The sequence below is a fragment of the Neoarius graeffei genome, chromosome 5 (genome assembly GCF_027579695.1).
Source record: "Neoarius graeffei isolate fNeoGra1 chromosome 5, fNeoGra1.pri, whole genome shotgun sequence".
Taxonomy (NCBI): domain Eukaryota; kingdom Metazoa; phylum Chordata; class Actinopteri; order Siluriformes; family Ariidae; genus Neoarius; species Neoarius graeffei.
The window spans coordinates 57,524,542-57,812,899 of record NC_083573.1 but is presented as its reverse complement, the minus strand read 5'-3'; the positions used below and the strand labels follow the sequence as shown (position 1 = coordinate 57,812,899).

Sequence of the window (288,358 nt, the reverse complement as noted above, 5' to 3'; positions counted from 1 at the left end):
TTCATGTCTCATGTGAATCAATGAGCCTTCAACACCCATGATCCTGTAACTGGTTCACCAGTTGTCCTTCCTTGGACCACTTATGGTATGATTCGGTCATCTAGCCATCACAATTTGGCCCTTGTCAAAGTTGGTCAGATCCTTACACTTGCCCATTTTTCCTGCTTCCAACACATGAACTTCAAGAACTGACTGTTCTCTTGCTGCCTAATATATCCCACCCCTCACCCCTTGATAGGTGCCATTGTAATGAGATAATCAATGTTATTCACTTCACCTGTTGGTGGTTTTAATGTTATGTGTTATGGCTGATTGGAGTGTGTGTGTGTGTGTGTGTGTGAGACATATATATATATATATATATATATATATATATATATATATATATATATATATAATCACGGGCGATTGCTCTAAGACAACGAGGGAGGCTCAGCCTCCTCTAAAAATGACGAACATCGTGTAGGATGAATTGCGCTAGGCTTATGTTATAGCTGACCTTATAACATTGCTATTTCAGATCCAGAATCATAGAAATATATGTGCTCAACCCAACTACAGTGTGAAATCATTCCGTTATAACTTTCTCCAGTTCGCCTAATGTGCGCGTGAGTTTTTCCCCCTCGTGACAACGCGATGCAGCCCAGCCTCAGTGGACTTCAATGGCATTTGGGAGCTATGCGCTTTCAATATCAAAATGCAAGACGATTATTGGACAAATACTGCGAAAACGCCCGCCCACGGAGTCTCACGGATTCCCAGCCTCAGTGGACTTCAATGGCATTTGGGAGCTATGCGCTTTTCAATATCAAAATGCAAGACGATTATTGGCAAACACTGCGAAAACGCCCGCCCACAGACTCCGAGCCTCACAGTGGGAGGGACATGGCAGTTTCCGCGAGGAGACTGGTGATTGGTGAAAGCGGCCGGATATTTTCTTTGATTGACAGCTCGTTTCAAATATTGACCCATCCCACGTGACGTCACGACAAATGCGGCTGCAATTTTGGACATGTGGTAGTAGTCTACCACAGCCAACAATGAGGAACGACGGCGAAGCATCGAAAGGAATATAGCCATCAAAGAAAGTTTTTACTTTCAGCAAGACTTCCATCATGCCATTATATTGTTGTGCACCTGGATGTAGTAACCATCAACACACAAGGCAAGATTTATCATTTTATCGGATCCCAACAGATGCTGACCGACGGAGAAGATGGATGGTCTCTAAAATATTGGTAAAATGATGTTTATTGACATAGCAATCATGTGTAATGGGAAGCATTTGCATATCCGAAGTGTTGTGTTTACATCAAAGATAAAATAAACCGATATGACAACGACTGCTGCTGCCAGGTTGGGGACACAAACTAGTAGAAAGGAAGTGTGCCAACAGTGCCAACACACTTCCTTTGTGGTCGATTCTGCTTTAAGGTAAGATGCATTTAATTATTCATCTGCTGTGGGTTTGGAATCGGTAGCCTGACCGATTCGTTCATGTTTGTGGTGACATTTGTTTGTTGACGCGTGTTGAAATGGAAGATTGGTTGTTGACATGATTTCCAGTGATGCTTTGGTGCTGCTGTGGATCAGATGTGTTGAGTAGCCTGACTGTTTTTTTTTCTTGCGTGTGGTATCATTGTTGACGCGAGGTTGTTTTTTGAACATGCCAATGTGGACACGATTTCCCCTGATGAGTTATGATTTCAGACGCAATGCGTGTGTGGAGGTGTGGAGTCTGCGTGATATGTGCGTAAGATAGGCTTCTCATGTGTTTGGAGATCCGCGCTCTGAGACAAGCGCAAGCACCCCCCCCAAGGGAAAAAAAGGGACCCCCCAAAAAAATATTGGCATAGTTCGAACACTGGGTTGGAGAAAGTAATGGCAAATAGTGAGTGCACAAACCATAGAAGGTAAACTGTACACAGCGCCAGGGCAGTGTGATGGTATGTCTACTTTTAGATTGTGTTAGCTTATCAATGAACACACTCATCACTCGATGAGTTTCACGTCTTTACGACGGATACTTAAATGTGTGTTAGGTATTATTGTTGCAGTCTAAGCAGTCATTGTAACAGCTAGATGAGTGAGAACCGAAAGGGTCTGTGCCATAAACCGTTATTTCTTCATGTCCAAAATGGCGGTCGCGTTTACGAAGGTCACGTGAGTGGGAAGGGTCAATAGACAGGCAGCGGTGAATTTCAGTTCAGTCCCATGCGGATTCGCAAGTGGTGTGGTGTATTGTAAGAGATCAGCTTACATTTCGATTTCATTCATTACATACAGTTTCTACCAGCTTTTTTAGTTTGTATATATTTTCATTGTAAATAAAGTGTGTTGTCAAGTTTGCTATCTTAGTTCCAGAAATTTCGTTTATTTGAGTGACTGAACTTGAACTTGAGGGGGCTAGTCAGCTAGCAAGAAAGCTGCGCACGGATGCCAAGCATTGCTGATTTAATTTTGGCGAAGCCATTTGCCAGTCTTCCTTTCGAGGAAAAAATTAAAATTAAAGAGCAGGGTAGAGCAACGCCTCAAATTGACTTGGTGAAAAAGGTAGGGAATAATACTCGTTCCTTTCAGCTCTCCTGGTACGAGAAAGTGAATTGGCTAACAGCAAGTGACCCACATCAACAACAGTAAATAGGCTACTTTAGTAATATGTCATGGATGGACCAAAAATATAGAATCTATTTAAAATGTTTATGCTGAGTATATTATATTGGAATATATATTTCTCTGGATATGAATTAAACACAGCTACAATTTGGAAAACATTTTTAAACAAAAACACAGCCGAGAACATTTCACACTACAGACCTGGATTAAAAGTGAAGGGTTATCAAAATTGTCAATAAAACATTTCTCAGTCAAAATAAGTAAAATATAGGGAAAGTGTCATTGAATGAAATGTGTGGCACCCAGCTCTATGTTTGGCTCCCCAAGGTCAGTGCTTGTGCCGATTCCAGAACACTCTGCTGTTACTGCTGAGGTTCCTGACAAAGAGCTGCTTTCAGTAATGATCAATTTTTAAACAACATGCCACAATTTTAAAATATAAAATGTTAAAACATACCCCCCAACACCACCATCATGTATATTGGACAGTAGGCTAATGGGCCAAAAGAACCTGTTATTTCACAGTTTGTGACCCTGCTAACAATCAGCCAGATCAGAGGCAAGAGTATGGGCAAAATTGATGTGTTTTTTCTTTTTTCTTTTAAAATCTGGAAATATTGTAACTGATCAGCCTCCCCTGTTTGAAAGACTACCAGCCGCCACTGATATATATATATATATATATATATATATATATATATATATATATATATATATATATATATATATATATATATATATATATACAGGGTGCGATTTGTCAAAAAAACAGAAGGGGGGATGTTTTTTTTTTTTTGATCATGAAACGTCACAAAATTAAGGTAACAGTAGGCTAACAGCTCAATAACATCCGATGATATCAAATGAATAACACTAAATGAAAACGAACACTAAACCAGAGATAGTAAATTCATCTTCCTATCTCTCTGACTAAATACACGAACACTAACACAACAAAGTTCGCATTGCTTGTCGCGTTGCTGTGATGTTTCTCTCCCTCCGGATTAAATGGACAGTGACTCGAAAATCACTAAAATACATGAATACTAAATGAACAGTTCGCTCTGATGGCGCAGTTCACATTGTGCGCAGCTTTCCGATTTAAACTGTTTTTTTCTCATCCTTATACTTCCTGTTTCATGGACTGTAACGGATTTGCTTATTTAGTAATTTTAATACAGAATTTACTTTGAAATTATAATCAGACACTCCAATGCCCCCCCTAAAAAAAAAAATCGGCCGTAAAAAAGGCGGCATCCGCCAAAAGGCGCGCTGTTTGCATCCCTGCACAGAACGCAAAGATATTGTTATTATCTACAATGTATCTATTTGCTGGGGACGTTCGTGAACATCAAAGCTGCCACTTCAGGTCATTTTGAAAGTGAGTGCAATGTAGACCATAGAAAACTGTGTCACAACATGCCTGTCGTGTCAACTTTTTTTTTGGTTTGTTTGTTTTATTTACGGGGTTGTCCCCGAGGATTTTTTTTCAGCAGAGATAAAAACCAGAGGGGGGGATGATCCCCACCATCCCCCCCAGCAAATTGCACCCAGTATATATATATATATATATATATATATATATATATATATATATATATATATATATATATATATATATATACTGGGTGGCGAGGGGCCTTTCTGTGTGGAGTTTGCATGTTCTCCCCGTGTCCGCGTGGGTTTCCTCCGGGTGCTCCGGTTTCCCCCACAGTCCAAAGACATGCAGGTTAGGTTAACTGGTGACTCTAAATTGACCGTAGGTGTGAGTGTGAATGGTTGTCTGTGTCTATGTGTCAGCCCTGTGATGACCTGGCGACTTGTCCAGGGTGTACCCCGCCTTTCGCCCGTAGTCAGCTGGGATAGGCTCCGGCTTGCCTGCGACCCTGTAGAAGGATAAAGCGGCTAGAGATAATGAGATGAGATTATATATATATATATATATATGAGTGATTCCACGCTTAGGGGTACTGAAAAGGGGACATGAACTTATTCACCTAAAGCCATTTCTTTTTTTACCATCAGGTCACAAAACATGTAATCTTTAATGAATGATATGTTAAAAGATAACTTTAATTTTCTGAGATGTAATAAAAACATATTTATATGCCAAAGTCAAGCCTATGAGTTCCAAAATGATGTCTGTTACATTACTTCTGTTACGATTGTCCATCTCGCGTCTGTTACAAATTAATTACAATCTAGCTATATACCATGTTAATCTTATTGAAAGAATGTGTATGTTTATTCTACTACACATGTTTATTAATTATATTTGCTAAAACATCACCTTCCTATGTTTCAAAAAGTAATTCTACATTGTTAAAATTGAGAATATATATGTCCACAACACTTCTGTTACGTTCTGACTTTGGCATATAAATATGTTTTTATTAGATCTCAGAAAATTAAAGTTATCTTTTAACATATCATTCATTAAAGATTACATGTTTTGTGACCTGATGGTAAAAAAAAGAAATGGTTTTAGGTGAATTTTTAAAAATAAGTTCATGTCCCCATTTCAGTACCCATAAGCGTGGAATCACTCATATATATATATATATATATATATATATATATATATATATATATATATATATATAAACCCTAACCTCGATTCCAAAAAAGTTGGGACAAAGTACAAATTGTAAATAAAAACGGAATGCAATGCTGTGGAAGTTTCAAAATTACATATTTTATTCAGAATATAACATAGAGGACATATCAAATGTTTAGACTGAGAAAATGTATCATTTAGAGAGAAAAATTAGGTGATTTTAAATTTCATGACAACAACACATCTCAAAAAAGTTGGGACAAGGCCATGTTTACCACTGTGAGACATCCCCTTTTCTCTTTACAACAGTCTGTAAACGTCTGGGGACTGAGGAGACAAGTTGCTCAAGTTTAGGGATAGGAATGTTAACCCATTCTTGTCTAATGTAGGATTCTAGTTGCTCAACTGTCTTAGGTCTTTTTTGTCGTATCTTCCGTTTTATGATGCGCCAAATGTTTTCTATGGGTGAAAGATCTGGACTGCAGGCTGGCCAGTTCAGTACCCGGACCCTTCTTCTACTCAGCCATGATGCTGTAATTGATGCAGTATGTGATTTGGCATTGTCATGTTGGAAAATGCAAGGTCTTCCCTGAAAGAGACGTCATCTGGATGGGAGCATATGTTGCTCTAGAACCTGGATATACCTTTCAGCATTGATGGTGTCTTTCCAGATGTGTAAGCTGCCCATGCCACATGCACTAATGCAACCCCATACCATCAGAGATGCAGGCTTCTGAACTGAGCGCTGATAACAACTTGGGTCGTCCTTCTCCTCTTTAGTCCGAATGACACGGTGTCCCTGATTTCCATAAAGAATTTCAAATTTTGATTCGTCTGACCACAGAACAGTTTTCCACTTTGCCACAGTCCATTTTAAATGAGCCTTGGCCCTGAGAAGACATCTGTGCTTCTGGATCATGTTTAGATACGGCTTCTTCTTTGAACTATAGAGTTTTAGCTGGCAACGGCGGATGGAACGGTGAATTGTGTTCACAGATAATGTTCTCTGGAAATATTCCTGGGCCCATTTTGTGATTTCCAATACAGAAGCATGCCTGTATGTGATGCAGTGCCGTCTAAGGGCCCGAAGATCACGGGCACCCAGTATGGTTTTCCGGCCTTGACCCTTACGCACAGAGATTCTTCCAGATTCTCTGAATCTTTTGATGATATTATGCACTGTAGATGATGATATGTTTAAACTCTTTACAATTTTACACTGTCGAACTCCTTTCTGATATTGCTCCACTATTTGTCGGCGCAGAATTAGGGGGATTGGTGATCCTTTTCCCATCTTTACTTCTGAGAGCCGCTGCCACTCCAAGATGCTCTTTTTATACCCAGTCATGTTAATGACCTATTGCCAATTGACCTAATGAGTTGCAATTTGGTCCTCCAGCTGTTCCTTTTTTGTACCTTTAACTTTTCCAGCCTCTTATTGTCCCTGTCCCCACTTTTTTGAGATGTGTTACTGGCATGAAATTTCAAAATGTCTCACTTTTGACATTTGATATGTTCTCTATGTTCTATTGTGAATACAATATCAGTTTTTGAGATTTGTAAATTATTGCATTCCATTTTTATTTACAATTTGTACTTTGTCCCAACTTTTTTGGAATCAGGGTTGTATATATATATATATATATATATGTATATATATATATATATATATATATATATATATATATATATGAGTATTTTACAAAGTATACAAAGCTTAGGGAGAGACAAATATTAAGTCAAAATTATATTAATCTATATTAATACAATAGATAGAATAGAAATAATGCAGTATCCATTACAGTATAGAGTATATACACTGAACTACATGTTATAGACAAACCCTATCTCTTTAAATTTGTAAATCTATTGTATTACTGGGATAGGCTTTGGAGAGCTCTCCTACTTGAGCTTACGTATCAGTATTATTATAAGTACTGTAATAGTAAAAACCAATACAGCTTACACTTCAAGTTCACGGCCCCATGAAGTATCTTATTTTTTCAGTATTAATGTCTTTATCAGTGGCTAGTCTAGGATTTTATTGTTGATTTTCCTCAAGAATGGACAGTTATCAGCTATCTCATACTGTATGTTCTGTACACACTCTCTGATTGAACACAACTAGCAAATATTTAGCTCTTTGTTCCCCTTTCTCTTTCAGCAGTGTGCTTTGCATGGATGTGGACCAAAGTAATGGTGGGGCTTCTTGAAGAGGACAAACAGGCTTGCTGCAAGTCTATTAAGGTTCTTAGCAGAGCTCTTCCAGATGTGCAACCATCTGCTTGTCTTGCTTTGTTAATACAGGACAAGAAAGGTAAGACAGAGGAGGTGAGGTGCCCCATGCTGGCCTTATTTACTCTAGCTAGGTCCTCACAGCTGCCTTACAAACACCTTGCAACCAGCTGCGTGTATATGCGTGTAGACACACACACACTTAAAAATGAACAAACACCTCACCTCAATGCTCAGAGAGTAAGCAGAAAGCACCTATTGTGTTTTGCAGTGAGCACCCAGAGCAGTCTACGCAGACAGTGCCAATATTTTGTCATGTGCAACCATAAAAGCCTAGCCATAAAGGTGTTCTAACCTCACTGACCAACACGTCCTAAAACATATCAGCATTGGAATGGACAGGAACGAGCCTGTTTAAGTGCCTGTTATTGGATGTTAATATGTAGAGTTAGGCATTAGTGAGCCCAGGAAGTGTGTAAATGGGTTTTACAGCTTGCACTGAGTGTGGGGGTTTATTGACTGCATAATCTAAGGTCGCTCGCACCGCAGGGTATTTCCACCTCTAACTTTTCTCAATCCCCAGCAGCAAAAGTGAGAATAACTTGCAGTACATTGACAGAATAAACTTAGTTTACAATTTGGGAGGGTCACAGAAAACAGAAAGTGTTCAGCTGGCCCTAGAGCTGGATTAAGCAAATAATGACCTCTATATAAGCATGATGGAACCTTCCAGAAACCTAGCGGAGTTAAAGCTCTCATTTCAAGCAGGTTTATAAGAAAGAACCAACTGAAACCTCAGTTGTGAATGAGCACAAAAGGCACAAGCAGGACGTCAAGCACTAGCAATAGTTTTTGACCGACCTATGAGGTGGCCATGCATATGGAGCCAAAGGTGGCAGATTTACGTCTGCAGTGACACTAGAAGCCCCCACCTGCCTAAACACTGTCCCCATGATACTGCAGCTTACTGTGCTAACCAAAGCAGACAATTAGCACATCCCATGCACCTCCAACCAGAAGAGCTTTCCCTAATGTCTCTCCCTTACATCCTCTATTTCCTGATCAGGGAATATGCCATAGCTTGGTGTACTTGGCATCACGACTCTCACCATGTAGTATATTTGACGTCAGGATGCTCAGGATGTCACTAGTGATAGCTATATTCCCATCTATCCATCAAAGCAAAATCAGTGAGGTTCTCTTGAAGATTTCTCAAGGCATTAGTCTGTGCCAGAGACATAAGGGTGATGGACATGAGAGGTGTGAAGAGCAAGTGGAGGAGGATACGAGATTTTAAGGTTACATTTAATGCTCTAATATGTTCACAGAGTTCAGCATGGTGTTGGGTTTCTTGTATTCCTTTCTTTTAGAAGTCAATGTTACATGCTGATTACCATGCCTCATAAAATGGATGTACTCCATGACCTCTTAGCGGTCAATAATAATTAAAACATTATTTGTTTTTGAAAAATATCGCTATTAAATATTTCAGTAGTTTCATGACAAAATTAGGAATGTCACATCTGCAGAATTACTACCAAACTAGTAAGTAAGTAAATAAATAAATAAATACAAGAAACATTATTTGGTAAAATGGGTTTAAACAGTTTTTTTTTTTTTTAATTTCATTTGTGGTTTTTTTTTTTTACATGTATACTATATATAGTCTTAGGCAATGTGCCATTTATTGTTATCTACAGTATTTCCTTAACCTGTTTTGTCCAGTTCTAATTATGTCAGATACAACATTTCATGGAAGGAGCTAAAGATTGTTTGGCAAGACTGTGAAATGGAAGATGATAACTGTGAGCTCCAGCATGGGGTTACGGGAAGAAGTGCCGAATCACTGAGAGGCTGAAGTTGCCTGGGTGAATGTTAAGATCAGAATTTCCCCACGTGCCAGTCTGCGTGCACACTTTGAGAAAAGTGACTTTTGTTGGGGAGGTCATAAGGTGTTGGAAAGGTCATGAGGAGACATTCACCCCTTCTGAGTCTGACATGCTGCATTCTAGACAGGATGTCTGCATTGCAGGGAGAACTGATGAGACAGGAGCCGAGGATCATATGCCCCTTATACACCCTCACACACACAGTTTTATACTGTATATGTTTAGCTTTGCAGATGCATCGACTGTTTAAAGAACACTTATGCACATAAATGCAAAACAAAATATTTAAGCCTGTACCAGATATGAGTGTGAAATGTAGTGCATTCAGTTCTGCGTAATTTTTTTTTGATTAAGTGGTATTGTTTTTCGAGAGTACTGTGAGATGAGAAATTCAGTGTCAGTTGTGTAGAATGCTCTGCGACAGATATGTCGACTCATTTTGGCACGCCATACTCTTCCCCTCTGTCCTCTCGTGCATTAGATTAACAAATCTAATGACTGATATGCAATCTGTTAGCATGTGTGATAAGATGAAGTGTTAATGTTTGAAAAAGGTCCATTTTGGTTAAAGCAGTTTGGGCCATAGTCATAATTATATGACAGATTTAAATAGATTTTGATTAAAGGATGTATTAAAAGACAATTAATTAGGTCAGAGTGACAGTTTTGAATAACTTCATCTATCAGTATGATTAAACCAAACTTGTGTGAGTGTCAGACAGTTTGGATCTTATTTGACTGGTGCCTATGAACACCACTCGTGTGTGTGTGCGTGTGTGTGTGTGTGTGTGTGTGTGTGTGTGTGTGTTTCAATTAGCTACTTATTGCAGTAGTTATTTAGAAAAATCCATTTGTGTTAATTATTTGTATTGATCAAAGCTACGGTTGTTATTTGTTAGCAAGACAAGTGTTTGTGTTACTGCCATGAATAAGTTAAAGTGTTTAGAATATCTTTATGAGATTCTTAACTGAAAGGAGAGTGATTTAATAGCCAGGGCTCTGTAATAAGTAACTGTTGGTGGCAATGTATCTTTTGGGTGTCGATTGTAGGAGCATTCCATCTCCGACCCTTCACATGGTCCTCCATCTCCAGCTCTCCCTACTCCTGCATGGCTTATTGACATGGGGAGCATATAGGCCAGACATGCCAGTGACACCTGCACTGTCACACACCTATCAGACAGTACAGAGACATCCCCCAACTTTCCTCCCCCAACTGCCTCTAGTCTAGCCTCATGGGAGCGTCTCAATCCGAACTTCATTCCAAGTGCATTGATCGACACTGTCTGCTGTCTGGATCTGTCACCACTTCTAGAGAGGCCAGATCACGTCAACCCTGCGCTGGAGGCACCCTGTTTCAATTGATTCCTCGTTTGCAGTGTGAAGGAACACATGGTGTGTATGTCTTTCATAACCCTACAGAACTGATTGCTTCATATCAACATGCTCTTATAACACCATCACCAAAATGATTGATTCTGAGGTGGAAATAAAAGAAGGTGAAGTAAACCTTTTGAAAGTTGTATTCACATAGTGGCTGGAAAGGTGACACTAAGCCATATTGGTTAGCATTGTAACTATGGAACAGCTCACAGTTCCAAATTACCTGTGTATATGTTCGACTCATGGGAATTCAAGACGAGCAAGTAGGCTATGGGAAGTCACATTTCAAACTAGAGCTATTCAATCCTCAATGACAACTTGGTACAGGAATGTGACACTCAAGCAACAAAGGAAGAAACAGTAAGCCTCATCTCATCTCATCTCATCTCATCTCATTATCTCTAGCCGCTTTATCCTGTTCTACAGGGTCACAGGCAAGCTGGAGCCTATCCCAGCTGACTACGGGCGAAAGGCGGGGTACACCCTGGACAAGTCGCCAGGTCATCACAGGGCTGACACATAGACACAGACAACCATTCACACTCACATTCACACCTACGGTCAATTTAGAGCCACCAGTTAACCTAACCTGCATGTCTTTGGACTGTGGGGGAAACCGGAGCACCCGGAGGAAACCCATGCAGACACGGGGAGAACATGCAAACTCCGCACAGAAAGGCCCTCGCCGGCCACGGGGCTCGAACCCGGACCTTCTTGCTGTGAGGCGACAGCGCTAACCACTACACCACCGTGCCGCCTGAAATAGTAAGTGCAAGATAAATTATTATTTCTTAATCTTGACTTCCATACTAGCATCCAAACATGGGCATGTCTGAATTTGCACACTATGAGGTGAATTGTTACATGACTAAATAGTACCTTAATTTTTTTTTCTCTGTTCACCGAATGATCATAATCTCACTATCATGGTGTCAGTTAGAAAAGGATGGGTTTCCTTCTGAGTCTGGTTCCTCTCAAGGTTTCTTCTTCATGTAGTCTCTCCATGACGAGTAGGGGGGACTTTTCCCCTTGCCACTGTTACCTTGGGTTTGTTAACTCTAAAGCCCATTTTACACAGATATTCGGTAATATTAGCATAAAGAAGGTAACTCAGTGTTCCTGCTTTAGTGATTTATACTGAAACATATAAAGCCGGCATGAAGCTGAACCAGTGTGTGTTTTTACATTGCGAGCCAGCATTCCAAACCAGAGATGTGACGTTTTATACGTCCATGAAGCAGAATAAAAACGCTGTAAGAATTCAAGGTGGAATTCTTCTGCCTTTTTTTTTAAGTAGTGCCGTATGCTTGGTGTATTCATATTTCTGACACATAGATACGTAAGACGCCAACGCTACCTTGTGCCACGTCACATCTCTGGTTGTGGAACGCCGGCTCACAATGTAAAAACACACTGGCGTGGCTTTATGCCGCCTTTATTTAGTTCAGTGTAAATCACTAAAGCCAGAATATTGAGGTACCTTTTTGACGTTAATATTATGGAGTATCTATGTAAAAAGGGCTAGAGTGTATTGTGGTACATTATCCTTTATTTTGAATTAGTTTTAAGTATCTGTCTTTGACTTGAGTTTTCTTTCACCTTTACTTCGTGCTTTTCAGAAATTTTTTTAGCATTAGACAGCTTCAAGGAGTTGAGTTTGAAACAAATCTAAATTTTAACAGATATGACAGTAAGAATGAGACTCTAAACCATGACATCATTAGAATCCATTTTTTTCTCCTGGTGCTTTGTATTTATCAAATCAGTTTCTATTGTGACAGCTAGCTATTTTGCATTTGATCAGTTTGTATACTCAGAGTTATTGCCATGCTAGCTAGTCAAGTCAAGTTTATTTGTATAGCGCTTTTAACAATAAACATTGTTGCAAAGCAGCTTTACAGAATTTGAACAACTAATTTTATCCCTAATCTATCCCCAATGAGCAAGCCTGTGGCGACAGTGGCAAGGAAAAACTCCCTCAGATGACATGAGGAAGAAACCTCGAGAGGAACCAGACTCAAAAGGGAACCCATCCCCATCCGGGCAACAACAGACAACATGACTATAACATTAACAGTCCTAACATAAAGTCAGCTTCGTTGATACTATAAACCCCCCACCGACGGAAACCCGAGAGCAAAACTGTTCATGACAACCGTAGTCCCAGAGTCAGAAAGTCAACTGCAGCCCTAAAGTCAGCAAGTCAACTGCAGTCCTAAAGTCAAGTCAAGTCAACTTTATTGTCAAATATGCTATACATTAGTCCGGGAGCCAAAGGCCCAAATTTGGCTGAACCTGGCTTCGTCGGTTAAAGTTTTTTTTTTTGCTGTTTGTTGTTGTCCAAGGTCTACTCATTAAGATAAGAGAGGGTGCCCGGTGATATCCCTTGGGCAATTCTGGATATTGGCCCTTTATTGTTGGATGTGCTGCAGTCATAGCCTAAATTCTGACATTTTGACATTCTTCACTTTATGTTCACCAAAGTCTATATATCATACTTATTTTTGTGTTTGTTAACATAATAGGATGAGTTTAAGGCCTGGGGGTGGGGTTCCAGCCATGGTTGGGGGTGTGGCCATGCAATTGGGGGCGGGGCTTATACCAAAAAGCCCTTTATTACTCTATTACTTTGGTTGTTAATGCGAGCCTTAAATTATTAGGCATACACTCCATTGTCATCCTTGTGTTTACTTCTGCAGGGGCATATGAGGGACACAATTAGCTAATTCAAGCCAACTTGTGTAGCTATCTTGCTAAATCTGTCAATCACACTGCCCCCAAAAGATCACAGCGCGCATAAGCTAAGCAGAGAAACTATTTGACTGTAATCATGAAAGAGCAGTGACATGTACTCACTGCTCACCAGTGAACTAGACCCATAGTTTCACAACACTGGCTAGCACACCCAACTCTCACCTAGTAAATGCTAGTCACTGATTTTTTTAAGCTAATACATTAAGCTAATAGATTGCTTATTTTAACGATATTGACTGTTGAAATAGTAATGTCCCTGGTTCCCTAGTAAAATTCAGGGCATTGTCCCCGATTATCATCTCAAAAGTCTGTTAACCTTACCCTCACCCCCACTCCAAACCACACTGCTTGTGGACTGAGAGTCATGTGCACTAGCCAGTCCACTGACTAGCACGACTTTTAAAACGTTGGGCAGTAAGGTTTCCTTAAGCTAATACATTAAGCTAATAGATTGCTTATTTTTACAATATTGACTGTTGAAATAGTAATGTTCCTGGTTCCCTAGTAAAATTCAGGGCATTGTCCCCGATTCACCCCCACTCCAAACCACACTGCTCTTCCACTGACTAGCACGACTTTTAAAACGTTGGGGAGTAAGGTTTACTTAACATTCTCCTCTGTACTAGCTGGCATCCAGTACATAAGCATATTTTTACAGACACTAAGCAATGGCAAAGGGTTTAGAGGGTTTTTTTTCATCTGAACTCTTAGTTCTTTCCTTAAATAGTTTTTGTGTTTTGTGTGTGTGTTTGCATACTGTATGTAATTATTTTACATAATTATTGCTCATTAGTGTGTGTGCATGTGTATGTGTGTGCGTGTGCATGCATGCATGCACGTACATGCTTTATGTACTGTAGTTCTTGTATCAAAATTGTTAATTTTGCAAATTTATGAAAGGGTCAATTACACGTTTGACTAATTTGAATGACAGTAAAGCGTGAATACTGTACAGCCAATTTGGTTAATTGAAAATCAGTATCTTTTGCTATTCTTGTGTGTGTGTGCGCATGCTGTATATGCCATTTTGCATGCTTGATATATTGCATACTGTAGTTTTACATAGTGGATCACTGGTGTGAGTGTATATGCATGCTGTATATAGTTCTATTGCATGCTGTATATAGTTCTTTTACATAGTGGATCACTGGTGTGAATGTATATGCATGCTGTATATATTTCTATTTCATGCTGTATATACAGTAGTTCTTTTACATAGTGGATCACTGGTGTGAGTGTATGCATGCTGTATATAGTTCTATTGCATGCTGTAGTTCTTTTACATAGTGGATCACTGGTGTGAGTGTATACATGCTGTATATAGTTCGTTTACATAGTGGATCATTGGTGTGAGTGTATGCATGCTGTATATAGTTCTTTTACATAGTTATTGGTCATTAGTGTGTGTGTGTGCATGCTGTATATAGTTCTTTTGCATGCTGTATAGTTCTTACATAGATATTGATCATTATTTTGTATTAACTGTAGAGTTTATGTAATACTTGTATAAAAATCGCTAATTTGGAAAAGTTATGAAAGGGTTAATTAATCCACATTTGATGTATTTGAATGACAAATATAGAGAAAAATGTGAATACCTATCAGATACAGCCAACTTGGTGCATTTAATATCAGTATTTACACTGATATTATTTTTTTGTATTTTCTTCCATTATTTGGGCATATAGGGCATTAAAGGGTTAATATATTAAATTGCCCAAGGGATATCACCGGGCACCCTCTTAAATCTTGAAGAGCTACCTCAAATCTATAAGATAAAGCAAAAAAAAAAAAACTTTAACCAAAAATTCCGGGTCCGACCCCATGGCTCCCGGACTACATGCTCGACATACAGCACAGATGAAATTTCAGTCCTCTCTGACCCACGGTGCAAACAGGCAATGCAATAAATAAAAAATAGAATAATTGAAATAAACAATATAAACAGTATAAACACTCTAGATAAGAAATAGACATAGACTAAACACTCACACACACACACACACACACACACACACACACACACACACACACACATATAAGTTGGAGCAAAAGGACATAAAATAAACAGTCAAGGGCACTTGAGGTATAGCAGGTAAACATGAAATAACCAGTAAAAACAATAAACTAATAGCTGTTAAGGTGAGGTAGTGTGGAATAGTGCAAATGAGCAAGGTAAAGTGAAATGTGCAGTCCCTGAGTTCAGTGTGTGAATGAATGTTGAGAGTATGTGTGTGTGTTGGGGGGACTGTGAGGGTGACATGATGTCAGATGCTGAGGGGGGGCAGGGGGGTGTGCGGGCAGAATCTGTGGCAGGGGGCAGAGGGGGGAGGAGGGGCAGAACAGGGAGGGAGTTGAGCCTCCTGACCGCCTGGTGAAAGAAACTTTCCTTGAGCCTGCTGGTTTTGGCCCGGAGACTCCGCAGTCTCCTCCTCGATGGCAGCAGGCTGAAGAGGCTGTGAGATGGGTGGGTGGGGTCACCTGCAATCCTGATGGCTTTGCAGTTGAGGTGGGAGTTATAGATTTCCATAAGAGAAGGGAGAGAGACACCAATGATCCTCTCAGCTGCTCTCACGATGCACTGCAGAGTCTTGCAGCAGGACACGGTGCAGGCGCCGTACCACACAGTGATGCAGCTAGTCAGGATGTTCTCGATGATGCCTCTGTAGAATGTGTGCATGATGGGGGCCGGGGCTCTTGCTCTCCTCAGTTTGCGGAGGAAGTACAGATGCTGTTGGGCTTTTTTGGCCAGTGATGTGGTGTTGTTGCTCCAGGACAGGTCTTCAGAGATGTGCACACCCAGAAACTTGGTGCTGCTCACCCTCTCCACTGCAGCACCATTGATAGTTAGTGGAGCATGCTGGGTGTGCGCTCTCCTGAAGTCCACAACAATCTCCTTTGTCTTCTCTATGTTCAGGCGGAGATTGTTGTCCTTGCACTACATGGCCAAGCGGCTCACCTCACTCCTGTAGATTGTCTCATCGCCATTGTTGATGAGACCCACCCCAGTCGTGTCATCCGCAAACTTAATGAAGAGGTTGGAGCTGGATGTTGGTGTGCAGTCGTGGGTCAGCAGAGTGAAGAGGAGGGGGCTCAGCACACATCCTTGGGGGGGCCCCCGTGTTCAATGTGATGGTGCTGGAGGAGTTGCTGCCGACCCGTACAGACTGTGGTCTCCCTGTCAGGAAGTCCAGCAGCCAGTTGCACAGGGAGGTGTTGAGTCCCAGCTGGTCCAGTTTATGAATGAGCTGCTGAGGAATGATTGTGTTGAATGCTGAGCTAAAGTCTATGAACAGCATTCTGACGTAAGAGTCTTTTGTCTCCAGGTGGGTGAGGGCTGAGTGGAGGGCAGTGGAGATGGCGTCATCAGTCGAACGGTTGGACTGATATGCAAACTGGAAAGGGTCCAGGGTGGGGGGGAGGGCAGACTTGATATGCCGCATGACTAGCCGCTCGAAGCACTTCATGAGGATGCGAGTGAGTGCAACCGGGCGGTAGTCATTGAAGCAGGAGGGAGACGACTTCTTCGGGACCAGGATGATGGTGGTGGCTTTGAGGCACGTGGGGACAACAGCCTGGCTCAACGAAATGTTGAAGATGTCTGTAAAGACATCTGTGAGCTCCTCGGCACAGTCTCTCAGGACACAACCAGGAATGTTATCAGGACCCGGGGCTTTCCGTACATTTGTCATCCTGAGAGCTCTCCTCATGCTGTCTGGGGACAGCATCAACACCTGCTCACCGGGAGGTGGTGGGGTCTTCTGTGCCGTGGTGCTGTCATCTGCCTCAAAGAGAGCAAAGAAGTCGTTCAACTGATTCAGCAGAGAGGTGGAGTTATCACAGGTCTGTGGCGAGGGCTTGTAGTCTGTGATGGTCTGAATCCCCCGCCACAGGTTCCTGGTGTCTCTGCTGTCATTGAAGTAGTCAGCAATGTTCCTGGAATACTGTCTCTTGGCCACCCTGATGCCTCGTGACAGGTTGGCCCTAGCTGTCCTCAGGCCCACCTCGTCCCCAGCTCTGAAGGTGGCGTTCCGAGCCCTCAGGAGCCTGTGGACTTCCCCTGTCAGCCATGGCTTCTGATTTGCCTGAATGGAGTTGGTTCTGGTGACTGTAACATCGTCCATGCACTTCCTCACGTAGGCAGTGACAGTCTCCGTGTACTCCTGGAGATCTGTAGTGTTGTTGTAGGTGGCCGCCTGTCTGAACATGCTCCAGTCAGTGGTGGAAAAACAGTCCTGGAGTGCCTCTGAGGACCCCTCTGGCCACACACGTACCTGCTTTGTAGTTGGTTTGGTGACTTTAACCAGCGGCCTGTATGCTGGCATTAGCATAACAGTGGAGTGATCCGAGGCCCCAAGGTGGGGGAGGGCTTTGTAGGCGCCTTTGTGCATGGTGTAAACATTGTCCAGAATATTGTTTCCACGTGTGGGAAAGTTGATATGTCCATAGAGTTTTGGAAACATGCTCTTGGGGTTTGCATGGTTGAAATCCCCAGCCAGGATGAGGAAAGCATCTGGGTGGGCTGTCTGCTGCTCACTGATGTGCTGATAGAGTTCATTCAGTGCTTCACTCCTGTTGTTATTGGAGCCAGGAGGGATGTATATTGTTACCAGCAATATGGCTGTAAATTCCTTCAGCAGGTAGAATGGCCAGCACTTAATAATTATAAACTCCACCAGTGGTGAGCAGTGTTTGCAGACCACAGCAGCATCGCGGCACCAGGCATCACTGATGTAAACACAGAGTCCTCTGCTGTGAGTCTTCCCCCCCTTGACTAGTGCTCTGTCTGACCGGTAGCATGTTAGCCGGGCTAGCTGAATGGCACAGTCCAGGACGCTGTCATTAAGCCATGTTTCCACAAACACAAGGACACAACACTCACTCACAGACTTAGAAGATGAGCGGAGTAGGCGGACATAATCCAGCTTGTTGTCCAGCGAGCGTACATTGGCCAGAGTGATGGTAGGGATAGCCGGTCGGTGAGGGCTAGCCGCTAGCCTAGCCTGGATACCTCCGTGCTTGCCCCTCTTCTGCTTCCACATGTTCCACCTGTGGCGCTTCCACTGTGGGATGGATGCAGGAGTGGAGGTCGGTGGTTGAGCAGGCCTCCGGAGCAAACCATATATTCGCATAGCACTTCCACGTCCGTGGGATTTATATCCGTGAATATAGTTCTGCGGATGTCGAGCAGAAACTCACGGGAGTATGTACGCCTTAAGACTGATGGACGCAACAAAGACGAACAGATACACGCTGTTTTAAAACACAAAAAACATGAAAACACCGTTCTGTCGGGACGGAGAGGAGCCGCTGTGTGTGTATGTGCCGCCATCTTGGAAACAGAAAAAAGCACCACTGCAAGAGTCCAGAGCATCCTCCAGGCGTGACCCCCCAACTGTCCACATGGGGCCGCCCTCCACAGGAGCGATGCGATAAGACTCCAACCAGATACAGGGTATCACTATTGGGCCTTTTCCACTACCCTTTTTCAGCTCACTTCAGCCCAACACGGCTCACGTTTCGGCTACCTCAGAGCAGCACGACTGAGCTCACTTCAGCCTTACTCAGCAACCAAAACTCGCACGGTTTCAGAGTGGGGCTGAAGTGAGCCCAACCGAGCTGAGTGGGGCTAGGGGCATGAGGAGACACTCCCCAGTGCATTGATTGGTGAGGAGGAGTGTCCTCACATGCCCACACATGCCCCACGAGCACGCTGGGATCTGTAAACACCGTAAACCCGGAAGAAGAATAATTACGAAGCCTTATGCGCCTTGCCTCATCTATACGCTCTTGCCAGTATCTGTTGGCGTTGTCGGTGACAACAAGCCACAGCACCAAGACCAGCAACACTAATGACTCCATGTCCTCCATGTTTATTGTTTACTATCCGGGTCGTGAGACTACCAGTTAAAAGGTCACTGATGTCACTGTTTGCGCCGCCTAATGACATCACGTGACGTCCACCCACTTTCGCTAACTCCACCCAATGTGTCCACCCACTTCCAGCCAGCACGGTTCAGTGCGGTTGTAGTCGAAATGCAACCCCAACAGCCCCACTCAGCTCGACTCAGCCCAACTCAGCACCACACGGCTCAGCCCAACTCAGCCGCGTTGGTAGTGGAAAAGCCCCATATGACAGCATAACTAAAAGGGGAGAGCCAGAAGATAACACAGGCATGAGGGGGCCCCGGGACATAAAGCAGCAGCCACTACACCGTCAACAAACTCGAGTGAGCAAGCGAGTGGGGACTGACAGCATCCATACATCCCAGTTTACCAAAACACTCTATGTCTGAGGACCCTCCAGATCTACACCTTTACCTCATAAACACCATTAACAAAAGGTTTGACTAAACAGATATGTTTTCAGCCTAGACTTAAACACTGAGACTGTGTCTGATTCCCGAACACTACTTGGAAGGCTGTTCCATAACTGTGGGGCTTTGTAAGAAAAGGCTCTGCCCCCTGATGTAGCCTTCACTATATGAGGTACCAGCAGACAGCCTGCACCTTTAGATCTAAGTAGGCGTGGCGGGTCATAGAGGAGCAGAATTTACTCAGGTACTGTGGTGCGAGACCATTCAGTGCTTTAGAGGTCAATAGTAGTACTTTATAATCAATACGAAATTTGATTGGGAGCCAATGCAGTGTGGATAAGACAGGGGTGATGTGGTCATATTTCTAGTTCTAGTAAGGACTCCTGCTGCTGCATTTTGAACTAACTGGAGCTTGTTTATGCACTTATTGGAACATCCAGACAGTAAGACATTACAATAATCCAACCTTGAGGTAATGAAAGCATGAACTAGTTTTTCCGCATCATGTAGTAACATTAAATTTCTTATCTTAGCAATATTTCTGAGATGAAAGAAAGCTATCTAGGTAATGTTATCAATGTGAGTTTCGAATGAAAGACTGGGGTCAATAATCACTCCGAGGTCTTTTACTGCTGCATGTGAAGAAACAGAAAGGCCATCCAGAGTTACTGTGTAATCAGAAAACTTACTTCTAGCTGCATGTGGTTCTAGTACAAGTACTTCAATTTTGTCAGAGTTAAGCAGAAGGAAATTAATAAGCATCCAGTGTCTAATGTCCTTTACACATTCCTCAATTCTATTAAGCTGGTGTCTCTCATCAGGTTTTGCAGAAACATACAACTGTGTGTCATCAGCATAACAGTGGAAACTAATACAATGTTTACGAATAATTTCACCCAGAGGTAACATATATAAAGAAAAAAGCAGTGGACCCAAGACAGAACCTTGTGGAACACCAAACTTTACCTCAGTACGTCTAGAAATATCACCATTTACATCAACATACTGATAGCGATCAGTTAAATAAGAGCTGAGCCAGGAGAGGGCCGTTCCCTTAACTCCCACAACATTTTCTAGTCTATCCAGAAGAATGGAATGATCAATGTTATCAAATGCTGCACTAAGGTCAAGCAAAACAAGCAGCAAGACACAGCCCTGATCAGACGCCAACAGTAGGTCATTTGCTACTTTAACCAGAGCTGTCTCTGTGCTATGATGAGGTCTAAATCCTGACTGATACATTTCATAGATGTTATTCCTATGTAAATTTAAGCATAACTGCTGTGCCACAGCTTTTTCAAGGATCCTGGAGATAAAGGGGAGGTTTGATATTGGCCGATAATTGGACAGCTGACAGGGATCAAGGTCAGGATTTTTTTTTATCAGGGGTTTGATAACTGCTAGTTTAAAGGATTTGGGTACATAGCCAATCGTAAGAGAATAATTTATTATTTTTAGAAGCGGTTCAATTACTTCAGGTATTATCTGTTTGAATAGACATGTAGGTAAGGAATCTAGTACACAAGTTGAGGCTTTTGATGCGGAGATTAATGAAAGTAATTCAGTTTATTTTAGGGGAGTAAAACATTCTAACTGATGATCTGATACAGTTATATTGTTAACTACAGGGTCACTTACATTGTCTGACCTTAAATTAGTAATTTGAATTTTTTGTCGGATATTCTCAATTTTGTCATTAAAAAAATTCATGAAATCGTTGCTACTACATACTACAGGTGTGCATGTGTCTATAGTGGACTTATTCCTGGTTAATTTTACTACAGTATTAAATATTAAATAGGAATCAAGGATTATTTTTGTTATCTTCTATTAGGGAGGAGAGATATGTTGATCTAGCAGCACTAAGAGCTTTTCTATACTTCAGGAAGCTCTCCTTCCATGCTAATTTGAACACTACCAATTTTGTTTGACGCCATTTACATTACAATTTTTGAGTGGTCTATTTTAATGTGCGAGTGTCATCATTATACCAGGGTGCTAATTTTTTGTCTCTGACCATTTTCCTTTTAAGAGGAGCTACATTATCTAAGGTATGGCGGAATGTTGACTCTAAGCATTCAGTTGCCTGATCAAGTTCTGCAGGGGCTGACAGTGACCCAGTCAAAGTTGATAACTCTGGGAGATCATTTATAAAACTCTGTGCAGTAGTTGACGTAAATGTACGTTTAATACAGTAGCGTGGTGAGGTGCATATATTATTACTCAGATATATTTTGAATGAGATGAGATAATGATCTAGCTAATGTTAGATAGGTTAGCCCTAGCTAAAGTTTTCCCCAAGTTCCTTGTTTCCTTGGTGAAAGAGGCACTCACTTACTATCAGTGGCTAAAATCAGTATGTGATTTGAGCCAATCATATTGTTCTTTTTAAAATCTTTCCTATGCTTTTACTTTTATAGTTTATACTTCTTTTTTTATTTATAACTTAAGGGAAGGGTTTGAAGCTGTACTTCAGCTTTTACCAAATAAGTAACTGCAGTGTTATTTCATTAAATAATTAATGTACTTTTACTTTCTGTGCTATGAAACACACCATTAATCATTTTGGCAAATTTTCTCTTTCCTTTGGATCCTAATATACAGTATAAACTCATATTAACCTTGTCACTGATCTTACATCAGTACATCATCCAGCACTGACTTTACTTCTCAAACCCAGTACTTGTTGACTTTTGTGACAATTTTACTTCAGTATATGGAGAAACGTCTGTGCTGTATGATTCGCTGACATTTATACCTGTAATGGAGCACTATTGTTTCACCCAGGTATTTACTATGAGTGACTTGGCAGATGTAAAGACTATGCACAAGTGTTATTAAAGCCAGTGGGCTCATTAAACACTGTTATTTATGTTCTGATCCTCTCTCAGCGAGACATATCAAATCGCCCGCACCATGTGACCATCCGTTAATTGCTACCATAATACCAGCTGCATGGTTTACTCAGCCGGGTGAGGGATATGTGGGATCAGGATGCTCAGGGATCACAATAAAACTGACACTGACATATCAGATCTGCATCCAAGGATACATTTCTGCACATTCTAAATCCCATGAACATGCTGCATTAACCAACAAGAGACACTTCAATAGCAGTGTCTTTCTGTAGTAGTCTTCTTCTTCTTCCTCTTCTTCTTCTTCTTCTTCTTCTTCTTCTCCTTTGCTTTTACTTCAGGCAGAGGAATAATACTATGCACTCTAAAAAATAATGGGGCCAGTACCGGTTCTTCAGGGCGATGCCATAGAAGAACCTTTTTCAGGGCTTCAAAGAACCGTTCATGCAACAGTTCTTTAAAGAACCATTTAAACCATTTGTTTGAGCAGTGAAGACAGATTTGTGTAAACATAGCCTATGTGCATTGACCAGCAAATGGGAAGAGAATGCCAGGATCTGAAGAACCATTTCCAATGTGAAGAACCTTTCGCATAATGTAATGGTTCATCACAGAGTTTTGACTGTCCATGGAACCATCCAGAGATTTGAAGAACCACTGAAGCACCTTTATTTTTTAGAGTGTGTCTCAAAAACACCACCCAAACAGACGCAATAATATGTGTATAAAAAAGCTGGATGGAAAGGAAGGCATTAAACAACAGATTATTAGAAGTGGGAATATGGAGCCTAATAAAGGTAAAATATTTTGTACTTATAAATGATGTTCATAGATGCATGGAATTGTTCTGTCGTTTTTGAGCAACTAGTGCTGTTTATATGAACTCCTATTTAGTGAGCTATCCTGCTGGCAAACTTGGCTACCGGTTTTAATTACGTAATGTAATTGTAATTCTAAAATTCGTTCGCTTGTTTAATGCATGTGGACACTGGCTATGTTGATTACACAATAAAACAGTGTAACATGGCTAGCTACTGGCTATATAGATCTAACTGATGCTGGAGAGATAAAGTTAGCTGAGCTGATTATAGTGTGTAAACAAATCAGTAGCTGAGGGTACTATCAATATATTAGCCTTATGCTAATGTATTTAAATTTAAAAACATAAATGTACTTATAATTAAAGTCAGCAGTTAAGTTCACCAGCAAGTTAGATAAAATTATGATGAATATTAGCCATATGGCCTTGTGCTGGACTGGTGCTCTATCCAGGGTATTCCCACCTCATGCCTGCTGTTCCTGGGATAAGCTCTGGATCCTATTCAACTGTGACAGGAAAAAGCACTTACCAAAGATGAATAAGTGAATTAGCCACATGAGTATTGACTGAGTAAAACCAAAATTTGCTAGCTGATTGGAAGGGCAGCAGTGTTCCCTACTGCTCATTCAGTAAAAATGTGCAGTAAAAGAAACCAGATCATGCAAAAAGAAGTGGACATGAGATGACATTATTTGTAATGTCACACTGGGAAATTGATTCACATTTAATTGGTTGATTGATGAAAATTAATTCATTAAATTTCATTAAATCATTTCTAGTTATTTAGTGCTTTCACATATGTATAGACTTGAATGCAACGGCAAATTCTTTGCTTACATGTTTACATCTTCCAGTTCACCATGCATCTTTACATGTAAACAAATGCTAAAATATAATTTCACAGTATGTTCATTCGTATCATTTTACAAGATCAACATTTCAAACATAAGCCAGTTTTAACCCTTAGAGCTCAGTGTATAATTTTATACCTTGAGTTAACTGTCCATAAAAAATACCCCTATTTAAAACAGATATGTGATGTTTTATATAATTTAGGGCTATGTGTCAGTGTGTCACGTTACTGTATAAAACACATTTAAAAGTCAATAAAATGATAAAACAAACAAAACAACAACAACAATAATAATAATAATAATTTGTAGTAGTCATAGTAATTGTTATTTTTAAAACAAATGATTAATTTCAGGGCGGCACGGTGGTGTAGTGGTTAGCGCTGTCGCCTCACAGCAAGAAGGTCCTGGGTTCGAGCCCCGGGGCCGGCGAGGGCCTTTCTGTGTGGAGTTTGCATGTTCTCCCCGTGTCCGCGTGGGTTTCCTCCGGGTGCTCCGGTTTCCCCCACAGTCCAAAGACATGCAGGTTAGGTTAACTGGTGACTCTAAATTGACCGTAGGTGTGAATGTGAGTGTGAATGGTTGTCTGTGTCTATGTGTCAGCCCTGTGATGACCTGGCGACTTGTCCAGGGTGTACCCCGCCTTTCGCCCGTAGTCAGCTGGGATAGGCTCCAGCTTGCCTGCGACCCTGTAGAAGGATAAAGCGGCTAGAGATAATGAGATGAGATGAGATGATTAATTTCAGGGCGGCACGGTGGTGTAGTGGTTAGCGCTGTCGCCTCACAGCAAGAAGGTCCAGGTTCGATCCCCGTGGCCGGCGAGGGCCTTTCTGTGCGGAGTTTGCATGTTCTCCCCGTGTCCGCGTGGGTTTCCTCCGGGTGTTCCGGTTTCCCCCACAGTCCAAAGACATGCAGGTTAGGTTAACTGGTGACTCTAAATTGACCGTAGGTGTGAATGTGAGTGTGAATGGTTGTCTGTGTCTATGTGTCAGCCCTGTGATGACCTGGCGACTTGTCCAGGGTGTACCCCGCCTTTCGCCCGTAGTCAGCTGGGATAGGCTCCAGCTTGCCTGTGACCCTGTAGAACAGGATAAAGCGGCTAGAGATAATGAGATGAGATATAAAAACAATGTCCCTCAAATTAAAGTAGGAAGGGATTTGGATATTTCACCCTCTACAGAGCATAATGTCATTAAACAATTCAAGGAATCTGGAGGAATTTCAGTGCGTAAAGGGCAAGGGTGCAAGCCGAAGCTGACCACCCATGATCTCCGATCCCTCAGATGGCACTGCATCAAGAACCCTCATTCATCTATAGCTGATATAACCACATAGGCTCAAGATTACTTTGGCAAACCTTTGTCAAACACCACAATACAGAGTAAAATCCACAAATGCCAGTTAAACTTTACTGTGCAAAAAGGAAGCCTTATGTTAACTGTGTTCAGAAGTGCCATCGACTTCTCTGGACTCAAAGGCATCTGGGATGGACCATCACACAGTGGAAACATGTATTGTGGTCAGACAAATCAGTATTCCAGGTCTTTTTTATAAGAAATGTCTGCCATGTACTCTGGACCAAAGACGAAAAGGACCATCCAGACTGGTCCCAGCAACAAGTCCAAAAGTCAGCATCTGTCATGGTATGGGGTTTGTGTCACTTTACCCTTGGTAAAGGTAACTTACACTTCTGTGATGGCAGCATTAATGTAGAAAAGTACATTGAGATTTTGAAGCAACATATGCTACCTTCAAGATGACATCTTTTCCAAGGAGATTTCAACAAAACAAAGCAAAACCACATTCTGCACACGTTACAAAGGCATGGCTGTGAAAGAAGAGGGCTCCTGTCCCCTCTGTCCCCGATAATGTGTCGTGAATTTTAAAATGAAAAATATGATAATGATGATCCTGGACTGTTGCATAATTTAAGACCTGTTTGTGGGAAGAATGGGACAAAATAACACATGAAATGCTTCATCACTTGGTGTCTTCAGTCCCTAAACATCTTTTAAGTGTTGTGAGAAAGAATGGCAACATTACAAAGTGCTGAATGCTTTACATCACAACTTTTTTTGAAATGTGTTGCAAGAATCAAAATTGAAATGTTTTTATTTTGAAAAAAAAAAAAATAAAGTAAAATTAATGAGGTAAAACATTGAATAATGTATTGTTGTATTGTTTTGAGTGCAGTGCAGGTCAAAGATTATTTACAAATCATTGTTTCAGTTTTAATTTCAATTTCAACATGGAGTCCCAACTTCTTCTGATTTGGGGTTGTATTACATGATCTTTCATAGTGCCAGTGTCATCACAGACTTTTGTGGGAGCTAAATTCTAGAGAGACTGTGGTTTAGGCACATAGCTGCAGCTTGCTCTTTTGCTTTTATGACTGCTGGTGGCAGGAGTGAGAAGGATAATGAGAGCAGTGAGAACTTGGTGGTGGGGGATTGTTTTGTTGTCATCGACCTGGGTGGGCGAGACGGGCTCTGACTGAGTGGACTTAGTCCTGAGACAAACCAGTCCTTTGTTCAGCATCAAAGGAGACACAAGAAGGAGCAGCGCAGAGCTGGTTTTACAGTGTACAGTTAACCTCCAGTTTCACAGGTCTTAGACTAGTCTCATCAGCCATAGACTAAAAACCCAGCAGCCATTAAACTGGAGACATGCTCTCAGTCATTGTTTGATTTTCACCCTTTGATGTCTCATTCTGATTTGGCTCTAATGCAGGAACAGTAACAGGTGTGTGTGTGTGTGTGTGTGTGTGTGTGTGTGTGTGTGTGTGTGTGTGTGTGTGTGTGTGTGTGTGAGAGACAGAGAGAGAGAGAGAGAGAGAGAGAGAGAGAGTCTGTGGGTGTCAGAGAAAATAGATGCTGTATAAGTGATAAGGGAAAGTGAGTGAGTAAATAAATGTCTGTGTGTATTGTCACGGTGGCCGTTTGTCTTATCGTGGAATGTAGGTTTACCTCTTTCAGCTCCTACAAGGTAGATGGTAAACAAAACTGACCATCTGAGGCCACAAAGACAATAAAGTTTGAGAAACACCAATACAAATGCAAACAGATTTTTGTTACTGACCCACAGCCTCTGACCCTTCAACTACCTGACCCTGACTAAACCTTCTGTAGGGAGAAAAAAATGATAAAATGTTTGGGCTTTCATTTCTTTTAGCACAGACAATATCAACAAAACATTCATGTGTATGTGATGTCAATTTTTTTGGTTATATTTATATTGTGATGATCATTATTTTAAAAAAAAAACAGGTGTGTAAATCAAATATGGCTTTCAGTTGGTAACACCACGCTATCTTGATCCTGAAAAAAATTCTGATCTTTACTCCAGGATGAACCACACAATATGCTTTATGCATTTGCAAGGAGCCTTATGGGTGTAAAATGTTTGCTGTAGACAGGTGAAATGATGGCAGGAGGCTTACAGTCGAGACTTGTTGGACATCATTACAGGCACTCTGGATGGGAGTCATGTTACTGTTACACAGGGGGGCGATCTGTGTGTAGACACGCTGGGATCTGCTATCACACTGGAAACTACAGGTCCATTTACAAGCTGTGAGTTATTGCATGGTGGCAGGAAGGACAAACAGAGCAACAGGGGGTTGGAAGCCTGATATGGGTTGAGGAGTGATCATGGCATTGTGAGACAAGAGAAGGGTGTGGGGTGGAGGTGAAGATGAGTGGCTAAGCTGAGGTGACCAGTGTGTGTGTGTGTGTGTGTGTGTGTGTGTGTGTGTGTGTGTGTGTGTGAGAGAGAGAGAGAGAGAGAGAGAGAGAGAGAGAGAGAGAGTTTTTTTGTGTGTTTGAGGGGAAGAGTCAGTATGGTCCTGGCACCTCTGACCCTCTACTCCGCTACATCTTTATTTCATGGCTGACAGAGCGCATGCCAACGCCACATATGGAATTCTGCCTGCACCTGATTTATGGCCCTCAGCTGCTCCAGCCACTCCAGCTGCCAGCTGCACATCACATGGAGCTCCTAGAGAAGAAGAGAAGGAGTAAAGTAGTGAAAAGGGAGGAGCAGTAGAGGTGAGGGTGAAGGAGAAGACGATAAGACAGAGATATGCAAGAGGATGATATGAAACGGGATGCAAACTGAAAAGCATAGCCTGGAAAGATATTTGAATAAAAAAGGCAAAAATCGAGAGAGAGAGAGAGAGAGAGAGAACCCAGTGGTTAAGAAAGTCATCTAAATGCAGCTCCCATGCTCGCCATTGATCCAAGCCCCGCTAGAGAAAGCAAAATGTTTGTCTTATTTTAGCCAATTAGCTGTGAGAGAGCCTATTGTGTGCGCACTATTGAGCAGTGCTCTGCTGAAAGTGCTTATTGTTGGCACGCTCAATGAAGGATCAATGGCATGCCTGTGATTGGATTAGCCAAGTAATCGATTCACTGCACTAATATATTAACAGGGTAATTACCACTCTCTCTGAGGGAGAGCGATGTGCCATCATGTTATACTGTTATATTGTAGACGTAACAATCAACACTTACTGCTTAATGCGTGTATATGTGATCAGTACTGCCAAGTTGACATGAGTTGTGCTTGAAATGATCTTACTCTAGCTGCATGTTGATATACTATGCTGTTTTCATTCAAATCAAATTAAAGGTAAATTCTTCTGGCATTAAAGAGGTGCTTAAGTTCTAATGACATACAGAAATTAGGCCATGGAGCAGAAGAAAAGTCTTCAAATAGCTATAAATCTTAATATTCTCCTGGTTTCTTTCTATACTCGCCCCATATTGCACAAGAGGGAACATAGAACAGATCATGTCCTGAATAGAAAAGAAGCATGACTGCAGGCTGAACATCTTAAACACCAGTTAGGGATTAAAGCATCTCCCATGGACTGTCACAACCAAACAGTGGAACGGACAATACTAATCAATTTAAATGCACCACACATGTACACACACACACACACACACACACACACACACACACACACACACACACACACAGTTTCAATTTTTTTGTATATGTGGCTGGTAAAAAAAAAAAAATTGGTTCCATATATTTTCATTGTCCAGGTTGTTGGATAAATGTATTTATTTTCCTATAAATTACTGATTTTTATGTAATGAATGCCAATGATATGGATTACTCAAGTGACACAGCAAAAAATCTTAGACAGAATTCTGCCTTCGCATCATAAACTACTAATGAATTGATCCAAGCAAGTCTAATAATAATAATAATAATAATAATAATGGCAAAAAATTATAAATTGTAAACCTAAATATAATATTTTGCTCCAAACAAAAATAATCAATCCAAAATCCAGTAATAACTTTAGATGTATATTTCCTTAGGTACCTTTCCATATAGATGGATGGATAAGAAATGTAAAAAACTACTTATAGTATTTTTAAAAAATATTAATTATTTAACATTGTGCACCACTTGATGAAAACAGATTGATATGTTTTCATCCCAGTGCATCCGATATGAGTTTTTAAAACATTTACTACAGTAAAGATGAAAGCCTCAATAAAGAATGATTCAACTCAGAGAATTAACATTGTGTTTCTGTGTGCTCAGTTTTGCAGTATAATATTTTATCATGGTACCTCAATAGCACTATTTTACTTAATTACCCTAAACTAGATACTTTGGCACTCTATATTAGGGTATATTGGGGTGACGTGTGTAATTTCAGCACCTAAAGCCATTATGGAAGGAACAGAAGAGCTCATCGTGGTGTCTCTTCTCTTCCACTAATTCAGTCAAACGAGATTCTGAGCTAAGAGGAATTGGGTGAGCTTCTAGGTGTTTTTTTTTCTTCCCTTAATTCAGCAAATCATTCTCAAACACTGTCACGTTTTGGAGCTTCAGCACTCCTGTTAACTGTTTAAAGGGACTTTGCTCCTTTGAAGAGCCATGTCTTTTGTGTGGGGGTGGAGACTGGCTTAGCTGAACTGCTTTGTATTTTCTCTGGGCCTTGTGCTTTTGGCCACCATATGGGGAGAAAAAACAGCCATATAAGTACTTAAGCAAAGTTTATATTTACCCAGGAATTTTCAGGGCTTTGCTTTACTTTAGTGGAAAAACAATAACCACGCAGACGGGATGCTGCGATTATAAGCACTTATGCAAAGTTCATATTAGCAATGGAAATTTTAACCTTGGCATGTCCACGAAGCTGTAGTCCTACATAAAGCTTGATGGTTTAGAAATCAACATTCCCCTCCTTGCACCCCCCATCTGCTTTGTGCTTCTGTGCTTCAACATTTGGAAACTTGTGTGCTGCAGAGCTGGAGAAAAGCTAAACCACAATGACTGTTTTCATCTCTTCCCCAGACTGCTATCAGTTTGTATTTTTTAAACTCAGTCACTGCCCAGAAAATATGTCATTCAACAAGTATGTTCCAATGTCACATTTCAGAGCATAGATGTGCCTGATTTTTCATTTCCATTTTTGTTAACTACAGATCTGGTTATAGATATCCATTAATTATCTACTGTTAAAAATAGACAGCTCTAAACCAAACAAGTGTTGTGCTGTGGATTTATTTGGAGAATGGCTCTTGTCTGTGGTTCTCAGCTCTATTTCCTCTTAGCCTATAAAGCCAGAGGTGCTCTGCTGCTCTGTTGTGTATAACAGTGGTAGAACCAAACCATAATTTTCTGCAGAAATTTAATGCCTTAGAAAAAGCATAAATTCTCTCAATATTGGAAGTGGAAGACACTGAATAGATCTGGTGCTTTTAAGTCACTAATAGAACACTGATAGTAATGACTGAATGTAGTGGTTGTCAAATGAAATAATTCTATTGTTTTGGCAACATTCAACAACATTTCCAAATAAAGCTGTTGCTTCAGAATTTCCTTGTTTTGTTTTGGGGGTGTTTTTTTTGGGTGGAGAGTGGGGGTAGGGGGATGGGATTGTTTCTTTGTTTGTTTGACACTGTTCACCTGCTCACCTTAAGTTTGTTTTGCTTGACCTTTGACCAAATCATTACATTGACCAAGATGCTCTCTGTGTGAAATATGTCTATGCCTATATATATATATATATATATATATATATATATATATATATATATATATATATATATATATGAGAGAGAGAGAGAATATGAAGTTTATCTTTGAGTGGTGAATGTACATATCACGAGTGAGTGAAGCAGACAAGTGAAATATTTTTCAACACAAGAAGATAAACTTCATATCTTCAAGCCAACGTGTAATTTTCTTTTTATTATCTAGAGACATTCACAAATAGTGCACCTAAATTTTTCAAAACAATTTATTTGATTTCTTCACGAGTGACATATAGAGACTGATGTCACAGTTTTGGCTTTCCATGTCTCGGAAAATACCAGTAGTGTCTTATCCAGTAAAACACTTGTGTCCATATATATCTCATTATCTCTAGCCGCTTTTTTTTGGTCAGGCAACACCCAAACTGATGATCACATCATCAGCTTTTCTTTGGCTAAACGGACACAAGGTACACCACCACTCTTGCCAGAGCAGTTGAGGGTTAGGTGCCTTGCTCAAGGGCACTTCAGCCAGCCCTGCTGGTCCAGAGAATCAAATCATATATATATATATATATATATATATATATATATATATATATATATATATATATATAGTATAGATGAGGTTAAAAAAATTAAATTACTATATTTGTTGAATTATTATTAGTTCTTTGAAAAATTCCTAAAATCATTCTTGACTGTACTGGATTCTTTAAGTTATTATGGACACTGTACAAGTGTGTGTAATATTTAAGTGTTTTTTTTTCTGACTGAGATTGTAGTGATGAATTTGTATCAGGAAATTACAAGTAAATCTGTCCAAACATGTTTATTTCCTAGTAGTAATGCTCCAAATAAAGTAATTTATAACTTTTGGAAATGACTAAAATATGACATTAAAATGATCTGACAGCAATTCTGTTACAGAATCAACAGTCTGCAAACAGCCTGGTGTTCTCGTGTTCTGTGGTGATGTACATTATAACGTGATCCAATGAATCCAGGAGGAATTTCCTTACTATGCTTTGTTGCTAATTTGCTAATTCTTGTCATATTATATGTGGTTGATGTGGTGCAACTTGCTGCTCTCCTCCAGTAAAACCCGATTATTAGATTTTCTGGGCTTTCTGTTTTGATTTACTTACATTGAACATTTTTGATATTGTTGATACTTGAGCCAATTAGGTGCCTACTTACATCATCAAGTTGCTTTGATAATAGTGCCAGTGTAAACATGTGGCATGATTTGAATGAGGAAATCTTTTTTGAGATTACAGAAGACAACAGATATTTTATACAGTTAGAATTAAAAAACAGCTCATTGCAGTTATTTGCAGATAAAATATGGAAAGCTGAATCTTCTGCTATACATATGTTATGTATATGTATACTAGATAGGAACTTTTATCTTTTCATTAAACCAGCATGTGTGTGTGTGTGTGTGTATGGGTGGCACAGCGGTGATAAGAGGGGGTGTCAGCTTTTCATGTCAGTGTACAAATTCTCACAGACGTATTCCTTTCACACCACAATCTCCCAATTGTCTACTATTATCTCCTCCAACATTAATGAGAGAAAAAAGCACACATTATGGTCATTGATGTTCTTCAAATGAATGCTTGTTTTCTGTGTTATGGACCATCTGTCTGGCACCAGACACAGAGAGCCATGGCCATGGCCATCCTCCCTCCCACATCCATCTATTCATGGGGCTTAACCAGGCGTGTGATGGCCCCAGAATACCAACTACTGGGCCTTCAGTGATCTTCACTGAGAGAGTGGGACCTGTGTGTCTCATCCCCACATCCTGCCCATGGAGGGATACTGGGACATGTTGTCACGGCGACTTGGGAGGTCAGAGGGCCCGCGTGAGAGGTGAAGGGGACACAAAGGGACGGGCAAGGGTCCATCTGGACGAGTGACCTGACATAATTAGATATTAATCCTGCACCAAAGTGTTACACGTGTGTGTGTGTGTGTGTGTATAGAGTTGGGTACTTGGGGGGGGGGAGTCAGCTCTAAACGCTAAGCTGATTAGCCAGGCATGTGTTTGCTGTTGGGCTGAAGTGGGCTTGGTGCAGTGAGGCGTTGGATGAGTGTGTGTATGTGTGTGTGTGGTGGGGGTGAGCAGTGTCTCTGGTATCATCTGTCTACTTGTTTCAATTGACATTTGTTAAAGGGGAGCCCTGAAGAGATGGATGAACGAAAAGAGGGATGAAGAATCAGAAGAAGGAGTGACACTCTGAAATGCCAGGGCGGACAGATGGTGGTATGTGGCTGAGTGGGCTTTATGCCAGCCTGGTACACAGATGTCTGACAATCACAATGTCCTTTAAGCAGGTATAAGTCTTAAGAGTGGTGGCAGTGGTTGCCATCTGTGTCCTTGACTCAGCTCAGTTAGTTGTGCCGTAAATGATCCATCAATCATTTCCTGCCTCATTTATCCACTCACTTCTACTACAGGTAGTTTTCCTCAAAGCATATTTACCTCTATAATTAGACTGAGAATAAAGACTAGAGATGGAGTTTAGATCTCCTGTAGTGAGCCATCAGTGATATTAAGTTGATTAACACTATAGCAACAAGTCACATGCCACTGTCTGCCATGAACTGGTCTAAGTGTCTTGATCTAATTTGGTGACCCTAATGTTTGAGGAACATTGTTGTTTTTGTATCGCTACCAATAGCAACAGGTCAAAGGAACAAGCATTTAAAATCTGCTTTCTAAAATGTCTGTTCAAATAATTTGTATTACTTATCTTTAGTTATTTCCTCTGATTACACTGACTTTAGTGTTTACACTATTGGTCGTATTTCAGACTCTGAGGAGATTTTAGGAAAGAAAACAACAAAGACACAGGAAGGGACAAATAGGTAGTGTGTGGGGGGGGAATGTTTTTTTATATCTTGGATAGATATAAAAACATAATATTCTGTATAACTCACAGTTTTGACCTCGTGGGGACATTTGGTTGGTTCCTATGAATAAAACTGCTTTTTAACAAAATAAGTAAATACATGCATACATACATACAGTGCTCAGCGTAAATGAGTATACCCCCTTTGAAAAGTAACATTTTAAGCAATATCTCAATGAACACAAACAATTTCCAAAATGTTGACAAGACAAAGTTTACTATAAGATCTGTTTAACTTATAACGTGAAAGTAAGGTTAATCAAGTTTATTTGTACAGCGCTTTTAACAATAAACATTGTCGCAAAGTTATATAATAGTTTATAATAATATAACTTAGATTACATTGTGGCGGTTCACTATTGGTGGGTGGAGCACAGAGGACGGCAGGACAGAGATCAGGTTCACAATAGCGTTTATTGCTCGACTTTTCAGTTTCGCACACACTCTCCCAGCCACACGCATACACACACACGCAAGTCATCTGGTGCGGGAGAGACTCCCCTCTGCTCTCGCTCTCCCTCCTCATATAGGGCGCGGTCACTGGGAAGACACACAAACACAGGTTAATTGCTCTCAGGTGTAGTGATTCTTGCCACTTACCTTCCCTGACTCCGCCCTCCTGTCACAGACCGGCGCCTGACCACGCCCCCGCTGCCACATACCCCCACCGCCCGACTCAGGCCGGGCGGCCGTCCGGCCTGCAGCCGACTCCCCCCCCCCTTGACGGGAGAGGAAGTCCGCCACGACCATCTGCGCCCCCGGCCTGTGGACCACCTTGAAATTAAAGGGTTGGAGCGCCAGATACCAACGGGTGATCCGCGCGTTGGCATCTTTCATGCGGTGGAGCCATTGGAGGGGCGCGTGGTCCGAACAGAGGGTGAAAGGGCGCCCCAGCAGGTAGTACCGGAGAGCGAGAACCGCCCACTTGATGGCCAAACACTCTTTCTCTATGGTGCTGTAGCGCCCCTCACGCACCGACAGCTTCCTGCTGATATACAGGACAGGGTGGTCCTCCCCCTCCACCTCCTGGGACAAAACCGCCCCCAGCCCTCTGTCCGACGCATCAGTCTGTAACATAAAGGGGAGAGAAAAGTCAGGGGAGTGTAGAAATGGCCCCCCACACAGTGCAGCCTTTACCTCCGAGAAAGCCCGCTGGCACTGCTCCGTCCACTGGACCGGATCTGGTGCCCCCTTTTTAGTGAGATCAGTCAGCGGGCTGGTGACGTCCGAATAATTAGGTATAAACCTACGATAATAGCCAGCCAGCCCCAGGAACTGTCTCACCCCCTTTTTGGTCTTGGGCCTCGGGCAGGCCGCAATTGCTGCCGTCTTATTAATTTGGGGACGCACCTGCCCGTTGCCCAAGTGGAAGCCCAGATACCGTACTTCCACCCGCCCAATCGCACACTTCTTTGGGTTGGCTGTGAGCCCCGCTTGCCTCAGCGACCTAAGAACGGCCCTCAGATGTTCGAGGTGCCACTGCCAGTCATTACTATAGATGATAATGTCGTCTAAATACGCGGCTGCATAAGTGGCGTGAGGGCAGAGGACTCTGTCCATCAGCCGCTGAAACGTAGCGGGCGCCCCAAACAGCCCAAACGGAAGGGTGACGAATTGGTGTAAACCAAACGGTGTGGAAAAGGCCGTTTTTTCTCGGGATAGTGGAGTCAAGGGGATCTGCCAATATCCCTTCGTCAAATCCAGCGTCGAATAAAAGCGAGCAGTGCCGAGTCGATCGAGCAACTCATCAATACGAGGCATTGGGTACGCATCGAATTTAGACACCGCGTTGACTTTTCTATAGTCCACACAGAACCGGACCGACCCGTCGGCCTTGGGTACCAAGACCACCGGGCTGCTCCAGTCACTGTGGGACTCCTCGACAATGCCCATTTCGAGCATGGTCTGAAGTTCTTCCCGAACCACCTTTTTTTTGTGTTCGGGTAGCCTGTAAGGGCGGCTACGCACTACCACCCCCGGGGGCGTCTCTATGTGCTCCAGATCCCGGGTTTCGGCACCACTGTGGCGGTTCACTATTGGTGGGTGGAGCACAGAGGACGGCAGGACAGAGATCAGGTTCACAATAGCGTTTATTGCTCGACTTTTCAGTTTCGCACACACTCTCCCAGCCACACGCATACACACACACGCAAGTCATCTGGTGCGGGAGAGACTCCCCTCTGCTCTCGCTCTCCCTCCTCATATAGGGCGCGGTCACTGGGAAGACACACAAACACAGGTTAATTGCTCTCAGGTGTAGTGATTCTTGCCACTTACCTTCCCTGACTCCGCCCTCCTGTCACAGACCGGCGCTTGACCACGCCCCCGCTGCCACATACACATTTTTCAGTTTTACTCAAATTAGGATGGTGCAAAAATGAGTACACCCCACAACAAAAACTACTACATCTAGTACTTTGTATGGCCTCCATGATTTTTAATGACAGCACCAAGTCTTCTAGGCATGGAATGAACAAGTTGGCGACATTCTGCAACATCAATCTTTTTCCATTTTTCAACAATGACCTCTTTTAGTGACTGGATGCTGGATGGAGAGTGATGCTCAACTTGTCTCTTCAGAATTCCCCATAGGTGTTCGATTGGGTTCAGATCAGAAGACATACCTGGCCACTGAATCACTTTCACCCTGTTCTTCTTCAGAAATCCAACAGTGGCCTTAGATGTGTGTTTAGTCATGTTTGAAAAGTGCACAATGACCAAGGGCATGGAGTGATGATAGCATCTTCTCTTTCAGTATAGAGCAATACATCTGTGAATTCATGATGCCATCAATGAAATGCAGCACTCATGCAGCCCCACATAAGGACACTGCCACCACCATGTTTCACTGTAGGCACCATGCATTTTTCGTTGTATTCCTCACCTTTGCAACCCCATACAGTTTTGAAGCCATCAGTTCCAAAAACATTTATCTTGGTCTCATCACTCCAGAGTATAGAGTCCCAGTAGTCTTCATCTTTGTCAGCATGGGCCCTGGCAAACTCTAGGCGGGCTTTTTTGTGCCTGGGATTTAGGAGAGGCTTCTTTCGCGGACGGCATCCATGCATGCCATTCCTCTGCAGTGTATGCCGTATTGTGTCACGGGAAATTGTCACCCCAGTTTGGCTTTCTACTTCTTTAGATAACTGCAGTGAACTTGCATGCCGATTTTCTTCAATCCTTCTCATCAGAAGACGCTCCTGTCGAGGTGTTAACTTCCGTGGACGACCTGGACGTCTCTGTGAGATGGTTGCAGTTCCATCTTTCTTAAATTTTTGTACCACTTTTGCTACAGTATTCTGACTGATAAATAAAGCTTTGCTGATCTTCTTGTAGCCTTCACCTTTGTGGTGTAAAGAAATTATTTTCTTTTGGGGAATTCTGAAGAGACAAGTTGAGCATCACTCTCCATCCAGCATCCAGTCACTAAAAGAGGTCATTGTTGAAGAATGGAAAAAGATTGATGTTGCAAAATATCGCCAACTTGTTCATTCCATGCCTAGAAGACTTGGTGCTGTCATTAAAAATCATGGAGGCCATACAAAGTACTAGATGTAGTAGTTTTTGTTGTGGGGTGCACTCATTTTTGCACCACCCTAATTTGAGTAAAACTGAAAAAATGTGTAATCTAAGTTATATTATTAACCTTACTTTCCCGTTATAAGTTAAACAGATGTTCTATTAAACTTTGTCTTGTCAACATTTTGGAAATTGTTTGTGTTCATTGAGATATTGTTTAAAATGTTACTTTTCAAAGGGGGTATACTCATTTACGCTGAGCATTGTACATACATACATACATACATACATACATACACATTATTTTCAAACAAAAACTAAAAGGGTGAAGTGTTTATTTGTGGTTACTGAGGTCAAGGCTATAGGGTTAGAATTACATGCACACACAACATTATTTACCTGCATTAATACACAAGGATTGTATGATTAGTGTATGTGTGTTATTTCTTAGTGTGCTTTTTGGTACCTCGTAGTGAAATGAGGGTTAATTTTCATAAGGAAAACAGCCAGAGGCGTCACTGCTGAACAATGGCGAGCCTGTTGCGGAGTGCAAGAGCCGAGTTAAGCGCTCTCAGCTGTGCTTACAGTGTCAACCTGTTTACCTGCACATTCACTTTTGCAGCCTGGGAGCCTCTGTATTTATCTTCGAGGTGTGAAATTTCACTTCTACTTGTTACTACACATAAACCGTGTACTTATCAGAGACAGTGACTTTATTACAGGCCGTAGTAGAGGTGCGTTTTTCTGTGAATGAGGCTGATGGAGAGGTGCACAGTGACAGAGTGGAGTCTATTTGAGTGAAAGATGCTGCAAGTTATTTAGGATGATCATGCAAACACAAAACAAACACAGAGATGGAGAGACGGAAATTACACTTTACAGAGAACAGTCCTGATTCATTGGGAAGGTTTTTTTCAACAAATTTCTATCAGAAAGTAACAGCCAACTCTCATTACACGCTTTTTTTCTTAGTTGTAGAAAATACAAGGATTTGCTAATTACATCACTGTGTGCTGCAGGCTGTAATACAGTGCTGCTGTTTTTACTGAACAGTCAGGAGAGGAGTTGGAGGAGGTGTTTCTCTCATAGTAAGAGGGCCTGCCAGCTGTACTCCTGCTCCACTCACATTAACACTCAGCTTGACTCGATGCCCGGCAGGCATAAATCTCAGCCTTAGTGTGCTACCTCACCCAGTGCAACAGTTTCAGGAAAGAAAGAAAAAGAAAGAAAGAAAGAAAGAAAGAAAGAAAGAAAGAAAGAAAGAAAGAAAGAAAGAAAGAAAGAAATATTCGGTATTTTAAATAATACATTCTTGCCACAGTGTATGGCTGTAGACATATTGTGTATACAGTATGTGGAATAGGTGAGGAAATTTTTTTTAACATGAGACAACCCCCCAATTCACCCCCCCACCCAAAATATGCCACATGCAAAGTAAAATCTGAAACAGTGCGTTCACTGGTTTAGTACATGCAAGCACTTCCAGCTGTGTGCATTTATTGCACTTAAATGCAAATGATTTACATTTCACCCAGAACGTCTGGGCAGATGACTGCGCTGCGGTTTTAACATGGTTTAGGAAAATCCAGTGGGAGTAATTTGGAGAGAGTGGGCACCAAATGATAAATCACATCATTAATTGAAGAAAATGTACTCCTCTTCTGCTTTCTCTGCAGTTTTGAGAAAAAAAAATAAAGGACAGTTGCTATGTTTTTGTTGAACCAATTATAGTATTAGTGGTAGTGTATAAATTAGTTTAGTATTCATTTGCACCTGAGCTAACTGTGTAGTGAAATTCTTAATTGGAAATCAATTAATTTTATTCTATTGTTGCAAAAATGTTCATTCATACATTTATTTAGACTATTTCAGACTAATTTATATACAATGCAACCTATTTTTGGAAATAATATTAGACATATTCTAAACTTATGTATAGGGAGAGTATTTATAGTTGATTTATCTTGTAGTGGGCATTTTTAAAGGAATAATGTACTAAAAATTCTAACATGGCTACCAGTGTTTATCATGGACAATGTGTGCTATCTGATATTTATAGCAAAAAATATTGTTAAGAAGTTAGAACTGCTAACTAGTAATTGGCCTTTTTCTTCTAGAAGTGGCTGGTATAATTCTGTCACTCAAAAAATTTCATTGACTCATGTTGAGTCTGAAGAGCAACATGTGTGATTTTGACTCATGCACATACAGAGCTAAGAGTCAAGTCCTGGACATGCATTTAGGATGAATTCATCTTTTCAATTTCCTCCATACATTTTGAAAATGTGAACAAAAAAATATGTCCAACAATTATAGCAAGTAGCTGTATGCTTCTGCTTCATGAGTAGTCAACAAATTAGCAGGTGTTTTGTTGTTGTTGTTGTTTCATTTTGCCCCTTTATCGTTTATGCCCTGAAATACATCTTTTGCTTCCAAAGTTAGGTTAATGAGGAACAGTGTGTGGGAGATAATGACATTTGCTCGACTGATTATTATGCCCTGTGCTCTTGATAAAGCTTGTCAGCAAACCTGCACGTTCCACACTAAACAACTGAGTTCACCAAAGGCACCTAATTACCACAAGAGTTGAATACTTAAGATGGGCCATTCTGTTTAACCCATGACTATTTAATGTCAATAAGAAAACACACACACACTTTCTCCTCTGACATGATGCTAACATTATCTATTATAGCGCAAATGGAAATTTCAATGACCAATTAAAACCATTCAAACTTAATATGATTAGTTCCTATTAATTAAAAGTAAAGTGCCTCCATGTGTTTTTGTAGGATTTGCAAAAAAAAAAAAAAAAGCATGTGGTGTTTAAGTTCAAAGAAAGTTCCAGTAAATAAAAACACATTATGCCAACATTTTCCAAGGCTGATGGAGCAGCTTTTCATCTTCCTCAGGGGCCAGTGTCAATCTGTTGTTTCAGAACATGTGCCTTAACCCTTGTGGTTCTCCCACACACAGCAGAATCAAAGATAGTTCAACACGAGGCGAGGCCCCTATTCATCTCTCATAACTACTACCAGGCCAGACACACACCAGGACACTATATACACAATGCAGGAATATTATTAAACATCCAGTCTATAGTAGTACAATCACTGTTCATACGTGGTCATGACAAATAGCAGTAGGATGCAATTTATTAGTTGTCAGTGTGAATTGTCATGTGAACAAACCTGTTAATATGATTCTTGTCAAACACCAACAATGAGACAAAAGGTTGTATGGACAATTTGGACAATATTGCCATGGATTTTCGATGTTACATTCAAATAATGATTCAGATTTATTGTCATGTCCCAGTTTACACTGTTACTAAGTAAAGTATAAAAGGTGAGTGACAATACAGTAAAAGTACACACACACACACACACACACACACACACACACACACACACACACACACACACACACACACATTTTTGTACTTCTATCTTTGCACTGTAAAACATTTCGAATTGGTTTAACTTGGAAATACAAGTTCACTTGCTGCCTTGAAAATGCAAGTTAACTCAATTTGATGATTATCTTGGTTTCAACTCAGAAAAAGTCTCAATTAGTCAAGACAACTAAGCAATTCAAGTCTAACCTTTGAAAACTTAAGTTAAAGAGAAAAAGTAAGTGGACATAATTAAACAAGGCTGAAATGTTTTACAGTGTGTGGGGACTCTCACTGACATAATGCATTCCCTAGCTCCTTAACCATCACAACTAACTCCCTAGCCCCAACACTTACTCTAACCCTCACTTAAATCTAATTCTAACCTGAATAAAATTAAATAAAAAATTGACTTACAACTACAGTTTAACCCTTAAACAGCCTTTTGTCCTCACTTCCCAAAAATGTCCTAACTCTGTTGGTTAAAAAACATATTTTCTGTTCTCAGTAAGTAGCAAGTACACACACACACACACACACACACACACACACACACACATACATACATATATATATATATATATTAGTGGCATGCAAAAGTTTGGGCACCCTTCCTTGTTAAGTGAGCAGAAGATGAACTGATCACCAAAAGGCATAAAGGTAAAGAAGACACATTTCTTTAATATTTTTATTTCCATCATTTACAGGCGTAAAATACCAAAAAATGAAAAGGACCTGAAGCAAAAGTTTGGGCACTTGGCATGGTCAGTACTTCGTAACACCCCCTTTGGCAAGTATCACTGCTTGTAAATACTTTTTGTAGCCAGCTAATAATCTTTCAGTTCTTACTTGGGGGATTTTTTGCGCATTCGTCCTTGCAAAAGCCTTCCAGTTCTACAAGTTTCTTGGGCTGTCTTTCATGCACTGCTCTTTTGAGATCTATCCACAGATTTTCAATGATGTTTAGGTCAGGGGACTGTGAGGGCCAGGTTGTGCCTCTTGAGGTATTCCATTGTAGATTTTAAGGTGTGTTTTGGATCATCGTCTTACTGTAGGACCCATCCTCTTTTTAACTTCAACTTTTTTACAGATGGTGTGATGTTTGCTTCCACAGTTTGCTGGTATTTATTCGAATCCATGCTTCCCTCGACCAATGAAATGTGCCCTGTGCCACTGGCTGCAACACAACCCCAAAGCATGATCGATCCACACCCATGCTTCAGAGTTGGAGAGGCGTTCTTTTCCTGGAATTTGGCACCCTTTTTTCTCCAAACATACCTTTGCACATTGTGGCCAAAAAGTTCTATTTTGATTTCATCAGTCCACAGGACTTGTTTCCAAAATGCATCAGGCTTATTTAGATGTTCATTTGCAAACTTCAGACGCTGAATTTTGTGGCTAGGATACAGGAAAAGTTTTCTTCTGATGACTCTCTCATGAAGGTCATATTTGTTCAGGTGTCGCTGCATAGTAGAACAGTGCACCACCACTCCAGGGTCTGTTAAATCTTTCTGAAGGTCTTTTGCAGTCAAACGGGTTTTTATTTGCCTTTCTAGCAATCCAATAAGCAGTTCTTTCAGAAAGTTTTCTTCATCTTCCAGACCTCACTTTGATCTCCACTGTTTCTGTTAACTGCCATTTCTTAGTAACATTACAATCTGAGGAAACAGCTACCTGAAAACACTTTGCTATGTTCTTGTAGCCTTCTCCTGCTTTGTGAGCATCAATTATTTTATTTTTTAGAATGCTAGGGAGTTGCTTAGAGGAGCCCATGGCTGATGATTTTAGGGACAAGTTTGAGGAGTCAGAGAATTTATACAGCTTTGAAATCTGCATCATCTGACCTTTCTTAATGAAGAATTTGAACAAGCCACAGCTCAATAAGCTAATTAAGGTCTGGAACCTTGGTAAACGTTACCTGAGAACTCAAATGTATTGGGGTGCCCAAACTTTCACATGGTGTTCCTTTTCTTTTTTTCACTCTCCAATTGTACAAAACAAAAATAATAGACAAATCTTACAGAAAACGCTGAAAAGAAATGTGTCATCTTTACCTTTATGCCTTTTGGTGATCAGTTCATCTTCTGCTCACTTAACTATTCACAGTAAGAGACATTTTCAGTAAGGGTGCCCAAACTTTTGCATGCCACTGTGTATATATATATATATATATATATATATATATATATATATATATATATACACACACACACACACACACATATACACACAGTGCTCAGCGTAAATGAGTATACCCCCTTTGAAAAGTAACATTTTAAACAATATCTCAATGAACACAAACAATTTCCAAAATGTTGACAAGACAAAGTTTAATAGAACATCTGTTTAACTTATAACGGGAAAGTAAGGTTAATAATATAACTTAGATTACACATTTTTTCAGTTTTACTCAAATTAGGGTGGTGCAAAAATGAGTACACCCCACAACAAAAACTACTACATCTAGTACTTTGTATGGCCTCCATGATTTTTAATGACAGCACCAAGCCTTCTAGGCATGGAATGAACAAGTTGGCGACATTTTGCAACATCAATCTTTTTCCATTTTTCAACAATGACCTCTTTTAGTGACTGGATGCTGGATGGAGAATGATGCTCAACTTGTCTCTTCAGAATTCCTCAAAGAAAATAATTTTCACCACAAAGGTGAAGGCTACAAGAAGATCAGCAAAGCTTTACTTATCAGTCAGAATACTGTAGCAAAAGCGGTACAAAAATTTAAGAAAGATGGAACTGCAACCATCTCACAGAGACATCCAGGTCGTCCACGGAAGTTAACACCTCGACAGGAGCGTCTTCTGATGAGAAGTGTTGAAGAAAATCGGCATGCAAGTTCACTGCAGTTATCTAAAGAAGTAGAAAGCCAAACTGGGGTGACAATTTCCCGTGACACAATACAGCGTACACTGCAGAGGAATGGCATGCATGGATGCCGTCTGCGAAAGAAGCCTCTCCTAAAGCCCAGGCACAAAAAAGCCCACCTAAAGTTTGCCAGGGCCCATGCTGACAAAGATGAAGACTACTGGGACTCTATACTCTGGAATGATGAGACCAAGATAAATGTTTTTGGAACTGATGGCTTCAAAACTGTATGGCGTCGCAAAGGTGAGGAATACAAAGAAAAATGCATGGTGCCTACAGTGAAACATGGTGGTGGCAGTGTCCTTATGTGGGGCTGCATGAGTGCTGCTGGTGTCGGGGAGCTGCATTTCACTGATGGCATCAGGAATTCACAGATGTATTGCTCTATACTGAAAGAGAAGATGCTACCATCACTCCGTGCCCTTGGTCTTTGTGTACTTTTCCAAAATGACTAAACACACATCTAAGGCCACTGTTGGATTTCTGAAGAAGAACAGGGTGAAAGTGATTCAGTGGCCAAGTATGTCTCCTGATCTGAACCCAATCGAACACCTATGGGGAATTCTGAAGAGACAAGTTGAGCATCACTCTCCATCCAGCATCCAGTCACTAAAAGAGGTCATTGTTGAAGAATGGAAAAAGATTGATGTTGCAAAATGTCGCCAACTTGTTCATTCCATGCCTAGAAGACTTGGTGCTGTCATTAAAAATCATGGAGGCCATACAAAGTACTAGATGTAGTAGTTTTTGTTGTGGGGTGCACTCATTTTTGCACCACCCTAATTTGAGTAAAACTAAAAAATGTGTAATCTAAGTTATATTATTAACCTTACTTTCCCGTTATAAGTTAAACAGATGTTATATTAAACTTTGTCTTGTCAACATTTTGGAAGTTGTTTGTGTTCTTTGAGATATTGTTTAAAATGTTACTTTTCAAAGGGGGTGCGCTCATTTACGCTATATACTGTATATATTGTGGCAGCGGGGGCGTGGTCAAGCGTCGGTCTGTGACCGGAGGGCGGAGTCAGGGAAGGTAAGTGGCAGAATCACTGCACCTGATGTCAATTAACGTGTGTTTGTGTGTCTTTCCCAGTGACCGCGCCCTATATAAGGAGAGAGAGAGAGCAGAGGAAGAGAGCTCTCTCCCCAACCAGACGACCTGTGTGTGTGCATGCATAGCTGGGAGAATAACGTCACTGTAAAGTGTCCAAATAAAGAGATTTTGTTGAACTCAGTTCTGGTCTGCCGTCCTTCTGTGCTCCACCCACCTGTCCGAATTGCAACAGTGGTACTGAAACCCGGGAGCGGAGCACAGAGAACAGCAGCCCCATGGAGTCCTCCCCCTTCGTGGACCTGGTCCACGCCCTCGCCACAGCCCAGCAGGGCCAGCACCAGGTGCTAGTCGCCCTCCAGAAGGAGCAGGAGCAAAGGGTCGAGGCCCTGGTGTTGGCGCAACAGGAAGATCGTCAGGCGTTCCGGCACCTCCTCGCGTCGGCGGGGTCCACCACCTCCACCGCTGCGGGCCCTCCCCACCTCATCCTAACAAAGATGGGCCCGCACAACGACCCCGAGGCCTTCCTCACGCTCTTTGAGCAGGCAGCAGAGGCCTCGGGCTGGTCTATGCAGACCTCCGCTGGGCCGTCCTCCAGCGTGTGGGGTGCACCCCCGAACAACATCGACAGCGCTTCTGCGCTCTGTGCCTGGAGGAAGTCGGCCGGCCGTTCGCATTTGGCCAGCAACTCTGGGACGCCTGCTGGTGGTGGCTGAGGGCTGACAACCGCGACGCCGCGGGAATCGTCGATCTGGTGGTACTGGAACATTTCACCGCCTGACTACCTGAAGGGACCGCAGAGTGGGTCCAGTGCCATCGCCCGGCGTCGCTGGATCAGACCATCGAGCTGGCGGAGGACCATTTGGCTGCTGTTCTGATGGCAGGACAACAGATCTCCTCTTCTCCCCTCTCCTCTCTCTCTCCCCCTCCCCTTCTGTGTCATCCTCACCCCGTTCCCCCACTGCGGAAGCAGGGGCCGGCTCCACCCCAGCCGGCCCGCCACACCCGTGGTGCCCTCCCATTTCTCGCTTCCATGTCTGTCTCTTCCCCCCCTCAGGTGAGTGAGCCCCAGAGTACCGGTGCAGAGAGAAAGCCCGGGCCGGTTTGCTGGCGCTGCGGGGAGCCGGGGCACCTCCAGCAGCAGTGCTCGGCAATGGAGGTGGGCACGGTGGTCCGGATCCCCGATGCGTCAGGAGCCGCCCTCGATCGGGCCAGAGCGTATTGCATACCGGTGAGTGTCCAAGGGGATACATATCAGGCATTGGTGGACTCTGGCTGTAATCAGACCTCAATCCACCAAAGCCTGGTGCAAGACGAGGCACTGGGGGGAGCACAATTAGTGAAGGTGTTGTGTGTGCATGGGGATGTTCACAACTACCCTTTAGTGTCGGTCCACATTCTTTTTCGAGGGGAAAAATTTAGTGTAAAGGCGGCGGTTAATCCTCGCCTTACCCACTCGATAATTTTGGGGACTGATTGACCTGGATTTCGGGAGTTAATGAGTCATTTAGTGAAGAGTGGGGCCTGCCGTAGTTCAGCAGGGGGAGGTCCCGGTGTGGCATTGGCAGGAGCAGTTGTCACAGAGCCGTCTACATCATCACCGCATCAGAACGAGGAGCCGCAGGCTCCTCCTCCTTCTTTTGGGGAATCCCTCGTGGATTTCCCATTAGAACAGTTGCAGGACGAGACTCTGTGGCATGCGTTTGACCAAGTGAGAGTAATCGATGGCCAAACACTCCAGCCAAGCGCCACCCCGTCCTTCCCCATTTCTCCATTATGAGAGATAGATTATACCGAGTGACGCAGGACACTCAGACTAAGGAGCAGATTACACAGCTTTTGATTCCAAAGAGCCGCTGGGAATTGGTATTCCAGGCGGCTCACTTTAATCCCATGGCTTGGGGCAGGATAAGACACTAGCCCGAATAATGGCCCGGTTCTATTGGCCAGGGATTTGCGGCGATGTCCATAGGTTGTGTACGGCATGCCGCGAAAGCCAGTTAGTAAATCCAGCGGCCATTCCAAAAGCACCTTTGCGCCCTCAACCATTAATCGAGATCCCATTCGAAAGAATTGGGATGGATCTCGTCAGGCCATTAGATCAGTCAACACGAGGGTATCGCTTTATTTTAGTTCTGGTGGACTATGCAACGCGATACCCGGAAGCAGTGCCTCTTCGCAATATCTCAGCATGCAGTATTACGGAGGCGCTCTTCCGCGTTATCTCCCGAGTCGGAATCCCCAAAGTGATTCTGACTGATCAAGGCACCTCGTTTATGTCACGCACACTGAGCGAACTGTATGGGTTACTGGGAATTAAGCCCATCCACACCAGCGTTTATCACCCACAAACGGACGGTTTAGTCGAACGGTTCAATCGCACACTCAAGAATATAATTAAAAAGTTTGTTCGCGAGGACGCATGCAACTGGGATAAATGGCTCGAACCCCTGTTATTTGCAGTGTGAGAGGTCCCACAAGCCTCCACAGGGTTCTCCCCGTTCTAATTATTATATGGGTGTAAGCCGTGCGGCATCCTAGATGTACTGAGAGAAAATTGGGAGGAGGGACCTTCCCCGAGCAAAAATGAAATTCAATACATTATTGACCTGCGTGCAAAACTCCACACACTCACACACCTAACCCAGGATAATTTGCGGCAGGCCCAAGAATGGCAAACTCGCCTGTACGACAGGGGTACGCGCCTTAGGGAGTTCGCACTGGGAGATAAAGTACTCGTACTGTTGCCCACATCGAGCTCCAAATTGATCGCCAAGTGGCAAGGACCCTTGACACGGTGAGTCGGGGATGTCGACTATGAGGTGAGGCGAACGGACAGGGGTGGGGCGCTACAGATTTACCACCTCAATCTGCTCAAACTCTGGAACGAGGAGGTCCCTGTGGCGTTGGTGTCGGTGGTTCCGGAGAAGGCGGAGCTGGGGCCAGAGGTTCAAAAGGGAACATCGACATCGCGTACCTCTCCGGTCCCCTGTGGAGACCACCTCTCCCTGACCCAACTCACGGAGGTTGCCCAGTTGCAGACCGAATTTTCGGACGTGTTCTCACCCCTGCCCGGCTGCACCAGCCTCATAGAACACCACATCCAGACACCCCCGGGGGTGGTAGTGCACAGCCGCCCTTACAGGCTACCCGAACACAAGAAAAAAGTGGTTCGGGAAGAACTTGAGGCCATGCTCGAAATGGGCATCGTCGAGGAGTCCCACAGTGACTGGAGCAGCCCGGTGGTCTTGGTTCCCATGGCCGACGGGCCAGTCCGGTTCTGTGTGGACTATAGAAAAGTCAACACGGTGTCTAAATTTGATGCATACCCAATGCCTCGTATTGACGAGTTGCTGGATCGACTAGGCACGGCTCGCTTTTACTCGACACTGGATTTGACAAAGGGTTATTGGCAGATCCCCTTGACTCCACTATCCTGAGAAAAAAATGGCCTTTTCCACACCGTTTGGCTTACACCTATATGTTACACTTCCTTTTGGGCTGTTTGGGGCGCCCGCTACGTTCCAGCGGCTTATGGACAGGGTCCTCTGCCCCCTGCCACCTATGCAGCCATGTACTCAGATGATATCATAATCTATAGTAATGACTGGCCGTGGCATTTAGAACACCTAAGGGCCGTCCTTAAGTCACTGAGGCGAGCGGGTCTCACGGCCAACCCGAAGAAGTGTGCGATTGGGCGGGTGGAAGTACGGTATCTGGGCTTCCACTTGGGCAATGGGCAGGTGCATCCCCAAATTAACAAGACAGCAGTAATTTCGGCCTGCCCGAGGCCCAAGACCAAAAAGAGGGTGAGACAGTTCCTGGGGCTGGCTGGCTATTATCATAGGTTTATACCTAATTATTTGGACGCCACCAGCCCGCTGACTGATCTCACTAAAAAGGGGGCACCAGATCCGGTCCAGTGGACGGAGCAATGCCAGCAGGCTTTCTTGGAGGTGAAGGCTGCACTGTGTGGGGGGCCACTTTTACACTCCCCTGACTTTTCTCTCCCCTTGATGTTGCAGATGGATGCGTAGGACAGAGGGCTGGGGGCTGTTTTGTCCCAGGAGGGGGAGGGGGAGGATCGTCCAGTGCTGTATATCACCAGAAAGCTGTCGGTGCGTGAAGGGCGCTACAGCACCATCGAGAAAGAGTGCCTAGCCATCAAGTGGGTGGTCCTCGCCCTCCGCTACTACCTGCTGGGACGCCCTTTCACCCTCTGTTCGGACTATGTACCCCTCCAGTGGCTCCACCGCATGAAGGATGTCAATGCGCGGATCACCCGTTGGTATCTGGCACTCCAGCCCTTTAACTTCAAGGTGATCCACAGGCCAGGGCGCAGATGGTCGTGGCGGACTTCCTCTCCCATCAAGGGGGGGGGGAGTCAGCTGCAGGCCAGACGGCCGCCCGGCCTGAGTCGGGCAGTGGGGGTATGTGGCAGCGGGGGCGTGGTCAAGCGCGGTCTGTGACTGGAGAGCGGAGTCAGGGAAGGTAAGTGGCAGAATCACTGCACCTGATGTCAGTTAACGTGTGTTGTGTCTTCCCCAGTGACTGCACCCTATATAAGGAGAGAGAGAGAGCAGAGGAAGAGAGCTCTCTCCCCAACCAGACGACCTGTGTGTGTGTGCATGCGTAGCTGGGAGAATAACGTCATTGTAAAGTGTCCAAATAAAGAGATTTTGCTGAACTCAGTTCTGGCCTGCCGTCCTTCTGTGCTCCACCCACCTGTCTGAATTGCAACACACACACATATATATATATATATATATATATATATATATCATCTCATCTCATTATCTCTAGCCGCTTTATCCTTCTACAGGGTCGCAGGCAAGCTGGAGCCTATCCCAGCTGACTACGGGCGAAAGGCGGGGTACACCCTGGACAAGTCGCCAGGTCATCACAGGGCTGACACATAGATACAGACAACCATTCACACTCACATTCACACCTACGGTCAATTTAGAGTCACCAGTTAACCTAACCTGCATGTCTTTGGACTGTGGGGGAAACCGGAGCACCCGGAGGAAACCCACGCGGACACGGGGAGAACATGCAAACTCCGCACAGAAAGGCCCTCGCCGGCCCCGGGGCTCGAACCCAGGACCTTCTTGCTGTGAGGCGCCAGCACTAACCACTACACCACCGTGCCGCCCTATATATATATATATCACAATAAAAGATGCTTAAAAATAAGAAAATAAAATAGAAAAATAAAAATATGTATAATATACAATATTTGTCTTGTGCAACCATGACTTATTTTTACCAGAAGTAATGTTACGAGAAACATGAAGACAATGTGGATGTGTGGAAAAACATGTGAAAGTCCATTTCTAAATGTACACCATGAAACTGCACCTATGAACTCAAGTAAACACTGATCACACGTGAAAAAGAATTCCTTTTCAGATGTGAGAAAATCACAGTGAAAAATTCAACCACATGAAATATTAACATGTAAAAATAAATGAACCATGTGAGGAACTACAGGTGGAGAACACAGTCACATGCCCTACATGTGAAACATTAACACATGAAAATAAATGATTAATGTGTCACAATCACATGTGAACAAAAAACTTTTATCACCGCATGTAATAAATTTGTGAAAGTTTCACATGTGAATAAGGTGATTGATCTGAAATAGATTTTTATGTTTACAGGAGTAGTCCTATGTTCAGGAATAAAAAGAAAGTCAAATATAAGTTTTATTTTATATATATATATATATATATATATATATATATATATATATATATATATATATATATATATATATATACACTGTATGTCAGGAATTGCATATTGCATTCTGCATATTCATTTTTACACTCTGTAAGTAGAGTTCTCACCTCCCTCTGCTCTACCCGACACAAATACATACACGCGCATACACACACACACACACAAAGAAAATAAGAAAATTAGCTGCATCAGAAAGCAGATCAGCTGATGGTGGTGGAGAGAAGATGATTACGCTGTGAGTGACAGCTCTCATCTCGACAGACTGAACAATCTGGAGTTGGGTTTACAGGGCTTACAACAAAATATAACTGTTTATTCGGCCTATCTAACTCCACAACACACTCAAATCACCAGTTTTGTTGAAGTGTGTGTGTGTGTGTGTGTGTGAGAGAGAGAGAGACAGCTCTTAAATCAGTGCAGCACTGGTTATAAATGAACATGTTCAGCATGCTAGACAAACGTAAAAAAGTTTAAGGAATCTTGTGCAATGCTGTGAATTTTGTAATATGTCCTATTATACAGATTATAATTTATATTCTATGACAGGCAGTATTAAAGGGGTCATAAACATTTATAATCCATGGCATGAACTGTTGTAAAAGCAGCATTCTGATCCCAATTCTGAAAAATGAATAAAGAAGATAGATTTATTTGACTTTAGTGCACATTCTTACCACGGTAATATGTTTGTTTCGTTTAACTTGAGCTGTGCAGCTGCAGCGTGCTTCAATACGTAATTTGTTGAGTTATATTATGGGATACGGTCTAGTCTTCTGGGCCGATCATGGCTATGAATCTGGATGTAGGAGATCCCACTGCATCAATTTTACTATGGCTGAAGATTTTCTTTGTGATTAACACACATTCCTTTCATGCAGAACGCTCTTTGGAAAAATACAACATTCCATCACATCAGTCCCCAGTTTTGCTCACATATATCATCAGTATGCATGTGGTGAGTGTCAGAGTAACGCAATTTGACCATGAGAAAACATTTCCTGTCATATCGATTGCTTTTTAAAATCATTTTCTCAGCCAGGACCAGATACCATAAACAAATCAGAGCTAGAAGTAAAGGTGGACGGGAAGAGCTGTTGAACAGCATCATGGGCTGTGTCAATGAGCTCCCTTTTTTCTCCTCTATGAACCTGAGGTCACAAGTCAGACATGATTTATTGAGTTCTGACCTACTCATCTGCAAGGTCTGCTATGCCCTTTTGGACTAAAGCCATCCGTTTCAAAGGACCTGCACAGCCATGCCGGCGACATGGCCTGGTCTGTGTGGTCACTCAGGACGAGGTCAAGAGGTCGAAGTAGAGGCCAGTGAAACATGGGCTGTTGATGTGAGAGGCTGAAAAAACCCCAATAAACTCCCCTTTGTGAATTTCTAACTCATTATATTTGTAACAAATTACTATGCTTATATTTTCACCTGAACAGATATTTATTTTAAAGGAATTTGAGTCATGTTCTTTGATTATTTACCATGGACTTGAGTCAGTTCACTATAATTTACATCAGTTTGCTCAATGTATGATAAACAAATGAAAAGAAAGGGAAAAAACCCAGTACTGCTATTAATGAAAAATTGTTTGGCTCTATATAATTTTCCATATGCTGTTGCCTATTCTTAGGGAAGACGTATAAATCATCTTGAATTGTGACAAAACTTAATGCTGAGTTCTTTATAATCATTTCACATGTGCAATAATGAAATGCCTGGCTCTAGCAAATGCCTCTTATGGTCTTTCACTGACCTGGACTTTCTCAGGTCAGACAATATAAATGTGACAGGAATATTATCAATGCTGTAAAGTTACAGAAAGAAAATAGGAAATATTTTTTCAACAATATTTGGATACGGTGTAGTGAAAATCAGCCAGCCTGTTTATCAATTCAGTGTGCTCAGTACTGTTGCTATGGTGATCTAGTCCATGCTTACCACATGATGGGCTGAACGCAAGTGAACGATTAGGTAAACCTTACATTTAATTGTCTCTGATTCGGTTAGAAAAAAGCTCTTTGTAGACGTTATCAAATGATCAAGAGAGAAAGCATTAAAACAATGTTCTAATTTAAATTCAATTTGAATGGAAATAGAAGAACAACTCAAGCACTTAAAAACAGTTATCATAAATATTGATTCTGAGTTATTTATGAAGAAAATAAAGAGTTTGCAAATAAGTATTTAGCCAACAAATGCTTAACGGATATACTCTGAAATGACTTTAAGTGAGCAAAAAGGGGGAACAAATGGTAAATCATCAAACTAGTTGGAGTGAGAAAGAGGCCAGAGAAAACCTTGCTTTTCTTGATCTATAGTTTATTTATTTTTATTTTTTATTTTTGGATGTGCATACGTGTGTGTACTCTTGCTGCCCTTGTGGCCCTCTTGGGCCGGAAAACCAAGGGACAATGATGTTTATGAAAAGAAAAAAAAAGAACTCTGAGCTGTCCAGCACCATGCTAAATGAGACGCGTGACTCATCAGATGAAACAGGGGATTAGGTGGTAATGATCTGGCAAATGGTTTTGAAATTGTAATTATCTACCCTGTGTTGTTGTGCTTAGATTTAGTGTGTAGGTAGGGGGTGGGGGATATGGGTGAGAGAGAGAGAGAGAGAGAGAGAGAGAGAGAGATATGAAGGTTAAAATGTAAAGTATTTTATCCAAGCGAGTGCTACTTACCTAAAAAAAAAGCATGAAAGTTCCCTGCTATGGAGTGGTGCGATCAGTATTGTCGCAATGAATATAGCAGGCTTCATCATTGAGCCATTGATCTTCACCAAGTGTAGACAAAGAGGATGCTGAGCAAAGATTGCTCTTGCTCTTACTCTGCTCTCTCTAACGTAAACACTTGACCTGACCAATCACTATGTTACCTGTGCTACTCCCCTCAGCAGTGCTTGAGCACTTTAGAATGTGCTAAAGAAGAGCCTCAGAAAGCCCTCTAAAGCCTCCCAGGTGTATTATATTTCAAATATGGCACAACCCTGTGAAGTAATGCATATTCATTATCTCACTGGCCATTTTGTCTAAGTCCGGGCCCAGCAGCACTCTTTAAAGCACGCCCAAAGAACATTCAGGTGGTTATCTCAAGAAGGCTGTTACTTTTTGTGGAAAAAAACTTATCTGAGCTCTTATGTGAGCTGCATTTTTTAAAATCTTATTTTACATCTTTTCCTCCTATTTACTCCTATCTTAAGGGGTATGTCATGGTTAAGTCAGCAGTGCAAGAAGCTGATAAATCCCTTCTCAGAACAATTGCAGAAATCTCACATGCTTAGGAGCAATGATTCCCAAAATGAGTTGGCTAAGAAGAGGATTTAAAAATCAACTCATGCATGAAATGAAGTGTTGCTTTATTTTAATGGTTGACTGCCACCTCATGCATAGTTTTAAACTGCACAGATTGGAAATTGGAGGACTACTACCATCTTGTGGATGGTTGTCTAAAAACAATGGTTGTGTGTCAATGCAAAACTACCTAATGTCCAGAAAAATACAAAATAGATATGTTTGAATACTTGTTTAAAAGGTATTATTTAAGTGGATCAGTCTGTGTGTATAATTTTTTTGAAAGTGTCATCATTTTGTGTTAACGGGAAGGTTTGGTGAGGGCTTGTGTCTAGTTTTGGTCTCCCTAACTCCTTGCTGTGAACAGGTGCTTCTCTCATCAATGCTCGTTCCTCTCCATTACTGCCCAGTCAAGCATTCATGAGCGTACACAATTGTGTGTGTGTGTGTGTGTGTGTGTATAAACAGATTGTCCTCCAATAATAACAATAATCCTCTAATAATAGTAATTTCACTGGACCTACATCACCAGGGAGTACACATGAATGTATTATTCTATCACCACTGTACCATGAGATTAAAATTAAAATCAGACTTGTTTCACTTATGTGATTGTGGAGTGAATTGCCCAGCTTTATTCCCTCACAACACAACAAGAAGCAGAGTTTTAGACTTTAAGCTGAAAATGCTATCCACCCTTTATATATGAATCAATATTTGTACTAACAGTAACAGGTATTTACAGTGGTGCTTGAAAGTTTGTGAACCCTTTAGAATTTTCTATATTTCTGCATAAATATGACCTAAAACATCATCAGATTTTCACACAAGTCCTAAAAGTAGATAAAGAGAACCCAGTTAAACAAATGAGACAAAAATATTATACTTGGCCATTTATTTATTGAGGAAAATGATCCAATATTACATATCTGTGAGTGGCAAAAGTATATGAACCTTTGTGGTTGGTAGAAGAGAGCAACTGGACTTGCTTGAAGATTCTTGAAAACGTTTCGCCTCTCATCCGAAAGGCTTCCTCAGTTCTGTCTGACTAATAGGGAGTATCAAGTATTTATCCTCTCATGGATCATCATAGAATCCGAATCAGAATGCTGATGGCTGCATTGTAGGTGGCTGATAAAAGATGTCATAGACACCCACCTCTGTTCAGTGATGGTCGTTCCAGGTTGACAAAAATGAATGATCCTCTCTGGCTAAGATGTCTGCCAGTTTTCTGGAAGTCCTCTCATACTCCTGCACCAGTCGAAGGGATCTCATCCCAAAGTGCATAGAAACATATCTGTGAAGACTCTCAGTCATCCAGGTACATAGTAACCTGTGGTTGGTAGAAGAGAGCAACTGGACTTGCTTGAAGATTCTTGAAAACGTTTCACCTCTCATCCGAAAGGCTTCCTCAGTTCTGTCTGACTAATAGGGAGGCAAAACGTTTTCAAGAATCTTCAAGCAAGTCCAGTTGCTCTCTTCTACCAACCACAGATTACTATGTACCTGGATGACTGAGATTCTTCACAGATATATGTGAACCTTTGCTTTCAGTATCTGGTGTGACCCCCTTGTGCAGCAATAACTGCAACTAAACGTTTCCGGTAACTGTTGATCAGTCCTGCACACTGGCTTGGAGGAATTTTAGCCCATTCCTCCATACAGAACAGCTTCAACTCTGGGATGTTGGTGGGTTTCCTCCCATGAACTGCTTGCTTCAGGTCCTTCCACAACATTTCGATTGGATTAAGGTCAGGACTTTGACTTTGCCATTCCAAAACATTAACTTTATTCTTCTGTAACCATTCTTTGGTAGAATGACTTGTGTGCTTAGGGTTGTTGTCTTGCTGCATGACCCACCTTCTCTTGAGATTCAGTTCATGTACAGATGTCCTGATATTTTCCTTTAGAATTCATTGTTACATCAATGATGGCAAGCCGTCCTGGCCCACATGCAGCAAAACAGGCCCAAACCATGATACTACTACCACCATGTTTCACAGATGGGATAAGGTTCTTATGCTGAAATGCAGTGTTTTCCTTTCTCTAAACATAACGCTTCTCATTTAAACCAAAAAGTTCTATTTTGGTCTCATCCATCCACAAAACATTTTTCCAATAGCCTTCTGGCTTGTCCACGTGATCTTTAGCAAACTGCAGACGAGCAACAATGTTCTTTTTGGAGAGCAGTGGCTTTCTCCTTGCAACCCTGCCATGCACACCATTGTTGTTCAGTGTTCTCCTGATGGTGGACTCATGAACATTAGCCAATGTGAGAGAGGCCTTCAGTTGCTTAGAAGTTACCCTGGGGTCCTTTGTGACCTCGCCGACTATTACATGCCTTGCTCTTGGAGTGATCTTTGTTGGTCGATCACTCCTGTGGAGGGTAACAATGATCTTGAATTTCCTCCATTTGTACACAATCTGTCTGACTGTGGATTGGTGGAGTCCAAACTCTTTAGAGATGGTTTTATAACCTTTTCCAGCCTGATGAGCATCAACAACGCTTTTTCTGAGGTCCTCAGAAATCTCCTTTGTTTGTGCCATGTGTTGTGAAGATCAGACTTTGATAGATCCCTGTTCTTTAAATAAAACAGGGTGCCCACTCACACCTGATTGTCATCCCATTGATTGAAAACACCTGACTAATTTCACCTTCAAATTAACTGCTAATCCTAGAGGTTCACATACTTTTGCCACTCACAGATATGTAATATTGGATCATTTTCCTCAATAAATAAATGATCAAGTGTAATATTTTTGTCTCATTTGTTTAACTGGGTTCTCTTTATCTACTTTTAGGACTTGTGTGAAACTCTGATGTTATAGGTCATATTTATGCAGAAATATAGAAAATTCTAAAGGGTTCACAAACCTTCAAGCACCACTGTACTTAGTACTTAATTATTTATTTTAGTCTTTATAGTACAGTTGTCATAAGTCTGGCAATACAGTCAATGTGTGCTGAGACCTAGTATATACAGTAATACTGTAGAATTGTGTAGCATATCACATACACCGTTCAGTCATAACATTAAAACCACTGACAGTTGAAGTGAATAACTTTGATAATCTCATTCTAATGGCACCTGTCAAGGGGTGGGATATACTGTATTAGGCAGCAAGAGAACAGTAAGTTCTCACAGTTGATGTGTTGGGCAAGAGTAAGGTTCTGAGCGACTTTTTACAAGGGCCAAATTGTGATGGCTAGACAACTGGGTCTGAGCATCTCCAAAACGGCAGCTCTTGTGGGGTGTTCCTGGGTCTGCAGTAGCTAGTACCTACCAAAAGTGTTCTGCTGGGAAACTTTGGGTCCTGGCATTTATGTGGATGCTACTTTAACACGTACCACAAAACACTGTTGCAGACCAAGTACACCCCTCCATGGGAATGATATTCTCTAATGGCAGTAGCCTCTTTCAGCAGGACAACACACCCTCCTACACTGCAAAACTTGTTCAGGAATGGTTTGAGGACTATGACAAAGAGATCAAGGTGTTGACTTGGCCTCCAAATTCCCCAGATAGCAATCTGATTGAACATCTGTGGGATGTGCTGGACAAACAAGTACAATCCATGGAGGCCCCACCTCACATTTTACAGGACTTAAACGATCTGCTGCTTACGTCTTGGTGCCAGATAACACAGCACACCTTCAGAGATGTTGTGGAGTCCATGTCTTGACAGGCCAGAGCTGTTTTGGTGGCACAAGGGCAGGTGGTTTTAGCATTACACAATGATACAAGATTATAGCAAAACAATTAAATAGGAATGCATCTATTATGGAAATGCAGCAACTATTGCACTTGAATTGCAAATGCTCCAGTAGTGTTTTAATGATTTCACTAAGGACTTTTACATTGACATTTCTCTTAAAGGCTTTCTCCCAGATCTTACTGGTGATACTAAGTAGATTAACCATGAAGAAAAGCCCTGTACCAGGATCTCTAAATGTCCTCTCTACAGTCTTATGAAAGTAATGTTCATGTGCCATACTGGGTGACTTTTAATTAAAATGTGACTCTGCAACTAGAATGATAATTAACCTCACACTGATAATCTTCTTGAAACCAAAAACCAGACAGGATTTGAGTAAAATCTAGAACTCCTGATTGATGAATAACATCCTAATGAATCCAGGCCAAAAGACGTGATTTGATGGAATAATAAAAGAAGAAATGGAGAATAAGAGAAATATGAAGATGGAGAATGAGAGATGTGATCAGTCTTTGGTTTCATCTTTGATTAAAGGTCAGACTATTTTCCTTTTTTTACACTTCGGTATAAAACACACTGATGTCAAAATGCTGATTATCAATTGTAAATTACATGAAGTAATTATGGACATCGGAAAACAGTAACCTCAATATAAACTCATTTCTGGGTAAGAAATTTTCCAATCTGAGTCCTGGGGTAGCCTATTGCAATGCTGAACACATGTTTTTCCTGCTCCAAATACAATCGGCTCATTAGGATTACAGAACAGAAATTCACAACACTGACCTAGAGGAAATAAGGAACAGTCAATATGCTGAAAGATAATGTTGGCCTTGAGCTTTATTACATACTTAAAAAATAGGGTGAAACATTTAAACTGAAATTTGACTACACATTTTTTTCTTTGATTTTTTTTCTTCACGGAAAAAAAGATGAATGATGACATTCAAGTAAATCAACTCACTTAAAAGCTTATTTCTTCTTTCATTTCAGTCATCAGTTGTCATTCCTCTATATGTTCTGTTTCACAATCATGGTTGTCTTTTTGAATAACTCCATTAAACTCCTGCAACTAGGTCCAGTATATACAAATTGGATTTTCTTGTACGTTATTTTACAGGGACACACCAGCCCTACCTACAGCAGTAACGGCTCTTATAAATTCTTATAAATATGTTTGTAAGAGTCAAATGTAGGCTCAGTTTTGACCTTGTGGTCATTCCATTTAATTCTACTTTAATTATACTTAGATTTTACTGGTTAAATTGAAAATTACATTTTTAGACCTAACTAGGTTTTATATACGGTTTGGGACGTATACCTTCATTCTGAATAGAAAGATATTTAACTAGACGCTACATTTTTTTGTAAACTAAGTGCCTCTGACAGGATCCTTTGTCTGTCAAAAACGTCCTCTCTGGAAAACTCACAATGTGATGAAGTTGTAAAGGATTGTTTTAAGAAAATATTTGTCTCTTTTGAAGCAGAATACTCTGTTGTTGCACAGTAAAAAAAAAAAAGAAAAAAAGAAACTTGAAACAGGTTTAAGATGTATTTGCAGCAGAGCTTCACATGTGGTTGAAATGTGAGTCTATCAAAAAGTGTCCTCTCCGGAAAACCACAAGGATCGTCATCACTTCAGTTGTTATTACAGTTACCACCGTGTACAAACATTGCTGTACAGTACTTGAAAATTTGTACTTAAAATCACAAACATTTCAGCAGTTTTTCACTTTGTATCCCTTACTCTTGTGGACTATAAAAAAATGGGTCAGTTTTAGAAATAAAACTATATGCTGTCTTCTCACCACAAGTAACATGCCCAGTATATGACCTGTAACTCTGAAATTCTGTGCAGTAAATTTTCATCTTAAAAAGTAATTTTTGGCAGCCAAGAAATACAAAAATCTGAAGTTTGATTTTTGGACGATTGTGGACCCGAAAAGTCTACCCTGATTGTGAAACAGCCCATATAACTTGTAGTCTATGCAATGGTACGAAATGTTTCTTGGTGCAACACTTAAAAATGTTTCTTAGGCAAAACTTGGGTGGTGTAGTGGTTAGCATTGTTGCCTCACAGCAAGAAGGTTCTGGGTTCGTGCTCAGCAGTTGACGGGGGCCTTTCTGTCTGGAGTTTGCGCCTTCTCCCTGTGTTAACATAAATCAGTTTACAAAAAGACAAATTACAATAACAGCATGGACGACAAAGACACAAAGATTTATATAAGGAGTAAAAAGCACATGATGTTCATGAAAGTGGCATAAATTGTTAAATGTTTAATGTAAGCCGCTTATGAAGTAATTTTAGTGAGACCATATTATCCATCCATCCATTATCTCTAGCCGCTTTATCCTGTTCTACAGGGTCGCAGGCAAGCTGGAGCCTATCCCAGCTGACTACAGGCGAAAGGCGGGGTACACCCTGGACAAGTCGCCAGGTCATCACAGGGCTGACACATAGACACAGACAACCATTCACATTCATAACTAAGGTCAATTTAGAGGTCATCAGTCAACCTAACCTGCATGTCTTTGGACTGTGGGGGACAGGCACGTGCACACATAGGGCTTTAGGGGTGCTTGAGCCCCTGCCCTTTTTGCCTCGAATTAAATGTTGCCCTTTTAAAATAATAATAATAATAATAATAATAATAATCCTAATAATAAATAATACAGTCCTGTTAGAAGTTTAAAACAACGGTGGTACAAAAACTCCACGGCAATCTCCCAGTGTTCTTGTAATCCGGGGTGGTTGTGTGCGCTGAGCTGCCGCTTCTCTGTCCATTGCTGCTCCGCTCGAGTGCGGCCAGAGAGAGGGGGCGCGCGGACTGAGAGAGAGGGAAGAAGCCGCTGCGCGCGCTGCCACAATGATAACAGAGGAGACGCGACAGTGAGGCAGCTTGAACATGCGAGTTATGGTCTAACAGTTAGCCCTTTCAAACTGTATGGACATGACATTTGGGCGTTTGTAGGGCTACTGACATTTGTGCGAGTAATTTAAGTCTCTGTAGTTTAAAGGGCTGATGACACGAACATGACTCTATGCACTTTCTTAAATAAACTATACAACATGGCAAACATGTTAGAGTTCTGTTACAATTACGTAAAAAGAAGCTGTTGTTACACAAATATCCAACTTTTAATTGCACAGCGCAAGAAAACTGGGTCTGTGGCTCGCGGCCATGTTGTGATGTCAGCGGAAGAACACGCTGCGGTTCACTGGCTGTTCTACTCTGGTTCTACTCAATGGAAATGGCGCATGAAAACGCTGGTGAACTCTCTAGTGCTAGCTCTTCCTCTTCTGGGAGTCTAGAATTGTGTTGATCTCTTCCGAATAGAATCTATGATAGCCTACCCTCTTTACCCTTTGCCTCTCGTTGCTAGGCGGCAGTTACATGAAAGCCGCAAGCTTTCACAAGCAAATACATGACTGATATCACGCCGACTTTATGATTACATTTATGATTATCATGTAGAATCTATAGCTCTACGTACCTTTATCTTATGTCATTTCACAACACATGTTCTGACAGGAGGACTGTCTTTGGATCCGGCATAGCTACTAGTAGACCCCCTCCAGAATACTGGCAGTGTTGCCAGATTGGGAGGAACCCACTTGAAACCGCTGAACTGGGCAGGAAACCTCCCAATCTGGCAACACTGTGTAGGCACTGCTGATGGTAGTAACACACGTTTGTGCTGAACTGAACACCCAAGAGATTCTTTTAAGCTGGGAAGGGTGTCAAAACAATCCAAATCGAAGTGTTCAGAGCACAGGACGGATGTTGGTGAGGGCTCCCACTTGTCACGAGTGCGCCTGACTTGCTTCACCCACTTCGCATGCAGCTCGGGATCTCTGGGAAACTTGAATAAACTTACCCCATCCTTGTAGGTTTTGGAGCAAAAGCCGGCAACACAACGCGAAGGCATAATAACTAATATATATATATATATATATATATATATATATATATATATATATATATATATATATATATATATATATTATAATGTATTATAATAATAATACTAATAATGACAAACTGAACACCTGTCGCATCAACAACAAACTGGTAAGTTAGGAGGAAGGTTCTTTCGCTGACGTCATATAGCTCCTCCTCCTCTTTCGTCTCCTGGGTGCTGCAGCCCTGTCAAATTTGCCCAAATAGCCACGTTTTTTATCATAACTTGTAAAATAGGCGCCTTCGTGAATTAATATATGGATCATCGGGAATTACTTTTTATGTTATAAAACATCGCCAAAGATGTCAAAAACGTGTCATCAGCACTTTAATAATCTGCTTGTTAACTGACAGGACCTGACCTGTTACTGTTCACAATCGATTGCCTCGGCCGTGCTTCGGTGTACATGCAAGTATCATACATCATTGGGAAGCTTACATTCTCCTCTTGTATATATAACTAGTCGTTGACCTCTTCCACAACGTGCTCAAATCAAATGTGGGTTATGTTTCAGAAAAAAACAAAAGCTTGTGAAAAATGTACTCAGAAGCCTATGCAAAGAAGAGAGGTTCTCTGATCTCCTTCTCCTCTCGATTGAAAAAGACATACCCATAAATCACAATGAGGTCATTAATATCTACAGGGACATGGCCCCCAGAAGGTTACTGCTTTAAAGCCCCTAGAATGTTAGGCTTCTACCTTATGAGAGGAAGGACTGATTTTTATCATTTTGTCCATTAGGCTATTTACTTATTTGTTCAAAGTTCAGGTTTCACTGTTCAATGTTAAATCTTTAACAATAAAAAAGCCTAATAATGCACCAGTGTTTTATTGCTTTGCATGTCTTCCAAGCCTATGATAATGTGAGTGACAATTTTTTCTGACACAAAAGAAATGGCAATTGCATATCACTTTCACCAACACAGGACACATAGCTAAGTACTTACCTTCCTATTAGTACGTTAATTTTAATAGATGAGTTCACAAACACAGCAACGCGCAAGGAGTTGTGGGAAAGGTCAAAGGTTAAGGCCTCATAAACGAGCGGAAGTAGAGCATGCCAACAATGGTGGAGGCTACAGGCTCGCTGTGGGGACACTGTTGTGTTGTCAATTGGCACAATGGACGTCAACTGCTTGAACAGTGGATGCGAGAAGACTGTAGTGTACATTTGAGTGTATACAGAAAAAAATTATGTGAATCCAAGCACACAGTTTAACGCAAAAGTTCGTTTATATCCCGACCTTGTCAGATTCATGTTCATGGACCCGCCTTGTTTCACTCTTGCCGATAATCATTGTCTGTATATACACAACAGTATTATCTTGATTTTTATGTGCCTTAAAATGTAAAATGTTGGTTGTAATAAAAATCTGACAAGTTTCTGTGACTGTAGTTCTTACACCAGCAATGACTACTACTAGTCCCAAAATGATGGAAGCCTTGTAATTTATATTAAATTTTAATTTTTAAATTTCACAGATTTCACAAAATGAAAAGTAAATGGACACAAAAATGAAACATCCTTGTCTACTATTAAATATACTAAGCAAAGAATAATGCATTTCACATATTCCCACTACCTTTTGGTTAACAGGAGTAAATGCTGATCAATTATATTTTTGTTTTAATGAATTAAAAATTTTGCAAGTAATATTTTTACTACAGCTTACTACATATAATACACGGTTAAATACATAAAACACTAACACTACTAGTACAGCTTAATACATGATAAAGTAATACTAAATGGTATAAAAACACTGAAGTTCTGATGAACTATTGATAAGTATTAACAAAAGACCTGCATGCGAGAAGTTCACCAGTAACATTACAATTTAACAATCTGAGCAATTTGAACATAACCAGTCATTATCAAGACAGCAAACATCAAAGCCCACACACCCCCAATGATACCACTTATAGCACTGATCACATCCTATGCTATTGTCATCATTTTCTGTTATGTCCCCACTGTCCTTTCGGGTCTTTCTTTGCCTGGTCTTTTTGGCTGCTGGTTTGTTCCTGCCTTTCGGTGGAGAGTCAGGTTTGGACAAAGTTGATATAGCAAGGTCAGCTGTTGAGGCAGCAGGCTGAGGGTCAGATGTACCTGAAGTACATGACTGATGAGTATAGCAAGTGATACTAGTACTGATGCAATAAAACAGACGACTGTAATCTGGTAGGCAGCACGACTTCTATTATTTCTCCGTGTCAGATATAGAACTATAACTATGAGTTGTTGACCTGTCAAAAACTGCAGTGGGCGTGGCAGTATCACCGGGTACATACCTCGATTTTTCTTCGTCTTCCTTGGACGGTACAGGCTGGATTTTCAAAATATCTGTGGCATATGCAAGCGCCCTTAACTCTTCTACCCCCATGGTAGTTGGCAATCCCTGTTCTCTCATATGCCTCTGCAATTCTGCCTTCTTCCTTAAGGCGTATTTGCTAAGGTTTGGCTTGTTTGCCGCCATGTTTTCATCTCCGATGAGGCCTAGACCTTTGACCCCTGCGCATGCGTGGCAATATGTGTGAACTGGTCTATTCTACATTTCCATATTTTGGAAAGGACCAGGAAAAAAAATCATTCACTTGCTGCCCTTTTCTGACTTTGAGCCCCTGCCCCTCTATAATCCTGTGCATGTCCCTGGTGGAGGAAACCAGAGCACCCGGAGGAAACCCACGCAGACACGGGGAGAACATGCAAACTCCGCACAGAAAGGCCCTCGCCGGCCACGGGGCTCGAACCCGGACCTTCTTGCTGTGAGGCAACAGTGCTAACCACTACACCACCATATTATTATTATTATTATTATTATTATTATTTAACTGACCCTGTGTCTGAAATCGCCTCCTACTCACTATAAAGGGCATTATATAGTGAGGACGCCATTTTGTAGCGCTGTCCGAAACCTTAGTGAGGATTATTTTCACCCTATATAGTGCACTCAAAGTATCCCATAATGCATCATGAAAAGTAGTGTTCAACGATGGTCACTAACCAAAGAAATATATCCCATCGTGCATTGCGGTCACACTGAAAGAAATCAAATTAAAAGTCTCAAATTTGTTTAATAAAAGGCAGCGGCAAAGAAGAAAGTATTCAGCCTTGATTTAAATAAAAAAACTGAAAGATTCAGGTGCTTTGTATTGAATAATGTGGGAAATGCGCTCAGTATAATATGTATTTATGACAAAAATATCTGCATGTATTTATTATTTTGAAAACCCACCAGCCGGCTGATCTGACACGTTTTAATTGTGCGACAGTAATGACGTAAACACCAGCGCGACGGACTAGTGTCCGGAAGCGGTTTTTCATTTTACCAATGAGCTCACTATATAGTCCTCTATATAGTAATTCCCTATATAGGGAGTAGTGAACGAGTGAGGGCTTTCGGACACAGGGTCACTTGTGTCTGAATTTTTTTTTTTTTAAATTAGATCAAAACTAATATACAAAGAGTATATAATACAATAGCATTGGTGCAACTATGTCAGGGGGATGTACATTACAAAATAAATAACAAAAAAACAGATCATAAAAAAACACATTGTATAGCACAAAAAGTGTTTGTGTTTTGACAGCCTTCTTATTATTGCTGCTAAAAATTGTGGTTACATACTGTTTAATGTCTATAGACCCCTTCGCATGTTTGTAAACAAACCGACCGTTGCCAGGATGCGCGCGCAGTCTGGACTCAGAAACAATGGCGCTGCCCATAGACCGGCATTATGAGCTGTCAGATTATGCAAAACAATTGTCGTTACAAGATCGAGAATGCTACATAAATAAGTTAACTCTAACAAGTGGACATCGCCTACCGGATCCGTATTTAATTAAAGAGTGGACGGACGATGTTAGTAAGTTCCCTCCTCATTTTCCTCTGATACCTGAAGGCAGTCATACTATTTACAAAAAAATGTCAAACTCAAAAAAAAAAAAAAAACCTATTTACAAAAGTAGCCTGCCATCAACATTCTGGTTACAGCGAGACTACAACTTGATTAACAATGGGACATTCATATTCATTTTGTTTTAATCAAATTATGCCAGTGATGTGATGGCAATGTGGCTTTAGCTACAACAGCAAATACCAACACTAAACAGCAATTTGCAGGAGGTAATGGCATGAAAGGAATGTAAAGAGTGCAGCTAAGAGAAATCAGAGCTGCGTAAAAAGCGAGAGGCAGAGAGCAGAAATGAAACTGAACGGGGCGGGAGCTAGGTTAGAGCAGTCAACGCAAGTTGGCATTTAGAGTGAGGGCACACAATTTTACGTTTCCATCCTTGCTTTAAAATTGTGATTTTCGGCATACACAAATAATGATGGCACAAAAGCTGGACTGCTTGAGTCCAGCGAGACCTCTCCTACAAACAAAATTGCATGCAAAGCTAAGTTAACACGCTAACAATATTCACTACATTGTGTAACTATGACCCAGCTAATCAGACAAACGTTACCAAAGTATTTTGCTACATCAATAAACGAAGACTAGAAAGAATAAAAAAGAAAGATTTAATAAATAGTCTGATCTTACCTGTGATGAAGTGGGCGCTGCAAACCCGCGCATTTTTGATGGTGCTTTCATCCCAGTCTACACGTTTGATGGCTTGTAGCCATAGACGTCGGCGATTTTTTTGGAATGGGTGAGATCCTGCTGGAATTCTGTACATTTTAACCCCATCACTGCTACGATTCTGACACCCGACAACACAACAACTAGGCATTTCTTCCAAATATTTCTTCTCGTCTCTACCGTCGCCGAGTCTTTTTTGGGTCCAGGGTATATATGTTTTATATATATATATATATCATCTCATCATCTCTAGCCGCTTTATCCTTCTACAGGGTCGCAGGCAAGCTGGAGCCTATCCCAGCTGACTACGGGCGAAAGGCAGGGTACACCCTGGACAAGTCGCCAGGTCATCGCAGGGCTGACACATAGACACAGACAACCATTCACACCTACGGTCAATTTAGAGTCACCAGTTAACCTAACCTGCATGTCTTTGGACTGTGGGGGAAACCGGAGCACCCGGAGGAAACCCACGCGGACACGGGGAAAACATGCAAACTCCGCACAGAAAGGCCCTCGCCGGCCCCGGGGCTCGAACCCAGGACCTTCTTGCTGTGAGGCGACAGCGCTAACCACTACACCACCGTGCCGCCCATATATATATATATATATATATATATATATATATATATATATATATATATATATATATATATATATATATATATATATATATATATATATATACTGGGTGCGATTTGCTGGGGGGGATGGTAGGGATCATCCCCCCCTCTGGTTTTTATCTTTGCTGAAAAAAAAATCCTCGGGGACAACCCCGTCAATAAAACAAACAAACCAAAAAAAAAAGTTGACATGACAGGCATGTTGTGACACAGTTTTCTATGGTCTACATTGCACTCACTTTCAAAATGACCCGAAGTGGCAGCTTTGATGTTCACGAACGTCCCCAGCAAATAGATACATTGTAGATAATAACAATATCCAGAGTGTGAACGTGGATTTAGCGCCATGAATCACATCCTTACTGATGAGCGCAACAGAATGAATGTATCCACACTGACAGCCTTCTTTTCCTCGCTGTCAATGGGCCAGACGTGCGTTCCTTCCCTGCTGAGAAATTCGCAGAAATGTGGATTAAAGAAGGGCGAAACGCGGCGGATAGCGCACCGACGGGAAAGCAGAAAAGGCCACATGAACTGCGCCATCAGAGCAAACTGTTCATTTAGTATTCATGTATTTCAGTGATTTTCGAGTCACTGTCCATTTAATCCGGAGGGAGAGAAACATCACAGCAACGCGACAAGCAATGCGAACTTTGTTGTGTGTTAGTGTTCGTGTATTTAGTCAGAGAGATAGGAAGATGAATTTACTATCTTTGGTTTAGTGTTCGTTTTCATTTAGTGTTTGTGGCAGCGGGGGCGTGGTCAAGCATCGGTCTGTGACAGAAGGACGGCAGGACAGAACTGATTTCACACAACTCGCTTTTATTCAGCTTTTCAGCTTCTAGCTGCACCAGGCCCAGCGCTATGGAGGGGCGAAAGGGGGCGTCGCCCCCTCGTGGCTACAGCCCCGCCCCCTCAACGGAGACTCAGATCACTTAATTGTTTTCTTATGAAAATATAATGTATTATAGACGTATTAATAATTTGCATTTTCAAATACGAAATATTAAGTGGTTGCGCATTGCACAAAAATACATTTCACATAAATCACTACTAAAACTGGCACGGTAGAACAAATCTGATTGGTTGTTATGATTCTTACGTTGCAATCGTAGAATTCAACTGTATTAAGGTAGGATTATTTCAAAAAGCCTGAATTTAATATTAACCCTGTTTTAGACATATGTATCAATCCTAACTACTGGGGACTAGTTATTGTGGGTGTATGCGTGAAATGCTGACACAGCCGCGCACACACAGACCTGTGATAAGGACGAGGGGAGGGGTCGCGCGGGCGGGCGGGGGTTTTACATGTACACTTACAAGTGCACTGTCTCTGCAATATGCAGTCAAGTTTACGGGAGTAGTCTTTCCCCCACCGAATTAAACGAATTCAATCACAATATTGTGAATCCATTTTCTTTCTTTGTAGGCTAAGTTTATCTCCGTTTATGTTGGTGTATGTGTTCATATATGGTCCGCTTTGTGCGCAAATAGTGTAAGAATATGTGTCGTTGACGTCACCCCCCATGCAGCGGGGGTGAAAATTCGTCACTTCAGAGGGGTCGCGGATTTGTGGTTAGCGTTGACTCAGTGCGAGTCAGGAAGGCTATTACTGGTGCAGCCGCGGGGTCTGTTGATTTTTTTAAATTATGATTTTGGCCGCCGAGCCAAGTACCTTAGGCTGCTGGGCCATAGAAGGTTCACGCTGCATGTTGCACGCTGCACGCTACACGTTCACGTGAAGAACCGGACCCTGGGCCATTAAACTTCATGCTTGGATGTTCACGTGTTGCGTCTGTTCTACTTTGACCGAGTAACCAACAATACGGACTCTTCGGATGACGACGATTGCCTCATTCTGCTTTTACTGAGACAGAGGAAGAGAAAAAGGAACAGAATTTGGAGCCGAGAACACTTCCTTCTGAGAGAAACCCGTGGTGAATTTCACCGAACATTCTATAATCTGCTTGACAATCCCGATGAAGAACTATTTTTCAATTATACCATTCAATTATATTTTTTCTGAAGTTTTCCCCTGAAAGCATAGCGTTATCTCCCTAGACCCGTTCTGATTGGCTGGCGCGGCGGTGACCGCATGCATTGACTGGAATTTCCGTCTTCACGCCTAGAAAAAAGTGTGCATGTTCATTTCATGCTTCACGCGTGAAGTGTGCAGCGTGCAACGTGAACGCCGTTCTATGGCCCAGAGCAAGTCATGCTACGTTTGTCCACTTTTCTTTACACGCGTGCAGCATGCAGCGTGCAGCGTGAACCTTCTATGGCCCAGCAGCCTTAGACTTGCATTGACGTTTTGTTTTCATGCCGCAGAGCTATTTGTATGTATTTTAAATGTAAAGGACTTGCCTGTAGGTTTGTGTGTGTTGTTTTATGTTTGGCATCTTTCCGGTTGTACCGGGTGTCTGTGAGAAAATCGGAGGGGAGGGGTAACAGGTGGGCACGGGTATTGATAAAGCGCAACTGCCCTGGTAATATGCCACATGATTTTCCCGGACTAAAGCAACCTTCGGGGCCGTGGTGGTTTTGTGGTTGGCGCAGTTAATTGTTTGAAACACGTTGTCAGACCGCCATCACTACTACACGCTATATGAAAAAATATTTGCCCCCTTGCGATTTCTAATTGCCCCCTTAGTAAACTGTTCCTAGCGCCGGGCCTGAGCTGCACTCGCACACACATCAGTCGTCTAGTTGTGGAGAGAGCTCCCTCTGCTCGCGCTCTCTCTCCTTAAATAGGGCGCGGTCACTGAGAAGACGCGCAAACACATTAATTAACGACAGGTGTAGTGATTCTGCCACTTATCTTCCCTGACTCCGCCCTCCTGTCACAGACCGATGCTTGACCACGCCCCCGCTGCCACAGTGTTATTCATTCGATATCATCGGATGTTATTGAGCTGTTAGCCTATTGTTACCTTAGTTTTCATGATTAAAAAAAAAAACACCCCCCCTTCTGGTTTTTTTGACAAATCGCACCCTGTATATATATATATATATATATATATATATATATATATATATATATATATATATATTTGCAAATGTTCAGGTATACAAACATTTAGGCATACAGATATGTTGCATGAGTGAACAAAAATGTTCAAGGCACAAGGTAAAACAAAACACTCCCATTCACTCATACATTCATATACAGTTGTCTTCAAATATTTTCAAATGCATTCAATAGTGACATTGCTTTTTTGCATTTCATACACTTTAAGGCAGTGAGATAATTTTCTACAAGATGTTTTTTGAACACAGTGAAAATAGGCTTTACTTTTTTCCATTTTGAGCAGTGAATGAAATATTTCGAGAGCAATAGTAAATTATTTATAACATAGTCCACTTGTGAATCCTTCAGATTCGTCCCAAATGCGATGTTGTCCAGGGTAAGTGTGTCCTGTAGCTGGATTTTAGAAGAAAGCCCGTCCAAAAAGTCCTCCCAAAATGTTTTTGTGTAAATACATTGAAATAAAAGATGGTCCGTAGTTTCAATATCTGATTCACAGAAAATAAGGTTGTTATCAATACTGTCAATATTGAACCTCACTCTTAGCATTTCACTGGATGGATAAATCTCATTCAAAATCTTAAAATGCACTTCCTTCACCTTTGGACTTGCAGGAAATTTTAGATATTGGGCCCTCCATTTTTTAACCTCTACTTCAGAGAACTTCTTTTGGAGACAGCAAATCAGGAAGCAGAGTTGGTTAGTAAGGATGAGGTGAGGGCAGCCATGAAAAGAATGAAGACTGGGAAAGCAGTTGGACCAGATGGTATCCCGATTGAGGCTTGGAGGTGTTTGGGTGAGACGGCTGTGGAGTTCCTAACGAGATTGTTTAATAAGATCCTAGAGAATGAGAAAATGCCAAATAAATGGAGAAAGAGTGTGATAGTCCAGGGTGACCAGACGTCCCGGTTTTACCAGGACAGCCCCGATTTGGGGTTGTGTGTCCCGAGTCTCGACAAAAGTCTGTCGGGACATGGATATGTCCCGGTTTTCGCCACTCACGACGTTTGCGACTGAGCAGCGTGGGAATCATTAGCGGAGAAATGTCTGCATTTACTATTTTGATGAATTGACAGGAATCGCAAACTTTCCTGGTTACTGCCCCCTGCCCCTGTGGCATGGGTGCTTATTTAGCCACATTATTCCAGACAACAGAACGTGTTGCCATGCAACAATAAAATAAACATTAATTGGCGCGAATGTTCTTTGTCTAGCAGCAGTAATGCCGCAGCAATTATGCTGAAAAGAAAATGTACCTTTTCCAAAGATTTACAGGGCACCTACCCCTTCCTCCGAGAGGTGCAGAACAATGCACACGAAGCCTACTGCACACACTGTAAGTGCTTTGTTCTTGTACTGAGTTGGGTAGCCTATGTTGCAAATGCTGTGCGCTCCTGTGGGGGCTTTCCTCGGGCTGTCGCCCCTCTCCTCCTTTATTGCTGTTTTGTTTGAGTGTATATTTTACGGAAGCCGCGAGAGGCCCTTCATATAATCTTTTTTTATTCACCTTGTTATCCCGAAATAACGACATAATTAATTCAGGATCTCGAGAAAACAACACAACTAATTCGAGATCTCGAGAAAACAAAACCGTTATTCCGAGATAACAACATAATTAATTCAGGATCTTGAGAAAACAACACCGTTATTTCGAGATCTCGAGAAAACAAAACAATTATTTCATGATCTCAGCTGGATCACTGTATCTCCGTCGGTAGAGACGAAGCCGGGCCAGTCTTCTGCGGAGGTGCCACGGACTAATTTTGAAATTATCCCTTATTAAAAGACTTAATGCAATCTCTCCCTGTGTCAACCCCTGATCAAAATATTGCCTTATTAGGTGATCGATTATTCCAGACATTCTAATGACCAAAGTTGCGTCTATGCAGAATGAGAAACAGCCCCAAAGTCAGCATATCACAAGTCTCTTGGCGTACCTGAATGAACCATTTCTCAGCTGTTTACTCGAGATCATGAAATAATTGTTTTGTTTTCTCGAGATCACGGAATAATGGTTTTGTTTTCTCGAGATCTCGAATTAGTTGTGTTGTTTTCTCAAGATCCTGAATTAATTATGTCGTTATCTCGGGATAACAAGGTGAATAAAAAAAAGGATTATATGAAGGGCCTCTCTCGGCTTCCGTAGTATATAATATTATTCTCAAGTCACTTGTCTCTTTTTTTGTTTCTGTTTAACATACCATTCTGACAGTGTGGCCATATTGCTGTGTTGAACAGTTTGTTGCACCTTCCATTAAAGTGTTCACTTTTGTACACATCTTGCTTTATTCATTCAGTTGTGGGGAATGGTTAGTAAGGTTGATTCTGACCTAGGCTATGTTGAGGTCACATATCTACTTTTTAAGTTCATGCTATAGTGCATACAATTTTAGAGATATAGCCTACATGTGCATATGCATTCTTCTTGGTGTTCTCACAAACAGGTGAAATAAATTAGTTTAAATTTGGCCTATGGACATAGCCTGGCCTATTCTCAGCCATTACAAAATCTGTTGTCTGACCATAATTTAACTGATCTGTATACCACTATGCTACTAGATAACAAAATGCCTGTTTGTTTTATTTCATGTGAGATGTTGATAAATGTGAGCTTCAACAAAATGATAAGAGCACCTCTCTGAGTGTCACGTTTATGTAAAAAAAAAAAAAGTGTGCGTGCACGAGCATGGTCGCACGCAAAAGTGTCCCGGTTTCAGACTAGGGAAATCTGGTCACCCTAGCTATGAAGTATACTTTTATAAACTAAAAAGTGGACTAGAAGTGTGTAACGAGTAAACCAATAGTATATTTCCAGTATACTATGAAGTATGCTTTTGTAAACTAAAGAGTGGACGACAAGTATAGAACTGGTAAACTATTTAAATTTACTAGTGGTATACTTGCAGTAAAAGTAAAAAAAAAAAATACTAGTCGTATACTCAGAGTTTACTTCTCTTAGACTTAAAGTATACTTTTTATAAACTAAAAGTGGGCCAATTTAGTCCCAAGAAGTATTAGATCAGTTTACTTACACATATACTGTAAGTACATTTGATATCAGTATACTTGGTACACAAAAGTATACTTAAGGAAATATACTTTACTTAAGTATACTTAATAAAATGAACTTGAAGTATACTTCTTTTTGATAAGGGATTGCTTTGCATATTTTATTAAATTCAGATTTTTTGCAGGTAATATTATGAATGAAGCAGAAGTTTTCATATAACAGCCAGTTGCCCTGATTATCCATAAGGTGAGATATTAACCAAATACCTTTATCCATTCAGTGTTGCAAAAAGAGAGATTTTCCATTACACAGAACATATCTATTATTCCAAATCGGTGTTTGGTGTGGTGTAATTTACATGCAGCTTATTTGTTTTTTTGTTTGTTTGTTTTTTCTCTTACATGTATCCCCAAATCTGTAATTTTAATCCATATCCTCCCTGAAAAAAAAGTTAAGTTCTGTAAAATTAGTTTTTTGTTTTACTTGTGTCTGAATCTTTCAGCTAGAGGGCACGCTAGTGCGTGTGATGTCGTCATATTCCTGCGACGTTGATTTTGGAACAACAAACTAGTGATGCGATGTTGGTGTATGTTTGCCGCTATGTAGGTAGACACAAGTTACAGAATTATGTTCATAACACGGATTAATTTGTGTGAAAAACATTTGGTCGGCTCGAGAGACCTGGCGAGTAGTTTTTACTGTTCAGAATGCTCAGTGTTCCAACTTTTCTGCCTTTGCGGAAGAAACATTTCGTCATCTTTGATGTGACATTTCCGCTTGAGTAAAGCTGTTGTTGTAGTTTGCTGGAGAGTGCACACTCTAACGCTGTAATTACAGTGTTTTCTTGGAGTTTGAGGTGGTTTAGAAGAGCAGAGATGCTGAACATACCCTCGCAGTCTTTCCCCGCACTGAGCTCTCAGCAGCGAGTGGCTCCGACCGGCCAGCCCAGGAATAAGGTCTGGATCTTTTCCTCTAATGAGTGTGTTGGCTGTTTAATCAAATATCAACCTGTATCTAATAACCAGCTCCTAATGTAGAGGACTTTGTTTCTATGCCCAGTAGGAGCGGGCTTGTAATTAATCCACATCTTAGAGAGCTCTTACTGGTTTTTCTTTGTGCCTGAATATATATATATATATATATATATATATATATATATATATATATATATATATGAGTGATTCCACGCTTATGGGTACTGAAATGGGGACATGAACTTATTCACCTAAAACCATTTATTTTTTTACCATCAAATCACACAACTTGTAATCTTTAATGAATGATATGTTAAAAGATAACTTTAATTTTCTGAGATGTAATAAAAACATATTTATATGCCAAAGTCAGAACGTAACAGAAGTGTTGTGGACATATAGATTCTCAATTTTAACAATGTAGAATTACTTTTTGAAACATAGGAAGGTGATGTTTTAGCAAATATAATTAATAAACATGTGTAGTAGAATAAACATACACATTCTTTCAATAAGATTAACATGGTATATAGCTAGATTGTAATTTGTAACAGACGCGAGATGGACAATCGTAACAGAAGTAATGTAACAGACATCATTTTGGAACTCATAGGCTTGACTTTGGCATATAAATATGTTTTTATTACATCTCAGAAAATTAAAGTTATCTTTTAACATATCATTCATTAAAGATTACAAGTTGTGTGACCTGATGGTAAAAAAATAAATGGTTTTAGGTGAATAAGTTCATGTCCCCATTTCAGTACCCATAAGCGTGGAATCACTCATATATATAAATTTCAAATGGTGCCATCACTGAGAATGCCTTTGTATGTCTAGGTGGCTCTAAGGCCGGGTCATAGTCTTATGGACTGGATCCGGCTCGCCAAAAGCGGCCATGATCTGACTGGACTGAAAGGAAGGTTGATTGAGGTAACAGAAGAGGAACTAAAGAAACACAATACAAGAAATGACTGTTGGACATGTATACGAGGTGAGGCCTTAAACATACATAAGGAAGCAATATTAGAGAGAGAGATCCTTCCTCAAAAAAGTCTTTGTCTGCGTCACTCAGAAATAGACTGTATTTTGTAGAGTTGATTAACTCTGATCACAGACAGGAGATCATTGTTTATTGAAATGAATTCAGTTCCACCAGTGTGTACAGAGCTTACAAAATAGTGCTTTGTAGTTTTAAATTAGGGCGGCATGGTGGTGTAGTGGTTAGCGCTGTCGCCTCACAGCAAGAAGGTCCTGGGTTCGAGCCCCATGACCGGTGAGGGCCTTTCTGTGCGGAGTTTGCATGTTCTCCCCGTGTCCGCGTGGGTTTCCTCTGAGTGCTCTGGTTTCCGCCACAGTCCAAAGACATGCAGGTTAGGTTAACTGGTGACTCTAAATTGACCGTAGGTGTGAATGTGAGTGTGAATGGTTGTCTGTGTCTATGTGTCAGCCCTGTGATGACCTGGCGACTTGTCCAGGGTGTACCCCGCCTTTCGCCCGTAGTCAGCTGGGATAGGCTCCAGCTTGCCTGCGACCCTGTAGAACAGGATAAAGCGGCTACAGATAATGAGATGAGATGAGTTTTAAATTAATCCAGTCATAGTCTGACCAGCTACCGGCTATCAAAACACAGGCTCAGCTGTCAAACTGGTAGGCCATCTTTGACACCTGGTAAGTTATTTTCCTGATTCCGCATTACTTGAATAATTAATCATTAAATATTTGAATTTTTCTGATTTCCTTACTGTTCTTAATTTCTTAAAATTAACTTGTTGGTGAGTTTGTGTTAGTAGCAGTAATTCAGAAATTCTGTCCTTTACCAGCTAGACCAGCTCAGGCTGTGTATAAGCAACTGGTCAGATTAAGCTGGATTTTTTTTTTTTGATGATGGGCCTTCCAGCTGTGTTTAGATGTGCTCAGAGCTGTGACCAGATTTCATCAGCAGACATTTTGTAAATATACTGACCAAAACATCCAACGCAGAACTCAGGTTTATTACTATGCATGCCGTTTTGTTATGATAGATTTAACAATACACAATAAATATCAAGGTTTAACTCAAATACCTCTCTTTAGAGTCATGAATGAAAAACAAATTAGTCCCGGTTTGAAATTTATAACGTCAAATCAAAGTGTCGTTCTGGATCATCAAAGTCAGTATCTTGTATGGCTACCTCTGGCGTCACACACAGCCTGAATTCTCCGATGCATTGAGTCAATCAGTTGCCAGATTTCAGCCTGTGTGATGCGTTCCCATTCCTCACAAAGTGCCTGGCGCAACTGTAGGATTGTGAAGGGTTCTGGATCACAGCTTCTCACTCTATGATCCAGAATATCCCATAGGTACTCTATAGGGTTTAAATCTGGGGAAAACGCGGGCCAGTAAAGACACTGAACGTTGTTCTGCCTCAGGTATTCTTGACAGATTCTGGCGACATGTGGTCTTGCGTTATCCTGTTGCAGCATTAGGTGGTAGCGAGCCACCAGTGGAATTGCGACAGGGGCCAAAACGTCATTGCGTTAATGGGCCGCATTGAGGTTTCCATCAATGAAAACAAGCTCAGTCTTGTGTCTGCTGCTTATTCCAGCCCACACCATGACAGCTGGTCCACCCCAGCGGTCACGCTCCAGGACATTAGCGTCAGCATAACATTTCCGTCACTTACACCAAACACGCACTCTGCCGTCAGCAACACTCAACTTGAACCTTGATTCATCAGAAAACAGGACCCTGTTCCACCTGAGCGCATTCCAGCCCAAATGTGCCCTTGCCCATTCCAGACGGACACTGCAACGAGCAGGAGTCAACACCAGACCACGACTGGGACGTCGGTTGTGCAACCCGTCTTTACGTAAGCAATTGCATACTGTTTGGTCGCTGATCCTGTTCTGGTGACGACCTCTGGGCTGTGCAGCGGTGACTGTAGCTGGCAGGAAGCGATTGCAAAGATGCTGGAGACGAATATGGCAGTCCTGCTGAGGGGTGGTGACACGTGGTCTGGGAGCACGTGGTCAGTCGTTAGTGCTTTCTGTGTCATACCGGCTCCAGAGACGCGAAATGGTCGACACATTGACGCCCAGAGCTCTTGCAACCTGCCTTTGTGACATTCTGCCAAAAAGCATACCGATGGCTCTTTCTCGCTGATTTTGACGTAGTCATGCCATGGTCGAATATCGCACCAGTACAATGCCAATGAGTGTTTAAATTGCCCATTGCTGTGGCTATGTATTGTCCAAGTTTAAGAAGGATTGGTCAAGGAGTTCTACTCAACCTGAGTGGAGTCGCAAACTTCTAAACAATGTGCGTTCAAGTGGAACGAACTGCCCATACAACAAAATAAAAACAATCTCATGAGCTTTTAAGGTGTAGTTTAGGTATCATTACCCAAAACCACAATCTTATTTTGCATACACAAAACATTTCAAAATTTGAAGTGTTGCGTTGGAGGTTTTGGTCAGTGTACTAATGATCAGATGTAGCCCTACTAACTGTGTGTGTTCTACTGCAGGTATGGTGTATAATGTGAGTGCATATATGGATTTCCACCCTGGTGGGGAGGACGAGCTGATGAAGGCAGCTGGTATTGATGGCACTGACCTGTTTGACCAGGTCAGTAACAACCATGCAAAATGTAAACACAAAGTGTAGGTATTCCCCAACCTGATTTTGTGTATTGTGCTGTATTTACAGTATTTAGCACATGGAGTGTGTCTATATTAATCTATTAGCAATATTGCTTTTACACAGCTTAACACTAAAAGATGCAGCAGTGATTCATGATTGTGTAATGATTTTTGTCTGAGTAAATTTTACAAATTGTGTTGACGGTGTGCTTCATGTCCGTTGGCAGGTCCACCGTTGGGTGAATTATGAGTCCATGTTGAAAGAGTGCCTGGTGGGCAGGATGGTGGTAAAGGCCAGCACAGCCATTAAAGGTATGAGCCAAGTTCTTATAAAAATGTCCACTGGCTAAATGATAAACATTACATTTGGACAAGGGAACCATATTCACTGTCCAGCTATATGTGGACCCCTGACCAGCACAATCAAATGTGGGCCTTTGTTGTTGTTCTGTTGCCACAAAGTTTGAAGTACAGAATTGTATAGGATGTCTTTGTATGCTGTAGCATTCGTGTCCCTTCACTTTAACTAAGAGATCCAAACCTGTTCCTGCACAACAAATGCCCCTGTGCACAAAGCAAACTCCATGAAGACATGGTTTCCCAAGTTTGGAGTGGAAGAACTTGAGTGGCCTGCACAGAGACCTGACCTCATCCCTGTTGAACACCTTTAGGATGAACTGAAATGCTGACTACGCCCCAGGCCTCATCACCCAACATCAGTGCCTGACTTCACGAATGAGGTGACTCACCAGAGCCACACTCCAAATCTAGTCGAAAGCCTTCCCAGAAAAGTGGAGGTTATAACAGCAAAGGGACTAAATCTGGAATGGGATGCTCAAAGGACACACATTGGTGTGATGATCAGGTGTCCCAGGGTTCCTGCGGGTCCTTAAAAAGTCTTAAATACAACTTTCGGTTTTCAAGGCCTAAAAACGTCTTAAATTGTTTGCAATGACTGGAATTTTCGAAAGGGAGGTATTAAATTTAATATTGGACTGAACAAGTGAAATGTCTCCATCCAGTTTGGGGTATTTTTAACGGTAATTTTAAAAGTGACCAGCGTACCTTTTGGGGGCGGCATTGGTTCTGTGCGTTCTGTGCATTCCGTAGATCAAGAACTAACGTTAGGAGGCTACTGGAGGAAGTGTGGTGTGGTGTGGTGGTTGTGAAGAGTGAGAGATACGCAGGTAGCTTATGTGGGCGCTAGAAAGCGTTGATAATTATGGGAAGATGTCTGTTTAACGACAAGTGGTTGGGGGATGACAAATACCCCCAAAATAAGGAGAAGAATCGTTTGCGATAAAAAGCGCTGGTTCGCACAAATGTGTTTAAAGACGGTAACGCAGCTCTGGGGACACGGCGGACTGGGAAACTGGTTTTTCATGGACATGAGACGTGCATGTGTGTGTTTTAGAGGTCAAGCGCTCCGGAGTGAAACGCAGGGGGGTTCGCGCATGCGCACAAGAGTCAGGTGGAAAATGGGACTTATAGGAAATACTACTAATAATAGTGATTAGCATCATTTTTTTGTACATAATTAACATTGTTTATTGTACTAAGTTTAATATAAATATATAAACAACCTTTATTTCAAAACTTAATTAAAAAGAACTCCAGAAAATACAATAATTCTAAATATACTACAATATAAATAATTTGTAAAAAAGTTTTTTAGTTTTATTACTTATCGTCTACAACAGTGTTTTTAATATAATAATAAGAATAATATTAACAACCACTAATAATAATTAGTAGTAATAGTAATTATTATTGATTTATTAATCATTACTACTTATGAATTAGTGATTAATAAATACTAGGGATTATTAAATGTTATAAAATTAAGTTATTAAAAATTCTTACAAATAATTATTAAAACGTAGTAATTGGTAGAATACAAACAAATACTCATGGATTATAGATAATTTTTTAAAACAGTGAACATTGATATAAAATAACTATACTACTACTAATAATAATACTAGTAATACTTGTTATTTTATTATTATTATTATTATCAGTTCTATCAGTGTTCACTATTAAAAACAAATTATCTATAATCCATGAATAATTGTTTGTATCACTACTACTACTACTAATAATAATTACTACTTTTTTAATAATAATTTTAACTAATCTTATAACTCAATTTTATAGCATTTTAATAATCACTACTTATTATTTATTAGTATAATTTAGTAGTTGATAATAATAATTACTACTTATTATTAAATTACATTTTGGTAATCACTGCTTATTAGTTAAGTAGTAATTAATAATAATAATAATATAATAATTGTTACTCTATTATTAATAATATAGCTAATAAGTAGTGATTATTAAAATGTTATAAAATTGAGTTAATTTTTTAAATTATTATTTAAAAAAGTAGTTTTATTATTATTATTATTAGTAATAAAAAGTTATTCATGGATTATAGATAATAATTAATGATTATTTTTGAATATTGAACATTGATATAACAATTGCACTGATAATTAGTTTAGTTATTACAACACATTGATTAATATTGATAATGGTTATGAAAGGTGACAGTTGTTTTTCTGTGTTTAATGTAACGCTCTGATGATGGTATGACTGCATAAACAGGTTTATGCTGTTACCTGCTATAATGCAGAAGATACTCGAGAACTTCCTCAGCCAGCTGTATACTGTACGACACTCAGACTGATTTTGCTGTCGGACACAAAATCACACGTCATCAAAGATAATCTTTGGGGATTTAAATAATGCCGGCTAAGGTTGTTCAGCTGGTTCTACTTGCCGTTTATTGTTTTCGTTTTTGAAATGATTCATGGTGTTTTCTCCAGTAAACCCCAGTCTTCTCCTTGCTGCTACAGTAGTTCTGCAGGCCCAAAACACACGACTTTGCTTCAGCTGTTTGCATGTCTAACAGTTGCCATTGATGCACCCTGTTGTTCACCAATTGTGTGCATTCTTCTTAGTTAGTAAAAAAAAAAAAAACTAGCCTGGCAAGCCAGACTAAATGTGAATATTTAGTCTGGCCTCGCTCGTAGACATTTCCGAAGGGTGGGGGAGGAACAACCCGCTGTCTTTCAAACTGTCTCTGCGTATAGGCCAACGCTCTGACCAATCAGCGCAACAGTGACTGTGACGTAGTCAGAGCGACAGAAAGCAATGGGGGAGGCCTTGAAATAAATAATTTTTCAAAATGCGTATTAATTAATAAACAGGTTCTAGATATTAAGAAGTTTGGAGATAATGACCACAAGTTTGGAGTCTGTACCACGTACTTAACATACACTTTTTTTTCCAAGTGTTTTTCAAGGGTTTGCTTAAACTGTTTGAGTTTTTATTTTTATTTAGTGGTGTTTGGTGAAATAATTTCCCTTAAATTTAAAATAACAGGAAAATAAGAAACAATCAAAAAGTAATGTTTCAAAGCTGTTTATTAATTCTTCGTACTGCACAAACTAGCCCCATCTTTTTGGCTACGAGCGGAGCCAGCTGATAGATCAGACTTTTGCCATAGCCGGTCGGCAAAACAGCGAAAACGTCCTTCTTGAAAAGGAATGAGCGGAGAGCCTCTTCCTGCTCATGTTTCAACGAAAACTCCAAGTCTAATTCTTCTAAAACTGATTCCAAAGCGGAGTCAAACGCGCGCTGTTCACTAGCCGTAGCCATCTTTCCTGTTGTGCTTTCTCCAGCGTCGCGCAGCTTTGTCGTCACTCCTGCAAAAGCCCACCCAAATAATCCAAACAAAAACCTTGCATTGTGATTGGCGGGCACGATTTGATGCCCGGGGTGTTTTGTTGATATGGTGCGAGGCTAGACCCATTCGCTAGGCAAAAATATTTTTGGCCGCTAGGCGGGTGGGTCTAGTTTACTAGGCTAAAAAAAAACTATTGCAGAAAACAGTTTTAAGTTGTTGTATTTTCATTTTCTTTGCCATGAAACAGTCTTAATTTTTCCATTTAGAGGTCTTGAAAAGGTCTTAAAAGTCTTTAAATTTGTACTTGAAAAATGTGCAGATACCCTGTGTCCACAAACTTTTGGCTATGCAGTGTATTTTGTGTGCCTGTAATTTGTCTGACCTTGAGAAGTTTAATCAAACATCCACATACTTTTGAGCCATGTTCTGGTTGCGTAATCAAATCTTAATAAATGTTTTCTTTCTTTTATTGAGTGCTGACCTTGTAATAGTTGTATGAGTTTTGTAATTAATTATGATATGACTATAGACATATGGCTAAAACAAGGAGTTCCAAATGATGTTTTGCTGTAAGGTGTGCAACAGTGGTATCAGTGGCTCATGAGATGTTCGTTTGCTCCCACAGCACAGCCATCGAAACCAGAGAACACCTATGTGAACGGTAGGAATGCATTGAAGGAATATTAAGTGTTTATGTATAAATATTAGTTGTGAAGGCTGGATAACAAAGGTGTATGGCATCCTAAAAAAAAAGTTTTAAAATGCCAAAAATACTCATCCAGTTACTCTGTAATGAGAGCTGATTATTTACATTTAGGTTTTGGTCCTCCTGCGACTTTGTTAGCTGCCCCAAAGCCGAAAGACAATCGCCCTCGGTATGCTTGAATTTCTTTACTCGGTATTTATACAGGTTGATTATGCTGCTAATCGCTTTTACTTGCAAAAATGATTGTATCTCTTGTATAAAGCTGACTGTGCATGCTATTAATTCCTGTGAGGTGTTTTAGCTTTATTGAACATTTGAATTGGTATTGTTAGCTGTACGTAATTAATGTAAGTGAAGTATTCTTGATTTATTGTCCGGGGCGGGAATTGTGGAAATGCATCTTTTTCTTCCCCCCCTCTTTTCACAGATATGACTGGTTCCAGACAGAGGAAACTGTTAATATTATTATTTACACCAAACGTAAGGTTGGTCATGTCAGTTTATCGTAACAGTGTTGTTATGCTGTGACAGAGAGAGATTTATATTTGTCCCCTCACTCCTCATGTTTTAACCTGCTTTCTTTCATTCTCTATGACTTCTCTCTATTCCTATTGCCCCGTCTCTGTCCTTCCCTCCTCCTTTCTGTGTCAGATTCCAAGATCGGGCTGTTCAGTAGTGGACCGTCAAGGAAACATCCTGCGGATAGAGGTGCTTTTAGGACAATGGTCCTACCTACTTCACTGGAGTGAGTTGTGTGACCTTCATTTTTGTATTCAATATGTACACAAAGCTTCCCTTCATTCAGGGTAATGTCTCACTGACAGGAAAACTCCACCCTCAACCACATTAACTGTGTGCATATTGAAATAAGGTGATGTAGTTGGTGCTGTATTCATTCCTGTGGCATATGCCATTGGGTTACATTGTTGGAGCAGATTAATAGGAGAAAAAATTTCAGTGATCTCAGACATAAGTAATAAGTCATTTTTGCAGTTAATTTGCAGGAGAACGGAAGCTGTTTTTCTCACTCGCCATTTTCCAGTGATATTCAGTGAGAAATCCAACACAGAAGATTTGGGGACAGCAGACAGGTCTCAAAGTTAGAGATTTGAATACAGCCATATGACACATTTTGCTCTGAATTATGGCAAATATTCAGCTCGTCCAGTTAGTGATCTACGAGATGCTTGAGTTGACAGCAGTGTTGGCGTGAACAGTTAAAGGGCATATTCTGGACCAATTTCGTATTTTTATTTTTTTATATGAAAGTCTGTCCCTTTACACACTCATCCAGAAGGGTAATTTTGCACAAGGCCATCTGTCTACAGCAGAAAAAAATAAAATAACAAAATGCGTCTGGAAAAATCCCAAGGGAGTCTGGAGCCAGATTTGTGACATTATTTGCGGAAGCGCCAGCAGGTTGAGAGAGCTTTGCACGGTTTCAGTGCACAGCCTGTGTAGACCAAGCGCTCCCATTTCTCTCTCCTTGTCCGGCCTTTTGGGAAACAATGAGTACTAATCCCATCAAGATTGGTGTTGCTACACCCTCCTACGATACATCTGTTAACCATTTTAATAATTACGTGATAATGTTGAAGAAATTTGCAGAAAACCACCAGGTCGTTTTCTCATAAACAAACCAGCGCTGACGTAGGATTCAGAGGGAGGCATCCCGCACACGACGTCACGAAAATCAATGTTTGCCGGGAAATCCAAATGGCAAGTTTTTTTCAAAATGGCTTGATTTCAACTGAATTTTTCTGGTATTGTGCAAGGTAAAAAAAAAATAGCAGAGAATGCAGAATGTTACAGATATTTGACCAAAGTTTAATATAAAATAGGAGAATTACATTGATCTTGCTCCTGAATTTACCCGTGATATGCACTTTAAGCTTCGGAACATGATTTGTTTGAGCAGAGTGACAAGACGAAGAAGCGAGAGAGCTGGACAGACTAAAGAGCTGCTGCACCGGTCTGTTAAGGCAGAGTTTAGTCCCCTCTGGCACCGCTGTCAGCGAGTAGTCAAAATGCATTGTGGTTAATGTAGGAAACCGTTTATCAAAGTGAAAAGAGATCAATATGTCAACTCACTTTCGTTACAAAATGCATTGAATACCGCTGAAGATCACATGATGCTTATAAGTAATAATTAGAGTTGAGCCGGATACTCGGCTGAAACGAGTATCCGGTACGGATAAAGCACTTTTGCCAAGTACAAGTATTATACGAGTAATACGAGTCAATATCTGTGCTCGGACTGAATGAAAATCCTCACACAGCGTCACAGCGCCCCTCCCCTACACACACCGCTCTGCTCACTCACACAGAGAACAGCTCTCTGTCTCTTTCCGTTAACGTTTCGGGTTTCTTCAGCTTCAAGTTTTTCATTTCAGTTTGTACTTGCTTATAACCAGTAGAGTTCTGGTAAACGTGGGTTCGTTCAGACGTGGTGCTTGGTAGAAAGCGACTCGCGTTGCGTCTCTGCCTGTCGGAGATTTTTTTTTCTTTTTTTAACCGTCGGTTAAAAACAGTTTTTTTTTTTTTTTTTTTTTACTTCACGCATTGAGTGTCTGACACTTTCTTGCTGTAATTCATGTAAAAATAAAGGTAGTAGTGGTATAAATAATATTCCAAATTAAGCTACACACACACACCCCTGGTGTGGAAAAAAAAAAAGAACCAAAAAAAAAAATCACACTGATCATAAAAAAATTAAAAGTTAAAAAAAGAAAGTTATGTTGAGTATGAAAACTCTTGTTCATTACATTTCATTTCATAATTGCAACCGCATGTGTTGTATTCATTGTTGCAAAACTTGTTCTGTAAATAGTTCGTTTGCTATCGTGATCAAAACCATTGATCTGAAGCTCAGTGCTGATGCTGTCCTGTAAATAGTTTTCTAATCAGCAATAAATATAACAATTTCTGATCAACCCATATCAATTGCATGCTTAAAATAACATACTGGTTAAAGCCCTGCCTGTTTCAAGACAACCAAACCCACTTCCGGGTTATGCCCCGCCCACTCCGAGTACGGATACAGATAATGCTGTACTCGCTCATCCCTAGTAATAATATGCAGGTTGTTCAGGGTGGACTTTTCTTCTTTAAGTCCAGCATAGTTCAAATCACCTGCTTGTGTTATATCTTTATATACCATCTTGAATGTGTTTTTAGGTCTCTCTTTTGAAGTAGAAGACCGTGTTATAGGTAAGTGATTCTTTTGCTTTCTTGGTCTTACTTGTTTGTAAGATGCAAGTGTTTAAGCAGATTTCTTAATCTACTGAAGCAAAAATGGTTACTGAAGGTTGTGTTTGTCTGCAGTGTCATTGGCAGCAGGCTTTATGCCCATGTCTGAGGTTTGCCAGAGCAGATCTCAGTTAAAGGCATAGTATGGACAGTAAAAAGCAGCCTCAGGTAGCTCTCTTCCATCAGGTCGGTGCTGGTGCTAGCCAGTTCTGTCTTGGTGCCTTTTGAGAACCAGCCTACATTTCAACAGGTTTCCGAACGTTACGTAGTGGAAGTTGAAATGTTACCGGGGTAACGTTTATGAGGAAAACGTTTCGCATGTCGATTTAGTAGCCTGTGTGTGTCCGTTTACTTGTGATGACGGCGTGTGTATGAAGGAGAAAAAAAGAAGAGGCAGAGAGAGGGGGAAAAAGCAAGGAATGTTTTTTGCTTGCTTTCACATTTCTGACTTTGGCAAAGTGTGAGGGGGACTATGAACTTCAACCCCACCTTGAGCTGCGTGCACGGCTTCCACCACACTCTCCACCAACCTCTACTGGACTCTGAACGCTGTTAAAAGCTGCTGTTTTACAACTGAAACCAGCAAACTACTTTGAGCAAAATGTGCGGTCTGCGGCGCTAAATTGTCCCGTGGTGGAGAGACACAAAAAAACAAATGCAGACGCACAGAGTGGTTTATGGAGGAATAAAAATCACTGAAAGAAAGTGATCTTGTTTCTTCCACAGACCACTGCTGGCTTGACTTTTCACTGCTTTGGGACCAGCAGTTTTGTGGTGCTATGCCAATGCCAGCTTTATGGCACCAGTCTTGTTTCGGTCAGAATGCATGGAACTGGTTATAGATTGTGCACTAGCATCGTATTGGCAGAAAAGAGCTTCAAGAGTCTCATTAGCATAGAGTCTCTTGCTCACTAGTAGCCCCAGATTGTACAAAACTTACCACCACTGTCCAGAGTTAAAATATCCACATTGAAATTCATAACCTCGTAACAATGCATACCCAAACTATCATCATTGCCTGAAGTTAGATTTGACGTGTCCTGACAGTTTTTTTTTCTTCTCTCTTGTAATGGCAGTTCAGACAGTGAGTTCAGTTGGGAAGGTCGAGGTTTGCTTGTGCAAAGTGCTCAAAGCCCAATGGGCACAAGTGGGTCAACCGCTAGAATCCCATGAGTCATTTATCCCGAGTAAACAACGGGGTGAGTCAAATGCCTGTCCTGTGTTCCATGTCTGAATAAAAAAAAAAGTGTGTAATTAATCAGTAACTTGGGATACAGATCAGTTGAGTGAAAGCAGCTGTGAACTTTTGTTTTGGCCATTCAGGACTCTTCTACAGAGATTGTGTCCTGGTTTCAAAGAAACAAGTTACACATGATACACAGCTCTTCTGTTTCCGGTTACCTCCTGGATCCCACATGTCCATCCCTGTGGGGAAACATGTCTACCTCAAAGCTTCCTTTCAGGGTAATTCCTCAATTAATTACCATCTCAGGCTAAGTATAGTGAACATACAGTACTGTGCAAAAGTCTTAGGCCCCCTATTTATTTATTTATTTACATACATAACTTTTTGTTATAGATTTCTATTTTATGATTTCTACATTATCGAGTCAGTGCATAAACATTTTAGAGTCCAACCGTTCGTTTTCCAGCACAAAATTAAATGTTACAGGAAAAAATGTTTGTATCTGAGCAGCATATTACATAAGAGAGCACTTTTCAGACTAAAAAAGGAAACATAATGAAGGGTTTTGGTGCAAAATGAAGAAGCGAGTGTGACAGTCGAAGTGTCCAGGAGAACTGTGGCTGCTTCTGCAAGATGCTCAGTAAAACCTACAGCTCATTTCCTTATAAAACTGCACTCATTGTACCTGAGACGACGATTTTATTTTTATTTTTTTAAAGCAAAGGGTCGTCTCAGACCACATATTGACCTTTTTTCATTTATGGCTTACTGCTGTTTTATAGTATTTTTTATTTATTTATTTTTTTAATGTTGAAACATTTTGCTTCATTATTTTTAAGCCATTTTTGGTCTGCAGCATTTCTTTACATGTGCCTAAGACTTTTGCACCATGCTGTGTCTGTAATTCAGAATTTAAAACTATTCTTATACAAACTCTATTTCACCAGGTACGGTGCTCAGGTGCAATTTAAACATGTCTTTTGTTATAAACAGGCAGTGATGTTGTAAAGCCCTACACCCCAGTAGACCAAGTGCTCATGCCTCAGATTCACTCCGGTAACACACAGAGCGCTGAAATCTATCTGATGATTAAAATCTATCCTGATGGAGTGTTCACGCAGCATTTGGACAACCTTGATATCGGTGTGTGTCCTGTTAATCCTGGTGGTTTTACTGTACATATTTTAGAACATTCATGGCAGATTCTTAATGTATTTTCTATTTAAGATCATTCATACACTTTATTACAAGTATTGACTTGTGTTAGTTCTGAAAGTCATTCATTCATTTACTATTATTTGTCCACTCACTCAAGACTGCTTTACTTCTACAAATAAAATGTACATTTACAGTTGTATGCATTTATCACCAATTCACCTGTAAACTGTTTGTTCTCTGTCAGGAGCCTCTGTGTCCATCAGCAGTCCAGAGGGCCCCTTTTCACTCAGGAGTCTTTGTGATGTCACTCATTTGTACCTCTTAGCTGCTGGCACCGGTTTCACACCCATGGCTCGCCTCCTCTGCTTTGCCTTACAGGACCTGCCGTCTGTCAGGTTATATACTACACACACCTACAGCTCTCTAACTGTGCAGCACTTTCAGGAATAACTGGTACTTGCACTGTAATGGGCCAGTAGTCCAGTTTAGTCCTTTGACTTTGTATTTTATTGAGGGATTTCACATGACGTCACATCTCCCATGGCAACGTGCTTTGGCCACGTTTATGGTCAAGTTGTAGGCCTAACTCAGTCGAGCAACTGCGTTTCGATGCAAAGATGGTCACTTTTTTTTCTGTTTTCGGATGCTCAAATCGCTGTAACAACAATAAAAAGCCATTTTATAGCTTTCCAGCTATTATTTACCATCAAGGGGACTATACATGCAAAAATTCAAAGAAAAGGCGAGAGCAGAGGATCGCCAACTTAAATCCTAAAAACTGGACTCCAACAAAGCAAAGCAGAGTCTGCTCTGACCATTATCCCCACTTCGACAGCGCATTGATACGGAGCTCAGATATCAATGCGCTGCCGAAGCGCGCAGAAGGTGTTAGTACGCCTGTCATTATAGTGCGGACTTTCCATAGCATAGAAAATCGCTACGTTTCAATTTGTGTAACTGAACTTGTTTCATGTCACTGGTCATATAAACCTATGTAAACAGGAAAAACGCGGAAGAGTTTGGTCGCATCTAACTACAGCCCCAAAAAATACCATTGGCCATGCTGAGCCTAGCTACATTGCTAACAGGAGTGACAGCGCGTCTGACTGACTGGGAGGTCGCGCAAAGCTCGGAGAGGTACGGAGCAGCTCGTCTCAATTCAGATAAGAGCATATTTCATTATGGAAGTACGGTGGACTGTTCCTTTAACTCCTCCAGAAACAAACTGGTTGTAGGCCTCAAGCCCTTTATATGCTCTGAATTCTTCCATGGTGTCAGAGCTTGTTTGAAGAATGAAAGACGATGTTATTATCAAGGAACATAATGGCTGGATAATCCTTGAATTCTTTGCTCCATTCCTTCTTTGGGACTTCATAAGGGTCAATGTCATCTAGTTCACTTTTTTTTTCCTTTTTTTCCTCAATGTTAAACTTTTGATGGAGACTCTAAGGATAAAATATAACTTTTGTGACATTGATAACGCTTGCATCTAACCCTTCAGTTGTTTTGTTTAACTTGCCCACAAACATGGTGGTCAAAGAGGTTGCCATGGGAAACATGGGTACGGTGAAATCCCTCTATACTTTTTTTTTAAATCTCTGAATTTTTATATTGGGAGTGGAAATCTACAGCCATTTAAGTTCAATTTAGGGTGCCAGCATGCAATTATAAAAACAATCCTTTATGGAGCTTAATTCATCTTTTCTTATATTTTTATAATATAAATTTAATCCACCATAAAAAACCCCACTAGGCCTAATGTATTACCATCAAATGTTCTGTTATAATAAAATAACAAACTTGCATACTTTAAAATGACGGACTCATCTGTTTGTAATAGCACGACATGTCCTTGAGTAGGGCTGCACAATATATCGAAAAAGTATCGATATCGCGATATCATAGTTTGCGATACACATACCGCAAAAATTACTTAAATTTCGATAAAAGGCACATTTTTCTGTGCCGTCCAATCACATTTGAATGTCAACAAGCGCCGCGGGATAACTCCGGCCCCTATTGCAAAACAAGTAAAAGCCTCGTGGTGAAGGCGGGAGCAAGTGTGGTGAGACAAACTTGTGTGAGGAGGAACTGGTTTCCAAAAAAAAAAAAATGCACGTCTGCTATTTGGAAGTACTTTGGATTCAGGAGGGGTGATGTACTGCAAACTCAGGTACTTTGCAAGACATGTACCTGTAAAACAGTGGTGGGGCGGCTCACTGGGACAAACACTGCTGTACAGAAGCATAAAAACATAAAACCACGCTCTCTCTCACACACACACACTACCGCTCGCTCACTCACACACACTACCGCTCTCTCTCTCTCTCTCTCACACACACACACACTACCGCTCGCTCACTCACACACGCTACCGCTCTCTCTCTCTCTCTCTCTCACACACACACACACCACTGCTCTCTCACCCGCATGTGTTATTAACAGATTGTGTTTGAGTTTATGGTGAATCTGTGTCGCTCACCTTCATCTCCCGGGAGCCGCTGAAATTGCCATTTTGAATGCTTTATGTTAATGTAATGTAGTTTTCAGTTTTTTGTTTACTTCAACTTAAGACATTTTCTGCTGCGCTCACAAAAATTAAGAGATTTAAAGATGATTGATGGACACCATTGCAGGTGTAGCCATGTTTTTCCAATAAAAAATAATGTTGGAGGCGGCACGGTGGTGTAGTGGTTAGCGCTGTTGCCTCACAGCAAGAAGGTCCTGGGTTCGAGCCCCGGGGCCGGCGAGGGCCTTTCTGTGTGGAGTTTGCATGTTCTCCCCGTGTCCGCGTGGGTTTCCTCCGGGTGCTCCGGTTTCCCCCACAGTCCAAAGACATGCAGGTTAGGTTAACTGGTGACTCTAAATTGACCGTAGGTGTGAATGGTTGTCTGTGTCTATGTGTCAGCCCTGTGATGACCTGGCGACTTGTCCAGGGTGTACCCCGCCTTTCGCCCGTAGTCAGCTGGGATAGGCTCCAGTTTGCCTGCGACCCTGTAGAAGGATAAAGCGGCTAGAGATAATGAGATGAGATGAAATAATGTTGGAATGGAAGCGATGCATTGGGTGTTTTTTTTAAATGCTAGATACAGGGCAGAACGGCGAGTAGAGGTAAGAAAAACATTATATATTTAATTATCGTGATACATATCGATATTGAGATATTCAGTCATGTTATCGAATATCGCATATTTTTCTGATATCGTGCAGCCCTATCCTTGAGTATGTTCTTGTCTTTATCAAGATTTCACGGTTTAAAAAACTAAACAGTTCTGGATTGAAGATGGTGTGATCCTAATATTTCTCTCATAGGTTTGGCTTTTTCTGTTGGTTTAGTGGGTTTTAGCAGTCAATCTCCTGTGCATAATGATGTTTTCTTTGCCCTGTCAGGAAGACCAAGCTGATGTTCTTCAATCGTCAAGAGAGGGACATCCTGTGGTACTCTGAGCTGGAGCAGCTGTGTGCAGAGGAAGAGAGGTACAGGGCTTTCACTCCAGTTAATAACTCAGCATTAAGCTGCTTGTTGCATGTTCCATTTACTGGCTACACATAAGAACTTATAAACTGTGCGTACGTCTCTCATACTAGTATTTACTTCAGCACAGAAGGACTTAACCCTGCTTTTTGTCAGATTTCAGGTTGAATACGTTCTCTCAGAGCCTGCGGGCTCATGGACCGGCAGCAGAGGACGAATAGATGCCACAATGCTGCAGGTATTCCTGGAAAGACCAGGAGACTCCAAATGCTTAGTGTGTGTATGTGGGCCAACTGGTTTCACTGAGCTGGCAGTGCAGTAAGTATTGCAGTTTATTCCCATGCCTACACCTTCCTTCACTCATACAGATGCACACTGTGTCTGTCATCTTTTGTGTATGAAATTTGAACAGTGAACTACATGTTATTCTGTTAGTGTTCAATATACCCTGAGAAATCAAAAGCTCTTCATGAGGCCCTGCTGTAACACACAGACATAAAAATAGCCAGACTTTAACTGCTGTCGAATAATTTTAAAAAAAGATAGTCTTTTTAAAGTTTTTCTAACCACCATTCATCTGTCATAACTGTGTGGTTTAATTTCTTACAGGCTGGCCAAGCAGCAGGGATTCAGTGAAAAGGAGATTCATGCTTTCAAGAGTTGAGCCCTAAGAGCTAGTACTAGAGATTTCTATGCATCACAGCCTGCAAAGACCTTTAGGAACTCCCAGTGATTGATTTGAGGTTACCATTCAATAAAGAGCAATGCATTCTCTGACATGTATGATCATCTGGAAATCCTATGCACTTACTTCATCTAAGCATCTCCAGGTCACTCGCCCTTCTACCATGGGACGCATTATTTCACATGGAAACTCCTGAAGAAATTTGCTACGGTTGTGGGATATAGCACTGCCACTGTAAATTCAAATCTTATCCATGAAATGCATTTTTGTTATACTAGTGCATCTCAAAAAATTAGAATACCATGAAAAAGTTCCTTTTTTTTTCATAATTTAATTCAAAAAGGTAAACGTTCATATATTCTATATTCATTACATGTAAAGTGAAATATTTAAAGCCTTTTTTGTTTTAATTTTGATTATTATGGCTTATAGCTCATGAAAATCAGAAATCCAGTATCTCAAATTATTAGAATATTCCCTAAGATCAATCAAAAAAAGGATTTACAATACAGAAATGTCCAACTTCTGAAAAGTATATTCATTTATACTCTTAATACTTGGTTGGGGCTCCTTTACCATGAATTACTGTATCAGTGCGGTGTGGCATGGAGGTGATCAGTCTGTGGCACTGCTGAGGTGTTACTGAAGCCCAGGTTGCTTTGATAGTGGCCTTCAGCGTATCTGTATTTTTGGGTCGGGTGTTTCTCATCTTCAGATTCTCTATGGGGTTCAGGTCAGGCAAGTTGGCTGGCCAATCAAACACAATATCATGGTCAGCAAACCATTTGGTAGTAGTTTTGGCACTGTGGGTAGGTGCTAAGTCCTGCTGGAAAAGGAAATCAGCATCTCCAAAAAGCTCATCAGCAGATGGAAGCATGAAGTGCTCTAAAATCTCCTGGTAGATGGCTGTGTTGACTTTGGACTTGATAAAATACAGTGGACCAACACCAGCAGATGACATGGCACCCCAAATCATCACAGACTATGGAAACTTCATACTGGGCTTCAAACACCTTGGATTCTGTGCCTCTCCACTCTTCCTCCAGACTCTAGAACCGTGATTTCCAAATTAAATGCAAAATGTACTTTCATCTGAAAAGAGGACTTTGGACCACTGAGCAACAGTCCATTTCTTTCTCTCCTTAGCCCAGATAAGACACTTCTGACATTGTCTCTGGCTCAGGAGTAGCTTGATATTAGGAATGCGAAAGTTGTATCCCCTTTCTTGAAGATGTCTGTTCATGATGGGTCTTGATACACTGACACCAGCCTCAGTTCACTCCTTGTGAAGCTCTCCCAAGTTCTTGAATCAACTTTTCTTGACAATCCTCTCAAGACTGCGGCCATCCCTGTTGCTTGTGCACCTTTTCTAGCCACCCTTTTCAGCAATGACCTTTTGTGGCTTACCCTCCTTGTGGAGGGCATCAGTGATCATCTTCTGGACAACAGTCAAGTCAGCAGTCTTCCCCATGATTGTGGTTGTGTGTACTGAACTAGACCGAGAGATACACTGTGTTCATACTGTTTTACTCAAACTTGAAATGAAATATTCTAATATTTTGAGATTTTTTTTTGTTTTTGTACTGTATGCCATACTGATTAAAATAAAAATAAACTAAAATGTTTCAAGCATTTTTCTATGTGTAATGAGTCTATAATATATAAAACATTTTCACTTTCTTAAATAACTGATGGAAAATATTGAACTTTTTCACAATATTCTAATTTTTTGAGATGCACTAGTATTTTGTTATATGAAATAATCATTTTGTCTTGTGACAAAAATACATATGAACCATGCAGCCAGGGAATGCTAATTGTAAATGTAAACGAGTCTGTTGAGAATGTTGGTTAATTTCATTTTAAAAGATAACCGTGTAGATTCACCCTACGTGCTCGTGAGTGGTGAGCTGAAATGAAGCTAAATGCTCTGGTTTGAGTATTCATGGATTCTGTATAGTTTGGACTTATTCAGCTATTTATTATTTTAACTCAGTTATGCTATTTGTACCAGAAAAGGTCTAACTGTTAACCCAGATCTTAAGTGAAAGTGGTTTCAGAGAGACTGGGTTTAAAGCTAAAGTGGTAGAACCACGAAGGCTCAGGCAACAAATGTCAGCATTTTCTTGTTTGTAGTCTAGAGGACTGACTCAGGCTAGTCTTATCCGAGTCTCCAGACTAATCTCATGTCAAGTGACCCAGTACTATGAACGTTTTATTAATTAGACTGATCTCTCTCTGATGTAGCAGGGCTCTGAAGTTTGTGCAAGGGATATGAAGTTTTAAACAAAATGAATAAAATGTACAAAAATTCACAATAAAATTATGTAGAAATAAAAAATGGTGACATGATTTTTATTAAACGAAGAAGTAAGATAGCCATCAAACTAGCTGTCAGGGTGACCATGACATGAGGTTTATGTTAGGGTTAAGATTATGGAAGTGTTAGGGCTATGTTTAAGATTAGGGTTGGGTATGGTGAGGGTTTCTTATAGTTAAAGTGAGATTGAGGGGTGATGGTTGAACTAAGGCTGACTAGAGTTAGTGTTTGCTTACAGTCAGGTTTGGGCTTTGGTCAGGGTTTGACTCGGGCTACAATTTTGCCAAGTGTTAGGATTGCGCAACTTCCAATGTTTTCCCATGATTAGAATTTGGCTAAGGTTTTTACTACACTTTTTCCAAATGGGGAGTGCAAAAGGCATGGCGGAAGGGAGTCCACACAAACCACAGGCTAAAATATATAAACTGTTGTCAGAAGTTTACTTACACAGGCATGAACGTTATTATGGACATGAATGTCATGTTAATATTGGGCTTTTAAGGATTTCTTTGAACTGTTCTTTTTCTGTAGCTGAATGATTGTACAACATGCATCTTTAATAGGAAAAAAATAGTGCACAAATTTTAATTCATTTTGGTTGTTTGAAGTCACCAGGTCAAAAGTGTACATATGCTGACTTCTGTAGTGCTGAAAGTTCCAAAATGTTCTTTTAACTTGCCAAGGCCTCTTAACTACAGCTGGTAGCTGCTCTGTGCCAACATAAGTTTTTTTTGACAGCACTCATTGGATTGGCCAACACACAGTAAAATGAGAAAGTCCAATGAGCTCAGTGCAGATCTGAGAATGAGGATCACAGATTTACACAACTGAGGTGTGTCTCTGGGAGCCATTTCTAAACAGCTGCAGAGTCCAGGGTGATTGGTTCAAACAATTGTTTGTATGTACAAGTTATTGGGAGGTGTAGCCACTTTGCTGGAAGAAGACCCAAATTGTCACCCTAAGCTGAGAGGTTTGGATGGTCAAGACCAACCCAGGAACCACTAAGGCACAGCACTTCCATGAACTGGAAGCTGTTGGAACACTGTCTACTGTCAAGTGAGATTTACATTGCCATGGACTGAGAGGTTGCCATTCAAGAAAGGAAAAAAATTGACACCTTCAAGCTTGACTAGTTTGTAGCTGACCACATGGGTAAAGAAAAAGGCTTCTGCAGGAAAGTTTTATGGTCAGATGAGCCAAAGATTGAGTTGTTTGGTCACAATGACCAGAGGAACACTGTACCAGTTTTTAACCATGGTGGTGGTAGCATCATGCTTGGAGGCTGTTCTGCTGCCAATAGAACTGGTGCACAAAGTGGATGGAATAATGAAGAAGGAGGACTACCTCAGAATTCATGAGCATAAATTCACTTGTAAATAAGCGGGTGTTCCGACAGGACAATGGCCCTAAATATACATCAAAACTGGTTGTAGAAAGGACAAAGCAGGCTAACATTAAGCTTAAAACAAATTCTAACCTCAACTCTATCAAAAAATTTGTGGACTGGTCTTAAAAGTCTGGTCCAGGCCAGGAAATGCACACATTTAATTGCTAAATTTAACTCTACTAATTCTGCCAAGAAGAGTGGTCCAATATTCAGCCAGAATTCTACCAGAAGCTTGTTGATGGTTACAAAAAACTTCTCGTCAAGGTGAAACTAGCTAAGGGACATTTAACCAAATATTAGGTATGTTGTATCTATATTTTTGACTCTATGTATAATTTTGACCCTGTGTTGAGTTCAGAAAACCCAAAATAAACTAAAACCTGTGCACCATCTTTTTCATATTAAAGATGTATGTTGTACGATCATTCTGCCACAGGGGAAAAACAAACAACAAAAACAATTCAAAGAAATCACTGAAAGCCCAATACAATCATGACATTCATGTCCACGATAACATTCCTGTCTGTGTATGTAAACTTCTGACCGCAAACGTATATCCAAATGTTTGTAGACACCTGACAATCACTCTCATATGTGCTTGTTGAACATCCCATTCCAGATGTAGTTCCCTCTTTGCTATTATGATAATCTCCACACTTCTGGAAAGGCTTTCTGCTAGATTTTGTGGATAGTATAGCTGTGGGGATTTGCTCATTCAGCCACAAAAGCATTAGTGAGGTCTGGCACTGATGTTGAGTGAGAAGGCTTGGAGCATATTCAACATTCCAGTTCATCCTAAAGGTGTTTAGTCAGGTTGAGTTCAAGGCTCTCAAGATCTTTCATGCCAACATTGGCAAACCATGTCTTAATGGACCTCACTTTGTGCAAATGGGCATGCTAGAACAGGTTCCAGTGAAGCCCCTTGTAATGCTACAACATACAAAGATCTTATACAGCGATGTGCTTCCAACTTTGTAACAACAGTTTGGGGAAGGCCAACATATAGTACGTGTCATGGTCAGGTGTCCGCAAACCTTTAGCTGTATAGTGTATCTTCACCAGAAGCACATCGTTCTGAAAATATACATCCAGTCCAACAAAATTATGAAATAAGAAAGAAAAATTAAAACTTTTTTTTTTAAGAATCTCTTGGGAGCTTTGTGATAGCCCATGGGGATGCTATGGCCTAAAGGTTAGAGAAGCAGCTTTGGGCCCAAAAGGTTGCTGGTTTGATTCCCTGGACCAGCTGAAGTGCCCTTGAGCAAGCCTCGAGTGTCCCACTGCTCCCCAGGCTGCACTGGTATGTTGTATGTCGCTCTGGATAACAGCGTCTGCTAAATGTCTGTTATGTAATGATACACTGCTACATCTATCCATTATCCTGTCCTACAGCAGGCAAGCTGGAGTCTATCCCAGCTGACTATGGGTGAGAGGCGGGGTACGCCCTGGACAAGTCGCCAGATCATCACAGGGCTGACACATAGACACAGACAACCATTCACACCTATGGTCAATTTAGAATTAACTAGCCTAACCTGCATGTCTTTGGACTGTGGGGGAAACCGGAGGACCCGGAGGAAACCCGCGCAGACATGGGGAGAACATACAAACTCCACACATGTTGGGAGAACATGCTTCCAAACTCCACGCTGGGCTTGAACCCAGGACCTTCTTGCTGTGACCCGATAGTGCTAACCACTACACCACACTGCTATATCATTTGTAGCTTAGTTTGAAGAACTTTCCTCTCCGCAAAGTGGAACAGTAATCTTAATTTCCACTAGATGGCAGTGTGGGTTAATATTATTGAGTACTCGGGCTTTGACGGACAGCTGAGGAAGAAATCAGTAGTGGGTGTTGCCAGATCACTAGATTAGCTTTGTTTGTCGGTTGGTTGATTTTATTTGTCGACCACGTGGGCATTAGATTAGATTAATTATAATAAAAATAATGCAGGTTAAATACATAAACAGAATGAATTAAAATCCAAAGAGAAAATGCTGCATGCGATTACTACAGTAGGCCTACTGAATATTGTGGTTAGAATAAAAAGGTGGTTAATTAACAAGATAAATGTGTAATAAAATTCCTCATGCAGGGTGTAATTTTATACCTACAGTGTGAATGCAGTTCATGTGCTCATTCTCATAACTATACTCATAGAAATAAAAGTGAAAAACTGTAGCCTACTTTTCCTCGTCACTGGATGATACCATCACTGCTACATCATTTATGTGCATGTGCAATATGTATCTTTTACCTGGGAAAGTGCTTGAGACGTACATTTATCTTTTAGAATAAAGATTTAAAAAGTACATCAGTGGTCCATAAGGTCCAACTACCTTAAATAATTTTCTTAATGTCCGTTTCCAGCGGCACGGTGGTGTAGTGGTTAGCGCTGTCGCCTCACAACAAGAAGGTCCGGGTTCGAGCCCCGTGGCCGGCGAGGGCCTTTCTGTGTGGAGTTTGCATGTTCTCCCCGTGTCCGCGTGGGTTTCCTCCGGGTGCTCCGGTTTCCCCCACAGTCCAAAGACATGCAGGTTAGGTTAACTGGTGACTCTAAATTGACCGTAGGTGTGAATGGTTGTCTGTGTCTATGTCAGCCCTGTGATGACCTGGCGACTTGTCCAGGGTGTACCCCACCTTTCACCCGTAGTCAGCTGGGATAGGCTCCAACTTGCCTGCGACCCTGTAGAACAGGATAAAGCGGCTAGAGATGATGAGATGAGATGTCCGTTTCCAGGTGAAAGATACAGTACATAGCCTACTAAAGGTACAAAAGACGTTCAAGCAGCAGTAGAGTTTACTCCTCTGATTTCTCTTTTATTTGTCAGCGTCTGTAAGATCATTTTAAGTCAAGTCAAGTTTATTTGTATAGCGCTTTTAACAATAAACTGTCACAAAGCAGCTTTACAGAATTTGAACAACTTAAAATATGAGCTAATTTTATCCCTAATATATCCCCAATGAGCAAGCCTGTGGCGATGGTGGCAAGCAAAAACTCCCTCAGGTGACATGAGGAAGAAACCTCGAGAGGAACCAGACGCAAAAGGGAACCCATCCCCACTTGGGCAACAACAGACAACATGACTGTAACATTAACAGTCCTAACATAAAGTCAGCTTCGTTGATGCTATAAACCTCCTACCGATGGAAACCCAAGCGCAAAACTGTTCACGGGAACCGCAGTCCCAAAGTCAGCAAGTCAACTGCAGCCCTAAAGTCAGCAAGTCAACTGCAGCCCTCAGGGGCGTAGCTAGGATTTTTCAAGGGGTGTCACACACTGACTGGCAGCCTGAGTACATAACCGTAGGTTTGTAAATGAAAAAATACATTGAATACATTTGAAAAAATAACGTGGTCTTTGCATCATTCTTTCATCTCATGTTGCGAGCTGTTGGACAATGATTAGGCCAAATCAGCTTTATCCAGCAGTGTATGGATAGCAGCTCGACATCTTACCCTAGTCAACCAATGCAGCTTGACCATGCTTTCTAGTGCGATCGTGTTGCGCTTGCGCAGAACTAGGGTTTTGCCCAAACCACAGGAAGTTCATACAAAGGAAGTCCATAATGAGGCTGAGGTGACAATCCAGTTTCATCTCATCTCATTATCTCTATCCTGTTCTACAGGGTCGCAGGCAAGCTGGAGCCTATCCCAGCTGACTACGGGTGAAAGGCGGGGTACACCCTGGACAAGTCGCCAGGTCATCACAGGGCTGACACATAGACACAGACAACCATTCACACTCACATCTACGGTCAATTTAGAGTCACCAGTTAACCTAACCTGCATGTCTTTGGACTGTGGGGGAAACCGGAGCACCCGGAGGAAACCCACGCGGAGAACATGCAAACTCCACACAGAAAGGCCCTCGCCGGCCACGGGGCTTGAACCCGGACCTTCTTGCTGTGAGGCGACAGCGCTAACCACTACACCACCGTGCCGCCCACAATCTAGTTTAAAAAAAAAAGTTAGAAAAATTACAGTGGGCGCTTTTCTAATATTCTTATGCGGCTATTGAAGAAATGGGGGTCCAACAAAGGGGGGGTTACAGGCACCCCCAGCTATGCCCCTGGCCCTAAAGTCAGCAAGTCAACTGCAGTCCCCAGCCACAAAAGCACCACTGCAAGAGTCCAGAGCGTCCTCCAGGCGCGACCCCCAACTGTCCACATGGGGCCGTCCTCCACAGGAGCGATGCGATGAGACTCCAACCAGACACAGGGCACCAGGATGGATCAGGCAGGTCCGAGGAGCAGAAGAGGTCAGCATCTCGATCCCAGGACTGACATGTAACTCAGGGGTTCGGTATGCCCAATGCCACCTGAATACGTCAGAACAGTTTACATATTGCACTGAGTACAAGCAGGGACTCCGGCAACTAACTATGACAGCATAACTAAAAGGGGAGAGGACCCTCCAGATCTACTCCTTTACCTCATAAACACCATTAACAAAAGGCTTGACTAAACAGATACACTATCATTCAAAAGTTTGGGGTCACTTTGAAATGTCCTTATTTTTGAAAGAAAAGCACTGTTCTTTTCAATGAAGATCACTTTAAACTAATCAGAAATCCACTCTATACATTGCTAATGTGGTAAATGACTATTCTAGCTGCAAATGTCTGGTTTTTGGTGCAATATCTCCATAGGTGTATTGAGGTATTTCACTCACGTGACCAAGTCATGTGATGCTGCCATTTTGGACGGCACGGCTCGAATCAGTTTGAATGCGAGGAAGGCGACAAACGAAAAACATAAAAGAAAAAGGAGCGAGATGCAGAAAACACCTTCACTATCCAGCGACGTAGGGCATTTACAGGGCGAGCAGAGGGAGAGGTATTTGCAAAAATTGAGGTTAGCAGGCTTAGAGAACGACGTTTACCTGCTTCCACCAGGATTGTTCACTGACAGCTAAGATTTGTTCACATTTTCATTTACTTTCGGTCCTCAGGATAAACAAAATGTTATTAAATGTCATTGAAATAACTTCTTAGTCTGTTGAGACATGGCCCGTTATAAGTTTTTCCTTTACTGTATTTACTAGTTTACTGAGCGCGCTCCGGGGCTGGCCGGGGCTAGCTAGCGCTCCGGGGCTGGCCGGGGCTAGCTAGCGCTCCGGGGCTGGCCGGGGCTAGCTAGCGCTCCGGGGCTGGCCGGGGCTAGCTAGCGCTCCGGGGCTGGCCGGCGCAAGCTAGCGCTCCGGGGCTGGCCGGCGCTAGCTAGCGCTCCGGGGCTGGCCGGCGCTAGCTAGCGCTCCGGGGCTGGCCGGCTCAGTAAACTAGTAAATCCAGTAAAGGAAAAACTTGAGACTGAAAGGTTTTAACAGTCATCCAAATGACTGAACATAGACGTTGCTACAGCAACATACTAGGTACTATGATGTTGACATTAGCTAGCTTGCCGTCCAAAATGGCGGACACCGGGGCGTCACGTGACCCTGTGACGTCAGGTGAAATACCTCAATAGAGGCCCATTTCCAGCAACTCTCACTCCAGTGTTCTAATGGTACAATGTGTTTGCTCATTGCCTCAGAAGGCTAATGGATGATTAGAAAACCCTTGTACAATCATGTTAGCACAGCTGAAAACAGTTGAGCTCTTTAGAGAAGCTATAAAACTGACCTTCCTTTGAGCAGATTGAGTTTCTGGAGCATCACATTTGTGGGGTCGATTAAATGCTCAAAATGGCCAGAAAAATGTCTTGACTATATTTTCTATTCATTTTACGACTTAATAAAAGTGTGACTTTTCATGGAAAACACAAAATTGTCTGGGTGACCCCAAACTTTTGAACGGTAGTGTGTGTTCTCAGCCTGGACTTATGGTAAATACCAAACGCCGACATGGAAAGCACACATGAACGCCCCCTCTTGTGGTATTTTCCACTGGGCAACTCGTAGAAAATTTTGATACACGAGTTGCCGAGATGAGATGAACTTTAACCTTCCAACATGGCGGCGAGCGTGGCATTCAATGTGTTAAGAAAATCTCTACTTGTCATGATCAGGAAATATCCAGCATTATTTACCTTTTGATAACTCATATTCCTGCTGCAGCTGATGAACAACGCAATCTATAATTGTTTTAGCAAAAGCATGTGAACACAACACACTGGTAAATACCACTTCCCAACTGGAAAACATCATCTTCCCACAGCACATGAACGCAGCATTAAGCACTGAGACTGAAGGCCGTTCCATTACTGTGGGGTTTTGTCAGGACAGGCTCCGCCCCCTGATGTGGCCTTCACTATGAGGTGCCCCAGATCGCCTGCAGCTTTTCAGCTTGGTGAAAGAAAACACATGGCTTGAGAACCACTTATTACTGTCCGAAGCTACCTTGTAAAACTGACAATGCATTTTCGAACTAATTTTAAAATGCTAATTTTAAATAAATAAATATCAGTGCTGATATTAATAGCCTGGCTTTATTGACCACTGACTATTTTTTCTCGTAACCTGGCAACCCTGTCTGAGGGACCTGACTAGCGAGCTCATTTAAAGGGAAAACAAAAGGGCAAAGGATCGAATTTTACATTTTATGTCCCTGAGATCTTATCAGATATTGTTTGTAAACAATGTTCTCTCTAACCACGTCTTTCCAGCCTCAGGTATGATGGGGTTTTTTGTTTGTTTGTTTTGGCTGTTGTAAAATGATTGAATGTATGAGCATGGGTTAGCTAGCTGCTGCTGCGAGTTTTGTTGAGTTGGCTTTAAAAAGTATTTTCGTCTTTAGGTTTTATCTTAAAGCACCTGAAGTAAATGTGACATTGAATCACTGCATTGTCTTTAATAAACAGTTTATCTTTGAGGTCGTTGGTAAAGTTCACCGGGCCCATGGTCTGAGAGAACCAGTCAGCAATTATGCAACGTTGTGCCGGTGTTACACCGGGTTAGCTAAGCTAGCATTCCCGGATAAAGCTATAATGTATTATTTACAGTTATATATGACTACACATAGCCGTCTGTGTCTGCTCATGTTTACATAGCAGGGTTTTTTTCCCCTCCCGCTGGCTTTGTGGAGACATTTAGGCTTTTATTTTATTATTATTATTTATTTTTTTAAGATAAAAAACCCAGCTAGTCATTCTGACAGCGTGCGTTCAGTGTTCCGCCGGTTCGCTCTCAGTGTGGAGCTGCTGTGTGTCCTGAAGCTGCTCTGTCATGGCTGGACTGTGTTTCTCTTATTTTTATTTTTTAACTGAATTTGTTTTCTGACCTATTTTACTCAACAAATTAACGTAATATTAAGGCTATTTTCATACACTGTCTTATACTATTGGTTCTCAGACTTTCTGCTGTTAGTGAACTCTTTAACTGTACAAAAATATTTTGTCTACCCAAGATATATTGTAAAAAATCCAAATAATCAAATAGTAGGGACATTTTATTTAAATGCATATAATGATATTTAGATTTTGGCTTTGTATATGTATTTATTACAGCTTTCCACTCACAAATGGCATTTTATTAAATTTTTACCTTTTGGCATTTATTTATAAGCCTATTTGTGTGGGGGTGGTTTGTTTTTATTTTTGTTTTGTTTTTGTTAAAATAGTAGAGCGGCGGCTACAATTATCGACACCTTAATGATCTTTTGGCCGTTGCAAAAGTAGAAAAGACTTTCAATATGTAAATTGTGCATGAATAATTACTCAAACTGATACTGGGACAAAAAAAAAAAAAGTTGATTACCTAGTGTAACAGATCACGTGACACTGTTCCACAATTATCGACACCTTTGTCAAGAGTTATCGAGACTATTTATTTAAAAATAATAATAATCAGTATGTGGTATTAAGTTAACAAAACATAGTTTTTATTTAAAATTTGTTTTACATAGACTGGGCGGCAGGGTGGTGTAGTGGTTAGCACTGTCACCTCACAGCAAGAAGGTCCGGGTTCGAGCCCCGTGGCCAGCGAGGGCCTTTGTGTGTGGAGTTTGCATGTTCTCCCCGTGTCCGCGTGGGTTTCCTCCGGGTGCTCCGGTTTCCCCCACAGTCCAAAGACATGCAGGTTAGGTTAACTGGTGACTCTAAATTGACCGTAGGTGTGAATGTGAGTGTGAATGGTTGTCTGTGTCTATGTGTCAGCCCTGTGATGACCTGGCGACTTGTCCAGGGTGTACCCCGCCTTTCACCCGTAGTCAGCTGGGATAGGCTCCAGCTCGCCTGCGACCCTGTAGGACAGGATAAGCGGCTATGGATAATGGATGGATGGATAATAATAATCGGTATGTGGTATTAAGTTAACAAAACATAATTTTTATTAAAAATTTGTTTTACATAGACTGGGTGGCATGGTGGTGTAGTGGTTAGCACTGTTGCCTCACAGCAAGAAGGTCCGGGTTTGAGCCCAGCAGCCGACGAGGGCCTTTCTGTGTGGAGTTTGCATGTTCTCCCCGTGTCTCCGTGGGTTTCCTCTGGGTGCTCCGGTTTCCCCCACAGTCCAAAGACATGCAGGTTAGGCTAATTGGTGACTCTAAATTGACCGTAGGTATGAATGTAAGTCACTACGTTTACATGCACATGGAGAGAATCGAATTTCTGCCGTTGCTCGACTGAAATCGAAGTTCAAAATGCCATGTATACACCTTAATTCGGCTGAAATTGAACCGAACTTGATTTCTCGGAATCGAGCTACACGACCTAGTTTATGCGATTTCTGCCGAGCTATTTTGCGCATGTATACCCTATCGAGCTAGTTGTCGAGCTACTTCCGGAAGTGACGAGTGACGAGACCACAAGCGGGAAACACAACAGCCTCGGTCGGCATGACAACGAATCATGACAACGGCATGAATCTTTTCTTTTTGTGGCATTGTTTGCACTGTTAAAATTTAGCTCACTTACTGTATCACCAAATACATCTGTACAGCTGTTGCATAGCTGTGAATTGTGTACATAAACAAGTCATTGTATTTGTGTGTGTGTGTGTGTATATATATATATATATATATATATATATATATATATATATATATATATATATATATTAGTGTATGTGTGTCCAACATCTGAAGAATGTCAATAAAAACAAAACAACTGAACTTTTTGTGTGTTTATTAAGACATAAGTTAAATTGTAAGCAAAAAAAAAAATATTTTTTGTAAGCAAAAAATGGACTTTAGAAAAATATTATTGTGCAAAATAAGTTGTCTTACAAAACATTGGTCTGCGCCGGACAGTTTGTAGCCATAGTCTGTTAGAGCAAGCCGAACAGATTGAACACGGAACCTAGTGTTGCCAGATTGGGGGTTTTAAGTGCATTTTAGCGGATTTGAACATGTTTTGGGCTGGAAAACGTCAGCAGTATCTGGCAACACTATAGCTCTTCTTCATGACGACAACCGGAAGTGTACCAACACGATGGGGCGTGTAGCGCCACGTGTGGCTCGGTTGCACAATGCACCTTGCACAATAGCCCGATTTCACTTGTGCATGTAGGATTGGATTTCTCTGGCACCCCTGCTGGGACCCTTTGCTCGATTACCAACAGCAGCTCGATTTGGACGTGCATGTAAACGTAGTCACTGTGAATGGTTGGTTGTCTCTGTGTTAGCCCTGCGATAACCTGGTGACTTGTCCAGGGTGTACCCCGCTTCTCGCCCATAGTCAGCGGGGATAGGCTCCAGCTTGCCTGTGACCCTGTAGGACAGGATAAGCAGCTACAGATAATGGATGGATGGATGGATGGATGGATGGATTTACATAGACTTTTATATTTCGTACAAAATATCTTTTATGTAAATGTATTGGTGTTGGTGCTTATGTAAATGAGTTTGTAAACAAATGAACTGATAACGTTTAACCTGTCAGAAAATCTTTTTGTTCCACTTTCTACCCACTTTTTCCAAGTATTTTCATAGATCACATTTTGTTAATCATTTGTTGTCGTTTGTATTAATTTCTAGTTTTGTAGTTTATCAATAAATGTCAACAGGCAATTGACACTGTAACCGCATGAAAATCCAGGTCAAAGGTTGCATGTCATTCTGGCCTAATTCTATTTATAGCAATAGGATTCCAAATACTCTAAACATTCCATTCTGTTCTGAATCAGAACAGAATCTGAATCAGAATTTTTTATTTTTTAAAAGTACTTCATCTACTTCAGTAATGTTAGACAAAGATTGATCCATAACAGTTGTAAATGTCACTTAATTCCACAGGGTGTCGATAATGGTGGACACTGGTGAAAGTGATCACTATTATCGACACCTCACGTGACTTCTCAAACGCACATTTAGATACAAAATGTCAACTGCAGGGCTCGACATTAACTTTTAAACCCACTTGCCCCGGGGGGAATTTCCACTTGCTCCCCAATATTATTACTTGCCCCCTATTTTGCAAGTACTGCTTTTTTTTTTTTTTAAATTGGAAAACCATAGTCAAAGGTTTGTGAATTGCAACATAAAATGAAGATCACACATTGAATTGAAGTTTGGTTATTGATTAAGTTTATTATTAAATTTAGTTATTGGTTACTTTTTACTTTTACTTGTAATGGACATTAACAATTTTATCCGAAATTGTTTTTCCTGCCTTAGTCGGTTTATTTCCATTTCACATGCTTGCAGCTGTCACCATCTACAAGAGAAAGGGCAGTTGTGCAGAGTGCGGAAACCCTCGGGGAATATCACTCCTGGCCATAGCTGGCAAAGTCCTTGCCAAGAGTATCTTGAACAGACTGAAAATCATTTCGGAAGAAGTTCTCCCTGAATGCCAATGTGGATTCCGGGCTGGCCGATCCACTGCTGACATGACCTTCACTCTAGGGCAGCTCCAAGAGAAGGCAAGCAGAGCAGCACCAGCCCTTGTATGTTGTCTTTGTTGACTTCACAAAGGCATTTGACACCGTCGACCACACAACCCTCTGGAAGGTCCTTGAAACCTATGGATGCCCTGACAAGCTTGTCAACATCATCAAGCAGTTCCATTATGGAATGAAGACACAAGTCTCAGTCGGCGGTGAACCCAGTGATGCCTTTGTGGTCAACCATGGCATGAAACAAGGGTGTGTACTGGCTCCAACTCTTTTCTCCCTCTACCTCACAGCTGTGCTGGATACTATGAACGAAGGGCTCAACAAGGGCGTGTTCCTCCGCACAAGAACAGATGGCAAACTGTTCAACCTTGCCCGGCTTCGTGCCCACACAAAAACACAGGAGATGTGCATCAGAGAACTGCTCTATGCTGATGGTTCCGCCCTTGTGGCTAGCAGTGCAGTTGATATGCAGCAGATTGTGGATTGTTTCTCCTTTGCAGCTGATATGTTTGGTCTAAAGATCAACATATCCAAGACCGAGCTGCTCTACCAGCCTCCTCCAATGTCCACTGAACTTCCAGAGACGATTACGGTCCATGATGAACCACTGAAGACAACTGAGTCTTTCGTTTACCTGGGCAGCACCGTCACAAACGCCAACTCTGCAGATCTGGAAGTGGAAAGGTGGATTCAGTCCGCCACGAAGGCCTATGGTGCGCTACATAAGAGACTCTGGAGCTGTCATGACATCAGCACGAGAACCAAAGTGAAGGTTTACTCAGCTGCAGTCCTCCCTTGCCTACTCTATTCCATCGAGTGCACCGCTCTTTATCGCAGACACATCAAGACTCTGACAAGACTCCAACTTCTCCATGTATGCTCCATCCTCAACATCAAGTGGCAAGATCGTATCCCAGATGTTGAGGTACTGCACTGTGCACACACAGTCAGTGTTGAAGTCCTAATAATCATCTCACAGCTTCGCTGGGCAGGGCATGTACATCGGATGGCCAACAGCAGGCTGCCAAAAGCTGTGTTCTACTCGGAACTGTGCCAAGGAAAAAGGAGCCATGGAGGACAAAAATTGCATTTCAAAGATGTCTTAAAGTGGCATATGAAGAGAACAGACATTCCGCATGATATCTGGGAGGAAGAGGCACTCCAGAGAGTCAAATGGCGAGGACCGTTGAAGGCCACGCCAGCCGTAGAAGAGCTGCGCCAGCAAGAATATCAGCGTGCACATGACCGACAACACTCAGCAGCTGCTCCAAGCATTTTCCAATGCAACAATTGCCAGTATTACTGCAGATCCCGAGCGGGTCTGATTGCCCACACGAGAGCCTGTTTAAGATAAGCCGCAACTCAAACACAAGACAGTCAACTTCGGTAACGGACAGCCATATATCCATTTCGCATGCAGCTGTTGTAAAGTTCAGTGTGTTTGTGTAGAACTCTCTCTGACTGTAGGTTCATTACTCCATAATGTAGAAATCATAAAATAGAAATCTATAACAAAGTTTGTGTGAAAAAAATAAGGTGCCAAGATTTTTGAACAGTACTGTGTTTGAAAATATTTATATATCTTGTTTGTTTGTTTGTTATTATCCACCTCTAGGTTTAAAAAAAAAAAAAAACCAAAAAAAAAACAGTGCTGCGTCATGACAGACAGGATAATGTTTGAGTTTAAAATTGTTCGGTGTGTAGGTTGTGGGTGTTTTTATACAGACCTGACAACCTGTAACTGAATTAGTACAGTCGGACTGTCATGACACAGCACGTTTTTTTTTTTTTTTAAAAACCTAGAGGTGGATGATATGATATAGGTAGAAGATATAAGATATATAAATATTTTGCACAGGACTGTGTTCCGGGGTGGCACGGTGGTGTAGTGGTTAGCGCTGTCGCCTCACAGCAAGAAGGTCCGGGTTCGAGCCCCGTGGCCGGCGAGGGCCTTTCTGTGTGGAGTTTGCATGTTCTCCCCGTGTCCACGTGGGTTTCCTCCGGGTGCTCCGGTTTCCCCCACAGTCCAAAGACATGCAGGTTAGGTTAACTGGTGACTCTAAATTGACCGTAGGTGTGAATGTGAGTGTGAATGGTTGTCTGTGTCTATTGCCGCTTTTCCACTACCAATGCGGCTGAGTTGGGCTGAGCCGTGCCGTGCTGAGTTGGGCTGAGTCGAGCTGAGCGGGGCTGTTGGAGTTGCATTTCGACTACAACCGCGCTGAACCGTGCTGGCTGGAAGTGGGTGGACACATTGGGTGGAGTTAGCGAAAGTGGGTGGACATCACGTGATGTCGTTAGGCAGCACAAACAGTGACATCAGTGAGCTTTTAAGCGGTAGTCTCACGACCCGGATACCGTAAATCCTCTAATACTGGCCTGTATTCCATTACTGGCCGGGACTCTAATATTGGCCGGTCTCGCTGTCGGAGGAGGTAAATAATGGCCGGACTCTAATACAGGCCGGGGCTATAACCAACGATGTTTCTGAGATCATAGTGGCCTTACACAATCGTTCCGATCTGAAAGACAATTGTGATCAGTGGCGCCGCCAGGCGTATGGCCGTACGCACTAGGCGTACCTTGGGGAGAGAGATTTTTTTTTTTTATTATAATTGTTACCTGAATGCTTTGGCAATGCAACATAATTTGAGAGAGAGAGAGAGAGAGAGAGAGACGTGTGTGTGCCGGCGCATTTGTGTGCTTCAGGAGTGGGCGGGGTGTGCGTGACCAAGAAAGCTCATTGGTCAATGCAGATATACTTTTCTTGCACCACTGAGATTCTCTCCAGTTTTGAGAAACGGAGACAGACAATCGTCAGTAGTCAGAGCTTGTGCGAGAATTTATTGAGAAGCGAGTCAAAAATGAGTAAACGAACCCTGAAACAAATGAGCTTGTTTCAGACTTTTACGAAAAAGTCCAAAAGCAGTGATCCAGGGGTGTCATCTGCTTGCCAGTCCTCTCCAGTATCAGCTAGTAACACGGCACCGGCAGCTTCCACTCCTCCGCAACCGAGCAGCAGCACGCTGCAGCTGGATGCGAGCTCAGTTCCTTTGAGGGAATTGCCTTCATCTACCTCTGAGTTTGAAACTAGCCATACATCCAGTGAATTTCATATAAGAACACCTACATCTCCCCATGTCCCTTACGATCAGAAGTAGATGGTTGCTCCACCTTGCTGACAAATGAGCCATCAGATAGCTTTACTAATGAGCCACGAGTCAGCCCGCTATCACTGACATCAGATTTATCACACATAGGGAAACTTCAACCAGATGCCTTAAAATGTGCACCGGACTCTGTAAAGCTCGATGTCCTACAGAACCGCTTCAAACCAGACAGAGGGTGGGTGGCTCCTTCTACTCTGATTTTCGGTAAACTCAGAAAAATACCCGAGGAGTTTTTCAGCGAGTCTCTGTACCCCACGTTGCGCTACAGTGTGTGTCAGAGTCGTGCGTGCGGTAGTGCTGAGCAAGTTCACTAGATTCTAATCGAGGCTATAAAGAGTTTATTGTTTATTGTCGTGTGTAGTTCACATATGTTGTTCAAATATCAGCCTGTGTTCATGGAAGGCTATTGTTCAATTTCAAGTTAAAGTTCTATCGTTGTTTTGTGTATAAGCCTATAGATCGACTCTTCATAGAAACTGCAGCACGCAAGCGTTTTTTTTTTTTTTTGGAGTGGGGGGGGATTACACCGCTAGTGCGTACCTTACAGTTCAACCCTGCAGGCGCCCCTGATTGTGATTACCGGTAGGTCTGGTGGTAACCAGGCAACCAAGCATCAACCTATTTTATAGGTTCAAATAGACACAAAATCTCGTTTTTATTCATTCCACTGGTAGTCTGTTTTGCTCAAATAGAAATAGAGGCCTGCCTCTAATTCTGGCCTCCTTCCAATAATGGCCTGGACCAAGATGCACTTGAGTGAAATAAAGGCCCCGGCCTATATTAGAGGATTTACGGTAGTAAACAATATACATGGAGGACATGGAGTCGTTAGTGTTGCTGGTCTTGGTGCTGTGGCTTGTTGTCACCGACAACGCCAACAGATACTGGCAAGAGTGTATAGATGAGGCGAGGCGCATAAGGCTTCAGAAATTCTCGTAATTCGTAATTCTTCTTCTGGGTTTACGGTGTTTACAGATCCCAGCGTGCTCGCGGGGCGTGTGTGGGCATGTGAGGACACTCCTCCTCACCAATCAGTGCACAGGGGAGTGTCTCCTCATGCCCCTAGCCCCACTCGGCTCGGTTTGGCTCGCTTCAGCCCTATTCCAAAACCATGCGAGTTTTGGGTGCTAAGCAGGGCTGAAGCGAGCTGAGTCGTGCTGCTCTGAGGTAGTCGAAACGTGAGCCGTGTCGGGCTGAAGCGAGCTGAAGTGAGCTGAAAAAGGGTAGTGGAAAAGGGCCATATGTGTTAGCCCTGTGATGACCTGGCGACTTGTCCAGGGTGTACCCCGCCTTTCGCCCGTAGTCAGCTGGGATAGGCTCCAGCTTGCCTGCGACCTTGTAGAACAGGATAAAATGGCTACAGATGATGAGATGAGATGAGGACTGTGTTCCTCTGATAACAGAAACAAAGATCCAGCTCTCTCTGCTTCTAATCTGTTTCGTTCTTTCAGGATTTATTGCGCATGCCATTCCTTGTTGAGTTTTTGTTGTTTTGTTTTTTTTATGCCCGAGTTGTTTGAAACCAATCTGGGTTTTCTGTGTCGAATAAGGAAGCGGCTTCACCTTTAAGAAAATCAAACACTTTCATGAAGGCGCTAACTTGAATGCGAGCAGAAAAAAATAAAATGAGATTCTTAAGCAAATTCTTTCATTCTCACTTCTGACTTTTCTGTTTTTGTAAAATACATTTTAAATACAATCATGAATTTCTCTGGAGTTTTCAGGCTGAGCTCCTCTCCTCGTATTCTTTAACCACTCATTTCCGCGTTCTTGAAGCATTTGCTTCTATTTAACATTTTTCTTGATAGTAGGGAGACGGTAATGCTTTTTATCTATTTCTCTGTTTGAACAAGCAAAAACGGTGCAAAAATTAACCATATTGAAGACAGATTAAGCCTTGCTTGCATGACAGATGGTGTCTGTTTGACCCCAGCTGTAATTATCACGTGACGTCATGCACAAGGGGTCTATAAACAGTAGGCATACCATACTACAACAGCAGGAGTATATAAAATAACTTGCAGACCAGTAAATGAAACAGAGACTAAGAAAACAGCCAAGACATAATGGCGGATACGCAGTGAGGGACGCTTTTAGGAACTGAAATAAAAGATCAAAAAGCCAAATTTTTCGTGCTAGTTCGTAATATATGCCCATTCCAACTTGCTCAGTTGGGCATGTCGGGGACATATCCCACTTGCCCGAATGCATGTGTCACTTGCCCCGGGCAGTCGGACAGTCCTTAATGTCGAGCCCTCTACTGTCAAATGAAAGAATAAGAAACAAAGTAGGTTTTGACAAGGAGATTATGAAATATTCGTGAATTTGATGAGTAAAAACATGTCCATGATCTTTTCACCATGCTTACCTGCAATAATCATGTTCAGGTTTTCCTCAAATTACTGATTGTGCTTAAAAATTCCATCTCAAGTAAGGGGGGGGGGTCTTACGGTTGATTAATTAACCAATAATAACTGTTGTAACTGAAACTCACCTTTTTGTAAAATTTTGGTTTTTATTGGTAAATCTGAAAAGGTGTCGATAATTATGGACTGTCGATAATGCTTCGGTTCCGCTATGATGTGTGCGGAGTATTCAACAGGTGGCGCGCGCGTCACTGGGTCGTTCAACAATGTCAACAACGGTGGACGCCGCACAGCCCAAACCAACAAAAGTAAAGTGTGTTATTCAGGGTTTATTGTGGTTTGTTTTAAGTTTAATAACATCTTGTAAATTTTAAAGATACGGAGCCATCAGGTAATGTTTTTCATGATGAAAATAGTCTGTTAAATTGTAAATTTGTCAATTTGATCATTCTTGTCACTGTGAGTGTAACCTCGAAGTGCCACACCCCTGGACTCCTTGACATTAGTTGATTAGAGTGATATTTGCAGGAAATGGACACGGCCACTTATATCATTTCTGTTCGCATTGGTGTTTGAACATATACTTATTGAAGAGGCTCATAATTTACATTCCCAACTCAAAACATCCTCAAAACATTGAAAGTTTTCAAGGAATATGAGGGATATTATTATTGGGTAGGTTTTTGGAATTGGGCTATGAACCAGAGTGTTATGCTGGTATTTAGACATCAACTTCTCAAATATTTGGGGATTGACAATTTGAAGTGTTTGAAAACTCATGAGGACTCGTGCATTACCGAATGCTGTGATTGTTTCAACTAATTGAACTTGCATGTCCATGCATTCTCTCTACATTCTCCATAACCTCAGGCAATCTCGAGGGATTCCCCCATTTGTAGTGTATACAAATATACTTTGATGGTCCGTAATCGGTGAAAAACACGTGCAGACCCTGTTTTAAGCTTATATCAACCAGTATTGGTTATGTATCAATGATGGGTTATGAAAGATTGTAACGCCCCACTTAAGAACTTATTTGGTTGTTTGACACACATTGACTGTTTAACATATCCTGCAAATATCACTCTAGCATGTTTAACATGCATTGCCCCCAATCAACCGATATCTGAGTAGATCTATAGATTTTGGAGCTTAACATACAAGTATAATTAGATCAAAATTCCACATGATATATCTATATTATTATTCCCCATCATTATATATTTGTTTTTCCCCATCATCAGTGATCACTAAAGTACCTTCCAGGCAATGCTTCTTGTAAAAAAAAAAATTATTAATTCTATCTTATTTCAGCGAAACTTATACAAACCACAGTGAGTATATGATCCGATAATGGCAATCGTTTGCAAAAGATACATAAAATGCAGCGAAAACTTGTCAAAATATTGTTTTGGCTGGGAACGACCCAGAAGTGGAGGACTGATCACAGCGCCACCTGCTGAATACAGCTAAAATGTTGGGATAGCGGAATCGAAGCATTGTAGACGCCACTCTAATGATATTTAGATTTTGGCTTTGTATATGTATTTGTTAGGGCTTTCCACTCACAGACGGCATTTTATTAAAATTTTACCTTATTTATAAGCCTGCTTGTGTGAGGTTTTTTTTTTGTTGTTGTTAAAATATTAATATTTGACTTAAACCCATTCAAGTGACCAGTTAAACACAACTGTAAGACCTAAATAAGTAATGTGATATCTTTGATAATGAGGACTTGTGATTTTACTACTGGAATAAAGTTATGACATGGCAGACCTCCTGGCTGTGCTTCAAGAACCACACGCTTGCACAGATCAAGTGTAGTCTGAATGACTGGACATTTTCTGTTTTATTTCCATTTTATCCTTCAGGTAACTGTGCTCCTGAGCCAGATTATCAACGCTGTGCACTCACTCAAAGTGTCAGCCAGCTCCACGGCCACGGCTGCGGTTCAGAGTCTACACAGAGCGCTTTCAGCTGATCAGCACATGCTGCCCCAAACCTCTGACACACTGGTACACATCATTATACACACCCTCTCACACTATACACTCCACATGATTCTCATACCTAATTGAGTATCAGTCATTGCACACTGCAAAGAATAATAGCAATATGGAAAAATGCGACTGTAACTGTACAAGCCAGGTGTGTATCTGTTTCCAGGTTCTTGTTTTTATAGAAGACAAAGTTAAAGGAATCAAAGATCACCGCTCATCTGTGGCGAGGTGCAGGATTAAGTGAAAATTTTGAGTAAATAGAATACAAATCCGCACACTTGAAGTCTGTGCAATGATTTCTTTCCTGAGGGCCCGTTTACACGAGGACGCTGTCGGGTAAAAACGACTAAATATTTTATCAGAAGTGCCTTTCGTTTACACGGGGACGGTGTTTCCGAGGCTGAAAAACGGATAAAATTGAAAACGCCTTCCAAAGTGGATAAGTTAAAAACGGCCCCCGTTGCATATCCGTCTAAACTACACAATACGCGAAACTCTGCTCGGATCTGCTCACGTCGGGTACGCGTTTACGTCATACATATGTCATATACTGCACATGCCAGCCCGGGAAGTAAGAAAGTAAGTAAAAAAGTAAGAGCATGTCTGATTACATCGATCCAACGGACCTTCAAGCTGCTCTGTGTTTTAATGCAGTAGATGTGTTTTCCTGCTCACCCGCCCGGCTGGAGTGCCTCAGTTTGGTGTCGCCAAGTTACACGCACGCGCGCGCCGCCTATTCAAGCCGCTCGTGAAACCATAAACCCGAGACTGAAAACAAAACTAGCAGCCGAACGGATTTATTTTGCTGAGATGGACACTGCCTTTTCTCTTCTTCACCGAAACAAGAGTGAGTGTTACTTAATAAAGGCAGATTAAAAGAATTTCGGTTTGCTCCTGCTCCTCCCTCGAGCACTACAGTACCTCAGCCGGACCAGTGTTCTGTAAAGTTATCCTAGCAAGTTCTCATACAGACCGTTTTATTATTTAAAACAAGTCATTACAAATTATTTGACTCGGCCAAAGACTCGACCAATACGCACAAAACATAAAAATCGGCAAATGCGTGAAATTCTCACCGATTTTCTATCAGCCCAGCTGATCGGTGGGACAAAACTACTGTTAAATTTTCCTACCCTCCTGGATTTTGCGCATGTGTAGTAGGCTTGGTAGGATAACTTGACAGAACAGCGGCGCAGATGTGCAGATCAGACAAGACGGAAGATGTTGCGCATGCGTGCAGACATAGCGGAGACATTTATGCGTCACCGTATAGACGCAGATTTCCTCCTTGAAAACGGTCGTGTAGACGCGGAAAAAAGTGAGAACGAAACCGGACTTTTGCATTTTTGTTTTATACCGTCCCCGTGTAAAGTGGGCCTGAGATAGCAAGCTTTCGGTCGCTAGACCTTCATCAGGCAGAGTGCATAGTCCAACAAACAGGGCTGAGTTAATACATCTTAATTAGGAGCACCTGTAGTCAGTGCTGCAGCCACTCTGTCAGTAGAGCATCATGGGAAATGTAGTAAAAATAGTCATGAAACATAAAGAAAAAAGAACAAGTCCATGCTGTGTACACATCAGGCTCCCGCCATCATAAAACAAAGCATAAACAGTTCAACATTCAATAAACAATTCAGAATTAAATAAATACACTCATGTCAAAATCCTCGTTTAGACCTGATGGTTGTAGTGCTTCTAATGTGTATATATCCAAAAGAGTTCCCGTTGGCATAACTTCTTGTCAATGTCACCCCCTCTGTGTAAGGTGACTTGTTCTATACCTCTAAATCTGAGTGAGGAAACAGGATGTGACTGATCATTAAAATGACAGGCAACGGGATAGTTTACATCTTTCCTCCTAATAGAACTCTTATGTTCACTAATTCTTTGTTTCAGAGGGCGGATGGTTTTACCTATGTAAATTTTATCACATGGACATGTTATTAACATGTGCAGATCCGAAGAGTTTTTTTTTTTTTGGGGGGGGGGTGTTTGCTCTCTGGTAATCCACTCTGGTAGTACTGATAGACCCGAGTACTGTGCAGACCATACAACGTTTGGTTCCCCCTGGTGGATATATGGAACCATTGACAGCAGAGATAGTAAGATTGACAGTGTAGCTGCTGGCTGCTATTATAATATTCAACAGCGTTCCGTTACAAACTGCTAGCTGCTACACTGTCAGTGGATGGAACCGATGGCTGGGCAATCTGGTTGCTAAGGAACGTGACTCCCAGGCTTTTCCTCAGATCGGTGTGTTCATTTATCAACTTGCTGAATTTCATCTACTAGTGTGTATTTCTTTGGAGCCTCGGTGACTGGGAGTAAACGATCAGCGTTGAACTGGAAGTCATTTACTCGTCTACAATCAAGCGTAAGTGTTAAAATAATTGTGCATATATATATATTAACTTTGTCTCTCGTAACCTAGCCTCCTTCATCTAACCATATTAGCCATGACCCTATCCTTGGGGTAAAAAACGCCTGAAAAACGTAATGTTATTTGAGGAGTTGCATGATGACTGTATATGTTCTCAACGTAGTGTCTACATGGGTTAATGACTATTGTTTTTTGTTCCTAGATAATATTTAAGTGCCATAATACCGTTCTATACGTGCAAGAATTGGTCTTATTAAAGCTTGTGGCTGTCTGGCTTAGTTAAAATGCTAACCGTTAGCACCCGACTAGCTGCTATTTTAGAACATTGAGTGATCAAATGGTAATGTGTAACCCATGTGTGTGTTATGAGTTCGTGGTGCATACATCCAAGGCACTACACAAACTTCAGGAAGTGGCAAAGAAAAGGAAGAAAAAGGAGTAAGGATGGACTGACTTTGGGGTGGGGAACTGAAGATGGATTGGGAACTGAATTAATAAATAATAGTAATTAATAAATGTTCTGTTTTGTTGAAACTGTTGTCTGACTGATATTTTGTGTGTGTGGGTGGTGGTGGGGGTCCGCGTCGCCGCGCTACCTCACTCCTTTTTTTTTTTTTTTTTTTTTTGACCATGGTTGTGTTTGCATCCCTGATGTTAACATATAGATAATATTCTTTGTGTTACATGTATTCAAGTGTGCGGATTTGTATTCTATTTACTCATAGAAGACAAAGTTAAAATTTAACATCTGCAGTTCACCTGTTATAACATGGGGAAGCTGCTAGAATGCTGTTTTAAAGTGCATATCCTGGACCAAATTCGTTTTTTTTTTTTTTTATATGAAAGTATGTCCCTTTATACACTCATCCAGAAGGGTAATTTTGCACAAGGCCGTCTGTCTACAGCAGAAAAAAATAAAATAACAAAACGCGTCTGGAAAAATCCCAAGGGAGCCTGGAGCCAGATTCGTGACGTTACCTGCGGAAGCGCGAGCTTGCACGGTTTCAGTGCACAGCCTGTGTAGACCAAGTTTAGCAGCTAGCAATTTTGCATTGAAATATGGAATTGTCACCTGAGCGCAATGTGGGAAACGATGAGTACTAATCCCATCAAGACTGGTGTTGCTACACCCTCCTACAATACATCTGTTAACCATTTTAATAATTACGTGATAATGTTGAAGAAATTTGCAGAAAACCACCAGGTTGTTTTCTCATAAACAAACCAGCGCTGACGTAGGATTCAAAGGGAGGCGTCCCGCACGTGACGTCATGAAAGTCAATGTTTGCCGGGAAATCCAAATGCCAAGTTTTTTCAGAGGTGGACCAATTCGCCTCAAATGGCTTGATTTCAACTGAATTTTTTTTGGTATCGTGCAAGGTAAAGAAATTGCACAAAATGCAAAATGTGACAGATATTTGACCAAAGTTTAATATAAAATAGGAGAATTACATTGATGTAACTCCTGAATTTACCCGTGATATGCACTTTAAACAGGCAAGAGTAGAGCGAGGCAATTCAGCGCTCGTCTTTTAGGTTAGGAATCCTTGCAGGTTTGTTTATGCATTTTTATATGTCGCTTTTAAATGTAAAAAGGTGAGCTATAGTCTTTTTGTAATGTGGACCAACAATGACTGTGGTGTGTCTAAGTGTTATTTAAAGCCATTGTCAACTTAATTTCATAATTAACTTCTTACTTTAGCAATAGCTTATGTGGAAGATTTAACACCCAACTGCAAAAGATTTTTTTTTTCTTTTCTCATTTGTGAAATTTCTCACTTTTTCTGGTTGATTCAGATTTAGCACGACTATATCTGGTTGAGGTAATTGATTTTATTTTTTTTGTTACAAGGACAATAATAATTTGCTTTCACAATATGAGGAATCTGCCAACCACGTTTGCTATTCACTGTTTCAAACAAAACCGTGAAGCACAAGCGTAGTCTTCACATTTACAGAGATAAACTTGTAATAATTATATTAAGCTCTTTATTGATGAACACCGCTGTTTCCTTAGAAATTTCCTGTTCCCTACCCTGGGAACATTTCTTCTGGCATGTTTATACCCAAGCATTTGCATATTTGTGCAATATTTTGGTGATCCTGGTTGTCAATGACTATCCTGCAGCTTAAGCAAATCCATAAAGACCTGGGGATCTCAGAGCTGAGGCTAAGTGGAGCCAATGAGCTGTTAAACAGACTGCTGCCCATACCAGCTCCCAAAGAGAGCTCAGACCTTAGGGTTTGCCTTCGACCTTCAAGATGGAAAACGTCACACATCTCGACAGATTCTTTCTTTCACAACAAACATGGTAAGAGGTTCTGCAATCCACAGTGTTCTTCAGATATGGCTTTGGTTTAACAGTTTTAGTGGAAAAACATGTTAGAGTGACAGCCATTTGTTCATGATGTGCTGGATTGTTTATTGTATAATTTCACAAGAAAATAATTATTTTTTTACTCTTTGCTTTACCAGGTTTCTCCCACAGAATGCCTGGACTCTTTGGCTGTCCGATATTCCATAGACAAAATTCCCATCCCCTTCGTGTTGTTTGCTCAGATCTTCAGCACTTGCAAGGTAATGCAGAGAACTTAAATCTATTCATAAAGCTTTCAACCATAGTGTCCAGTGAAAGAGAATCTCCTTGCTGTGATTTAACACAATGAGCTATTTGTGCTCAGTACATTGTTTTCATTGTACTCTATGCATTTTTTTTTTATCAACAGTGCAGTTGTGTATATGTTTTGTGTGTGTGTGTTTTCTTTTTTAAAGTGTGGGTCCAAAGCCGAGGTTTTAAGACTCTGAGGTCTAAGACCAGGCGTCTTCAGTCCAGCTATGAGAGTCCAGCAGAATCAGAAACCTATACCCCACTATTTATGAAGGTTAGGAAGCGATCTTCGGAATCTTGAGGTGTACAATTAAGCAATATCGCATGAGCAAGAGTGCAGTTATGCTGAATTGTTAAATGATTTGTCATAATTGTTTTGCGATAGTCTGAGTGTCTGTTTTCTTGTATATACCCATAGTTATTTCTTTCTACGTTCCTCCGGCTTTGCAGGGTCTCCTCATGAGGGATAAAGCTGATGCTGAGAGCCTTGACCAGTTAATGAAACAGAGGAATCTTCCAGAGAATCAGCAAGATGCCTTTAAGACTGGTTTTACAGAGGGCTTCATGAAATCTCAAGCCCTAATGCAGAAGACACAAGGCATGACACTTTAAATAATGTTTGGGACACCGATACATAGTGATTATTTATAAAGTTTTGCTTATGCTTTAAATACTTACCTCAGTGCTTACTTCCATCAGTAATGTGCATTTATCATGACTAGCCTTAACAAGATCTTTTCACTGTTAACATATGTAACTACACAGGAATTTTTATGTGCCATGTATAGGAGAAGTACGTGTGTGAAAAATTGGTTGTGTGTCATAAGAGATACTATTGTTTTTGGCAGATTCACTTAAGAGGACTCGTCTGATTTTGCTTGTCCTCTTACTTATTGGCATCTACGGTTTGTCGAGAACCCCGTTTCTCTCGGGTAAAGGCTCGTTTTCTGATACTGGTTTGTTTCCCATCTTACTTATTATTGATGTTTGCATGCATGGCACAAAATCTGTTTTCTAACAGTGACTAGTGCTCAAAGTGTGGAGTGCATGTTCAGGTTTGGTCTATACAAAGTTGATCGCAAAGCTAACCTATCTCAAATTGATATAACTTGAGCATGAGTGTTGTACTGAAAATGTCTAGTATTTACAGTGCACATATAAATGTTTTAATAGATGTGCACAAAATCTGTAAATGAGAGACACCACATTGCCAAGTTTTTACAACTATGTAGTCACTAATTAATTGACAGTTAGCTGTATTATACCAATCTGTGCTGTCTCTATAAATTAACATAACTGTCACAGTTTATCATGTTGCCTCCTTCCACTAATTATTTCTGAAGTCATTTTTATGAATTTGGTCAACACTGTAGCCCAATGTGTTTTAAAAAAGAAAAGACATAATTACTAAAGTTTGTTAATTATGTTTCATCACTGTTTCTTTGCAAGCTTTACTTTTCCTCATTGTGTTTTGTCCATTAACAGTCCGATTCCGTACTTCATCTGGCCTGGATGCTGCACTGGATCCAATCCAAATGAAGAACGTCACTTTTGAGCATGTGAAAGGTGTGGAGGAGGCAAAGAGTGAGCTTCAAGACATTGTTGAGTTCTTGAAAAATCCTCAGAAATTTACTGCACTTGGTGGAAAGCTACCCAAAGGTATCGAGCTAGAATCTGAAGGGGGGGGGGGGGGGGAAACCTTGTCAATAAAATGAATGCATTGTGCTTTAAAGGTTTTGACCAAGTGAACACTATTTTTGCAGGTGTCCTCCTGGTCGGTCCGCCTGGTACTGGAAAGACTCTGCTTGCCAGAGCTGTGGCAGGGGAAGCAGATGTTCCATTCTACTATGCATCAGGGTCTGAGTTTGATGAGATGTTTGTGGGTGTTGGAGCAAGTCGCATCAGGAACCTATTCAGTGAGTATGAAGTGCTTTTAGGATGGTACAGCCCTGCCTCTGTTTCATACATAGCTCTATGAAGGTTATTGTTCTACAAGGTAAAGTCTTGTTCATCCAGTGAAACACAGTAAGATTTTGTTTTCATTTCCCTGCAGAAGAGGCAAAAGCTAATGCACCTTGTGTGATCTTTATTGATGAGTTGGACAGTGTGGGTGGAAAGCGGATAGAGTCACCCATGCATCCATATTCACGTCAGACCATTAACCAGCTCCTTGCAGAAATGGATGGGTTAGTAGTTTGTGCTGTTTTCAAAGTAATTGCAGAAATAAACAGGGGTTCTTATTCTAATCCTTTTTATTATTTCTTGTATAATTTCAGGTTTAAACCAAACGAAGGGGTTATTGTTATTGGTGCAACAAATTTTGCAGAAGCTTTGGATAAGTAAGTGCACTGTTTGGAAAACAGGTTTAAATCATATATATATATATATATATATATATATATATATATATATATATATATATATATATATATATATTTTAAACGCTGAGGTAAGCATACATACCCCTGAAGAATGAAAGGTTCTTGCACAAGAATGGACAAGTATGGGATTTCAGAAACATTTTGGGTATGAATGGTCTGTTATCAAACTAGGACACGGGACACGAAGGTTCTAAATGCATCATCACTAATGGTGCGTTCATGTGCTATGGGAATTATGGTAAATACCAAACGCCGACATGGAAAGCACACATGAACGCCCCTTCTTGTGGTATTTTCCACTGGGCAACTCGTAGAAAATTTTGATACAGTTGCTGAGATGAGATGAACTTTAACCTTTTCAGCATGGCGGCGAGCGGTACAAGACTAGCTTATGAACCAAGAAAGAAGTGGTTTTCACCTACGGAAAGCTGACTCTCACCTTTTAAACGAGTCATGTTATGTATATTATATTATTATAATATGTATATTATAGCCGAATACAAAATATTCTGTGGCTGTCCAAAGAACGCCAACAATGATCTAGATACTGGCTACTCTCATTGTGGCTACAGCCAAATTTCCAAAAACTGCGTGGCATTCAATGTGTTAAGAAAATCTCTACTTGTCATGATCAGGAAATATTCAGCATTATTTACCTTTTGACTTTTGATAACTCGTATTCCTGCTGCAGCTGATGAACAAGGCAATCTATAATTGTTTTAGCCAAATAACAGGCCTGATTCTGAATCTGGTCCACCATCTTTAATTTGTCAACAACAACAAAAGCATGTGAACACAACACATTGGTAAATACCACTTCCCAACTGGAAAATATCATCTTCCCATAGCACATGAACGCAGCATAAACACCCCAATACATGTCCCATTTTAATATATATTTTTTTTCCCTTTGTATCCCCCATTGGCCGAAAGGCCTGAAGGGGGATTATGTCATGGCGATGTCTGTCTGTTCGTCCGTCCATTCCAGGAAAGGATACTCGCCTTCTGAAATGAACTCCTCTCGCAATTTTTGGAGGAATTTCACGAAACTTGGCGGAAAGCTTTATTATAGGACAGTAATACGCATATTGCAGTTTCGTTTGCAGTATATTGTAGCGGGGGATAGTGTGCTCTCAGTGCACTCTTGTCATGATTATATTTAATGGTGAAAAGAGGAAACTGAACAAAATCTGTCTGTAAAATGTTTCATTTTCTTTAAGAGGAAACGGCAAGAACCTAGTGTGTTTTATTAAAGTGTGTTTAAATGAAGCCCTCCCACTCCATTAACCAAGGAAAAGTGTAATGAAAGTGTAGTACAACCTATTTAGACTTTTTTTTTTTAAGTGCCTTGACTTGCTTTCTTGTGTCTGTGTGTGTCCTTGTGTGTATTTAGTGCTCTTGTGAGACCTGGGAGGTTTGACATGCAAGTCACAGTTCCCAGACCTGATGTAAAAGGACGCACTGAGATCCTCAACTGGTACTTGAAGAAAATCAAAGTGGACCCTGGTGAGAAAATATTGTAATATTATTTGTATCTGAGGGGAAAAATACAAATGTATATAATATTTTTTACAACTCCAATTACAAAAAAGTTGAGATGCTGTGTAAAACTTGAATAGAAGCATAATGCAATAATTTGCAAATCCTTTTTGACCTATATTCAGTTGAATACAATACAAAGATGAGATATAAATCCATTCTGAATTTGATGCCTGCAACGCGTTCCAAAAAAGTTGAGACAATGGCAACAAAAGAACAGGAAGGTTGTGGAATGATTTAAAACACCGGTTTTGGAACATTCTACTGGTAAACGGGTTAATTGGTTGCTAATTGGAAAAATGCAGTCTTTCACAAGCAAGGATGGAGCGAGGTTCACCACTTTGTGGAAAAACTGCGTGGGCAAATAGTCTAACCGTTTCAGAACATTTCTCAACATACAATTGCTAGTAATTTAGGGATTTCACCATTGACAATCCATAATATCATCAAAACGTTCAGAGAATCCAGAGAAATCTTTGCGTGTAAGGGGCAAGGCCAAAAACCAACATTGAACACCCCTTGACCTTCGATCCTGCAGGTGGCACTGCATTAAAAACCGACATGATTGTGTAAAGGACGTTACTACATAAGCTCAGGAACACTCTGGAACCCCGTTGTTGGTAAACACAGTTCATCACTGCATCTACCATGCAAAGCGACAGCCATACATCAACATTGTCCAGAAACGCTGCTGAATTCTCTGGGCCTGAGCTCATCTGAGCACTGATGCAAAGTGGAAAAGTGCATTGTGGTCTGATGTCCACATTTTGAATTGTTTTTGGAAATCATGGATGTTGTGTCTTCTGCACTAAAGAGGAAAAGGACCATCCAGATTGTTACCAACGCAAAGTTCAAAAGCCCACCTGTGATGGTATAGGGGTGTGTTAGTACCCACGGTTTTCCCCCTTATTCCAGCAAGACAATGCCAAACCACATTCTACACGTTTTACAACAGTGTGGCTTCGTAGTAAAGGAGTGCAGGTGCTCAACTGGCCTACCTGCCTCCCATTGAAAATGTGTGGCGCATTATGAAGCATAAAATATGACAACAGAGACCCTGGACTATTGAGCAAATGAATTTGTATATCAAACAAGAATGGGGAAATTCCCAAACACTTACTGAGTGTTGTTAAACGAAAAGGTGATGTACCACAGTGGTAAACAAGCTGCTGTCCCAACTTTTTTGGAACATGGTCCTAGCATCAAATTCAGAATGAGTTGAACATTAAATATCTTGTATTGTATTCAGTTGAATATAAGTCAAAAAGCATTTGCAAATCATTGCATTCTGTTTTTATTTACGTTTTGCACAACGCCCCAACTTTTTTGGAATCAGGGTTGTAATAAATTTCCCCCCCCTTCTCCTATATTTCTAGATGTGGATGCAGAAATTATTGCTAGGGGAACAGTGGGGTTCTCTGGAGCAGAGCTGGAAAATTTGGTGAATCAGGCTGCGCTAAAGGCTGCTGTAGATGGAAAGGAGATGGTGACGTTAAAGGAACTGGAGTTTGCTAAAGATAAGATCCTCATGGGTGAGGCTTCACACTCTGCCCGCATGGGAGAGGAATTATAAATGGAGGACCTGAATCCGAAAGAAAGCCAACAACTAATTTCTGACATTTCTCACCAGGCCCAGAGCGTAGGAGTGTGGAGATTGACAAGAAAAACAAGACAATCACTGCATATCATGAATCTGGGCACGCTATTGTGGCATATTATACTAAAGATGCCATGCCCATAAATAAAGCTACCATTATGCCACGAGGACCCACCCTCGGTCATGTAATTATCGCTAAGATAACAGTTTTTGTTGTTGTCAAATAAGACTTTCAGAAGAATACTGTATTTATGTATTTGTATGTTCGTGCTCAGGTGTCTATGCTCCCAGAAAACGATCGGTGGAGTGAGACTCGTGCTCAGCTGTTGGCTCAGATGGATGTCAGTATGGGCGGCCGGGTGGCAGAGGAGCTCATCTTCGGGGGTGAAAACATCACTACGGGTGAGTATCTGTACCGATAGCAGGTTTGTTTCTTATGTTTAGTTCGGTCACTCCTAATGTATTGTTCATTCTTTACAGGAGCATCAAGTGATTTCGATGGAGCCACGAAGATTGCAAACATGATGGTTACACGCTTTGGAATGAGTGACAAGGTCTGATTACTGATTAAATGCGTGATAGTTTCATGACTGGCCTGCATATTTGTGAATTCTTGGTTTTATGACTCATTTCGTGGAATGTGCTTAATGTTTATGATGCAAAACTTTGTCAATTTTCAGTTGTTTAGAGAGATTCAGCTAATCTAATGGGTAGCTAGTAGACTTTAAATTCCATTAGGGCTTTTTAAACAATTGGTTGTTCATTTTCACTGAAAGCAAAGGGAGAAAATTCATAAGAAGCTTTTCTATGATCCCCATACTTTAGAACTTCATCTAAGCTGTCATTTGCTGTCTTTTTTTATTAACCTATAGCCCTTTCAGGAAAATGTAATGCTATACTATGAAAGTGTATATTTGGAATGTTAGGGCTGATTTACATATGTGTGAGTGTATCTGCAAACAGGTCAGGTCTTTGTGTGCCCTCACTCACATTGGGGTCAGCCTTCATACTTAATGTGAGCATGTACACTAGGGGGCAGTACTGCGTTAATTACACCAGAATTAAAGGGACAGCAAAGGGGGAATTTGTATTTCACTGATCTACTTGCTTGTTGGGAGATCAAGTCCCTAGCACATAGAAGACTTGGATTTGATTTTTATTATTATGCGTTTATTTAACATTTGGACTTGATGTATTTGGAACAATATTACTCTAAAACCTTTGTTAAACCTAGAGAAAGAAATGTCCATGTTTCCTGGTACGCAACAGGACACTCTTTTCCTACAACCAGTCAGCATTCACCTAAAAGCCAGTTGATGCACAGCACCGTAGACACATGCAATACACATTTTTAACTCCCTAGAGTAAAGCAAGCCAGAGCATCAAAGCATGTCTACACACCACGTTTACCAATAAACCCTCGCTGTGGCCCAATGTGCACTTCAGTTAACACAGAAGTATAAATCAGGCCTTACTTAACTAATTCTAGGAAGTGGGCTACATTAGTGATATTTAACTTGTGTTGGGTGCAGATTTGTTGCCAGTTTTTCCACCTGTGTTTCATTGTATAACAGCATAATCAGTCTGAATCTGCTGTTTTCTCTGCCTTGTCTAGCTGGGGGTCATGACCTACTCTGACCTGTCCAAACATAGCCCAGAAACGCAAGCTGCTGTTGACCAGGAAGTCAGAATACTGCTACAGGTACCTTTCAGTCTCATGGTCACTCAGTGAAGCATGCTCATGGTCTTGAAGAGTACACATGCTGATGCAAATACTCTCCATGTTCTGTTCTTGTACTTTTGTCTTCAGGATTCATACGAGCGTGCCAAGAAACTCCTCAAGACATACAGCAAGGAGCACAAAAAACTGGCAGATGCTCTGCTCACCTATGAGACTCTGGATGCAAAAGAAATTCAGATGGTTCTAGAAGGCAAATCTCTAGACCCTAGATGATATTGTTCTCAAGAATGTCAAAAAGAGCTGAAGACATTCATTTAAACAGAGGTCATGGAATGAGGAAGGACATTTTTAATATAATTTCAGTTCTTCCACAATCAGTTAGCAGAAACAGATATAAATATGTTTCTACTTAATTTTCAGTGCTCTAATGTTCTGTAATTGGAAGGCCAAACCAATTTCAAAAACACCTTCATGGAGGGCCATTTCTAATTTCACTTGGACTATTTCTGATTTACCAAACCAACTTTTTTTATAAAACAACTTCTTTGTAGCTTGTATGTATGTACCAGTGCAGTTTATTATGTATTTCCACTTTTGCACAACAGCTGCTCTTCTGACAAATGAAAAGTATCAGTCAATAGACATTTTTCACCATCCTGTGTGTGCAGGAAGGCATGATTACCCCTTCCACCTTGTACACTTTTCATTTTCTCTTATAAGTCCAGTAAAATGGAGTGAAAATAAGGGGGCAAGTTTTGCCCTCGGGAATCAAGCCATGAATGACGCAATTGAGGATTTTGCATTCCACAGAAACGGACCTCTATATTGCAATAGAACCATTAAACATGCCAGATCTTATTGATCTAATCTAACAATATCACATGGCTATACTATGATAGCCTGTTAATGGAAGCAAAGTACATTGCTGTGTTTTTTTTTTTTAAACACTTTATTTTAACCATAGTCTTTATAGATGAACTCAAGCTGCAACTTGAAAATATTTCACATAACTGTAAAATTTGCTTTGCAAAGGAATTGTGACCTCAGTTGTAGTGTACTTCAAGTTATCCTTGAATCTGGATGCATACCAGCTGAATATTTTATGCATCTTTTTGAACAAGCAAATAAACCTTTGATGCAGTCTTGGAATTAAATGTTTAATTTTACTCATCACTCACTCACTCACTCATTTCATTAAATATGAACCACAAATGTAACATCAGAACATCAGTATTACTTCAATAACAGGTGAAAGATCTAAGTATTATTTTCTTTAAGGAGCAACTTCCAGCTCTGAAACATTTTTGGAAAATAAAGAAACCAATACTTGTTCTACTTTCCATGAAGAAGGAATTTACAGACGTTTTCCTGTAAGAAAGTAAAGGCTGAAGTGAAGAACATGAAATAAGTTGCAGGATTAATTACCAGAAATTTTCTTGTCTTTTATGTTAGCTGGTAGGTTATTTAGTTGTATGAACAAATCTGATTTTACTTGGTGACTTATTTATTTGTCTAATACTGGTTTGAAATGGTGCTGATGGAAGTCATCTGTATTTGCCTGATTAACTGCAGCCAGTTTTGTGGCCTTTAAAGGGGCTGTGATGGAAATCCTGTATATAAGAGTCTATGTAATGTATGTCTGTCTGCTCTGTGAATTATTCCTCACTGAGAATTAAAAATGAGCAATGATGAATAACTAATAAAGTGTGCTGGAAATGGACAAACTGGGAAGTGTGAGATTGTGTTTTCTAACCGAGAAGGTAAATGAACCATATTCGAGCAAGATTTAAAATGCTAAAGAAATAACTAATAGATGCCCTGTAATGGTCAGAATTGTAGTGATTTTGCATAATTGTTAGAGCTTTAATAAAAAGAAATAATCCGAGGTATCTCCTTACCTCATAATAATAAGGGGCAACTACTTTTAAATGGTCACTGCCCATACTGTCTTTAAAGAACAAACACTGAGGAAACTGATATGTTTTTTGGGGGTTAATTTTCTGCTTGGTGGTTTTCTTATCAGTGATGCGTGATAAAAGCTCTTTTAACTGATCAGAATTCTATAATACCACACTGTATTATTGGAGGTTGGAGAAAATGCCTCCATTATGCCCCCTTAAAGGAAGTGCCTTTAAATAACTCTTCCCCCCCCCCCCCCCCCTTTGCCCAGCCATGCAATTAATGGCTTTTGTTTCAAACCACCTTAATTGTGGGTTGCATGAAGAACCTGCATGTAACCCAATACCCCTCTGTTGAGAGAAACTTAAGTTGAAACAATTCTCGTGAATAAGCAAGCTTTATAAAGGCCCTGAGATGGAGTGCAGGCATGGATGTGGGCATACATACTCTGGTTTGTAATAGGAACACAGTGATGATGAAGCTGTATATAGTGTGGTGCCAAAGCTTTCATCTGCTAAAGAACTGTTGTTGAGACAAAGAGCATGGATGAAGATATTGCTATAGTTGGCATTGGGTGTAGCTTCCCAGGGGGTAAGTGTCAATTCTTTCCACACAGATTCTTCCCCGAGTATTGTACATAAATACTTATGATACATGTGGCACCCTTGCAGGTGAGGGACTTGACAATTTCTGGAAAGTTCTTGTTGAAGGGAAAAATTGTGCTGTGGATATTCCAGAGCAGAGATTTGATGTAACACAGTGGTACAATCCTGATGACACCATTCTTGGAAAAATACAGACTACTAAAGCTGCTTTCATAGATGGGTAAATTATTTTTATGGTTCTTCTTCGTCGTCATCATATTCTTTGTCTTATTCTTATTCTTTCTTATTTTCCTTGTTTGTTGTCTTATTCTTACACTTGCTAAAACTTGTTTACTTTTAAGACTGTTCTATTCAATTTAAAGTGCTGTCTCTAAAAATAATTATAATAGTGTTATCTGGGGGCGGCACGGTGGTGTAGTGGTTAGCACTGTCGCCTCACAGCAAGAAGGTCCTGGGTTCGAGCCCCGTGGCCGGCGAGGGCCTTTCTGTGCGGAGTTTGCATGTTCTCCCCGTGTCCGCGTGGGTTTCCTCCGGGTGCTCCAGTTTCCCCCACAGTCCAAAGACATACAGGTTAGGTTAACTGGTGACTCTAAATTGACCGTAGGTGTGAATGTGAGTGTGAATGGTTGTCTGTGTCTATGTGTCAGCCCTGTGATGACCTGGCGACTTGTCCAGGGTGTACCCCGCCTTTCGCCCGTAGTCAGCTGGGATAGGCTCCAGTTTGCCTGCGACCCTGTAGAAGGATAAAGTGGCTAGAGATGATGAGATGAGTGTTATCTGGGTTTTTTTTTTTGCTGTGAGGTACAATCTTGTAAATGATAAGAGAAAAGGCTTTTGTTCTTTCAGCAAACAGAAGCTGAGCTTATAGAATGACTGCGATTAACACGCAGTGACAACTTTAATTGTAGTTTATCTCTGTTTGTATGGCATTGAGTACTTATTTAGTATTTATGGATCTTGGCTACTTACACAAAAGCCTGTTTAAATAATCCTGTTTGTTCCTTGGTTGTAAAATGTTTTTATCTTTAGAATCATGCAATAATTTTGGTCCCATAAAATGGGAGAATGTTTATAGATAGGAGTATAATTTGTACACAGTTTAACTAATCTGGATGTACACACCGTTATGTATGAACCTTTCTGGAGTATTGCACAGAATTTGCTATGTACTTCACTTTCTTTGGAATAATGAGTAGAAAAACATAAATAAAAAGTCAACGATAGTATGTATGTATGTGTGTGTGTAACAATTTGATTCTCTCAGATACAGAAATTAAAATATTAATTATGAGATATTCTGCTTCTTTTCTGTCAGGTTCAATGAGTTTGATCATAGGTTTTTTGGCATCTCTGAAGCCGAGGCTAATTTTATGGACCCCCAGCAGAAGCTACTTCTGCACTGTTCCTATAGAGCACTGGAAGATTCTGGCATTCCCATGGAAAAAATCAGTGGGTCCAGAACAGGTGTTTACATAGGTAATAATAACAACAACATTTCAGTATATCTTACTATTTAGTCTATCAGTGCAGTGACAGCTTTATGAGACCACCACAGAACAGGTAGGCTATTATTTGGTTGGTGAACAATTCTAGTCCAGCAGTCACTGATGTATCAGTCAAGTGCAGCAGCTGTGTATACATATATTCTCATCATGCTTTTCTCAGGGCTCATGAACAGAGATTATGAAACACTACTGAACAACAGCCCAAGTACAATAACCCATTACAATGGCACAGGGACAGCTATGAGTATAGCAGCCAACAGGATCTCCTACACATTCAACCTCACTGGGCCTTCATTTGCCATTGACTGTGCCTGCTCCTCCTCCCTAGTTGCAGTCCACTCTGCTTGTCAAGCAATAAAACAAGGTAAGACCTTTCTTAACTTAAATTACTGCAAGGCTACAGCCCCTTTGGAGAAGATGTGTGACCGTAGATACTGAGGCTAATAAAAAAATAAAGCCCAAACTCTGGACATTGACCAAAGTTCTATCAGTGGCGATGAGGCTTTTGCAGCACAACAAAGCTGTGCATTGTTTCCAAGACACCTTTAGTGTGTGTGTGTGTGTGTGTGTGTGTGTGTGTGTGTGTGTGTGTGTGTGTGTGTGTGTGTGTGTAAATTATAAATTCTTATGCTATCTGGTCTCTGCAATAAAAGCAAATAGCTTGATAACCCCTGATAATCTGCACAGGTTAATTTTTCCAGCACCACTGTAATAGTATTACAGCATTAGTATGTCTGATTATTGTCATCTTTTATGACTATTCATTTATTAGGGAGGGTATGGGATGTGCTTGAGGAATAGAAAATCCTTGAGAAATTAGTTGGATGGTCTGTTATTTTGTCATGTCCCCCCCCCCCTTACTGTAATTTGTTATAATTTTTTTAAACATCTGCTCACTACTCAGCATTATTTGCACATTGTAGATACTCCCATATCCATTAAGCCAATTTGCACTATTTACTCCATTTGCACTATTTCTGCTTGTGTGGTTTAACTGTATTTTATAACTTGTGTTTTTTTTCAGGGTGGTTTTTTTTTTCTTTTCAGTTTTTATACTCATTTTGTTTGTGTATTTTTCACACTGAGGGTCTGGGAGAAAGGATATTTCAATCCCGTCTATGTCCTGTACATGTGGCAGAAATGACAATAAAGTTGACTTGACTATTATATGAACTGCTAGATTTGCCATGATATGAATTAACTAGATAAGCTTATAAGACAAATAATTTTAGAACATTCAAGTTACAAGCTGCGAGGTAACCAGTGGTAGGAAAATGTTTTATACACATTGTAATATATATACATTCACTGGCCACTTTATTAGGAACACCCATACACCTGTTGTTTTATGCCGTTATCTAATCAGCCAATCACTTGACAGAAACACAATGCATAAAATCAAACAGATACAAAATCAAGTGCTTCAGTTAATGTTCACTTCAAACATCAGAACGGGAAAAATTGTGATCTCTGTGACTTTCACTGTGGCATGGCATGGATTAATGTGCCAGATGGACTGGTTTGAGTACCGTAAATCCTCTAATATAGGCCGGGGCCTTTATTTCACTCAAGTGCATCTTGGTCCAGGCCATTATTGGAAGGAGGCCAGAATTAGAGGCAGGCCTCTATTTCTATTTGAGCAAAACAGACTACCAGTGGAATGAATAAAAACGAGATTTTGTGTCTATTTGAACCTATAAAATAGGTTCATTTATTGAAAAAGTACAGTTACCATAACGGTATACAGAACATTATCAACAAATACCGGTAATTCAGACATCCTTTCCAGCAGCTGCAATTTTTCTGTCAAATTTTCGTCTCTTCGCTGCCATGGTAAACACCGTTAGCCTGCTGGTGACTGAAAACTGAAGTCTCACGTTCGAGTCAAGTTGATGCTTGGTTGCCTGGTTACCACCAGACCTACTGGTAATCACAATCAGGGGCGCCTGCAGGGTTGAACTGTAAGGTCCGCACTAGCGGTGTAATCCCCCCCCCCCAAAAAAAAAACGCTTGCGTGCTGCAGTTTCTATGAAGAGTCGATCTATAGGCTTATACACAAAACAACGATAGAACTTTAACTTGAAATTGAACAATAGCCTTCCATGAACACAGGCTGATATTTGAACAACATATGTGAACTACACACGACAATAAACAATAAACTCTTTATAGCCTCGATTAGAATCTAGTGAACTTGCTCAGCACTACCGCACGCACGACTCTGACGCACACTGTAGCGCAACGTGGGGTACACAGACTCGCTGAAAAACTCCTCGGGTATTTTTCTGAGTTTACCGAAAATCAGAGTAGAAGGAGCCACCCACCCTCTGTCTGGTTTGAAGCGGTTCTGTAGGACATTGAGCTTTACAGAGTCCGGTGCACATTTTAAGGCATCTGGCTGAAGTTGACCTATGTGTGATAAATGTGATGTCAGTGATAGCGGGCTGACTCGTGGCTCATTAGTAAAGCTATCTGATGGCTCATTTGTCAGCAAGGTGGAGCAACCATCTACTTCTGATCGTAAGGGACATGGGGAGATGTAGGTGTTCTTATATGAAATTCACTGGATGTATGGCTAGTTTCAAACTCAGAGGTAGATGAAGGCAATTCCCTCAAAGGAACTGAGCTCGCATCCAGCTGCAGCGCACTGCTGCTCGGTTGCGGAGGAGTGGAAGCTGCCGGTGCCGTGTTACTAGCTGATACTGGAGAGGACTGGCAAGCAGATGACACCCCTGGATCACTGCTTTTGGACTTTTTCGTAAAAGTCTGAAACAAGCTCGTTTGTTTCAGGGTTCGTTTACTCATTTTTGACTCGCTTCTCAATAAATTCTCGCACAAGCTCTGACTACTGACGATTGTCTGTCTCCGTTTCTCAAAACTGGAGAGAATCTCAGTGGTGCAAGAAAAGTATATCTGCATTGACCAATGAGCTTTCTTGGTCACGCACACCCCGCCCACTCCTGAAGCACACAAATGCGCCGGCACACACACGTCTCTCTCTCTCTCTCTCTCTCTCAAATTATGTTGCATTGCCAAAGCATTCAGGTAACAATTATAATTAAAAAAAAAAAAAAAAATCTCTCTCCCCCGGGTGGCACGGTGGTGTAGTGGTTAGCGCTGTCGCCTCACAGCAAGAAGGTCCTGGGTTCGAGCCCCGGGGCCGGCGAGGGCCTTTCTGTGTGGAGTTTGCATGTTCTCCCCGTGTCCGCGTGGGTTTCCTCCGGGTGCTCCGGTTTCCCCCACAGTCCAAAGACATGCAGGTTAGGTTAACTGGTGACTCTAAATTGAGCGTAGGTGTGAGTGTGAATGGTTGTCTGTGTCTATGTGTCAGCCCTGTGATGACCTGGCGACTTGTCCAGGGTGTACCCCGCCTTTCGCCCGTAGTCAGCTGGGATAGGCTCCAGCTTGCCTGCGACCCTGTAGAAGGATAAAGCGGCTAGAGATAATGAGATGAGATGAGATCTCTCTCCCCAAGGTACGCCTAGTGCGTACGGCCATACGCCTGGCGGCGCCACTGATGTCTTTCAGATCGGAACGATTGTGTAAGGCCACTATGATCTCAGAAACATCGTTGGTTATAGCCCCGGCCTGTATTAGAGTCCGGCCATTATTTACCTCCTCCGACAGCGAGACCGCCCAATATTAGAGTCCCGGCCAGTAATGGAATACAGGCCAGTATTAGAGGATTTACTGTATTTCAGAAACTGCTGATCTCCTGGGGTTTTCACACACAGCAGTCTCTGGAGTTTACACAGAATGGTGCGAAAAACAAAAAACATTGAGTGAGAGACAGTTCTGTGGGTGGAAATGTTTTGTTGATATGAGAGGTCAGAGGAAAATGGCCAGATTGGTTTGAGGTGCCAGGAAGGATATAGTAACTCATATAGTAATCACGCTTTACAACCGTGGTGAGTAGAAAAGCATCTCAGTATGCAACCGCAGAAGACCACATTGGGTTCCACTCCTGCAGCCAAGAAGAGGAATCTTAGAATCAAGAACAAGTTCCTATTAAAGTGGCCAGTGAGTGTATATTTTTAATCCTCTTGGTTTAGGACATATTTTTTCCTCCCTCTAGGTGACTGTGAGATGGCACTTTGTGGAGGTGTTAGCTGTATTCTTGAGCCACGGGTTTTTGTGGCTCTCAGCAAAGCTAAAATGATTTCCCCTGAAGGCACCAGTAAACCTTTCTCCAAAAGAGCAGATGGATATGGTAGAGGAGAAGGCTGTGGGATAATTCTTCTAAAGACTTTGAAAAAAGTGAGTTATTTTTAATGATGTTGGCATGATGGATATAAAAAAAAAACATTGACTGCATATTAAACTTTTATGTTTAGGAAATTTGTATTATTTTTTAAGGCTCTACAAGACCATGATCATATTTGGGGCATTGTATGCAAAACAGCAGTAAATCAAGATGGCCACACCGTCACTCCAATCACAAAGCCATCTATGGTCCAGCAGGAGGAGCTGCTCAAAAGAATCTATTCTACAGGGACCTACCTGTCTGATATCCAGTACTTAGAGGCTCATGGGACTGGGACTCCAGTGGGAGATTCAGTAGAAGCGGACAGCATCTCTAGAGTCATTGCCAAGGCACGACCCCCAGAGGTAGGGCCACTCCCTATTGGCTCAGTTAAGAGTAACATTGGACACACAGAATCTGCAGCAGGAGTGGCAGGACTGATTAAAGTACTTCTGATGATGAAGCATGAAACCATTGTACCTTCAGTGTTCTACTCTGAGGAAAGTTCGAGCATAGATGTTCAGGCTCTCAATCTAAAAATTCCCACCAAAGCTGAAAAATGGCATTGCACTAGTTTCATGGAGAGACTGGCTGGAATTAATAGTTTTGGTTTTGGGGGAACTAATGCACATGCTATCATCAGAGAATACAAACGTGCTACACCCTCTAACTTAGAAAGGTCTGGTTCAAGAAAACTGTTCCCATTGTCTGCTGCCACAAGTAAATCCATTGAGATGTGTATTGCAGACACTTATCAAAGAATCAGCACAGAAGATGAAGTTGACCTAACAACTCTTTTGTATACATCAGCATGCCGAAGAAGTCATATGAAACACAAATATAGGAAAGTGTATGTTACGACATCTCTTTCAGATTTCGAAGAGCAGCTGAAAACTAGCCTAAACAAGAAGTTTGATGCTATTAAACCAGACCCCAAGGTAGTCTTTGTCTTCTGTGGGAATGGGGTTACATACAGAGGAATGTGCAAGCAGCTCCTGAAAGAGGAGCCTGTTTTCAGAGAAAAGATCAGAGAGGTAGAAAACTATTTTCAGATTTACAGAAGTACAAGCATTTTACAGAAGATAGCAAGCAGCTTTGACAATGATGATTTGTCAAAGCCAGACATTGTCCAGCCCCTCCTTTTTGCCACTCAGGTTGCCACAGCTCACTTGCTAAAGCACTGGGGCATCAGACCAACTGCTGTACTAGGGCACTCTGTTGGAGAGGTTGCTGCAGCCCATTGCTCTGGGCTTTTGTCTCTAGAGGAAGCAGTGAAAGTTATCTATTATCGGAGTGTTCTGCAGAGCAAAGTCACTGGCGGTAGCATGCTTGTTGTTGGTAATATAATTGTGTCAGACATTTTGAAAATTCTTCCAGCATACTCAGGGAAAGTGTGTCTAGCTGCTTTGAACAGTCCTCTGTCATGTGTACTATCAGGTGAGAAAGATGCTATTGAAAGTGTGCACCAAATGTTAAAGAACTTGTTTAAGGCAAAGAATATGTTCCTTCATGTTTTGGATGTTCCTGCTGCCTACCACAGTCATATGATGGATCCAGTACTGAGTCAAATTAGAGACAGCATTGGGTCTTTAAATCAACATGAAAAGGAATGTGAGTTGTTTTCGACAGTAACCGGAAGGACGTGTAGTCGAGGGGATTTTGTAACTGGTGATTACTGGGCAAGAAATATCAGATATCCAGTTGCATTTGAACAAGCTGTAAGAGCAGTGGCCAGTAATAGGAAGAACATAATCTTTGTTGAGATTGGCCCAAGAAGGGCTCTGCAGAGGAACATTGTGGAGACATTAGGAAATGACACAGTAGTGCTCTCCTCGATCCAACCAGACAAAGACCAAGATGCACTACTTACTGTTGTATCCAAACTCTTTGAGCTTGGAGTCAATGTAGACTGGGACCAGTTCTATAATGGCTTTCAGTCACCACCAGCTTCGTACCCAGTCTATCAGTTTGATTGCCCTAAAAATGATGTATACTTTGAGGAAGTAAGACATGGTAATGAGGTGATGCACCCATCCTGCACCCATCCCCTGATAATTCCCCATAAACGTAGTAACAGAATGTTCAAATGCAATCTGTCATTAGAAGCCACCCCCTACCTTTGGGAGCACAAGAGCAATGGTATAGTCATTGCTCTGGGTGCCCTGTACACTGAACTGGCTTTGGCTTCTGTCATAGAATCTGTGGTTCCAAAGATACCTCTCTCGTCACTCCAACTTTCAATAAACTTTCATAATTTGCTTGTTCTTAGTAAGAGCTCGCATTGTCTGAAAGTGCAGCTTGAGCCACATGAGGACAAGACTTTGTTTCAGATACAGTCCTCTGCTACAACACATGCGTCAGGCACCATTGCTTATAGAGAAGGACCAGCTGTGCCTGACCACCAAGACATTCTCTTGGACATTATTTCAAAGAGATGTCCATTAGTAATACCAGGGGAACAAGTATATGTTTTGCTTAACCAGGCAGGGTTTGAGTATGGCCCCATCTTTCAACAGCTGGGTGACATCCAGTATGGAGAGGATTTCAGAGAAGCAGTAGCCAATGTCAGGATACCAGATCAGTTGCTAACCCAGTTTTACAAGTACTGCTTGCACCCTGTTGTATTAGATTCTTTTCTGCAGATGACCTCTGTTTTAGGCCTCAGTAACAGCACTGTCAGACATGGATTTCCTTCTGCAATTGGCAGCATGGTGATAACCACACCTCTGTGTAAGGAAATGGTTATATATATGAGGCTTACTCAGGAGATGCCAGAATACGTTGAGGTATGTGGATGCTTCACAGACAGAAAAGGACACACACTGATTGAGCTGAAGGATGTCAGAATCACATTTGTAGGAGACAGTGCAAAAGTTACTGACTTTTACTTCTTTCATAATGAAAGATCCACTGTCCCTACTATTACCAGCATACACAGCAAACCAAAAGCTGTTGTCTTTGAGGATACTTTAGGTATTGCTAATGCTCTGAAGACATACTTACATCCATCATCTGTATTTTTCTCTCCTGCTGATGTCAGTTTATCTTGTTTGCAAGTTCCAGAGTTTCTATTGAACTTGGATCATCATAGAGCTGATATGGAGAAAATTATCTTTATCTGGAGCTGCCAAAACCTCAGTTTTCTTAAAACCCAGACCGTTCTGGAACAGTTGGCTGACATTTGTGAGCTTTACCGTCACATTGTTCTAACTTTGAGGAAGTGCAAGCACTTGCGTACTCTTCATGTCATAACTTACAGATCCTCTGAAAGCAACGTTGATCACATTAGTCCAGGATTTGTGCTATCAGGCATGACAAGGGCCTGTGCTGCTGAGTTGTCAGAAATTTCCTTTCAGTTGATAGATCTTGCCACAGTGTCAAGTGAGAACATAAAAGCACTGGGTTATGTAATTTGCTCCTATAAAAGCCACGAGTACCCAGAAGTCATGATAAGTCAAGGGCAGGTCCAATCAACAGTGATAACACGAACAGCCCTTAATAAAATAGCTGAAGGTGTAAACTCAATATGGTCTAAGTGCTTTACATTACAGATAACCGACCCATATGAAATGGCTTGCTTGTCAGCCACACCAACTAATGATGTACTTAACTTCACTGATGGAAGAAATGTCGAGGTCCAGCTCTGTAAAATTTGCATTCACTCCTCAGACTATTTTCCAGTCAGTCTGTCTGACCTTAAATTTGGTCAGACACTATACTGGAACAAACACACATCTCAGAATCACAAACTTTTGGCCCTTGACTTTAGTGGGACTGTAACAGCTGTGGGGAAAGATGTAAGAAAATTGAAAGTGGGAGACCAAATAGTCTCCTGTTACCCCACTGTAGCAGCCTCTAAGGTTACCCTTCCAGAGGATGCTTGCTATAAAACAAAGAAACTTCAGTTTTTGAAGGACACTCCTTGTGTCTCTTACGTTATAATTGCTTGGGAGATTTTGCACAGTGCGTTACCTAAGGTCAAACAGAACAAAACACTGGCTATTTTCTCAACAATTCCAGACTCTGCCCTGATGAAGGTGTTAACTGCCGCAGCGAGCAAGTCAGGATGGAATGTCATTACAGAACTGGAATTGAATGGACTTGGCCAACATTTAGATCAGTGCCCTGTTTTTGTCCTTATACCTCCTTATGATCAGTCATGCGTGGTACAGTTTAGCAGTGAGGCCAATGCAAAGCACATTTTTCTTGTCTGTGACAATAATGCACCTCCAACAAGCATACTTCCAAATGATAGTGAGAATATGTGCTTCCACTTTGTTAAACTCTGCAACATTTTTCAGAAATCTCATCTCAAAACACAGAGTTCTGATGTACACAGATGGCTAAAAACAATGCACTTGGACAGCAAATTTTTATCATTACCAAGCAAGGCTTTCCAGCCTACCCAAGCTGAAACAGAGAATGTTGGCTCATACTTCACTGCTAAAACTATATCCTTGATTGTTCTGGATAACAATGGGTCTATGATTGGAAGATCTCAAATATATTTACAACCCAGACCAATACAGCTCTTCTCAAAGACTGCAGTGTACATAGTTTCAGGTGGTTTATCTGGATTGGGACTTGAAACAGTCAAGTTCATTTCACACTGGGGTGGAAAGTGCATTGCTACACTCTCAAGGAGTACTCCATCTGAGGAGACACAGCTGCATATCAACAACCTTAAAAAGAGATATGGGGTATGTATAATCACTCTCCAGTGTGATGTGTCTATAACAGATGAAGTATTGGAAGCAGTCACTGTCATTGGACAAAACTTCCCTTCTTGTCCAATAAAAGGAGTTTTTCACAGTGCTGCTGTGCTACATGACGGGCTACTTGAAACACTTAATAAGTCTCTCTTTGAAAAGGTCTTGCGTCCAAAGGTCAGTGGTGCACTGAACCTTCACTACACTACTCTAAACAGCAAAGTTGATTATTTTGTATGTTATTCATCCATCTCCTCTTTTATTGGCAATGCATCCCAGACTAATTATGCAGCAGCCAACTCATTTCTCGACACTTTGTGTCATTACCGGCGTAATATCGGACTTGCTGGACAGTCCATCAATTGGGGACCTCTTAAATTAGGGCTTCTGTTCAACAAAGCAGATTTTCAAAAATTCTTAGAAGCCAAAGGTTTGATGACAATGGAGGTGCCAGAAATCCATGAAGCATTAAAGCACTGCTTATTGGAAAACAAGCCTCAACAAGTTGTGTGCAAATTTAACTTCAGAAACTTGAGGAACAACATTCTCTCTCAGAATGCCTCTCTAAAAGTCCGACTAGCAGCATTAACAGAGAAAGACTTAAAAGTCAAAACACTGAATGAGTCCAGGAAGGATCAACTGTCATCTTTTGATGATTATATTAGAGGTATGGTAGGTGACATTTGCAATGTTGATGCAGATGAGATTGAAGCTGAAACCTGCCTTGCTGCACTGGGGATTGATTCAATGTTGGCCATGACATTGCAGAATAGAATGTTTCAAGATATTGGTGTGAATATTCCACTTGCTACTTTACTCGATCCTAACATTACTCTGAACTCACTGGTTACACTTCTAAAAGAAAGCAATGATGAAAAATAAACAACATAAAGGAAATACATCCTTGTATCTTAACCTCCTAAGGCCCAAGCTGTTTTTTTACATGCATTTTTTATTTCTCTTTGCTATTTGGGCTTATTAGAACCTCATCTCATCTCATCTCATCTCATTATCTCTAGCCACTTTATCCTTCTACAGGGTCACAGGCAAGCTGGAGCCTATCCCAGCTGACTACGCGCGAAAGGCAGGGTACACCCTGGACAAGTCGCCAGGTCATCACAGGGCTAACACATAGACACAGACAACCATTCACACTCATATTCACACCTACAGTCAATTTAGAGCCACCAAGTAACCTAACCTGCATGTCTTTGGACTGTGGGGGAAACCGGAGCACCCGGAGGAAACCCACGCGGACACGGGGAGAACATGCAAATTCCGCACAGAAAGGCCCTCGCCGGCCACGGGGCTCGAACCTGGACCTTCTTGCTGTGAGGCGACAGCGCTAACCACTACACCACCGTGCCGCCCCTTATTAGAACCTGATTAGAATAAAAACTAAGCATCATCTTTTGATAAGATGTACTTTTAGAGAAAAAGTATGTCCACATATTTGGATTCTTGTTCCGAATTTCCATAAAGTGCTGTCCACGCATGTGACCGCTAAGCCCTAGGAGGTTAAATCTATGCTGATTATTTGATCAGTGATTGAAAAATGTATAAGGTCGATAATGCTGACATGGGATCAAAATGACACATATGGTGGAAAATATTGGGAATTTATTTGCTTGTAAGAGTTGTATGTGAAGAAAATGTTCTATTGATTTTTGCTCTGTATTTTGAACAGCCAAAATTAACTTTGAACTTGGCAGCTGTATGACAAATAATAAAACTATGATAATGAATAAAAATGTGTATTATTTCTTTGTAGACAAAAAAGGAAAATAACAGCAGCCTTATATGTATGTGAAATGCAGCATTTATACAACTTATATATAATGTATGTGTGTTTATATAGTCTGCCTTATATAATATATAACTTATACTTGTCTTCGACTTGTTCAGTATCATGCTAGCTGAATGGAATATAACTGATAGACCACCCAAAGCCAGCCAATATTATTTCAGTATGTCACTCACATCTGCGATGTATATCATGTGAGAAATACAAGTTTTTCAACACGAGAAGATAAACTTCATATTTTCAAGCAAATATGTGATTTTCTTTTTATTATATAGACACATTCACAAACAAAAAGTAACCAAATTTATCCAAACAATTAATCAGTTTCCTCACAAGTGAAGATAATGGAAAATATGTTACTCAATGTCCCAGATGTAGTTCGTATGAAAAATATGAGTGGCGTATTTCCGAATAAAACACATTTTTAAATAAATGAATGAATGAGCGTGTCTTGCAAAAGTATTCATCCCCCTTGGTGTCTGTCCTGTTTTGTCTCATTACTAGCTGGAATTAAAATGGATGTTGGGGGGTTAGCACCATTTGATTTATACAACACGCCTCTCACTTTAAAGGTGCAAATTGTTTTCTTATTGTGATCTCACGGTTGTGAAGAGTTGCTATGAGTTACTATATCCTTCCTGGCACCTCAAACCAATCTGGCCATTTTCCTCTGACCTCTCATATCAACAAAACATTTCCACCCACAGAACTGTCTCTCATTCAATGTTTTTTGTTTTTCGCACCATTCTGCGTAAACTCCAGAGACTGCTGTGTGTGAAAACCTCAGGAGATCAGCAGTTTCTGAAATACTCAAACCAGTCCATCTGGCACCAACACCCATGCCACAGTGAAAGTAACAGAAATCATAATTTTTCCCATTCTGATGTTTGAACATTAACTGAAGCACTTGATTTGTATCTGCATGATTTTATGCATTTTGCTGCTGTCAAGTGATTGGCTAATTAGATGACTGCATAAAGCAGCAGGTGGATAGGTGTTCCTAATAAAGTGGTCTGTGTGTATACTGTGCAAAAGTTTTAGACACCCTATTTTTTTCATGCAAATTTTGTTATAGATTTCTATTTTATGATTTCTACATTATCGAGTCAGTACAAAAACATTTTAGAGTCCAATCATTCGTTTTCCAGCACAAAATTAAATGTTTCAGAAAAAAGAAATTTGTATTTGAGCAGCATATTACATAAGAGAGCACTTTTCAGATTAAAAAAGGAAACATAATGAAGGCTGCTGGGTTTTGGTGCAAAATGAAGAAGCGAGTGTGACAGTCAAAGTGTCCAGAAGGACTGTAGTTGTTTCTGTAAGATGCTCAGTAAAACCTACAGCTCATTTCCTTATCAAACTGCACTCATTGTACCTGAGACTTTTTTTTTTAAGCAAAGGGTCGTCTCACACCAAATATTGACTTTGTTTCTTTTATTATGGCTTACTGCTGTTTATAGTGTTTTTTTAAATGTTGAAACATTTCATTTCATTATTTTTAAGCCATTTTTGGTCTACAGTATTTCTTTACAGGTGCCTAAGACTTTCACAGTACTGTATGTATGTATGTATGTATGTATGTATGTATGTTTGTGTATACAATATGTGTGTGTGTGTGTGTGTGTGTGTGTGTGTGTGTGTGTGTATATATATATATATATATATATATATATATATATATATATATATATATATATATATATATATAATAACACGAACCTGGCATGAGTATTCTGAACAAAAACTCAAGTGGCAGGAGTTAAATTCTGTCATAGGGGACTTCTACTTTGTTTCACCTTTAAAGCAATGAAAATAGAAAGAAAATTAAGAACAGATGAAAGAAAATCACTCATTTCAGTCATTTGTTTATTTGTTTGTTTGTTTGTTTGTTTGTTTGTTTTACAAAGGACTCAGAATTATGTGAAAGGAAATCTCAGATTATAGGATTGGATTGCTGTCTCAGAATAGTTTTGAAGTGGGATGTGATTGCCAACACAGTTGTTTGCCTCTCACTGCACTCATAGAAATGAGGGGGAAACAGATGACTTTTTAATAGTCCATAATTCACATCAATGATTTATTGAGAAACAAAAATACAAAGTTAATACAAACTTAAAAATTAGATAAGTGATTCTGTTCCAAGTGTAATCAAAACAACTGAATATAACAAAACACTGTAGCCAAACAGTTTGTTCAAAGGACATACAATAAATAAAAAAAATTAAGGGAGATGTTAAATACATTTATAAATCATGCTAGCCCTGCAATGACCTGGCGACTTGTCCAGGGTGTACCCCGCCTTTCGCCCGTAGTCAGCTGGGATAGGCTCCAGCTTGCCTGCAACCCTGTAGAACAGGATAAAGTGGCTACAGATAATGAGATGAGATGAGATAAATCATGCTGTGTTTTAGATCCCGGTTAATGAATTACACTTTTGCAAGTGTGCTGAGACCTAAAGTTCCTCTACAGCATTTCTGAATGATGTCTGTTACCATTCAAAACATTTTAATAAATAAGCATTTTCTTTGTCCATTTTCAATAACTTACAATGTTGAAGACCAACAAGGAATAATTTATGGAGAAAAATATCACAGCTGTGGAACTGGCTCTCTCAAACCTGTCATTTACCCTTTGAACACCAGGCTTATTGTTCAGATATTATCTCTCTCTCTCTCACACACACACACACACACACACACACACACACACACACACACACACACACCCCACTCCCAATGTCATGTTCACCACTTTAAGATTATTTGAAAAATATACATTAGTCAAAAATAATAAAAATAGCAAAGTAACTCCAAAGGTTTGACATGCACTGCATATGAAAAGTATATATTGCTATACAGTATAACACCCAGCTATTAACTACAAACTGCATATGACTATATAATTTCCTAGTATGTATAGTCAATCAAAAATCAGCCCATAACGTAACCTCAAAATATACAGTATAGTATATATTACAGCCATAGCATTGCGCAGAGAACATTTACTAACATAACTGCAATATCATCAGAAACACTAACATTATTTAGTATTGCACAATAGTTTGATAATATCCCAATGAAGATAAATCCAGAATGGTGCATAAAAGACAATAACACCAGCATTTAAATAAAGCCATAAGCTGCATGTCAACATTTGCTTATGTAATCCACCTTCTGTTGAAATAAATAACTAGAAGCTTGTCGTCTCCACTACAGGGAGGAAGTCATTGCTACTCTCCTGAGTTCCCCCATTTTCAAGTTCCTCCAGTGTTTTAATCAAGTCTGACAGTGTCTTCTCTGGATCAAGGAGTGTTACCAGAGGCACATTCACTCCTTTATCTTGGAAGATGAGGTTCTGCAGTGTCATGGCTAACATGGAATCAATGCCCAGTGATGACAGACAAATATCATCACTCAACTCATCTTGCTCAACATGAATATTCTCACTTATCAGTGATTTGATATACTCATTAGGTGAAGAGATTGCATTAGTCTGCTCAAGTTTTGAGTTGATCATTTTCGCCTTATTGAGTTCTTCCCCTACCAGTGCTGATAACCGCATGGTGAGGGATTTGTTTTGAGACAGAACATTATATCTAATGTTCTTGAAATGGAATTTGCACACAACCTGTTGAGATTTGTTGATTAAAAGGCACTGCTCAAGACTATCATGAATTTCTGTCATTTCCAGGATCATCATTCCTTTTGACTCCAGAAATTTTTGGAAATGGTGTTGGTTTAACAAGAGACCCAAATTTAAAGCTCCCCAGTTAATTGCCTGTCCAGGAAGTCCAATATTCCTGCGGTACTGGCAGAAGGCATCCATAAATGAGTTGGCAGAAGCATAGTTTGTCTGTGAAGCATTGCCAAGGAAAGCTGAGACAGAGGAGTAGCACACAAAATAATCCAGATTACAGTGTTTGGTGGCATAGTGAAGGTTAATTACACCATTCACTTTCGGCCTCATGACTTTCTCATAGAGGGATTTGTTTAGGCTTTCAATTAGTCCATCATGAAGGACTACCGCACTGTGGAACACTCCTTTGATTGGTTTGGATGGGAACAGTTTACTGATCTGAGCAACCGCTTGGTGAACTTGCTCTGAGACTGAAACATCACATTGTAACTTTGTGATTAAACACTGACATTGATTTTTTACATTATTTATCTCCTGTTCTATCTGATCATTTGCACCACTCCTAGACAAGATAACAATATTGCCTCCACCTCTCTGAGCAATGAACTTCACTGTCTGAAATCCAAGTCCTGATAGACCACCAGTTACAATGTAAACAGAATTCTTCTGAAACAGCTTTTTGGCTTTTGGTATCAGTGGGATATGTGAAGGTTCATCTTTTTTGTCAGGACTCAAGACCACCACTGGCATGGTCTGACATCTGAAGTATGATTCTGAGGGCAAGCAATCAATTTTTTCTAGTTTTGAATTCAGAATGGTTTTCTTTTCAAAAGTGGCAAATCTTCTGTCCAAATGCATGTGTTTTAGCCAATGAAGCACGTGCGATTTCCGTGCTCGAATTGACTGCTTTTGCATGAGACTCGATGTGAAAAGGATTTTCATATGAACCTCATTATTTTGACCTCTAAAAGCAAGCTGAGTGACACAGGTGTTTGGCTGGTTGTCAGAAACAAGAATAATGTCTTGAACACTTGGAATTTGACTTGCTTTCGTAATGACAGTTTCATCATACGGAGGCAGAAACACAATTCCTGCCATCTCGCTGAAATCACGAGACATTTGATCAGTGTTTTTGGCTACAGTGACGCTCCAACCTGATTTGACTGCTGTGACCGTTAAGATTTTCACCAGAACTGAGTCTGGGATAGCTGAGAAAATGCCTAACTTCTGGTGTCTGGCCTTAGGTAGGGCACAGTGCAAGATCTCCCACGCCAGTATAAAGTAAGATACACAGGGTGTGTCCTTAAAACATGGAAGTTGCTTTGTTTTGTAACATGCATCTGCTGGAATAACAACTTTGCCACAGGCAGCAACAGGGTAGCAGGAGACTATATGGTCTCCCACTTTCAGTTCTTTCACATCTTTTCCCATAGCTGTAACAATTCCACTGAAGTCAAGCACTAAAAGTTTGTGGTTCTGAGAGGTGTGCTTGTTCCAGTACAAAGTCTGACCAAATTTAAGATCAGACAGACTGACTGGAAAATAGTCTGAGGAGTGCATGCATATTTTACAGAGCTGGACCTCCACATTTTTTCCTTGAATAGGTTCAGGACATTCATCAGAAACAACTGCTGATAGGCTTGTCACTCTGTAGGCATCAGAGGTTTGCAAGATAAAACTTTCATACTGTGATTTGTGGACCCTTTGATGTAAGCAGTCTAAGATTGGTGTGCGAGTAATCTGAGGCTTTAGAATCTGGCCATTTTTTATGACTAGCTCTGGGTATTTGCTGCAAGGGTATGATCTGATGATCTCAGCCAAGGCTTTAATGTCTTTCGTAGAATCAATGTCTATCAACTGAAAAGAGAGGTCTGACAATTCAGCTGCACATGCTCTTGTCATTCCAGACAGTACAAAACCAGGATTGATGTGGTCTACTGTGGTTCCTGATGACCGGTAGGTTACTACCCTGATGGAGTTTTTGAAATGCATTGACTTGAGGCCTGCAACAATTTTCCGGAAAATCTCACAACAATTTGCCATGCATTCTAACACATTTTCTGGTTTGTGCGAGTTTAAATCTGCTTCACCCCACATAAACAACACTTCCTGGATGTTTGTATTGATGTTTTGGATGTTCAGGTCAGACAGAAAAACTTCAAATCCATGTTCTATCAGTACTTTGATATGTGTGGAGGAAATGTATTTTGATGCTGGGTCTAAGTAGTTTTGTAGGCCTGTAGAAATTCCTAACCGATCATCAAAAACCATTGATGTCGGTGTTGAGAAGTTGTCATTCTCTGAAACTACACTGTAACTGTTGTGATAAAAATACTCCTCTACAACACGAGAGCGATTCCCTAAGTAGGTAATGATTACATCCTTGAGTTCAACCAAAACCCTGCCGTCTTTGTCAGTAAAACAACCACAAACGATAAGTTCCTCAGTTCCCATATGTGTTGCTCTCAAATACACAACCATCTCCTTCTGCAATGGTTCAAACACAGTCAGGCTGCCTATTTGTGATGGAAATCCAGGCCTTCCCAAGAAATGATATGTTCCTGTGACAGGAACAAGCTGCATGAGATAGTCTAAGACTACAGGATGAATGTAGTAGTCATGCAGTTGGGGCAATATCTCATTATGAACAGTAACAAGTGAGTATGCTTCTCCAAGTTCCTCTCCATAATAAACATTTCCCGTATTTTTGAAAACGGGACCATACTGAAATCCACCCAAAGATAGGTTCTTATAGAACTCCTCAGAACTCACAACAGACTGGCATCTTTTAAAGACACAGTTTAGTGAAATGTATGACTCTTCGGGCAGTCTTGTCTGTGTAGACTCAACTTTCCCTGATGCATAGTTTACTGACAAAGAGTGCACCTTGAACTGAAAGCTATGCCCTGCTGTACTTTCAGTTGGATCTAATCGTACTTTCACATCAGGTGTATTCTGTGACAAAACACATGGAGTGTGAAACTTTATACTGAGCTGCAAAGAGCTGAGGGGCATTTTTGGTTTTACACTTGTCATGACAGCTGCTAAGCCTAATTCAACATAAAATGCCCCAGGGACAATGGCAACCCCTTGGTGTTTATGATCATACAGATAAGACAGTGCCCCAGAGGAGAGGCCACACCTGAAATCCAAGCCATTTTTACTTAACTGTGTAATTACAGGATGGATACTACTGTCACCAGAGAGGGTTGCTTCAGTAAGCACATCTTTCTTCACACTGTCAAACTGATACCTTGGAAAAGGAATTGGTTCCATCTCACAGCCTTTGTAGAACTGGTCCCAATCAATATTGACTCCCACTTCAAATAGCTTAGATACAACAGTCAACATTGTCTCAACATCTTTATCTGGCTGCACTGAAGAGAGTACCACTGTGTCACTCCCTAAAGTCTCAATGATGTTTCTCTGCAAAGCCCTTCTTGGGCCAATCTCAACAAATATTGCATTCTTGGTCTGTTGAACTGATTTTAGCGCTTGTTCAAAAGCAACTGGTTCTCGAATGTTTCTTGCCCAGTATTTACCATTAACAAAATCAGTTGGACACGCCTTTTCTCCTGACACTGTTGAGAATAATTCTGTCACCATGTTCTGTGCATGTAATTGGCCTATACTATTCTCTACTTCATCCAGAATAGGATCCATCATGTGACTATGATAAGCAGCTGGCACATCCAAAACATGCAGGAACAAATTTTTGCCATCAGGTAAATTGCTTAAGCTCTTGTGCAAACAATCAATAGCATCTTCATCTCCTGAAAGTGTGCATGACTGAGGGCTGTTTTGTGCTGCCAAGCAAATCCTTCCAGAGTAAGAAGGAAGGAGTTTCAACATGTTTGATACAGGCATGTTGCTGACAACCAGCATTTTCCCTCCAGTTACTCTACTCTGCAATCTGCTGCGATAGCAGATCACCTTTACTGCATCCTCAAGTGACAACAGACCAGAGCAATGAGCTGCAGCAACCTCTCCAACAGAATGTCCAAGAACAGCATCAGGTCTAATTCCCCAGTGCATTAGCAGATTAGCAATGGCAATCTGTATGGCAAAGAGGAGAGGCTGAATAATTTCTGGTTCTGAGAAACCAACCTCAGGTTCAGACTCACTCTCCAGTAACTCAACTAACCCAATTTTCATGTAACTTTGGAAAAGGTCCTCAATCTCTCTTATTTTCTCCATGAAAATAGATTCCTCTTTTAGGAGCTGTTTGCACATGCCTCTGTAAGTAACACCATTTCCACAAAACACAAACACTAGTCTTGGATATTTCTTTGCTGGGACACTCTTTTTGTCTTGAGCATGCATAAGTTTCTCTTTCAAATCAGTCAAAGATAATGTGTGAAATGCTTTCCTGTATTTATGTTTCCAGTGACTCCTCCTACAGCCAGAAGTATATGCTAGGCTTTGTAGATCTGTTATATTCTTTGCATTGATATTTTCTACTGTGTCTTCTATCATCCTTGCCAATGATTTCTCTGATGCTGCAGAAATTACAAAAAAATTGTGTTGTTTGTGAACAGCTTCTTTTGGTGATTTTGTCTGAAGATATTGCTTTACAACTGCATGTGAATTTGTGCCTCCAAATCCAAAGTTATTTATCCCAGCAACTCTCACTGAACCTCTGCTGGTGACCCATTTCTCAGCTTTGGTGGGAATTTTTAGATTGAGAGCCTGAACATCTATGCTCGAACTTTCCTCAGAGTAGAACACTGAAGGTACAATGGTTTCATGCTTCATCATCAGAAGTACTTTAATCAGTCCTGCCACTCCTGCTGCAGATTCTGTGTGTCCAATGTTACTCTTAACTGAGCCAATAGGGAGTGGCCCTACCTCTGGGGGTCGTGCCTTGGCAATGACTCTAGAGATGCTGTCCGCTTCTACTGAATCTCCCACTGGAGTCCCAGTCCCATGAGCCTCTAAGTACTGGATATCAGACAGGTAGGTCCCTGTAGAATAGATTCTTTTGAGCAGCTCCTCCTGCTGGACCACAGATGGCTTTGTGATTGGAGTGATGGTGTGGCCATCTTGATTTACTGCTGTTTTGCATACAATGCCCCAAATATGATCACGGTCTTGTAGAGCCTATCAGATTATGGACATAATTTTTTTATTTATATACAATGAAAAATCATTGTGGTTGAATATGTACAGTGTCTTGCAAAAGTATTCGTCCCCATTTGTGTTTGTCCTGTTTTGTCGCATTACAAGCTGGAGTTAAAATGGACTTTTGGGGGGTTAGCAGCATTTGTTTTACACAACATGCCTACAACTTTAAAGGTGCAAATTGTTGTTTTATTGTGACACAAACAATAATTAAGATGAAAAAACAGAAATATGGAGTGTGCATAGGTATTCACCCCCTTTCATATGAAATAAGAGCTGGTCCAACCAATTCACTTCATAAGTCACATAATTAGCTGATTAAGATCCACCTGTGTGCAATCAGAGTGTCACATGATCTGTCATATGATGTCTGTATAAATCAACCTGTTCTGGAAGGACCCTGACTCTGCAACACTACTAAGCAATCAACATGAAAACCAAGAAGCACTCCAAACAAGTCAGAGACAATATTGTGGAGAAGTATAGATCAGGGTTGGGTTATAAAAAATATCCCAAACTTATAAAAAATATCCCAGGGAGCAACATTAAATCCATTACAACAAAATGGAAAGAATATGGCACCACTACAAACCTGATAAGAGAAGGCCGCCCACCAAAACTCACAGACCAGGCAAGGAGGGCATTAATCAGAGATGCAACAAAGACACCAAAGATAACACCGAAGGAGCTGCAAATATCCACAGCAGAGATGGGAGTATCTGTCCATAGGATCACTTTAAGCCATACACTCCACAGAGCGGGGCTTTATGGAAGAGTGACCAGAAACAAAAGCCATTGCTTAAGAAAACATGCTTGGAGTTTGCCCAACTGCATGTGGCAGACTCCCCAAACACATGGAAGAAGATTCTCTGGTCAAATGAGACTAAAATTGATCTTTTTGGCCATCATGGGAAATGCCATGTGTGGCGGAAACCCAACACCCTGAGAACACCATTCCTACAGTGAAGCATGGTGGTGGCAGCATCATGCTGTGGGGATATTTTTCATCTGCAGGGACAGGAAAGCTGGTCAGGACTGAAGGAAAGCTGGATGGCACTAAATACAGGGCAATTCTGAAGGAAAACCTGTTTGAGTCAGCCAGAGGGCTGAGACTTCATGTTCACGTTCACGTTCCAGCAGGACAATGAACCTAAACATACCACTAAAGCGACACTGGAGTGGTTTAAAGGGAAACATTTAAATGTTTTGGAATGGCCTAATCAAAGCCCAGACCTCAATCCAATTGAGAATCTGTAGCATAACTTGAAGATTGCTGTACACCAACTCAACCCATCTAACTTGAAGGAGTTAGAGTAGTTTTGGTTGAGGAATGGGCAAAATTCCCAGTGGCTAGATGTGCTAAGCTAATAGAGACATACCCCAAGAGACTAGCAGCTGTAATTGTAGCAAAAGGTGGCTCTACAAAGTATTGATTTTTTTTTTTGGGGGGGGGGGGGGGGGGGGGGGGTACCTATGCACACTCCAGAGTTCTGCTTTTTCATGTTAATTATTGTTTGTGTCACAATAAAAAAAAAAAAACAATTTGCACCTTTAAAGTGGTAGGCATGTTGTGTAAATCAAATGGTGCTAACCCCTCAAGAATCCATTTTAATTCCAGTTTGTAATGTGACAAGACAAGACAAACACCAAGGGGGATGAATACTTTTACAAGATACTGTATGTCTTGGGTATCTTTTTTTTATGCAGTGAAATACCTTTTCCAGAGGCTTCAACAGGATGACACCACAGCCTTCACCCCTGCCATAGCCATCGGCTGTGTTGGAGAATGGTTTGCTGGTTCCATCAGGTGAGATCATCTTTGCCTTGCTGAGAGCCACAAATACTCTTGGCTGAAAAATGCAGTTCACACCACCAAATACAGCCATTTCACAGTCTCCTGTTAAAAACACAGTCAAACTAACTTTAATAAAGAATAATAGCCAAATAACTCATTATAACTCTAAATATTCTAGTAGGACACACACACACACACACACATACACTATTTTTGTGACCTAAATGATGATTTATTTAGATAGATAGATAGATAGATAGATAGATAGATAGATAGATAGATAGATAGATAGATAGATAGATAGATAGATAGATAGATCCCTGCCATCCCTTAAATTGATAAAAAATAAATTGTCATCCTTGAAAATATTTTTCTCTTAGTCTTCAGGAATTATTGTCCCTTTGACCATGCCTTGTTTTGCTGACTATGGATACAGATGTATCCATTTGTCATCCATCACTACAAAGAAAACCAAAGAGCTTTCAACCAAAAAACAAGCAAAAAAAAGAAAACAAATGATATCCACTACTGGTGGGCTGTTAGAGCTTTGGGGCTGTTTTGTGGCTTGTGGTCAAGTGATCAACACAAATAATTTCAGACCATGACATCACTATATGTCAATGAGCTGTCATTATTTAGATTTAAACTCTATTTCTAACCTGTGGCCTGAATTGAAAAGGATGGGCTACATGCATAAACCAAAGACTATAAAAAAAAGTAAAAGTCCCTCCTGTGCCAGGACCTGGTCTTCCCAGGCAGTCTCCTGTCACAGTACTAACCAGTGTTTTGAGATGCATTGGGTGATGTTGAGCTCTGTTTCTATAGCCCTTGGCCTCTCGCCTATTATATAGCTAGGGTTACAGTGGGGGGCTAGTCCTCTGGTAACCACGAGAGTTTGGTAACCTACTCACATCTGTATTGCAGCGTGCCTTGCCAGATGGCAGTAGGTACCATTTTTATGATGGTCTTTGGTATGACCCAACTATGAGTAGAACTCATGATCCCCCAGTCAAGAGGCAGACACTAGGCTAGCTCACGGTCCAAAGACTATTAAGCAGATTATATATATATATATATATATATATATATATATATATATATATATATATATATATATATATATATATAAAATGTGGTTATGATGTGTTAAAAGCCTTAAAATAAATTCAATTTTTATTGCATAAGCATAATCTCACATTGAAAATTGTAGAAAAATGTAACCCTTAACTCAAGTAATTAAAAAAAAAATCCCTGACTAAGAAATCATTATTTTTCATAAAATCACCTGTTCCACAATTATGGGCACCCATAACAATTCCTAGAAAATAAATGTAATTGAAGCATTTCTGTCATTTCTACTGTAGTTTATAAAGTTGATCAGAGTATCTAGGAACCTTTAATTAGTAATTCATCACATCCTGTTTCCCTGGGGTATAAATATGATGTGACACAGAGGCCTATTTCTCTTATCCACTCTTCAACATGGGAAAGACAAGAGAACACACCATTCAAGTAAGGCAGATGTGTGTCGATCTTCCTAAGTCAGGCAATGGCTACAAGAAAATAGCCACTCGGCTACACCTGCCCATATCTACAGTCAGAGGAATCATCAAGAAGTTTAAAACAACTGGAACAGTGGCAAACAAGCCTGGACGAGGATGCAAGTTTATCTTGCCACCACACACAGTGAGGAGGATGGTAAGAGAAGTAAAAAGTTCTCCAAAGCTCACTGTTAGAGAATTGCATCAAAGAGTAGCATCTTGGGGTCACAAAGTCTCCATAACAACCATCAGGTGCTATCTACATGCCAACAAGCTATTTGGGAGGCATACATGGAAAAAGCCTTTTCTCACTTACAAGCATAAACGTAAACGTCTGGAGTTCGCTAAGCAGTACTGGGACTTCAACTGGGACCATGTGCTTTGGTCAGATGAGAGCTTTTTGGCAACAAACACTCTAATACATCACAAAAGATGAGTATGTGGAAAAGCACCTCATGCCTACTGTGAAGTATGGGGGAGGATCAGTGATGCTGTGGGCCTGTTTCTCTTCCAAAGGCCCCAGGAACCTTGTTAGGGTGCATGGCATCATGAACTCTCTGAAATACCAGGACATTTTAAATCAAAATCTGGTGGCCTCTGCCCAAAAGCTGAAGATGGGTCATCACTGGGTCTTTCAGCAAGATAATGACCCTAAACATGTGGCCAAATTGACACAAAAATGGTTCATTAGACACAAAATCATGCTCCTCCCATGGCCATCTCAGTCCCCAGACCTCAACCCAATTGAAAACCTGTGGGGTGAGCTGAAGAGGAGAGTGCATAGGAGAGAACCCAGGACTCTGGATGATTTAGAGAGATTGTGCAAAGAGAAATGGTCGAATATCCCTCCCTCTGTATTCTCCCATCTTGTGAAATGTTATAAGAGAATATTAAGCACTGTCTTGTTGGCAAAAGGGAGTTGTACAAAGTATTAACATCAGGGGTGCCAATAATTGTGGCACACAAGATTTCATGTAAAAGAGTTATTTCTTAATGTGGGATTTTTTTCCCACTGAATAAATGCACTTGAATTAAAGGTTGGATTTTTCTCTTTTTTTTCATTGTTGTCCTATATTATTAAAAAAAAGAATTTATTAGAAGCCTAAGAACACATCTTAACGAGGGGTGCCAATTATTGTGGAGGGCACTCTGTGTGTATATATATATATATAAGTAAATGTATATCTATTAAAGGAGTAAATTAGATGAACTAAAAAAAGTGTAGCTCAATTAATAAATTTTAAAAAATGTATAAAGCTAACATAATAGATAAATACAGAGCATTAGTATGAAATAATAATAAAAGTAATAATAATAACATAATAACATTACAGTTAGTACAAATAAGTAAAACAGAAATATAATTATAGATGAATAATACAGTGACACTATGGTACTATACTGTGTATTATTTCTATGTACTATGCTAATATGTATTATTTAATATATACATAACCAGGGTGCTATTATATTACTCTTAAATATACCGTATGATTAATAACTGAAACATAGACTAGGGCGGCACGGTGGTGTAGTGGTTAGCACTTTCACCTCACAGCAAGAAGGTCCGGGTTCGAGCCCAGTGGCTGACGAGGGCCTTTCTGTGCAGAGTTTGCATGTTCTCCCCGTGTCTGCGTGGGTTTCCTCCGGGTGCTCCGGTTTCCCCCACAGTCCAAAGACATGCAGGTTAGGTTAACTGGTGACTCTAAATTGACCGTAGGTGTGAATGGTTGTCTGTGTCTATGTGTCAGCCCTGTGATGACCTGACGACTTGTCCAGGGTGTACCCCGCCTTTCGCCCGTAGTCAGCTGGGATAGGCTCCAGCTTGCCTGCGACCCTGTAGAACAGGATAAAGCGGCTACAGATAATGAGATGAGACATAGACTATAAGATATGTATATATTTTAAAAATTGCGATATGAAATTGAAACAGTAGGCTATACTGTTTGGTATTTAAATTTTAGTATAAAAATAATAGCATACAGTGGAAGATGATACCTCGTGAGGTCTTGTTAAGTACTTTTGGTTTTGTTTTTTCTTTCTTTTCTCTGTAAATGTAAATTATTATAACTGTATCTGTTGTTTTGTTTTCGCATTCTAATTTTTTTCCTTTTGTTTTTTTGTCTTCATTACTTACTTTTGATATATAAATGAAATGTATGGTAAAAAGGGTAGGCGCAGTAAGCCAATGCTTCAGCCTATACCGTTTTGGTCAGAATTCCATTGATCAAATGAAAGTATTGTAACTTATGATGTGCTTAAAATGACCGAAATAAATATATATATAAAATAAATATATATATAAAATGTTTAAGCACATGCTAAAATAACATTTTACAGCTACAGTGGTGCTTGAAAGTTTGTGAGCCCTTTAGAATTTTCAATATTTCTGCATAAATATGACCTAAAACATCATCAGATTTTCACACAAGTCCTAAAAGTAGATAAAGAGAACCCAGTTAAACAAAGGAGACAAAAATATTATACTTGGTCATTTATTTATTGAGGAAAATGATCCAATATTACATATCTGTGAGTGGCAAAAGTATGTGAACCTTTGCTTTCAGTATCTGGTGTGACCCCCTTGTGCAGCAATAACTGCAACTAAACGTTTCCGGTAACTGTTGATCAGTCCTGCACACCAGCTTGGAGGAATTTTAGCCCATTCCTCCATACAGAACAGCTTCAACTCTGGGATGTTGGTGGGTTTCTTCAAATGAACTGCTCGCTTCAGGTCCTTCCACAACATTTTGATTGGATTAAGGTCAGGACTTTGACTTGGCCATTCCAAAACATTAACTTTATTCTTCTTTAACCATTCTTTGGTAGAATGGCTTGTGTGCTTAGGGTCGTTGTCTTGCTGCATGACCCACCTTCTCTTGAGATTCAGTTCATGGACAGATGTCCTGACATTTTCCTTTAGAATTCGCTGGTATAATTCAGAATTCATTGTTCCATCAATGATGGCAAGCTGTCTTGGCCCAGATGCAGCAAAACAGGCCCAAACCATGATACTACCACCACCATGTTTCACAGATGGGATAAGGTTCTTATGCTGGAATGCAGTGTTTTCCTTTCTCCAAACGTAACACTTCTCATTTAAACCAAAGAATTCTATTTTGGTCTCATCCACCAAGAAAAATTTTTTTCCAATAGCCTTCTGGCTTGTCCACATGATCTTTAGCAAACTGCAGATGAGCAGCAATGTTCTTTTTGGAGAGCAGTGGCTTTCTCCTTGCAACCCTGCCATGCACACCATTGTTGTTCAGTGTTCTCCTGATGGTGGACTCATAAACATTAATATTAGCCAATGTGAGAGAGGCCTTCAGTTGCTTAGAAGTTACACTGGGGTCCTTTGTGACCTCACCGATTATTACACGCCTTGCTATTGGAGTGATCTTTGTTAGTCCTCCTGGGGAGGGTAACAATGGTCTTGAATTTTCTCCATTTGCACACAATCTGTCTGACTGTGGATTGGTGGAGTCCAAACTCTTTAGAGATGGTTTTGTAACCTTTTCCAGCCTGATGAGCATCAACAACACTTTTTCTGAGGTCCTCAGAAATCTCCTTTGTTCGTGCCATGATACACTTCCACAAACATGTGTTGTGAAGATCAGACTTTGATAGATCCCTGTTCTTTAAATAAAACAGCATGCCCACTCACACCTGATTGTCATCCCATTGATTGAAAACACCTGACTCTAATTTCACCTTCAAATTAACTGCTAATCCTAGAGGTTCACATACTTTTGCCACTCACAGATATGTAATATTGGATCATTTTCTTCAATAAATAAATGACCAAGTATAATATTTTTGTCTCATTTGTTTCACTGGGTTCTCTTTATCTACTTTTAGGACTTGTGTGAAAATCTGATGATGTTTTCAGTCATATTTATGCAGAAATATAGAAAATTCTAAAGGGTTCACAAACTTTCAAGCACCAATGTACCTTATCCTTTAAAACTTATATTATGTACATTATTGAGTTTAAATATTTATGCACATGTTCATGAATGGTGTCTATAATTCTGGAGTTGACTGTATGTTCATTTTTGAGTTATTTTACCTTGTCTTATGGCTTGACAGGCTAAATGAAGGGCAACAAGTGATGAGGAGCAGGCACAGTCAATGGCTAAAGAAGGTCCAGTAAAGTTGAAGGTATAAGAGATTCTGTTGGCAGCAATACTCATGGCTATACCAGTTCCAGTGCAGTGGTTAATGATAACAGGATTGACATTGGCCATGGTGAGTTCATAGTCTCTGTTCATCAGACCTGAAACAACATGTAGAAGTACTGGGTTTATATATATATATATATATATATATATATATATATATATATATATATGAAAGCATGTTAATGTTATTCTTAAGTAACTATTACTATAGTACACAAAATACATCACTGTTAATAATCAAATCATGTTTTGTCATTACCCAGAAAAACTCCTGTTCTGCTCCCACTGGCCTTCTCCATGGGTATCCCAGCATTCTCCAGTGCCCTATAAGTACAGTGCAGAAGCATCTTGTGCTGTGGATCCATCTGTTCCATCTCAGCATCGGTGATGCCAAAGAATCGCTGATCAAACTCATTGAATCTGTGAGTCAGATGTAGTTGAATGTTAAGTGGCTGCGACTGAATATCTCTACATTCTATGAGCATGTATATGATGTTATAGAATACAACATTAAGGGCAGTTAATTAGTTTCTGATAGATTGTGCTGTTTTAAACAATTTCAAAACAACTAACTAACAAGAAGCTTTATTCATATAACAGATTATTAAAAGACAGGATAATGGCAATGTTTACCCACCACGTTTCCTTCTTGAAAAAGAAAACAGCTATTGATTCATAGTTTAAATGAAAGATATTTCATGGTCAGTATCTAAAGTCACTATAGATATACAGTGTAGATGCTTGTTTACATTTTAGGGTGATAGGAAATGAAGCAGACCGTAAAGAAACCACATTATAATTGATAAGTGACCTGCTAAATTGCTGCAGTTTACTGCCTCTTAATAAATTTCAACATTAAAAAAAATCCATATGCATCTTTGTGCTAGACTGCAAGGCTTACCCATCAGCAAATGCAGCTTTCGTTGTCCGTGACTTTCCTGCCTTATTGTCATCTTGATCACACCATTCGTTCTGGTCAAACCTCTCAAATGGTATCTGCACTGCACAGTTCTTTCCCTCAAGCAAGACATTCCAGAAATTATCGAGCCCCTCACCTACAACAGGCAGATTTCATTTGTGTACACAAAACACAATGCATATACAAAAATTTGCTTGCTGAAAGTTTGGTATAAGTGAATGTTTTTTGTTTAATATTCTTACCTCCAGGGAAATTACATCCTATGCCAACAATAGCAATCTCTGAATCCTTGTCTTTCATGATGACAGGAATTTGATATAACTCTAATAAAAGCAAAAATATTTTACAAGTTGAACATCTTTAAATTGAATATTTAAATGTGAGTACCCAACTCCACTATTTGAAAATTAATTAAAATAAAGTTTACCTGCATCATCGTGACAAATCCAGAAGTTGTGAAAATTGTCATATGGTTGCTCGTGTTTTGAGCATTTATATAAGCCAGTACTATCGATAAGGTTTACCAAACAAAGGACAAGGGGCATATATAAAATAATTAATAGTCAGATAAGATATACTAATATTAATAACTAGCTGTATGGATGAAGCAGCTGAAACTGTGTTAAAGGTGGAGACATTGGTAATCAGTAACAAAGCAATTCTAACAAAGGTGCGGAAGCACAGAATGGGGGAAAAACCTACAGTGTTCAACAGATTACTGTCTTGAACAGTAACATTCAAGACTGCACAAATTACACACTTCAGTGGAGCATACAATCTTATCCAGACAAACAGGCATGAGGAAGTCCATTGGTTAGTATGGTGCAAACATTCTTCAGTTTGTCACTTTGGGTGAAGCCTTTGTGGCAAGAGGATTTAGTAACCAAGATTAGTGCAACTGCAAACTGAAACAAGCTGGAAGAACTAGGATGTCATCAAGATTACAGAATTGTGGAGAGTTGGGACTGGCACAATATAAAGATGCTGAAGTGTGAAGCTGAAAGAGCAGAGCAAATGTGTGCCATAGGCACAGTGGGGCAGCAAAGATTATCAAGAGTGAGGCTGCTAACAAGGCTAAGGCTGGAGTGGTTGTCATGTCTACTATTGCCACTATTGACAACATTATGCTCAGTTCCTCCTTCTTCCTAGACTGATAACTAATTATTTGGTTCTCATGGTTTTTGTAGCCATTGACTCCATTTTAAGGGCCCAAAAGTCAAAGTCCCTCTTGTGCCAGGACCTGATCTTCCCAGGCAGTCTCCTGTCCCGGTACTATCCAGGTCCTTAAGGTGCACTGGGTAGCAACGATCTCCATTTCAGTAGCCCTCGGCCTCTTGCCTATTACATAGCTAGGGTTACAGTGGGGGGCTGGTCCTCTGGTAACCCCAAGGGTTTGACTCCCAACTCGCATCTGTATTATGGCATGCCTTGCCAGATGGCAGTAGGTACCATTTTTATGATGGTCTTTGGTATGATGCAACCACGATTAGAACTCACAATCTCCTGGTCGAGAGGCGGATACGCTAACCACTCAGCCAGCTTGTGGTTTAAGGGCCCAAAATTCATACACTCTTACATACTCATTCACACCTACCTACATTGTTTTGGAGAACATGGAGTAAAACACATAAAACATTTTTAAAAACATGGTACATAACTTCATCTCATCTCATTATCTCTAGCCGCTTTATCCTGTTCTACAGGGTCGCAGGCAAGCTGGAGCCTATCCCAGCTGACTACGGGCGAAAGGCGGGGTACACCCTGGACAAGTCGCCAGGTCATCACAGGGCTGACACATAGACACAGACAACCATTCACACTCACATTCACACCTACGGTCAATTTAGAGTCACCAGTTAACCTAACCTGCATGTCTTTGGATTGTGGGGGAAACCGGAGCACCCGGAGGAAACCCACGCGGACACGGGGAGAACATGCAAACTCCACACAGAAAGGCCGTCGCCGGCCACGGGGCTCGAACCCGGACCTTCTTGCTGTGAGGCGACAGTGCTAACCACTACACCACCGTGCTGCCCGGTACATAACTTACAATGCATGATTTACAAAGCTGAATGGATGTCGTATAAATGCTGAAACTGCTTCCAAGCATGTCAAAACAGGCTTAAAGGTGGTTCAGAAAACAGGGACCTTATGCTAGAAAATCTACAAATCGACAAAAAATAGCTACAAAAAATGAAACAAAACAAGAGAAACAAGACACATTCAAGTAATCACACACAAAATATTCCAAAGAACAATGGATCAGACTAAATTGTAAATATGTGTATATTTTTATAATGGACTACTGGTTTAAATACTGTTTTGGGCTCAGTATTAGAAAGTGGGTGAAATTAAACATTTCTATAGGACTTCTTTCTGTCTTTTTTGGTTTAAATGTCACTGTTGAATTGGAATTGGTTGCAGACCTGTTTGTGCATATAAATGCTCACTTACCTTTGCACTTAAACAAGAGCAAAGGTTTAAAAAAAAGCAAAAAAGGTTTGCAATGTTTATTCCATAAAATGTACAATACTGTATATGTATAGTATCAGTAATCTTTAAAATATTACTTCAGCGCATGGTGCAAGTGCAGGATTAGCTAATCATATACTGTACAGTTTGTAAAAAAACAGTCATTCTTTCATTCATTAAAATATATTGGATAAGTGAAGGAGGCACACTAAGATAAGCAAATAAATAATTAAGAACAATGATCAGACTGAACAAACACTACTCATCGCATAATCAAACACAGTGATCCCTTGTGTAAATATAAGCAATAACAATTTTCATGAAAAAAACACAAAACAAAACAAAAAAATCCACCCTGAAATATCAGTATAAGTCTCAATTAATCAGGTAAAACTTCTATATTCAACACACTCGTGGACAGCACACATTAACATGCCACTACCATGTCAGTGTCACTGCTGTGCTCAGAATGGTGTTGGTATAGCATTGTGTCAAGAGAGAGGAAACTTCTTCATATCAAGGATGATGTCATTCAGCTCTTATAATGTTAGCAATATAATTACAGTATTCTTTATTCATTCAATTGTCTTCAGTAAACGCTTTATCCTGAGCAGGATGACGGTGTGTCCACAGGCAATCCTTGTATCACTGGGTGCAAGGAGGGACAGTTCACCCAGCATGAAACTCTGTCGGTCACAGAGTCATAAGTTCTTCCTGTGCCAGAACCAGGCAGTCTCCCATCCCAGTACTAACCAGACCCTTGTGGTGCATTGGGCAGTGCTGATCTCCATTTCAATAGCCCTCGGCCTCTTGCCTATACAGCTATGGTTACAGTGGGGGCTAGTCCTTTGGTAACCACAAGAGTTTGGCTCCCCACTCGTATCTGTATTGCAGCGTGCCTTGCCAGACAGCAGTAGGTACCATTTTTAATGATGGTCTTTGGGATGACCCAACTGCGAGTAGAACTCGCAGTCTCCCAGTCGAAAGGCAGATACGCTAACCACTAGGCCAACTCGCAGTCAGTCACAGAGTACCATTCACATACTTTCATCATGCTTCCTATAATTACAATATACAGGAACCTATATAGTATAATTAGTATTTATAATATTTAGGCAGTAAAAAATTAGACAAATGTCATGGCAACATACTGCAAAACTCAAACCCCCTCTAGAAAATTCTGGACGAGACTGTGCTCAAAAGAAGCAAGCCAAGGGTTAATCCTATATAATAGCAATAAAATAATATTACTATGAACTCCATAAACTATGGGCTTGAAGCCCATAGTTTATGGAGTTAATATGGAACCAAACATGAAGTAGCACATTACTGTAGATGATCTTCAGAAAGACAGTGAAATGAACATTAACATTTAAAACTCATTATCTCATCTCATTCATCTCATTATCTCTAGCCGCTTTATCCTGTTCTACAGGGTCTCAGGCAAGCTGGAGCCTATCCCAGCTGACTACGGGCGAAAGGCGGGGTACACCCTGGACAAGTCGCCAGGTCATCACAGGGCTGACACATAGACACAGACAACCATTCACACTCACATTCACACCTACGGTCAATTTAGAGTCACCAGTTAGCCTAACCTGCATGTCTTTGGACTGTGGGGGAAACCGGAGCACCCGGAGGAAACCCACGCGGACACGGGGAGAACATGCAAACTCCACACAGAAAGGCCCTCGCCGGCCACGGGGCTCGAACCCAGACCTTCTTGCTGTGAGACAACAGCGCTAACCACTACACCACCGTGCCGCCCTAAAACTCATTATTTGCAGTTAATTATATACGGTTTCTGTTACATTCCTGAGACAGGAACCTCCTCAAATATGTAACAGAAACTAAATATTATAAACTATTTTATGTGACCGCCAAGCTGATGGTGGTTATTAAGTCATTCTCAGTCTCTGCCTGGTCAGGGTCACATTTAGGCTACTATTTGTTTATATTTTTTGACATAGGACCAACTACATTCTTAGAAAATATCACATAATTTGTAAATGTAAATTAAGAATGAAAACTTTGTGAGTGCAACTTAAAAAAAAAAAACAGTCTTGTGTATGAAATGCCAGTTGAGACCAAATATGAACTCAAGTGAAGTAGCTGAGGCTGAAGAGCTGTCAGAGCCAGAATTCATGGATCATAGGGACAGTTCTGGTATTTTTACTTTTGTTTTTTATTATTTATTTTTGAACCACTGTTGTCAAGTGTTTCCATGGGCACAGTGGTAGGATTTGTATTTAATTAGGCCACTTTGGATTCAGATACAGATATGAATATTTGGAGCACGAAACAGATATAAATAGTATCACTGTGTTACACCCCAGTATGCGTGCATGTTTAAGCAATATTTTGTTTTGCTGTCTAAATGCAACTATTTTGAGTCCAAGAAAAAAAAATATCCCTGAGGGGACAAAAAATCTCATCTCATCTCATTATCTCTAGCCGCTTTATCCTTCTACAGGGTCGCAGGCAAGCTGGAGCCTATCCCAGCTGACTACGGGCGAAAGGCAGGGTACACCCTGGACAAGTCGCCAGGTCATCACAGGGCCGACACATAGACACAGACAACCATTCACACTCACATTCACACCTACGGTCAATTTAGAGTCACCAGTTAACCTAACCTGCATGTCTTTGGACTGTGGGGGAAACCGGAGCACCCGGAGGAAACCCACGCGGACACGGGGAGAACATGCAAACTCCACACAGAAAGGCCCTCGCCGGCCACGGGGCTCGAACCCAGGACCTTCTTGCTGTGAGGCGACAGCGCTAACCACTACACCACCGTGCCGCCCCGGGACAAAAAATAAATAAATAAAAAAGCACAGCAAATAATATAGTCACTGCATAGTTACATTCCAACATGTTTATGTGAAGAGTAAACACCAACGGGCATGCTGTTATAGGAAAATTATCAGTGACTGCATGGCATGATACATTATCACCCAAGGTTCCGTTATTTTTCCAGTAGTAGAAAGTATTTTATTCCTTTTTTATCACTGTAACGTGCCAAAGATTGTGAATTTTTGTCAATTAAAGTAAACACATTCCCTCAACAGCTTGTATGGTTTTTTTTTAAAGATAAAAAAAGTAATTTCCTCTCAACTTCAAATCCTCTCTCATGGCAGAGAACAAAGTACAGCTCTCTCAGGCTTTTCACTGCACATGACTCATATGATGGAAGGAATCTGCCCCCAAGTGGTGGGACTGGAGTATGTGCATGTACACATACATATACATAGTGCCGTCTACACTTATTGGCACCCCTGGAAATCTTTGTGAACACAATGTAGTTGAAGCATGTTTCCCATTTAAATTGTACATTTTTGAGTTGACTGGAGTGTGTAGGGGCGGCATAGTGGTGTAGTGGTTAGCACTGTCGCCTCACAGCAAGAAGGTCCGGGTTCGAGCCTTTCTGTGCGGAGTTTGCATGTTCTCCCCGTGTCTGTGTGGGTTTCCTCCGGGTGCTCCGGTTTCCTCCACAGTCCAAAGACATGCAGGTTAGGTTAACTGGTGACTCTAAATTGAGCGTAGGTGTGAGTGTGAATGGTTGTCTGTGTCTATGTGTCGGCCCTGTGATGACCTGGTGACTTGTCCAGGGTGTACCCCGCCTTTCGCCCATAGTCAGCTGGGATAGGCTCCAGCTTGCCTGCGATCCTGTAGAACAGGATAAAGCGGCTAGAGATAATGAGATGAGATGAGATGAGATGAGATGAGATGAGATGAGATGAGATGAGATGGAGCGTGTAGGAACTTTCAAGCTGGAATCCATGACTTCCTGATTAACTGGGGTACAAATATGAGGTGACACAGAGGCCAAATTCCCTTAATCATCCATCAACATGGGAAAGATAAGAGAACACACAAACCAAATGAGGGAGAAGTGTGTTGACCTTCATAAGTCAGGGAATGGTTTTAATACATGCACACATTCGCCTGAAAATATCAATTTCTACTGTCAGAGCAATAATAAAAATGTGGACACCAACTGGAACTGTTACAAACTTGTACCTGGAAGAAGACCCAAGTTGATTTTGCCCCCATGTACAGTGAGGAGGATGGCAGCACGGTGGTTAACACTGTCGCCTCACAGCAAGAAAGTTGCGGGTTTGAACCTCACAGCTGATGGAGGCCTCTCTGTGTGGAGTTTGCATGTTCTGTCTGTGTAAGTTTCCTCCAGGTGCCCCAGTTTCCCCCCACAGTTCAAAGACATATAGATTAGGTAAAATACCCAGCCACTGGGGTTGCATAAGCCAGTGCATACTTAGTGCTGGTCCCAAGCCTGGATAGATTGGGGAGGGTTGCACCAGGAAGGGCAGCGGGTGTAAAACCTATGCCAAATCAAACATGCAGAACAGATCCTGTCATGTCATGTGGTGACCCCTAATAGGAGCAGCCAAAAGTAGTAGTAGTAGTAGTACAGTGGGGGAGGATAGTAAGAAAGGCCAAAAAACAAAGCAAAAAACAACTCCACCCCAAGGATCAGTGTTGGTAAATTACAAGAAAAAGTAAAACCTTGGGATTTCCAAGTCTCCAACCCCACCATCAGACACAATCTCCACGCCAACAGATTATTTGGAAGGTATGTCAGAAAAAAGCATTTTCTGTGAGTTATTCACAAATGTAAGCTTCTTAAGTTTGCAAAAAGCTACTTCAACTTTGACTGGAACCGTGCTCTGTGGTCTAATGTAACAAAAATTTAGCTTTTTGGCAATAAACACTCAAAGTGGCTTTGGCATAAAAAGAATGGTGGCTATAATGAAAAGAACCTGGTCCCAACTGTAAGATATGGTGGAAGTTATGTGATGTTTTGGGGCTGTTTTTCCTCTAAAGGCCCTGGGAACCTTGTTAGGATTCATGGCATCATGGACTCCATGAAATACAAGGACATTTTAAATTAAAAAAAAAAAAAAATCTGCCTGCCTCTGCCAGGAAATTAAAACTGGGTCATCATTGTCTCTTCCAGCAGGACAATGGTCCAAAGCATGCCATCCAAATCAACACAAAAATGGTTCACTGAATACAATCATGCTTCTGTCATGGCCATCTCAATCCCCTGACCTGAACCCCACTGAAAACCTGTGGGGCAAGCTGAAGAGGAGAGAACACAACAGAGGGCCTAGAACCCTGGATGATCTGGAGAGACTGTGTAAAGAGGAATGGGCTCAGATGCCCTGCTCTGTATCTCCAACCTTATAAAAATATTATAGAAGATGCAGTGCTGTTTTACTGGCAAAAGGAGGCTCTACAGGCGGCACAGTGGCGTAGTGGTTAGCGCTGTCACCTCACAGCAAGAAGGTCCGGGTTCGAGCCCCGTGGCCGGCGAGGGCCTTTCTGTGTGGAGTTTGCATGTTCTCCCCGTGTCCGCGTGGGTTTCCTCCAGGTGCTCCGGTTTCTCCCACAGTCCAAAGACATGCAGGTTAGGTTAACTGGTGACTCTAAATTGACCGTAGGTGTGAATGTGAATGGTTGCCTGTGTCTATGTGTCAGCCCTGTGATGACCTGGCGACTTGTCCAGGGTGTACCCTGCCTTTCACCTGTAGTCAGCTGGGATAGGCTCCAGCTTGCCTGTGACCCTGTAGAACAGGATAAAGCGGCTAGAGATAATGAGATGAGATGAGGAGGTTCTACAAAAGTATTAAATGTAGGGGCACCAGTAATAGCGACATGTGTTTTTGTTGAAAATCATTTACTTGATGAGGAATTTGTTTTTCTCTGAATAAGTTTATTTAATTGAAAGGTTGGATTTTCCCCTCATTTTCTCAGTGTGAGCTGAAGCTGCTTCACCAAAAGATGGACTTTTTCTAACCCTTTTTACTAAACTTTACAAAGGGTGCTAGTAATCACAGAGGACACAAATATATGATTATTTTTCCTTCAAGATGTAGCACAGTTTCTAGGTCACTATTTAATGTAAGCAAATCTGTGATACTGACCATATTAACTGCCATGTACAAAAGGGCAGATTTTCTGAGTCTTATCAGTTCCATTGAAGCATGTCGTCGCTGTCAGTTCAAAACCTGCCATGTGACCATTTAGGTCAAATTGGGTTCTCTATGCTGATTGGTCAATTTTGACCTCGTGCTTCCATTTATGCTAATTAGAAAAGCTAATAATAGAACAAGTAAACTTTTACTGGCTTCTCCGCTTGTTATTTCAGAGTTTTATTCAGTTTTTTACATCTCCTGTAAAAAAGGAAAAATGTCACCTAGCAGGTTTTGACCTGACAGCGACGATGTGTTCAAATGACAAGCTGATGGATTTAATCTAAAACGGATCAGGTTTTACACAAACTTGAGTCTGTGTCGACTCCAGTGCACACTCATTAAAGCAGAAAGGGGACATACCAAATACTAAGAAATGTAAAGATTTATTTGCAAGATTCCACTTTTCACTTGTGTTATTGTTAATATGATGTTATTGTTAATATGATATAGATCCTGCATGGTCAGGTCTATACATTTCAATCAGAAGTATAAAGAGCATGTCATTAAGTTAAAGATCTTATAGATATTCAGGAAAAAAAAAATGGAGGGGGGAGGGGAGTGTGTTTTAGTGGTAATTAATACTTGTTAAGATTCATTAGAAGTTGTAGTGTACAAGTCAAACCCATTAACACACTCCCTCCCAGACTTCCTCTTTCAAAAGAAAAACACCAACATGCACAAATCATTGCAATCAAGCCACGTCTCAGGCACTTTAATTCTCTATTGGGAAACTCTACTGAGCCTTCTGCATTACAAAAACGTCAGTTAGCAGATTTAGTCCCATGTTATTTTGAGCATCTGACAGCTAAGGTCCCAGAGTCGCTGTGCCATGTCATCATCCATAGCTGCATTAGAGCAACTTGCAGGTGCGCAGTCACTGCAACAAAGACAGTTAAAGTAGGGATAAAGTTTATGGTCTCAGGATGAAAATATAACCAGAGAATTATCCACATAATATACTACGTTAAGGTGAGCCGGATTTATCCTTACCTGTAATAGCTGCCGCTCTCCGTCTCCAGTTCAGGAGCTACTGCACAGTAGATAGTGGTTTGAGCTCCCTGTATTGAAGTCTTAGTAAAGGGCTTGATCAACCACATGACTGCCTGTTGAGGTCCATTCAGGTGCCTCCACAGTTCTGTCTGCACTACACCAGGGTGAAGAGCATAGGTCGTCACACCCGTACCTGACACACACACACACACACACGCGCGCGACTGAGCAGTCCAAACTAGCACGTACTACAAAACTAACTCAAACTCATATCAGGAAACTGCCTGATGAGCATGCCTTACCACTCACCCTGTAGTTTCTTGGCTAAGCAGCGAGTGAAGAGCACATTAGCCAGTTTGCTCTGGCTATAAGCTTTTGATTTATCATAGCTCTTCTCACTGTTAATGTCATCCAGATTTATGGTCCCCCACTTGTGTGCCATAGACGACACAGTGACTATCCGAGCTGGAGCTGATCTTTTAAGCAGGTCGATTAATAGAAAGGTCAGGAGGAAATGACCTACAAAAGCATGTGGGTCATGAAAATCAGCAAATATGTGGATATTATGCCAAATAGTAGGGCTTAACAACATACATTTCCATTAAAACTTACCCATGTGGTTGACTCCGATTTGCATCTCAAAACCATCTACTGTTTTACCATATGGACATACCATCACCCCAGCATTGTTAATCAGGATATGGAGTTGTTTCTCCTCTTGGGAAAGAAACAGTAAATCATGATATGGAATATAACAAGCTACAACATTAACAAGATATTTATGTTTGGCCATTTGTTTAATCCAAGTCCTTAATGTTTTTAAAAACATGTTGACCGACATGAAGATTGAGACATATTGCACAACATGGTAACAGAAGCTCAGCACCTGAATATTGTGTACCCAACAGTATGATGGCTCATTCTCATCTCGTTATCTCTAGCCGCTTTACCCGGTTCTACAGGCTCCAGCTTGCCTGCGACCCTATCTCTATCTATAGTCCCAGCTGACTACGGGTGAAAGGCGGGGTACACCCTGGACAAGTCGCCAGGTCATCACAGGGCTGACACATAGACACAGACAACCATTCACACTCACATTCACACCTACGGTCAATTTAGAGTCACCAGTTAACCTAACCTGCATGTCTTTGGACTGTGGGGGAAACCGGAGCACCTGGAGGAAACCCATGCAGACATAGGGAGAACATGCAAACTCCACACAGAAAGGCCCTCGCCGGCCCCGGGGCTCGAACCCGGACCTTCTTGCTGTGAGGGGACAGTGCTAGCCACTACACCACCGTGCCACCCATGATGGCTCATTCATTCCTCCAAATTCATTCCTCCTGATGAAAAACATCAGGGTCACTTCTAATTCCAATACATACATATGCAGCATGGTTAGGAGAACCTTACTTTGTCCAAGAACCTAGGAAACATATTATTTTAACTTGATTGGGGAAAGTTAGATCATGTCTACAATGTATCTAGGTTTGGACATTGTAACGTCTTTCTGGTTGGTCGCATTTGGATGTTTGAGTAGCTGCCTATACAAGCTCCAGTCAGTCCTAAATGCAGCAGCCAGAGGCTTTAAGAGAACTAAAATTCCAAAATTAATTACAAAATACTGCTGCTAAATTATAAAGCCCTAAAAAGTCTTGCCCCAATTTAAAAGGTGGCGATCTAGTGGTTCATGGACATGGAAACTGGGGTTGTCATCCCAACAGGGCTTGTTGTGACTGTGGTACCTTCATGCTCCTTCCTTTTAACAGCTTGGTTAAAAAAAAAAAAAAACAGATGGGTGACAAATAGGGGGAGGAGAGGGGGGTTGGGTCACTACCCTTTTCCAGAACAGCTTCAATGCATTTGGCATGGATTCTGCACATCTCTGGAACTGTACTGGACAAGTGACCACAATTGTTCCCAAAGAATGTTTCCTTTAACTTGTCGTTCATCTATAGGTTTACAGATCTCAGCTATGATGATCATATGCACTACATGTCAAATACGGTCCTGCCCAAACTGAATTTAGCAATTGATTTTAGATAGTATCTCATTTTTGTTGCCTTATTACACTGACAATCATGACCTCTTATTTAACTGCTGAACGTCACCATTTGTAATTTGCTATAAATTAGCTTGACTGTCAATCCCTGCATGAAATTTTAACCTTTTCTGAACTACTCATGTCTATGTTTTCACATTTAATTCTCAATGTTGAACAGTTTTTCTGAGTTTTCAGGTAGACCTTAATCCTCATTGGATCTCCCCACCCAACACAACAAAAACTCCTCTGTACTTTTCCTACTGCAACCCCACTATCCAATATCAACCGAGACTGTTTCCTCTTTCTGAGTATCAGTTCCTGTCACAATTTTCTTTCTGATGTTAAGAAAATTTTAATACCATTTTTGCTTCAGTTTGCTCATGAGATGTCTAGCTTTTGATTTATATGAATAAGTTTTGACTGCTGTTAAAAGCACAATATAAAATTACATTTGAAAACAAAGTAGTAGCACAACAGTGCAGTAAAAAAAAAAAAAAAAAAACCCAGGCTTATATCATGATCTGGAAGGCAGGTACCTCTCTTGCCACACTATTGCTGTGTATGAATCAGTTGTTAAGAAAAGGATTACACAAGAGAAGGAAGGGGGGGGGGGGGGGGGGGGAACTTCCACCATCAAATGACAAAAGGCTTTTCAAAATAAGAGCCTAAAACATGCTTTCTGGAACTTTATTGCATGTTCTTCCATTAAAACATGAGCAAAAATTAGATAACCTTAATCTGTTTTCAGCAATAAATCCCTGGAGTATAAGTGTTTAAGGTTGTTGCTTGCTTCCTTGCATCACTGGAGGCTTAATAGTTAATTGTGTATCAAATTATATGCATCCATACAGAGAGAATACTGGGGAGGTCAGATTAATCTAAACATGTAGTTGTCTTACCACCAGGGCAGGAATTTCATGAGGGCCACGGCCCTCGTGCCCTCTCAATTTGGCCTTGTGCCCTTGGAAAAAAAAAAAAAAAAATTATATATAATCTGCCGTAAGGCCACAGTGGCCTTGATGCCCTGTGGTTTTGCAGTCTGCCTCGTGACTGCCAATAGGCTTTAACATCACCTGTGTCTATTGAGGAAAAAAAATACATCTTTTGATGACATTCTGGATTCTTATTGGGCAACTCATCAGTGGTGGATCGGACTCGAGCCTGGCATGAACCGCTCCGACGTGCTATAATGACACCAATCTGTCACCAGCCAACCAGGAGACTTAATCAAACGCATCCTCTGCCCACTTGTGTCCGCGTCTGAGACGTTGAAGGAGGGAAGAAGTTGACTGAGGTAAGACTGTGTGATAAATTAACGAATGAATAAAAGAGGAATTTCAACATATAGGGCTGAAGTTTGTTACCGTTAAATAAGCATTGCTTGTACAGTCACATTATGTCGTTACAATGTTGACCCACTTTTAACGTGCCGAGTACCGACTGTAGCCGGTAACAAATGCTAATTAGCTTGCGGTCAAGTTTTTCCTTTGTCGAGCTTTAAGCGTAAGGTCATGGATGTTACTACTGCTTGTTCCTGCCGTAATATGATACGTGATATGTGCTGTTGTCGGTTCTTAGCCACTTTTTTAATCTATGCAGTTAGCATTGTTTTTTGTTACTAGTATTGTATGTTTCTTTTTGCTGTTTAACCGAAGTGTAACTGCTGCCATCTTGATGAGATCACCATCGCAAAAGATTTTCTCTCATTGTTTTTGGTGTCATTACAACATTAACATTTACCTTTATTCATTTTCATATACATTCTAGTACATGTTCCATTTACAGTCAAACATTTTGATGTACTCCAGACTCAATTTTGATTAATCAAAAATCTGCATAGTAGTAGTACAGTCTGAAGATGCTCTTGCACATTCGGTGTCAATTGAACAAAAATTATGGGAGGATATAGGTTTAATAAGTTTTAAAATTTTTGAAGTGAGTGATGGATTGATAAGTTTAGATGTGTTCAATATTTTCTTATCTTCAGACATAGTGTAGGATGTTTCTTTACCTGCTTGATAGTTTCGACTGAGACTCCAATCTTCCTCAGAAGAGTCATTAGTCCTTAAATTAAATTCATTATAGACGTGAACTTAAAATCATTGTTTTATTTTATGGCCTTCGTGCCCTGGCTTTTGGCCTTTGTGCCCTCAAAAAATTGACAGCACAAAAGGCCAAGTGGCCTTGCCCCTAAAATGACAAAATTCCAGGCCTGCTTACCACTATTGATATTCTGGGCAAATTCTCTGATGGAGCTGGAGTCGGACAGGTCAAGTTTTTTGCAGATAACATTCTGATTCCCAGAAACTTCTATGACCTCTTTCAGAGCCGCATCACCTTTCTGCATATCTCTACAGGCCATGATGACCCGCATACCTGGAAACAAACAGAGATAGAACTGATTAGATTAGATTAGATAAAACTTCATTGGTCCCTTTGGGTGGGTTCCCTCAGGGAAATTAAGAACTATATATTTCGCAACCTATTGGTAAAAATACACACTTCAAATCAGTGATCTACTGCTGGGTAAATTACAACTGCTGGTAGGCTTCAACTGTCAGGAGCAAAAAGACACTCCAGTAAATTATATAACTAAAAACATACCTCTTTTGGCCAAATCAATGGCAGTCTCTTTGCCAATCCCAGTATTAGCACCAGTAATCACTACAGTTTTGCCATCCAACTTGACATTAGATGACCATGGTCTAAAAAAGTTCCTGTTGAAATAATAATAATAATAATAATAAAAACCCAAACGATTGGAATAAGAAGTACATAAATTCGTCATTTCTCATAAACAGACATGATGCACAGACTCTAGGAGCCATTCCCTTCCTGCTTTAAGAGAATTCCTGGAGAATGCAGGCATCAACAGGTTTCAGTCATCTACAGCTTGAAAGAGCACAAATTTATCTCCATACCTCATGGCTTGCATGGTCACGGTGACAGGAACACACACAGATAGACAGAAATAACGAACTAAACAGCACTACAAACACTGCGGTTGGTGAATGGGGAGGAATTTAAGACGTAAACAGGAAACTAAACGAGTCCGTCACTCTGATTGGCTGCTGAGCGTCTCTCCGGAAATCCAATCGTCTGCCTCAAAATTCTCGGTCATAAAAATTCACACGTTTGGGTATTTGTGTGAAAGATGATGTAAATGACCAGTAAAATACTTCAGTGAAGTCGCTAAAACTGTGACATGAATTAATTCACGACCAACGAGGAGCTAAAATGTTACCCCAAGTAGCCTACACTTGATTTAAATATCTGAATTCGACAAATCATATAAAAAGAGATTAATCAGAGAGAGAGAGAGATTAAGTGCATGGTAAACCCTCAAAACATGATCCAACTGGGACACACACACTCAGACTCGAATTTGGATCAGCTTTCAGCTCCCAAACGACTCTTTCGACTCCAAAACAGATCATTGTCTTTTTTTTTCCCTAAACCGAATGAAGTTTACGTTATTGTGACCGGTGATTGTTATTCTTTGCTGAACTATGGCTGTCTCTATACACATAAACACACTTCTTCATTCACACTGAACAGTTCAGAAAGAGTCGTAGATGCGATTCGGCTCACAATGTTCATCTCAAAGAGTCGGTTCATAGAGCCGACTCGTTCGCGAACAACACGTCACTAGTGCAGGCTCCGGGCATGGAACCAATGGGAACCCAAAATTAGATTAAAAAATAAATAAAATAAAATAAAAAGTTGTTCAACTTTAAAATGCAGATATAGGTTTCTAAGTTGTGTCAAAGTTTATGTAATATTTTTAAACACCAGTTATTGTTAATAATTATTATAAGTAATTATAATATAATATAATTATTATCCTGGCACGGTGGTGTAGTGGTTAGCACTGTCGCCGAACAGCAAGAAGGTTCTAGGTTCGAACCCAGTGGCTGGCGAGGGCCTTTCTGTGCGGAGTTTGCATGTTCTCCCCGTGTCCGCGTGGGTTTCCCCCACAGTCCAAAGACATGCAGGTTAGGTTAACTGGCGACTCTAAATTGACCGTAGGTGTGAATGTGAGTGTGAATGGTTGTCTGTGTCTATGTGTCAGCCCTGTGATGACCTGGCGACTTGTCCAGGGTGTACCCCGCCTTTCGCCCATTGTCAGCTGGGATAGGCTCCAGCTTGCCTGCGACCCTGTAGAACAGGATAAAGCGGCTAGAGATAATGAGATGAGATGAGATAATTATTATGGTGGTGTAGTGGTTAGCACTGTCGCCTCACAGCAAGAAGGTTCTAGGTTCGAACCCAGCGGCCGGCGAGGGCCTTTTTGTGTGGGGTTTGCATGTTCTCCTCGTGTCTGCGTGGGTTTCCTCTGGGTGCTCCAGTTTCCGCCACAATCCAAAGACATGCAGTTAGGTTAACTTGGGCTGAAGTGCCCTTGAGCAAGGTACCTGACCCCTGACTGCTCCCGGGCACTCTGGTGTGACTGCCCACTGCTCTGGGTGTGTGTTCACTGCTTCAGATGGGTTAAATGCAGAGTGTGCATGTGACAAATAAAGGTTTCTTCTTCTTCAACATCTGCAGGAAACTCCTGTGGATGTTCTATCAGTCGCCAGTGTCCTGTTTTATACTGTGGTGTGCTGGGGGGGCAGCACATCCAAGAAGGACACATCCAGGCTGGACAAACTGATCAGGCGGGCCGGCTCTGTGGTCGGCATGAAGCTGGACTCTCTGGTGACGGTGGCAGAGAAGAGGACTATGGACAAACTACTGAACATCATGGACGATGCCAGTCACCCTCTGCACACCATCATCAGCAACCAGAGGAGCCTGTTCAGTGCTCCTTCCTGTTGGGGTTCAACCCAGTCAGAGACCCCGATTCCTTCGTGGGCCCCCCTTGGATCCGAGGACGAATGAAACAGGTCGATAGAAACAGACAGGGGAACACCAGAGAATTCACATGCCAGTTCATTCGCACAGTCACTTCGTCAAAATGGAAACATTCTTGGAAACATCTTATAGTATCTCTGTGTTTATGTTTTGTCTTCATTTGTGTGTGTGTGTGTGTGTGTGTGTAATGGGTGTGCGTCTATGTAGAAGTGTGTAATGATCTTGAATCAATCATAATATAATAACATATTTCTGATGATAGTAAGGTACAGATAGATATCAGAGTTTCGGCTTATGGTCAATATTATGGTTAATATTCATTACATAGAGCATGGAATGTCTAAACACAGAATGTCTAGTCTACGGAGTCTATTCAGAGAAGGTCAAAGACATTAGTTTGCACAGAAAGGATCTTAATAATTAACATAATTTCTTAACACATGAATGTGTGTTAAGTCAGTAAATTACATCTTGATTTCATCAACATAAGCAAAATAACAAATAACAATATGTCTTTAATAATGCTAAAACAAAGAATGTTATAAGAAAATAAACATAAAAAATAAGAACAACAAACATAAGAACAATGAGAATATGTCTGAAAGAGAGAGAACAATTAAACAACTAACAGGATTAAACTCATAACTAAATTAGGTTAATGCTTTTAAACTAAAAACCCTTAGAATCATAAGATCTTAACTATAATTATAATGTCATTATGAAACTAATCTAAAACTATAAAACTAACATTAATCACGGAATGCATTCATTAATTACGGGATCCAAATCACTACCATAGTATATTTCAAGCTTTTAAGAAGCTATAAACCTAAGTTTCAACTAAACATGAATTAACATAAACATGAACCTTAATTCTACCATTTCAGAGTGTGTGTGGGTCGATCTGACACCAAAACGGACCTTGGTGAATCTTTCAGACACCTCTCTGAATGAATACACATTCATATCAAAAAATAAACAAAATGTTCCCAAACAATGTCCAGCCGAGACAGAAGGTCATTTTTAACTGAACCTTAAGTTAATCCTTAATTTTGTCACCATTTTAATAAATTACTGCCTTCTTGGTCAAGAATAATACTTATATAAACCTAACAATCCCCCCCTTTGATAATAGTATTACTATTATCAAATCCTAGGATCATATTTGATCATTATCACCTCATGATCATATATGTGATTACATCGAGAATTAATCTTGAGTTAATCTTTGCCCTTCTTGACGTATATTGGTGCTCAGAGGGCGGGCATGCCCAATCAGCCCTTGTCCCACCTCACCGGAGCTTAGAGAAACTCAAAACCTCTTAATTCCCAGATACACGCTACTTCCTTCAGAGTAATTTGTTCTAAAACAGTGAGGGAAAAATGAAATTAGAAGGCATATCGACCTATAGTGAGAACAGAGTCCTGTAAGAATACAGAGTTTCAGAGCATGGAGATGTGTAATAATAGTAGAAAACGGCATCAGATGAAAGACATAACACATTCGTGTGGTGTGTGCTTGTGCAGTCCAGTTAGCGAAGTTAGTCCAGAAGATGTTGTCTCGAAGTCCAGCTCGAGCGGGTAACCCTGCTCCGAGCAATGAAGTGGTCCAGAAGGCTTGGGCGGGTAACCCTGCCCCGAGCAAAGATGAAGCAGTCACGAAGGCTCGGGCGGGTAGCCCTGCCCCGAGCAACAATGAAGTCACGAAACCCGTGATGAGGACTGTCATGGTTGTAGTGAGGATGATTGGTTCCAAATGGGGCGCAAGATCTCTTCTCCTCTTTGTTCACAACGTCTTGAGGATTCTCAGTCGAATCTGTGTAGAGCTCAGAAATAGAGAGAGAGAGAGAGAGAGAGAGAGAGAGAAAACTGGCCAGAGGGAGACTAGATAGGGACACAAAAAGCATTAATAGCAGCAAACTTGTTATTGTAACACAACTTTGTTATGGAGCCTTCTTCAATCGAGTGGCATGGATCCACTGTGGAAAAAGATCAGTTAAAACAGCAGCAAAAGTAATGGCGACTATGTCTGCAGGCCCATTATATTGTTTTCCCAATTGTCCAAATCATTACTTTAAAAAGTCACACCAGCACCTGTCTCCCACGTGAAAGGGGTGTGTGGTGGAGATAATGTTGTATTATTGACCTTGGTACAAATTTTATGCAACTTATCTACAAGGGCTGCAGAATACTCATCCATATGCATTTTCAAATCAGAGGTACCCGGAGCCGGAGTTCCCTTCTTCCAGGGGAGAATAATTTCTTGGTCTCACACGAATTTCAGCCAGAATGAATTATGGATTACAGAACCAAACCTGTGTCCTGCATGACCTTAATTAATTTGTCTTTCAATGTTCGATTAGTACGTTCTATGATACCAGAGGATTTAGGAATGTGAAAACACCAGTTTAGTTTAGAGATACTTACAAAGTGTGTGACTTTTGAGGTGAAAAGGGGTACCTTTGTCTGAGTTTATGGCATCTGGAACCCCATAACTATAACAATAATTATTATTGATTTCTTATTATTTTATTGTTGTTATTTTATTGTTCTGCTTTTATTGTTTGTTTTTCTTTTTTACTGTCCAGTGTCCTTGGGTACCTTGAAAGGCACTTATAAATAAAATGTATCATTATTATTATTATAACTAGGTATCAAAACGAGTAACTACCTTCGTGTTCTCTCGAGAACAGGGAAAAACTTCTACCCATTTAGAGAATTTGTCCACAATCAAGATGACAAAAATCAAATGAGAAAGAAAGAGCGTATGTCTCATGCAGAATATCAGGCTGATATTGATTGAACACACAGAATAACCACAGAGGTAGAAATTATAAAACAAGAACCGTCTGAGGGTTTAGAACAAAAACCACCAATAAAGATCCCTAGAGGGCTGGAGGGAAGAGATCAGACCTGATACTAGTAGTATGTATGATTTTTTAGACAGACAATATCAATGTCATCCCAAGTATCATCCCGAGAATTAAGGAGGCGTGCGAGAGCGCGACCTACATTATCAAAAGAGGATGTGACACGAATTTCGAGATTGTTAGTAGAACAGAGAATAAATAGTCATATGTTAATTTAATTATCTATTAAATTACTGATTAATTAATTTAATGGGTCTGTCAATTTTGCAACCATCAAACCTTCAAAGCACATGCGGAGACAGCCCCCAGACACGCAAGTAAGCCTTGAGCAACAATGTCTAATGTTTTGGATAAAAACGCACAATGATGCATCTCCCCCCCTCATGCTCCCCAGAGGCTGTGCCCTGGTGTTCACAGGCATAGAGGTGGAAGGGCTTGAAGTGAGCAGGTAGCCCAGGGGTGGAACAAAGGGTGCTTTTGAGGGAGTGACAAGCGACCACGGTGGCACCATAGCGTCAGTCCAGGTCAAAGGATGTTGCAGTGGCTCGTGATGAGAGACTGCGGAACGGAGAAGCTTGTCATATAAAGAGCAGTCAGGGATCCATTTTCTGACCCAGCAGGGCGTTTTGTGTCTAGAATGACAGCCTTGAGAAAGTTCAAAACTTCAAAAGTTCAAATACTTAAGTGTCCATACAATATTGCAGCTTGGTTCTGGAAACCTTAAAGCCCTTATGCACCAGATGTTGGAGCAGGCGCAAGTGTCAGTGTCTTGGCAGATTTCTGGTGACTCAGCAGATACCAGAACACACAGACCATAGAGTCCTGAGGGAGGGAGAAGGTCACAGAGCACGTTATGAATTACAGCTGAAAAAAAAAACAGCAGGAGAGTCAAATGAAACCTTGAGTCTAAACGCTATCTCCTCATGTGCGTGGAAAAAGGCAGAACAAGGCAAAACAGAGATCATTAATGGAAAAATGATGAGCAGGAACCTGTGATATTACAGAAGAAACAATCAATTCATTAATCTTACGTAAATCTTGTGTAAAGTGTCTCGCCACGCCTTGCTCGAGAAGAGACTGTAGGATGACATGGATCCAGAGAGAGAGGTACTGCTTATTATAAACAGGATGCACATGAATAGTTTCATGTCAATTTAAGTTCCAGGTTGCAGTGCAACAAAATGTGGAAAGGTTCAAGGACAATGAATACTTATACAAGCCAATGTATCATAATCATGATAATTTATGAAGTTTTTTTCTTAATGGTTAAACAAAGATAAACCCAAGTCTCCGATTTATAAACAAAAAGTTATTCAAGTAAACGTTTGTTAACTGTTTCTTGCTGAAAAAAATTATGGTTAACTAAATACATTAAAAGCCTATCCATTCCATGTGGTTTTTAAAGGCAAAAGTATGGAGGTTTAAAACTTCAGCAAACAATTAATCAGAGCATTTCATATCAATAGTTCGAAATTAGGAGGAACATGGTTAAGCTTAGCCTCATAAGTAGCAATAAGTTTAAAGAAAGATAAGGAGATATAAAGCAGGGCAAATTGAAATGACAAACAATTTCACTGAATGTAATTTGAATAAAATTAAATAGCTGATAAGCACTCTTTGTTGGATTCGATATGTGACAGACTCAAAATACATTTTTAATTCAATTAACAGTATTAATGAGAATTGGTTGTCTGTCTTGGACATTTTGACTTCATGTATATGGAATTTACCTAATAATATAAAGAGATTACTTATTAAATTCATTATTATGAGAAAGTGCCAAAAATAATGATTTTCTCTGCTCAGTGCAGATTTCTGTGGCTGTCCTTGCCTGCTGTTCTTGCATGAGTTATTTGTTTATATTATAGCTATCTGTAGGCGGCACGGTGGTGTAGTGGTTAGCGCTGTCGCCTCACAGCAAGAAGGTCCTGGGTTCGAGCCCCGTGGCCGGCGAGGGCCTTTCTGTGTGGAGTTTGCATGTTCTCCCCGTGTCCGCGTGGGTTTCCTCCGGGTGCTCCGGTTTCCCCCACAGTCCAAAGACATGCAGGTTAGGTTAACTGGTGACTCTAAATTGAGCGTAGGTGTGAATGTGAGTGTGAATGGTTGTCTGTGTCTATGTGTCAGCCCTGTGATGACCTGGCGACTTGTCCAGGGTGTACCCCGCCTTTCGCCCATAGTCAGCTGGGATAGGCTCCAGCTTGCCTGCGACCCTGTAGAACAGGATAAAGCGGCTAGAGATAATGAGATGAGATGAGATAGCTATCTGTAACAGTCTGGGAGTCTTATCTCAATGTTGACTGAGAAAGAGACAGAGCATATTGCTACGGAACAATTATTCAAAATATTATATAGGACGACAATTATTCAAAAAAATGTCAAAAATGAAGTAAAAAGCGGGTTAGCTCGCTGTTGAACTAATTTCATGCTTCCCAGACAAGACAAATCCACATTTCGCTAAAACGCGTTAGAAACAGGATCTATAGGATATTTAAAGGTTAGAATTACATATGATTAATAAAAATACCACTACACCAGCGGCGGTGAGAGCGCCGAATCCTAACCACTAGACCACCACACGATCAGTTTTAAAACGTTTTAGATCAATATTAAACATTAGGTTAAACATTAAACTTTTCGGCATTTCCATTCATACGTAGGGTAAATATATTTGGTGCCTTTTATTATGCCTTTAAACAGGAAGTGGTATAATACTCGATATTTTAAAAATGATTCCTGATAAATATCTTAAAATCTGAAAGTGATATTTGATTTGGCTGAATTAATCAAACTCTAAGCCTTAAATATATTTCTTCTGTTTTTACCATGTCGGTTTAATTTAAGTGAATGTTTTAAAAATGGTTTTTGTGTTGTATTTGCTTGTACAGTTATTTCATTATTTAAGGTCTGAACACATAGAATTACTGCCCAAATCTGATGAGACGAGAGTTTTGCCCTAAAGAGCTGTTTTTTTTTCTTTTATCCAGTGCGCATGCCCAGTTCACAAGCATCATGGGAACTGGAGTTCTCATAATTTTGAAAACTTCGTATTCATCTATAAGATCTAGACATGAAACTGTATTAATAGCTGCACTATTAATTATTAAAACACATTAATAGTCTTGTAGAGTGCTCGCGGACCTGTTCAGAGATCACCTCGCAGACCACTCGTGACTTTCCTGATAACCTTCCAGTTACAAGTTTCGGACTATCAACACACAATGAATATAAAATAAAATGCAGATGATCTACTCACCAAACGCTGAAACTAATTGATTAAGAAGCAGATTTTTCCTCTGATGATGTTAAGGGAAGAGGATCTCTTCTCTTGGATTTCTAACAGTGATGAGATTCACAGACGATTCGGATCTTCTTCGGTACGAAACATAAATGACTCGATCGAGCGAATCGATACAGACGCATCAACGGCATTTGTTGAGTTCATGCACACGTAATGGTTAAAGGAAAGTTCATACTTTAATTTAATGCAGCATGAAAGTGTGATTATTGTTTACAATTTGAAAACAGGAATACAAATAAGGTTTCCGTAGTTTCTGAAGAATCAAGAGTGAATCAAGTAAATTGATTCACACGCATACAAGTTTGTTCTAAAGAATCGGTTCAGTGAAGTTTTCGTTGAGATCATAATGCACAATATACAGAATGTCTGTATTTTATACGGATTTGATTCAATAAACATAGTATACGGGCGTACAAATAAAGTTATACGGATTCTTTTTAAAAAAAAAAACTTCAATATTTATTTAGAGCTATAATCAATTCCCACAATGATAAAAGAGCACATATTTACACTTTGTGGTTTTTTTTGTCAAACACTGAAGCTTTATGTATTCATTCTTAAAGTTTATTATTATTAATATTGAATAAAAAGTACCTGGGATATATTATTGTTAATTATCATTCAAATTTTAGGTAAATAATTTTAATTTGCATCTTATAAGGATTTTATAAGGGAAATAAGGATTTTGGAAGTTGGTTATACAGGTTTGATTCACCAAAGGTTTGACATTTATGCACACCAGGACCACAGTTCTGACTGTTCATGTCCAGAGTACTGATTTGTTGTTTCATTATTTTGTGCATATCCAGTAATGCCTTATATAAATGCTAAAACAATTAAAGTTACATTACACAGCTCCCAGAGATTGCAAATACCTGAATGAGGATAAATCAAAACTGAGCCAGCCAAATTGTCTAGAATCTGTGTAGAATGCTAAACCACATCCAATCCCGTGGGTTTTTTCTCGGGGTCCGGGTACCTTAATACAATAATACAATTAATATAATACAATTTTTCCCCCCATGGTGGCTGCATGAAGGAATCAAAGATTAAAAGCGCGCTCTTCCCATGACAGCTCCTTCACTTCACGAGGGTCACCTTCCCGTAAACAAATTACGAGGTTTACCAATCTTCCCGTGGCTCTACCAAGCCCCATAACGTCCCGTAAACAAGAGTCTACGAGGTTCCCCAAACGTCTCGTGCCTCTACACGAGGTTTACCAAGAACATAACCAGAATTATAAACAACTGGGTCTCTTTTCTTTTTTTTAAATTACTACCAACCAGGCGGAAGTCTAACCAATCAATTATAAATTAAAAATTAAAATAATTTACTCACCTGGTTGGCAGTATCCCACTTCTGACACCAAATTGTTGGGGTTCAACCCAGTCGGAGACCCCGATTCCTTCGTGGGCCCCCCTTGGATCCGAGGACGAATGAAACAGGTCGATAGAAACAGACAGGGGAACACCAGAGAGTTCACATGCCAGTTCATTCGCACAGTCACTTCGTCAAAATGGAAACATTCTTGGAAACATCTTATAGTATCTCTGTGTTTATGTTTTGTCTTCGTGTGTGTGTGTGTAATGGGTATGCGTCTATGTAGAAGTGTGTAATGATCTTGAATCAATCATAATATATTTCTGATGATGGGCGGCACGGTGGTGTAGTGGTTAGCGCTGTCGCCTCACAGCAAGAAGGTCCTGGGTTCGAGCCCCGGGGCCGGCGAGGGCCTTTCTGTGTGGAGTTTGTATGTTCTCCCCATGTCCACGTGGGTTTCCTCCGGGTGCTCCGGTTTCCCCCACAGTCCAAAGACATGCAGGTTAGGTTAACTGGTGACTCTAAATTGACCGTAGGTGTGAATGGTTGTCTGTGTCTATGTGTCAGCCCTGTGATGACCTGGCGACTTGTCCAGGGTGTACCCCGCCTTTCGCCCGTAGTCAGCTGGGATAGGCTCCAGCTTGCCTGCGACCCTGTAGAACAGGATAAAGCGGCTAGAGATAATGAGATGAGATGAGATTTCTGATGATAGTAAGGTACAGATAGATATCACAGTTTCGGCTTATGGTCAATATTATGGTTAATATTCATTACATAGAGCATGGAATGTCTAAACACAATGTCTAGTCTACGGAGTCTATTCAGAGAAGGTCAAAGACATTAGTTTGCACAGAAAGGATCTTAATAATTAACATAATTTCTTAACACATGAATGTGTGTTAAGTCAGTAAATTACATCTTGATTTCATCAACATAAGCAAAATAACAAATAACAATATGTCTTTAATAATGCTAAAACAAAGAATGTTATAAGAAAATAAACATAAAAATAAGAACAACTTAAACATAAGAACAATGAGAATATGTCTGAAAGAGAGAGAACAATTAAACAACTAACAGGATTAAACTCATAACTCAATTAGGTTAATGCTTTTAAACTAAAAACCCTTAGAATCATAAGATCTTAACTATAATTATAATGTCATTATGAAACTAATCTAAAACTATAAAACTAACATTAATCACAGAATGCATTCATTAATTACGGGATCCAAATCACTACCATAGTATATTTCAAGCTTTTAAGAAGCTATAAACCTAAGTTTCAACTAAACATGAATTAACATAAACATGAACCTTAATTCTACCATTTCAGAGTGTGTGTGGGTCGATCTGACACCAAAACGGACCTTGGTGAATCTTTCAGACACCTCTCTGAATGAATACACATTCATATCAAAAAATAAACAAAATGTTCCCAAACAATGTCCAGCCGAGACAGAAGGTCATTTTTAACTGAACCTTAAGTTAATCCTTAATTTTGTCACCATTTTAATAAATTACTGCCTTCTTGGTCAAGAATAATACTTATATAAACCTAACACTTCCCAAATGCAGGACTAACAGACTTAAAAACTCCCTTGTCCCTCACGCCATCAAACTGTACAACTCCTCTCTGGGGGGAGGAGGGGTAACAGGAGGACAGAGGACAGGAAGGAGCAGGAGCCTAGCCTGACAATAAGCAATACTGGACAATGTGCAATATAAAGTGCAATATCTCTCCTGCTGGACCCTTTTTTTCCTCCCCCCACCTTCCTCTCTTCCCCATATCTTATTTTTTATACTTGTATATGTAAATATTTAATTTATCTAGAAGTTTTTTCTCTACTTTCTATTTTCTGTTTATCCTGTAATGATGCTACTGGAAGGGAACCCGCCCAAAGGGATCAATAAAGTTCTATCTAATCTAATCTAATATGGAATTAAAGCCGCTAGCGGCCTTGACGGGCCCTCGCACATGTCGTTCTGCAACCCAGGACATTCCGCCACCCAACAAAACAGTCACATGCAGGCCTGCCGACAGGGGGGGACAAACGGGTATGTTGTCCCGGGCCCAGGAATGGGGGGGGGCCCAGAACTTGGCTCTCATGAAGTTGCGATTATTTTATTTCATTTCAAAATGTGTTGATTTGGGGGAGAAATGTGCTATATTTGCATTCAATAAATGATTTCTAGATCTTTTGCCTTTACGGTCTTTGAAAAAGGCGTCAAGAACCCCCTACCACCCCTAATGCAAAAATGGTTTGGTCTGACTCTTTGATTAAGGGGAAAAAAACGACATCGTTCGATCATAGCACTTCGACAACCATTTGCCAACATGCACAAGTCAGGAGCACAGAAAAGAAAAGAGAAAAAGAGAGGAAGAAACCAAGAGACTCAGGGGCTCACTGCATAAATATTTTAAAAAAGATTCGGATGATGCAGCAGGTACTAGCAAAGGCAGTGGGGCAGCTGAGCCAGGTAAGACACAGCCAACTTTTTCCAGCCCCGTAAAGTAACCCCAACCAAGGCATGCGCGGCACGCAATTCATGTTACAAACGAGGGGAAAGCAAGTCACACTGAACACCATATCAAACGCACAGGGCATTGAATCATTTCATAACCACAACAGCTTAATAACATTGTGTTTCATATATCTGATTGAAGCTAAGAATATTCACATTAGCCCGCAATCATATCCCGCCGTTTCTCGAGCGGTGTGTTCTTCTCTGCTTTTCACACTGGACAGTACGCAAGCACGCACAACAAAAGTCCGGCGCATTGCATTTCGCACCTGAATAGTTGCAGACTAAGGAAATGTTAAAATGTTAAAACTGTAAAAATGTTGAAATGCTAAAATGAAATGGTTGTTGACCGGTTGAATGGTTTTTGAATACGTGTCATTTAAGGGTTGGAGTGAGTAGAGACTGGGATAAGAGAGGTGTGTGTGTGTGTGTGTGTGGGTTGGCCCCGGGGGGGCCCATTCAGAGCATTTTGCCCCGGGCCCAGCCAAAGCTGTCAGCGGCCCTGGTCACGTCATATATTCATCAAATGTTCAAAGGTGATGTGCATGTTGCAAATGCCATGACTGCTTGACGGATGAGAGATAGACAAAGACTGTGTGTGTGTGTGTGTGTGTGTGTGTGTTTCTGTGGTATGAAAATGTACATTTATATATGTACAAAACTATACGTGTCTCCTCCTTATCTCTATCTCACGCTGTAATATTAAGTCATCTTAGCTTTCCTGTGTCTGCAGTATGTGTGTGTGTACATGCAGAGTTTTCACGTCTGCAACAAAATGCACAATGATGGCAGGTCACTATTATTGTGTGTGTGTCTGTCAGAGAGAGAGAGTGTGCTCATAGATGTTGCGTGTGCATGTGAGTGCATACTTGTGAGAGTGTGTGTGTATGCATAAATATGCATATGACTGTGTGTATGAGTGTGCACAGAATTGTATACGTTACCTATTCTCGTGAGTATTCATGTGTGTGTATATGATTGCAACTGTGTGTGCGCGCATGTGTGTGTGCTACATGTATATGAGTGTGAGTGTATTGGTGGCGCTATGTCAGGCATGTCATAGATCAATCCGTCAAAGCATTGCAAATCTTTGGCACATTTCCTGCTTGGCCAGATGGTGATACTGTGCTAGGCATGTGAATTAGATGTGTCAATATCATCAGTAGCTTTTGGTCCACTAAACAAAAATAATTAGGTGTCAGGGAATATTCTTTTTATGACCTACACTTGATTGACTTTATGATTCTGCAAAGCATTTTAGGGTCCGTCATTTATATCAAAAATCCCAAAGGGATATCAAAAATCCCTTCGCAATTTCTTGGCATCAGCAATATCTTGGCGTCATGTTTGCCAAGTTTGACATGAATCTGATGAACCGTCTAGGAGGAGTACGTTATAAAAGACCATGTGTCCAAACGCATATAAGCCCAATTACCTCACTTCCTGTTGGGCGTGGCATCATCCAAAGGGTAGAACTTTGGGTAGAACTCCAAAGTTCTACCCATTCATTTCAATGGGAAATGGAAAAAGGGGCGCTATGAAGTCCCTGGGCCATGCCTGGGGCCAAACATCTGTGGCTGAGAAGCGGTTACAATGACTGACGTGTGTATCAAATTTCATGAGTTTTCGTGCATGGGAAATGCCTCAAAAAAAGCCTAGCGCGACAAAAAAAAAAAAATCCTTCGAAAAACAATGGGGTCTTCGCACCGAACGGTGCTCGGGCCCTAATAACAATGATTTATATATATATATATATATATATATATATATATATATATATATATGCGTTATGCAAAAATAAAGTCTCACTTTTACCGACACCTTATATGAACATTATATTGGTACTTCACCTATTGGCCACTAGAGGATTCATTTTTCCTTTTCCTGCCTTTATCCAGCGTTCTGAGAATAACGTTTACCCAGAGTGTTTTTACTTCTATACTACCCTGTCACTCCAGACAAATTAGAATAACACCCACCTCTTCCAATCAGGTAGCACATTCCTCATGAATATTCATTTACAAGATGAAAGGGCAGCATAACTCTAATGAGCCAAATCTGAAGCTTGTTGAAGCATGTTTTCTGAAATAGGCTACCAAAAAGAAACTGACTTGTCTTATTTCAGAGATTGTGGATTAGTAGGCACTCCGGATACCCAAATGTATGTGCACCAGCACTGAAAAAAGTGAGTTTTTCCATGTCACTTTTAAAGTATAACTAAAAACACAGTTTCATTATGTAATTATGAGTCTGAGGTTTATAATTACTGTACACTACTGTATATACAGTCTCAGTCACAATTGGGATTTAAATAAGCAAATACTCAAGAGCCTTTGACTGGATAATTACTGCAGTGATTGCATTTCAGCTGGCAACAATACTTTTAACCCTAACTGATGCAGTGAGTAGCTTCTCAATTCTGAAACAAGCATGTCAGATGATGTATCCCACGGTCATGGAAAAGATGCTACTGTGTTTCAGAAATTATTGGGCTGCATCAAGCAAAGAAAACCACTAAGGAGGTTGCTGAAATTTCTGGAGTTTGAGAATTTGAGTTAAGAACGGTCCAACTCATTATTAAAACCTGGAAGGATTTAATTGTGAACTGAATTTCATGGAAGAAATGTGGTCAGAAAAAAATCTTGACTGACTAATCAGATCACACTTAAAGTCGAATCATTAAAAAATAAATAAAAATATAGGACCGTAGAACTCATGGCTATGTTTAATAGTGAAAACGAGCATTTCCACACACACAATGTGATGAGAACTCACAAGATTGGGACTAATCAGCTGTGTGGCCATAAGAAAACCACTTGTTGGTGAGGTTAATCAGATCAAAAGGCTTCAATTTGCTAGGGAGTATAAAGATTGGACTCTGGAGCAATGGAAAAAGGCCATCCGGTCTGAGGAGTAGATTTACCATACCTGAGAGCAATGGGCACATCACTTCATGCGTTTCCCTTCTTACCCTGATCTCAGAAGTGACTCATCACTCTGGAATAGGGTAAATCTGATTCATCAGACCACATGACCTTTTTCCATCGCCATGCATAGTTATGATCTGTTATTGCTTCTATTGGTCAGGTTGAAGCTCAGCAACAGTGTGTGGCAAGAAAATGAAGTCTGCTAACAACCCAAATGTACTGAATGAGCAGCTTCCTTCAAAGGAGTTTTCTTTCCTGATAGCACAGGCGTATTCCAGGATTCATCATGAGACTCAAATTGTGAAAGTGTGCTTCAGGGTGCATGAGAAATCATGTTCACACATGAATTGACCATGACAGAATCCTGACCTTAACCACCACTGAAAGTCTGAGCTGTATTGGAGAAGACTTTATGCAACTCTGGACAAAAAGTAAAATGTTGCGACATTACATAAGGTTCTTGAAATAACACCACAGCAAATGTGCCCCATAATCATGTAATAAGGTGGCCCAATGAAATATTAGTGTCCCTGATTTTTTTTTTTTTTAAATTTACATAATTCTGCTCTCCAGATAATGCACAAGATGACTGCTTGGTTTTTGGTAGGTTGACTGCAAATATGAGGGGGAAGGGAAAAAAAAAAAAGCACCTTGAATTAGAGGTCTGCGCAGGACAGAATTTTCAGTCCCGCTCCCGCCAAGAATTATGATTTTCAGTCCCGCTCCCGCCCCCGCCCCCAAATCCCGCATGATGCAGATGTTCGCGTTATTTCTCACCAAAGTTCTTGTCATTGGCTTGGGGAATTAAACATGCTGAGCTTAGCTGAGCTCTCCACTGACTGATCCTTCACCTAGCGCACGTAGCGAGGGTGCGCGTTGCCAGGCGGCATGCACAGCTGAGGCTTTACAGAGATACCCAACACACCTACCAAAATCTACAGTGGATATTAAGAATATTGTACATTGCACATAGCTTATATGTCACTCCTCACATTTACATTCTAGGAAATACAAGTAGGCCTATAAGAAATTAATATAATTTAAAGACACAGCGTGATGGTGCCCCGCCCCCTACTTTGAGTGAATTTGAGCATAAATATCTACAGCTCGCGTTCAGGGGTGCGTTTCCCAAACAACCAACCAAGTTAGCATTAAACCAATATGGTACGATGCAAGTTTGAACTAACTAACATCCAAAAAACGACTGTTTCCCAAAGCTGTAGTACCAACTTGGTCTGAACCAAGTTGATTTGAACCAACACAGTTCAAACTCTGCTCCTCCTACTCAAGCGAGTAGGACGCTTCTTTGCTTTGCTCCTGCTTGATCTTTCTTTTACTTTACTCTCTCATTTAATTTCCACTATTTTTTCATTTTATTTTTCATTTTATTTTTCATCTTTATAAGATAAGTTAGCTTTTAAAACAAAATGCCAGGAGGCAAAAAATCCAAGAGATCTTGCAGAAAATGCACAGAACTAGAACAGAGGATTTCTATCCTGGAATCAAAGATTGATGCCCTGCCAAAGACGGACGAATTAAGAGCGATATCTCAGGAAAGGAGTACAGAAACAGTGGCTGAGAATGCAGAGATTGCATCCCGACAAGCCGATGGCATTGCAGATCGAGTGGATGAAATCATCGATCTAACAGGGCAAAATGTGAGTACAGAAAACTGGCACATGATGTGCTGTGGGTCCCTGCATTGGGTGTAGTTTTGAAAACAAGTTGGGACCCAGTATGCCTATGCCATTCTCTATTCCTGTATTGATAAGAAATAGAAAACATAGAGCATATTTAACCCAGGGGGTAAACCAGTCTAGTCTCCTTCCTGTTTCAAAACAACATCAGAGTGCCCAAGCAGATATTACTTCTAGACTTTCTGTAAAGCTAGCTCTTCTGAACGTTAGATCACTTTCAAACAAGTCATTTTTAATTAATGATCTTATCTGTAAACACAATCTTGATTTTTTGCTTTTAACTGAAACTTGGCTGGATCAAGCAAATAGTGCTACCACCCTTATTGAAGCAGCCCTCCCAAATTTTAATTTCATGAATGCTACCCGACAGGGAAAAGGTGGAGGGATTGCAAATATATTCAAAGCCTCTTTTCAATGTAAACACTTGGTGATTTTAAATCCTTTGAACACTTATGTGCACTTGTTACATGCTCTCCTAACATATTGTTAACTATTTACAGGCCTCCGAGACATTCAGCCAAAGTTTTTCTGGAAGAGTTTGGTGAACTGTTGTCAGTCATTTGCTTAGAGATTGACTGTCTTATTATATCTGGGGATTTTAACTTGCATGTAGATAATCCTGAAAACACTTATGTCAGAGAACTACTTGCACTTATTGACAACTTCAACCTAGTACAACATGTACAGGGGCCGACCCACTCTCGTGGTCATACCCTTGACCTCGTCATCACAAAGGGTCTTACTGTTTCTACTACTGTTGTTGACCTGGCCTTATCTGATCATCTTTGTGTTTTCTCTGATGTTTCTATGTCTCCTCACATTCAGAACAGCTCAACGACTATGGGTAGGAGAGTCATAAACGACAACACGTGTTCTCTTTGAGCAAGCTCTCTCTCGGATCTCAACCAAAATGTCAGACTCTGTAGATGATTTACTGGAAATTTTTAATTTAAATATGACCCAAATTATGGATGATATTGCTCCATTCAAAATCAAAAGAATTAATGACAAGCAGAAAGCACCATGGAAGCAATACCCAGCTGTTAAATTGCTTAAGAGAGAATGTAGAAAGACTGAAAGAAAATGGCGTAAATTTAAACTTCACATCCATTATCAAATCTATAAAGAGATGCTTTGTAAATATAATTATGAAATTCGTAAAGCAAGACAGTCTTTCTTCATCAACAGGAATATGAACAATGCCCGTGTGCTATTTTCAACAGTAGAGACGCTAACTAATCCCCCACCACAATTAGCACCTGAACTTCTCTCAGTTAATAAATGAAATGAGTTTGCATCCTTCTTCAAAGGTAAAATTGATAAAATACGGCAGAATATTGCTCATAATATATCTCAGTTGCAAATAATTGAAAAGCTGCAATCACCAGTGACACAGACAGACAACTTCAACACAATGTCAGAATTTTGTTTAATTGATTACGAGACTCTTGAAAAAACTGTACAAAATCTCAGTTCCTCAACATCTGAATTGGACATTCTGCCCACCAACTTTTTTAAGTCTGTTCTTCACCTCATAATTACAGATGTGCTTCAGATCATAAATACATCCCTTGAGACTGGCATTGTTCCTGTGTCCCTGAAAAAAGCCGTTGTAAAGCCCCTACTTAAAAAAAATAATCTGGATGCTTCAGTATTAAACAACTACAGGCCAATATCAAATCTACCATTCATCAGGAAAATCCTTGAAAAAAAAAACTGTCTTTAATCAATTAACTGCCTTCTTGATATCAAACAGCTGTTTTGATAATTTTCAGTCAGGATTTCGTGCCAATCATAGCACTGAAACAGCGCTGATTAAAGTTATAAATGACATATGTCTTAATACTGATGCAGGCAAAACATCGGTCCTGGTGTTACTGGACCTCAGTGCAGCTTTTGATACTATTGATCACAACATACTGTTATATCGACTTGAACACTGGGTTGGGTTGACTGGTAAAGTTATCGACTGGTTAAAATCATACTTAAAAAGATAGAAGCTTCTTTGTTACCATGGGAAATTGTACCTCAACATCAATGTCCTTGACCTGTGGTGTCCCCCAGGGGTCGATTCTTGGACCATTACTATTCAACCTTTATATGCTCCCACTTGGACAAATTATCAAGAACAACTCAATTTTGTATCACTGCTATGCAGATGACACCCAAATTTATTTTCCTCTATCACCTAATGATTATACCCCCCTTGAATGTCTCTACCAGTGTATCGACCAAATCAACAACTGGATGTCAAAAAATTTTCTTCAGCTGAACACAGATAAAACAGAAGTAATTCTATTTGGGAAAAAGATGAAAGACTCAAGATTACCACTATTCTTGACACAAAGGGGATTAAAACAAAAGATATGGTTAAAAATCTTGTTTTCATGGACAGCGAGCTAAACTTTGACAGTCACATGAAAGCAATTACTAAAACATCATTTTATCACCTAAAAAACATTTCCAAACTAAGAGGACTTATGTCAAAAAATGATCTGGAAAAACTTATACATGCCTTCATCTCTAGTAGGGTTGATTACTGCAATGGCCTTTTCACAGGCCTGCCAAAAAAGACCATCAAATGACTTCAGCTGGTTCAAAATGCAGCGGCTAGGGTTCTCACACGAACAAAAAGAACAGAGCACATTACTCCAATTCTAAGGTCCCTTCACTGGCTTCCAGTAAGCTACAGAATTGACTTTAAAGCATTGCTGCTGGTGTACAAATCTCTAAATGGTACAGGGCCCATTTACCTCTCTGATATGTTGCAGCGACCTAACCCAATCAGATCTAAGCAGCAAAATTTACTGGTAAAACCTGTCATTAAAACAAAGTGTGGTGAAGCAGCTTTTAGCTACTATGCAGTACAGCTATGGAACCAACTCCCAGAGGACATCAAAAATGCTCCTGCTGTTGGCAGCTTCAAATCTAGACTAAAGACCAAGCTGTTCTCAGATGCTTTCTGCTAACTGATTAATATCGTCATCTTTACGTTTTAAACTTTCTTAACTTTTATAGTCTCTGCATGTTTTAAACTTTACTTAAATTTTATTCTGCTGTTTTTTTTACAGAACTTTTACTTCATTTTATTATTTTATTTCTACTATTGTTTAATTCTTATTTTTCTTCCCCATTTATTATGTAATTTTATTTTCTATTGTTTACTGTTTTGCTTTTACTTCTGTAAAGCACATTGAATTGCCACTGTGTATGAAATGTGCTATATAAATAAACTTGCCTTGCCTTCAGATGTGCTCGGATGGTCTCGTTTATTGTCGGAATTCAGAGAAACAACCCGAAGTTGGCCGACAGTGCGAACGGCATTTCACCATTAAATGACTGTTAAGCCAAATTTGGTGCGTCCATAACCTTCCCCTGATGCTTGCAACTTGGTGTAGATGTTCATTTAGACTAATATAAAATTGCAATACCCCTCATTTGGAAATCACATGTAAACAAAAGGCATCTCCATAAATTAAAGCATCATATACTAGTTTTGGCTATAAGGCTATTTGCCCTGATTAAAAATAGCTAAGCAAACTGCTGTGAGATGGCACAGATAACGTTATGTAGATCTACATATGTATTTATAGGTGGCATTGTTAGGTTTATTGTAAGTTTGTTTAGACTGACATTCTGCTGACACATTCCAAGTTGAGCGCTGCATGCACTCATGATTGACAGCTCTTGCTTTGCGCACTCGCACTCCCACTTCCGAGTCTGTGGCGTTATGATTCCAACCGCGATTTCATTCTCCTCTCATATGAAGTGTTGCGCAACCACAACCAGCTCCTCAGATTATACACTGATTATATATGATAGACATAAATTAATAATTTATAAAATTTTATTTTAAACACGTTTTTAGTTAGCGGGACTGCAGCTTATCACCTCTCCCGCATCGTGCACTCCCCCTCCCGCCCGCAATGAGCTTTCAAAATTTGTCCCGCGTCGCACTGCTTTGCGTCGGGTACCGCGGGAGTGCAGGGCTCTACCTTGAATCTTTGATGTGTAAATGTGTAACCTATTAATTGCCCACTTTAGCATTTTTATGTTGGATATCCAGATATTTACACTGTTCCAGACAGATCAACAAGTAGTGTTAAATATACAAACAAAATTGTTAGAAGAATTTCCATAAAGTGGTGAAGGAGGGAAAAAAAAATGCATGAAAATATGGGAAAATATGCTGGATACTTTATTTCTCTTCAAAGAAAATGAGACAGTGTAGATGCTGGCACTGACATCTGGAACAAAAAGCTTTGGATCGTCTCCCTTGTACATGTCAGTAAAAGCACAACTTCTACTCACAATGCATCAAATATGGTAAAATTTAAACAAACGGGGGAAGCAGGCTTGAATTGGCTCAGGTTGGCACGAAACAGCTTCAGGAACTACATACACAGGCAAGTGCTTTTTTTTTTTCCTTTTTTTTTTTTTTTTAAACAGTAGCACTTGTCAGTCTGTATTATCAAAACAGCAATGAACAAAAAAACCCTCCATTGGGTAAACTGGTAAAATACAGGCTGGCTCAGACATATAATAAAGTCTTATAGGAATGCATGCCATATTTAAAAAAAAAAAAATTCTAATTTGCTAATAGAGCAAATTCAAAAAACCTGATTTTGTGCTTTTAAAAAAATATATTCAGGCCACTTAATCCTGAACCAGGGATCCCACTGAGTGTTCATAAAGCACTAAAGGCACTTAGGTTATGCATAACTGTGTAAGCAAGTGCTCATCTAAGATCACAGGAAACTATACAAAATCACTTTCAACTGTACTAGCACTTTTTTAGGGGGCAGGGTTGCCGAGGTAGGTTTTACATATGACCATACTGAACTGAAGTACCCTTTCCTATTTGGTAAAGCAAAAGACCAACAGGCAAATTTAACATATTGGGGGGACAGTGATGCAAAAAAAAAAAAACAAAAAAACCCAAACATTCTTTTAGAGCAGTGCGAGTAACATGCAGGGTGGTATTTAACAGTTAAGAGTCTGACAACTTTGCAGAACCAGTGAAAATGACAAATTTGGAAGGGGGAAAAAGGTCAAATGAAGTAGAGGGGACTTCACCCTTGTGCCCATGTTCAACACAAGATGTGCAAAATGCCAGGCACCATCCATCTATTCTCCAGCAGAGAATCTGACAAAAGAAAATAATCTGAATTAGAAACAATATTTTTGTACTGATGTTTCTATAATATTAAAATTTGTTTCCATATAAATGTATAAATATACAACATTCCTCTATAACTATTAATAGTATTCATATTTCCCATGTTAAATATTGTAGTTTTAGCTTTGGTTTATATAAAAGGACAGGATGCACCCTTCCCAGAACAGTTTGTTTTGAAAATCACATGACCACTACTCTGCTAGCTTTCTGTGCAGCAAATTCACAGCAAATTCACCATTAGTGATCCCTTCGAAATCCATCTCAAACTCCCCCCATCATATGTGGAAGTTTTGACTAGAATACACCCGATATTTTCTTTCCTTTGTAGCCGCCCTTTTCTAGTCCGTTACAACCGAAGAACCATACGAAAATAGAATGGATCAGTCAAAAGGATTTGAAGTGTAACTATTTAAAAAAAAAAAAAAATCTCTCTTCAATTTCATGGTACAATTTATGATCTATAGCTTAGGATGTCACCAGATAGTTGTGGATTGTCTTAAAAACCGTGGAACGTCCATGGACGCCAAAATGGCAGCTTGCTATTTGGTACAGAAGCTTCTGGGAAGGGTGAACGAGCCCCTGTAATTTTACTGATGAAGGTCTCTAACCAAAGTACTGTTTTTGCTGCTGTTTAATAAACATTTCATTTGTAAAATTACCTGTATTCACAAAAAGGATGTCAAAGATATTTGTATGCAACAGAATACCCGTTCCTTTACAGCACAGATCAGCAGCAATAATCACTACAAGTACAGGCAGGCCGATATCCTTCAGACTACAGAGTTCAGTCTCTCACCAATTAAGGTGCACCGAGTGCAGCTTCCTTCTCTTCCTCTTGGTTGACTGAGTGGAACTCTGCCACATACAGGCTCTTATCGATGCTACCAGGAATGGGCTTAATGTCGGTCACTAACTGGTCCTCAATGGCCTTCAGATTGAAACGATCATCTGAAGTGATCAGATTAATGGCCAGACCCAGGTGCCCAAACCTGCCTAGTAAAATACAAAGAACATTCTAAAATAAATACTCAAGTATGTAAATTCAATTTCCTGTCTACTGTATGTAATCACCAAAGAATCTAAAGAGATTCTTTACTTAATTGGTTTGCCCCTTTTCTTTTAATCATTGTTGCATAAATCTTGACAATTAAACAGCATTAAGACCACAAAAATACAAACACACATAAAACCTTCAAAAAAGGTCAGAGAATCAATGTAAAATAGTGTCAAATCAAGAAAATACAATTTGCAAACATTCTATTCAACTGTTAAAAGATTTGCAAATGTGCAATACTACAAGTGTAAAGCAGAGCTCAAGGTGAGCTGTTAAAGCAGTTAGTAGTTTAAAAAAAAAAAAAAAAACACCTGAAGCCTTTATTTATTGCAATGAAAACACAAGTGTTTTGCTGTATCCAAAACAGCAAGAAGGCAATGTGAACAACCTAAATTCCACCAAAAATTTTCTAAATTACATGTGAAAAACCGGCCCACTAATTTACCCAACAGGATCTTTACAGAAAGGCCAAAATGAAAGCAGGCAGGAATACACCCTCAAAGCACTTTATTAGGAACACCTGTACACCTACTTGTTCATGAAATTCTCCAAAATCAGCCAATCATGTGGCAGCAGTACAATGCATAAACTCATGTGGATACAAGCCAGCAGTTCCAGATAATGCTCACATCAATCATCAGAACAAGGAGGAAACAAATGTGATCTCCGTGATTCTGACTGCGGTATGACTGGTGGTGCCAGTCTGGCTGGTTTGAGTATTTATATACTTGCTGATGATATGGGATTTTCATGCACAACAGCCTCTAGAATTTACTCTGACTGGTGCAAAAACAACAAAAAGAAAAAAAAAAAAATACAAAAGAAAAGGGGGGGGGGGCAGTTCTGTGGACAGATATGCTTTGTTGACAGAAATCAACCCCCCCCCCAAAAACAAAACAAAACAACGGACTGGTTTGAGCTGACAGCAAAGCTACAGTAACTCCGATAATCACTCTGTACATCTGTGGTGAGCAGAAAAGCAACACATCAAACCTTGAGGCAGACTGGCTACAAATGCAGAAGACCATGTCAGGTTCCACTTCTGTAGTCAAGAACAGAAAGTCAAGGTTGCAGTGGGCACAGGCTCACCAAAACTAGACAGTTGAAGACTGCAAAAATATAACATGATCTGACAAGTCTTGATTTCAGCTGAGGCACACAGATGGTAGGGTCAGAATTTGGTGCCAACAGCATGAATCCATGAATTAAAACCGCTTTGTGTCAACAGTCCAGGTTGCTACAGGTGCTATAATGGTGTGGGGAATGTTTTCTTGGCACACTTTAGGCCTATTAATATCAAATCACTTGAATGCCATAGACTGAGTATTGTTGCTACCCGTGCATCTCTTCATGACCACAATCCTCTAATGGCTGTTTCCAGCATGACACACAACGTCACAAAGCAAAAGTCATCTCAAACTAGTTTCATGAACATAAGGAGTTCTGTGCTCTTTAGTGACCTTCCCAGGCACTGGATCTGACTAATAGAACACTTCTGGGATGTGATAGAATAGGAGATTTGCAGCATGAAAGTGCACCTGAAAAATCTGCAGGAAGTGTGTGATGCAATATCAAACCCTCCCAATTTTTGGGTGCTTGCCAGAATTCAGGTGTAGTGACAAACAGGTTTTCCCAAGCCACCATATAACTGGCTTTATATCCCTCATCAAAAACATTCCCATACAGGGATTGGCCAAGGATAGCTCATGTGACATAAAAATAGTTCCACCATTGATTAAGCAATGTATCTCATGATGGCGCAAAAAATAAAAAATTTGAGAGTCAGTCATCCTGGATATAGACCCCTTTCACTGACGTCACCCGAAACCGGAAGTAAACAGACCCTGCGCCATTTTGGAAGACCAATAAGGGGATAATAACGGCAGCGGTATGTGAACCCACGAGAATAAAGTGGAGTGGCAAACGACTTAAACAAATCTGAGCTGTTTTATTTATGATTTATTGGCCCAACAGTAGACTTGAAAGAAACCTGTGTGAGACTTGGCAAAAAACTGTGGATATAATGGATAAGTCTGTGCATGATCTGCGGACACTGAGGTAAGCAAACGCAAGAAATTCAGATTTAAAACATGCTAAAGTGGCCCCAAGTTGATAACTGTATGAGGAGCAAGCCTCCCAGACTTCTACAATTTAATAATAATAATTTAGGATGGTTTGGGGCTTGCTCGCTGCTGCCAGGTTGGTTGTTGAGTAGCCTGACTGTTTTTTTTTTTCTTGCGTGTGGTATCACTGTTGACGCGAGGTTGTTTTTTGAACATGCCAATGCAGACACGATTTCCCCTGATGAGTTATGACTTCAGACGCGATGTGTGTGGGGAGGTGTGGAGTCCGCGTGATATGTGCGTAAGATAGGCTTCTCATGTGTTTGGAGATCCGCGCTCCGAGACAAGCGCAAGCACCCCCCAGGGAAAAAAAGGGACCCCCAAAAATATCAGCATAGTTCGAACACTGAGTGTAGGCACTGGGTGTAAACAACAAATAGTTTACAATGTCTGGGTAGCAAACAGATGGCAGAATTGGTGTCAGGTCCTCCTTATGTTTCCATTCTCCCTTGCCGCGAGTCTTATCATATGGGTCAAACCCATCAATCACAGCCAGTTTCTCCACATACCGTGCCCTTTCTGCAGCTGGTAATGTACTCACATAACCAGAATTATCATCCATCATGTCACTTTACTCTCGCTCGTACTTTGTTTTATATTGTGAGTGCATGTACTTGGTCTTCCAATATGGCGCCTAAGAAAATCTCGCAGCGTGGTGACGTCATGTGAAAGGGGTCTATACCATGAACTGATAGCACGGTTTCAAGCTATACAGCCAACTCAAGTCACAGCTGTGACACTGCGAGCATTTGTGTGTGTAGATCTACCCATCACAATTATGCCTAAAGAGGCAGAGTTAGATTTCTAATATTGTTTTCAGGTTTATTTCTAATGGTCAAGACTCTTAGGTTTGGAAATTTTGTGATGAGGGATATAAATCTAATATACCATGCATTGAGAGGTTCCAGTAATTATGGTTTCTCTGAGGTGACTGGCATAGTGCCATTTTCTTTAGGGCTGTGCCCCTCACAAAATAGTACTATGCCAGTCATCTCAGAGAATCCATAATTTCAACCAGAGCCTCTCAGTGCGTGGTATATATTTGATTAATATTGCTTCCCTGCTATACAGTAAAACAAGCTATAAGAAAGGTTTGGATCAAGGAATTAAGAAGTACTTCAGATCTTTTCTGGAGATTTTTAAACTTGCAATAAAGAATTTTATACATGTAATGCAGATCAAAAGGTATTTACCTGATCGACCGATGCGGTGTAAGTAGGTCTCTGCATTTTTGGGAAAGTCAAAGTTGATGACCACATTGACAGCCTGAATGTCAATTCCTCTGGTGAAAAGATCTGTTTAAAAAAAAAAGTCATTACAATGCTGAATATAATTAAATGAATCACCACTGTGGATTAGGCTGAAGAGCAAATTATACTGACCTGTGCAAACCAGGTTTCGACACAGACCGTTTCTGAAGTCATGGAACACTCGATTTCTGTATTCCTGTAATACATGCATTTATACTGAATGAAAATCTCAGTGAGCAGTCGAACTAAAACCATGTGCTTTTGCTGAAGAGAGGGGAATAATTTCAAAAGCAGTGGCTAATAAGTCATTCGAATGATTACCAGATACAAAAAAAAAATTTTTTTTACCTGCATCATTTTTGCATGGATGTAAAAACAGGAGTAGCCCAGTTGTGTGATCTTCTTAGCCAGGAGTTCCACCCTCTGGGTTGAGTTACAGAAGATTATAGACTGGTTGATCTGGAGCTAAATAAGAGAGCACAAGAAGAGATTGTGAAGGATATTTAATTTATTGAAAATCACAAATTAACAGTAGCTCTACTTATCCTAAACTACCACTGTTTCTCCAAATTTCCATGAAATTTTTAGTGTTAATAATGAAGGTAGACAACTGAATGGATCTAAATTATTTGAGAGTAGAATGGAAGGTGGGTTGAGAGAACAAGTAACTCAGGAGAGGCAATGCTGCTCAGGGTAAAGTGCAAACAAATCTAACCACAAAATTCAAGTCTTAAAATTTACTTAGCTCAGAAAACTATTGGTATCCTAAAAAGCACTGATATTGTTGACTGCGATGTACTAGTGCATCTCAAAAAATTAGAATATTGTGAAAAAAGTTCAATATTTTCCATCAGTTATTTAAGAAAGTGAAAATGTTATATTATAGACTCATTACACAAACTAAAATGTTAAGCATTTTTCTATTTTAAATCAGTATGGCATACAGTACAAAAACAAAACAAAAAAAATCTCAAAATATTAGAATATTTCATTTCGAGTTTGAGTAAAACAGTATGAACACAGTGTATCTCTCGGTCTAGTTCAGTACACACAACCACAATCATGGGGAAGACTGCTGACTTGACTGTTGTCCAGAAGATGATCACTGATGCTCTCCACAAGGAGGGTAAGCCACAAAAGGTCATTGCTGAAAAGGGTGGCTGGAAAAGGTGCACAAGCAACAGGGATGGCCGCAGTCTTGAGAGGATTGTCAAGAAAAGTTGATTCAAGAACTTTGGAGAGCTTCACAAGGAGTGGACTGAGGCTGGTGTCAGTGTATCAAGACCCATCACGAACAGACATCTTCAAGAAAGGGGATACAACTTGCGCATTCCTAATATCAAGCTACTCCTGAGCCAGAGACAATGTCAGAAGTGTCTTATCTGGGCTAAGGAGAGAAAGACAGGGTTCGTACACATTTTAACCAACAAATTTCCATGACTTTTCCATGAGTTGGCCACAAGTTTCCATGACTATGCTTAACCTCTAAAATGTCAATGTATGTATTAATTCCGCCTTCCGTAGAAGTCATGCATTATGTTCATTGTGACTCAGTTATTTGTACAGTAAATACTGCCACATTGTGGACTAAATGTGCAACTGCAAGGTCTGCATAAGCCACGATTTCAAGCACTGGAAATTTTCAACACTGGAGCCTGGGACATAATTTGTCTTTTTACAGCGAAAGAATTATAAAGAATAAATATGCATGCAAATGCGCCATCATTCAACTGTTAGCTAGCCATCTAGTTTTGCAGATTGGAATGCTGTGCAAGGGCAGCATAGTATGTATGAAATTCATTAAACTACACGTAAAAATTATCACTGTGAAATGACATAAGAATACGCATAATGACAAATTGTAGGATTATACAAAAACATTTATTTAAACCATCACTGACATAATGATTCAAACTTTCGTCGAACAACATAACATAATTTTGCTCCGAGAGGCGGCTTAACGTCAGACCCTTAAAGTAGGAAGCTAGTCCAAACGTGCAGAGATATGCACACTTGCGTTCACCGCACGCAAATCTTGTGGCTATCTGACTATCGGGAAACATGGCCTGGAACAACTGGGCTGTATCCTCACACGACCTGAAGGAGTAGTGAGCTTTGATTACCTTTAGCGCCCAGAATATCTCCGCAGTAAGCGAGTCATTTCTAGTCACAGCACTTGAAAGCGTTCCTTGTCTCAAAGAAGTGGTGGCAGTAATGCAGGTAGATGTCGGCGTGGGTGTCATCGTGTGAGGTTGAAAAAAACTGCCGATTGAGTTTGCTTGGTGGGCCGCGACTACAGTTTGGTGCTTAGCGCCTTTGGCATGGCTAGTAAGAGCTGCTTCTCCCATGTTAGCTATGTCGAATATTTTACTGCACAAGACACATTTGGCTCTTCCAGGGTCCTCTACCCTCTCCAACCACGATTTGTATTTTTCGGCATGAAGCCAGACATTATTAAATGTACATTTCCCTGGCATTGTGTACTTTGTCTCTTGGCATAGTACAAGCCACGCGATCTGATCTAAAACACTGAGGGAAGTTTACATTGCATCTAGGCAACGCACGTCACATGTGATATGAACAGCGGCCGAAGAGGGGGAAAAAGCGGATCAGTAATGATCTCCGCACTGGCCGGTTAATCAAATCAACACGCACAATTTTCTTATTATAAGTTGTTTACAATATACAATAACCAATTTTAAATCACATTGTCTGTTCACAAAGGAAGGCGGATAAATTCCATAACTTTTCCAGGGTGCTCGTGTTTCCAGGAGTATTCCAGTCCTGGAAAACGACATAAAAGTCACATTCCATAACCGTGCGAACCCTGGAAAGAAATGGACTGCTGCTCAGTGGTCCAAAGTCCTCTTTTCAGATGAAAGTACATTTTGCATTTAATTTGGAAATCATGGTTCTAGAGTCTGGAGGAAGAGTGGAGAGGCACAGAATCCAAGGTGTTTGAAGCCCAGTGTGAAGTTTCCACAGTCTGTGATGATTTGGGGTGCCATGTCATCTGCTGGTCTTGGTCCACTGTATTTTATCAAGTCCAAAGCCAACACAGCCATCTACCAGGAGATTTTGGAGCACTTCATGCTTCCATCTGCTGATGAGCTTTTTGGAGATGCTGATTTCCTTTTCCAGCAGGACTTAGCACCTACCCACAGTGCCAAAACTACTACCAAATGGTTTGCTGACCATGATATTACTGTGTTTGATTGGCCAGCCAACTTGCCTGACCTGAACCCCATAGAGAATCTGTGGGGTATTGTCAAGAGGAAGATGAGAAACACTCGACACAAAAATACAGATACGCTGAAGGCCACTATCAAAGCAACCTGGGCTTCAATAACACCTCAGCAGTGCCACAGACTGATCACCTCCATGCCACATCGCATTGATACAGTAATTCATGGTAAAGGAGCCCCAACCAAGTATTGAGTGTATAAATGAATATACTATATATTGAGTGTATAAATGAATATATATATATGAACAAAAAAGGCTTTAAATATTTCACTTTACATGTAATGAATATAGAATATGAAAGTTTACCTTTTTGAATTAATTTATGAAAAAAGGGAACTTTTTCATGGTATTCTAATTTTTTGAGATGCACTAGTATACAAGAAGTACTGATGATTTCAATTGAACACTCATTTTCCCCATTTTATCCCACAAGTTGCTTCAACTGTTTTCGGATCCTATGGGAATATTGCATTTCGGCAAAATAAATTTTGTTTGGACACAAAAATGTTTTTGTAATATATTTGCATGAATGTACATATTACAAATGTTCATGCTTAAATAAATATGATAAACAGCTTGAATTGGACCAATTTTGTTTTGTAATTAAACTGTAGATGTAAAATTAAGAAGAAATTCAGTTTGCCATCCTACCCTTGAGAAAAGCGTGTTGAGGCAGTGCACTTTCTGTCTCTCTGTTACATATGCATAGTACTGAGTGATGCCCTTTAGAGTCAGCTCATCCATCAGGTTAATCTCATAGGGCTTTCGTAAGTGTTTTGACTGTACAGAACAGGAGAATAAAAAAAATAAATAAAAAAGTAAACACAGATGCAGGAGAAATATATACAGGTTAAAAATACCTTGATTTCAGAACTAAATTGAAATTTATTGAGATATGAGATTCATAAATCTTGTGAGCAGAGAGCAAACATACTAATCCTTGTTATTAAAAAAAAAAAAAAAGCACACAATAATGAACATTCAAAACTCAGCTGAAAAATTTGATTCAAGAAAATACCACTAAACAAATTTTAGTTTCCAGATGAAACGTAAACTTGTATGAAAATTAGATTCCTAAATGCATAAAATACTTCACAGCCTCCTGCAACTGACACCACCTCTGTGTTTTTCTGGTTGCGCCACTCACCATGAATTTTTGTACAGTGATTGGGAAGGTGGCAGAATAAAGCAGAATCTGACGATTCTTGTCCAAAAATCCAATAATATCCTCAATGAGGATGACAAAGTCTTGAGAAAGCAACTTGTCTGCCTAAGGAAAGAGGAACAATAAGAGACACTCAAACAACAGAGCTTTCGTTCTGTGTATGGAGCAGTTTATGTTTCTGCTCTCATATTCTGATTTTCAGTAAGGCTACCTGACATCCTCCTCATAATCTTAAAGTGCATATTCTGGACCAATTTCGTGTTTTTTTTTTAATATGAAAGTATGCCCCTTTACACACTCATCCAGAAAAGTAATTTTGCACAAGGCCATCTGTCTACAGCAGAAAAAAATAAAACGCGTCTGGAAAAATCCCAAGGGAGTCTGGAGTCAGATTTGTGATGTCACCTGCGGAAGCGCCAGCAGGCTGCAAGAGCTTTGCACGGTTTCAGTGCACAGCCTGTGTAGACCAAGCACTCCCATTTCTCTCTCATTGTCCGGTCTTTTGGGAAACGATGAGTACTAATCCCATCAAGATTGGTGTTGCTACACCCTCCTACGATACATCTGTTAACCATTTTAATAATTACGTGATAACATGAACAATTTTGCAGAAAACCACCAGGTCGTTTTCTCAAACAAACCAGCGCTGACGTAGGATTCAGAGGGAGGCGTCCCGCACGTGACGTCACGAAAATCAATGTTTGCCAGGAAATCCAAATGCCAAGTTTTTTCAGAGGCGGACCAATTCGCCTCAAATGGCTTGATTTCAACTGAATTTTTCTGGTATTGCGCAAGGTTTAAAAAAAAAAAAAAAAAAAAGGCACAAAATGTGACAGATATTTGACCAAAGTTTAATATAAAATAGGAGAACTACATTGATCTTGCTCCTGAATTTACCCCTGATATGTACTTTAAGATTTTATGCGTCAGTAAACAGACCTACCTCATCCATCACCATCATGTGGACTTTGTCAGCTTTGGCCACACCTTTCTTCATAAGGTCCAGCAGCCTGCCTGGAGTGGCCATCACTACATGCACTAAAGAAAGGCAAAGAGGGGAAGGGGGGAAAAAAAAAAAAGAAATTTGGAGTGGGCAGAATATAGAAATACATGTTCATCAGCCTAACTCTTTCCAGAAAATGCAGAGGAGGTTTTATGAATTTTATCGATACATTTTAGTACAGCCTTCTCAAACTGTTGGTAATCTGTGCAGGCTTACCCGTCTCATCCAGGCGCATGATGTCATCCTTTAGATTGGTTCCACCAGTGGTGGCCATGACCTTCACTCCCCCCATGTGCCTGCTCATATTGATACAGATTTGGCTCACCTGCAGAGCCAGTTCACGAGTTGGCACCATTACTATGGCTAGGGAGCAAGAGAGCATGGGAAAGTTATTCAGGCGCATAATGTTTCAACACAATAGCAAACTGACGAACAAGGTCACATGCTACCTGGAAATCTGGGATACTGGAACTCCTATTTCAGAACCACAGACAGACTAAATGCAAGAGCTAGGTGACAAAAGCACTCCGATATTTCATATATACAAGTGACCTATACACATCAGAATTGTTTGTCTCAAAAAAGCCTCAATGTCCCGTCTGCCTACCACAAACAGCACACGTTAAAATCAATGTGTTTACTGGACAACCCCAATTCCAGTGAAGTTGAGACACCAGTGTAAAATAAATAAAAACAGAACACAATGTGCAAATCCTTTCTGAATTATATTCAATTGAATAAAAACACAAAGGCAAGATATTTAATGTCCAAACCAATAAACTTTGACAATCCATATCAAAGGATTCAGAGAACCCAGAGAAATCTCTGTGCATAAAGGGCAAGGCCAAAAACCAACATTGAACACTGTGACCTTCGATCCCTCAGGAAGCACTGCATTAAAAACCGAACATTATTGTATAAAAGAACATTACTACACAAGCTCAGGAACACTGTTGTTGGTAAACAGTTCATAGCTGCATCTACCATGCAAAGCGAAAACAATACATCAAAAGCATCCGGAAATGCTTCCAAATAATAGACCCAAGCTCATCGTAGATGGACCGACAAGAAAGTGTGCTTTGACTTGACTAGTCCACATTTTTAATTGTTTTTGGGACACTGTGTCCTCTGGACTAAAGAGGAAAAAGATCCAGACCAGGCCTGGAATTTCGTCATTTTAGGGGCAAGGCCACTTGGCCTTTTGTGCTGTCAATTTTTTGAGAGCACGAAGGCCAAAAGCCAGGGCACCAAGGCCATAAAATAAAACAATGATTTTAAGTTCACGTCTATAATGAATTTAATTTAAGGACTAAATGACTCACCAACTCCAGGTTGGTGGAGAAGTCCTGCCTCAAGTGGAGGAGTTTAAGTATCTCGGGATCTTGTTCACGAGTGAGGGAAGGATAGAGTGCGAGATCGACAGGCAGATCGGTGCAGCCTCCGCAATGATGCGGTCGCTTTACCGGTCCGTTGTGGCGAAGGAGCTGAGCCAAAAGGCAAAGCTCTTGATTTACCGGTCGATCTATGTTCCGACTCTCACCTATGGTCATGAGCTTTGGGTAATGACCAAAAGAACAAGATCGCGGATACAAGCGGCCGAAATGGGTTTCCTTCGCAGGATGGCTGGGCGCTCCCTTAGAGATAGGGTGAGGAGCACAGTCACTCGGGAGGAGCTCGGAGTAGAGCCGCTGCTCCTCCACATCGAGAGGAATCAACTGAGGTGGCTCGGGCATCTCTTTCGGATGCCTCCTGGACGCCTCCTGGACGCCTCCCTGGGGAGGTGTTCCAGGCATGTCCCCCCAGGAGGAGGCCCCAGGGAAGACCCAGGACACGCTGGAGGGACTATGTCTCTCGGCTGGCCTGGGAATGCCTCAGTGTTCTTCCCGAGGAGCTGGTCGAGGTGTCTGGGGAAAGGGAACTTTGGGCTTCCAGGCTCAGACTGCTGCCTCCGCGACCCGGCCCCGGATAAGCAGACGAAGACGAGACGAGACTAATGACTCTTCTGAAGAAGATTAGAGTCTCAGTCGAAACTATCAAGCAGGTAAAGAAACATCTCCTACACTATGTCTGAAGATAAGAAAATATTGAACACATCTAAACTTATCAATCCATCACTCACTTCAAAAAATTGTACAGCTTATTAAACCTATATCCTCCCATAATTTTTGTTCAATTGACACCGAATGTGCAAGAGCATCTTCAGACTGTACTACTACTATGCAGACTTTTGATTAATCAAAACTGAGCCTGGAGTACATCAAAATGTTTGACTGTAAATGGAACATATACTAGAATGTATATGAAAATGAATAAATGTTAATGTTGTAATGACGCCAAAAACAAAGAGAAAATCTCTTGCGATGGTGATCTCGTCAAGATGGCAGCAGTTACACTTCGGTTAAACAGCAAAAAGAAAAACATACAATACTAGTAACAAAACAATGCTAACTGTAAAAAAAGTGGCTATGAACAGAAAACAGCACATATCACGCATCATATTACGGCAGGAACAAGCAGTAGTAACATCCATGACCTTATGCTTAAAGCTCGACAAAGGAAAAACTTGACAGCAAGCTAATTAGCATTTGTTACCGGCTACAGTCGATACTCGGCACGTTAAAAGTGGGTCAATGTTGTAACGACATAACGTTACTGTACAAGCAATGCTTATTTAACGGTAACAAACTTAAGCCCTATGTGTTGAAATTCCTCTTTTATTTGTTCGTTAATTTAATCACACAGTCTTGCCTCCGTCAACAACTTCCCTCCTTCTGTGAAAATTCAACGTCTCAGACGCGGACACAAGTGGGCGGGGGATGCGTTTGATTAAGTATCCTGGTTGGCTGGTGATAGATTGGTGTCATTATAGCACGTCGGAGCGGTTCATGCCAGGCTCGAGTCCGATCCACCACTGATGAGTTGCCCAATAAGAATCCAGAATGTCATCAAAAGACGTATTTTTTTTCTCAGTAGACGCAGGTGATGTTAAAGCCTATTGGCAGTCACGAGGCAGACTACAAAACCGCAGGGCATCAAGGCCACTGTGGCCTTACGGCAGATATTTTTTTCCAAAGGGCACAAGGCCAAACTGAGAGGGCACGAGGGCCGTGGCCCTCATGAAATTCCTGCCCTGATCCAGACTGTTACCAGCACAAAGTTTAAAAGCCCATCTGTGATGGTATGGGGATGTGTTAGTGCCCATAGTATGGGTAACTTTCACATTTGTGAAGGCATCATTAATGCTGAAAGGTACATACAGGTTTGGCAACATATGTTGCTCCAATTCACACATCTTTTTGAGATATGTCCCTACTTATTCCAGCAAGACAACACCAAGTTATAACACTGACTTCATAATAAGAGTGCAGGTGCTAAACTGGCCTGCCTGCCTCTCACTGAAAATGTGTGGAGCATTATGAAGCGCAAAAAACAGAGACCACAGACTGTTGAGCAAATCAAGTCGTATATCAAGCAAAAACGGGAAAAAATTTCACATTCAAAACTTCAACAGTTAGTGTCCCCTGTTTCGAAATACCAGCTGTTATTAAAAGAAAAAGGTGATGTGCTACAGTGATGTAATACAAGCCCTTGTCTCAACTTTTTTTTAAAACATGTTCCTGGCATCAGAGTGTATATTTACAAAAAAAAAAAGTTTCAGTTTGAACACAAAATATCAAGTCTTTGTATTGTATTCAATTAAATAAAAGTCAAAAAGGACTTATAAATCATTTCATTCTGTTTTTGTTGACATTTTACACAGCGTCCCAACTTATTTGGAGTCAGGATTGTATTATTGTCTCGTCTCTAACAACAGTTTTGAGCCAAATTAAGGACAGCATAACATGCTTTGTTTAGTTTCTCCAAGTCATCTTACCTTGAATATGATCCTTTTTTAGGTCAATCCTCTCCAGGAGAGGGATGAGGTAGGCGCCGCTCTTCCCTGTGCCATTTTTGGCCCGGGCTAGAATATCCCTTCCTGACAGGGCAATGGGAATGCTCTCCTCCTTCAAAAGTAAAGGCAGAATTGGAAAATATAGTCCCATGATCTGTCTTCGCCCCCCCCAAAAAAATATTTAATATTACAATCCAAGTGATGCATTCTGATAAAGAACAATCAATAACACCAATACATTTGTGCCTATTAGATTAACATTTCTATCCAACAGAAAATTCACACCAAATCAGGCACTACAGATCATTTATGTCAAATAAATTACAATTAACAAAAATGAATCTGATCCTGAAAATACAGCTGCTGTCCTATCTGGCATATTGAATTTGTTTGTGAGCTACAATTTACTGATGCATGTTCTGTGACTGGATTGCCAGATCTGCTCGACAAAAAAAAAAAAAATCCACTTAAAACACAAGCATATTACATTCACCTAAATCGTTTTAACCAAAATCCTAAAATGTATTATACATTGCATTATTATACAATTTGTCATACATAAACCAACAAGATTGCATCCACCTCCAACAAATCTAGTTTGTTACCAGTTTGTATGCCTGAAATACCCTTAAAATATACAAAACAGGAAGTACCAACTCGTGGCAGAGGCATCAAAAAATGGTTACCGATTCCTAAATAGAAGGTTGGGTTTCAAGCCCCAGCACTGCCAAGCTGCCACTGATGGGCACTGAGTAAGGCCCTTAACCATCTCTGCTCCGGGGCGATGTATTACGCCTGACCCACCTCTGACGCCAGCTTTCTAACAAGCAGGAATATGTGAAAAGAATTTCACCATGCTGTAATGTGACAGAGGCTTCTTCCAATATCTTGACTGACCTTGATCGATTACTTAAAATGCTTGGTGAAGTCAAATCATTATTTAAAAACCACACACACAAGCAGAAGTCACTGCTAAGTTTAATAGTGAAAGTAAAAGCATTTCCACACACGATTTGGACTAAACAGCTGTGTGTCCATAAGAAAACCACTTATTAGTGAGGCTCATATAAAAAGGCTTCAATTTGCTAGGGAGCATAAAGATTGGACTCTGGAGCAATGGAGAAAGGTCATGTGGTCTGAGGAGTCCAGATTTACCCTGTTCCAAAGTGATGGATGTTAGCGCAAGAAGGGAAGCGCATAAAGCAATGCACTCATCATACACAGTTGAGTGTCACGATCAGTTATTGCTTCTTTTGGTCAGGTCGAGGCTCAGAAAAAGTTGAGATGACAAAATTAAGTCAGCTGACTACCTGAATGTGGTGAATGACCAGGTTATCCCATCAATGGGTTTTTCTTCCCTGATTTCACAGGCATATTCCAGGACAACAATACCAGGATTCATCATAAACCTCAAATTGTGAAAGAGTGGTTCAAGGAGCATGAGGAATCATTTTCACCCAACTGAACTTAAGTGTGCCAGAAGAGATTTTATGGTGTAGTTTGACCATTGCCACCAATACAAGATCTTGGTGGGCGAAGAAGAAGAAGAGAGAAAAGAAGGAAGAGGAGGGAAGAGAGAGAGAGAGAGAGAGAGAGAGAGAGAGAGAGAGAGAGAGAGAGAGAGAGATAAAAAAAAGAAGCTATTTTGGATGGAAAGAAATGTTGTGACATTGCATAAGGTTGTCAAAACAATGCCATGGTGAATGCTTGGCATAATCAAGGCTAAAGGCGTGTGCTACTTTTTTTTGTTGGCCAAGCAGTGTATATGCAAGCACACCTGTGAAGATAATTTGAGTAAGCTGGAGAAAAGCATCAGACAACTATAAAAGGTAAGAAAACAACTATTAATAGAAATGACTTCCCAAGCTAATGTGAGCTCATCACTGACTTTTTCCCCCCCAGAGTCTTGTAATGAATGTACACAAGTAGTTGTCTCACTGTACTGACAAATATAAAATCACTGCTATTGGAGACATGAAATTTGCACCATGTCAAAACGGCAAACGTTCCATAGCCCAAGTGTAAGTATCCCATTCTATAAGAAAACCACACACCTGCAAACACTGAAGCTGATCTGTGTTGCTTAACTCAGAAAGGTTCACAATACCTGAATAGGAGATGGCTTCTCCCAACCCATTTCGAAGATGCCCATTAACAATTCACGTTTAAGGCAATAGTCTTCAAACTCGTTCCCCTTGGTTGCCGTCACATCCTGAAAAAGAAATTACTTGGGGTTTAGGTTGTTGTCTGTAAAAAAATATTTTACAAACTCTTGAGGGATAACAAATGCAACCCCCCCCCCCAAAAAAAGCACATTCATGTTCAAGTCAATTCAACAACAAATACTGACTGAAGAACTACAGCTGAGACCAAAAGTGATTCTGTGAAAATGTACAATAAATACAAGTACCATGATAGTACCCTGAAAATTCATAAGGGAATAACTGCGTTTTTGAAGTAAAAATTCATACAAGAAATTAAGTACCATATATAGAGGAAGCTCACACAGAATCTAAAGACCTTGCTTACAATTTTCTTTGCAAACATAGCAGTGTCAAATGTTTTTCACTTGTTCACAAATGAAGCATACACGCTATAGAAACAATCACTCAGTTCCACGCTCTACATGCTGCGGCATGAAAGCTACAATTGTTTGCATGAATATGACAAACAAGTATGCTGGTTGCTCTGTGATGCTGTAATTACAGCACTCTATACATTCCGAATCTCACCATCTGCTGAACCAACACATCTGCTTATTGGTTGGACGGTTTATAAAAGCTGGATTAATTAGTGATGACAGATTTTTTTCTGAATCAGGAAGACACAGGCATGGAGAAATACTAATGAGACCGAGCAAATAAAATTTAGAGCAAGGCCATCTACGGCTGATTTATAGCTGTACATAACATCTACGCGGAGCCTATCCCATGGCCTAGGTCACTGTCAGCATTCATACCCCAGTACTGGTGTGTCTGCGTTGCTCGGCAATCACACTGTCAAAACACCAGACTGAAACGGAGTTACAGCTAGTAAATGCTGAGCAAGTTACTTTTACTGAAGTTACCACAACGAAGAAAAGACGCCAGAGGAGATGTTGCACACACCTCTCTTTGATTTTATTTCCATATTCGGGCAACTCAATTTAAATAAATAAATAAATAAAAAGAGGCGCACAAGAAGCAACCAGAAATGCATGGGACAACATGTGATGCTACCAAACACACCAATCACAGTTGTTGCGGTCTACATTGCGCAACATGTAGTTACATTTCTGGGGAGGTGTGTGAACAGCTTACGGCGTAGGGTACGGAGCTAGACCGTACCTACTCTATAGATTCTACACAGAAGTATAAACCAGCCTACTCTCTTCCTGGCACAACATGCAGTCTCCTCACAGTTAACCATACCGAGAGGGAAAAAAAAAAAGACGTTAGCCAGACTTAAACTTTTCTGTGCTAGGAGAGGACAGAGCGTACCTCTTTGCAAAATTGTAGGCCAAAAGCCTGCTGATGGTTTTGTTGAGGGAGCAAACATGACACTATATGAAAAACATTTTGTAATCTAGTACTTAAACCTATATTCCAAGACCTGGAAGAGATGTGTACAAGACAGATTTCTTTGGGGGGGGGGCACAAAAAAAAACACTACTGTCTTGACTCTAAAAGCATGCATGTCTGCAATTTTCTAACTTACTGAGGTTTTCACTCTCATATCTTTCTGTGGGAGCTGCAGGGACTTCTTCCAGTCATCTCCAAACCTGAATGAAAGATATGTTTAATCTTATTTCAAAACTAACAACAAAGACGTACACAAGTGTAAACAATACATACATATTTTTGAGGTTTACCTGATACCACCACTGGTGTGTGGTATGCTGCTTGCTTTCTGGGAGGCACTGAGCACTGCTGCTGGTTGTGATCCCGACTGGAGGTCCACTGACCTGGGCTGCCCATTCTGCTTGGTGACTCCCATGACTGAGGTGGGGATTTGTGTTCTTGCAGTGGCCATTACTACAGGAATAACTTTTCACGGTCGTTTTTCTTTTTTTTTTTTCAGATTTCCTTTCTAGGCTGCTTATGTTAATCTCCTGTTCTTTCACTGCTTCTGTCAAACCCAATGACCTAGCGTGTAAACAGTTGTTTTGTACTACTCTCACTTGTACGTGCAGACCTCTTGAAAAGAAGAGGTGTTGACGTATGAAAATAGTTTCTAAGAAAACTCTCCCAAAAGAGGAGAAAATTGTATTTATAAGAATAAATATAAATCTGCTGGTACTATTAAAACACACAATTTGCAAGTGTGTATTTTTGAATCATTCAAATCTTGCCTTCGGTCTTTTGTATGTACGGTAAAATCAAAAATATGCTTTTTCCCCCCCTTTGTAACTTTTGTTATCCCTGAAGATTTTTGTAAAATGTTTATTTCTATATTCAACTGACTTCCAGTATTTTTGTCTGACTCTGAGGTACACTACCTTTTATATTTGTTTTTGGATCCAAGTGCTGAAGAGTGTATGAAATTTAACTTTTAATTTCAGGTTATGAGCTTCAAAAACGTTTTGATGTTTCTTTATAATTAGAGAAAATGCAATGCCAATATGTCCCAAGTAAACCTAATGGCAATATATTTAACTTGGAAAGTTAATACAGAATTACTTCAGTTCTGCATTCATTAGCTGCTTTCTTTTCTCTCTGGTTTGTCGTCTCTGAACACTTCGGTGAAGAAAAATCCAGACTCTGCAATCTGCACCTTTAAAATATAAAATTAATTATTAGACAATATTTAAACTAGATCAAATAACCCTACTTGCCAGGTCATAGTCAGAAAAAAGGACAATTAGAACAGACTTTAAAGTTTCTCACAAATGAATAATGTTGGTATAGTCCGGGATTTATTATTGTCTTTCTTAAATCATTATTTTGTCATTAAGTGTGGAAATTTAAGTGGAGACTTGCAAAAATTGTTTAAATAAATAAAGGTGTACAGTGTCCAGCTAAGGGGTCCCCCCTGCACAAAAAATGTCATCTACGTAAAATGTGCTCAAATAGTTTTTTCCCTCCCCCCCATCTTTATAGGCTATAAAAGAAATCTTCTGTAATGTAATCAGACATACATGGGGTGAAAATGGAGGTAGGAGTGATCGGGATGGAGTGGGGGCAGGTGTGGGGCACGCAGGGATAGGACACAGAGGACAGTACATTATGTAGTGGCAGTGTTAATAATAAATACAAGACAACAATCCAATATTTCCAAGCATATCCAGCAAACTCTAGGTAGGAAGAGAATGGCAAAAAAAAAAAAAAAAAGTGCTCCGAGAGCACAATATCCCCCGCTACAATATACTGCAAACAAAATTGCAATGTGTGTATTACTGTCCTATAACAAAACATTTTGCCAAGTTTCGTGAAAATCCTCCAAAAATGGTGAGAGGAATTGATTTCAGAAGGTGACAACCCTTTCCGGGATGGACAGCCTTCGCCACGACATAATCCCCCTTCGGGCCTGTCGGCCAGCGGGGGATAAAAATCATGCCTCAGAGCTAAAAGCCAAATATGTTCTCCTGTTTTGCTTTTGTCAAGATTTCACTGTCAAGACTAGTCCCTGAGAGAATTGGCTCATTAGGATGCAGTGCTGCAGCACAGCAACCTATGGGCTCCCCTAGGGGAGCCCATAGGTTGCAGTGCAAAGCACTGCAACTATTGTTCTTCTACGTATTTCTTCTTCTTCTTCTTCTTCATCTTATTCCTACGCAAATTTTGATTTCGATTAACTCAATAACCGTACGTCGCACACAGACAAACAATATATCAAAATGTGCGGCTCGATCGGACTCGCTATGCTATTACTTTTCTCTACAGAATACGATTTTTTCGCGACGTAGTCGCGAAAAAATCGTCCAAAAAAACCCCATTCATTTCTATGGAATTAATTTGAAAAAAAGCACTTTTTCAACGTTTTTCAAACATCCGCTGCTCTGGCATGCTTTAACCTAGAGACGTGATTCAAACTCTAAAACGTAGGAAAACTTCTCCTCTGTGGATCTGGCATTCAACTTTTCTGCTAGGTTCTACACTTTCGGATCAGTCCCAGCTCAACCGCCATGTGGGTTCCGGGAGAAAATCCGGCTTTTGAATGGGTGTCTATTGCGTTACACACCAGTGAGGGTCATTAAGCTTAGAGTGGAGAGAGGTTGAAAATAAAGCTCAAACTTTCTCGCTTAAACTGTGTTTTCATCCACAAATTTCACTCTACAGACATGATTTTCTCAAAAGTAGTAGGAAAACTTGTCCTGATTCACACAATGTGTCTACCTAAACGATAGGATTTACGGTTTTTGAATGAGAAGCCTCAAAGTGAGGAGAGCACAGGTGAGCGGCCTCATTGACTCCTATTATAAACGTGCCTGAAAAGTCACTCGTTTTTAACTCCCTGTAGTGTCCTCATTTTTAAGAGTACAAACAAAAAAATACATCATTTTATTCAGGAGACCCTTCTAGCGCTCAGTGTGAAAGAATTTTGTGAATAGCTGCTTCCGTTGTCGAGTTATTTGTCATTGTTCGAGGTCTGGTCCGTAGTAAAACACAGCACAATATTCAAGACCTTGTGTGTCTTAGCTCATTGACACACATTATAAACGTGAGTGAAAAGTCACTCGTTTTTAAATCGCTCTAGTGTCGTTATTTTAAAGAGTACAAACAAAAAAATACATCATTTTATTCAGGAGACCCTTCTAGTGCTCACTGTGAAAGAATTTTGTGAATAGCTGCTTCCGTTGTCGAGTTATTTGTCATTGTTCGAGGTCTGGTCCGTAGTAAAACACAGCACAATATTCAAGACCTTGTGTGTCTTAGCTCATTGACACACATTATAAACGTGAGTGAAAAGTCACTCGTTTTTAAATCGCTCTAGTGTCGTTATTTTAAAGAGTACAAACAAAGAAATACATCATTTTATTCAGGAGACCCTTCTAGCGCTCAGTGTGAAAGAATTTTGTGAATAGCTGCTTCCGTTGTCGAGTTATTTGTCATTGTTCGAGGCCTGGTCCTTCATAAAAAAAACAGTAGAAAACTCCAGCCCTTGTGTGTCTTAGCCTCACCTTAGCCGCCCACTTTATTAGGAACACTTCTGTTCGTACATACAAACTACAAACACTCTTCTTAGAGTTTAGAGTTTATTTTATTTTTAAAAGGGACAGTGCACAAATTAAACATTATCCTTGTGGTAAGGACAGATGTCTGTCCCAGGTTATAGCAGTACATGCTAATTTCCGCCTGTAGTCACTTTGGTTATACTCTTGAATAGCTCTTCTTCATGATGGCTGCTGTCTCGAGCACACACACAATCATTGCATTGAAACATCATTGCGGGTCACACATTCACGGCCAGCAAACATGCGTGACCGAATTGCTTCGCGCACTGCATCCTCTCACAATTTCCCCCGGGGAATTGTCCGGTCTAGTTTTCTCTGTTCATTACTCATGCTGTAAAAATGACCAAAATACACAGCTCTATCACGAGGTACGCCACGATCTTCAGATAGCGGGCTGCACTGGCTAGACAACCATGCCGTACCACTGAGCACGCTGCTGCCCGAGCGTCGTCCCAGCAAACTCGTGTCCGATTGTAACGGTTTTTGCAGCTTTCCCACTCATTATACAAGGAGAATAGGTATCACTACGTTTTCAAATGTTTTCAGTTTAGTTGCAAGAGTGTAGTTTTTTTGCTGGTGAAATTTTCACATGGATTTAAATAACTGATAAAACAACTTCAAGGACTAACGACCACAATTTCCGGTAAGATGATTAATACCATTCCTTAGCTATAATTTGGTGAAATTCTAATAAGATTTGATGATCAGAAAGTTATTTCTGAGCAGCCGAAAATCACCTACTCTACATCGTGTTCACCTCAGTTTGAGGCTGGTAGCACAGAAACGCTTGTATTTTCACCTTGATTTCCATCAAGCACACACCACCAATGTTCCACCCTGCATTTGATAGCTGATGATTGATAACATTTAAATCTATTTTCACCTGTTGAAATTTTTTTATCTTAGAGATCTGAATAGTATTTGTGGACAGATGGATACCGGTGCATTAGCCATGTGAATGGCCTTCCTGATGTCATGTAAGATAAAATCTTGCTTTGTTGTACAAACCTGTATATTGTAGTTTTTATTAGTCAGTATGCTAATTTGACAATACTTTTAATGGAGACCACTTATGTTCACATCATTTGGACATCTGAAAACCTTGTGAAGTTTACTTAGCTTTTAAGAAAGTTATGATAATTTTTAGGCCTTGAACCAAAGAATCACATTTTTCTTTGCTTCTGCAAATGCCAATCCCAAAATCTATGCTATTTAATGAGGTTCATTTTGCGGTCACTTTTTTTCTCTATGCCAAATACAGTAATCATACATATATAAACGGAAAGGTATTTTCAAGCTCTCTAATGTTTATCTCAGGTCAAAATATAATCCTTGAAAAAAAGAAAAGGAAAAAAAAAATCCAAAAAGCCTATGATCATCCATCAGCAAGTAGGTGCTCTATCAAAGCATTCTCACGTTTGATCCAACAGAGATTATTAGTCACAGTATCCAGCAACCTGAAGAATTAAGGAGGAGGATGAGACAAAAACAAACCAAAATATAGGCCAAAGTGGGGTTTTTTTGTTTTAGAAAATGTGTGAATCTTGGACAGACCATTAAAAAAAATAAATTTCTGATAAACTGTCTTAAGTCAGGACAAATTTCATTGAGAGGTAAATTTAAAATTTCAGATGTGGACGTCTAGGAGCTAGTACTGAAATGAAAATTTCATTTTGCTTGTAATCTCCTGCTGAAAAATGCATCACTCCAGTTATGACAGTACAACACTGTTCAATACCATTAAACATATGGTTATGAGCCCAGATGGAGGTTCGGAGCTAGTTAATATTATAACTTCAAATGCTTTATTTGCAACCAAACAGATTGCCACTTAAGCTGCAGTCTAAATGTTTAACCCTCTATATCTTCTTGATCAGCTTACTGTTAGCAATGGCTAGCTAATTAGCATCAATACTCAGCTGGCCCAAAAGTAGTACACAACTATGAGTAGTTAGCTAACGTTGCTAGTTAGCTTTGTGGCGTTCAAAATGTAGGTAGCAAACAATAGCTAACAGTTAGATAAATATCATATAGTCGATTACTCTATCAAACATTAGACAAATTAAGCTTTATACACAAATAATTAATATTAAAACAGTATATGGTCGGTGTATTAAACGTTAAAAGACCACTCGGATTAAGTTGTTGAGCTAGCTAGCTAGCTAGCTAGCTAACCAACCTAACTTGCTAGCTAACTAGCTAGCGAGTTCGGGAGAGCGATACTATAAACTAGTATGTTGATGACTTCTCAAAATCTCAACCGAATTCAAACGTTACCTTTTTACCCTCAATTACTTCGATTTTCGCTGTTCTTTTAAACACAAGTATCCGCTTCTGTGTTGAGAAACTCCTTGTTACTGTCGCTCTCTTTCACACTATCCCTTTGTCTCTTCAGACTTCAGTTAACATGGCCGCGCGTGCACAAGTTCTCACACAAATGACGCAACACCTCAAAAGGCCAATCACAGAGCGAGGTTTGAATTTAGAGGGCGGGGCCTCCACCATACCTTGCTGCAGGTGTGTACAGTACAGTAGAGATGTACACCAGGGAAAAAGCACTCTTAGTAATTTAGGGACATTCACAAATGGATAAAACAAAAAGTGTCATCATTTCCAGATTCTATTTCGAGAGACAATATAACATTTGGTATGATCTTGCAAAACAAAAATGATGAACTCTTTAGTAATGTTTGTTTGTTTACACAAGAATAGACATCTAAAATTCATCTCATTCATCTCTAGCCGCTTTATCCTGTTCTACAGGGTCGCAGGCAAGGTGGAGCCTATCCCAGCTGACTATGGGAGAAAGGCGGGGTACACCCTGAACAAGTCGCCAGGTCATCACAGGGCTGACACATAGACACAAACAACCATTCACACTCACATTCACACCTACGGTCAATTTAGAGTCACCAGTTAACCTAACCTGCATGTCTGTGGACTGTGGGGGAAACCGGAGCACCCGGAGGAAACCCACGCGGACACGGGGAGAACATGCAAACTCCACACAGAAAGGCCCTCGCCGGCCACGGGGCTCGAACCCGGACCTTCTTGCTGTGAGGCGACAGCGCTAACCACTACACCACCGTGCCGCCCACATCTAAAATTATCCCCCAAATTTGTTTCTTTCTTGAACAAATTTAAATTATATTTAGTATCCTTAAAATTTGTGAAAGGAGCAAAAGCAGAACGATTGGATGATATTTTAAAACATTTTCCCACTGTATTAGATAACTGAGATAAAACTTTCCCTTCGTATGTATGTATGTATGTATGTATTTTTTCTTGCTTGTTTACATGTTTTCATTTTATTCTTTCTATCCATGGACATCTTTAACTACAGCATTTACCCCATAATTTATTTTCAATTTTGTATTATAAGTTGTTTATATGGGCAGCACGGTGGTGTAGTGGTTAGCGCTGTTGCCTCACAGCAAGAAGGTCTGGGTTCGAGCCCCGGGGCCGGCGAGGGCCTTTCTGTGCAGAGTTTGCATGTTCTCCCCGTGGGTTTCCTCCGGGTGCTCCGGTTTTCCCCACAGTCCAAAGACATGCAGGTTAGGTTAACTGGTGACTCTAAATTGACCATAGGTGTGAATGTGAGTGTGAATGGTTGTCTGTGTCTATGTGTCAGCCCTGTGATGACCTGGCGACTTGTCCAGGGTGTACCCCGCCTTTCGCCCGTAGTCAACTGGGATAGGCCCCAGCTTGCCTGCGACCCTGTAGAACAGGATAAAGGAGCTAGAGATGATGAGATGAAAATACACACTAAAATCAAACAATGTACAAAATAGCAGTAGTGCAAATACAGTACAATATCTAATGGAGAAGGTGCTTAGAAGAGTAGTTTATTAGGTGTATATGAACAGTAGTGAAAATGAGCAATAGCAGCAGATACAGCAGTAATGCAAATATTTGTAGTGTGATGTGCAAATGGATGAGATAGAGTTTCTTGTGTCAATGAATGTGTTACAGACCAGGGGTGGGGGGTAGGTAGTGGACAGAGTTCAGCAGCCTGACAGCTTGGTGGATGAAGCTGTTCAGCAGTCTTGTGGAGCGGGCCCGGAGGCTCCGGTACTTCTTCCCTGAGGGCAGGAGGTTGAAGAGTGAGTGTGAAGGGTGGGAGGTGTCACCAGTGATGCTGATGGCTCTGCGGGTGAGACGGGGGTGATAGATTTAGGGGTTTACACAGTGGAGATGGTAGCAGTTTTGCTTGTGTTCAGGTAGATGGTAAACATTAAACAAGACATTTTTGATATGTTCAGATTCAGCTTCTGTCATTGCAAGTTTAAGGTCATTCTATTCAAACAGCTAAGAAGATATACGAAAATGTACGATGTACGAAATCCTTCAGGTAGTCACAAGAATAATAAATCGGGGGGTCAGGTAAAATTACTATGGGTCCCAGCACATATAGGGGTGAAAGGGAATGAGAGGGTGGATGAATTGTCCCAGGGGGACATCTCTAGGTCACCTTCAGTCAGTGCGAAGAAACTAGGGGTCATGTTCAACAACAGACTCTCCTCCTTAGCAAACATCACTGCAGTGACCCGGACATGTAGATTTCTCCTCTACAATATCCGAAGGATCTGTCCTTTCCTTACCACCTACTCTACTCAGTTCCTGATCCAAGCACTGATCCTCTCCTGCTTGGAGTTGTAGGTGCATTTGGGTAATTGAGTGATCAATCTCATTAAATCTGAAGGTTAATGATTAAAATTGAATCAGTCTCATTTGAATCATACCATTGAATCATTTTCATTGAATCAGTCTCATTTGAATCAGTCTCATATTATCATTAAATCACTCATGGAATCAGTCTCATTAATTAATACCATTAATTTTGGTGCTTAATAATAAATTACCAAACAGCTAAATTATGGTATATTCCAAATTATTATGATCACTTACCATATTACATAAATCATATGCACCTTTGAATTCTTGGAGATTGGGGACTTCAAAGATATTGGAACACAAACACACAGTTTGAATAATAAATGAATTTATTATAACAAAGATAAAAATGAATAATGTCAGCAGATATATACAAATATGATATGGTCATATACTTGAGTGTGTGTGTGTGTGTGTGTATGTTTGTGGGTTAAAAGAAATTAAATATTAAACATGTAGTGTGTGTGTGTGTGTTGTGGTGAAGGCAAAAGATTAGCTTTGTGTGCTAATTAAGATGTGTTTGTGAGAGAGAGAGAGAGAGAGAGAGAGAGAGAGAGAGAGAGAGACCTTGTGTGTGTGGTCTACACAAAAGAATTAGCTCTGATAGCTAACTCCACGTGTGTTTGTGGGGGGAGGAGTTGACCACGTGGTAAGGCCTATGGCCTAGCAAAAGAAAGAAGCTAGCGTGGGATGCTAACTGAGGTGTGTTTGTGAGGCCAGGTGAGGCCTGTGACCACGTGTTCGTGTAGGCCTAGATTAACCTCGTGTGGCTAAGCTAAGACAAAGGAATGCTAGCTAAGGTGTGTTTGTGAGAGGCCACGTGTTTGTGTAGGCCTAGATTAGCCTTGTGTTTAGCTAAGGCAAAGGAAAGCTAGCTAAGGTGTGTCTGTGTGTGTGGGGGAGGACCACCACGTGTTTCTAAGGCCCTGTCCACACGGCAACGGATTCAGGTGACTCCGATACAATTGCTTATCGTTTAGGCCTGGCGTCCACACGGTACCGGCGTTTTGGGTGCCCAAAACGCAATCTTTTTGAGAACGGGTTCCAGAGTGGAAAGATCTGGCAACGTTGCCGTTGTGAAGTCGTCTGGATGAGTAGAACGGATTTGTTTACGATGACATCACAACCACATGACTGTGAGTGCTTCACGCCGGGTAGAAGTGTAACGAATATCACCAGGAAAAAGCCTTACAGAGCACTAGTGAGAGTGAAACACGAGCTTGGATATTATTATTATTATTATTATTATTATGTTCAGTGTTAGTTCACAGTAGTAATGCAAGAAGCAGAATCGTGACAGTAATAGTGAAGCAAAAACATGCAATTGTACAAACACTGCAGCTCTACAGCAAAATATTCATTTATGAAATGGTCTGATTCTTAACACCAGTAGTGTCAATGATCTTCTCATTGCGATGCGAGTTGTCAACAAATCCTATAACTTGGTTCATGAAACGCGCTTACAAAATATTTTCACTGTGAATATTGCACTGTGAATGGTGCAATCCCGCCAGCAAAAACAGGGAAAAAAAGGAGCGATCTCACCTCTTCAGATGTTGATTTAAGTCCGACAATACATTCCTTAAAAAGGGCGTAGAGGAGCAAATTAATCCAATTTATTCCGGACCATTAAAGACGCCGCCTTCTGCGTAGAATCATACGTCATCCTCGCCGCCATATTGGATAGGTCAAAGTGGAGAATAAAGATTCATGTGCTGCCTTTAACTGTACCAACAGGTTTACCGTCCAAACGAGATCACATGGGATTACCTTTCACAGGTGAGAAACAAATTAATCCATCAACGTGTAGTATTCGGGCGGCACGGTGGTGTAGTGGTTAGCGCTGTCGCCTCACAGCAAGAAGGTCCTGGGTTCGAGCCCCTGGGCCGGCGAGGGCCTTTCTGTGTGGAGTTTGCATGTTCTCCCCGTGTCCGCGTGGGTTTCCTCCGGGTGCTCCGGTTTCCCCCACAGTCCAAAGACATGCAGGTTAGGTTAACTGGTGACTCTAAATTGACCGTAGGTGTGAATGTGAGTGTGAATGGTTGTCTGTGTCTATGTGTCAGCCCTGTGATGACCTGGCGACTTGTCCAGGGTGTACCCCGCCTTTCGCCCGTAGTCAGCTGGGATAGGCTCCAGCTTGCCTGCGACCCTGTAGAAGGATAAAGCGGCTAGAGATAATGAGATGAGATGAACGTGTAGTATTCAATTTATTCCGGACCATTAAAGACGCCGCCTTCCGCGTAGAATCATACGTCATCCTCGCCGCCATATTGGAGAGGTCAAAGCGGAGAATAAAGATTAGCTGCGTTTAACTGTACCAACAGGTTTGCCGTCCAAACGAGATCACATGGGATTACCTTTCACAGGTGAGACTGGAAAAATACTTTTCATTGTATTTGGTCATTATAATGTAATTTTACAAACAGATTTTCCTGACTTTGTGGCTAATATGAAGTCTCGCGCATTATGCGCATGCGTCCTTACTTCTTCTATTGTTCTGGTGTCTCCGAAGGGACCGTCTTACAGCGCCCCTAGAGGTGTGGCATGTGTATTGCATCGTTTTCAGCAAGCGTTGCATTGCCATATGGACCTGATATTTTACTGATTGTTGCCCATTTGGACGCGATATATTTTTAAATAACATCTCGTTGCCGTTGTCGTGTGGATGTAGCCTAAGACAATACACTTAGCTTTGGATGCTAATGGGACAAAAGAAATTCACTAGCTTATAACAGTACTGAATCCACTGAAACCTTGATAAGGTCAAAATGTGTGATAAGGAAATTAAAGGGTTAGTCAGGAATAAAGAGAAGCATGCACAGCCTATCTATTAAAACAACTGAGAGATTAAAACAAAACAATAATCAATTCAACACGCTGCGTGTTTACAGTGTAACAAACTGTTCCTGAGGTTAAATTCACACTACTTCAATAAAAGCTAATTCCTAAGACTAGGTTTATCTGCCCAAATGCCAGTCTTACTCAGTATCTTGCCTTTAGCAAAATTATGAAGAGATGTTCCGAGACTTTGGAGTTTCACCGTTGTGGAGGTCTCCGTGAATCGATTCCGTGGAACAGAGGATCCCTTGGTTCGACGCGTGGTCACTCGTGATGAGAAGAGAGTCTCTGATCAGAATAATGTGCACAGCTGTTTAATTAGGAGTAATTCCGTCGCTCCTAATTTTTAATTTAACTGTTGGGCTGCAGTCCGTATGTACTGATAATGAATAAACCGGTTGTAACTCAAGCTGAGTTTAAAATCGCGCGATCCGAGAATCTACCGTGGCCAAAGGTGAAAGGAAAGCGTGAAACTCTGATTCTTGAGGAAAAGAAAAGACGTCTTTCTGGGGTTTACTCGGCAGAGCAAACGATCCTCCCTGTGTCCGTGTTGGATTCATGGCGCCAAAAGAGGAGGAGCTAGGAGTTCCCGGGTTTCTTATGCTTTCATGGAGGATGTGACATTGGTGATCCCGCCCCCGCGTGACGCAGGTCAACGCGGAAGTTGGCTGATGGGAAATGTAGTTAAAAAGGGACTGTACCTACAGAGTACTGCAACTCTCTCCTTGCTGCCCTTCCAGAATCTACCATCAGACCCCTGCTGCTCATCCAGAACGCTACAGTTGGCCTGGTCTACAACTTCCCTCGTTCTTTCAATGTCACCCATCTGCTTGTCAACCTGCACTGGCTACCTATTGCAGCCCATATCAAATTTCAGACATTGGTGTTAGCTTACCAGGCTGTCAAGGGCCAGCATACCTCCAGAGACTGATCTGCCCCTCCATGCCAACCAGATCCCTATGCTCTGCTAATACTGGTTGCCTGGCCCCTCCTCTCCACTCCTGCCCAGTCCATTCAAGACTGCTGTCTGTCCTGGCTCCCCGTTGGTGGAATGACTTTCCCACTGAGGTAAGGACTGCCAACTCCTTGACCACCTTCAAGCACAGACTGAAGACTTACCTCTTTCAGGCCGCACCTCTCCCCTTCTGCCTTGCTCACTTTGTAACCATGTATTGGTCTAGACCAACCCAGGCTGTGTTGGAGTTTTATTTTTCTCTATTTAGTTGTACTTTGTCAGCACATTTGAATGGTTGGTTTGTTTCCTTGGCTGTTTGTTGAGTATTGGTACTTCAACAGAATATTACACTAAGTATTATTCTGTTACTTGTTCATTTGGCACTAGAACTTTCTTGTCAAGAAGTTCAGCACTTTGTGTACCTGACTTTTGCACATGTTGTACGTCGCTCTGGGATAAGAGCATCTGCTAAATGCCATGTAATGTAATGAATTTGCAAAGAGGTAAAGGTAGAAATGCAAATTAGTATTAGTAAAGTACAGGTTCAATGTGCAATCAGAGAAAAATCAACCTAATATGGCAAGAAAAGAGGGATGGAGAGGGGAAAAGGAGGCTGTGGCAGCGGGGGCGTGGTCAAGCGCCGGTCTGTGATGGGAGGGCGGAGTCAGGGAAGGTAAGTGGCAGAATTCACCTGACGTCAATTAACCTGTGATTGTGTGTGTCTTCCCAGTGACCGTGCCCTACTTAAGGAGGGAGAGCGAGAGCAGAGGAGCTCATCCCCGAACTAGACGCCAGTTGTGTGTGTGTCTGTTGGGTGTCAAATTGTTCACTGAAAAGTGTGGCAATAAAGCCCTATTTTGAACCTGATCTCTGTCCTGCCATCCTCTGTGCTCCACCCACCCATACTGAACTGTTACAGTGGTGCCGAAACCCAGGACAAATTGGAGCGCAGCAGCCGATCAGCCCCATGGAGTCCTCCCCGTTCACCGACCTGGTCCACGCCCTCGCCATGGCCCAGCAAAGCCAGCACCAGGCGCTAGTCACCCTCCAAAAGGAACAAGAACAGCGCTTCGATGCCCTGGTGCTGGCCCAGCAAGAAGATCATGAGGCGTTCCGGCACCTCCTCGCGTCGGCGGGGTCCACCAGTGCTCCCACCGCGGGCCCGTCCCCCCTCACCCTAACCAAGATGGGCCCACAGGATGACCCCGAGGCATTTATCGCGCTCTTCGAGCAAGTCACGGAGGCCTCGGGGTGGCCGATGGAGCAGCGCGCGGCGCGCCTCCTCTCCCTGCTAACGGGAGAGGTGCAGCTGGCCGCGCTACAGCTCCCTGCCGACCGCCGGCTGGCCTACGCGGACCTCCGCCGGGCTGTCCTCCAGTGTGTGGGGCGCACCCCTGAGCAGCAGCATCAGCGCTTCCGCGCTTTGCACTTGGAAGACGTCGGCTGGCCGTTCGCATTTGGCCAGCAACTCCGGGACGCCTGCTGGCGGTGGTTGAGGGCCGACAACCGCGACGCCGAGGGGATCATTGACCAGGTGGTGCTAGAGCAATTCATTGCTCGCTTGCCAGCAGGAACCGTGGAGTGGGTCCAGTGCCACTGCCCGGCGTCACTGGATCAGGCCATCGAGCTGGCGGAGGACCATTTGGCAGCTGTTCCAGCGGCAGGACAGCAGACAGCCTCTTCTCTCCTCTTCTCTCTCTCTCTCTCTCTCTCTCTCTCCCCCTCCTCCTGTGTCCCGTCCTCGCCCCATTCCCCCACCGCGGAGGCGGGGGCCGGCACCACCCCAGCCGGCCCGCCGCACCCACAGTGCCCTCCCGTTTCTCCCTTCTGTGTCTGTCTCTCCCTCCCCAGGTGAGTGAGCCCCAGAACACCGGTGCAGAGAGGAAGCCCGGGACGGTTTGCTGGCGCTGCGGGGAGCCGGGCCACCTCCAACAGCAGTGCACGGAAATGGAGGTGGGCATGGTGGTTCGGATCCCAGACGCGCCAGAGGCTGCCCTCGATTGGGCCGGAGTGTATCGCATACCAGTGAGTATTCAAGGGGATACACATCAGGCGTTGGTGGATTCCGGGTGTAATCAAACCTCAATTCACCAAAGCCTGGTGCAAAACGAGGCATTGGGGGAGCACAGGGGGTGAAGGTGTTGTGTGTGCATGGGGATGTTCACAGCTACCCTTTGGTGTCGGTCCACATTTTTTTCTGAGGGGAAAAATTCATAGTAAAGGCGGCGGTTAATCCTCGTCTCACCCACTCAATAATTTTGGGGACTGATTGGCCAGGATTCGGGGAGTTGATGAGCCATTTAGTGGAGAGTGGGTCCTGCCATACTTCAGCAGGGGGAGGTCCCGGTGTCGCCTTGGCGGGAGCAGCTGTCACAGAGCCGTCTACGTCATCTCCGCGTCAGAGTGAAGAGCCATCGGCTCCTCCTCTCTCTCTCGGGGAATCCCTCGTGGATTTCCTGTTAGAACAGTCGCGAGACGAGACTCTGTGGCATGCGTTTGACCAAGTGAGAGTAATCGATGGTCAAACGCTCCCGCCGAACGTCACCCCGTCCTTCCCCTATTTTTTTATTATGAAAGATAGATTATACCGAGTGACGCAGGACACTCAGACGAAAGAGCAAATCACGCAGCTTTTAATTCCAAAGAGCCGCCAGGAATTGGTATTCCAGGCGGCTCACTTTAATCCCATGGCTGGACACTTAGGGCAGGATAAGACACTAGCCCGAATAATGGCCCGATTCTATTGGCTGGGGATTCGCGGCGATGTCCGTAGGTGGTGTACGGCGTGCCACGAATGCCAGTTAGTAAATCCAGCAGCCATTCCAAAAGCGCCTTTGCGCCCTCTACCATTAATCGAGACCCCGTTCGAAAGAATTGGGATGGATCTTGTCGGGTCATTAGATTGGTCAGCACGAGGGTACCACTTTATATTAGTTCTGGTGGACTATGCAACGCGATACCCGGAAGCAGTGCCCCTGCGCAATATCTCAGCACGCAGTATTGTGGAGGCGCTCTTCCGTGTTATCTCCCGAGTTGGAATCCCGAAAGAGATTCTGACTAATCAAGGCACCACGTTTATGTCACGGACACTGTGCGAACTGTATGGGTTATTGGGGATTAAGCCGATCCGCACCAGTGTGTATCACCCACAAATGGACGGTTTAGTGGAACGGTTCAATCGCACCCTCAAGAATATAATTAAAAAATTCGTAAGTGAGGACGCACGTAATTGGGATAAGTGGCTCGAGCCCTTGTTGTTTTCAGTGCAAGAGGTCCCCCAAGCCTCCACGGGGTTCTCCCCGTTCTAATTATTATATGGGCGTAAGCCGCGCGGCATTCTAGATGTGCTGCGGGAAAATTGGGAGGAGGGACCTTCACAAAGTAAAAATGAAATTCAATATGTTATGGACCTGCGCGCAAAACTCCACACGCTCACCCACCTAACCCAGGAGAATTTGCGGCAGGCCCAAGAATGGCAAGCCCGCCTGTACAACAAGGGCACGCGCCTTAGGGAGTTCACACCGGGAGATAAGGTACTCGTACTGTTGCCCACATTGAGCTCCAAATTGATCGCCAAGTGGCAAGGACCCTTTGAGGTCACATGGCGAGTCGGGGATGTCGACTATGAGGTGAGGCGAACGGACAGGGGTGGGGCGCTACAGATTTACCACCTCAATCTGCTTAAATTCTGGAATGAGGAGGTCCCCGTGGCATTGGTGTCGGTGGTTCCGGAAAAGGCGGAGCTGGGGCCAGAGGTTCAAAAGGGGGCATTGGCATCACGTACCTCTCCGGTCCCCTGTGGAGACCACCTCTCCCTGACCCAACTCACGGAGGTCGCCCAGTTGCAGACCGAGTTTTTGGACATGTTCTCGCCACTGCCTGGTCGCACCGACCTCATAGAGCACCACATTGAGACGCCCCCAAGGGTGGTAGTGCGTAGCCACCCTTACAGGCTACCCGAACACAAAAAAAAAGTTGTTCGGGAAGAACTCGAGGCCATGCTCGAAATGGGCATCGTCGAGGAGTCCCACAGTGACTGGAGCAGCCCGGTGGTCTTGGTACCCAAGGCTGACGGGTCGGTCCGGTTCTGTGTGGACTATAGAAAAGTCAACGCGGTGTCTAAATTCGACGCGTACCCAATGCCTCGTATTGATGAGTTGCTCAATCGACTCGGCACTGCTCGCTTTTATTCGACACTGGATTTGACAAAGGGATATTGGCAGATCCCCTTGACTCCACTATCCCGAGAAAAAACGGCCTTTTCCACACCGTTTGGTTTACACCAATTCGTCACACTTCCGTTTGGGCTGTTTGGGGCGCCCGCTACGTTTCAGCAGCTGATGGACAGGGTCCTCTGCCCCCACACCACCTATGCGGCCGCCTACCTCGATGACATCATTGTCTATAGTAATGACTGGCCGAGGCACCTCGAACATCTAAGGGCCGTCCTTACGTCACTGAGGCAAGCGGGTCTCTCAGTCAACCCGAAGAAGTGTGCGATTGGGCGGGTGGAAGTACGGTATCTGGGCTTCCACTTGGGCAACGGGCAGGTGTGTCCCCAAATTAACAAGACCGCCGCAATTGCGGCCTGCCCGAGGCCCAAGACCAAAAAGGGGGTGAGACAGTTCCTGGGGCTGGCTGGCTATTATCGTAGGTTTATACCTAATTATTCGGACGTCACCAGCCCGCTGACTGATCTGACTAAAAAGGGGGCACCAGATCCGGTCCAGTGGACGGAGCAATGCCAGCGGGCTTTCTCTGAGGTAAAGGCTGCACTGTGTGGGGGGCCACTTTTACACTCCCCTGACTTTTCTCTCCCCTTTGTGTTGCAGACCGATGTGTCGGACAGAGGGCTGGGGGCGGTTTTGTCCCAGGAGGTGGAGGGGGAGGACCACACCGTCCTGTACATCAGTAGGAAGCTGTCGGTGCGTGAGGGGCGCTACAGCACCATAGAAAAAGAGTGTCTGGCGATCAAGTGGGCGGTCCTCGCCCTCCGTTACTACCTGCTGGGGCACCCTTTCACCCTCTGTTCGGACCACGCGCCCCTCCAGTGGCTCCACCGCATGAAAGATGCCAATGCGCGGATCACCTGTTGGTATCTGGCACTCCAACCCTTCAATTTCAAGGTGGTCCACAGGCCGGGGGTGCAGATGGTCGTGGCGGACTTCCTCTCCCGTCAAGGGGGGGGGGAGTCGGCTGCAGGCCGGACGGCCGCCCGGCCTGAGTCGGGCAGTGGGGGTATGTGGCAGCGGGGGCGTGGTCAAACGCCGGTCTGTGATGGGAGGGCGGAGTCAGGGAAGGTAAGTGGCAGAATCACTACACCTGACGTCAATTAACCTGTTTGTGTGTGTCTTCCCAGTGACTGCGCCCTACTTAAGGAGGGAGAGCGAGAGCAGAGGAGCTCATCCCCGAACTAGACGCCGGTTGTGTGTGTGTATCTGTTGGGTGTCAAATTGTTCACTGAAAAGTGTGGCAATAAAGCCCTATTTTGAACCTGATCTCTGTCCTGCCACCCTCTGTGCTCCACCCACCCATATTGAACTGTTACAGAGGCATCTATTTCAAATCCAAAAGAGTGTCAAAGTGGTGTGGGTAGGTAGTGGATATAGGAGAGGGGAGGCTGGGTTGACCAGGATAAGACTGGGGCACTGTGCACCAAATAAAATGCTGAAAATGGTAGGGAAGGATCAGATAGGCTTGTGTAAGGGATGTCAAGAAGAGGAGTCAGCGGAGCACGTAGTTTTGAGTTGTAGGAGGTATGAGACACAGAGATACATGATGAGGAATAATCTGAAGGAAGTAGGGCTACAGGATTTCACATTAAAAGGATTACGAGAGCATGGGTGAGAAGGTACAGGTTAGGGTACTGTGAGGTTTTTTTAAGGGGTATGTGTTTTTTTAATAGGATATGATGGATGAGTGGGAATAAGGTGATAAGATAGCTGACATGGATAGGTCTAGGCTGTTAAACATGGAGGACAAAATGTAGATTAGGGGGTATGTGAACGTTTTTTATTTTTTATTTTTATTTTTTCTTTCTGGTGGCACATTGGTGTAGTGGTTAGCGCTGTCGCTTCACAGCAAGAAGGTCCGGGTTCGAGCCCCGTGGCTGGCGAGGGCCTTTCTGTGCGGAGTTTGCATGTTCTCCCCATGTCTGCATGGGTTTCCTCCGGGTGCTCCAGTTTCCCCCACAGTCCAAAGACATGTAGGTTAGGTTAACTGGTGACTCTAAATTGACTGTAGGTGTGAATGTGAGTGTGAATGGTTGTCTGTGTCTATGTGCCAGCCCTATGATGACCTGGCGACTTGTCCAGGGTGTACCCCGCCTTTCACCCATAGTCAGCTGGGATGAGCTCCGGCTTGCCTGCGACCCTGTGCAGCAGGATAAAGCGGCTAGAGATAATGAGATGAGATGAGATTTTTTCTTTCTCTGCAATTCAATTGTAAATCTACTGTCTGATCCATAGTCTGGAGCAGAAGGTGGCAATAATGCACCAATAAACTGGATGCCAACCACTGTAAAACAAGAAGAAGAATCATCTTTGCAGTTTTCCCATTGACGAAAACGTAACCGCAAACTAGCGTTAGCTTGTGTCATTTGTATCACTGTCAGGTAGTGGTTGCTTGGAGAAACTCAGCTGTTTATATTCTCTGTTTACATCATAGTTTTGCAAGTTTTACAAGTATTTTTACCGAATTTATCAGTTTTTAAATAAGTGTGCCTCATTGTGTAGCATATAAATGTCACAGTGATGCTTAAAAGAAAGCACAAGCTGGAACTAGACTGCACTTCCACAGAGAAAATGCCAAGTGTGCTTGCTCAGCTGGGGCAGAGGGTCACCAACAGAAACTGGATCAGACATCAGACCTCACACTACAAAATCTTTTTTCACATGCCCTACAGAAAGTGTGTGTGGCGAAGTGTCACAGACACTTCTGGCATTTGAAAGAAAATTCATTTTTCTCGAACACTATTTAATCTCAGAAAATGAATGTTTGATTTTTGAAATCTGTGCCTACTTAAGTTTGAGAATAAATCCGCTGGAGGATCCCTTTAAAGGTGCTATGTGTAATTTGTAGGACGCTGAGTTGAAAACATTCAAAAAATTAATTAAAATTATCAGCAGAATGTGAAGAAATAACATTTTTGGCATTATGTCAAAGACATCACATTGCAGAGATATCTACTGAAATTAGCATGCTAACCAGTTAGCCCCTGAGACAGGACTCGCCTTCTGTCTTGTAATACCACTTTGTATCTCAAGAGGCGATAATGAGTTACTGTAGTGTCCAATCTGCCCTCAATCCAACATGAGAGGAGAATAAGAATGCCTGTGGCATGACTGGCATAAGTCACTGCCAAAGTTACTGCTGGTTATATACACGTTAGACTCTGTGCTGTCTTTTTACAGACTTCTGAAAATGAAGGAAAAGAATCACATTTGCAGAAACAACTGGAAACTAGACACCGAAATGTGGATTGATGATTGCCATTTTTCTGTCAGTATGTTGTATTTTTGGAAAAGGGAAAAGGGATTCTACCAGGAGAAACTGAATTGAAATGCCAAGCAATAGTATTTGGTAGTGTTGTAGTACTTGAGACTGGTCTTGGTCTCAAGACCACTTTGTGATGGTCTCGGTCTTGTTTTGGAATCAACCACATTTTTACTCGGCAGACATAGAGGACTTGGGATTGGTTCAGACCACCACTGTGGGGATGTCACTAAATTGCCTATGCATTGTCTGATTTATTTGTTAACATCATTACTGTGTTTGGATGTAAAACTTCCTGCTTGAAATGCAACCAAGAATGTGTAGGGGGGCTGCCATGCCATAGCCATAGTAATCTTCCCCCTTTCACTGTACAGCATTGAACACACCAATCCCTGTACTCGACGCCATGTTCTATCTCCGCCCATTTTTCTGACTCCCTGTAATGGTATTGGATACAGAGATGATACCGGATACCAAATACAGTGACATCACGACTGTGCTTAAAACCTGCAGCGAAATCGAAATTCTTTCTCTCTGGCGGTGGATTCCACACGTGAAAGAGTGAAGCCGATGCATCGGTGCTACAGAAGGATAAAGAACAAAGAACGAGCTATTGATACCGCACCTTTAGCTAAAGTTCAATGTATTTGACCTTCGCAGAGTTGTAATAATAACTGAACCGGTTAGTTACTGTAGCCCACGCAGTATTTCAAAGAGAAAAGGTGACTGGATCCCTTTTCCCTTTCTCAACGTCGACGAACTATAAACAAGATTCCTTCCAGATCATCGGACGACCGACAGGACACTAAAGGTCTTCAGCTGATGAGCTAAAAGTGAAAGGAACCACTGCCTTCTCCCGAGATCTGCGCCCCACGCTGTCTTCGGATACGGAAGGTGCACTTTCAACCGCTAACAAGAGCGATCTCATGTAAGGCTGGCATCTGGGCAATTGTTAGTCTTAGTTGTGACTAGTTAATGTGAAGAGTGTTGTTATTTGAATTAATTCATGGTTTAAATGTACGCATTTTGATTCACATGATAGTCAGTCTTAGACTGCGTGTTGTTTGATTTACTTTGTTTACTATCTGTATTTAGTTAGATCGTGCATGCGTTCTCTCTCTCTCTTTTTTTATTCCCTCCGTCATACTCCACTCCTCAACATTGGGATTTCAGGAATAGCTAAGGGTTGAGTAGAATTTGGGTTTAAGGCCTAGCCGAGACTAGTTTAAACTAGAAAAGCACTTGGAGAGCACAGACCTCCACCAAAAATCCTTTAAAAAATTCCGGGATCCAGAAGGTGATCTGGATCACCGCCAAAATTTAATGGATTGTTACTTGTGCCCAGTCACACCTCTGGAAAAAATTTCAGAGCAATCTGTTCATAACTTTGTCCGTAATGTTGCTAACAGACAAACCAACAAACAAACCAACGCTACCGAAAACATAACCTCCTTGGTGGAGGTAACTACAGATTCCTTTGTTCTTCTTTTTCGCGCGCTCTCCTGTGTTGACCATCCCCCTCTGGGCATGGCCTGGCATGGCTCACACATTCCACACACACACACACACACACACACACACACACACACACACACACACACACACACACACACACACATAAACACGTGATTTCCCTATCACATTTTAACATCCACTCGCCCCTGCACTGTAACACTGGCATATAGCTTATTACTTCTGATCACCATTAGTGCCTTAATTATCATATACACTACTGATTCTTATTTGTATACACTGTATCACCATTTATATTGAATTATTCCTTGGTTGCTATTGTTGCTATATCTGATCAGTATTAGTTTGCTAATTCATGCCAGCTATTTCAATAAATGGTATCTTTGGAATAAACTGTGTCCTGTTTATTGCTACAACATCCACTGAATGCCAGCCTTTGCCAACCAAGTATTCTAATTGCCTTCACCCATTCGGTTGTTATATGAATGTTATAGATCTAGAGTAAACATATTACATTAGAGCTACAATACTCAATAAACTATAGCAACATCACCACCAAGTTATTCCAGTGATTTGAATAGCTTAGCTATAAACTATTAGACACTTGAATTAATGATTAATGAATTTATGAGACTGATCCCTTTTCACATGAGACTGATTTGATAAGCCTGTTGCACCTACAAATGTGACTTATTGCTAATTCGAAATTTCCATTATTGTTAACGACTGTTACCCCTCCCCGCCTCCCTTCACACACACTGGTCTGGTCCTGGTCTTGACTCAGTCTTGCCCTACCTTGGTCTTGACTTGGTCTCAATCCCTCAAAGTCTTGGTCTTGTTTCCATCTTGATACACTCTGGTCTTGGTCATGACTTGGTCTCGGTTTAGCTGGTTTTGACTACAACACTAGTATTTGGACAAGCTATGCACAAAACAACAGCCAAAGCCTGGATTACAGACCCTTCACTCACATTGCTGTACATTGTAAACTATTTTGTTTTTGGACTGAGTGCATACACTTTATGGAAGTTTAAAAGTTATAAATCATGAGCAGCTCATGAACTGCTTTGCAGTGACTGGGTGCAAGATCTGCTAATGTTAAAGATCTGCTAAAGATCTGCTAATCTGCTAATCACAAGCCAGAAAACTACAAGAGCATAGTCTCTCAAAGATAAGCTGGCACTCCTCTTTTTGGCCCAAATAAACAAAAAATTAAACCAAACAAAATACAAAACTTTTAAAAACATTCAGCAATGTGAATATTTTAAGTCAAGTCATAGGCAGTGGGTTGATCAGCAGTTGCATTATTAATAAAAATAGTTACATACCTGCCATGTCGTGAGCCATAGTGGTCTTGTGCATTACTGATATGCGAGTTGCTGAGGCTGTTTTCTTGCTAAAATTGAGCTAAGCAAGCTATACTGTAAATTATGGGCTGACACAACGCATGAAATCATCATCATAGTTTCCCTTTTGGCCCATCCTTGGCCTTAGGGCACATCTGCTCAGGGAAACGTCCTTTGAGCAAATGACTGAACTTGGTTTTGTCCATCATCATTTTCCTGGCTTGCATTGGATCTATCTGGAGGAGATCCTCAACTCGTTTCCAAACTCTTGAGGTTGTCCTTTTATCAAAAAGAACCTGTTTTTGGAGGGCGTCATTCTCCATGCGACAAACATGGGCCATGTATTTGAGATGTTGGACATGGCAGTAATCCTGGATGGAATTGGATTTTGTTATTTCCTGTAGTCGCTCATTTGATATTTTGAATCCCCAATCCAGCTGTCCTTCCACCAAGGTGGCTGGGTCGACACCCTTTTTCTGCTTGTTACGAGGAGGAACAGTTTTCCTTGCATAGCCTCCCGATACCATCTTCCTTAGAAAATTGTTCCACACACTCTCAACCTTTTGTAGCTCTGAGGCAGACATATGACATGCCTGAATGCCATACAATAAACGTGATCTGACACAGGACGTGAGGATCTTCATGTGAGTAAATAAGTGAATTTCTCTGTCCATCAAACAGTTCTTCGGTTCATCCCACTTTTTAAATGAGGATGCGATATTGGCATGCAACACTACTGCTGAATTGCTTATGTTGGTGATTACATGTCCCAAATACCAAAATGACCGGACACTCTTGATATTCACCCCATTTACTGATACTAAGGTCTTCTGATCTTTAATGGCCTCATCGACATTAAACGCCATTGTTATAAGATTATAAGACACCAGTGTTATCTTGACCAGCTCTCAGAGTTTCAACCCTTCCATCCATTATCTATAGCTGCTTATCCTGTACAGGGTCGCAGGCAAGCTGGAGCCTATCTCTGCTGACTATGGGTGAGAGGCAGGGTACACCCTGGATACACATAGAGCCAAACAACCATTCACACCTATGGTCAATTTAGAGCCACCAATTAACCTAACATGCATGTCTTTGGACTGTGGGGGAAACCGGAGCACCCGGAGGAAGCCCACACAGACACGGGGAAAACATGCAAACTCCACACAGAAAGGCCCCTGTCGGCCGCTGGGCCCGAACCCAGGACCTTCTTGCTGTGAGGCAACAGTGCTAACCACTACACCATCATGCCACCTCAGAGTTTCAACAGTTTGGTCAAATTTTGTATGTTCTTGCACTGCAGTTAGTAGCTGCCTTTTTTTTAATGACTGATGACTGTAAAGCTTGATCGTATGAACCCAGTAGTGGGTCAACTAAAAAAAATAGCTTTACACTATATTCAGTGAGTGATAATTCTATGAGAGTGGTGGTGAGGGGGGCACTGTGCCTTTCCTTGTTTCTTATGATAGGGGTGGACACCCCAATTTTCTGGTGATATACTGCTCCCTATTTGTTTGGAATGTGGAGCATGAATTCACCAGGTGGTCAAATCTTACACATAGCACCTTTAATGCTGCATAATGGAAATACGTAGGTTTATTAGGCACAATTTTGTGCATATGTGGTACATAATGTAGAGCTGCCTTTAATGAGTTCCATCTGATACAACACCTCCAACTGTCACTTGTCATATAACTATCATTCTTACATTTTAGATCTTAGCAGGTGGAATCATAATTTGCTAGTCTGAGATGGATAAGATGTTAAAGATCATCATAGAAATAGTCTAATTGTTATGAAATCAACTGTTTTCACAAAATAGGAGTTTGTTCAGGGTACTGTAAGCAAGCATTTGCATTTAACTATGTCTAGAGAAAAGTGTTCTGTATGTGCACTTTTTATACTGGGTACTTCCTCTGCAGCAATGGGGGGAACTCCAAAAACCCAGAGATAAAGATCTTATTCTGATTGGTCTTCAGTTTTTTTTTTGTTAACCCACCAGAGGAACAGAAGAGAAATCAGGCAAAGGAAAGTACAAGTTAAAAACTTGCTTTATATATCAGGGCTTTACATTAACTTTTTTGCTCACCGGCCACTGTGGTTAGTGGTTTTCCCGAGTCACTAGCCACAATTTTGTTGCCAGGAAATCGCAGTTTTTTCTTCACCATGATACATTAAAGTTTGGAAGATCTAGATTTAATTATGAATGGCAGCGTATAATGTATCTCTACAGTCGCACTCAAGTATTCAGTGCTGTTAAGGTAGCTCCCTATATGAAAACATGCAACCAGTTCAGACAAAAAATATAAACAGAGTATGTTTATTGAACTCAAATTCAAGCTCCTTACAATATGAAATATCATATAATATGAAAAATAACATTCAGTACAACTGAACTGATTCTAATATTAAAAGTCCAATTCAAAAGATTTATCACTGAAAAACATTTGATGTTTTGATATGCAAGTATTATGTGTATTATCAAGCATTATTATGCATATTATGTATTATCTATTAATTGTGTGTGTGTGTGTGTGTGTGTGTGTGTGTGTGTGAGTGAACATGTGTAGAGAGAGACATTAAATGTCCTCATTACATTCATCATCAGATGAGTTTGAATGGTCCATGAAAAATGGTCTTCGTGACCTGAGGCTTCCAGCATGCTGTAAGTTGATAGCTGGGGTGGGATCAACTTCTTTCCAATCGCATGAACATTTCTAAACAGCAGCTCCATCCTCTCCAGCTCAGCTGACTTCATGACAGCCAGGGACTGAAAGCAATGCTGTCCTGTAGTGACCAGCCGTCTTCGCCTGTTTTGATGTTATAGTACCGATGTGTGCATTTGACTTTTCATGGTCCTTTATAGTTTTGAGTTTAAAATTACTGGTGCCTGTCTTTGCCAGACTTTCTACAGTCTTCGCAGTACATGGTATTTTCGGTTTTGCTATGAACCAGCCAATCTCACCCTAACTTCCATTTGTCATTGAACTGTCTTATCTTCCTATTAGCATCTTGTTCATCTCCATGGCTGTAGCCAGCTTTGAGGCCCCTGCGGTCCGGACCTCGGTCATTTTTAAGAGCTGAAAATACATTTGTACGCTAAATATTCAACTGAATAAAAAATAAAGAATAACATTAAAAATGTCTCTGTAAAAAGTGCATTGTTAATTATGTTAAATGTTGATTCTGTCTTCTGTGTGTGTTTGGTGTGTGCGGCTCTGAGACCAAGAACACAAAAGCGAATGAGCGCGCGACTCAGGGGAGGAACGCAGTGCAGGAGATGCGGGGTTTTCATGGTAACCATCAGCGCACTTTCATCAAGCTGTTCAATTTACATTTTCGAAGCAGCGCAGTTGTAGCCTACCTTGTTTGAGATTTTAAAAATAAATCATTCGATAAGCCAAAGCAATAGAGTGGAAAGTTTCAACTTATGTTTGCCTTGGATAACTTTGCCTAAAACATGGTGGTGTATACTGATTTTTTTTCCCAGAATGTTTTTTTTTTTGTGTAGGTGTAACGAACGCCAGATTGTTAATATATCTTAGTTCCATAGGCTACATGGTTAGGGTATCTTTTGTCCTCATTGCTTGGGCCAGGTCAAACCATTAAACAAACTTAAATTATTCTTACTCTTGCCACATACATGATTTTTTTTTTCAAAACTGATGCTATTCAGTTCAAACGCCATTAAAAGTAATTTCAGGAATAGATTTCTTGTGTGACATGTAATTCACCCCGCTCATTTAAATATGGCGAAAGTTTTTCAGTGCGCGCTTTGCGCATCACGGACCTCGGTGATTTTAAAATGCTGCTCTGGCCCTGTTCATCTCTGCCCCTTTTTCCCTGAGCAGCAAGGTTTGAAACTCCAGCTATGTATATGCTGCCACATGGTGGGCTTGTCATTCATCAGCAACTTTGTTGCTTCGTTCATTAACCGCAGGTTACCATATCACTGATTTTATCTGAGACATTAATGAACATTCTAAACAATTCTAACATGTTGTCAGAATGTTTATGCATGCGCCAGGGGTTCAAGACGCCGGTTTTTACAGCTCTGTAACTATCAGCAAAAAAAGGCGAATTTTTATGACTTTTACTTAAACTAACAAGACATCCTTGTAAGTTGGACATTCAAGGACCATGGGGATCGTCTTCAAACCGTCATTTGCAATTTGAAGCGACTTGAAGCCAGTTTTGTCCCAACAACTAGTGATCGGCCTGGTGAGCCCGGCAGCGAGTTGTCTACACTTCTGTTTCACGCGGATTAACCGTAGCGGGCTTAAAAGGAGCCCCCGTGGCACGGTGTGTCCATCCCCACTCCCGCCAAATTTACATCGGATTACGCTAATTAGATCTACCCAGGTAGGAATTGTGTGATCTCTAAATTCCTACATACCGTCAATACCATGCCTACTCGAGGACAAAAACAACTAAATGATGAGGACGTAGTCACTCTTGGTACCCTGAAAAAAATGCTAGATCAACAAAGGGCAAAATATGAGGACCTGTTGATGAGACAACAATCCACCTTTCAGTCTTTCATTGCAACAGTAATGGATACTAACAACAAAAGAATGGACAGTCTCATCTGCAAGGTGCAGGAAATAAAGGACAGTCTACAATTCTCCCAGGCGGAAATCCAAGATGGTAAAGCAAAACAACATGACCAGGGCCACAATATCAAGGAAGTTGAGACGAAAATAGATCGTCTAGGAGCTGACATCAACATGATCCTTCATAAATCCGATTACTTGGAGAACCAGTCTTGTCGTAATAACATTCTGATCGACGGCATCCCTGACAACAAACAAGAGAACTGGTACCAATGTGAACAGAAAGTCAGAGAAATCCTCAAGGACAAACTCAAGCTCGACCCACTTAAGACTGAAATCAAACGTTCTCATCGTAATGGAAAATTCCAGGAAGACGGCCGGCCACGACCCATTGTTGCGAAACTTCTCCGATACAAAGACAAAGAAGCCATCATGCAGAGAGCAAAGTGTTAGGACTAGGACTGTTTTGGCCTCTAGAGGCCGCTGTTATTTCCTTTTCATGTCGTGTTTATTTTGGCCTCTAGAGGCCGCCACTGTTCCTGTGTTTTGTGTTTGTGTTAATTGCCTAATTATCTTCACCTGTGTCCTTAATTAGTTTGTCTATTTATACCCCTGAGTTCAGTCCTCTTGTCACGGAGTCTTTGTGCTGTTATGTTTATCTCCAGTTTCCTTTGTACTGTGTTTTTTGATCTTCTTAGCTTTTGTATTTTTGCACTTTGCTTTTCTTTTGGATTATACTCTTTGGTTTTTTTTTTTGTCTTTTGTTTTGCCCTGTATATAGTGTATATAGTTTAAATAAACCTTTTGATTCTTTTTCTACTTCCGCCTCACGCCTCTGCATTTGAGTCATCCCCCTGGTGGCCTAGTGGGGGTTTGCTGGATTATCACACCAACGAACCAGGTTCGAATCCCAGCAAAACCCTAACAGAAAGACTCCGTCATGACCGACTCAGCAGAGGCTGCTTCAACTGTCTACCCGGCCAACCTTCAGGGAATTATGGCAGCTTTGACACGCTTCGGAGCGACCATGGACGCTCATGGACATACGCTCACCAGCCAACGTGAGGCCCTCGCTCGCCACGAGGAACTGCTTCAGCAAATTGGGAAAACCCTGGCACAGCTGACATCTCTGCCTGCATCTCCTGCTCCTGATCCAGTTCCTGCTCCTGATCCAGCTCCCACTCCTGCTCCAGTGCCTCCTGCAATGCTGCCTTCTTCACCTCGCGAACCCAGCCTTCCTGCACCACAGAGGTATGACGGCAAGCACAGTGAGTGCCGAGAGTTCCTTACCCAGTGTCAACTCACCTTTGAGCTTCAGCCTACCACCTACACTACGGATCGCCGCAAGATTGCCTTTGTGATCACCTTATTAGCTGGTAAGGCGCGAGCCTGGGCTACTGCTATCTGGCAAAGACAGGGACCTGAGTGCTTTGATTTCCAGCTGTTTTCTGAAGAGATGCTTCGGGTCTTCGATCAGGCAGACATCAGTACCGACGCAGCCCGAAAGCTCATGTCCATCCGGCAAGGAGGAAGCGTCGCAGATTACGCCATCTCGTTCCGAACACTCGCAGCAGTAAGTGGATGGAACGAGACTGCCCTGGTGTCAGCCTTCCACCATGGTCTGTCTGACCCCATCAAGGACGGTCTGGCCTCTATTGGATGCCCAAGTGACCTCGAAACCCTCATCTCACATGCTATTCGTCTGGACAACAGGATGAGAGAACGCCACCAAGCCTTGAGCCCCCCCAGCCTCCCTACCTCTACCTGGAGACCGTCTACCTCCTTCAGTGACTGTCCAGAACCCATGCAAGTGGGTCGTACTCGCCTCTCCGCATCTGAGAGGGAGCGCAGAAGGAGGGACAAGTGCTGCATCTACTGTGGCAAGCCTGGTCACTTCCGAGCATCATGTCCCGAACTCTTGGGAAAAGGACCGCCCCGTCCAGCCGAGGGAGGATTGTGACGGGGCCTACCCTCTCTCCCGGACTCCCTGGTCAAGGAATCTACATCCCGGTCTCCATCTCCTGGGGTGAGTCTGTCCACTCTTGTCAAGCTTTGATAGACTCAGGGGCGGCTGGGAACTTTATGGATATTCACTTCGCCCAAAGCATCAATATTCCGACTGCACCTCTTGAAGTCCCACTGTCTGTGTCTGCCCTCGATGGCCAAGCGTTAGGTGATGGAAGAGTCACCCAAGTTACTTCTCCTGTTTTCCTCCAGTCTCAAGGTCACAAGGAAGAAATATCCCTGCACCTGATTCCTTCACCTGAGTTCCCAGTTATTCTAGGCCTTCCTTGGCTTACTCGCCACAACCCTCGCATAGACTGGGTAACAAGCCAGGTTGTGGAATGGGGCCCTGCATGCCATGCCTCTTGTCTGCTCTCTAGCTCTCCTGTGTCTCCTGCCGAGCCCCCTGATCTCACCGAGTTATCTCAAGTTCCCACAGAGTACTGGGATCTCAAGGAGGTATTCAGCAAGAGCAGGGCCGCTGTTCTTCCTCCGCACCGGGCCTACGACTGTGCCATCGACTTGCTCCCTGGGACTACCCCTCCTCGTGGCAGACTGTTTTCACTCTCTCAGCCAGAACGCAAGGCCATGGAGGAATACCTCAAAGATGCCCTGGTCTCTGGGTTTATTCGACCCTCCACTTCACCTGCTGGAGCCGGCTTCTTCTTTGTCGGCAAGAAGGATGGGGGGCTCCGACCATGTATTGATTACAGGGGCCTGAATAAGATCACTGTGCGCAACCGATATCCCCTTCCGCTGATGTCCACAGCTTTCGACCTGCTCCAAGGCGCCACCGTCTTCACCAAGTTGGACCTACGGAACGCATACCACCTCATCCGTATCCGACAGGGAGACGAGTGGAAGACTGCCTTTAACACCCCGTCTGGGCACTACGAATACCAGGTGATGCCCTTCGGACTCACCAACGCACCAGCTGTTTTTCAGGCCCTAATCAACGACGTCTTAAGGGACATGATTAACCTATACGTTTTTGTCTACCTCGACGACATCCTTATCTTTTCCAAGACCGTGCAGGAGCACCGCCACCATGTCCGCCAGGTTCTCCAGAGGCTGCTACAGAACAATCTGTTCGCCAAGGCCCAGAAATGCGAATTTCATGTTCCCGAGGTCTCCTTTCTGGGATTTATTGTACGGACAGGCCAACTCCAAATGGACCCTGCCAAGACCCTGGCCGTCCGGGATTGGCCTACTCCCAAGTCCGTTAAGGAGGTTCAGCGGTTCTTAGGATTCGCTAACTTCTACCGCAAGTTCATCAGGAACTTCAGTTCTGTGGCAGCACCCATGTCTGACCTCACCAAAGGGACAGGTGGATCTTATGGCTGGTCTCCTCAGGCAGAAAAGGCATTCAAAGACCTCAAGGACCGCTTCTGCACGGCACCCATTCTGGTTCTCCCGGACACCTCCCAACCATTCATCGTGGAGGTGGACGCCTCGGACAGTGGTGTCGGCGCGGTGCTCTCTCAACGTTCGGAAGGAAAGCTGCACCCCTGCGCTTACTTCTCCCACCGCCTGAGTCCTGCTGAGTCCCGGTACGATGTGGGGGATCGAGAACTGCTAGCGGTCAAACTGGCCCTTGAGGAGTGGAGGCACTGGCTGGAGGGAGCACAACATCCATTCCTGGTTTGGACTGACCACAAGAACCTGGAGTACCTCCAGCAAGCCAAGAGACTGAACCCTCGACAGGCTAGGTGGGCCCTGTTTTTCAGTCGGTTTGACTTCACCCTCTCATACCGCCCCGGCTCCAAGAACACCAAACCTGACGCACTGTCCAGACTGTTCTCTGCCACTAACAGGGAGAATGAAGTCGGGCCTATTAACCCTGTCTCCTACCGGCTCCAGTTGCCCCGGACTCTGAGGATCAACCCCACTTTCCATGTTTCCCTGTTACGGCCCGTACTGACATCTACGTATGCCCCTGCCCCTAGGAACCCCCCACCCCCCCGCATCTTCCAGGGGCAGACTGTGTTCACTGTGAATCGCCTGCTTGACTCCCGCCGGGTCCGCGGCGGGTTGCAATATCTGGTGGACTGGGAGGGCTATGGTCCTGAGGAGCGCTGCTGGGTTCCTGCTCGGGATGTCCTTGATAAAGAACTATGTCGGGACTTCCATTCGGCCCATCCGGATCGCCCTGGGAACGTCAGGAGACGCTCCTAGAGGGGGGGGTCCTGTTAGGACTAGGACTGTTTTGGCCTCTAGAGGCCGCTGTTATTTCCTTTTCATGTCGTGTTTATTTTGGCCTCTAGAGGCCGCCACTGTTCCTGTGTTTTGTGTTTGTGTTAATTGCCTAATTATCTTCACCTGTGTCCTTAATTAGTTTGTCTATTTATACCCCTGAGTTCAGTCCTCTTGTCACGGAGTCTTTGTGCTGTTATGTTTATCTCCAGTTTCCTTTGTACTGTGTTTTTTGATCTTCTTAGCTTTTGTATTTTTGCACTTTGCTTTTCTTTTGGATTATACTCTTTGGTTTTTTTTTTTGTCTTTTGTTTTGCCCTGTATATAGTGTATATAGTTTAAATAAACCTTTTGATTCTTTTTCTACTTCCGCCTCACGCCTCTGCATTTGAGTCATCCCCCTGGTGGCCTAGTGGGGGTTTGCTGGATTATCACACCAACGAACCAGGTTCGAATCCCAGCAAAACCCTAACACAAAGTACCTCAAAGGATCGAACATCTGCATCAACGAAGACTTTTCGGAAGCAGTACGCCAAAAGAGGAAAGAACTCCTACCGGAAATGCGGACAGCAAGAGAGAGAGGAAACGTGGCATACTTACGGTATGATCGGCTGGTCGTGCACCCATCGAGAGACACACCAAGGAGGGCCAACACATGAAGAAACCAGACTCGACTAAGTCATCACCGGTAATCAAACCTCATGATCTCCACTACTGAAAAACAGCCATCTCTACCTTCAAAAATAAGTAACAGTGACTTAAGTACCGTAGTTTTTAACCCCTCTGACTTAAATGAAAATGTTTATGAATCACACTTTTCATCTCTCGACCCTGATTTAAATTTATTTAATAACTACTATAGTTCTTCTAAGAGCACCACACAGTATTACAACACTGACTCATTCATCAATACATGCAAATCAAGAAAAAGCAATTCTCTCTCTATGTTTCATTTAAATGTAAGGAGCCTTCTGCGCCACTTCGAGGAGCTCAATGAATACCTATACTCTATAAAACATAGGTTCTCAGTAATTGCTCTCACAGAGTCTTGGCTAACTGAAAATACAATCCACAATTATAACATACCCGGGTATAAAAGCATTCATCACTGTAGACTGAACAAGGTAGGTGGGGGGGTTTCTCTATAAGAAATGATTTATCTTATATAGAAAGAAACGACTTGGAATTTGTAATTGATGAATCGAGCATGCAGTGCATTTTTGTTGAACTGTTTTCAAATGGTAATGAGGGGGAAAAAAATCGTCATTGGCTGCGTATACCGTCCTCCTAATACAGACATTCAACAATTTAATAACCAATAGACAGAACGCCTGAATAACATCAACAAAGAAAAGAGTACTTGCTACATTCTTGGAGACTATAACATAGACTTACTTAAAACCTCGCATTCCCCTACTACTAATCACATTAATAACATTTTCTCTAACTCCTTTTTCCCTCTTGTATACAAGCCTACCAGGATTACCCCACACTCTGCTACCTTAATTGATAACATATACACAAACACACTTAACATCGACTACACGACTGGGATTATGGTAACAGATATATCGGATCACTTTCCGATATTCTTTATATCTGATTTAGTGGAACCAACTAGGAAGACAGACAAAATATCTTACTGTCTCATTAACATGACAAACATTCAGAAATTCACAGAATCCCTATCAGGTATAGTTTGGGACAACATACTTAGCAAGGCGGACACAGAGAAAGCTTACAATCAGTTTCTTGAAACGTACGGATCTTTATATGAAAAATGTTTTCCTAAGAAAAACGCAAAAATTTTCAACCATTCTCGAAAAAAACCTTGGTTAAGTAGCGGAATATTAAAATCAAAACGCAGAAAAAACAAACTTTATGCTAAGTACGTCAAGAACCCTACACCCCTTAACCACAGTGTCTACAAAAAGTACCGAAATCAGCTGAATCATCTCCTTAGAACTGCAAAGAAAGAATACTATCACAGAAAGTTTACTGAAGCCATTTCTAATATAAAACAAACATGGAGAATGATAAATGACATCTTAAATCGTGACAAAATAAAAACACCCGGTCCAAACAAAATTCAAATTGGAAATAAAACTATCGAAAATAAAGAAGAACTATGTGATGAATTCAATGATTTTTTTTGTCAATATTGGGCCTTCACTAGAAAGCAAAATACTAAAAGGACCACAGGACCCTCTGAACTACATTACCTTACAAGTAGAATCTAATTTATTGACCTTTATACCACCAACTAATGACAATTATCGACCCATATCTGTCCTCCCCTGTATATCTAAAGTTCTCGAAAAACTAATATATAACCATCTTCTGAAACATTTAGATCATAATAACATCCTATACAAACACCAATATGGCTTCAGAAAGGGCTATTCCACCTTTATGGCACTGATTCAGTTAATGGACAAAATTTCCTCAGCTATAAACAACAAAGAGTACACCATTGGGATTTTTCTCGATTTACAGTATCTAAAGCATTTGACACAGTAAACCATTCTATTCTACTAAGCAAACTAAAATGATATGGCATAAATGACTGCATTAAAATGGTTCTCTTCTTATCTATCTGACAGACAACAATATGTAACAATTAACAACACTAAATCTACACTTAAAACAGTACAATGCGGAGTACCACAGGGATCAATTTTAGGACCTTTACTATTTCTAATTTACATCAATGACCTTGCACAAGCTTCCACAATCACCTTTTTTATCTTATTTGCAGATGACTCCAATCTTTTCCTTTCACACTCAAACTTTAATACTCTAATAAAGCTAGCTAATCAAGAATTAGAAAAAGTTGTTATCTGGTTTGAGGCTAACAAATTATCTGTCAATGCCAAAAAAACATACTTCCTTATTTTCTGTAATAAAAATAAAACCTACAATAGAAATAACGCAAAAATCTTACTAAAAAGTATGCCCCTTTCTCAAGAGTGTCAAGCTAAATTCTTAGGCTTAATAACAGATGACAAACTGACCTGGAAACTACATATAGCCATGTTATGTAATAAAATATCTAAAACTATTGGACTTATGGGAAAATCAAACATCTTCTCACTCAACAAACCATTATCACCATATATAATAGCTTAATATACCCATATCTGACCTACGGAAATATTGTATGGGGATGTGCCTACAAAACTACACTACAGCCCCTAATACTACTACAAAAAAGTTTTGTTCGTATGGCCACCAGATCCAGTTTTTATGCCCATTCTTTACATCTATTTATGAAGCTTAAGATTTTAAATCTTATTGATATCAATAGACTTCAGCTAAATATCTTCACTTTCCAATTTCTTAGAAATTCTCTTACAGACACGTTTGATAGTTTTTTAAATCTTAATTCCAATTTCATGCTTACCAAACTCGATAAAGCGACCAACTACATATCCCCGTAGTGCGAACATCCCTCGGTTAAAAGAGTGTTCAATACAAATGTGCAGTTGAATGGAATAACCTCCCCCTCCACCTTAAAAGTTTCACATCCATGATTAGTTTTAAACTTAATCTCAAAAACCACCTATTTTCATTCCCCAGCCACACTTGACCTTTATCTTTAAATATAGTTCAGTCTTGGATCAAATTGTAAAATATTACACCATGCACCAGGCTTCTGTTATTAGTACAATATTTATTCACCATTCGAAATCAATCAATTATACTTTTTTTACTTTATGTAGAGATCCTAGGCTACATTTTATTCGTTTCTTATTTTCACTCGTTAACTTATATTTTGTTATCTGCAATTGACATTGTTTATATTTATTTCAGTTATGATACCAGTTACAGTTTAATGTATAATTTTGTTACCAATTATTATATTATTATTATCTTTGTTATTATTTGTTATTATTTACTATTGTTAATATAGTTATTCTCTAATTTGTTAAATTTGTATTAATTACTTGTTAATTTAAATGGGGGGAAGACTTAGAACAAGCCATTGTGCTTTTTTTCTTCCCTCAGCACATTTTCTGTTTTTGTTCCATTGATGTTTTCTTGTAAATCTCTTTTATCATGTGCAAATAAATAAATAAATAAATAAATTGTAGGCGCATAATATTACATTGCAATGCGTTTATAATATCAGATGCATTCAGAGAAAACTACAATTAAAATATATTGTCATACCACAGAATAAACCACCCGCCAAAGTGGCTAGTGAGACTAAAGTTATTACCCGCCAAAGCCGAATTTTACCCGCATTTGGCGGGTGGGCGGGTGCTAATGTAAAGCCCTGATATATATATATATATATATATATATATATATATATATATATATATATATATATATATATATATATACAGACACACAGTGGTGCTTGAAAGTTTGTGAACCCTTTAGAATTTTCTATATTTCTGCATAAATATGACCTAAAACATCATCAGATTTTCATACAAGTCCTAAAAGTAGATAAAGAGAACCCAGTTAAACAAATGAGACAAAAATATTATACTTGGTCATTTATTTATTGAGGAAAGTGATCCAATATTACATATCTGTGAGTGGCAAAAGTATGTGAACCTTTGCTTTCAGTATCTGGTGTGACCCCCTTGTGCAGCAATAACTGCAACTAAACGTTTCCGGTAACTGTTGATCAGTCCTGCACACCAGCTTGGAGGAATTTTAGCCCATTCCTCCGTACAGAACAGCTTCAACTCTGGGATGTTGGTGGGTTTCCTCACATGAACTACTCGCTTCAGGTCCTTCCACAACATTTCCGTTGGATTAAGGTCAGGACTTTGACTTTGCCATTCCAAAACATTCTTCTTTAACCATTCTTTGGTAGAACGACTTACCGGTATGTGCTTAGGGTCATTGTCTTGCTGCATGACCCACCTTCTCTTGAGATTCAGTTCATGGACAGATGTCCTGACATTTTCTTTTAGAATTCAGTGGTATAATTCAGAATTCATTGTTCCATCAATGATGCCAAGCCGTCCTGGCCCAGATGCAGCAAAACAGGCTCAAACCATGATACTACCACCACCATGTTTCACAGATGGGATAAGGTTCTTATGCTGGAATGCAGTGTTTCCCTTTCTCCAAACATAATGCTTCTTATTTAAACTGAAAAGTTCTATTTTGGTCTCATCCATCCACAAAACATTTTTCCGATAGCCTTCTGGCTTGTCCATGTGATCTTTAGCAAACCGCAGATGAGCAGCAATGTTCTTTTTGGAGAGCAGTGGCTTTCTCCTTGCAACTCTGCCATGCACATCATTGTTGTTCAGTGTTCCCCTGATGGTGGACTCATGAACATTAGCCAATGTGAGAGAGGCCTTCAGTTGCTTAGAAGTTACCCTGGGGTCCTTTGTGACATTGCTGACTATTACACGCCTTGCTTTTGGAGTGATCTTTGTTGGTCGATCACTCCTGGGGAGGATTACAATGGTCTTGAATTTCCTCCATTTGTACACAATCTGTCTGGCTGTGGATTGGTGGAGTCCAAACTCTTTAGAGATGGTTTTGTAACCTATTCCAGCCTGATGAGCATCAACAATGCTTTTTCTGAGGTCCTCAGAAATCTCCTTTGTTCGTGCCATGATACACTTCCACAAACATGTGTTGTGAAGATCAGACTTTGACAGATCCCTGTTCTTTAAATAAAACAGGGTGGCTGCTCACACCTAATTGTCATCCCATTGATTGAAAACACCTGACTCTAATTTCACCTTCAAATTAACTGCTAATCCTAGAGGTTCACATACTTTTGCCACTCATAGATATATAATATTGTATCATTTTTGCTCAATAAATAAATGAGCAAGTATAATATTTTTGTCTCATTTGTTTTACTGGGTTCTCTTTATCTACTTTTAGGACTTGAGTGAAAATCTGATGATGTCATCTCATCTCATCTCATTATCTCTAGCCGCTTTATCCTGTTCTACAGGGTCGCAGGCAAGCTGGAGCCTATCCCAACTGACTACGGGCGAAAGGCGGGGTACACCCTGGACAAGTCGCCAGGTCATCACAGGGCTGACACATAGACACAGACAACCATTCACACTCTCATGCACACCTACGGTCAATTTAGAGTCACCAGTTAACCTAACCTGCATGTCTTTGGACTGTGGGGGAAACCGGAGCACCCAGAGGAAACCCACGCGGACACGGGGGGAACATGCAAACTCCGCACAGAAAGGCCCTCGCCGGCCACGGGGCTCGAACCCGGACCTTCTTGCTGTGAGGCGCCAGCGCTAACAACTACACCACCGTGCTATATATATATATATATATATATATATATATATATATATATATATATATATATATATATGTGTGTGTGTGTGTGTGTGTGTATATATATGTGTGTGTGTGTATATATATATATATATATATATGTGTGTGGCTTCCAGGCAGGTTTTCTAACAATGTCCACTTTCTTATTATTGCCCTAACACTAGAAATGTACATTTTCAGATGAGTAGATTTTTTTAATAACCATTCCCTGACTTATGAAGGTCAACACCCTTTTCCCACATTTGGTTTGTGTGTTCTCTTATCTTTCCCATGTTGATGGATGACTAAGGGAATTTGGCCTCTGTGTCACCTCATATTTGTACTCCAGTTAATCAGGAAGTCATGGATTACTGTTTGAAAGTTCCTACACACTCTAATCATCTCAAACATGTACAATTTAAATGGGAAACATGCTTCAGTTACACTGTGTTCACTATAATTTCCAGGGGTGCCAATAATAATGGCACATGTTTTTGTTGAATATAATTATTTCTTGATGATGGATTTGTTTTTCTCTGAATAAATTAATTTAAAGGCTGCATTTTTCTTTTTTTTTCACTATGAGATGAAGCGACTTCACCAAAAGGTTGATTTTTTTCTAACCCTTTTTACTAAACTTTACAAGGGATGTTAATAATCGTGGAGGACACTGTACACACACACACACACACACACACACACACACACACACACACACACACACACACACACACTTACTTCATATTTCATAACTATATCATGAAAATAAGGTACTTGTAATGGAAGAACATTTCACTTGAATTACATTCCTTTATCATTTAATACTACAACTTTCGTTACAACTTATATTATTGACAATAACTTGAGTGAAAAGTAGAATCTTTGAAATATTTACATGAATTTCACAGTTTCTTAGGATTTGGTATGTCCCCTATTTACTTTCATGACAGTGTGCACTCCAGCTGGCATGGACTCCACAAATTTGAGCAAAACCTTATGATCCATTTTAGATCAAATCCATTGACGTGTCGACAGACTATATGAGTCATTCGAAGAGATTAAGGATTAAGTAAATCTGCCCTTTTGTACAAAGCAGTTAACATGTTCAATCTTACAAACTTGCTTACATTTAAATAGGGAAAAGTGCAGAATCTTGAATAATTATTCAAGATATTGAACATTTCTTTGTTTTAAACATTTAAATAACAATTCTAAAACGTTTTAAATCACATTTTTCTTGTGTGTGTGTGTGTGTGTGTGTGTGTGTGTGTGTGTGTGTGTGTGTGTGTGTGTGTGTTAATATCTGAACAATAAACCAGGTGTTTAAGGGGTTAACTCAACTAATTGGCAGGTTTGAGAGAGCCAGCTCCACAGCTGTGATATTGTTCTCCATAAATTATTCCTTGTTGGTCTTCAACATCCTAAGTTATTGAAAATGGACAAAGAAAATGCTCATTACCTGTTTGGTTGTGCAATTTATATATATAACACGTATAAATAATGGAGGTTTCATTGCTGCCTACTATCACAGAGTATGGTTACAACCAGTAAAAGACTATAGTTTTGAATAAAACTATATTTCTCATATTAGATCAAATGCAAATGTTTCAAAATACAACCATGATAAATCATATACAAGTAAGACAGTAGTCTATCTGATCATAAATTATAGGCTACATTAAAAAAATACATCTTGTAAGATGGGCCCGCCACATCTATCCACACTCGTTGTTCAATATTTGGTAAAAAAACATGTGCAATTATAGACATTTCACAGACATATCAGCTCATGTCTTTTCCCCAGTGCTTGCACTCAAGTTAGATATGTCGGATTGATCACTGTTATGGCTGGAGGGCCGTGACTGTGTACCAGTGGGCTGCAGTGGTGATTGATGAGAGACAGGTGGCCCATTCCTGGCTGGAATTAAGATGAACTGTGTGTCTGAGGGATAGAGATGTCTTTGTACAAGATTTGGATAATAAGGAGAGTGATCTGGCATTAAATGCAGGTGAGGACCAGAAGGCATGAGTGTCTCATAACGAGGTGCTTGGAAAAAGGGAAAAGGATGAATAGACACCACATAGTCCGGACTGTTGAATGCTACCATATCATGAAATGTCCTGGGTGTCATTTGTAGATCCTCTGCTTCCTGAATTTCCACCGGTGAATGGTTCCCTGATCTGCTTTCGCCAGATTGGCTGTGTGGTGAATATGTGTGTGGAACTGTTGGAGACAGAGATGCACTACGATGAGGGTTGGGAGTGGCCAAAGGGGAAAGGCTTAAGTTGTTTGGAGATGAGGTACCTGAAATGATTAGAGATATTGTTTAACCAGTTGTCAAAACTGTCATAACATGTTTAAAAAAAAAACAGTTTAAAAGATCCAGGATGTGTTGTTGCGTGGACTCTATTAATTTAACTACATTTCTCATATGCATTGTTCCTTACAAGCAGCTTCTATAGTGAGACCATTTAATCACTGAGTATCAGAGACAAATGCTACATCATTTAATTTTCTTAAAATATTGTACATTTTAGTAAATAAATGAAGACACAGAGTGATACTATTGAACGCTACCATATCATGACATGAAGTGTTTGTTTTTTTATTTCAATTCTCTTTTAAATTTAAATATCTTTTTTTTCTGTCAAGTAAGCACTATGGAGCTATTTACACAGAATCAGGCTTAAGCCACTTAGATTAGTGTGTAATTAAAAAGCTGGTGACATTTAAAAATTAAGTTTCACATTCAAGTTTAAATTGTAAATCAGGGACAAGTTGGAGAAGGGCTGTAAAAGTGTTTGAATGAATCTCTGAGAAGAGTTTAAAAGCCTCGAGTCATACTTTTAAATAAATGTTTTCCACAAGTTGTGATTCTGTATAATCTACTTCAGATAAAGACACAGAAAAAAAGTAACACTCATCTCAGTTGAAGTGCCCGTTTTATTTGAACAGACAACAATAAACATGCTCTTTCACAAATCACGCCTTGTTGTTTCCTACCTGCCCCCTTGTTCATCTTGTGTGATGAACAGCTAAACTACTGTTCCAAAAGACTATGAAAGCTTGGGGTTTTCCAAAGTCATTTTGGTTCGGCTCTTAGAAGCAGTTTTAAGAAAGCATAATCTCTGTTCACAATCTCTTATTGTGAATAAAGTTGCTAGAGTTTACAAATTTATAGCAATGAGTTTAAAGTGTAGAAGTAATACATGTGAAAAAGTATGCCAATTTGGAAATTTGTATAACCCATTTTATTGGCTTTTATACAAATGAAATCACATAAGTCATAACTTTAAACATTTCTAAGTGTCATGTTTCATCATGGTACCAAATTTGCAGTTTTGAGAATGTGTTCATATTCATGTAACAAAAAAGACCCTTATTTTAATTTCTTAGGTCCCATGGCACTATGTTCATGCAATGGTTGTTTTTTTTTTTTAAACTGAGCATGTATTAAGTGTGAATGGTTGTTTGTCTCTATGTGTTGGCCCTGCGATGACCTGGTGACTTGTCCAGGGTGTACCCCGCCCTTTGCCTATAGTCAGCTGGGATAGGCTCCAGCTTGCCTGCGACCCTGTAGAACAGGATAAGCAGCTACAGATAATGGATGAACATGTATTAGCAGTGCAATGCAACATCATTATCTGTATCTGTTTAGTTCTCAAAATATTTGTGCCTGTCCTGATTCACACAACCAGTCTGAAGTGTTCTAGCAAGCTTTCAAACAAACAAACAAACAAACAAACAAACAAACAAACAAACAAACAAAAAACTTGACCTGTTCATATCTGTGTTTGTATTCCTTTAGGACATGTTATCAGTTCAATTTGAACATCCATCCATCCATTATCTGTAGCCGCTTATCCTGTTCTACAGGGTTGCAGGCAAGCTGGAGCCTATCCCAGCTAACTATGGGCGAGAGCGGGGTACACCCTGGACAAGTTGCCAGGTCATCGCAGGACTGACACAGAGACAAACAACCATTCACACTCACATTCACACCTACGGTCAATTTAGAGTCACCAGTTAACCTAACCTGAATGTCTTTGGATTGTGGGGGAAACTGGAGCACCCGGAGGAAACCCACACAGACACGGGGAGAACATACAAACTCCACACAGAAAGGCCCTCGCCGGCCGCTGGGCTCGAACCCAGGACCTTCTTGTTGTGAGGCGACAGTGCTAACCACTACACCACCGTGCCTGAATTTGAACAATGTATTCCTATTCGGTTACATCCTGTCATATCCCACGTATATTGCATGAGAATCTTACCACTGAAGCTGTTCTGAGTTTTCAGATTGTGACCTCGTGTGGGCTTTCCACGTAAAACATCAGATACCTGATCAAAAAAATGTTTTTAATTAATAACATAATCTGCATGCTCACTTAATCATTTCATAATTAATATGCTTGTTTATATGGCACAAATTGGAATTTGCTAAACTTAAATATACAAAAAGTCAGTAATGTAAATACTGGTGTTCACCACTAATGGGCAGCATTAACATCCCAAATGACATGACTCAAAGTGATCAGTTTTAATTTTCCTAGTTTGTCAACACAAAACTATGTACAATAGTAAGAAATTTGACAAAAAAAATCAAATCTTATCATTAATATGATGATGTAATAATAAACCATTGTTCAAATTTATTTTAGTTATGTCTCAAGGTTCTCTACTTTAATACCTTTACTAGCATTTCATCTTAATTCCCCCTCTCTTTAGTACCTTCTTGTTCTTAGCCACCATAACGGCTGTGTCATTGTGGTAATTCTTTAGACTGCTATCAGCTCCATTTTTAAGGAGAACTCTGACAGCATCTACCTCGCCACGGCCACAGGCAATGTGAAGAGCTGTGTTTCCACTGTATGACTGTGAGTTCACATTACAGCCATTCTGAAAAAGAAAGCAGGACAGAAAAAGAACAGTCACAGACCTTGTCATGGCAGGAACAAATCAACAAATGTTAATATAATCCACATAATTGATCTTATAATTTTATAGGAGGAAGGGATAAACTGTGCCATTAAACAGAAATCACTATAATTAACTGTTATAATCACATTAACATTTAATCATTAATCATTTAACTGTTATTGTATTGTATGGTGTGTGTGTTTTATATATATATATATATATATATATATATATATATATATATATATATATATATATATATATATATATATATAATACAGGTTAGATACAAAAGACAGAGTGGAGACTGTGAAACTTCTCTGAAATGAAATAGAATTAAAAGGCCTCGATAGGAGCTGAGTCATAAGCTGTTGAGGAAACGCAAGTGAAAACATACAAAGCAAATAAAACAGAAAACAGACACAGAAATATAACCACACCTCAACAAGGAAGTTGATCATCACCATACAGCTCTTCTCTACAGCATGTATCAGTGGGCTGCGACCACTCTTAATATCCTGTTTTGGAAAGGACAACAAAGCTGACCACATATGTATTTTAATCTTTCCTGCAATAATGTGTCACATATGAATTGGATCATGATCTTCAAGATAACGATACTGGTACAATGGGGGCATCTCATAAAGTGAATAAACCCAAAAGCTGCTTACTACTGAAAAGAAATAATGGCCATAATATGCACATGATGCTGAGGAAGGTAAGAGTTGTGGTGATAAATGATGAGGTAGGTTATCTTTACTCACGACAGCATTAATGTCAGCTCCACAGTCTAACAACATTTTCGCCAGCTTCTTATTTCCATCCTGAACCGCTAGGTGGAGGGGTGTTAAGCCTAAAATTGAATACATTTTAAAATATTATAAACAGCTTTCTAAAAATAAACATTATTTTAATAACCTACTCAAGCTTGAATTTACATGGCTGGGCAAAATATCAGTGCACAAAAATACATATGATTGCCAGTGTGTATGCTCTTTCTATGATTTCAGGGGATTTCTGTACCTAAATTAAGACATTCCTTCACCTCTTCTCACATCTCATTTAAATGATGTATGTAAAAAAGTTGAATTAAAAAAAACACCTTTCTTTTTTCCTGCCTTACTGTCTGATTTTAAGAGACAGAACATGCTTATGAGAGTTGCAGAGACATGTGATATGTGCTATATTCAACACAGCATGGTGTATTCTCCTCCTAAACACTTGGCTCAATTTCTTCAATTAATGATTCAGCACATAAGTTGAGCATGAAAACGCCACCACAGTCTTCCAAAAAACCTGCTGGTTAGTAAATAAAATCACATACCATATAAGGATGCCCCTTTGTTATTTCCTGAAATTCAGGCCTGCATGCATGTTAGCTTATAGATCATGTTTAGCAAGTATACCCTTAGAAATGACCTTTTAATAATATACAGTGGTGCTTGAAAGTTTGTGAACCCTTTAGAATTTTCTATATTTCTGCATAAATATGACCTAAAACATCATCAGATTTTCACACAAGTCCTAAAAGTAGATAAAGAAACCCAGTTAAACAAAGGAGACAAAAATATTATACTTGGTCATTTATTTATTGAGGAAAAATAATCCAATATTACATATCTGTGAGTGGCAAAAGTATGTGAACCTTTGCTTTCAGTATCTGGTGTGACCCCCTTGTGCAGCAATAACTGCAACTAAACATTTCCGGTAACTGTTGATCAGTCCTGCACACCGGCTTGGAGGAGTTTTAGCCCATTCCTCCGTACAGAACAGCTTCAGCTCTGGGATGTTGGTGGGTTTCCTCACATGAGCTGCTCGCTTCAGGTCCTTCCATGACATTTTGATTGGATTAAGGTCAGGACTTTGACTTGGCCATTCCAAAACATTAACTTTATTCTTCTTTAACCATTTGTTGGTAGAACGACTTGTGTGCTTAGGGTCGTTGTCTTGCTGCATGACCCACCTTCTCTTGAGATTCAGTTCATGGACAGATGTCCTGAAATTCTCCTTTAGAATTCGCTGGTATAATTCAGAATTCATTGTTCCATCAAGGATGGCAAGCCGTCCTGGCCCAGACGCAGCAAAACAGGCCCAAACCATGATACTACCACCACCATGTTTCGCAGATGGGATAAGGTTCTTATGCTGGAATGCAGTGTTTTCCTTTCTCCAAACATAACGCTTCTCATTTAAACCAAAAAGTTCTATTTTGGTCTCATCCATCCACAAAACATTTTTCCAATAGCCTTCTGGCTTGTCCACATGATCTTTAGCAAACTGCAGACGAGCAGCAATGTTCTTTTTGGAGAGCAGTGGCTTTCTCCTTGCAACCCTGCCATGCACACCATTGCTGTTCAGTGTTCTCCTGATGGTGGACTCATGAACATTAACATTAGCCAATGTGAGAGAGGTCTTCAGTTGCTTAGAAGTTACCCTGGGGTCCTTTGTGACCTTGCCAACTATTACACGCCTTGCTCTTGGAGTGATCTTTGTTGGTCGACTACTCCTGGGGAGGATTACAATAGTCCTGAATTTCCTCCATTTGTACACAATCTGTCTGACTGTGGATTGGTGGAGTCCAAACTCTTTAGAGATGGTTTTGTAACCTTTTCCAGCCTGATGAGCATCAACAACGCTTTTTCTGAGGTCCTCAGAAATCTCCTTTGTTCATGCCATGATACACTTCCACAAACATGTGTTGTGAAGATCAGACTTTGATAGATCCCTGTTCTTTAAATAAAACAGGGTGCCCACTCACACCTGATTGTCATCCCATTGATTGAAAACACCTGACTCTAATTTCACCTTCAAATTAACTGCTAATCCTAGAGGTTCACATACTTTTGCCACTCACAGATATGTAATATTGGATCATTTTGCTCAATAAATAAATGAGCAAGTATAATATTTTTGTCTCATTTGTTTTACTGGGTTCTCTTTATCTACTTTTAGTACTTGAATGAAAATTTGATGATGTTTTAGGTCATATTTATGCAGAAATATAGAAAATTCTAAAGGGTTCACAAACTTTCAAGCACCACTATAGTGCTTCATTAATAATGTCATAGAAAAAAGATTTGTGCTCGGGATGTAGGGCTATACCAACAAGATGGTAGATGGTAAAGAAATACACTATATATGGCCAAAGGTATGTGGACACCTGTTCATCACTCCTGTATGTGAGCCTTCCCCAAACTGCTGTCATAATGTTGGGAGCACATGATTGTCTTTTTCTGTTGTAGCATTACAAATTCCCTTCACTTGAACCAAGGGGCCCAAAAGTCCAGCATGACAATGCCCCTGAACACAAAGTGAGGTCCATGAAGACATGGCTTGCCAAAGTTACACTGCAAAAAATTGAAAACTGAATTTGAGGAGAAAATGACTTAATACTAGTGAAATTATCTTGCTGCATGGACAGATATTTTTACTTGATAAGACATCTTAGAATCAGTTGGTTGCAATCTAGAACTAGGTTTAATAATCTCAGAATTAGTGTCTTGTATTCTTCTAATAGGAAATGCTAGATCGTTTCAACTATTTTCAAGATAATTTCACTTGCTAAGATATCATTTTTTTGCAGTGTATAGAGTGCTTTGAGGTCAGCGCGAACCCAGCGGCGGCCATATTGGAAGTCAAAGGTCGCTGTGTCAGTGCATTGTTGTTGTTCAGTGAAGCAAAAAGGGGTGACAATGCCGAATACGTGTGTCATTGTTGGCTGTAGTAGCCGGGGGGAAAAGGGTGGCAAAAGCTTCCACAGACTCCTTAAAGTCGTGACTAACCAGGGAATTGCAGCACAGGAGAAAAGCGAGCAGAGGAGACAACAGTGGCTGGCTGCCATCAACCGATCAAATTTAGGACAACTTGACTGTATCCGGATTTGTTCTGATCACTTTGTGACAGGTAGGCTAATATTGTCTTGAATTTCATAGTTACTAAAATAAATGTGATACAAACTATTATCTTTTCTATGTACTTTCAGCAATGATTAATGGACATATTTGTCACATTAGGTAGCTTATGTCTACTGTAGTGCATTGTTGCATCAAATGGCATTTAAGATCTAGGCCTAGTAATGTTTATGTACACATGCTTTAGTTCACAAAATGGACTTGGGTGAAACACTAGATAGTTCACAAGATCGATGTATGTCACATGCAGCAACAAGCTGGGGTCAGCTTTCCATTCCTTCTCACTAACAGCGTATGGATCTACATTCCCAATGAAACGTACCTTCTCAGCATAACGCTCCCGTGCCTGCTTATCCAAACTTTCACAGTAGTGCTCCATCACTTCAGATGTCTAAATTCTTAAAAAATCCAAGCTTCTAAGCCCTCTAACGCGGAAACAAATCGGTGAATGTGTACTCTATGATGTGTACTCTATGAGCGCTCCGGAGCGAGTGACTTCCAAGATGGCCGCGCAGACCGCAGTGTTACTATTTTTAGCATCATCTCGGAGCACTCTATTGGGGAAGAATTTGAATGACCTGCAAAGATCTTGAACCTCACTCTCATTGAACACCTTTTGGATGAACTGGAACGATGAATGCACCCCAGGGCTCCTCACCTAACATCAGTGCCTGATGTCACTAATGTTCTTATGCTCAACAGGCACAAATCCCACCAGCCATGTTTCAAAATCTAGTGGAAAACCTTCCCAGAAGAGTGGAGGCCGATGGGGATGGACGACCATTACCGTTGTCGTCACTGCTGAACCCGATCCGGGCTTGAGGTAAACATGTTTGTTTGACTTGGCCAGAGCTGCAGCAATAGGGTAGCCGGTTCCTTTCTGCGCACTCACACACACATACATTCAAACCTATGGGCAATTTAGAGTAGCCAGTTAACCTAACTACATGTCTTTGGATTGTGGGGGAAACTGGAGTACCTGGAGAACACCCACGTAGACACAGGGAGAATATGCAAACTCTATGCAGAAAGGCCCCCATTGGCCACTGGGCTTGAACCCAGAACCTTCTTGCTGTGCGGCGGCAGTGCTAACCACTGCACCACTGTGCTGCCCAAAATTCCATATTAATGCCCATAGTTTTGGAATGGGGTGTTCAAAAAGCACATATGTGTCTGATGGTCAGGTATCCAGATATCTTTGGCTATATAGTATGTTGATATGGTCAAAGTTATGATATACCAGTGTAGATAATATCATCATAAAAATGCTACTTCAAGGTACAGCAATTTCCTTGCTACATATTTTAAAACCAGCTTTTATATATTGCTTTGAAAATTCATTAATGTTTAAAAGCAATCTTTATATATCGAGTTTGTCTTTTATTCCCACATTTTCTCCTCAGTTGGGTTTTGCCAATTCTTACCCACTATATAATTCTCCCCATCATGTTACAGCTACCAATCAGGAAGCTTGAAGGCTAACACATACTATCTCTGAGACATGTGAAGCCACCCTCTGCATCTCATTCAAAGTACTGCTCATGCTACATCTCAGGGCAACATAACATAATCGGAGGAAAGTGCTATTTTGTGTAATATCAGAAGCTATCAGGAGCACTTGGTTTTGTCATTTCATCGAATCCTTGTTGTAAATCATCATATCAGTTTGCATGTTTTGAAATGTTAAGTTATTCATTCATCTACAGTTGCCATTTTATCCTTGCCAGGGTTGTAAAGAATGCGGATCATATCCTGGTAACACTAGGCGTGAAGACGGAATACACCATGGATGGGACCCCAGTCTACCGCAGGGCACCATGCACACACACTTTCACACACTTATTAATCAACGGACAAGAAACTTCTGCTTGAGCTTTCTATGGCATTTGACCAGACTCAGTCACTTACCTTCAAAGTTCCGGCTGTTCAGGCAGGTCAAAGGGCAGTATGATAATCGGGAGAGGTGGGAAAGTATTATACGGAGACAAGCTTCTTCTTGGTGCTCACAGCAGAGATGCAATGCCGTCTGTCCATTACGATCCAGTGCTCCAGGGTCTGCTCCACCCCGAAGAAGAGCCTCCACTACACCAGGCTGATGTGTGATGACTGCCAAGTGGAGAGGAGTCTGAGGACCAGAGGAGGGACAGTGTCAGTTTAGCTGATTCACAACAGACAAAAATGAAACACTTATTTTTCCATCCTCACTTACACTTCAGATAAACATACAGCACCAGTCAAAAGTTTGTACACCCCTACTCATTCATAGGTGTTTCTGTATTTTAACTATTTTCTACACTGTAGAACAACAATGAAGACATCAAAACTATGAAATAACATATAGAACATATATGGAATTGTGTGGTAAACAAAAAAGTGTTAAACAAAATACGTTTCATATTTTTTTGATTCTTCAAAGTAGCCGCCGTTTACCTTGATGACGTTTTGTATACTATTGGCATTATTTTAACCAGCTTCATGAGGTAGTCACCTGGAATGCTTTTCAATTAACAGCTGTGTCTCGCCAAAAGTTAATTAGTGCAATTTCTTGCCTTCTTAATGCGTTTGAGATCAAACAATAAATAGTAAATAATAAAAATACAGTAAATAGCCCTATTCCACAACTATAGTAACTGTAGTAAAAGAGAAACATATAAACATGAATCATATCCTGGTGCATTCCTATCAGTGCGACATCTCATTTAGAACACATTCAACAGGTTAAAAGTCAATGCTATAGAACGTTACCAACAAGATAAGGCACAAATACACTTCAAACCATATAAGCATGCACCTACAAAAACATTTGCACTAACACACACCTTTCTTTTAAAGCACGCGTGCGCACACACACACATACACATAGAGGCATAGTATCCTCAACCCTTTTCTTATTTTATATCTTGTATGGTCTCTCTGATTTATAGTTATATGCTGATAAATGAGCTTAGTTTCAGTACTAACAGGGTAAGCTGGCACTGGGCTGGCTCACCTCAAGCTGAAAAGGGGAAAAGAACAAACAGGGAAAGGGTAAGTACAGTGATACAACAGAAATTCCTCTGGTGTCACAATGCCTGTGGCTCTCCCTTCCTGTGGAATGATCCAATGTCTGAGAATCAGTTCTGAGTCATCACTGGTGTGTGTATGTGTTTGAACACACATGCACATTTTGCTTAATTGTGTGAACACATAAATGCATGCCAGTAAAAATCATAAGCATAAGAGAACAATTATTCTTATATAACGTCTCTTATCTGGAGTTGTTAGTCAGGTGTAAATATAAATGATAAGTTTATCATTATTCAAAAGCAAAACTAAAGTTGCAGAACCAGTCCTACAAAATAACATTGCAGCTTTAAAGCGAATATCTAAACAGAAACAAAGAAAGGGAGAAGGCAGGGCAAGCCGGAAACAAATGAGTGGAAGGGGAGAGAGCATGGAAGAATTGGATTAAAGAGGGAAAATCCCTTTCCTCTCCCCTGCAGTGTATCTTTAGAATGACCTTTCTGCCTGAAAAGGGATTTTAAAAAAAATGGGCGTTCACGTTGGGGAAAAATATTTCCATAAGATAAATTCCTGCATGGAACTATGACAGAGCAAAATGTTACTGGGCAAAGTATTAGGAGTCTTTCTAAAAGCAAAAGGCATAAAAGCCAAAGTAAAGCCAACAAACAATGTTTGATATAACTAAAAGAATCCCTCACATTAAAGTTGATAGTGAACTCTGTATTGATTTATTTGTACTTTAGTTAGAATATGCACATATACATATGCATACAGATACAATAAATGCATAGCTATGATAAGTTGGCCTGTTAATGTTTTTGAAATAATAATAATAATAATAATGAGAGTGTGTGAGAGAGAGAGAGAGAGAGAGAGAGAGAGAGTGTGTATGTGTGTGTGTGTGTGTGTGTGTGTGTGCGTGCGCACGCGCGCGTGCACGCGTGTTTGAGGGGAAGTCCCTAAATCTACCCAAGAATGTATGTTGAGAAACAGCAAAAATGTGAAGGGCATCATGTGACTTCTCGGAATGAGGATACTTAAGTTCATGCACACACGCTCACACGCACAAACAGCAGCTGCTTTAACAAGCACACATTTACAACACACACTTGCTCACAATGCTCACATTCTCCTGCAGCTCATGTTCAAAGTTTTGGACTGAAATCAAAATGAAACAAAACGAAAAAAAAAAATTCACAGATAGCCCATGCATCATTTATTTGCATGACAAAACATAGCAATAAAAATACTTCCTTCTTTTGTTTTTTCTTTGTGTATCTTTGTTAGAGCTGCTCCTTGAGCTATAGAGTCATCACTCATTAAGACAGACTTGTTCAGAATCTTTATCAGGCATTTTGAATGTTGGTAAGTGATGGTCATGACATGCTTGTAAGTATACAGAAAGTATAGAAGTAGCAAGAAGAACTAATGCACAGAGAGTAATACTACTCTTAACACGTTCCTAAATACACCAGTCAACAAACATGGCTTGCTCTATATTCCAGGTGGCCTGTTTTGACAAATGATTTTAAAAAGGCTGTTAAATGTCAACTGAAATGATCTTAATAAACCGCTATAACATTTTCTTTTACACATCCGTTACGTTCACAGACTTCATGAGTGCATACACACACGAATACATGCTCTTAAATGGAATGTACAGTTGTTCAGTTTTGGGGAACTGATGTGAATGAAGACAGGATATCACACAAGACTATTGACAGCTCACAGACACGATTGAGGCGCAGCTTCTGGTAACTGGCTTGCACTGTGTATGCTGAGTGAAACCTCAACATGAAGTATGGTGTTTTCTGAGGTTTGGGTAAACATGAAGTGGCTAGCTCAGATGATGAGAATGGTGGAAATGCTGCTTTTATGTGTATGTGTGTGTGTGTGTGTGTGTGTGTGTGAGAGAGAGAGAGAGAGAGAGAGAGAGAGAGAGAGAGAGAGAGAGGAGAACAGAATGTGAAAGTTTGGGGACACTCCACTCAGTGTGAGCCGTAATCATAGAGTAATGTGGGAAGTTGGAAAGGCAGTTCCCAGTCAGAGGAAGACTGGTGTACAATATACACTGTACTCTTGAAGGTGCTCATTTAAAAACAGAAGTGAAGTGGCACTGAGTCAGGGATTGATAACTTACCAGAAAATCATGTGCTTCCTCTTGTTTTCTACTAGTCCCAAAGTGTAATATTATTTGTAGGTGTTACTATGTTGTTTATTGTTTTGGATGCATGTCAAAGTGCATGTATCCTACCTGTCTGAGATTATTATACAAGTCCAGGTCTTTGTGCACTTGACATAAAATGTGGATCAGCCGGTGAACTATTGCCTCTTTCTCCTGTGCCACAGCAATATGTAGAGCCCTGCAATAACACACACACACACACACCAAATTCATGCGTCATCTATACAGTGACTAACATTAGAGAAAACACATCTACATATCTTGTGTCCAAAAAAAAGCTAAAAGTATTTACTTAATTTTTAATTTAAGTATTTATTTTTAGTATTTATAATGTTTAGGGTGGCACGGTGTTGTAGTGGTTAGCACTGTCGCCTCATAGCAAGGAAGTTCTGGGTTTGAACCTTGTGGCTGCCTGGAGCCTTTCAGAGGAGTTTGCATGTTTTTCCCATGTCTGTGTTGGTTTCCTCTGGGTGCTCCAGTTTCCTCCAACAGACCAAAGACATGTGGATTAGTTCACTGGCTACTATAGATTACCCATGTGTAAGTGTGAGTGTGAATGGCTGTTTGTCTTTGTGTTAGCCCTGAGATAGACTGGTGACCTGCCGTGGGTGTCCCTCACCTCTCACCTGAAATCAGCTGGGATTGGCTCTAGCTTCCCCACAACCCTGACGGATAAGTGGTATAGATAATGAATGGATATTATATTTTTCTAATTTTGCAACCCCCTGAAATATGTGCATACATTTGCATGTATTCATACTATTTTGCACCATTACAAATATTGACCTTAAGATGTCAACTGTTTGCATGTTAGAAATATTTTTAATGTTTGTCCCTGCCTGCAAAATATCTGCATGATGAATCACTGGCAACATCTCTGGTTTTAATGCATTTGAATGGATACCCATCTCGTCTCATCTCATTATCTCTAGCCGCTTTATCCTTCTACAGGGTTGCAGGCAAGCTGGAGCCTATCCCAGCTGACTACGGGCGAAAGGCGGGGTACACCCTGGACAAGTCGCCAGGTCATCACAGGGCTGACACATAGACACAGACAACCGTTCACATTCACACCTACGGTCAATTTAGAGTCACCAGTTAACCTAACCTGCATGTCTTTGGACTGTGGGGGAAACCGGAGCACGCGGAGGAAACCCACACGGACACGGGGAGAACATGCAAACTCCGCACAGAAAGGCCCTCGCCGGCCACGGGGCTCGAACCCGGACCTTCTTGCTGTGAGGCGACAGCGCTAACCACTACACCACTGTGCCGCCTGAATGGATACCCAATGTTTGCAATTTCAGAATGTATTCTGTGTTATAATAATAGTGAATATACACTACTGTTCAAAAGTTTGGGGTCACCCAGACAATTTTGTGTTTTCCATGAAAAGTTACACTTTTATTTACCACCATAAGTTGTAAAATGAATAGAAAATATAGTCAAGACATTTTTCTGGCCATTTTGAGCATTTAATCGACCCCACAAATGTGATGCTCCAGAAACTCAATCTGCTCAAAGGAAGGTCAGTTTTATAGCTTCTCTGAAGAGTTAAACTGTTTTCAGCTGTGCTAACATGATTGTACAAGGGTTTTCTAATCATCCATTAGCCTTCTGAGGCAATGAGCAAACACATTGTACCATTAGAACACTGGAGTGAGAGTTGCTGGAAATGGGCCTCTATACACCTATGGAGATATTGCACCAAAAACCACACATTTGCAGCTAGAATAGTCATTTACCACATTAGCAATGTATAGAGTGGATTTCTGATTAGTTTAAAGTGATCTTCATTGAAAAGAACAGTGCTTTTCTTTCAAAAATAAAGACATTTCAAAGTGACCCCAAACTTTTGAACGGTAGTGTACCTTTAATTAGCTTTTAAAATAAAGCTTTAAAGGTAGACGTGAGCCTTAAGATCCAATTATGTACCTTCAATTATTTTTAAAGGTATACTAAATTTATGTTTTCAAGTCAAAGATACATATTAAAGGTACAAAAAAAAATGTATACTGAGTGGTACCAACCCAGCCACAATCAAAATTTGGCAAAAACTTTCTTTCCAAGTGTATGACTGCATTGTTTCTCATCATTTATGGTTGAAAACCTCTGATTTCACTTTTGAATTTTTAACCACAATTGTCAATGCAACATGCCAAATGCACTCATAGACTCAAAGAAAAAACTGTTATCTGTGGTGTGTGTGTGTATGACATGGCCAAATGTCTAATGATTTGAATGTCAAAACCCACATTACACTATTTTATTGCTATTTAAATGGCACTATACTAATCACTCTTTATAAATCAAAACCACACATTCTCTTAAACAATTCAGTAGATGTATGTATCTGAGATAACATCATACAAATCAAACTTCAGTCTGCACTACGCAAATACACTGCTTAGCCAAAAGAAGAAAAAAAAAGCCATATATTTTTGGACCACCTTTAGTTTGATTATGGCGTGCATTTGTTATGTTATTGTTTCAACAACCTTATGCAATGTCAGAACATTTATTTCCATCCAGGGTTGCATTAATTTTTAGATCTTCTCTTGATGATGGGAAAGTCAAACCACTTCAAGTCTTCTCCAGCCCATCCCAAAGACTTTCAGTGGGGTTAAGGTCAGGCCAATTCATGTGTGAAAATGATTCCTCATGCTTCCTGAACCACTCTTTCACTGTTTGAGCCCTAATTTTATGCCCGTGCCATCAGGGAAGGGATTGCCATTGATGTGATAACCCGGTCATTCTGTACATTCAGGTTGTCAGCTGACTTCATGTTATTGCCACACAATGTTGCTGAGCCTCGACCTGACCAACTGAAGCAACCCCAGATCATAACGCCGCCCAGTGGCGTGCACAGACATTTTGGGGGGCAAGTGCTCTGGGAGGAAAAAGGGCACTTTTTTGCGCATGTGGAACACCTTATTATAAAAGTCTGAGATTTAACCCTCCTCTTGTGTTCAGGTCACCACTGACCTGTTTTAGTTTTTAAATGTGTAAAACAACCACTTAATGTTAATTTATTACATCAAGGCTTTTTGACTTTGCCAGGAATCTATAGTTGAACAAAATAGAAAAAGAAATTTTTGTTTTCCTAAATCTGAAAATGGTCTAGCAAAAAATATAATACTTATGTGCAGTTGTTTCTGTATGTGATGGGCTACTTCACGACAAAATAATTACAGCTTGGGCTTAGAGGGCAAACAATACATTTTCATCACGGGCGCAGATAGAGGGGGGGATGGGGGGGATTCGTCCCACCCAGATTTAAATTCACCTCGTTCGGTCCCCCCCACTTATAGGGAGGAAAAAAAACGTCTATGCTGTCTTTCTTTGCATAAGGCAAACCTCACGGAAAAATCAAAAGACTAATTACCATTCGGTTTATTGAGGTGCACAGCAGTACATAAATAGTTGCAACTGCGCAGACTGCACAGGTTGCGAGCTCGAGCTTGGTTGCTATGGTTACCCACAAGAAGTTTGACAGGCATATCGGGGACAGCTCCTCCTAGTTCAGGACCCCAACACGGCATGATGAAGGGTGCCAAAAGGCAGAAAACGATTGCATCGTTTTTTCAAAAAAAAAAAAAAGACTGTAAGTAAACTGTGCCTTACTTTATCATATCACCTTGCAATTTTTTGATAGTCTGTTCAAAGTAATGTCGTAGTGAAAGTAAAATCGTACAGAGTAGAGATGCCTTTCTGGTAGCCTCCTTCTCTCGGTGGTAGCCTGTAGATACAGTGCTCAGAAGGCAGTTTTAATGTTTAATCTGGCGTTCCCTGCCATAATTTCAGCGAGCATATTGTTTCATAAGGAAACTTTGCGAAGAGTTGTTGACTGACTGCCGCTCACGCAACACACAGGCATAGTTAGAAAGTCAGGATGCGCTGGTTTACACTTTACACACACACACGTAGCCCAGCCTCTCGCTATGTTTAACAGTTGGAACTTAGCGGTTTTAAAACTAGTTTTGCAGTTTTGCAATTTCTGTGCGTGATGATAATGTGTAAACTTTGGATTTCCATAGGCTATGTTAAAATGTTATCATTGTCCTGGCCTGCAGGTAGTTCCTGGTGATGGCAGTGAGGGAGGTGAAATAACATGTATACACACTACCGTTCAAAAGTTTGGGGTCACCCAGACAATTTTGTGTTTTCCATGAAAAGTCACACTTTTATTTACCACCATAAGTTGTAAAATGAATAGAAAATATAGTCAAGACATTTTTCTGGCCATTTTGAGCATTTAATCGACCCCACAAATGTGATGCTCCAGAAACTCAATCTGCTCAAAGGAAGGTCAGTTTTATAGCTTCTCTAAAGAGCTCAACTGTTTTCAGCTGTGCTAACATGATTGTACAAGGGTTTTCTAATCATCCATTAGCCTTCTGAGGCAATGAGCGAACACATTGTACCATTAGAACACTGGAGTGAGAGTTGCTGGAAATGGGCCTCTATACACCTATGGAGATATTGCACCAAAACCCAGACATTTGCAGCTAGAATAGTCATTTACCACATTAGCAATGTATAGTGTGTATTTCTGATTAGTTTAAAGTGATCTTCATTGAAAAGAACAGTGCTTTTCTTTCAAAAATAAGGACATTTCAAAGTGACCCCAAACTTTTGAACGGTAGTGTGTGTGTGTATATATATATATATATATATATATATATATATATATATATATATATATATATATATATATATACACACGCACACATACATCTCATCTCATCTCATTATCTCTAGCCGCTTTATCCTTCTACAGGGTCGCAGGCAAGCTGGAGCCTATCCCAGCTGACTACGGGCGAAAGGCGGGGTACACCCTGGACAAGTCGCCAGGTCATCACAGGGCTGCACACATACATGTATACACAAAATGGAATCATTTGCTGACAGCTCAGTCCCCGCCAGTTCAAAAATCCTATCTGCGCCCCTGATTTTCACTCGATTCATGTGTTACCTGGCTGGTGGGGCAGGGGAAGAGCTGACTGACTGCCCGATGTGTTGTCTGCGCTACGACAAGGCCGTGGCTTCCAGGACGCTATGCTGCTGCAACCTCACATTGAATGCACTGCACGCTTGTTCACGTGACAGAGCAAGAGAGACAGAGGTCCGGTGTGTGTGCGGAGGGGGCACACATCGGGACATTATTTTCACACACGCTTTTAATGCCGCTGCTTTTCTAAAAGATCATGTTGACATTGGCCTCAGTAAACTGTAAAAAAAAAATTCAAAAGGGCACTTTTTTGGACAGAGGGCAGAGGGGCAGGTGCTTGAGCACCACCTCGTGTCTATCTGTGCACGCCACTGACGCCGCCTTCAGAGGCTTGTACATTGGCCACTATGCATGATGGCGGCACGGTGGTGTAGTGGTTAGCACGGTTGCCTCACAGCAAGAAGGTTCTGGGTTCAAACGCAGCAGCTGTCGAGGGCCTTTCTGTGTGGAGTTTGCATGTTCTCCCTGTGTCTGTGTGGGTTTCCTCCAGGTGCTCCGGTTTCCCCCACAGTTCAAAGACATGCGGTTAGGTTAATATGGGATGACCTTGGGCTGAGGTGCCCTTGAGCGAGGCACCTAACTCCCAACTGCTCCCCAGGTGCTGTTAGCATGGCTGCTCACTGCTCTGGGTATGTGTGTGTTCACTGCTTCAGATGGGTTAAATGCAGAGAGGAATTTCACAAGTGTGTGATGAATAAATTTGTGTTTTCTTTTCTTTCTTCATGTGCTTCCCTTCTTAATCTGACACACCTATTACTTTGGAACAGGGTAAATCTGGACTCATCAGACCACATGACTTTTTTCCATTGCTCCAGAGCCTCACTAACAAATGGTTTTCTTCTGGTCACACAGCTGTTTAGTCCCAATCCTGTGACTTCTCTTCACATTGTGTATGTGGAAATGCTCTTACTTTCACAATTAAACTTAGCTGTGAGTTCTGTTGTTGATTTTTTATGATTTGACTTTAAGTGTCCAAGCATTTAAGTGCTCTCCGAACACGGTCAGTCAAGAGATTTTTCCAACCACATTTCTTTCACAAAGTTAACGGTTCTCCACTATCCTTCCAGATTTTAATAATGCGTTGAACAGATCTTAACCCAATTCCAGTAATTTCAGCAATCTCCTTCATTGTTTCCTTTGCTTGATGCAAGCTAGTAATTTGACCCTTCTGAAACATAGTAACCTCTTTTCCATGAACACAGGATATGTCAAACAACACTGGAAATGAGAAGCTACTCACTGCATCAGTTAGGGTGAAAAGAATTGTTGCCAGATGAAGCATATTAATCACTGCAGAAATTATCCAATCAAAGGCCCTTAAGTATTTGCTTATTTAAATCCAAATGGTGACTTTTTGGCCAGGCAGTGTATTGACTGTACAAAGCCTACGCCTACTGTATTACCAGGGTAATAATATGATAATTGAACCAGATACTTTTCTAGGACATGCCAGTTATATGGTATTTATGTGCTCACTCACACACACACACACACACACACACACACACACACACACACACACACACACACACACACACACTTTAATATCCTTATAAAGAAATATAGAACAACCGTTGACGTAATTATTAATATGGATAATTAGCTCTTTTAGTTTTTTTTTAAATAAACAGTGCAGTTAAAAAAAAAATCCTTGTGGGGACATTTGGTCCTCGCCAATATAAAAAAGCACACAAAAATGCCCCCAAAACTCAGAAGTTGAAATACCCACCAAAAAAAGAAAATGTTACCTAGTATTTGACTCTGTGGGTTTGACAGCTGGGAGAATGATGGACTGATGAGAACAGTAATCCTTCACCTGTATCTGTGACTCATAAACTTACATGAGTCATTCTGCACAGAATATCCACATATGCAACCAACTTCAGTAAATGCAGGGAAATCTTTATCTCCCATCATCTCACAGAGAACCTCCACCCCTTTTTGTGCAAACCATCAAGAGGTACATCTGTGTGAAAATGATGGAAGGATGTAAACTTTTTTTTTGTCTGTGTGCTTTTTTCTAGAGAGGCTTCCAGTAACAGCTACTTTGGTTTGAGGTCATTTCCTGACATCTGGGACAATGGCACTGTTCTGCCTGTTTTGAATAATAATCATTACAATTAATGTTAATTTATAAGAGTGACAACTTTCCCCATGAACATTTGAATAACACTTACAGAACACCTGGAAATAAAAGCTAACACCTATCTTTGTGAATTCAGCCTTACTGTCTTGAAAAATAGGAATATTTTCCATGCAGAAAATTGGGTTCCGAAGCTCAGGTTATGGTAGTAACATAAAAACACTGGATAACAAATAGTAATAGGGTCCACAGTAAAATGGCTTATGGTGCTACACCAGGAAAAAAAAAAAGATCAGGAATTTTTCAAACCACACTTCCTTAGTGTACACTGTGTGAATAAAAGAAGGAAATAAAATGTCATCTTCTACCTTTTGTCTGTCAATGTTGCATGTGTCCATATTTTACAAGCCCATAAAATAGTACTTGGGATTTTCAGAATCAAATAATGCAAACTTCACTTTCAGGGTTCGAGAAAGCATCAAATCAGGGCAGATTGGACAAAATCTGGCCATGAATATTTTATTTCAGATTTGTTCAAGATTAGAAAACTGAATGAGCACACATCTGCAGAGAGAAGAGCTGAAGAAAAGCTGACTCGCATTCCTGAAATGGAAAATGGAGACTGTAGGGCCATGATTGCTTCATGTTGGCTGTTCCACACAAAGTACTCAACAAGGAAGGACAGCAGTACTCTACTATCACAATAAAGGGAATACCACAACACTTCCAAGAATGACATAAAACACACACACACACACACACACACACACACACACACACACACACACACACATTTCCCCTGCTTTTTTCTCTTCTTTTATTACATACATGCACTATAATCTTAAAAATATACAGCAGAGTTTTCTTTGTTAATCTCTGCTCTGTGTTTTTTCAGATTATATGAACAACTAGCCAGTCACTGGTCATACAATGTGACAGTCAGTCTGTGTGATGCAATCACTTCAGAGGCTGTACACATAACCATACCATCTATCTCATCTCATCTCATTATCTGTAGCCGCTTTGTCCTGTTCTACAGGGCCGCAGGCAAGCTGGAGCCTATCCCAGCTGACTACGGGCGAAAGGCGGGGTACACCCTGGACAAGTCGCCAGGTCATCACAGGGCTGACACATAGACACAGACAACCATTCACACTCACATTCACACCTACGGTCAATTTAGAGTCACCAGTTAACCTAACCTGCATGTCTTTGGACTGTGGGGGAAACCGGAGCACCCGGAGGAAACCCACGCGGACACGGGGAGAACATGCAAACTCCACACAGAAAGGCCCTCGCCGGCCACGGGGCTCGAACCCAGGACCTTCTTGCTGTGAGGCGACAGCGCTAACCACTACACCACCATGCCGCCCCCATACCATCTATGTTCCCTAAATATATATTTTCTTCCATTTATTATGCCAAAACAGCAATTATAAATCCAAATGCTACAGCAGTGATCAAACTGAAAGAAGAAGCTGGACCGAATGACTATTTTAGCTAGCCATGACTCAGACATACAGACGTAGCCTGTGAAAAATTGTCGTGTCACACATTCTCTGTTCCCCGGTTCTCAGTTTGAAAAGCAGAAGAGGCCAAAAAGGTGTTGGCTTTCTCTTGACTTACTAGCTTTCCCATAAGTGACTTCTTCACACTTGGCACATTGCTATGGCATGTCATACATTTCATCACAGGTCTCCATATCTGAGAAGTATTATTAGTCTTCATTTATTTCATAGATGAATCATCTATTTCATAGGTGAATACTATTGTTTTTGGTGATTTTTTTATCCATCCATCCATCCATCCATCCATTAATTATCTCTAGCCGCTTTATCCTGTTCTACAGGGTCGCAGGCAAGCTGGAGCCTATCCCAGCTGACTACGGGCGAAAGGCGGGGTACACCCTGGACAAGTTGCCAGGTCATCACAGGGCTGACACATAGACACAGACAACCATTCACACTCACATTCACACCTACGGTCAATTTAGAGTCACCAGTTAACAATTATTATTTTTTCTTCCAAAAGTTGTTTGGTTTTGGATGAAATTTTAACCGCTGATAGCCACAGACAACGGAAGCTCACTGACCTAAGACGAGTGACCTTGGCCTATTTTTCAAGGCCACAGGGCACATTTTATGTGTTTTTTGTTGAAAACGTCATTTTATTTATTACAGTATCTACTAAAGTTATAAGAATTTCCCTCGAAATATTATATAAAGAAATGATGTGCTCATTTCCTGTGCAAACAGCTTCGATGCCAGTCAAATGGAAAGTCACGCACATGTTCTGGACTGCGGTCAAAAACAGTTTGTTTCCTACTGTAAATACCCCAAACCACAACATGTCCAAACACACCAATTCTACCAAAGTTGTCATTTTTTCTGGATCAGTGCAGGTTCTTCTTTGGTAAAGAACTCTTTATCGGTTTTTTAAAAATTGAATTGAATGTATTTTGTACATTCACAAAAATGGTCAATATAGCCATTTCACCATGAAATATTGATTTTGGCTTATAATATGCTATAGTAAACAACCCAAAACATATACCCATTCTACCAGAATCAAGTGTCAAATCTGACCTTTGACCTACTTTTAGAGCTCAAAAAGGTCATTTTCTGTTTTTGACTCTACTATTTTCAAAGAAAAATTGAAATAATTTTTTGGTTCCATGTTGCTCATTTAGCTCAAATGAGCAACACAGAACCACTCTCCTGTGGACCCACCACCCGCAGGAGGTGCCGTAAGGGTCCGGTGCACTGTGGATCGGGTGGCAGCCAAAGGCGGAAGCCCTGGCATACTGATCCCTGGCTGACAAAACTGGCTTTTGGGACATGGAATGTCACCACTCTGGTGGGAAAGGAGCCTGAGCTTGTGCGTGAGGTTGAGTGGTACCGACTAGATATTGCTGGGCTCACCTCAACGCATAACTTAGGATCTGAAACCAATTTCCTGGAGAGGGGTTGGACTCTCTTCTATGCTAGAGTTGCCAAGGGTGAGCGGCGCCGGGCGGAGTGGGGCTATTGGTAGCCCCCCCCCCAGTTCAGTGCGCTAACATCAGAGTTCTCCCCAGTGAATGAGAGGGTAGTTTCCCTGTGCCTTCGGGTCAGGGAACAGTCTCTGACTGTCATTTGCACTTATGCGCCAAATGGTAGTTCAGAGTACCCGGCCTTCTTGGAGTCCTTGAGTGGGGTGCTAGACAGTGCACCACAAGGGGACTCCATTGTTTTACTGGGGGACTTCAATGCTCACATGGGCAATGATGGTGAGACCTGGAGGGGTATGATTGGGAGGAACAGCCTGCCCGACCTGAACCCGAGTGGTGTTCAGTTGTTGGACTTCTGTGCCATGTACAGTTTGGCCATAACAAACACCATGTTTGAGCATAAGTGCACGTGGCACAAGGACACCATAGGCCGTAGATCGATGATTGACTTTGTAGTCGTTTCATCTGATCTACGACCATATGTCTTGGACACTCGGGTGCAGAGAGGAGCAGAGCTGTCAACTGATCACTACCTGGTGGTGAGCTGGATCAGATGGTTGGGGAGGAGGCCAGACAGAGCTGGCAGGCCCAAACAAGTAGTGAGGGTATGCTGGGAACGTCCGTCGGATCTTCAACTGTCACTTCCGGCAGAGCTTCAACTGCATACCGGGGGAGGGTGGGGACATTGAGTCCGAGTGGACCATGTTCTGCACCTCCATTGCTGAGGCAGCCATGCAGAGATGTGGCTGCAAGGTTGTTGGTGCCTGTCGTGGCGGTAATCCCAAACCTGGTGGTGGACACCTGTGGTGAGGGGAGCCGTCAAGCTGAAGAAGGAGTCCTATTAGGCTTGGTTAGCCTGTGGATCTCCAGAGGCAGGTGACAGATACCGATGGGCCAAGCAGAATGCAGCTCTGGTGTGGGAGGAGTTCAGTGAGGCCATGGAAAGTGGCTTTCGGTCAGCCTCGAAGAGATTCTGGCAAACCGTCTGGCTGCTCAGGAAGGGAGAGCAGTGCTCTGTCCCTACTGTTTACAGTGAGGATGGACATGATCTGATGGTGGAAGGAATACTTCGAGGATCTCCTCAATCCCACCTTCGTGTTGTCTGAGGAGGATGCAGAGTCTGAGGGTGCTTGGGAGGACTCGTCCATCACAGGGGCTGAGGTTGCCAAGGTGGTTAAAAAGCTTCTCGGTGGCCGGGCTCCGGGGGTGGATGAGATTCGTCTTGAGTTCCTGAACAACATCCAGTGCCTTGGGCTATCTTGGCTGACATGCCTCTTCAACATTGCGTGGAGGTCGGGGACAGTGCCTCTGGATTGGCAGACTGGGGTGGTGGGCCCCCTTTTTAAAAAGGGGGACCAGAGAGTGTGTTCCAACGATAGGGGATCACACTTCTCAGCCTCCCTGGGAAAGCCTATGCTGGGGTGCTGGAGAGGAGAGTCCAGTCGATAGTTGAACTTCGGATTCAGGAGGAGCAATGCGGTTTTTGTCTTGGTCATGGAACACTGGACCAGCTCTTTACCCTTGCAAGGGTACTGGAGGGTGCATGGGAGTTTGCCCAACCAGTCTACATGCATTTTATGGACCTGGAGAAGGTTTATGACTATGTCCCTCATGGTGCCCTGTGGGGGGTGCTTTGGGAGTATGAGGTTCAGGGCCCACTACTCCGGGCCATTCGGACCCCGTATGACCAGAGCAGGAGTTTGGTTCGCATTGCTGGCAGTAAGTCGGACTCGTTCCCAGTGCATTTTGGACTCCGCCAGGGCTGCCCTTTGTCACCAGTTCTGTTCATAACTTTTATGGACAGAATTTCTAGGCGCAGCCAAGGGGTGGAGGATGTCTGGTTTAGTGGCAGCAGGATCACGTCTCTGCTTTTTGCGGATGATGTGGTCCTGTTGGCTTCATCAATCTGTGACTTACAGCATGTGCTGGGACAGTTTGCAGCCAAGTGCAAAGTGGCTGGGATGAGGATCAGCACCTCCAAGTCCGTGGCCATGGCGCTCAGCCGGAAATGGGTGGAGTGCCTACTCCGGGTCAGGGGGGAGTTGCTACCTAAAGTGGAGGAGTTTAAGTATCTTGGGGTTTTGTTCACGAGTGAGGGTAAGGGGGAGCGGGAGTTGGACAGATGGATCGGGGCAGCATCAGCAGTGATGCGGACGCTAAACCAGTCTGTGGTGGTAAAGAGAGAGCTGAGCCAAAAGGCAAAGCTCTCAATTTACTGGTCCATCTACGTTCCCACACTCACCTATGGTCACGAGCTATGGGTAGTGACCGAAAGAATGAGATCGCGGATACAAGCGGTTGAAATGAGTTTTCTCCGCAGGGTGGCTGGGCTCTCCCTTAGAGACAGGGTGAGAAGTTTGGTCATTCGGGAGAGACTCAGAGTAGAACCGCTGCTCCTCCACATCGAAAGGAGTCATATGTATTACCTCTACATATACTGTGAGTTGGCCTAGTGGTTAGCGTGTCGGCCTCTTGAGCTGGAGATCGTGAGCTCTACTCGTGGAGAGGTCATACCAAAGACCATCATAAAAATGCTACCTACTGCTGTCTGGCAAGGTACGCTGTAATACAGGTGCGAGTGGGGAGTCAAACTCTTGCAGTTACCAGAGGACTAGCCCCCTACTGTAATCCTAGCTATGTGAGAGGCCGAGGGAAAATGGAAGATCAGAAACGGAGATTGGTTCTGCCATATGGTGCAGGAAGGACTTTTGATTACCTCTGCATAAATGAAATGTATTATTCACTGTATATAATTTACACATGCTCTTTCTATGCATACTGTCACATCGCATGTTTCTCTAATATTTTCAGGTCAAGGTCAAAAGTCTGAAAAACTATCAAAATAGACAAAAAATTTTTTTTTCACCATGAAATAATGGTTTTGGCTGACTGACCCCAAATATATACCCATTCTACCTAAATCAACTGTCAGATTTGACCTTTGACCTACTTTCCGAGGTCAGGTTGGTTATTTTCAGTTTTTAACGCACTAATTTCATGAGCTGTTTACATGTACAGATACTTTAAGGAGTAAACACAATCTTCAGTGCACACTGTAATGGAAATAAATGGCAAACAGATGGAGTTTCTATAAAATGATACATAACAAGAAAGTTCTCTTTAAAAAGAGAACTGTATCAGATTTGGTTGTCAGTGTGTAAGAAGAGAAGCTGTTGTCAGACTTTTAAAAAGTGTAACTGATAAATACTGCAGTGAAAGTGTAGATTGGATTAGTGTAAATGTATTGTAAGAAGAGTAACATTACACAACTGTGTGTCTGTGTAGGGGTAACTGTCTGTGGAGTGATTCGCTAGGTCAATGTCCCTTGGCGTGAGGCGATTCAAATCCTTAGGTGGGGTTTACATTAGACCGTATCAGCGGATCATCAGATTAACGTTTTTAAAATGATTAGTGTGCACACAGCAACGCCAATACACGATTCGCGTGCACATAGCAACGCCAATACACGGATACGCTCGGCTCCACAGGCATCCTGCGCTCCAAATCACTCCGTCCTGAACAGCGAGTGTCCTCTGGAGGGTGCGCACTCCGGCCCTGCGCAGCTCACAGAGCGCGTGAGTGGAGCGCATGAGCAGTGATTTGGGACTGAGCCGCTGTGTGTGTGATCTCAGTGCATGTCGGGCATGCGCGTCACTTACCACTTGCAAGTGGAAGGATGGCAAGCCTAAAGACAATCATAACTACACAATGGGCAGTATTTGCATCAGTATTTGCAGTATTTTCATACTTTTATACTCTTTAATGAAAGGTGATACAAGGCGGAAGCCCGCGCCGTTTTTCAGCAGTCGCGTCACATGACCAACGCCAGCGAATCAGGAAGGTGGATGTCACAGTGACGTTGTCCAATGACAATGCCAGCTAGAGCTCAGCACAGCGTATCCGCGTATTCTCAATGTTTACACACCACCGGACCAGACACGATTTGGATTGAATACGTGGACCCTGGTGGATTCCCGTTTCCCGGCGTTTCCAGGCGTTTTAATGTAAACGGACAGTGCATCCGCGAAGAAAACGAGACAGATACGGTCTAATGTAAACCTGGCCTTAGACAGCTTTAGACGCTAGGTGAATGTCGCGAGACGAATGGCGCAAAAGGGCACTTTAATGTACAACCTTTTTATTGTGCTGTGACAAATCTTACATTCTTATGTCAGAGCTTTGTAGGGTTGGCCTGTTAATTTGTAGCAGTGGTGTTATGCAAAAATCAGCCACATGACACAGTAACTTCATGACTATGTGCCTTGTTTCAATATATTTCAATTACATTTGCTATATACTTTCAATATGATATTTTCATCCATTTTTTGGCCGTACCAAAAAAAAGAGATTATATAAGTATGAGGGTGAATCAAATGAAAATATATATATTTTTGCATCGTTTATTGCAGTAGGTGCAACCTGATACATGTAAAGTGTATCACGTTTCTACATAATCTCCATTTCACCCCTGGATGTGTTATTTAGTTATGTCACACGTTTAAAGCTAGCATAGGTAATTTTGGAGAAAGCAACAAGTGCAAGCTAGATTTTGAAAGTATCCACACAAAAAATCCTACTCCTTCCCATCAGCCCTTGCTCCAAAGCCACTCCTATTATCGATTATCATTCCTAACATTATCATAATTAATGCAAACATCAAACATGATGATTGTTCATACTCACAGCTGTCGACTAGCTCTCTAGCTTTAGCAATACGTCTGTAATATATCTACCTAGCCTTGGAGAAGACTCCGATCATGCACAAGCGCACAGGCAGAGTGCGTGCAAGTAGGCAGGTAGGTAGTTACACAGGCCTACGTGTCAGACTGAATGAAATGATTGGATGGGCTTTTTATAGCCCTGAGACTGCCACATATGACAGGTTGTTTTTTTTTTTTAAATTGTCAGAGCAACTGATTTATTCATTGCTGTTGGGATGTAAAGAGAATTTCAAGAAATATAACAAAAATGCTTCTAAAATAATTATCTACAGCACCCTGCCTTTAAGGTTTTCATTTGACTTGTAACTAAATTATATAGTTAATATTGATATTTGGGTGGCATTTAATGGAAAAGGGTCACATTAGACCCCGACACTACGCATGGCTTAACATCTTTGTTTCAGATTTAATGCAAGTAACTATTCTCCACAGTTGTTTGGCAACAAACTACAAACTGATCTATAATCAATACTGGAAACATAGATTTACATTTATTGCATTGGCAGATGCTATTTAAGAGAACTTATATTTATTTCATTTATACAACTGAGCAATAAAGGCCTTGCTCAAGGGCCCAGTAGTGGCAGCTTGGCAGTGCTGGAATTTGAACTGACAACCTTTATGACCAGTAGACCAACTACTACTGAGCTACCATTGTGCATTGGTGTTACAGCCACAGAAGACTGAGCAAACCTGATAACGCTTAGACCTAAGTAGTCCACTTTGTTTCTGTTGTTCAGCGTTTACAAACTCCATATCTGTTGTGTATTCCAGTTCACATGAGATACTTTTATCATATACTGTAAATACTGCGGAATTATTCTAAAGCTTTCGTAAGTAAAATGCTTTAGGATGAAAAATATTCCAAAAATATTGAAACTGCATAAATATGTATATTACTTTAATATCGAAAATATAATACAGTTGACACATGTACATACCATGTACATACACCTGAAATAGTGTTAAACAAAGTTTGACCTTTGACCCTTGGTACTATGTATTAAGAAATTATACACTCATTTTTATGCACCCTCTTATGAGGTTTTGAGGAATTCTGGTAACAGTTAAAGGAACCTATTGTTCTGTATTAAGTACATTAGATCTTTTGCTACACTTAACAGAGAGCTGTTTTGCCTTTACACTTCACTGCTGATCCACTCATTCTCACAATCTCATACTTTCTTTGAGTCTGTTCTCTATAGATGAAACTTTAGGTTCCTGGAAGTGAGTGAGAGTTAGTTAGACCGCAGCCCAGATAAAGCCATTGCTGCGTATGTGCCGCATCCTGTACAGGCCAGAGACACATAAACCTCACATCCCTTGTGGCATGGCCCGCTGTGGCAGTAAACAAAGACAGAAGGGAAGCTGAATATGGCACAAAACGCCTGAGCCAAGCACTGTGTGGAACTGTTTACCAGAAACCAGCCAGAGAGCTGACAGAGTTTCAGCAGAAGTACAGAAGACTGACAAGTACACAATGTCAGAAGAGGAGTCTTCGTTTGCTTTGGGGGGTTTTTGCAGCCTGCAACCATAATGAATAGGCAACATGCAAAATTAATCAAAATTGCAAACCTCTATCATACTTTATTTGGTATCAGTATCAAGTTTAAAAAAAAAATGAAGCCAGTCACAGTAATGCAAAAGCCACTCCCTGCATGCAGAGAAGTGGAGCTATTCTGGCCTGAGACGATTTGATATAATAAAAACACAAAACAGGAAGCAAATTAAAACGCACACTTAAAGTAAGGTATGTCTGGCTATTATCTGACTCTAAAATTCCCCTTTATTGAGCCAGAACATACCTGACCCATGTATATCAATCATACTGTATATCAGCAACTTCAAAGAATGCGCATCCAGTGAATGTTGCAACCTGCTGCATGTAAATGAAGTTGTCATTTGGCTTACTTGAATGCTTGAGGTGGTATGTGTGCTTGCTGCAGCCATAGTACACAAAAAAGGACAAAAAAGAAGGTACCGTACAACTGACTGTATACCACAGAGGTATTGTGTATCTTAAATTACAACAATAGCATTGCATGAAAAGATACTCATTACACTGTGCTTTTCTCTATACTATGGCCTTTAGAACTGACTTTTCCCTTATTGTCACATCTAGCATACAGGACTACATTTAAATGTTTACTGTATGTTGTGTACATTACTAGTAGCACATAACAGGGACTCAATAGCTTGTGTGCTTGTAACCATATCAGCCACATCATTCCACAATGATAGCCACAGTGAACAACTGTTGAATTCTATGTGGCTCAAAGCAGTGCAATGTAGCCAAGTTAAACAGTTTTTTTCACTGGATTTCAATGATGGACTTCTATTGGTTGGGCTAACTGTAATCCCAGACAGGGTCTCAAACACCAACAAACCTATTAATGATATCCTATATGCTATAGGGGGCGGCACGGTGGTGTAGTAGTTGGCACTGTCACCTCACAGCAAGAAGGTCCTGGGTTCGAGCCCAGCGGCTGGCGAGGGCCTTTCTGTGTGGAGTTTGCATGTTCTCCCTGTGTCTGCGTGGGTTTCCTCCGGGTGCTCCGGTTTCCCCCACAGTCCAAAGACATGCAGGTTAGGTTAACTGGTGACTCTAAATTGACCGTAGGTGTGAATGTGAGTGTGAATGGTTGTCTGTGTCTATGTGTCAGCCCTGCGATGATCTGGCGACTTGTCCAGGGTGTACCCTGCCTCTCGCCCAGAGTCAGCTGGGATAGGCTCCAGCTTGCCCATGACCCTGTACAGGATAAGTGGCTACAGATAATGGCTGGATGGCTGGCTGGATATATGCTATAGGTGCTAAATAAACAAACACTAACACTAGCTGTAGTCTTTGTTGAAGTGTCTGGTTTTAGCATTGTTGTTGTTGTTTTCATCCTTGTCCTTGATAACCTTAGGATTTGTGTCATTAATTTTAGTTTTCTTTGAAACACTTGGGAAAAAAATCTGCAATTCTTTTCTGGTTCCTGTTTGCCATTTTTGCTTGACAAATATTTTGTGTTGTTTGTGCTTTAGAGAATTTAGTGTGATGTCATTGATATTATTTCCACAATTTACTCATTAACTAATTAAAAACATATTCAGAACAGGGCTGTGTATATCCCCTTTCCTTACTAATGTCTGACACCTAAGAGCTGATATGTTGATGCATGTGTATTTTGAGCAAGTACAATTTGAACTGTGCAATGTTCAACTGAACTATCCTGTTTCAAGATCTCTAATTAATCACGTCATCATTCCGAGTCGCCACCTGAAAATTGAGCTAAAACCCTCTCTCCTTTTCGCAGAATCACAATCTCAAAACATCTTGCCAAGAGTACATGTCAGGCTCCTACAATATCCCATACACTCAACTCATACTTAGCCATGTTTTATGGAGCATAAGTGGCTCGATAAAGAGAGGGCGGAGGAAGCAATGTAATAAAAGAGAGACAACTAGTTAATTATTATTACATACATAATGTCTTGTATCCATTTCGTGCAAGACGTATACAATAAGCTGTTCTTGTATTACTAGGCATTTGGTGGACAGTCTAGAGAATGTTCTGCAAAACACAACTTCTCACATCCTGCATACAAAATCAAAACACGTCTGAAAAAGTATTATTATTATTATTATTATTATTATTATTATTATTATTATTATTATTGTTAGTAGTAGTAGTAGTAGCAGTATTTGAAAGAAAAAGAGAAATTATGAAAAGGAGAGAGAGAGAGAGAGAGAGAGAGAGAGAGAGAGAGAGCAGTGAAAGCGGAAGTAAGGAGCGGATGTTTGGGTTCTTGAGCCCATTCATTTAAAAAGGATTTCAAAAAAAGAGAAGAGGAGAGAGAGAGAGAGAGAGAGAGAGAGAGAGAGACACCTGAGTAAACCGCAGACTCGCGCGCTCACATTGGCTTTCCCGAAAATGAGGGTCTATAAAGCGCTGAGAAAAAAAACAAGGTGAGAGGATGAAACCCATTGACGTAAGAACCTTAAAAGCAACAGATTACAGAGAAGGGGGTAGTGTGTGTGTGTGCGCGTGTGTGTCTCTGTACTTCATGTTGATTTGTGTGCTAAAGTACAGCTACTGATGTAACAAGCCAGGAAATTGTGTTATACCAGAAACCACAATTTACCAGCTTAATTCATTAGCATATGATGGTAGGGTAAGCTTAACAGTGAAAAGAGCAAAAACAGATACAAATAAAAGGTGTGCACTGAAAAAGGCTACAGCTTCCAGCGACTGGGTCGAGCACAAATATTAAGCACTCAGCAACTTTCTATGATCAAAACTCTTCCCCTCTCACTCATCTCTCCTGAGCTTGTACACTCATTCAATCTGATTTGCTTACTTATATGAAAAGTTTTCGAACACATATTGACTAAACTTGGGTGTGAATTAAGCAGGTGTCATTTTTGGAAAACCAAGTTTCACTCACATGAGTTGTGAGTGACATTTTCATAGCTGGCACCATGTGGGTGGTTTTGAAGTCAGTAAGGGTGTGTTTGTCCATGCATGACAGAGCATTTGATGTATTCATCTGTAGCCTGGCCTTACACACACACATGCTTTTGGCAGATGCTATTGTACAGAGTGACTTACAGAAATGTTTTGTAGGTTCCATCAAAACATTATCATGCTAATTACACATTGTTAGCTTTTCATTTAAACCTCACTCACTCTACTCTGCTTCTCACACAAAGACCAAGTGAAATACAGGGCCTCGTTTATCTACAGTACTACTGCACCCCTGAGTCTACTGTAAAATGCCTCTAACCTTTTAAACTTGTCCACTCATTCCCCACTTCTGCATCAGTGCCAAAGAGAGTCAATGTCATGAATCACAAGAGAAATGAATTACACTGTATCCTCCCTACAGGAAATAAAGTGACTGAAGAATGTGGTGGGCAGAGATACGCTGATACCATTTCAAAACCACAACTAAAAGTGAACCTAATTCCAGAAATGATCATTCTAAGTGTCTAGAAAAGTTTTGGAAAGAAAATGCAGATAATACAATAAATTGATTTAAAACTATAGTGTGGTTCAGTCAGATAGGTCTACAAAAAGTTAACATAAAACTGAGCTGGATGTTCCACCACATTAAATATAACTATAAATGGTCTTAAGTTTGTTTTGTTCATTAAAAAAATAAAACATTGATTTAAGGGAAGCTATGGCCAAATGGTTAGAAGAAACAGCTTTGGGACCAAAAGGTTGATGGTTCAATTCCCTGAACCAGCAGGACTGTCTCAAGTGCTCTTGAGCAAGGCACCTAACCCCAACTGCTCTGGCAAGTGTGGTGGTGTACCTTGCGTCTGATTAGCCAAAGAAAAACTGATGATGCGATTATCAGTTCGGGCAAGAACCTGGCCATAATAATAATAATAATAATAACAACAACAGCATAGGCGGCACGGTGGTGTAGTGGTTAGCGCTGTCGCCTCACAGCAAGAAGGTCCTGGGTTCGAGCCCCGGGGCCGGTGAGGGCCTTTCTGTGTGGAGTTTGCATGTTCTCCCCGTGTCCGCGTGGGTTTCCTCCGGGTGCTCCGGTTTCCCCCACAGTCCAAAGACATGCAGGTTAGGTTAACTGGTGACTCTAAATTGACCGTAGGTGTGAATGTGAGTGTGAATGGTTGTCTGTGTCTATGTGTCAGCCCTGTGATGACCTGGCGACTTATCCAGGGTGTACCCCGCCTTTCGCCCGTAGTCAGCTGGGATAGGCTCCAGCTTGCCTGCGACCCTGTAGAAGGATAAAGTGGCTAGAGGAGATGAGATGAGACAACAGCATAAAAATTAGCAAAGTGTTGTGGGAAAAGAGGAATAAAACACATTATAACAGCACACCCTTTGGGAGATTGCAAATTCAAATCGGCACGGTGGTGTAGTGATTAGCACTGTCGCCTCACAGCAAAAAGGTTCTGGGTTTGAGCCCAGCAGCTGGCGGGGGCCTTTCTGTGTGGAGTTTGCATGTTCTGTGTGGGTTTCCTCCGGGTGCTCTGGTTTCCCCCACAGTTCAAAGACATGCTGTTAGGTTAACATGGGGCAGCCTTGGGCTGAAGTGCCCTTGAGCAAGGTACCGAACCCCTGACTGCTCCCTGGGTGCTCTAGTGTGGCTGCCCACTGCTCTGGGTGTGTGTGCGCATGTGTTCACTGCTTCAGATGGGTTAAATGCAGAGGATGAATCTCACTGTGCTTGAAGTGTGCATGTGACAAATATAGGTTTCTTCTCTTCTTCTTCTAAATCGTAACAATACCTAAGCCATCTGTGGCCAGGAGTCTAAGGACTAAACTTGGCAGTGCTCTCTGGGTGGGCATCTCCTCTGTCAATCAAAGCAACATTAACCAATCATGGGTGTATGTGAGCTCATGTATGGGAAGAGGACAAATAGTGCTTTCCTTTGAGTTTGTTCCACTGCCCTGTGATGCAGCATTAGCAGCAGTTCAAAAAAGCTGCAGCTGGTTTCACCTTTCTCAGAGGAGGCATCTCTTACCCTCCCCAGATGATAGCTGTCATGTGATAGAGATGAGATGGCTCATAGGTGGGAACTGGCAGATGACCAAATTGGGGAGAAAATGTTTAACTTCCTTACAGAGCTACCTGTAGTAGCTCACAGCGGCAGCAAGGTAAATGCAGTCAGTTATTAAATCAAGCTGTCTTTATAGAAGGTATTAACATGTCGGTACTTTATTTATTTTTTATTTTTTGTAAAACCACCTGTCACCCCTGAACTTCAAAAAGGCAAACACCATTAAAGGCATTGCACTGAAGAACAAAAAACTTACGTGTCCCCATCTTCATCCTGGTATGTTGCCAAATCTACCTCATGCCGCAGGTGATCAGTGTCCTCGAATGGGTGAAGCGAAATAAGTCTATTTGTACACAGGTGAGGTGGAAGGTATGCATCGTCTATAATGATGAAAAAGCACAAGAACTATTAAAAGACTGAACAAGTTAACTCATATGACATCATTGAATACAAATTACTATAAACTCAGTTTTATAGGAACAGAACATTCATAATAACAGCTTGTTCAATAACAAGTTGAACTCAGAAAAGTTGCTCAGTGGAACAGAATATAACAAGGATGTTCTGGATAGTGGTCTGAAACTGGCAAATTTGTAAGTTTAGCTATAAGGCAACTTTTTGTCTGATTTTTTTCTGGTTAGACAGGCTAATGTGAAATGCTGATAGGGCTGTTTTCCCCAGAAGCAGTTGGGATCTCACTTACAATCAGCTGCTGACCCACTCACATGTTCTTTCTGCATGGGGCTACTGAGCAAACCCAAAACATCCTGCTGATTTACAGAAAAGTTTCACAATGACAGCATATACTACTTGCTGGACTGACCATGACTGCGCAATCTTCTTTTTACGAAACTCTCTCTCTCTCTCACTCTCTCTCTCTCGCTCTCTCTCATACACACACACACACACACACACACACACACACACACACACACACACACACACACACACACACAGAGTGGAACTATGCTAAATTGGAGTGTGGAGGTTTATCAATTTTAAGCTATATTATACTGACCAAAACACATGCTAGAAAAGAAGTAAAGTTCATCACAATGATTAAAAAACAAACAAACAAACAAACAAACAAACAAACAAACAAACAAACAAACAAACAAACAAACAACTCCCCCACACACACACAACATTGGATACATTATGTATAGGCTACTGCATGCACAAGCTATATGACTTTTCCTGTATGAGAATATGAAACGATGGGTAACAAACATCACTTCTGGGATTATTATTATTATTATTATTATTATTATTATTATTATTATTATTATGTCCAGATCTCCACTAGACTACTTGGTGTCTCTCAATACTATCTACAAACGCATCAAACAGCACAGAATAAGAGAAGTTCTTCAGACTCACATGGATTGCTTGGAGTGAGCTGTGTATCGCTGTGTGCTCCTCCAGGAACTGGGCTCCCAGCAAACTGCTGCGCCTCTGCGTTCAGTCCGTTGCAGACACTGCTGCACCTGGGCACTTTGGCAGGACTTGGACCTGAGTCTGTCTTTCTGTTTTCTGACTGCTCCTGAGGTTTGTGGTCCGTTCGGACAGGACGTTTTCTGATGGGAAGTTTTGAGGTAGAGGTCTCTGGAGACTTGGCATCGCTGTGGGTCAGCCTCTCACACTTCACCTGGGTTTGACCATGACTATCCTTGCTGCCCGGTTTGATCGCAGAGGAAAGGGAAGGAGATCCTCTGGAAGTGCACTCCTCCACCTCCTCGATCTTTGGTGTCCGGGTTTTGCTTTGTCCTGTAGTCCGATCTGTGATGTCCCTTGTTGTGGTCCTCAGGTCGAGCGGCGCAGATGCTTCAGTGTGAGCACCGCTCATGGTCATGGTCATGAATCGTAGGTTAAATGAGCTGCCTTAAAGACGACCTTTGCCTTTTTTTTTCTTCAGCCCGGTGACATCTTAAGTTACAGGTGCATAAAGCAAAACTCAGAGAAAAAAGAAGCAGAGAGAGAGAAAAAAAATCATTCGATCTGTAGATTCTGGTAAAAGACGGGCACTAATGACCACCGAGAAGCCTATTATAGCTTGTTAAAATAAGATAAGTCACGCAAAAAAAAAGGAAAAAAAAAGCCATATATAGGCTAACATTACAGTAACGAGCGACTCAGGTAACTATTGTTACATGTAACAGCTGCTTCGTTCTCAGTCCATTCACTCTGTAATAACTGAATGGCTTGTGCGTAATAACGCGCAAAATACAGCCTGCTGTCCTCCAGGGTTAAAACACTCTGCACTGTCGCGGATTAATCTGATATGAAGTTTAGTTTCTCTCTCTCTCTCTCTCTCTCTCTCTCTTCTGTCGTCACACACACACACACACACACACACACCGCGGGGCTTTTCCTTTCACACGATTATCCGGTTGTCAGAAGCTTACAACGCGAAACCACCGCGTTTTATTCGCTGTGCGCTACACACAGCAGGAGATATCCGTTCTAGGCAAGTCAAGGCGCAGAAACACACTCTGGTCATCTCCATGGCATTGCAAGTTTTATACAGAACTGAGTGTATTTTGGAACGTTTGAGTGTGTTCTGCGTCTAAAATGAAACACTTCATTCGAGTCTTGTGTTGTTGTTGTTGATGTATGTAAAGTCTATTCCCATGAACTTTGAAAAGCAACGCATGACTGAACCGACGCATTTAGGCAGGACTGCTGTTTTGTTCTGTTCTCGTTAGCTGTAATCTTATCGCATGGATTCACTATTTGTGCTTTGCCGCAGAAGGAAGTGAGCAGCCCAGGGGGATCTCCCTCCACCGACTGTTCTCGGGAAGCCTTCTCCTCTCAACTTCTTCCTATACAATCCTCAGGGGCTCTGAACACACACTCTTGTTTGGGTAATAATGACAGTTCGGTTCTTGCAGAACGTCTTGTTGTCAGTAATTCTTGATAATGATGACGAAAGACGCATTTCCAAAGCTCATTCACTATGGAGGTGAACACATCTGCCAGCCTTCCTGTCTTCCTAATAAGCTTGCTTCGCCGTATTCAAGTAGTCCCCCCCCCCCCCCCCAAAAAAAAAAAATAAAATAAAATCCACCACAAAACTGATTATTCACAATGACAGTGATTTGCCCAGGCCAGTGGATCAGCTCTTTCAGCCCCCACCTCTTTCCCTCTCTAGGTCTTCACTAGCTCTGAGATTTCATTGGGCCCATTTGGGACTTTCCTGAACACTTCGGGCAAATAGATTGTCAAACGGAAAGGCTTAATGAGCCCTAAAGTCCCTAAAACACCATAAAGAAGCTCTGGTGTACCTTGGCAGTTTGTGACCTGTAATATCATCTTCATTGTAGTGCCCATAGCACACTACTGAGAAACCCATACTCATGGGAATCCAGGCTGCAAACAGAAGTGAAAAGCTTCTCCAACCTTCGTAAGAATAATTTGCATAACTGCACAGAGAGAAGTAGGTAGTTTCCTAAAGGACAGGAGAAGTATGAGAGCAGGCAAGGGCCAGCAACAGCCTAAATCTATACAGCCCTTAATGGAAATTGTCCCAAGGTTCGAGCTTTATACATGTTCTTTTAAATGTCAGAGATAAATTCTGTATTAGACAGCAGATAAACTATAGCAATACACATACAAGACAATACGGAAAATATTAAAAAATACATCAAATGTCTCATCTCATCTCATTATCTCTAGCCGCTTTATCCTGTTCTACAGGGTCGCAGGCAAGCTGGAGCCTATCCCAGCTGAGTACGGGCGAAAGGTAGGGTACACCCTGGACAAGTCGCCAGGTCATCGCAGGGCTGACACATACAGACAACCATTCACACTCACATTCACACCTACGGTCAATTTAGAGTCACCAGTTAGCCTAACCTGCATGTCTTTGGACTGTGGGGGAAACCGGAGCACCCGGAGGAAACCCATGCGGACACGGGGAGAACATGCAAACTCCACACAGAAAGGCCCTCACCGGCCACAGGGCTCGAACCCAGGACCTTCTTGCTGTGAGGCGACAGCGCTAACCACTATACCACCGTGCCGCCCTACATCACATCACATCACATCACATTATCTCTAGCCGCTTTATCCTTCTACAGGGTCGCAGGCAAGCTGGAGCCTATCCCAGCTGACTACGGGCGAAAGGCGGGGTACACCCTGGACAAGTCGCCAGGTCATCACAGGGCTGACACATAGACACAGACAACCATTCACACTCACATTCACACCTACGGTCAA

General features: G+C 41.2%; 7 protein-coding genes and 1 long non-coding RNA gene across 10 annotated transcripts; 3 read left to right on the top strand and 5 right to left on the bottom strand.

Annotated features, from left to right (window-relative positions):
- Positions 1 to 73,571: 73,571 nt before the first annotated feature.
- Positions 73,572 to 94,111, top strand: LOC132886923 (cytochrome b5 reductase 4). The gene is made up of 16 exons (XM_060922144.1): positions 73,572 to 73,975; positions 74,834 to 74,987; positions 77,503 to 77,603; positions 77,845 to 77,929; positions 81,937 to 81,972; positions 82,129 to 82,186; positions 82,445 to 82,502; positions 82,669 to 82,762; positions 85,195 to 85,227; positions 86,343 to 86,465; positions 86,590 to 86,730; positions 87,446 to 87,595; positions 87,855 to 88,005; positions 91,001 to 91,087; positions 91,242 to 91,403; positions 91,695 to 94,111. Exons 1-16 carry the CDS (start codon positions 73,895 to 73,897, stop codon positions 91,747 to 91,749), a joined length of 1,569 nt encoding a protein of 522 aa, XP_060778127.1. The 5' UTR covers positions 73,572 to 73,894; the 3' UTR covers positions 91,750 to 94,111.
- Positions 94,112 to 101,951: 7,840 nt separating this feature from the next.
- Positions 101,952 to 127,697, top strand: LOC132886922 (ATP-dependent zinc metalloprotease YME1L1-like). 2 transcript variants are annotated; one of them, XM_060922143.1, is made up of 18 exons: positions 101,952 to 102,091; positions 113,658 to 113,801; positions 118,295 to 118,478; positions 118,643 to 118,744; positions 118,940 to 119,049; positions 119,226 to 119,373; positions 119,624 to 119,707; positions 120,261 to 120,434; positions 120,539 to 120,691; positions 120,829 to 120,961; positions 121,052 to 121,114; positions 122,550 to 122,662; positions 124,072 to 124,227; positions 124,326 to 124,477; positions 124,568 to 124,694; positions 124,773 to 124,846; positions 125,908 to 125,994; positions 126,103 to 127,697. In XM_060922143.1, exons 1-18 carry the CDS (start codon positions 102,059 to 102,061, stop codon positions 126,244 to 126,246), a joined length of 2,181 nt encoding a protein of 726 aa, XP_060778126.1. In that variant the 5' UTR covers positions 101,952 to 102,058; the 3' UTR covers positions 126,247 to 127,697. The 2 variants fall into 2 exon arrangements, with proteins under 2 accessions (XP_060778126.1, XP_060778125.1); XM_060922142.1 differs by having other exon boundaries at positions 119,624 to 119,731.
- A 717-nt stretch (positions 127,698 to 128,414) lies between these two features.
- pks1 (polyketide synthase 1) lies at positions 128,415 to 139,816 on the top strand. Its single transcript, XM_060920830.1, has 6 exons — positions 128,415 to 128,463; positions 128,544 to 128,697; positions 129,793 to 129,953; positions 130,143 to 130,346; positions 134,058 to 134,239; positions 134,339 to 139,816. Exons 1-6 carry the CDS (start codon positions 128,415 to 128,417, stop codon positions 139,814 to 139,816), a joined length of 6,228 nt encoding a protein of 2,075 aa, XP_060776813.1.
- Positions 139,817 to 143,927: 4,111 nt separating this feature from the next.
- fasn2 (fatty acid synthase 2) lies at positions 143,928 to 158,231 on the bottom strand. Its single transcript, XM_060920829.1, has 6 exons — positions 158,174 to 158,231; positions 157,914 to 158,067; positions 157,272 to 157,432; positions 156,901 to 157,107; positions 151,211 to 151,392; positions 143,928 to 149,474 (listed from the first exon to the last, which is right to left on the bottom strand). Exons 1-6 carry the CDS (start codon positions 158,229 to 158,231, stop codon positions 143,928 to 143,930), a joined length of 6,309 nt encoding a protein of 2,102 aa, XP_060776812.1.
- Positions 158,232 to 166,769: 8,538 nt separating this feature from the next.
- rdh12l (retinol dehydrogenase 12, like) lies at positions 166,770 to 172,500 on the bottom strand. The gene is made up of 7 exons (XM_060922141.1): positions 172,358 to 172,500; positions 172,041 to 172,153; positions 171,657 to 171,812; positions 168,005 to 168,109; positions 167,702 to 167,911; positions 167,393 to 167,585; positions 166,770 to 167,279 (listed from the first exon to the last, which is right to left on the bottom strand). The coding sequence occupies exons 1-7, from the start codon at positions 172,369 to 172,371 to the stop codon at positions 167,177 to 167,179; spliced, it is 894 nt and encodes a 297-aa protein (XP_060778124.1). The 5' UTR covers positions 172,372 to 172,500; the 3' UTR covers positions 166,770 to 167,176.
- A 2,422-nt stretch (positions 172,501 to 174,922) lies between these two features.
- On the bottom strand, positions 174,923 to 180,594 carry LOC132886074 (uncharacterized). The gene is made up of 3 exons (XR_009654661.1): positions 180,414 to 180,594; positions 178,192 to 178,270; positions 174,923 to 177,982 (listed from the first exon to the last, which is right to left on the bottom strand). It is a non-coding gene; the product is annotated as an uncharacterized LOC132886074 (long non-coding RNA).
- A 12,509-nt stretch (positions 180,595 to 193,103) lies between these two features.
- ddx61 (DEAD (Asp-Glu-Ala-Asp) box helicase 61) lies at positions 193,104 to 217,417 on the bottom strand. Of its 2 annotated transcripts, none has more exons than XM_060922139.1 (14): positions 217,271 to 217,417; positions 211,691 to 212,592; positions 211,537 to 211,600; positions 209,948 to 210,052; positions 207,823 to 207,952; positions 204,165 to 204,311; positions 203,889 to 203,983; positions 202,928 to 203,050; positions 202,432 to 202,560; positions 198,883 to 198,999; positions 198,667 to 198,730; positions 198,478 to 198,579; positions 194,904 to 195,100; positions 193,104 to 194,074 (listed from the first exon to the last, which is right to left on the bottom strand). In XM_060922139.1, exons 2-13 carry the CDS (start codon positions 211,849 to 211,851, stop codon positions 194,907 to 194,909), a joined length of 1,431 nt encoding a protein of 476 aa, XP_060778122.1. In that variant the 5' UTR covers positions 211,852 to 212,592; positions 217,271 to 217,417; the 3' UTR covers positions 193,104 to 194,074; positions 194,904 to 194,906. The 2 variants fall into 2 exon arrangements, with proteins under 2 accessions (XP_060778122.1, XP_060778123.1); XM_060922140.1 differs by having other exon boundaries at positions 203,889 to 203,974.
- Positions 217,418 to 249,594: 32,177 nt separating this feature from the next.
- Positions 249,595 to 286,475, bottom strand: bcl3 (BCL3 transcription coactivator). The gene is made up of 9 exons (XM_060922138.1): positions 285,521 to 286,475; positions 284,397 to 284,520; positions 262,883 to 262,991; positions 259,534 to 259,750; positions 254,479 to 254,567; positions 254,155 to 254,232; positions 253,526 to 253,693; positions 253,069 to 253,135; positions 249,595 to 251,098 (listed from the first exon to the last, which is right to left on the bottom strand). The coding sequence occupies exons 1-9, from the start codon at positions 285,996 to 285,998 to the stop codon at positions 250,581 to 250,583; spliced, it is 1,848 nt and encodes a 615-aa protein (XP_060778121.1). The 5' UTR covers positions 285,999 to 286,475; the 3' UTR covers positions 249,595 to 250,580.
- Between the last annotated feature and the right edge of the window lie 1,883 nt (positions 286,476 to 288,358).

Excerpts from the sequence above, each read along its gene's own strand:
- LOC132886923 (XM_060922144.1), top strand. The coding sequence starts at position 73,895 with ATGCTGAACATACCCTCGCAGTCTTTCCCCGCACTGAGCTCTCAGCAG. Across the intron at positions 77,930-81,936 it reads GGCCAGCACAGCCATTAAAG|CACAGCCATCGAAACCAGAG; the intron begins GTATGAGCCAAG and ends TTGCTCCCACAG. Across the intron at positions 86,731-87,445 it reads CCTCAAAGCTTCCTTTCAGG|GCAGTGATGTTGTAAAGCCC; the intron begins GTAATTCCTCAA and ends TGTTATAAACAG.
- LOC132886922 (XM_060922142.1), top strand. The coding sequence starts at position 102,059 with ATGTTCTCTCTAACCACGTCTTTCCAGCCTCAG. Across the intron at positions 119,050-119,225 it reads ATACCCCACTATTTATGAAG|GGTCTCCTCATGAGGGATAA; the intron begins GTTAGGAAGCGA and ends CCGGCTTTGCAG. Across the intron at positions 121,115-122,549 it reads TTTGCAGAAGCTTTGGATAA|TGCTCTTGTGAGACCTGGGA; the intron begins GTAAGTGCACTG and ends GTGTGTATTTAG.
- pks1 (XM_060920830.1), top strand. The coding sequence starts at position 128,415 with ATGGATGAAGATATTGCTATAGTTGGCATTGGGTGTAGCTTCCCAGGG. Across the intron at positions 129,954-130,142 it reads CAGAACAGGTGTTTACATAG|GGCTCATGAACAGAGATTAT; the intron begins GTAATAATAACA and ends TGCTTTTCTCAG. Across the intron at positions 130,347-134,057 it reads TTGTCAAGCAATAAAACAAG|GTGACTGTGAGATGGCACTT; the intron begins GTAAGACCTTTC and ends TCCTCCCTCTAG.
- fasn2 (XM_060920829.1), bottom strand. The coding sequence starts at position 158,231 with ATGAAAGACAAGGATTCAGAGATTGCTATTGTTGGCATAGGATGTAAT. Across the intron at positions 151,393-156,900 it reads CTGTCAAGCCATAAGACAAG|GAGACTGTGAAATGGCTGTA; the intron begins GTAAAATAACTC and ends TGTTTTTAACAG. Across the intron at positions 149,475-151,210 it reads TGTTGAAGCCTCTGGAAAAG|GCTCTACAAGACCGTGATCA; the intron begins GTATTTCACTGC and ends ATAATCTGATAG.
- rdh12l (XM_060922141.1), bottom strand. Across the intron at positions 168,110-171,656 it reads TGCCCAGAATATCAATAGTG|AGGAGAAACAACTCCATATC; the intron begins GTAAGCAGGCCT and ends TTCTTTCCCAAG. Across the intron at positions 167,912-168,004 it reads AATCGGAGTCAACCACATGG|GTCATTTCCTCCTGACCTTT; the intron begins GTAAGTTTTAAT and ends ATGCTTTTGTAG.
- ddx61 (XM_060922139.1), bottom strand. The coding sequence starts at position 211,851 with ATGGCCACTGCAAGAACACAAATCCCCACCTCAGTCATGGGAGTCACC. Across the intron at positions 210,053-211,536 it reads ATATGAGAGTGAAAACCTCA|GATGTGACGGCAACCAAGGG; the intron begins GTAAGTTAGAAA and ends TTTCTTTTTCAG. Across the intron at positions 202,561-202,927 it reads TCACTGTACAAAAATTCATG|TCAAAACACTTACGAAAGCC; the intron begins GTGAGTGGCGCA and ends TGTTCTGTACAG.
- bcl3 (XM_060922138.1), bottom strand. The coding sequence starts at position 285,998 with ATGACCATGACCATGAGCGGTGCTCACACTGAAGCATCTGCGCCGCTC. Across the intron at positions 254,568-259,533 it reads GAACAGCCGGAACTTTGAAG|GCTTAACACCCCTCCACCTA; the intron begins GTAAGTGACTGA and ends ATTCAATTTTAG. Across the intron at positions 254,233-254,478 it reads GAGCTGACATTAATGCTGTC|GATATTAAGAGTGGTCGCAG; the intron begins GTGAGTAAAGAT and ends TTTCCAAAACAG.